We start from the raw sequence: 288,358 nt of genomic DNA on the forward strand, positions 1-288,358 counted from the left end.
TGCATCCGGGAACACAGCACTTATGAGGCATCTGAAAATAATATCCACTAATAAATATATTACGTATTTTCAAAACAAATCAAATTTCACTTTGAAAACAAATCAACAATCGAGTTGAAACGAAGTATCAATTCCAAGTGCCTACTAAAAACGTGGCGGCTTATGAATTACCCTATTATTCTCTCAGAAAGCTCTACACATGTTATTACATAGTACTATTATGAAGATTATATTATATTATGTAGATTATATTATATTATCTAGTAAATGACACCATTTCTAATGATAATCTGTACAGATCCAAAGCTAAGCGTCATCCGCCATTATGTAAGTTGTTGAAAACATTATTTACTACGTTAAAATTGTAAATATATTTAAAATTTCTTACCTTGACGATCGTATATAACCACCAACCTATTGTTTTACAAAAATGAAGTATAAATATTGCAGAAACGTGATGTAAAATGTAAAATAACTGCTTAAAACAGTTGCACACACTTTCCAGACACCTACAAAATCCATACTGGCGCATAGAAAAAAGCTAACACGAAGTCCGAAAAACAGGACTCTTTGAATGTCAGTTGGTTTTCTACAGCACGGCCTGTGTACAGATGGCAGTGAGCCAACCCATTGGCTAGCCTAAAATCGGCCAATGACAGCGGCCTATAAACATGCATGAAGTTCGTGACAGCGGCCTATAAACATGCATGAAGTTCGTATTGGTTTGTGGAAAATATACGTCACAAGTCACCCATAGAGATTACCGTATCTTTTTTTTCTGACCCACTTTTTTCTCGGAGTTATACCCCCCTGGACGGGCTTATGTGCGATACTGAACGCAGTAAATCACCAGTTTGTCCACTGGACCCAGTTCAGTGCGACCACGGGCGTTGTCTCAGTAACCTATCTTCCCTTTTAATTCATCTAAGCGTTCAATGGAGAAAGAACAACTGAATTTTGTTGGTCACAATATTACTATTAGATAAAATTCGTACAAAATATAATAATTTTTTTGAAAAAAGATTTTTGTTTTCATCTTTTTTTAGTGATTCGAAATTATATAAAAAATTGCACATATAAATTTTTAATGTATATTTTTTGGTACATATGTTATTTATGCATATAGAAATGTTAAATTCTAAATAACGCTAAAGTGGTAACAAAAATTACCATCCCAAATAAAAGTAAAAAAATACTCATGAACACTCCCCACGTTGAGCACAAACATAGACCAATGGCCGCCGTCGCCTCGTCATTTTCGTCGGCAGATCGGGCCGGAGGAGCTGGACGACATGGACAAGGAATCAATAAACACATTGTACTTTTGATGTCGTCTTTTAGCTATATGCTAAAATTACCCCATTGCACAATAATTTATTATTCCGAAGAGTTACAAGGTTATTTCACGGCTTTTTTCTCCAAAGTTGCTCTTTATTTCGATATTAGAAATCGGTTGATCTGTGACTTCTTCAAAGGGTTATATTATTTGCTTATTCAACATTATTTGCACAGTATTTTTTTACACTCAAATAATAATGTGTTCATTTATTTATTACAGATTAATACGTATGGTATTTTTTTAAGTAACAAAACTAGCAAAACAATAGCAATATAACAAATCATTCATATGAATAGTCCAACTGGTCCTAACCCATCCTAACCTTAAATTTTCTTGACATTTGATTGTTACTGTTTCGTAAAATTTTTAAATTTGGAATTACGGAAAAAATTAAATTATCACCTACGTCAGGGAGGTACAACACACGTGTAAAAATTAAGGTGCTGGCAGACAATAGACAGGACGGTTTTATCGGCCGGTGCCGATTTGCATGGCAACATAATGTTTTATGTTTGCCAGTGAGACTATGGGGTGTGTTGTGAGCAAAGATATTAGAAGAACGAGATGTGCTATGCGCAGTTCGTACTGAGTGGAATTGTTTTGCCGAGTGTCGCCGGTTTTGTTCACCAATACTACTGCACACCTTCGCTTGCGCTAAGGTATCCGCACTAATACATAGAACAGATTTCTGTGCGTACACGTCCCGATACCGTTCAAAGTACCCTAATTAGGTAGTACTCCGGCTACGATCCGGCGGCCAACATAGCATATCTCGTTCTTCTAATATCTTTGGTTGTGAGGCTTAATGTAGGAGGCAGGAGTAGGAGGTGGGGAAGAAGAAGATGGAAAAGTACCTGGCTATTCAGACCTGGTCACTAAACACGACTAAAGCCATTTTAAGCAACATTTCAATTCTGAGTGGTGTTTTACACCAGGGCGATGTTGATATAGTATCTTCCATTCTGGAACGTGCCGCAAAAAAACTAGGTTTATATATTACGCCGGAGTTTGAACCCGCGTCTTCCAGATTGCTAGTCGAGAGCCTTACTCATTGACCACGGAGGCCGACATATCTGATGATGATGTCCATAAATCAACTATCTTGGTACCTCGGACTGAAGCTAACGGAAGTGATGACCTCTGTGACCCGATTCAGTACTGTTGGATCATACGTAAAAAAAACTCTGAATTCACTTCCAAACGCACTACTGCATATAATATTCTGATATTTTTGACGGATGTATAAAAAATAAGTCACAGCCACCTTCACCCGCTAATAGTGGGTTCAGGTGTTTCAATTTTAGTTGATCAACTTTTATTGAACGACAAGATTTGTAACTAAAAAAATTATAAACTTTGTTGAAAGATTGTTCACACATGTCAATATGCTTTCAAGTGTCGAGTTGATCAACTAAAATTGCAACGTCTGAGCCCGCTATAATATAACAATATGCAAATCGGAATCACACTGTGATAATCACAGCCAGCGCCGGGCCTATCTGGCGACGGGAAACATGTTGGTTTCAAAAATCAAGTGTCGCGAGCTGGTAGAAACGCAATTAATTTGATAAAAATAGCTTAAAATTACATAAGCTTATTTAAAATGATTTAATTTAATTTTCGGTAATCAATGAATGTAAATCTTGGAAACGGAAATTAACCCACTTCCCGAGATCCGATCGAGCTGAAACTCGGCAGATATACTTGTTGTCGACGATAATTCATTCAATTAATGGTGTCAATCATGTTCACACACGCGGATATATACGCAATTCTCTGAAATCGGACGAATTTACAACGAAATATTTGTATACGAAATAAATATCAGTCCTACGCGATCGGCATCTGTCAAGGTCGGTAACGCGGTTGACTAAGGTCTCAGGGAAGGAAGGTTCAATCCTCAGCCAAACCTTTTTTTTAATGTTTTAAGACATTTGAAAAAGATTTTTAAAAATGTTTTATTGGTTGAATTTTTTATCAACTAGCAGCGTGTCAAAAATAAATTATAATTATTATTTATAAAATCGCATAGGTAACGAAATAATTAAATCCGTTCAAAGATGAAAAATTATAAAATCGGAGACAATTTAAAATGATATTTTTCTTGCCGGGAACACAGCTAATATATTTACAATAAATCATGTCAACCTAATTACAAATAATCAAAATCGTGAGATTTCCAAAACAAAGTTAATTTTATTCTTTACTAAAAAAAATACATCTTGCATTTTGTGCGTTACCGTATTTGAGGTATACATTAAATACTAAATTTTAACCTACACTTAAAAACATTCCACAATCAACTTTACTGGACACTAGCTAGAACACTTCTTCGGGGTGAAAGAACATTTAAAAATAAAAATAGAATCTATGAAATAGATCAGCGAGAACAGAACTCTAGAATAGAACCCAAAGTTGAATGGACTTCCAACTTGGGATAATTTATATAAATTGACCCTAAAGACTCACAGAATAGATCAGGTGAAAAGCGCCATACATAATGCCTCGTTCAGACGTTTCAATTTTTGTTAATCAAATCTCTGTTGAATGACGCTTGAAAGTATATTGATAAGTGTGAACCCTCTTTCAACAAAGTTGATCAAGTTTTTTCAAAAAAATGTTGTCGTTGAATAACAGTTGATCAATTAAAACTGATACGTCAGAACGCGACATAACAGACGGATTTTTTTTGTAAATCTATAAAAAAATTACATATCCTCGTCAACACAGGGCCGGCCCTAACAGTCAAACAGCGCCTGGCGCTGGTAAAACCCTCAAAGGTGCAGTGTTTGTATGAGGTTATGGTAAATATTTTCCTAACCACCGCACTTTTAATAAGCAGATTATGGAAATTAAACTTTGTTTCAACTTAATTACTACAAAAAAAACAACGATTTATGTCGGGATAGATGGTAAAACATACATAATACTTCATTTTTTATTCAATCAAAGTTCAAAATTTACCTTATAAAACGACCTCTTTTTTTCTGCCACATTTTTGGATTTTTTTTGTATCGAGTAATATTTCATCAATCCAAACTAAGAACCTTATAACCTATTTTGTGCATGTAAATAGTTATTTCTTATAGTAATTGTTCAAACAAAGTGTAATTTCCATAATATGTGCCTAAAAGTTCGGCGGTGATGGAAATAATTACCGAAGTTATTTTCACTGCCTTGGCTTCTTGGCGCCTTGGCAAGTCGGCGCCTGGAGCGGACTGCTCCAATTGCGCCTGCACAGGACCGGCCCTACGTTCACGTGAAGTGTTTGTTGAAGTTTTGTGACCATCACAATAATCATTTTCTTTATCCGCTTCCCGTCGCTTCGACGAATGATTGAAATTCTAAATTTATAAAGCACGATTTAGATCATATTACAATAAAAAAATATATTCACATCATTTGTTCATGGGTATAATGAGTTTCCATTTAACATAGCTAAACAAGTAACAAAAATAACAACCATAAATAAAATGAATAAAAAAAACATGCAGGCTCCACATGTTCCACACAAACACACGTCAATGGCCGACTGTTGACTCCGAGTTCGCTGGGCTTCGTTCTCATCATCAGTCACAACTACGGCAACTGGGCAACAGAACGGACAAGGAAACGGAATCAATAAACACATAATGCCATTACTGTCCTTTTTAATTTTTCTGTAAAAAATAGCGCATTGCACAGTTTATCAGTCCAGATTCACTCTTCATAATTTTAGATAATACAACTTTGCGGAATTTTCACTTCTAACGGTGAGATGAATAATATTTCTTTCTCTACCGTTGTTCTATTTATCTTCAAAGATGATATTTCACAAATCATTAACTCGAAATCGCTCTTGATTTCGGTAGGAGTTGAAATACGATGACTTACGACTGAAAATTGTATATTTTCCAACTTCTTTACATGTGCAAAGTCCAAACATTATAATTTTATTTGTTTCATAATAGATTTTATCTAAAAAACTAGCAAAATAAACATTTATTAGGCTAGTTGAAAACTGAAAATTTTATGACATTTGACTTTTATTATTGTTTTACGTGAATGCTTAAAGTTTTGAATTACGAGAAAATAAAACGGTCGCCTACGCGTGATGTTTAGAAATCGAAATTCGATGTTATTATTTATTATGCACGTTCATCCCTACGAACGTTGTGACTATTTCTATGGCGAATCGCGTCGACAATTTTTTCTATGAAATGTTTAAACATGTTTGAAACTTGGTTATGTTGAAGACGTGCCGCGCTTTATTCAGAAATAAAACTGCTTCTGTGTCTTACAGCAAAACCTTTAAAACAAAAAGCCGATTTATTCTTACAAAAAATATGTCTGAAAATAATTGCAAACGGTCGAAGCGAATCAAGGTGGGGATTTTAATTCATTGTTTATCATTCAATGTGCTTTCGAATGACAGTGACGTTTCAACAACCTAAAAAACATATTTCTGAAATATTCAATAAATACTATGTGTTACCTTTTTCAGATTGGAACACACGATGGCATGTTCCACTGTGATGAGGTTCTGGCATGCTATTTACTGAAGCAACTTCCAGAGTACTCTGATGCCGAAATTATCCGAAGCCGGGACCCGGCTAAACTGCAAGAATGTGATATTGTGGTCGACGTTGGCGGTGTTTTCGATAAAAGCATCCACAGATACGATCATCACCAAAGGGAATTCAAAGAGACTATGAGCAGCTTGTGCCCCACTTCCAAAAACTTCAACATCAGGTGATATATTTCAAGCCTTTTTAGACAATGCATATCAACTTTTGTAAACCTTGATAAATACAATGGGGCTGACACACTTCCGCTATACTATCATGGCTTGGCCTATTTCAGAATATCGCTCGCCATACATTCACAATGGGAGAATATAGAGTGATCTGTCTATTTTGCTAAAATTTAATTTTCCGACTTTATGTCTGGGTTAAATCTTCCCCATAGGAAAAACTAAACCCTTCCACACACTTTTTCACAAATGATCATCTAGTCAATCCACATTATTTAAGTGCATTATAAGCAAAATAAATACAAAACAATACAAGAACAACACGTCAACTCAAAATGGGAAGATAATTCACCGACTCCAGATATTTTCACACCAGACGGTTCGGCTCGGTAGAACTCCTAACAGGGCCTATAAATCCTACTGATCCCTCAACATAAATATTTAAAAGATCTTTCGTAATCCTACACGTATTTAAAATGAGTAATATAATAAATTATTATTCTATTACTATTTTAGTTTTCTTTGAATATTACTATTTGATGTACTAAAACCCTCGACAAATGAATTTGCGAAAATAGCAGGGAGCATTGTTTGAAGATTTAAAACAGTAATAAGAATTCGCGCTTGCGAACATAATAACAAATATAAACATTATTTTGCTAAAAATAACGAAAAACTATAAAACACGTTGTACAGATGCAGCTACTAAATTCATAGTCTGAAATTTGCTGTACAAACCTATTCCCTATGTTTTGAGATGGAAGCAAGTCATTACCAGCTGTGAATATTGCTCTTAATTGACCCTTCTGGTTGAAAGTCATGGTAAAATTTACCTACTCTGTTTACTGATAAATACACCCAAATTGTTGAACACTTCCTTTGAGCTTAGTTAGTAAAAGAACAATTGTTTACATCAAGTGAGATGGAAAAACATGCACAAAATTGGTCCATAGATTGAGTTATTTAAATAATTTATGCATATTTAGATTGATGCGGAACCTTTCGGCAAACGTCATTATATTTACAAAATCTAACATGACAGCAAAACATGTTTCGACATGTAAATTGTAGCATTGGAATTTTTTTTTACTTTAATGCATCTTTTACCATCTCCCCCGGCATAGATAGTTCTTTCTTGTAGTGATTAAAGAAGCAAGCGGAGTAAGGAAACTAACAAATCGAGCCACAATAACGATACCCATCATGTAATAATTCGGTTGATACATTATTTGACCTAAATTCATTATTCACTATCAACTGAAAATTTTAATACCTTTTTTTTACAGGTTGAGCTCTGCAGGACTCGTCTATGTACATTTCGGCGAGCAGATTATCAGAGGGAAAGTCAGCCTTGCAGATGAAGCCATTAAAATCATATACGAGAAGATCTACGAGTCTCTCATCCAGGAAATTGACGCCATCGACAATGGCATCATGATGTGCGAAGGAGAACCCCTTTACAGGATATCCTCCGATGTAAGCTCGCGTGTTAAGAGATTAAACCCCGACTGGAACGCTCCAAAGGGTTATGACGTACAAGAAAAGTTTGAAGAAGCAATGGATGTCGTGGGAAGTGAATTCCTTGATAAAGTTTCATATTTTACAAGTTCCTGGTGGCCCGCTAGGGATGTGGTCGAGCAAGCTATAAAGAAGAGGTTTGATGTCCATTCTAGCGGTGAGATAATCCAGTTGGAGACGATTGCTCCTTGGACGGAGCATCTGTTTGACCTGGAAAAGGCACTGGACATTGTGGGCAGCATCAAGTTCTGTTTGTTCGAGGATGAGAAGGGAAACTGGAGGGTACAGTGTGTACCTATTAAGACTGGAAGTTTTGTGTGCAGGTGAGAATCTATCCGTATCTATGTTCCGGTGTGGGTTTCTTTTTCAAACAAATCTACACTTTTATTCCGAGATTGATGATATTTTACACACTTGACCTTCAAAACAGGAGGAAGGTAACTCATTATCTATATAAGATTTCGAAAAGCCACCTACTTTTCCCACTCTTAAAGCAGAATTTTGTACACCTTGTGCTCAAAATAAGAAGAAAATTATTACTGTTTACATCTGATTTCGATAAACCGTATAAAGCCCGGGCAACAATAAAATATTCAGCCAGCCATAATTTTTTGCAAAAATGAATTAATTAATAGTATTCAGCTGTAATATGACAAAAAACACTTCATTAGATAAATAATATTAATCGTAGTGTTTTTTTTTTCTGCTAATTTATTTTTCATTGAAATGTGGAGACAACTTCCACAGCAAAGCAATAAGCTCCGATTTCAGGACTAAAAAAAGTTAAAAAGCACACTTAATTTGTAAATCATTGTGTTTGTGAACATCAATTCACAGTAGAAGATACTCTCAGTATCACCCTGGTGAGATACCACCATTCAGAATTAGAATGATCTTAATGGCTTTAGCTGTTTAGTGAACAGATCTGAAGTTCAGGTCCTTCCCAACCTTCCTCCTTTCCTTCTGCACTTCATTTAGCTTAACAACAATTCCTAAATTGAGACGCCATAGTTCTGACTGGCTCCAAAGATATGAAACTTGTGCAGAATTACATAAACAAAACTAAAAAAATGTGTTTTTTTTTCAGGAAATTCTTGAAAAGCGAATGGTGTGGAGTCAGAGATGCAGATTTAGAAAAAGTGTCAGGAATCGAAGGATGTATGTTTGTCCATTCAACAGGATTTATTGGAGGGAACAAAACAAGAGAGGGAGCTCTTCAAATGGCCGTGAAAAGTCTCAACGCGTGATATTAATACATAATCTGCAAATGGCTACAGTTTGGAAAGAAAACCATAATTTATTATGATGAAGAATACTTACTTTTTAAGTTGCATGTTTTGTATTAATGTATGTATATTAATTCGCTTCTTTTTAAGATTAATAATTTTCAAATGGGTACTGATAATAATAATTATTTGATCTGTTCATTCTTCATTTGTATAATCACTCTACAGAAACATTATTTTGATCATGATTTTTTTTGTTAAGTATATATTTTTATTATGTAAAGCCACTAGTACATGTTGACCCAGCGCATTGGGCCAATTCGCTGGCTCAATGTGTACAGGACTATTTGGCTTATATAGGCCGTTGCACGCATTAGCTGCCAACGTTGGCCGGCCAACCCGATTATTGTCGGTTTTGCACACATCAAGGATCTTGGCTACAACCCGTCAACAGCATTCACACATTGGCGGTTTGGCGCCCAATGCGTTGGGCCTACGTTTACTAGGGGCATAATTGTGATAATACAGTATTGAATATTTGTTTTGCGCATAATATTTTCACAATCCTAAATCAACTTTTACACAAAATAATGCACTTTTTAAATAAAAAAACAATACTGCAATTGTGTTATTTTTATAACTAATTTTATTATGCTTAATCACGAACATCAAATAAATTTATGTCAAAAAGTACACATCTGTCCAAAACATTATCAACAACGATAGTATATCTATAATTGATTTGGAAAATAGTTCATAGACACAATACACATAAAAACTTTTCATGCATCCATTGTAATCAAATACAAATAAGATCCTTCTTGGAATTTTTAATTTGAAATGTACATAATAACCAAACTTTATATACCGCTAGAAACTTTAGATGTTTCTTTTTCAATAGTCTCACTCACAACAGCTTCTTCTGGTTGGGCAGATTCCATTGTCGTTTCTGAAACTTTTCCATTTACTTCTTCGATGGATGTTTTTGTTTCTAAAACATCTTCTACGGCTGCTTTTGTTTCTAAAACTTTTTCTTTAGTTTCTGCGACTTCTACGGCTACTTTTGTTTCCAAGATTTTCAATTTTGTTTCTACGATTTTTTCTTCATCATCGTCGTCATCACTCTCGTCAGCTTCCATGTCTTCTTCTGGTTTCTTATCACCATCTCGAACATCATAAGCATGAAGAGGCAAGACCTCCAACCAGGTCTTCATATTAAGTTCATCCTTTTCGACATTGACGATAGTGGGATAGATGAAATCTTCTTTGAATTTCTTAAGTTCTTCTTGCACATCTGACCATACTAAAGGCTTGTGAATACCGTCAGTTCCGTAGCGCTTATTGTATCGATCGTAATGTATCTGAAACCAGAAGTAAAGTTATGAAAAAAGGGATTCATGCTTAATTTCCTTTGAAAGTAAACAAGTTTCTTCCACTGATAATCTATTAAGACTTATGCACAATCAACTGCCCAATGACAAACCCGGTGAACTTTACTAGTGGAACTGGGGTGCTGCAAAAAGAATAAAGATAAACATGGGACAATGTCCTATTTGTCTGAGTATCTATCGGAGCTATACTGTTTCCTAATCAATAACAATGATCGAGATAATTAGTTAAATTAGAGACGATGGGGCCAACCTTAATAGTTATTGGTATCCAGTACCGAACGGCTACACAAAACATAACGCCGATAGCAATATTAATTTAATTAATTATTATACTGCAATACCTTAACTATGAGGCTTAACGCTTGCAACATGGTATCACTTCTATATACATAAACACCCACTTCACCACAATCTCCAAAAAGTCGGCTAAAGAAGGAGGAAGTACAACACGGCATACAACCCAAAAATTAATCATGATAACAATGATGGTATTCAACCTCCAGTAGAAGAAGAACAACAAGAAGTCAATTAACATGATTTGCATCTTTTGTACATTTCCTTAACCTAAAAATAAACGTAAATACATATTACGCTGTCGAATTTATTGTAGGTCAAGTTTACTGTGTTATTTTACTTGTAAAAAGTAGTAAACTACCTGATCAAAGACTAGACCCAGTACGGGAGCGATGGTGACGTCTAGGTCAAGTTTACTGTGATATTCTACTTGTAAAGAGTAGTAAACTACCTGATCCAAGACTAGACCCAATCCAGGAGCGGTGGGGACATCAAGGCGGTCAGCTGTCCAACATCTATCAATGGTTTCTTCACCGGTCAGCCCCCTCACCACAGCTAAACTTAATCCCACCATCTTCCTGATTTGGTGCAGCATAAAACTCTGACCCTGTAAAACACACAAATTATTTGACATATTTTACCATAAATCGCTATTACACTGACGATTTCACACGCGCGAATTAACAAATTTCGAATTTTAAAAATTTTATATAAAATTTCTGGGGACTTTTTCAACTAAAATTACGAAATGCGTGTTCTTCGAATGAGATTGTATTCTATGTTGTTTATTTATATTACATATATATAATAATGTCTATTTATTGTTAGTTTAATTTGTAGAACTCCATTTTATTTTTTATATATTCAATAATATTGTTATGCACAAATAACAACTTAGGATCATCTCTTAAAAACTCAAAAAGTAAGGTACTCAAATTACAAAATAGTGGCATTTATAAACTCCAGTGTGACGAATGCAACGCTGTTTATGTTGGACAAACGGGCCGGTCCTTTAACACTAGGTTCAAAGTATATATTTTTTTTTAAATACATACATTTCTTTTGGAACAAATATAATATGTGATTTACCCGCCTCGGAACAGACTTTGTCTAGTGAGGCGGGTAAAAGAAAAGAAAACAATGTAAACAACCATGAAATTAAATAAACGCCCGGGTTGCCGGCACTGAAACTGAAAAAAAAAAAAAAAAAGAACATATAAGATCTTTTAAAAATAATAATAAAATGCAATCTCAATTTGCCAAACATCTCCTAAATGAAAATCACTCACTTAATGATAATAATAAACCAACTCCGTTACACATACAAAATAAAGGCCGTAAACTGAATCTTTTAGAGCAGTTAGAAATTAACAAAAACTCTAATAATCCGAAAGCTATTCTAATTAATGAACAAACAAATATAATTCGTTCGCCCCTACTAGATATCTTCAAACCTAGTGCAAATATGAGTGCACTATGAAGTACTTAATTATGCTATTAAAATAACCCTATGAGTCATCGTTTGGGAATAACTAACATAAAGACATTCAGTCAAATTTAAACTTTACACTAATTGGGGAAACTTTACTGGGGTAAAAACCATTAATAATTTCTAATATTTTACTCAGAAATCAATTAAGAAATCAGTAATTGAAATTAAAATACCTACCTAGAAATAATATAAATGTATCGTCTGTAAGTGGGCTACCCACAGTTTGATAATGCCTTCAGAAGGCGAAACAGCTGTCACGCGTAATAATAATTACACAGCAGAACTTGTTTAAAAATAAACTGTTTTTATAAACCCAATAACAATATTATTGAATATATAAAAAATAAAAAAAATAATAATGTCGGTTGTGCAAAAAATTAAGACGGGGTTTGCAAGCGAAAAAGGACCGCTGTGCCCCTTAATTTTAACCGACCGCAAGGTTCATTTTCGGTCGCAAGGTACCATGCCCAAGATGTATGAAAGTGAGGCATGGAACTGGCAGAGAAAGAATGAAAGTAAACTGAATGCTGTTGAAATGAGATCCCTGAGGCTTATATGTAGTTAAACCATACATAATCGTGTGAGAAATGTGGGTATCCGCAAAGAGTGCAAGTGCACTGATGTAAGCGTAATGAGTAAGATTAAGGCGTTATTTTCAATATTGTCAATTAAAACTCTTTTAACGCGTTATGCTTTTTAATATTGAGGTAAGTTATTGGTTCGCGCATGCACATAAAATATATTAATCTGTTTAAATTTTTTTTCTTACCAATACTTTTATAATTTTACAGAACGGCAGAAAAACACACAATTTTATTGTAAAACCAACACGCACAAAAAACATTTGCCGCGGAAGAATTTTAATACCAAACCAAAAGATATTTGTAAAAAATCGTGCATTTCAATCGGCGTATGTACCGAAACCAACTAAGTGGTTAGAATTACCAGATGGAGAATCAAATTCGTCGTGCGCTCAAGTCTTGGTACGTAGGGTTTAGGGTCTCATAATACGTAATAAATATTACTTAGGCATTATAACGGGACAATATTATAATATTATTTATTTTTATTCATTATTTTCATTATCAGATACATCAGTAATTACTGTGGATGATTTTAAGACCGAGACAATAGGGCCTATGGTATGAGAAATTAGACACATATGTTTTCGAATGAAAATTAGAAAGGTATTTAGACAAAACTGCATCGATTGTTGTTCCGTGTCTTGTGGTAGGTTCTATTATACATATATTATACATACATATAGATGGAGCTAAAGAAGTTTTACTTCAGTCGTGTGGTCTAAAGCACACTCGTTTTTTTTTGTATTTTTTTTATTTCCAAAAACAATAAACGAGACATGTTAATAATAGTCAACCCTTTATAGGACAGAAAGATTGATAATAATGATTGAAATAATGATTGAAAATAAAACTTTTTTTGAACAAATATCTTAGACGCGGTGTCCGGAAATAAACTGGTGAATCTTTTTATAAAGTGCACGCCTCATTGTTATGGGAAAACAAAAATGCGTTATCCAAAATCGTTGTTATTGTTGATTACTTTTTGGCACAAAAAAGGTCACATCAATTGTTTACACTTTTTCGATAGTTTTTTATAACATCTCAAACCCGTGGCAAGTGGCAGACAGATAATAATGTTATGCTAGAGTATATAGGTACCTACGTAGCTCGATCTATGCATTTTATTGTTTAGTACATCAAAATAACTAGGCGAGTCTATCTATAGTAATTTTTACAGATTCAAGAAAGTTCTAAATTATTAAAGTCGTCCTTGTTATCGTAAGACAGTTAATTTAGCCCTTTTACTGTAAGCCTCCGTCGCAAATATTCCGTGCGCTCAGTAATACTGGAACATTTATAAAAAAGCGAAAATATTATTCTATCAGCATAAAAAACCATTCCATGCAACTTGACATTTTTACTACAAATGCATCTAACTAGGTACTTTAGAACCGTAGGAATGTGTTGCAAACATTCTTGTGAAATATATATCGGAACTGCTCCCACAGAAGTATATCTCTTCTAGTGTACGGACAGGCTAGAGTAGCGTTTTTACCTACTTGTGTCACTAACACTTACAGTAATTAGATGAAAAATAATGACTTTTGTTAATGTAATTACTCGGTTATTATAAGTAATATAACAGTAAAATTTGCGTTCGCGCAAAAATCATTATTAGTATTATTTTTCAGTACTAAAATAAATAAAATATTATCTGTAGATTTCGAATGGGGCAAACAAACAGTTTGTATGAAAATTGCCGCTTACGTTTCACCTTAAGAAAGGGATGCTTAGATGGTTTGGGCATGTAGAGCGAATGAGCAAAGAAAGGAGTGTAAGGAGAATATATGATTGCAAATGCGAATGGTAGCAAAAGTCGCCCAAGGAAGACATGGCACGATCAAATGAATCAGATACTTGATTCGGGCCATCTCAAGAGTCAGAATAATAGAAAAATATGTATTAGACGATGTATGAATGTGAATGAGGCAAGAAGTGTTTGCCAAAACCGAGTTGTTTGACAGTCCGTCCTCTCTGCCTACCCCTATTAACCCTACCCCGGTGAAACGGCGTGATGGTTAGTTGTTAGTTACATAGTTATTAAAAACAAAAAATCGCTATCGATCTTTGATAAAATTTCTATTTATTTGTTTAAATTTAAGGTGTAATGTTAATGCTTGCAAGAAGACTCCATATCAATCTATCCAAACAAAAAATGTGGTAGAACGAAAATAACAGAAACATGTACGACAGTTGCTAGAATACAGAGGACTAATCGAAATGTCCTAAAACAAGACAGAGGTATCGTACCCAAGTGGGTAAGGGTGAGATAACCCAACCTGTTGGTATGCAAAGTTTGGCACTCGAGTCGGGGTATGCGCCGGACTAATGAATTTGACAAATTAATTATAGAGCTTGATTTTAAGATTTCAACTAAAACCAAAAATAACCACAAATTATACCTGGACTCCACTAGGATTTCTAGTCGCGCGTTTGGTCAGTTGCAAAAATAAAACTCATTGTTTCGAATACAGGTGCACACACATGCGACTAAACAAATTGCACTAGATTTTTGGTCACTGATTAATCGCCCTACTAGAAATCAAAGTGGAGTCCAAGCCTTACAGTAGTTGTTGGATAATCAATCGGTGGTTTACTGAGAAATTACTGTACATTCCTAATCTTAGTACAGGGTTATGAACAAAATAATTATAAAATATAATCTATATGTACCTTTACTTTGATGATAACAAACTCCAGTCCATTAGCAACAAAAGGTTCCTCGCATTTTAACGACATCACATAGCGCTTCGATGATGGGTCAAAGAATTCTCTGAAAGTTAATATATACGTAATTAAATTATAATATAAATAAAAAAATGTATCATTTTGCTTGAAAAAAACACTATTTTACATAGGTGTCAAAAATCTTTGTAAAGTTATTATGTTATGCAGATGAATTCAGCTAAGGTGAGCAAAATATAATGACTAATAACATAAAATTCTCAGTTTTGCATGGCTGTAGTTAAGATTAGAATTGGATGGTTCCGCTGGGAAGAACATGTAGCAATTATGGAAGATAGTCCACTATCAAAAATGACTCTTTATAATAAGCCTTTAGGATGAATCAGTGTTGGAAGGCCAAAACTTAGGGAGACGCATGAGGCACGAAACCAGCAGGAGTGAAGGCTATTTCAAGAGGTAGCTAACACTCCAAGAATAAATTCTAGCGATAATTCCGAAGCTGAATAGGGTGCTATTCCACACTCCGAAATGTCAGGGTCAATGAACTAGGACACTGTAATTATTTAGGACTGTTGCTCGGCAAAAGGAAATTAGAAAAAAGGAAGATAGAGTGAACCTGCCAGAAGTATTTCAGTAAAATATGACTCACTTTCTGCTGGTAAAGTTGTGAAAATTCTTGGTTCCTTCAAACTTCTTCAGTACATTATTAACGTTAGTAATAGTCTCTGGCTTTACTCGGTATTCAAAATGATTTTCAATCTCCTCGGTGTGGTGTTCAAAGGCGTACGTGGGCAGCATGTAAATATACGTTCGGGCGTCGCATTGCGCCTTTGAATTAAAACCTTTCGTTACTCGTTCTATGGAGAAAACCCGAATCTCCGGGGGCAAGTTGGCGTTGATTTCTGGTACGTCAACTATATCGGCTGAAAACCAAATAATGAATGCATTAGAATGTTGTGATATATAACTGTTAACGGTTAAGATAGTTAGAAATATGTGACCTACGTAGTTTTAAGGAGACGACTTGCATAGCAGCCGACACTCCCTTATCGGTTCTAGCGGCTCTTTGGAACTGGATGGTTTGTATTTGACCAAAGGCTTCATCCGTTATATGTTTGGTTGCCAATAAAGCCTTCAGTAGATCTTCTTCTATGGTCTTCATTCCAGGATTTCTGTAAAATAATATAAAATCAGTTTTTTTCATCATTCAATAATTAAAAAGGACTCAAAAACGGATCTGAAGAACCAGGTAACCACTCAATATGGACAGAAACGCACTGAGGGAACTGGTAGGACTACTAACGGGACACTGCCATCTCAGGAGACACATGCAGTTGTTGGGAGTGGAAAACATCAATAGATGCAGGAAATGTGAGGAGTTCTCTGACGGGAACAAGGTTCAGATATCTGGGAAGACACATTGTGGAACCAGAAGATATATCCAATGACAATCCTGGTGAACTTTATCACAGAGAAGTTACTGTTAAAGAAATGAGGTAAAATGGGAGATAGCACAATGGACCCAAGGCCCGAGTACTCACGGGAACTATCCGTAAACCATCTTCGCTTTATAAATAAGGATGAAAAATGTTTTCTCTTTCATTTTCGTAATATACTTATATGATAATATATTTTTGGTAAAAATTCCGTACTCCGCTTACTTCTTATTATGCACAAATCATTTAAATAACACTTCATTTCAACTTAATTGCTACAGGAAACAACTATTTACGTTGGCGAGATTCAGGGAGAAAGGATGAATTAAGTTTCCTTTTTTTTCAAACCACAAAATTTCCCATGTTTCAATGTCATGTTTTTTTCTTGTTAGTGTAATGCAGAAAGGTTCCGCATTAATCTTAACATGCACAGATTATTATAACCCAAACTAAGAACCGAATGACCTATTTTTTGCATGTTTTACCATCTCCACCGATGTAAATAGTTGTTTCGGTAAATAATTACCGTTGTTTCTTGTGCTAATTAAGTTGAAACAAAGTGTTATTTCAATAATTTGGGCGTATTTAAAAGGAAGCAGTGCATTGAAATTTTACCTTCGAAATAATTGAGCAATAAAAACAAACCTTTGCATTCCATAATATTTGACTCCAGAATAAGCAAATAGCATGGCCATTTTCTTTCTCTTGACGCGTTCGAAGGGCTCAGTGCAGGTTCTCTTCTCTTGAACTTCGTTGTTCCTTTTCTCTTCCCACTTCCTCTTCTTAATTCTACCATTGTATCTGGTTTTTTCTTTGTTTAAACGTTCAACCTTAATCGTCTCCATATCCATGTAGTAAATACTGGATAAAATGCTATTTAATTTCGGATCATCGCCTGAGAAAGGGAAGACGTTGTTATTAAAAACCAAAAAAACAACGAACTAATACAGAAAACAAACCAGACGGCCAGACGCAGACTAGACCGCCGGTAACGGAACGATAGAAACTAATATAAAGTAAAGCTTTAGAGTAATTATACCTATTTTTTGAGAATAACTATTAAGTTTAAAGTTATTTTTTAAGCTGTTCACTATTTTACCAGCGAAATTAAACATTTAGTGGAGATCTTGTTTTATAGGTTAGTAATCCATAAAACCATGAGTTTTGTCAGAGCGTAGAGCAAATGTCAAATTATTTCACGCTGTTGGTGAATTGGTGAAATGTTTCTAGCCATGCGTACCTAGACTACCTGCAGTTCCTGTACGGTTCCTACCGTAGCTCAGGGACGTCTTCTTTTATTCTGAATACCTCCCAAGAGCCTGATTGGGATAGGTTGTGAGACTGAAGAATAGGGAGGGAAAGCAGATGGACAGAAAAGGGTTAGGAAGTACCACGGTTAAAGCCATTTTAAGCAAATTTTTATTCTGAATGGTGGTCTTTCACCAGGGCGATACTGAAAGTATTTATCATTCAATGGGCCGCAAATGTATTACATATGTTTGATCGTGTGAGGAATGTGGAGATCCGCAAAGAGTGCAAGGCTGATGTAAGCGTAATGAGTAAGATTAAGAAAGGGACGCTTAGATGGTTTGGGCATGTAGAGCGAATGAGCGAAGATAGGAGTGTAAGGAGGATATATGATGCAAATGCGAATAGTAGCAGAAGTCGGGGACGCCCGAGGAAGACATGGCACGATAAAGTGAATCAGATACTCGAGTCGGGCCATGTCAAGAGCCAGAATAATAGAAGAGTATGTATAAATGTGAATGAGGCAAGAAGTGTGTGCCAAGACCGAGTTGTTTGGCGGTCCGTCCTCTCTGCCTATCCCTACGGGGAAACGGCGTGATGGTTAGTTAGTTAGTTAGTTCATGATGAAGAATGCATTGTTTTTAAACATGTGGATCTTTTTTGATTAAATAGTGATGTTCACTAAATTATTTATCAAATTTGAATTAAAATGATGTCACAGAATGATAATGTTGCAATTATGGAAGAAGTAAATTATATTTATTTGCACATGCCAGGATTTGAACCTGCGACCTCTAGATTCGTAATCGAGGACTGATTCCAAACCGCTCGACCACGGAGGTACGACGGAGGTCGTCATAATGTCTATGGCATAAAATTAAACAAATTATTGCTTGTGGCTTAGAAAACTTCTTTGATTGGTGGAAATTTTAGAAAGTTGTAAATATTTTCAAAGAGATGGCGAATACTTGTTTTGCCTCAGGCAAAATATGGAATTTATGCTAAATCTGAAACCCGTCAATTATTTGATTTAAATAACTTCGTTTCTCCATGTAATATTATAGACGTTTTTTGTGATGAAAAGATTCAAATAGTTGTATTGCGGTGTTTTTTTCTAACGTTTATTATTGTCTTATAAACAAGTTGATGTCGTGTCGTTTTGACATATAAACATTATAGTTTAGACATTCTGAATAAAGTTAGAAATGTCTTTATTGTGTTGTGTTACGTCTGAAGTATTCGAGACTTCGACAGAAAGCGGTGCTAGAGAAACTAACCGACAGCAAGTTATGCGAGAATAAGATTGCACAAAGTTACAGGAGATAAGTCATCTCACGATGCACCCTCACAGACGTCGAAAAAAGCGGCCCAACTACGGTGTCAGGACCGTAGAAGTGAGCAGGGGACACAATGGCTTTGGTTTCACTATATCTGGACAGCAACCTTGCATCTTATCATGCATAGTAGCGGACTCTCCTGCAGATGCTGCTGGTTTGAGAGCTGGAGACTTTCTCATATCTGTCAATGGCGCAAATGTCTCCAAGTTGCCGCATGATGCAGTGGTTCAACTAATCGGTAATTCTGTCGGTATCATTAAAATGGCTATTGCTGAGAATTATTTCTCCGACAGCTCCGATGAAGATATCCTGAATGGACGCTCTGCACATAGCAACAGACAGAGGCCTAAGTATCCCCATGCATACAAATCTCGAATGCAGAGAGCCGGAAGAGCCTCGAACTTTAGCTCCAATGTTATAAAAACTGCCAATAATGTTGCCATAGATCACGATAATGCAAGTAAAGATTGCAAACCTTCTACTAGTGTTAGTAATAAAGAAATTATTCTGCTTTCAAAGCCATCCTTGCCACTTTCTGGTTCATCACATTGTGTAATTATAAATCCTAGTATTAATAATAAGAATGATATTAATAATGTAAGTGCAATGGTTAATCCTGGTTTGGAGCAAGTACGTGCCATTAAAGTTATTAGGGACCTGAGAACTGGAGCTATGTTTGAAGAAGTCAATGGAACGCATATGGAATTAGGTAGGAAAATATGTTTTTTGTACTTCTCTTTGTTTGATTTATATTTCCGTCTGTTTATTATTTTACATTTTTGTATCGAAGCATTTTTAACTATTTATATTGAAGCAATGCTGCCTGAATGTAACAATAGTTGTTAGCAATCATATTTTGTTACATTTTTCTGAAATGATTTATTTATCCATGTTCCCCACAATGGCCAATTTTGAGAGTTTCCATAAAACTTAACAATCAATATCATGAAAACTCATACTGGCACCACGCACCCTTCATTAAATTAAATCAATATAATTTTGCACTGCTGCGCAAAATCGAACAAGAGACATCTCGACTCAAAGTCAAAATTCTAAACTATTTTTTTTCTAAAAGTGTACCTCTCATTTTCAGATTGCGGAACACTGAATCAAATAGTCTTTATGGAAAACCCGAACCCCTTGGAAAGCAACATCAACAAACCCCCCACTGCTGAAGCCCGGATAGAACCAACTGTGAAGATTGTAGAGAGGGAAACGTCAGTTGAGTACAGAGCCATCGTGGGGTACTTGGGGACCATTGAGATGCCCAAACAAATTGCCACTAGCTCCAAATTACAAACAGTGAGAAGTTGTATACGGAAAATGCGTCAAGAAAAACGAACTCCTTGTACAGTCTTAATGACGATCCTTCCATCTTGTATGACCTTGAGGAGTAGCTCCGGAGAATTGTTGGCAGAGTACCCTGCCAAGAGATTGAACTATGTCAGTTGCAGCTCAGAAAACGACTATCGATTCTTCGGATTAGTTACAAGTGCCAGCTACCCTATAGAAGTCAATGACTTCGAAGGACCAGACAAAAGAAACAAAGACCCGTGTAGAGAAGAAGCTCAGAAGGGTTATGATATTGCTATTTCCAACAGTTGTCACGTTTTCATGATTGACACCCAAATCGTTGAGCACCAAAATCACATAAAGAAAGCAGACAGTTTCAAAATTTGTTGTACCGTCGACCCCATAGCGGGTGTTTGTTTAGAATTTCCTAACAACTCTGAATATATTGTAAACATCATAAGAATCATGTATTCTTTGAAGCCTCCAAATGGATTCTCAGCAAAGGGCAATCTTGAAAATATATCTCGTCTTCCAATGGACCGGAAGTCTTGCAGTCCTCGTGGCTCCAATTTCGTGAGGAAAGTAAACCGCCCAAAATTCTTACACGACTCAAGGCTCAAGGTCAGAATTGACCATTCGGTCAATCCCAATGGACACCAAGTCAACGAGGGATACAGGATTGAACGAGCAAATGAAAACCTTCCTAGAAACCTCAACAGACAAGAGCCAGAAATGGGCCAAATGAATGGAATTGATTTTATTGCAAACTCTCCGCAGCCGAGTAATCATAGTGAGATAACAACTACGTCAAGCAACAGTGACTCTGGAATCGGTTTCCATAACGATTGCCAAAACATTTCAGATCGAATTCTTGTTGTAGATTTTCCCAACCCTGTGCATAACAATTTTAACATGAATGTTCCGTATGTTAATCCTGGATTCAATCCCAGAGAAAAAGCTCTCCCACTTCGAGAAAACAACGGAAGACCTGTGGGGGTTGTTGGATTAGACATTGATGTGGATGGACAATATCTATCCAACACCACCCCAGTTGTGGAAGGTTTCAGCGGTCAGGGCAGACCTTTAAACACAGGGGATCCCATCCTTTTGGGAAATATACAGAGCCAGCCGTCTTTACAAAATATATTTCTCTCCAAAAAGAACGAGGGTGAACCATCCCATTCAAAGAGGACAGGAAAACATTGTGTCAGTATCGAAGAACTAAAAAACCCCTCTACATCAAATGCGCAATATTTGTATTCTCTGACGGATATACAAAAGCACGCTATTAAAAATAAGTTAGCTGTTAGAGCCATGCCTGACAAATATAATGGAAACGAATCTCGCAAAAGTGATGCAGGTAAATATCCTATTAAAATTAATGTTCACGATCATCCCCAACACTTGATGCCTAAGGGATTGTTCCATCAAAGATCTCCAATGCACAGAGATGAATCTCCTCACTATGATCCTGTTTACTCGGATGGCTTAGCTTGCTACGAAGAACATCATTATGAAATCATCTATCCCGATGAACACAACATGTGCAATGAAAATGTGGCTAACTCCAAGAAATGCTCAAATAAATCAAAGTATAATATGAATGATTATCATCAAAAAGGTTCAAATGATATGTACACTGAAAGATCTATAGATGTTCCAGATTGTGAAGCTGATTATTACATTGAAGGAGACAACTTGAACAACAGCTCCATAGCAACTTGCTCCTACGATGATATGAGTGTAACATCGTCAAAGAGTCACGATTGTAGCGGAAAGAAAAGTAATTTCTCCGTTGATGACATATCTTTATACAGCTCAAAAAGCCACGACGAAGTTGCTGCTAATTCTTCAAAGATCAAATCATCTAAGCCTCACAAGCTACAAACTTCGGTAGATGACATATTAATTTTCGGATTGAACTCTAAACAGAAAATCTTACCCAAAATGAACCCTACAAAAGGTGACAATGATAATAATGTTTTCTTACATCCGAGGAATATTGTTAAATTGAGAGTTAAAAAGAATAAGAAATCAATGTTTTCTAAATCTAAGAATAATGCCGGGATGAATAACGAGCAATCAATCGATGAAGTGAAGAAGAAATGTGATAGTAAAGAATCTCTTTTGAAATATAAACTCAGTCCTAAAGTGTTTGGCCTATCGCGGCCTAGTGCAAGTGTAGAGGACATCTGCAAGTCTTCAGCCAGGAGGGAGATCAGCAGAGAAGTAAATTGGGGCCACCTTGAAGGAACTACAAGTGAACCAGATCTCCGGGATTGCAAATCCCACAACTATTTCAGGGTAAGTCTCTCTTCTATGCTTAGTTCTCACATTTGTTATGTTGTGTTCATTTTCCAATCCGATAATATCATTATTATCTTTGGACATAGATGTCCCCCCCGATGTCACTAGTTTTGCCGATTCTTGGCAGTTTTTATTTATCCATTCGATGCCGGCAGTTATCTTTAGGTCATTAGCTCATAACTCTTTGTGTTGTGATCATTTTTAAATAGTGCAAAATTATATTTTCGAGAATGTAAAAACACATGGTATTTTGTTGTATGGTGAGCAATTCAACAGCCGGAGTATTGATTAACTAAATCAATCTATTATTAACGCGATCATGTCGTGAGAATTAGATAGTACCCCTATCTTAATTGTTGGTAATAAATTAGTAATTACCATATTACTCTGTAGGTGTTACCATATTGTGCAGTATTTTACATACATTATACTTCAATCTGCTGGTACTTGTCTAGTCTACTTCATTTTACGCACAGCGATGTTCTATTTTAAAACAAAACAACTGCTTTCTTCCATTATTTAATCTGTGACTGAGTAATGAAAGCGCCTTTGTCAACATACATATAATAATAAATATATCTGTAGTATTACTTATCAATCAATTTTCTTTGCGACGCCTGTGAAGTAATTTTGCTGTTAACTTATTAATAAAATAAGTAAGTTACCTGCTCAGGCAAGAGGGTGCCATTGAAGCCTGTGTTAAGTCAGCCTCTCAGGAGATAGGCGTACTGTAGTGAGCCTGCAAATACTATGGTAAGTACTAACCCTGCTGATCAATGCTATACAAATCCTCACTAGACTGAGATACATTACGTTTAATAGAAAGTGAAACAAGTACATATTTAGCTTCTATTATTACTTAGGAGGTCATCCATAAACTTGTAATTCTTCAGAGCTGCAATAACTTAACAACGTTTCAAAAACTATAAAAACCACGGATCAAGATGTGGTGGTTTGTTGTTTCAAATTTCCCATTTGTTAATTAGTGTGATCATTTTGTCCTGTTGAATCGAAAATTCCTGTTGCATTATTTTTCTGCCTAACTTGTAGTGAGAAACTGGTGAGCGGTGAGGCCCTGAATTGGTCTTTAATTATTTAATCAAAGCTGGTCATCATATTTCAGAGCTAATTCAGTGCAATGAAATAATTTTCCGCTTCTCAAACTATTCCTTTAAATGTAAATCAATAAATAAATATAGTATGAATACAATAAAATCTAATACATATTTATGTTTTCCGCTTGTGGTGTTCTCTTCAATCAGAGACATAGGTACAGATTACAGAACAACTTTGGTGCTCCTGTAAGTTTTGCTGGTAATCTCCAACTGACAATGTTATCGACACTCAATATGAAAATTTGCGACATAAAAAAAAACTTTCAGGAACCTTGTTAACACTTTTGAACACGTCAATGTACATAATAACATTATTTTTTATTAATGACTATTATACAAAGTATAGTAGTTTATTCACAGTCCTACTCAAAAAGGATTCCTGTTCCTATATAGGTCTGATATAGGTTCTGTTACTTCACAATTTGTATTGGTGTTACATCATGATTTCCTCATCTTCATGTTTGTTGATTTCCTCATTTTCATGTTTGTTGATTTCCTCATTTTCACGTTTGTTGATTTCCACATCTTGATGTTCGTTAACTATAGGTTCTGTTACTTCACAATTTTTATGATTTCCTCATATTCAAGTTTACTTAGCCATATTTTGATGTTTTTAAATAACATTACAACATGCTCACCGTTTATTTATACATGTTCACATGTTCCGCACAAGAATACCATGTGTCATTTTATCAACTTGTTATTGTACTCAATGGCTCAGATGTGAAATGATTTTCCGACCTTTGCTTTTCTTTTCTCCCACTTGAGTCTATTGAAGACCCAATAAAAATACCCTATAAAAGCAGCATCTTTAACCTTTCCGGGAGTAAGTTACGTAATGCTGGCCGTGCTCTGGGGAGTGAGTTTTTTTTACATAAATAAAAAATATTTTTTTTGATTAAATTTTATGATAGTATGCTAAATAAATAACAGCCGATATATCTCTGTCGATAATGATGTAAAATGTGCGTTTTACGATGATGTAAAATTGGCGTAAAGTTACAGGAATATGCCCATAGATGGCAATACGATGCATATTTACAAAATATGCATCGAATATGAATATGCGACTCCTGTCGTCCATAGACGTCCATACTCCTTTGGCGAAAGTGTGTACCGTCGTTCATTAGCGTCCATACTCCCGGAAAGGTTAAAGATGACAAAATAAAGTGCAGCAGTAGTTCGGTATTAGTAGAAATAACATCAGATATCTTCAATATATGGGAATGATGCTTCAATGCTAATAGTAACACCAAAAATCTGTAGTGCTCTTCGAATGGCGGGTAGTCGATACACCATCGAACTTACAATATGGACAGCACACAAATAAGGCCTTGATGATGAATGATGAACAACCATAATACTTAATGGTTGTTTATCAGTTGTGTAAAATTTAAAACACGTTTATTAGTTAGGGGGTTAGGTAACATTGTGCTTTCATATATTTTCATTCCTAGCTGCTGGTATTTTTAACTTTCCCCGACTTAGGATCTAGGTATGTATTATAAATATATTTAGGTGCCTAATTGAATTAATACATGCTCAATAGATAAACGAGATTTGGTTGGTTGTTAATTCATAGTTTGAGAATCTTTTGTTATTAATTTAGATCCCATGTCCCAAGGCTGGTGATAATTAACTGTTGACTTCAATAATGCATCGTATGTCTCTGTTAAAACACACCTTTGGTGCAGTCATGGATAGCTTTTTCTAACATCGACAACTTGCCCTAAAAATGAAAATAATGATTGTTTTAGTTACAATTAATAATTTGTTATTGTTATGTAAATTGTGGAGAGTACATGAGTACCTGTTTTTGAACTGGATTATTAAAGCTTTTCTGTAATACTTAACCTGTTGTACGCGAATGTCACAGCAGTTTGATTGCAAGCAGCAGTTGTCTTGTGAAAACTTATTATTGAAAAATGTCCGCATACAGGAGCACCTAACATCTAAACGTCACGCGTAAAGAATGCAATCTTTAAATAACTTTGTTTTTATTGTGTGTCGTTTTAATTAGTGCTATAATATTCCAGAAGTTGCATTAGCCGGTGAAGTTTCCACTCGTTTTCATAAAATGTATTGTGAAAAAGGAAAAAGTGTGTTGATAAAGAAGATATATAAAATAATCATATTAATTAAAAACAAACAAAAATTTACAATAAGAGATAAGACCATTAATAAAGAAGGAAAACAAATGAACATGATAATTATTAGATACATGGGTGTTGTTATGCATAAAGAACTAACTAACATTGTTTTAACCCAAAATCTGCTTAACAAATCAGGTCGGAAATCTACCCTGCGTAGTTTATTTTGATATTTTTAATTTGTCATTTTGTTTTATTATTTGTTTTCAAATTCCTGGATGAAGAATATTCAATTTTTATTTTCACTTATTTATAACAACATGCAATGGTTACAAGTTATTTGTTTTTAATTTCACAATCTCAATTAAGATATTTTATTCTTGTGTTTGAGATGGGAATAGTGCAGTTATTTACCTATACATTCTGCGAAAACTAAAACAAAAGTATTTGACAGCCACTCATGTCTTGACTTTTCAAATCACATACGTTAGCCTCAGCCGCGGTTACAAGATTAATGCTAGCCTCACATGAGTCTTGTAATCTCATAATGTATGTGGGTATGGAGAGTGATATGGTGAAGCAGGCCATCCCCACATATATCATGAGAGTATGGCGCTCATGTGAGACTAGCATAATGGAGATAATTGATTTCAAAGGTTCTGAAGGTTTCCTGAAGCAATTTTTTTTTGTTACGATTTGGAAATGAAATTGAAATATTTTCTGTTTTGTTGAGTTTCAAATAAACAAAAAAAAATATTAAAGTATGTAATTTCATAGAGTGGTTTTTTATGTTTACAATTTAGATTCAAAAGAAAAGCGAAAAAGTTTTGCCTCCCATAAAATAAAATTTTATTATTATTTTATCCCTGTCAGTTATGGCTTTTGTTATGAGATATTCACAATACAATATAAAAATATATTTCAAAAGGAAGTTATTATAATATTTATTATGTTGATGTTATTATTATTTATGATCAATATACAATCAATTATTGTGAAAATATTATTAATAGTGTTATTGTAAATATACAATTACCTAATTTTAATTTAATTTATTTGTAGAAGCTTACCCTGTCGCCACATTAGTAGAAAAAAATTACGCAATGTTTGATGACTGCGTAACTTTAAGTAAGTAAGTAGTAGGTATTCGATTGTAATCATTATTAGTATCGACATAATAATATTATACATGGTGTTTTTTTTACATGTGTAATACATTTAATGGATTATAATAGATTTTTTTTAAACTAAGTCTCGTTCTCAAAGGGAGTCTCTTAGCGTGATATTTTTTTGTAATTCTGAATCAATTAATTTTAGCAATTTTACCTATTGCATTTTGCCTTAATGACTACTAATTTATTTGCAATAATTTTTTCCATTTAATTTTAAACTTACACTTACTTACCCACAATAACAACATGACAAAATACAATATTATACTGCAGCATACCCAAACACAACTATATTGACCATTCCCCTATACAGCGACTTCACACTATGGGAAACCAATACTTAGTGATGGGGTTCCATGATATTTGACATGACAATTAAACACACATTTAAAAGGTGATAAAAAGTCATTAAAAGTGATGAAACAAACTATGTTAAATAGTTACCTATGTAACCTATTTAACCTAGTTTATGTTTTGTCACTTTTCATAATTTTATATCAGTTTTTGTAGGTGTGTTGAACTGTCATATTGATGAGATACCCGGTCACCCTTAGTGATATTGAAATATTTAATGTTAAGTCATAAAATAAATAACTTAACTTATAAAATAAATGACTTAACTTATAAAATATGTATTCCAACACTACTCTTAACCCATCGGCATACCTATTTTTATTTTTGACATCATCTGTGCATACTTGAGAAGGATTCTTACTGTACAGTATTTCACCCCATATTACCCCAAATGAATCACTTTTTGTGCTTTTATTATATATTATATAATTTTATTGTGAACTACCCAAGTATGTGGGAAAAGTTTTAGTCACACCAATGGGGCGGACAATATGCCGATGCGAAAGAAGTGCAGCTTCCCAATCTTGACGGCGGGTATGATCAAAACCTCCTAGATCACAAGGCCGGGACACTGAATCAAATCAGCCTCCTAACTTGTATGGGAACCTCCAAAAAATGTATTTTTATAACTTTTTTAAAGTTAACTAAAACATTTTAAAATGTTTTAATAAATAAAAATAAATTAAATTAAAAAATTAAAACAAAATTTTTACAGAATCTCATACAAGTTAGGAGGCTGCTTTGAATGAGTGTCCCGGCCTTGTGATCTAGGAGGTTTTGGTATGATGCGGCCAATGGGTTAAATCTTCTGTTGTATTTTTGTAAATCTATTTGATCACTGTATTTTTATTTGTAATTTTTTTTATTTTATTCTTTCGTTTCAAAATTATCTGTCATCTTAAAGTTGTAAAACCTACGTATATAAACCCTCTGGGTGTTAGTAAATAAATTAATAGATTTGAAATTTGATCAACTTGGCATTCTTCGCCTGTCCTAAAATTATACCAATTTCGGTTGTCTGTAATGTTCGTTAGTTATTCTTGCGTGAAATCTGGTTCAATTAACTCAAATTCGCTTTGAAATAATGTAATTTTCAAAATTGGAACTGATTGTTTGAAGAAATCAGACAAGCGTTAAAGTACCTTCCTACCTATAATATAATATTAATAACGGAAAATTATTTTAATTGCGTTTTTTTCGAATTAGAAGTGATTTTCGAGAATTCAGAATATCTGCCATAGTTTATAATAAAAAAGCGTTCACTCAAAATTAATGTAAAAGTCGATTTATTTATTTCATCAATTTTTTTTTTATGTTATGGTAATACACAAATACCTCAATATTTATCTCAAAAATAGAAATGAAAAGTTTTATAAAGAGACATTTTTTTAAAGAAATGAGCGTTTTTATTATCGCATGCATACTTCTATAATAATTAATATTCAATAGACTCTTTTTAATTTTTGACCGTCCCATCTTCCTGAAACATCCCCGATTTTTTCTATAAAATTGCACTTCCAAACTGCCACTCCACTGAATATCAATTTAGTAACTATAAATTTTAAAAAAAATACTTTTTTTGTAGATTTTTATGACCTCCTGTATGTACAATATAAATACCAGGTAGATAGATACCCACTATAAATTGTAAAATGTACAAGTTTTGCAGATCACCACATAAATGCTATCATAAAGTCTGATGCCTTATCAATAAGTGCTTGTTTTGATAAAGCTTTGAATTTTTATCAACTATCTCAGTGTATTCCGGATATTTGTGAAAAACACACATTATCGTGTGCACTTTACCGATTTTGCTAAGTGATTCGTCTTTATTTACATTACGCATGTTTCGGTGAAATCTAAAAAAATAAGGATATTGTGTCCTAGTTCTTTATTTAAAAAAGGTGATATTTGTTGTCAAGTTATGGTTTGTATGTCAGTGATATTGAATGATTTTAACACATGTAATAGTAATCCAGACTGTTTAATTTAATTAAAACAAGGTGTCAAATCATATTCAAAGATTTCCATTTAAGGCGAAGCTTAATGCCAAATCACTATTTTGATTAATCTTTATAACGAATTAGTGTACATTATTAATACGAAAAAATATGCTTTAGATAAATTGAAGGTTTTCCTATCGCTTCGCTTGAGTAGAATACAAATTAAAAATATATTACTCAATAAAAAATATAAATGCAATCTACTAAAAAAAATATTTTTTCAATAGAAATGTATGAACGCATAAATGAAACAACTTTCTAAAAAAATACCGTATTATAGCCAAGATTATCTGTGACAGTTTCACTTGATTAACTTTTTTGCTTTCTTATAAAATTATTTACAAAATAAATAAAAACCAGTTTTGTGCTTGAAATCCAACGATTCTAGACTCCGTTTGTCAAGCGATTTTAATGCCTATTACCTACGATATAAGGTAAACCAAGAATATACACATTTTTGGCTTGTAGCTTCCTCTTAATATTTAGGTTTAAATCATGTATCGTATGTTGCAGATAATTATCTTTTAAAAACATTTTTAGCCAAGATTCAGTTATATCCGCAATAATTACACATAAAATACAGATAATATTTTTGTTAACCCCTGGATCCATAATTAATTCCCTTATTAATATTTTTAAAAACCGTTCTTCAATTAGTGCATTGTGGGCGTGTTTCGTGATCCAGATGTTTGCCTAATTGGGGCTTAATTTTCCGATACAAAACTGTCCTTAATTGAAATTTGAAATTCATATGAAGTAAAAAATAATCTACGATCAGCGCTGTAAAAGCTGTACAGTATAGCACACATAGCTTGAAACTGCTGTCCAAATGTTTTTCTATTCACAGATTAAACAAACAAAAACTAAATAAATAAATTACTTGCAAAAATTAAATAAGTTACTTTTTTTCGTATAGCGCTTCTCTTGCGACATTGTTTGCACAAACATTGATCCAAATGTTTCGCAAAATGGGGGCGTAGCTGTACACATTTTTGTATGCAGACGCAATGTTTGTACAAACAATGTTTCAGGAGACAGATTAAAATTAGAGTTTTTGAGTAGTAACTTAGTAGATACCTATATACTAGACACCAATATACCATAGTCGTGGTTTTTGAGCGTGCAAAGATATTGAGAAGTTTATTCTTGAAAGTAACACTCGGTCTCGGAAGATTAGAATGAGATTAGACCTCGAGATTATTATCATTATTTATTTACTGATATCATTACTTAAAGAATATTATTTTCACTATCTTTTAAAGGTTCTCAATCATTTTAGAGCGCTGCGACTCCATCACAGTGTTTCCTGAACTGAACAGGTTTCATTTCAAGCATATCTCGGTTATAATCTGTGTGGCATAATCACTCTATATTAAAGCTGCACATACGTTTTAATTTGTTAAACCTTTTTCGGTGTTTTCTAATTAAAACATAGTTAGTTACAAGTGTTTATAACCGTTTTATTTCAAAGCTTCACTATATTTTTAAAGCTTGTCAATAATGCAAAGCCTTTCTCGATGTTTTCTAAATCTTGTTAAACATATTTGTGTCCACGATCGCTTTATTTCAAAGCTTCACTTTCTTTTTAAAGCATGTCAAGTCTTTCTCGATGTTTTCTAAATCTTGTTAAACATATTTGTGTCCACAATCGCTTTATTTCAAAGCTTCACTTTCTTTTTAAAGCATGTCAAGTCTTTCTTGATATATTATAATAAAACAAATAAAAAACTTTATTCCACTTAATTTTATTTTGACCGTAACCGGTTTCAGCTCGTCAAAGCCATCTTCAGACTGGTACACAAAATTCTTAGTCTACGGTTTATATACACAACATATCGGGGAGGGGGGAGAGGGGTAGTTTATAGGGTTTTAATCAATTTTATTTGTTACTAAGTCGTTTAAGATTGTTGATTTTCTAAATATTTGGTAATTCCAGTAAGCTAATTACCTTGGGTTTGTAGCTTATTTCAATATTTATTAGGGAAAAAACCTCACAGGTAATATGCATTATTAATGACCTAATTTTATTGTCAAATCATTATTTATGATGGGATTATATTTGCTTTTTGAAAAGATACATGTTTACATTTGAGAAATTATTATAAGAATTAAGAGAGTAGGGACTTGATGTTTTCTAAATCTTGTTAAACATATTTGTGTCCACAATCGCTTTATTTCAAAGCTTCACTTTCTTTTTAAAGGATGTCAAGTCTTTCTCGATGTTTTCTAAATCTTGTTAAACATATTTGTGTCCACAATCGCTTTATTTCAAAGCTTCACTTTCTTTTTAAAGCATGTCAAGTCTTTCTTGATGTTTTCTAAATCTTGTTAAACATATTTGTGTCCACAATCGCTTTATTTCAAAGCTTCACTTTCTTTTTAAAGCATGTCAAGTCTTTCTCGATGTTTTCTAAATCTTGTTAAACATATTTGTGTCCACAATCGCTTTATTTCAAAGCTTCACTTTCTTTTTAAAGCATGTCAAGTCTTTCTCGATGTTTTCTAAATCTTGTTAAACATATTTTTGTACACAATCGCTTTATTTCAATGCTTCACTTTCTTTTTAAAGCATGTCAAGTCTTTCTCGATGTTTTCTAAATCTTGTTAAACACATTTTTTGTACACAATCGCTTTATTTCAAAGCTTCACTTTCTTTTTAAAGCATGTCAAGCCTTTCTGGATGCTTTCTAAATCTTTTTAGACATATTTGTGTGCACAACCGCCTTATTTCAATGCTTTACCACCTTTTTGAAGCATGCCAACTCCCTACCAATTACTTTCTATGTCAACCCATGTCAAATGCCATCCCCTAATCTTAACTCTGTGGGATCATTAATATCGTGAGTATTTTCTGTAGTGGAACATTAATATCATCTGTACTAGTTGAGCATTAATATCGTCTGTAGTTGTAGTCAATTAACTCCAATAAAGCAATAATTCAGTCCCGCGGTGACCGCCTCTCATATAATCAAGGGACAGACATCTTGTCTCTTTCCCATATGGAACGAAAAGCTCTAGAATATAGAGGATGAAGTCATTGTATTTATTTTTTCTTGTTTGAGGTTAGAGTTTAAACTTCATAATAGTGACAACCTTGAGTAAAGTTACACAAATCTTGTCAAAAATGCACAGCAGCACTTTTGTTATTTTTTCTTCTAAAAATTTTAAAAATGCTTCTTAACCTTTCGAATAGTCTTGGAGTATTTTTATCAGCGCAGATATTTAGTTTATGGATAATTATATATTCTGATATACCTGCTCGTATTTACATATAAATTTATGCATCAAGAAACACGTAAAAACTTTTTTTGAGTCTAACTCATCATTTTTATATTAATTTTAAAAACATATTTAATCATCAGTATAACTATCAGTTCAGTTTGCAAAAATAATTTACAATTTCTAGCTAATAATGACCACGATCAGTGTTATAGTTATAAATAATATACGTTTTTCGAATTATGAGTGAAGTGAAGTTTCAACGTGCTGCAACATGTCAAATTTCATTGGTTACATTATGCGGAAGGTTCATTCCGTCGACGATCTATTGGTATGTTTATTTTTTCTATTTGCTGTGGTTCGTCATTTGAGCATCTTCAGTGTAGCGATTGGCATAATCGAGAAATCTTTTTCAATGTGTCTTCAAAAATCATGATTAAATTGTTTGATATAATGTTTGGAAATGTTTCAAATTCATTCGAATACGGAAACATTTGAATACTGCTATGGAAAAACGAAGTTTGTTGAATTTCTCGTCGTCATTTTTATGGAAGTTTCGATTATGCCTATCACGACTTCAAAGTGGAAGTTTTATATTGTTATCATAATTTATGTAATGTTTTCTTTGGTTGTTTTCATTCTTTTTTTGTTATCATTTTTTGAATTTTACAATTATATGGAACCATTAATTACTAAGGACGGGTTGTTTCGGAGAATTTGAACAATTCTTCAAATTTCAAAGTTAATTTTCAGGTTCTGTGAAAGATTTTTTCAAGTTCTGTTTTTATTTCAGTTCTGTCAAGCAACTACCCTATGCTGATATAATAACAGAACTTGAATAGGACTTTCACAGAACCAGGAAATCGACATTAAAATTGATGAACTGTTCAAATCCTCCGAAACAACCCGTCCTAAGTTAACATTTGTCTCAATCTCAGTTCTTTTAACGTGTTTGAGGTTAATTTTCACTCGGTGGCACACTTATCCATCTGTTTGAAAGGATCAATCCCCTCTGAGCATCAAAAAGTCTAATAACGTACGAACGCTCAGTCAAAAAATGTTGATGAAATAATGGATTGTAGTAATTCTTAATTTCTTCTCTTCACTTCTGTTATTGGGGCTCAGTTTTCAATACTAAACGCGGTTGCTCGTGCTGCAGTTTTGATTCGTATTTATTTTTTATCTTTTTTTTATATTTTTAGTCAGAGAGAGATTTGTATAATTTTTACTGTCATTTGATAAATAATTATATTACGTGTCCCGCTTTTCTCCTGCTTCCCTTAACCCAACAAAAGTATTCCACTAGAAATGTGATAGGTCAATTGTCAGGAAGGCGCTATACAGAGGACACAAGGAAAATTATAGTCGTATTTTGTTCAACCAAAACATTTGCGTAAATTGTGCGTAAAATAATTCACCTAACAAAACAAACATTATCTTAAGATTATTATTTGTGTTAAACAAACAAAAAATTGTTAATAAAACACCTGAGATAATATGCAATTTAATAATAATATTATTGACTCGATAATAAGTACGTATTGCGTACGTACATGCGATGTATTTCAAGTAATTATTGGTATTAGTGTTTGGTGTTTTGGGAACACCCGGTAGCAGATCCGTGCAGTTCTTCTATATAATTGTTATCAAAGTGAATCGACTTATCGGATTATTGGTGCAGTGCTAGATGTTGATAAGGTGCATGAGTGTCGGAGAAGCAACATCGGTGCAACATGTCCAACATGTTGGGATACGTCATGTGCGGATTTCACTCCATGGACGATTTATTGGTATGTTGAATTTTATTTGGCACGTTTAAATCTTTGCACTTATATTGCACAGATCTCCAATCGATTTTAATTTATATTCCGCTGTTTTTGTTCTGTAAAGAACTCACTTCAAGGTCACTAAATACATTTTATAATCATAATTTTTTATTCCATAAAATGCGTGCATTCCTTCCTAATTCGTATTAAATGTTTAATCCGTTAAATACAATAAAAGCAAGTTCATTTTGACACGCTTTGAAATCGGTGGCGACGCTAATGTAGATTTTGAGAATATCAAAAATTTTGTGGATTTAAAAAATATTTTCCTTCATTTCCTGTACGTCCCCCTTTATCCCGCTTGTAAACGTAAGTGTGTTACTGTATACTACACTTATCTATGCGGGTGCCCAAAAAAGGAACTAGCGATAGAAATAATTTTCCAAAATCTATAGATTTCTAGTATCTAAGCGATACCATCGACTGCGTAATTAATCTGGGTCTATCTGTACAAAACACTTCAATAGTATTTTTTTAATCCATGATAATATTGTGAACGGCAATAACTATTAATCAACTAAATTACATTTATCTACACAGTGAATTAACCATCGATAATCTTTTAGTTCCTTTTTTCATTCGTGATAAAAAATTTAAAAATATTTTTTTTTCAGATGATCTTCAAGTTTTCCAAGATTTCCAATATATCTGTTAATTGTTAAAAATATGGCTTTTTGAAGAAGATACAATTTCTGGACTCATAAAAATATTGCCTGGAAGATTTACAATATATTTTAATATGTTTATATCCGCAGTACGTTTGATTTAGTAAATGCAATATTTGAACACTAAAACGGTATTTTTAGTTCATTTCAGTACTTGTAAACTAACTAACTCATTTTCATCCAAAATTGGAGATACAATAAAGAAGCCATCGTTATAATGGTGACAGGATAAATCATCAAAATGATAATTCAGCACATCTTTAAAAAGTTATATCAAGTCTTTTAAAGTGATGAAACAAACACTTTATTAACTGGGTTAAGTAGGTAAGGTTAGGTTAGGTTAGGTTTAAAAAAAAATCTTCGTTTTTAACGACTTTATATCACTCTGTTGATTTATCATGGAACCGCTATAATATATATCTGTGACGGTTATATGGGATTTTATGGTCATTATTGTATCCCTATAATTACCATTACATTTTTACATTTATACCCCCTTGCAGTTCGGTATTTCACAATACATGTATTATAATATATATATATATATATATTAATTATTATTTTATTGATAAATTAATGTTTTTAAGACAAGATTTTATTTATGCATAGCACAAAGGATAACAATTATTTTTATAAGCAATAATTGTTCGCCTGAAACACTCATCCACATTGAAAAAATCTCCTGACACCCGTAACACGGGTTCGAGTCCCGTTGACGTCATGTATTTTTTATCAGGAGATTTTTTCAATGTGGATGAGTGTTTCAGGCCAACAATTATTGCTTATAAAAATAATATATATATATATATATGTATATATATATTTTGTTTTGGTAAAGGCATCATCATTTTCATTAAAATTATACAAATCAGATTTACAAAGTAAATACACAAAAAAAATTATATGTATTGTCTTGTCATGGCCCACTTTTTATCTATATTTCTGACTTTTACTAAATCAGACCAGTCAATATCTACATAATAATGCAACAAATGGTTTACCTTATCCATATCAATTTTCTGGTAACAATGAAATGATTCAACGCATGGCGCCTGACAACTTTTGATAGCAAAATTCCCATACCTCGATTAGAAGTTTCTCCGAATTGACGCAGCGCATGCCTGACTCAATTGCTAAATTAATGGATAACTCTATCGTTCTGAAAATTTAATCGAAATAGGTATTAGGTCCTGTGAATTCGTGATCTCGTGATGTACAAGGTCTATTTATACCGCAGTGTATATGGCTTCTTATCGATGTCGGGTTTTAAAGCGACGTATTCGTAAGCTGATAAGCGCAAATTGAACATCATTGTTGTACAATCGTTTTTAACGTGATTTAATTTGTATGTAAAAAGTGTTAAGGCGATGCCATACGTAGTAATGCAAAATCATGTGTTTTTGGGGTTTGAAAATTTGATCGCTTAGAAATGTTCAGGTGCTTTAATTAAATATTGCGAGTAGAATACATCTTTGCCTTTGAAATAATCGAGTATTTTTTAGATAAGTCTTTTTATAAGCACAGAAAAAAATAATGTAAAGGCCCATGAAAACTGCTTTAAAGTTCAAAATCTTCTACTTACGAACCCATTATGATTTTATTGTATAATGTGGCAAATTAAGTTATTTATAAAATGATCTAGAAAAAAATTAATATTTATGCCTGAACATCCACAAAATAAAATAAAAGGCACTTTTTGGCGATGGCGATAAGGCTTAAATTCCCGGCTAACACCATCCATCTGTTTTGATTTATGCAAGACAAAAACATGGCCAAAAAGTGCCTTTTATTTTATTTTGTGGATGTTCAGGCACAAATATTGAAATGTTGTTCGATCATTTAATAAATAAATAACTCAATTTGCCACATTTTACAATAAAACAATAACCGAAAATGGGTTCGTAAGTAGGAGATTTTAAACTTTAAAGCAGTTTTTATAGGCCTTATACATTATTTTTTTCTGGGCTTATAAAAACACTTATCTAGAAAATACTCGATTATTTCAAAGACCAGAATGTATTCTACTCGCAGTATTTAATTAAAGCATCTGAAACATTTCTAGGTGACAAAATTTTCAAACCAAAAACACATGATTTTCCATTACTACGTAATGCATCGCCTTAACCTGTTAATTGTTTCAGCACTGTAATCAATTTTCAAACTCGTGTTGACGTAATTGTGAAAAGCTTTAAAAAAACACTTTTACTCCTATAAATTCTTTCGTTGGTTCTTGTATAACATTGTAGGAACAAACTAACTTACGTAGTACTTACTCAAGTGAGTCGTACTTTCTTTGATTGATGGCAAGTAGGTACTTCTATGAAAATCAATTAAACTCCTTTCTAATGTATAAAGTCGTCTATATTCGCTAGGCGACGATGATTCTAATTTTCATTTATCGATCTCCATCGCAAAGTGGAGCGTCGATCTAATAGTTTGGCAAGTATTATATTATACCTTTGTTCTGGTTATTATAATAATTAATGTAATCGAATACATGTTTATTATGGCGCGTGATAATACCAGTTGCATTAGCGAATCGTAAAGAGCGGACGTTTCTCATTGGTTCGTAAATCAATAACAACGAAATATTTCAGTATTATTTGCTATACCTAGGAACAATAAATAATAAGAAATTATATCAGTTTTCTAGTGATTCATATTTGATTTTTGTGTAAAAAATTGTGATTGGCAGTTAGGATTTTACGAAAGCTGTCATAATGTTTAAAATAAAACTTTCAGAGTGCACGAACCGTGGTGTTTTTTATGCTGTGCTGGGAGGTTAATTCGGCAGAGGATTTTGTGTTATTAATTTATTTCGTGGTGGGTGTTTTCGTCTACTTTCATGCAACGTTTGGGCACAAGAGGAGTACGATGGATCTATATGTCTATGAGACGACGTGTGAAGGTAAGAAAAGAGCACTTATTTGTGTTGTTATCCTTAAAGAGCCATGAAGCACATTAAGGCGAAGCTTTGTGTGAAATCAATATGTTCGATTAATCTTTACTATGAATCGGTTTACTTTATGAACACCAAACAATACGCTCGAGTGAAAGATGCCGAATGCCAAAATCCAACATTTTTCGTTGAGACGTTTAACTTCGTGTGAAAGATACAAAATGAAAGACAGAAATGAACGAAAAGTGAACCGTCTGATTCCTACTTAACTCTGTCATACATCATTTTAACTTTTCAAATTATTCCTTTTAATTGGGGAATGATGTTTTTTTTACCGCGAAAATTAGTATGGAGAAGAGTTAATAGATAATGCTGGGAAGTTCCTTGTATTTATACTCAATTTTATTTGTGGTATTGAACTAGCATATAAATGAAAATATTTTCCATTACTTGTGGAAAAGTGTCGTCAGCACTGTAATTATTTTGAAACGTTATTGCAAACCGCAATCACAAAGTTTTTTTTTTTTTAGTATGAAAATATTTTATTTTAATTTGTATTATGTTCATAACATTTGTTCCAATTCGCCAGGTGAAAATGCACTAACACAATATCATTATCTAAAAAACTATGTGATATATTTTCATCTTGTTTATTTGACACTGGACCGGTTTTACTCTGGTGCGGGTATCTTTAAACGGATTTTTAATACGTAACCTAGAATAATATATTTTACACATCTGATGTAACACATTTTTAAATGTACCAGTCTGAAGAATCCGGTAGCAAGGTGAAATCAGTCAAAATCAGAAGAAAGTGATTACAGAGTTATAAAATTTTATCACGGATTTCCAACAAGGTCTCAAAATAGATAATAGAAAAAGGCAATTTTGTAAGGAAGAGCCTATCAAGCTAGGATTTAATAGACCTTTTATAGTCCCGTTCTAACTCGACCGTTTTGCATTTCCTCTGTCTGTATTTGTTCTGTACATTCTATTTCCGTCTCAAGATGTTGGCCGTTTAATGGTTCAGTAATGTTCTTTTTTCAAATGTGAAATCGTTGTGTTTATTTTGGATTTTCTTATTTCCTTTTTTTCAAGATTATGGTACCAACCTAACTAAAGAAAGTTTGAAAAAAGAATTGTCATTGAGTGACGTTTCTGTGGACAAATTGTATAATTCCTTTTTTGATTTTTTTTAAATTACGTTTTTTAAGTAAGTACCTACATGCATGCAAATCGTATGATTTCAAGAGAAAATTTGAAAATTTGATTTTTAAAAAAGATAAAATTAAAAAAAATACTTTTTGGGCGCGAGGCCTACTGTTCACAAAACTACTAAACATTATTTACATTTTGTTTACAATGGAAGCGTTAAACAAACAGCTTGGCTGATTTAAAAAAGATTATAATATGTCGATTTATAATCGATACAAGTTTAAACGGTAATTAACCAGCGGCTTTCCATTTGTTAGATCGATATTATCTACTTATTAAAAGTTCCTACGTATACATATTATTTAAGTATATATTAAAGCGAATCATACCATTCCCATACATTTATTATAAGTCCCTCAATGACTCGTCCCCTTTTTCTTGGCCTGCCTTATTAAATGTCTTATTTTACGTCACTGGCAACATTATAGTATGTTATTTTTATAGTACCTTCTTGGACCGAATTTAAATATCTTAGCACCTCATTATCTGTCCTTGTATGGAAGAAAACCGGTTGGGCGCTATTGAATCTGTCGTTTGTTCGCCTGGCCGAAATATAAAAAAAGATGGCGGATCGTTTATGAACAAGACGATATAAAATGTTATTGATCTTTTCTGATCCACATAATTACTATGCCATCATCGCTATTATGCCGGCTAAGTAGACCAGTGATAGAATTGATATTATGTATTGTCTTGGATTAATTAGGTTATTTTTATCGCTAACTCTGCGTCTATACAATCGTTTCAAAACCCTTTTTTTTTTTTTTTTCGAATTGAATTTCGTAAACACAGTCTTGTATCGGAAATTTAAGCCTTGATTAGTTAAAATTTGGATCACGGAATACGCCCACAAGGTTATTCTTTATTCTATGACCCCACCATTTAGAATCAAAACGTTTCTTGAAATATCTATCGAATAATACTTCGAAGCACCCCAATTATGAAATAATTTAGAACCCTTTCCGAGCAAGCCTTTAGCAACTACCTAATGTCTAAATATAAATACTAAAATTATCTGCAGAACTTAATAACTTGGTCCGTATTATTATTATTATTTCATTTGTCTATGTAAATAATTTATTTTAAAGGTGTGTTGACTCGACCTCCTAATTGTCCTAACTCGCTTGAATGAGGTTTTTATACCTCTTTATCCCCAGCGTTCAGTTCGCTTTTGCAAAATGATATCGTGCTGAGCCTAGCTAACTCTGAACATCCCCCGCCCCTGTGATATTGCACACAGTAAAATAAGGCCTTCGCTTTGGGGTTGATCTACAATAAATCCCTTAACTTCACGTTGTGTGATTTGTTAATTCGAAGCCCACCGTTATGGGGTGGTAGGTATTTAATGTCTCCTTTCCATGGTAACTCCCGGTTCTTTTTAGCCAAAGTGTGGGGAAAACGTCCATCGACCCTCAGCGAGTACTACAAGAAACGAGTACGTGTCTCACCTAACTTTCGAATACTGGACCCTATTGCTAATTGACCTAGTAGTTTCTATCATATCTCTACAATTTCCTTGTATCCCCGCCCTTACCTAATGTCCCCGTATTTATAAATTCTAGATTGTGACATAGAACCGTACCCCCCCCCCTCCCTTTGTGTACGTGCTACTAAACCCTTCGTTGAGTGGGGTGTTGTTTCCGCATAAGTACTGGGACTCCCTCGTCGACCTCTGTAATGGTATACTGAAACTAGATAGATGGATTTAGCTGTGGTTAGTAAACTTTGGGTGTTGCGAATGGAAGTGGAAACGAGAGAGAAAAGGAGATGGGAACGGATTGAATGACGAGAAAAGGTTTTTTTTGCAAACTGGGTCGGCACCTCACTGCCCCAAATGAAATGGTCGCTATTCTTCCAAATGCACAACCCCAAGAACCAATACGTGTCTGGCTTTCCCCGAGGTCTGGTCTAACTTCTTCTTATAGTCGCCTTGACACCTCCGGACCGCTCACGTCAGAGGGAGAGGCAATGCACCTGTTGGAATATCCCAAATCACCCCGCCCCGCTTCCTCCGACGGACTACTTTACTGACTGTAAAAGGGGAATTTTCATTGCTTCCCTTGTCATGATGCTAAACGCGTGCATGTTTCAAATAGGTTTGTTCTGGTGAGGCTTTCAACGTCCACTAGCCGCCAGGCCTACTATCCACCTCACGAAGGTTGCTGCAAAGGATCTCGAGGGTTTTCCAGTCGAGTTGCATCAACCTCCGGGTAAACCCCGCTTTAGTATGTGTTCGTCCTCCGATTTTGAACCCTCGTTCATCACGCCGACGTCCCCTCCACGCGATTTTGAAAGACTTGGAGCCCGTTCAATTAAACGCCTTCGCAGCGAACCAAGGCCCGAACATTCCAACTTGACATTAATTTTCATACTGCCTCTCGTGTCCTCTCACCCGACCCGGCTCCGCGAAAAGGGATGACCTCCCGAACTCTTCGTGATTCTCCATACAACGTTGACGCCCCGAAATCGCGTGATGAGGAAAGTAGAAAATCTTCTGAGCTGAGGAAGTTGTGTGCTTTCCCAAGACAGCTTACGGACAACATACTCCAACGGCGAGTTCTAAGCCGAGGCCAAAGGTATTTGGGAATTTGTTAGTGAACATATAAGGTTATACAGATATTATTAATTTGATTTTTTTTTATTTGTTTTGAGCATGAGTTGGTTGCAGCTAGTCGCTTCCATGTTGATTTGGGGTGCCCCTGCGCGGCTGCCAACTCGGTAGAGTGTACGACTTTAGTCGTCAGACACAGACGTCAAGTGATTTATGGGGGTCCCTTTTCTTCCTTTTGGGCCGTGCGTCGACCCTAACTGCTTACAAATAAGTAGGTCATTGGCCTCGTGCTAAACACAGCTGTTAGAAGCAAGCAAACAGTTCTAAATGTGATACTATTTTACCAGTATCGCAGCCCTGTCCGAGCTGCTGGTTGCAGCCCCATCTTCGTCGCAATTTTAATGTTCTGGAAATATATATACATGCAATTTCACTTACCCCAAAAGCGTAATATTACCAATCCAGTCGGGATATCGACGACATGTACATTAATCCGCGTCCAGGGACTGTAGGTATGAGTAGAAGCCCCTAAGCCGTTAAGGGTTCGTATTAAATTCGAAATCGATTCTCTATGTCACCCGTCTACTCGCCAGTAGAGACTATAACCATATTGGATCTAATTTTTCTAGCTAAATTTCTACTTTCATACGCCGCCCCGTAGATAGCACATAAATTACCGGATACTAGAATTCGGAATGTTTAAGCGGATCATTTCTTTCAATAGAAGATCTCTTCCTCCCTAACCGTAAGTTGATAGTTGACATGCATAGGTATTTGTTGGCCTCCACTGTACCTAGTCTAGATATCTCTCCCTATCTGTATTTCAGAGTATCTAAGTAAGTATTTGCCGAGATCTATCCTGTCTTTATTTCCCGTAAGCAACTCTCGAAGGTTATTAGCTAGCCTTTCATTACCCCTTTGAGTATGAGCGTGTAAAACACGGGAGTAGCTTCAGCCGTGTTTTATTGCGAACTATCGGTAATCTATATAGCGCCGTTCTCCTATGGAGAGTCACCGACCCCCTCCCCCTCCCTAGAACCTTTCATATATTATTTGCCACGTTCACTTCGATTTTTTCACTAAATTATTATATCGTGTAAACCGTTAAAATCCCTTCCCGTGCTCGCAAGGAAAAACACTGTCTCTTCAATTTCACAATAAATTTGGAACTCTGACTTAGCCGTTTTCGTCTGGTCATTTGATAATTATTATGGTTCTCTATTTTTTCCTCCTCTAATGGCACACGCGTTATTATTAAACATTACCGCAGTCGAGTTTCATCGTTTTATATTAGTCTGAACCAAGAGACTCCAACCCGTGAATTTAGTATCGTCTAATTATGAGTTTACCCTTTTTTTTTGGTTGAATCTAATTAAATTTTAAAACACTTTAATTATTTCAATTAATATTAAAACCACAACTTCACTATATTTAAAACTCTATCAGTTTAGTTTAAAGATAGCACACCAAACTGTCGCGACGTTAAGTTCTCGAAGACCGACTCCAACCAAGTTAAAACGAAAAAGCCCCGATTTTCTCCAAACAACGCTATTTAATAATGTTTTTTCGAATAAATCGACTTAAAATTTGTGCGACTTTCGCCTTTATGCATTCGAGGTTTCACTTCCTGTTAAATTTAGAATTGCATAATCCCGTTTCAGGGTTTTTTGTTCCCGCCTCCCGATTTGAGATAGACACCTAACAACCTGTCGAGGCGGGTGCAGGCCCGCACTCGGTGTCCTGACCTCCGAGCGCCCCCTCGTAAATGATATACGGCGATGTAGATTATTGCGTAAAATTATTAGATTATTTTTCCTCGTACACGTGTTGCGCCCGTAATATTGGTTGATTTCCGGCCTTTAGACTAGGTGTAGCTCATTTCTATATCGTTGTTTTTGAAATCTTTCCGAGAAATTCGCTATTGATATGGATAATATAATCAATAAATTATCCCAACTAACGGAAGCTTTTCACCTATTATGTCCAGCGCTTGCGCAATACAGTATCCTTCCTTGTGTGCTGCCTTCTAGCATTTGATTGGTGTCTACACGATCCGTGGGTGATCCCAGGACACATATACCTTCCTCTCGGTGATGACATACGTAGGCATTCGTTCCGAAATTCGACTCGACACGTTTTTGTAATTTCGCCTACCTGTTTTGACTCTTTTCGTGATATCCGCCGCATATCTTCTGGTAATCTTTCGTAACCCATCGCTGTCCACTACCCGAGTCGTTGAAACCTCTTCCATCATGAGCTAAACTACCTTTCGGGTTTCTTTTCGATTCCTGGTCCTTTCTTTTCGGTGATCTACGCCCAGTACATCCCTGTTTTTACAGTTTTTTGCGTCTTGTTTTAGCCCAACCCATATACTCTTTTCTCGCTTCATCCAGGAATTTCAATATATTATCCTCGTAACTTTGTTTACGCGCAAAAAAGGTCGTAAAATTTTGATCGTTAATCAAAGACTTCGTGACCCATTAACTTTTATGTCTTTTCTTAATTACCCAACTTGCATCTCCCCCGTGTTAATATAATTAGGCAATTTCGGCCAAACGTCCTATCTTAAGTTAAAATTTGTGTTCACTGTGGCCACTTGAAAGAGCACTCAGAAGTTCAGCGAACGTAAACAATTCTCTCTACGAGGATCAACTTGTAATATGTCTTCTGGACCAAAACATTCTAAAAACCCCCTCTTATCCCACCAAACCGTCACCCCCCTTTTTCGTTATCGATGGTTGGGTATCGCTTCGTTTCTGCCTTAGAATGCAAATTTATCGTCGAATTCCAAGTGCCTTTACACGCATCGTGAGACCGGATCCCAAGGTTAGCTCAACAGTAAATCAACCTAGAGTGTTTCGTGTCTTTAGACCGCCCTTAGTCTCCGTGATTGGCGAAAAATTATTTAATTGATTTTGGGAATGGTCTGATTCGTTGAAACCCAACGCGCCCCTTTTCAATTATTACGTGGTTAACACCTATTACCGACGTAGGTTTCTATAATAAAGCTTCTAGGATGTCCCAAAGATGTCCATAGTCTGTTCGTTTCTCCCTATTCTCTGAACGTATTTTAATTTATATAAAAAAAAATCTTTACGTTCCTTTACCCCAAACAGGTCCATTACAGCCTCCCTTTAGTAAGGATTACAGCGGATAAACACGTTTTGGTGTTTATTTGGTGAAATCATTACTAACAATAGGTTTAGATTACTCATTTTCCTTCCTTTTCAAATTTTTTTTTTCGTACTCCAACGGTTGCGTACCCCTTACCTCCCTACGTGTGATTGCCCAAATTTATCCCTAGTTCGGGGCTTCCACTCCGCTTCCTTTTGCAAAATGGCCTGCACTAAACATGCCTAAATTCACTAACCAATTTGCCGGCCCCAATCCCTCCCTAAGAGAAGATGTTCCTATTTTCCTTAAATGCAAAATAAATTCTAGAATGGGTTTTTTTTTTTCAATCTTCCGTTAATTTTTGGCTTATCTTCTTCTCACGAAGTTCGCCCCTGTACGTGTCTTAACTCAAATGCTTTTAAACAAAACGTAAGGCACAATGCCATTCACACATCTGTCTTTTCCTACCACTCGTGATTTCATTAAGGCGAAACACGGTCTCATTTGTCACAAAACCCGTAACTTTGCATTTATTTCTAGGCGCTCCGTTAATAACCGAGTTTCCTCTTAAATACACATGGGACCCTGTCATTCCTTATCTCTCCGGGAGATTTATGACTAATTTTGTTGCACCCCCAAAGGTCTAAGCAAAGTTCTATGGGTACCTGACCGAAGGTTTGGTTGTATGTGTTTTTTTCATGATGATATATGCACGCAACTTGAATCTATTTAAAACGCGTAGCTATTTTGCATGTGGGTTTTTTCCTGGTTTTTTTTTTCAAGCGTTCCTCCCTAAAACCTGAAACAACTGTTCTTCACCTTTACCTGTTAATTGTTTCTACCGAAAAGTACGCAATCTTTGATTTGTCCACCATTTTGAATCTTCGCGTGACTTTAACCTTTTTTCTTTTCTTTAATAATATTAGTCCTTATGTGTGGCTGGTTATCAATAAAGCCTTGAAAAAACTTGAATTGGATTATATCTGGTTTATTGAATTGAACACGCAACCTCCCTAAAACTGCACTTACGTGTCCTAGATGTTCATCGAAATTTCCGCACAAATATATGACTAAGTCATCCAAGTAGTAGCTTTGCGAGACTACCTATCTTTTGTTTTAATATTCGTATTGTACCGAACGTGTTTTGTTTACTTGTTGAACTAATTGAAACGGATTTATTTATTCTTATTCACAGAATTTAGTCACTATTTCACGCTGTAGTTTTTCTCATAATATCACTGTTTTCACTTTATTCAAATATTAAGTTAGATTATATCCAATGGTTGTAACTATTCACTTCACAAGAACACTGCATTTATTTCACCGAAAACATCCGTTACGTAACGAACTTAAGTATTTTGATAGTAATCACCGGTAATGTTCACTGTAGGTTCAATGAACTCGTCGTGGTACGCAAACGTATTGTATCCCTGCTTGTACTCACTACGTTTAATTTAAACCTTTACGAAAACATAACAAAATAATTATTATCTTCCCTATCTCACAAACCCGGCTGTTCCGATTCGTAACCAAGTCAAATCTCACTAGTCTTCGGTTTACCCTATTATTTTTTTATTACCATCCCACACTTTCTCCCTCTTTATATTGCTTGCTAGGTATCGAAAACCCGTTACCTACCGACCATTTTGTAATATACACATTCCGAGACTAACGAAGTCTGCACGCATAACGTTTCCAAACTACGTCGTACAAAAGCGCATACAATATCTGTTATCACCACCCATTGCAAAGTTTAACTCTATATTAAGAGGATAGACGGATCCCTTTTGTATGAAAGCTTGTATTTTCGAAGCTGTTTCCTTCTAAAATGTTCACCGGTTAGGTTTCCCCTTAATATCGCGCTATCCAAAGATAACAGACCGTTTTTTACCTACTACAAGTCGTCTAGCAAATGCTCGGTGGATATTTTTTTCTTATCGAAGGTTGGCGTACATTTCGCAATATCAACTAATACAAATCTCCACTCAAATAAAGATTCCGTAATTAACTTGTCTATTTATTTATTTTCTCTTTTAACAAAACCTCATTTATTTATTTATTTTTTTATTATTTTCTCATGAAATGTTGGTTAACATTAGCTTACGTTTTTGTTTTTTTTTTTTTTTTGAGACACCATACCTCTGTGTAGCTACCTCTCTAATCGACACTGTCAGACCTTTGTTGGAAAAGGGACAAGCAACATGGGAACGATAAAATGTGGCGTGCCTCAGGGCTCCGTACTTGGACCATTGCTATTTTTAATATACATTAATGATATTGCTAAATGGGGACTTAAGGGTACAATACAACTCTATGCAGATGACACAGTGATTCTTTATCACAATAATGATTTAAACGAACTTGAAAAGGAAATGGAAAGGGATATAGCTTGCCTGGCAAACTGGCTGCGATTAAACAAACTTAGCCTAAACATAAAAAAAACACATTACATACTGTTTGCAAATAAAAAAAATGTAAGTCTTAATATAAGTCTTGATAATAACCGCCTTGAAAGGGTTGATGTTACAAAATATCTTGGCCTTTTCATTGATTCACAACTCACATGGAATCACCAATTTAAACATGTTCTATCCAAAATTACTCCTATAACTGGTGTTTTATATAGACTTCGCGGGTTACTTCCTCCCTCTCTATTAAAATCGATTTACCATGCTATGATTCACTCACATCTAATATATCTCGCCGGAATCTGGGGATTTGCTACAAAAAAAATGATTTCAGAAATCCAAGTCGTCCAAAATAGAGCCCTGCGAAATATTTTCAGTCTACCTTGGGACACACATGTCAAAGACATCTACAGAAACACCCAAATACTTCCTTTTAATACCATTCCCACTTTTGAAATAACGAAAACTATATTACAAGTAATTCAACACTCGGCACATTCCAACACTACACTCTATTACAATTGCGACGTACACCAACACAACACAAGAAATCACAACAAACTTCATATACCAAAAATCAAATCAACAAAATATGGACTAAGATCCCTAGAATACATAGCTCACACAAAATATAATCAACTACCCAACGAGATCAAATGTGCAAGTCAATGTAAAAAGATCCAAACTAACATGCTCAAACTTCAACTTATTAATGACTATCTGAAATAATAATGTTGTGTATGTCCCATCATATGTCCATTTAATACATACAACTATATGTTTCATGTAATGCGTATCATTCCCGCAATGAGTTTATTAACTCCTGGGAGTACGATGCTTTATATATAATATACTTTTAATAATAAATAAAATAAATACTCGTACCTCTATCGCTTATAAGGTCAATGAAGCCACCCCAACTTGTAAAACTCTCGGCTCCTGGTTCTCAAGGCACCAAATGTGTTGACTCGACCTCCTAATTGTCCTAACTCGCTTGAATGAGGTTTTTATACCTCTTTATCCCCAGCGTTCAGTTCGCTTTTGCAAAATGATATCGTGCTGAGCCTAGCTAACTCTGAACATCCCCCGCCCCTGTGATATTGCACACAGTAAAATAAGGCCTCCGCTTTGGGGTTGATCTACAATAAATCCCTTAACTTCACGTTGTGTGATTTGTTAATTCGAAGCCCACCGTTATGGGGTGGTAGGTATTTAATGTCTCCTTTCCATGGTAACTCCCGGTTCTTTTTAGCCAAAGTGTGGGGAAAACGTCCATCGACCCTCAGCGAGTACTACAAGAAACGAGTACGTGTCTCACCTAACTTTCGAATACTGGACCCTATTGCTAATTGACCTAGTAGTTTCTATCATATCTCTACAATTTCCTTGTATCCCCGCCCTTACCTAATGTCCCCGTATTTATAAATTCTAGATTGTGACATAGAACCGTACCCCCCCCCCCCTCCCTTTGTGTACGTGCTACTAAACCCTTCGTTGAGTGGGGTGTTGTTTCCGCATAAGTACTGGGACTCCTTCGTCGACCTCTGTAATGGTATACTGAAACTAGATAGATGGATTTAGCTGTGGTTAGTAAACTTTGGGTGTTGCGAATGGAAGTGGAAACGAGAGAGAAAAGGAGATGGGAACGAATTGAATGACGAGAAAAGGTTTTTTTTGCAAACTGGGTCGGCACCTCACTGCCCCAAATGAAATGGTCGCTATTCTTCCAAATGCACAACCCCAAGAACCAATACGTGTCTGGCTTTCCCCGAGGTCTGGTCTAACTTCTTCTTATAGTCGCCTTGACACCTCCGGACCGCTCACGTCAGAGGGAGAGGCAATGCACCTGTTGGAATATCCCAAATCACCCCGCCCCGCTTCCTCCGACGGACTACTTTACTGACTGTAAAAGGGGAATTTTCATTGCTTCCCTTGTCATGATGCTAAACGCGTGCATGTTTCAAATAGGTTTGTTCTGGTGAGGCTTTCAACGTCCACTAGCCGCCAGGCCTACTATCCACCTCACGAAGGTTGCTGCAAAGGATCTCGAGGGTTTTCCAGTCGAGTTGCATCAACCTCCGGGTAAACCCCGCTTTAGTATGTGTTCGTCCTCCGATTTTGAACCCTCGTTCATCACGCCGACGTCCCCTCCACGCGATTTTGAAAGACTTGGAGCCCGTTCAATTAAACGCCTTCGCAGCGAACCAAGGCCCGAACATTCCAACTTGACATTAATTTTCATACTGCCTCTCGTGTCCTCTCACCCGACCCGGCTCCGCGAAAAGGGATGACCTCCCGAACTCTTCGTGATTCTCCATACAACGTTGACGCCCCGAAATCGCGTGATGAGGAAAGTAGAAAATCTTCTGAGCTGAGGAAGTTGTGTGCTTTCCCAAGACAGCTTACGGACAACATACTCCAACGGCGAGTTCTAAGCCGAGGCCAAAGGTATTTGGGAATTTGTTAGTGAACATATAAGGTTATACAGATATTATTAATTTGATTTTTTTTTATTTGTTTTGAGCATGAGTTGGTTGCAGCTAGTCGCTTCCATGTTGATTTGGGGTGCCCCTGCGCGGCTGCCAACTCGGTAGAGTGTACGACTTTAGTCGTCAGACACAGACGTCAAGTGATTTATGGGGGTCCCTTTTCTTCCTTTTGGGCCGTGCGTCGACCCTAACTGCTTACAAATAAGTAGGTCATTGGCCTCGTGCTAAACACAGCTGTTAGAAGCAAGCAAACAGTTCTAAATGTGATACTATTTTACCAGTATCGCAGCCCTGTCCGAGCTGCTGGTTGCAGCCCCATCTTCGTCGCAATTTCAATGTTCTGGAAATATATATACATGCAATTTCACTTACCCCAAAAGCGTAATATTACCAATCCAGTCGGGATATCGACGACATGTACATTAATCCGCGTCCAGGGACTGTAGGTATGAGTAGAAGCCCCTAAGCCGTTAAGGGTTCGTATTAAATTCGAAATCGATTCTCTATGTCACCCGTCTACTCGCCAGTAGAGACTATAACCATATTGGATCTAATTTTTCTAGCTAAATTTCTACTTTCATACGCCGCCCCGTAGATAGCACATAAATTACCGGATACTAGAATTCGGAATGTTTAAGCGGATCATTTCTTTCAATAGAAGATCTCTTCCTCCCTAACCGTAAGTTGATAGTTGACATGCATAGGTATTTGTTGGCCTCCACTGTACCTAGTCTAGATATCTCTCCCTATCTGTATTTCAGAGTATCTAAGTAAGTATTTGCCGAGATCTATCCTGTCTTTATTTCCCGTAAGCAACTCTCGAAGGTTATTAGCTAGCCTTTCATTACCCCTTTGAGTATGAGCGTGTAAAACACGGGAGTAGCTTCAGCCGTGTTTTATTGCGAACTATCGGTAATCTATATAGCGCCGTTCTCCTATGGAGAGTCACCGACCCCCTCCCCCTCCCTAGAACCTTTCATATATTATTTGCCACGTTCACTTCGATTTTTTCACTAAATTATTATATCGTGTAAACCGTTAAAATCCCTTCCCGTGCTCGCAAGGAAAAACACTGTCTCTTCAATTTCACAATAAATTTGGAACTCTGACTTAGCCGTTTTCGTCTGGTCATTTGATAATTATTATGGTTCTCTATTTTTTCCTCCTCTAATGGCACACGCGTTATTATTAAACATTACCGCAGTCGAGTTTCATCGTTTTATATTAGTCTGAACCAAGAGACTCCAACCCGTGAATTTAGTATCGTCTAATTATGAGTTTACCCTTTTTTTTGGTTGAATCTAATTAAATTTTAAAACACTTATTATTATTTAATTACTTTACCCCAAACAGGTCCATTACAAAGGTAGTTACCTAATTTAACTGTATTTACGCTGTTTTAAGGGATTTTTAAGCTCTGTACAACGCATTTGAGGTGATATTTGACGAAAATATGACTTTAAAAATAATTAGTCAATAGGTTTTATTATCATTTTTTTACATTACCTCCACACAGGAGGCCCTGAGAAGACATTTCCCCCAGGGCCTATGTCATCTTTGGGGATTCTGTTCGGAGGGTCTTTCTAGAAAAAGGACGGAGAGGATTTTCTGGGGAGGAAACGGTATGGGTGGTGGGCTTGAGTTTGTGGTTCAATGTGTCTAGGAGTGACGGACGTATGAATCCATCGAGATCGGATGGATCGAGAAAATCTGGCTGGAGAAGTCAAAAGGTCTCCCTCAACCAGTCTCCCGATCTGGCCCGCCATGCAGTAGGCGGTCAAATGCATCAGACGCCAATACCTAGACAAACCTCACCCTATGAACCCGGGTGTTGGTTATCCAATAAATGGTTCCCGGGGTGGCGGTACCCATACCCGCCTCTTAAATTGAACCATTTACTTTTCTCATTTGCTTACTCTTTCCTAAAACTTCCAAACATCCCCAAATGGGTGCCATATTGTAAATCTTACATAAAATTGACATTTAAAAGAAAATGTTTAATCGCCTGTATTATCCCAGTCTTCATTAGTCTAATAATGAGCACGTTGATGAGACATGCTTGAATGTCAATAATCTTTGTAACCAGTGAACAGATAATCCTTAAAACTGTGATTTACCGATTTGAAATAAAACCTTTCGAATCCTAGGCGAATCCTGTTAAAAAAGTGATAGCATGCCAATTTCCTGAAATAAATATCATGACAGACATTGACATATCAGTTTTTGTATGAACACGTGTTCCGCCGTCCTCATAAACCGCTGATACTTTGTTAGGAACTCTATCAATTCATTCGTTAAACGCCTGATTTTCACAGATTTTTAATAAATTAACAGTATTTTTTATGAGTATGTTTAGTTCAAGAAATAATTTTGGTCAATTTTTATATATTGTATCGGGAGTAACATTGAGTTTATTCGGTTACGCCCCCAACACACTCCTAGCGGTGTACCTCTTCAGCGTTTATAGCACTTAAATTTATAAAGTAAATTATAATATGGTCATTATTTGCATAATACTATCTTATACCCGTGAAAAATCATTTGATTAAACAATGATGTTTGATAATTATAACATTAAATTTTATGGTATTCTTCAGATAGGTACATAATATAAATAAAACCAATCTTTGTATGCAAATCTCGCAATCTTTTTTGTATGCAAATTTTTAAGTAAATCAATAACATTAATAGGCGTTAAATGTTAATTTCCTTAAAAATGTGAAATAAATTTTTTTAACCTTTTTTACATACGTCTGACAGCAATTATTACTATCAATTTTTCTTTAAAATTTTGATTTGTCTGTGTTTGAACTTGTATTGACATTTATTTCTAACATGTTACATCGCATTATTAAATTATCTTAATTTAAGTAAAACGTTTTTTTAATCAGTAATCATTAACTGCTCTAAATGATACAATTATTATTTTTTAAAGTGAAAATAAACGCTCAAGAAAATACTATGTTTTTTAAAACTAATTAAAAGTTTTGTTTTCATAAGAACAAAGGAGAAAATCTAATATATTTTTCTTGTTTCGAGAAATTTGAACAAACTCAAAGCTAATTTTCAAGTTCTATTCCAATCATTTTATTATTTCAGTTCTACGAAGCATCTTGCCCATGATGATATAATAGCAGAACTTGAACAGGACTTTCGCAAAACTTGAAATTTAATCAATTGTTCAAATTCTGCAAAACAACCCGTCCTAAGAACGTCTTGATTACGTGGAGATTATTTTTCATAAAAAGAAAGGCAAACATTCTCAGGTTATGAATAACCTGACAATATTTTAATTCCTCCTAATGCTATCATAATAAGCGGAAATTTTTGCTTTTGCAATGTCGAAGGACTTTTCTAGAAGATTGAACCTGCAACGCCTACTTCGATTAAACGTGCCTCAGATACGATAATATGTTTTCACCACTGACATAAATAAGGGAGAGGGAGCCCACCCCCGCCTCCTTCACTTTGGTTTGTTCCCCACACCTCTGTTATTTTTGTTTACTCCCTAGTTACCACCAAAATAGTCGCTTGGTGTTCCCCTTTTGTTCTCTCATGTTGTCCCATTCCATTCACCCTCATTCACACTTATTTCTTCCAGAGATATTTCTGTTCCTTTTAATATATATTTAAATTAAAACAATGTCGTAATAGTTCGTTCCTCGAAAATCCTACCCATTCTAATAACGTTTATACTTCCGCCGCACCACATGCAATGTAATATTGGAGCTTATGTAATGCACTAATGCACATCATTAACTAACCTGCTAGCTAGGAAATCTGCAACTGCAACAACTGTCGAAATTAAAACACCACCAGCAGATGGTCCGAGGAACACCTGATGTTAATCACTTTACAACAAAATTATGTAAGTATGCAACTGACTAACACGCACTAGTATGCAGTGTGCGCCGGTACGCAGTTATTTTTTTATACGACGATGCATGTTAACGATCTATGTATTGTTCGTACAGTAGTACCACTGTTGTTGAATGAGATATTAATAATAATATTTGTTTCTTATACTTTCATTAATTTAAAAAAAAATCTATGCTGCTTAAATGAGTTTGAGTATGGTTCTGAGTTAATTTATTATTCGAACCACTGCTAATTTTGATAAATAACCCAACATTGATATTATTTGGGCAAGTGTTCAATTTACCAAAATTAATAAGACTACCTAACAATTTTGATACATGCTTTAGGTGCGTATGGGTAGATACTAAAACTCGAAAGATTCTTGTTTAAAAAAAATCGTACAAGTATATGAGTCCTTGTATTATTAAATTGACATATAAATAAACCTACTCCTACCTTTTCTATTGTTTTTTTCCCACTCCTGTGATTTTCTTATAATGGAATATTTTCACAAACTATTCTGTTAAAAATGTAAGGATGATTTAAAGATATTTTTTCTAATTTTGACCGTCGTTCTAAAAATCTGTAATTTTTATATTTTCATTAATAATTTATTTAAAAAAGATCTAAAACCGCACGTTCCTAAACGGTACAAACTGGCTACAACGACATTATGACGTAGAAAATGTTACTGGCTGGAAAGACGGCTGTCACCGACGTTATCTAGCGTGACGTCAACAAAGCCATATTCACGAACAACAACATACATGTCGTTTTGGCGGCAAATCAAAAAGGGCACATTAGTTAACTCTTAAACCCTACCACTCTGGGAATGTAATTATTCCTACCACGGGGTACTGAAGTACCCCACACAAAAAAATTTAATAAAATATAATTCATTGATATTTTTTAAATATTATTTTTATTATGGCAAAGTAATAAGAAAAGACAATAGAATTTATTGATAAAAAGTAATAGACATTTTTGCCGTTACATGAAGGACAGATTTTGTATTGATGGTCAACACAAATATGGCGGCGACAAGTGTTACAGACAGATCGAGATTTTCTGTCCTTTGTGCGTGGACAAAAGCAGCAGCGACCAGATTTGGGATTATCAGGGACCGGCCTATGATCTTCACTATGAATATTTAAGACTGCATGTATAGTTTCTCAGATATCCCGGGGTAAACTTGGCTATTGTAATTTTGCTCTCATATGAGGCTTTATGAGTGCCATTGACAAACTCTTAAGAAATTCACGCCGCTTGGTTATTTTTTCTTTATCAATGTTAGTTGACAGCTTGAATAAGACTCAAAAGTTGACACCAACGGCATTTAGCATTCCGTAGAAGAGACACATGGGCCACCTTTTGATCTTCTTGGACGTCGAGTACTTCTTACAAAGTTGGCCGAACACATCCACACGGCATTTGGTTTTACTATAGAAATGTATTATTTCTGGAAGGTACACTTCATTATCCTTGTCAGGGCTGTCATGCATGGTGGACAGCATGATTACAACTTTCTTCTTAGCTGACTTCAGAGGACAATACGACAGAAGTGTGAGAGGTCCGTCGTAGGCAAACATTGATGTGCATCTCTCTCGATTTTTAGTGTCCATGAAAACAGGAGGAATTTGTCGTTTATTCTTCTTTACAGTTCCAACTAATGTTAAACCTTTTTCCAGTAACTTATTGGCTGTGGGTATAGACGTGAACCAATTGTCACATGTCAGGTTTCTGTTAAAACGTTACCAGTTGGGTGGAACAAAGTATTGCGGCGAGGCATTCTTGAGCGAGAAGGCTTAACACCAGTCCACTTATGTCGATTATTATGACCTTTTCCGTACAGAACTAATGGAGAATCTAGCACACAAACCAAGCGCCTACCTAAATACTCTTCATCTCCTTCCACACTATCTTGATCACCGTCTTCGTGAGATGCGACTTAAGAATGGTCCCGGAAATCCTCGATAACACCGTCGGGCTCATCTTCTGAATCTTCTCCTAGGTTTAGCTCTGTGTCGTCAGAAACCAACAAAGTAGCTGCAATTTCACCCCCCCCCCCAAGACTTCGAGTCTGGGATGCCATAACTGAAAGCAATACAACATCTCATTACACTGCCTACACTGTCATTACATTCATAACACATTATTAGTCCATGAATGTCTCGTTATTGGGCGCAGGCCCTGCCTATAATCAATGTACTCTAACCATTATCACAAAGTAAAGTGAATCATAAATAATGTGTAAACTTACCGGAGAGATGTCCAAAAATAACTTCAGTAATTCAAGTATAACTGGAAGGAAGAACTAACACTATTCCTACCACGGGGTACTGGGGTACCCCGGAACACCTGTGGACGCGACTGCACTTGCCGGGTGGTCACGGCTTACTGACGTACTTACGCGCCAATTATCGAGAGTAGATTAGCTAGAGCGATTTTTGCAAAAGTGCAATATTGTTAAAATTATTGATATTTTAAACACCAGTGGGGTACTCCAGTACCCCAGGTAGGGTTTAAGAGTTAATAGAAAAATTATTCGTCAACATAAAAAAATGCCCTCATAATCGATTTTTTACTAAATTTTTTCAACAACCCGTTGAACGTTTGGGGCACGTTCCAGAATGAAAGATACTCTCAGTATCGCCCTGATGTAAAACAACTATTCAGAATTGAAATATTTGTTGAAATTGCCCGTGTTTAGTGACCATATCTGAATAGCCAGATACTTTCAATTGAATATACCATAGTCTCACTGGCTCCAGACGGTTGGGAGCAGTTGGGACTCATAAAAACAATAAAAAAACTGTTCACAGTCTTCTATTATTTCGTGGCGAGTCCTTCTATGTTACTTCCTTATTTTGTTATTTTTCTTTAACCGAGGTTTTACTGCCCTACGTAAGTATGTACCCAACAACGTCATCCAAGCGTTTAATTAAACAAAAGGCAAGTGGCATAAATAATTTTGCTCACCCCACCAAGGAACAAGAGTACGAATAACGATTGGACGTTTCTGAGTCGTTCAAAGGACTTATAAGATATCAATATTTTTCGAATTATCGATTTTCTTACATTGCCTTATGACACGATAAATTAATTAAAAAGTTAAAGCATACCGAAATATAACATTTTTTAGTTGTTTTATATAATTGTTTTTTAAAAATAAATTAATGGAAATAAAACGTTGGATATTATCGCGTGCCAATAAACGAATTAACATGATATAATCGTGCCAAGCCCAAATTTTATTGATGTACAAATTACTGAACTCGTGTTTTAGCTTTTGAGTCATCCAGGTCAAAAAACTGCCTCGCTAAATTTAAACCTTGTAAAGTCACGTTTTTATTTATTTCTTGGGTCGCGATGACTAATAGTAAGAGAACATCTAATTTCGGCTACAGGCGCCTCAACAGACCAAAATAACATTCTTTGAATTTCCGCACACATTTTTTCTGTTACTTTATTAAGTATTTTGGGAACGCACGAAATTGTTTCGGGTGTAAGGTGGAGTTAAAATATATTAAAATCTCTTTTGACGTTTTTATGGAAAAGCGACAATTTCTTTCGTTGTGTTTACAGCAATAAACATAATTTTTTAAACGAATTCTTGAAAAACTGTTTACAAGCCGTCTTCTTTTAACAGTCCGTGAATAAAACGCTGCAGTTGTATATTTTGCAGTGTAGTTATTCGTAAATATTATATTTTATAGGTTTTTTCGAAGTACTTAAAATAAGTTAACAGGATTTATGTCAAGTGAGTACAAAACAACATCTTTTTCAACCACAGCTAAAATTAATAAACTTTATATTTAATGCCCTGTTCACATTGGCAATCCCAAGTTCCCAGCGTCTTTTTTTTATTTTAGAGAGATTTTTCTCAGTCAAAATGAACAGCGCCTAACCCTTCCCTTTATTGATTGATTTATTATATTTTATCAAAAATCTCTTCTTGTTCTACTTCGTATAACTTGGAGCTATTCAAAGCCCAGATATTATCTAAGTAGATACCCACCAAATATTATCTAGACAGGGCGTGTGAACCTTAAAATTAGTACCGAAACCAAACATTTATCAAAAATAATGTGCATTAGAAGCATAGCTTTTTACCATGTTTTTTTTGTCTGCACGGAGTAAATTATTTGTATTTCAGGAAGATCGTCCCAATGCTCAATAGACTACCTGTGAAGATCATTTTTGAAACACGAATTTGAGGCAGTTACAAATATTTTAGGTAGGGGCTCGCAGTCTTTATCACGCAACAAATGACTACAAAACACTTCGATTTGATTCTCGTATGTTTAAAGCTGCGTTTACACAAAAAGTCTTACACTAAGTTTTCCTCAAGTTGCGGCAATTTGTTGCTTTTTCTACAAAATACAGCAACTTTTTCTGTCTTCCACTTGTGGAGAGACAAATCTTCCACTAAATTTTGGTTTCCCGCGGAGTGTCAGTAAAGATCAAAGAAAGTTGACAACTAAAAGTGGAAGATTAGCAACTTGTAGGAAACTAATGGAGAACTGTTCCCCCTCCCGCAAACTTACAAACTTCAATAACAAACAGTGAAATGGTTGATTTTGAGATTTTAAACAAATAACCGAGACTTGTCTACGAATCACCAGTAGCCAAAAAACGTAATGTAACTGCTAGCTTTTCTTGGACAGGTACTGCTTTCGTGTAGATTGTGTCACGTTTCTTGATTTTATATCCGATCATTGAAATCAAATACTTAAAGTCACTACTGGTTCTTCTCAGTGCAGTTTTTGACAGTCCCGTCGCACCTCAGCTCACCACTCAACAGATCGACGTCATCTTCTCGGAGATAATGCCTAATTCTTGACACTACTGCCTTTCGCGCCAATTCTTTGGCAACAAGTTTTCCATTTGTTGTTCTAAATTTGAGAAGAGCAACTTTTAGTTCCAAAACTAAAAGTTGAAAACAATGTTTTGTCAACTTTGGTGTAAACGCGGCTTTAGAATCTTTTACAACAAGTTTACATCAAGATGTTTAATTGCATTATGAAATTACTGTGTTATTAGGTGGTGTTTTTTAAATATATTAAACTAGCTGACATGTACCTGGCGTTGCTTGCATTTTCATTACTTTCTATAAATGTTATATGCATATATTATGTATACAAGCAAAATTCTCTAAATGATAATAAAAAAAACCTATCAAAATCCGTTGCGTGGTTTAGAAAAACTTACGTATGAGAGTGCTAATCTATTGTTATTATATATCGATGCCCAGTTGTCCTTTCCATTACTTCTCTATTTACTTCAAAAGTGTTTGTATAGATTTAGCCATCGCTTCCCAATTTACAATATCAACTCAAAATAGCACTTGCATTATGAACTCTGTTGTCTCCAACAGTCAATCGATTTTTTTCAGTTGTATGTTCCAACCATCAATGGATCTGTTTTTAATGAAATACAACTTTTGGTCTTACCCCTATCAATTATAATTCTCGTTTGTACTCGTTCATTCTAATCAGGTTTCACTGATCTTATCAGTAGTTTTGTGTCGAGTATCCTCATTGTATTCCACGTGCACCTCGAGTTCCTTTAAATATCCTTTATGATTATTCCGATTCAATCCTTTATTCCGCATCGTCCGTAATCCAACACCGGAAAGCCGCCTGGAAAGGAAGCAACTTGCCCATCCTTTATTTCTTTATTGCAAGTGCTTCTGAATTGTGATTTGATCCTTGCTTAAATGCCAGATCGGATGTCCTTTTTTATTAAAAGACGTTGCGAATAAGAATGAGTGGGAACTAAGGACTTGTGAAATGCTTTGAAATTTGCTTATTTATGAGAATGGATTTGTCGTTAAGTACCCATAATGCCTCGACTGCAAATTCAGCTTTTACAAAAAAAAAACATTTTGGAAGCAACATGGTTAAACTTTTTGTGTCCAAGATTATTGCCTCTTTCTTTCTACGTTATGCCTCTTTCTTTCTACGAACCTCAAACTAGCTAGTTTCATTGGACGACCGGAGACCGTTTTTACAGCGTTATTGCTAACCGCGCAGGTTCTAATAAATTTTGCAGAGTCTGTGAATACCACACCTTAAAGGTTCTATTTCCTAATAATATACATAATTTTTAAAAAATCTCTCATTACACCTATCTTGCATTTACAGCCCACTGCTCCCGCCTGAGTCACGAACCAACACAAAAACTTAACTTAAAATCGTAAAGCCTTTCTTATATTTTTGTCATTTACACGCCATTTGTAAATAACTTTATATGCGAAAATGTCCCGTAGTTGTGTTATTTCAAAAGATTTTATTTTTATCTTCATCATTATTCAACTAGTTTTCAACGAGAAGGACTGCAGATAAATAAAACCAAGCTGCATTGCAAGCCGCTTCTTCTGACCATAATATCAAGTTTGCTTAATACCCTGATAAATTTTTAATCATCTCGCCTTTATTAATCGTTGGGCGATAACGACCAGCCTCACGTTATTTATCTAAAGACATCAATACCTGACTATCGGAGTTAACTGAACTTTTGCGTGAATCTTGCCACTATTAATTACCTGTATTTTTTGCTGATAATAATTTCAGCGTTCATTTAACAAGATCCTTCTCTCGATATCCGCCCGAAAGGCGTGAACTAATAGCATGTTTAACCTTTGCCTATAAACTGCACTGTTTATTATTACAGATGATTACTCGTAATTATTATTATCTTACATAATAATTATTATTTTAGCCTTCGTCCAGGATATCTAGCATGGTCCATCGACAGAGGCTTTATCGATAATGTCGGTAACTTGTCATCGTTCCCGAGCACGACCGCATATCGCTGAATTACAAACAGCAGTTCACTGAATTAATTAAAAACAAATTAGGCGTTGTGAAATGTTGTTTGTTCGTTGGCGATCTGCAGTCATGCACGGGAATGAAGACAACTTACCGACATTTCCGATAAACCTTTATCGTTTCAAAGACTTTTGCACCATATAAATGTGAAAGGGGTGCATTGATAATAGTTTAAATTACTTTTTGATGTTGCCATTAAAAACATGTCATTTAGTTTTTTATGTTATACCACACAAGAGATCCGACGAGCTGGTGCCAATAAAATTATGGCATCCCCAATTTTGGGGAATGTAGCAGTTTTAGTCGGATGCACCTTCTGATAAAACTTATTAAGGAGATATAAACTTGTAGGAGTAACTGGAATCTGTCTCAAAATCAGTTGCTAAGACTATCGAGCATGGAGGTAGCCTGTACTACGTTAATCTAATAAAACCAGCTAACAATGTCATAAAAGAACATTTTCTATAATTTTATCATGCATATTCAGTTAAATTCTCCTTCCGCCTTTGCTTTGCTTTCTTTTCTTTGCCCGGTCAAAATACGACTAAATGCAATAATACATGTTGCATTCACGTCACGCTCTGGCTACCAATTGGCTCTGCCACACGTACACTTCCGAGCGGCGGTATCACGCGCCACTCCAGGCCGCCGCGCAAAAAAGTAAAGTCCGAAAGTAAGGTAACGGTTTACAGTGCAGTCAATTGTGAGTCTTTTCTGCGCGGCGGCCTGGAGCGGCGCGTGGTACCGCCGCTCCGAAGTGTACATGAGGCAGAGCCTATTCTGTCTTAGAAAAACGCGCTTACCGTCCAAAAATATGATCCAACATCCCATCATTACATACACAAAAATATTAATTATTGTAATTAGTATCTACTAAAATTATACACCAAGTAAATACGAAGTAGGTATATACATTCTGTATAAAAAATTTCAAACCAAGAAGATATGAACGATCCATATGATGGATTCCATAAGATTTGCTTGGATGACACGAGAGCGGTGTATTGTTTATTTGTCGACGAAATAATATTTCACCGCCCGTTACATAACAGGTTTCTGACAAATAAAGCATTCGAATAATTTAACTTGTTTTGAAAGGAAGTAAAATAACATATATTTCTAGAAACCTCTGCGCCTCTTTCATTGTCCACGGTGTCTTCACATCCTAATGTCCCATTGTTCCCTCTCCTTACGTTTCCTTTCACTACACACCAAAATTCTATCCTGGGACAGGGGTACGAAAACTACGGCAAGCGAGCTGAATTTGGGAGTTAAAGATTTTTTGTAAGCTCCACACAGGACGCTCTGAGGAAAATAATTTCTCTCAGGGCCTATGACATTTTTTCGATGCAGTTTGGAAGATCTTTTTAAGGAAATGAAGTTATGGGAAGGAAACATGTATGAGGGGTGATTAGGAATCTGGGAGTCAGTTTGTCCAGGAGTGACAGAACTATGAATTCATCCCTCCCACTGCGGTGAAAGGCGATGGGTCGAGAGAGTCCGGCTGGAGAGATCAAAGGGTCTCCCTCAAGCAGTTTCTGCCGATTCGGCTCGCCACGCAGTAAGTGGGCAGACGCATCCGCTCCTAGGATCTAGACAATCCTCACCCCTACTAAATTACTAAGCGTAGCGAACCACTTTGGGGTGACCTATGGCAGAGGTGTTGGAAATCCAATAAAAGGTTACCGGGGCGGCGGTACCCATACCCGCCTTCCAAATTCAATGTTTCTGGAAACAATTACAAATGGGATAAGTATCACATGGAAATAATTAATCCTACAAAATTTAGAAAGCCATATTGTACATAGCAATATTTTTTTAAATTTTAAAAAATGAACCTATTTCTAAATTGTTTTTAAATCTACGCTCTCCGAATTAAACTTCATCTGTTTTTCCGCCTCCTTTTATGACAATAATATTGTAATTAGTATTACAAAAGTTAAATTAAACAAATTTCGTATTTAAACCGGAAAATTATTTTTATCTGTCCACTTGTTTTGGTACAACCCTGTTTTCGTCAGGACAAATAACAGCATGTCATATTCATAATTTAAATGGGAATTAACACCGAGGTGTTTGGATAGGTAAGGAGTGTGTGGGGTAACAGCGCTTTAGGTATTAATTATTCTGCCAAGATTCAAGCACCATTAAAAATACTCAGATAAACTAACTGTCCCATTTTATGTATCTTCACATAAATAAGTTTAAAATGTTCGGAAAGTTTATTTTTCTGTGACTGAACATCATACTAAAAAGTACTTTAAAAAGATCTAAAACCGCACGTTCCCGAAACGGTTCCAACTGGCCACAATGTTATTAGGTAGGACGTAAAAAACTACTGGCTGGTAAGACGTCAACAACGCGATATTCACAAACAAAAACAAGCGTATATTTTTGGCGGCAAAATAAAAATGGATTTTTCTTAACATTTAGAATGGTTTGCCACCCATTCACTAAGGGATTCTCCTTTATTTCCCCCCATCACCAACAAAGCGTGACTTCCGCTACCGTGGCCATACTAGTTCATAGATTCCTAACCGTTTTCTGACGCGATTAGTTTTATGGGCGGCCACTGTACTTGTACTTTACCACCAGTTGTACACCGCACAGGTACAGTGCTGGACACGTTTCACAGGTGGTGCAAAGATAATGGCGAGCGATATGACCGTTACTGTATACAGTGTATACACCATAATAGTATGATTGATGCAATGGATTGTCTTGGTTTATATTATGAACTAGCCCAGTACGCTTATAAATAACGCTTTCTTTGTAAATGTATAAAGCGCAGACCGTTGTAAAACCACGAAATCTGACTTTATTTGTCAAGATTTACCCTAAAAAATACACATTTCAAATAGGGATGTAACGATACATGATTTTGCCGATACGATACCGATTCTTAGCAAAAATAATCGGCAATACCGATAGTGATGCCAATATTGATTGCCCTTAGGAATGTGAAAGAAAAATAATCAATAAAAATGCAGAAATTAAATTGAAAAAAAACATTTACTTGTTTAGAATTAAATAAATCACATAGTTATAAAAACGAAAGATACATAAAGTTAGCAATTAAAGTTTACTTCTGGTAGATTTTTGTTAAGAAAACAAAGTTTCAGTTTAAGCGCGTTGTTCGTTTCGCGCGCTTGATATCGGCTGTTATATATCGGCGATGCCGATGTATCGGCTTGCCGATTATATCGGCAGATATATCGGTATCGTTACATCCCTATTTTCAAACATATAATAAATTAAAATATTTTCCTTCTAAAAATATAAAATTTTCGGTACTCAGTTTATCGTTTGTTTTGATTCTTCACAACATTATACTTTTTTGATCAATAAAGTTATGTCTTTTTCTTGACACGTCAGTTCCAATTTTGAAAATGACAATTATTTAATTTAATTTTAAAATATTATACTGTAGGTACCAACGTACTTTATCCCTTGCCTGAATTTTTGAACAAACAGTTCTAATTTTGAAAATTACACTGCTGTCTCCTCCCATATGAACTACGAACCAACCATTTCACCAACAGGCAGATATTATCGTATTAAATCAAGTTCTCGTTCTTAAAAGTGGTGTATACAAAGTATTTAATTTTCTCACAAGTTCTCCTTATTCTTAATAATCATGCTTGTATAATGTGTGTAAAATTTATTGTACTATACTGTTCGTATTCGATTAGCTCTTTTGAACCAGGTACTAGCTTATTATTTTTACGATAATATATACAAGTCGACATAAATGTCCATAATCTGAACAAATTCCATTTTGATCTTACCTTTTTCAGGAGTGAACTCTCGTTAGAAATTAATAATTACCGGAGTTTTCCCATCGACTTAAATTTTAAAGCAATATTTTAGAGTGAAAATATGTGCGCGAGCTGCCTTGTACGGACTCTAATGATTTCATTAAAACTTGATGGCGGTTCTCGTGGATATACTTTAGTAGAAGTTACCGCTGTTGCCTTCTTTGAATCCTTGTATTGGCTTAATCGGTAGAGTACGAATATAATCAATTTGAGAATAAAGTGCTTTTTAATCCTCCACAACACAGGTGAACTCCTAGCGTGGAGGACAATATACTATACCATTGTTTAACAAATATATTAAAGAATAAATAAAAAAAAAAAAAAAAAAAAAAAAATATGCAATATCACCAACAAAACTTAACAATTAGTAAATGTTTAGATTGCGTGGGTGAAATTAATAAGCAATGTATGCACTTATGAGATAATTTTCAGCAAATTTATGGCTCTTTTGTTTCAGGATGTAATACAATAACTTTTGGTTTATGAATGTTCCTTAATTTATTTATGAAATTTGGCTTTTTGGTCATCATAAAAGGGGGAATTTGACCTCCTCCACAAATTGAAGGTTTATTGCCAGACTTGTAGAATCTTACGATGGTTTCACGACGTAGGTAGTTCATACATTGATGTTAGTGCTCAATTTTTTTTGTTTTTCTATTTCTTGCTTCAGAGCAAACCCGATGAGTTATAAAACTCATTTGGGACGGGAGGAATTTACAAGACATAAGAACATTTACGTAGTTATTTTCAGATAAATCAAAATTAATAATTTCACCCAATGAACTTTAGCATAAGAAACTTCTGTGGCTTGACTTCAGTTAACTTGTATATTTATATCTATCATTGTATATTATGTAAAAGATGTTTGTTTCTTACAGAATAAATAAATAAATAATACGGTACTTAAAAAAATAAAAAGACGAATAGTATTAATATATAGAAAAGATACAAGCTTAAAGGGAACGATTTCGCAGTCTTTTCAATACAAAACTTAAATTTGGATTTTAGGCCAAATACTGATGTAATACTGAAAATACAAAATATTGAGTGCCTTTACTTAATTGATATCTTAAACCTTAAATTCATAAAAAACATACCCGTTGTAACTGGCTGCATGGTGTACTGGTGATAACCCTTGTAACTGGCTGTATGGTGTACTGATGATACCCGTTGTTCGTTGTCGTTCTTAAGTTCAACAGCTCGGCTGTGGAACGAACTGCCGGCCTCTGTGTTTCCTCCCTCCTACAACATGGGACTCTTCAAGACCCATGTTCACTCCTTCCTCTCCACAAAAAGACCCTCCACACAGCATCCCCAAAGATGACATAGGCCCTGAGGGAAATTATTTTCTTCAGGGCCTCCTGTGTGGAGTAAATATAAAAAAAAAAAAAAAAAAAAAAAAAAAAACTGGCTGTATGGTGTACTGGTGATACCCGTTGTAACTGGCTGTATGGTTTACTGGTGATACCCCTCGTAACTGGCTGTATGGTATACTGGTGATACCCCTTGTAACTGACTGTATGGTGTACTGGTGATACCCCTTGTAGCTGGCTGTATGGTATACTGGTGATACCCCTTGTAACTGGCTGTATGGTGGACTGGTGATACCATACAGCCACATGCTTCTCTTATTACTTTGTTCTTAATAAATGCACATTGTGTTGAGTGGCTACCTGTTATATTTGGCTTTTGGTGTGAATATGAATGCGGATAGTGATAATGACCGCCCTTATTAAATCGCTATCTTGAATGCATAAATATCGCTTGTTATATTTGGCCCTTTGGTAACGATCTTGCGGAGCGTTGGAGCTCGGTAGTCGGGTTAATTAACGAAGTCCATGTGGAGATTAAACCAGGAAATCGGTCGTTATCTCAAAATTAACGATCCGATATTAATGAAAAGCGGACCGAAGCGCGGATGCGGGGTGCCTTACAGGAAACTTCCACATTTTAATGATCTTGGTCTGGATCGGGAAATGTTAAAAGTTCATGATGACGGGATGATATATCATTATTTCATTTAAAAAATATTTATTCCAGATTGGCACCGTATTATTTATGCACTGTGCTTCACGCTCATATCGTGAAACATCAGGGGGTGATTATTCATGTTCATGATTTTCAAACACAGCATTTAAATTAATTTAATCATTGAAGATGATATTAGCGACCCTCAAACGAAAATTTGAAACAGAATAAGTTTCGGTCCCATCCAAGAATTGAACCCAGGCCCTCAATCTTGCTGGGGCTTTGCTCTACCACTGAACTAATCCGACCCCATCCCCCTTTGCTCATATTTAACTTTGATTAATAACTAACAACATAATCTTCATTTTCTTAACGCATATTTTTATTGGCTGCTATCTTTATGTATAGTTGCAAGATTCTTCCAGAACTAAATGCAATCTAGATTATGTCTAGGAATATGCGTCGCCAATTTGGAATCCACAATATAAACTTTACATAGATAGTATAGAACGTATCCAAAACAAATTTCTATAATATATTACCTACAAATTCAACAATAACCTTGAGTGTACATTTGAAACTTTGCAGCAAAGACGAGCAGTAGCTGACTCAATATTTATACACAGAATTTTAAACAATGACATTGACTGTACCAAACTTCTGCCCCAAATTAACTTTAACATACATTTGAGACGTACATGACATACAGTGCTATTCCACACGCTTAATTATAAAACAAATGTAGCATCTAATTCGCCAATTAACCGAGCTCTTCATACTCTAAATAATATTTGTCTTAACTCTAACATTGACATTTTTTCGGATTCACTGCCCAAATTCAAACCTGGCATCATGTCAATAATTTAAACTGTTCAATGCGCATACATACAGACACACACACGCACACAAACACTCGCACATACATTAGACACGTCACACACACACACACCTATATACTACACACGTTACCTGGTAATTAAGGAATAAACATACCACTTAGCAGACATTACAAGCATACCTATCATAGGTACCCAACATAATGTATCTTATTCCTGTATATTGTTTTATCTCTGTAAATCATGTGCTGTTTTTTTCTATAATATAAAATAAAATTAAAAAATAAATGTCTTGGATAAACATATCCATTTTTATTTTAATGTGCCATTTGAATTTGAACAGAAAAGTTTCGATCGCATCGAGGAATTGAATCCAGGAACTTGCTGGGGCTTTGCTTAAATTAATTTACTTTTAATAATCGAAGAAGAAGATAATACTAACATGAAACAGAACAAGACATAGAAAATAAAAAGGTACCGGAAGCAACCGGGAATCGAACCCAAGATCTCTGTCTTACTGGGACAACACCTCTAATCACTCGGCCATTGTGACCTAATTTTATTTGATTCACTATAATATGTTTGTTATTGATTGTGAACGTGTTTTACTGTTTGGTGTTTTAATTCGAGTGTATTGTTGATCATTTGTTGACGATAACGGAAAGATCCATAGTTATGTTGGTGTTGCCATTTTTTTTACTATTTAGTACCGTCCCAAAATATTATTTCTTCTCTGATGGCAAATATCTGCATGAAATAATGATCATGTAAAGCAAATATTTTTCATATGGGTACCAATATAGTTTCCATGTGGGGATCGGTGTGAAAAATCATTATGTAATGGTACGTATACATTTGCGAACCGAGCCACGAATTGAAGCAACTGCAATCTGCGTTTCGCGCCCTTTGCGGTTGCTTTGTTCCTTTCCCATAAGTTGAGGTTCAGTTCGGCAGTTCGGCTCGCGTATGTATAAGTAGCATTAAAAGCCCATTACTACAGCTGCGAGGAAATGACATAGTAGTTAGTTACTTACGTATGGTACTTGTCGGGCATTCGCATTGGTGCAATTATTATTTTCTTATTGATTCAACCATCTTTCAATTACTTTTGCGACCTTTGAATTTTTATACAGCGTGACATTTATAGGTAGGTAATTATTTGCTGAATTTTCTCATCGCATTATTAACGACCAACCCTTTTCACAGAAATTTCCATTTTTTACATAAATTGTTTTAGTACCTCCAGCTTGTTAATTTTTATGTACGTGCACGTTACCTACATAATATTGTGTATTGGTATTTGTCAAATAGCAGCGTGTGGTCCTGTTTTATATTACAGTCATAATTGCCGTGGGGTAATAAAATGCTTTGTACTCGTATAAGGTCAAGGCATCTTCATGAATGACACGGGTGACATTAAGGACGGGTTGTTTCGGAGAATTTGAACAATTCATCAAATTTCAACGTTCGTTTTCGGGTTCTGTGAAAGTCCTATTCAAGTTCTGTTATTATATCATTGTAGGCTAGTTGCTTGACAAAACTGAAATAAAAACAGAACTTGAAAAAATCTTTCACAGAACTTGAAAATGAACGTTGAAATTTGATGAATTGTTCAAATTCTCCGAAACAACCCGTCCTAAGAGACGTCCCAATCTGAATTCGATGAACGTTGACTATTTTCAATGGAGTTTGAATATTATTATAAGTGATGGACGATATTTAAAAATAAAAAAATGGGGAAAAGTGTTCGATTATGTTAGAAATATTATTTAATATAAATTAAGAAATGTGCTTCTTTTTCGGGACCTTTCCTGTTAATTGCAAAATATTTTTTGTCTTTCAAGTCATGCAGGGAGAAAAGTGACTAATTTAGAACATTGCTTATTTATTAAGAATCTCTTCAAATTATTCGTAATCTGGTTAAAAATGGGATTCCAGACCCTTAAGGAAAGTTTCCTAATAAACTTTTAGTAAAATATGATGTATTATCACGATATCGGAACACGTGTTCATAAATTATCAATGCAGGTGAATCACGAACACATGTTCCGATGTGTTGGGAATTTACTAAAAGTTTATTAGGGAACGGCCTGCAATACCGTGTTTAACCGGATTACCAATATTTTAAAGAGATTTTAATAAATTAGCAATACTCATTTTTCTTTTTGAGGTTGAAATTTGAAACGAATCGTGCTCTTTCAGATTATTCCTTATATCTTTGGAACCGTGCTTAATTTTTGAGATATGTCTTTAAAATTATCAAATGTTTTATTTAAATTAATAAATGTGCTTTCACTGTCAGAATGCTTCGTGAAATGTGTCTATTTCGAGATGTTTCCTTTAAATTTAGGAAAATGCATTTTTTACGATCTCCTGTAAATTAAAAAAAATCTCTCAGTTCACGATGTTGAAATTTAAAATAATTTTGTTGTTTTTTTTTTTGCATGCTTTACTTTCGTCTGCAACTCCTCGATGGCTGAGATTATAAAAGCCAATTATCTGAAATAATTGAGTGAATTAAAATTTTATTTTTTGAACTTAATTTAATTAACTTTTCTACAATTTGTTGTATCTCTCTATTTTAGCTCAGGCCATCTGTATCTTTTAAAATAAATAATAGCTGTTAGATGACGCAACTGTTTTGGATTACTCACAACATTCCTTTCTAGTCTTATTACAAGCCATGTGTGTTAAATTCTCCACGTTCGTCTTTGCTCTCCGTTTTAATTAAAATATCCTATTTGCACTATTTTTACATTATGCAGACGGAAATAGTAGACAAATATTTTAATGCAGGAAGTAACGTGTTATGCAACTCAATTTTATTTATCTCAATATCATTCGTTATCGCGCGCTGGGGATAAACCGCCATTCTTATTCAAATATTTGAATAGTTACTAGGTCTGAATTGCCAGGTACTTCCAAAATACCCCAACTTCCTCCACCCCTTTTCCCCTTCCCCATAAATATATATCTTCCCTTTCCGCCTCACAACCTTACGCAATTTGGGGGCTACCGTGCAACTGCACACTACCTACCCTTGCGAATTTATTTATTTATTGACGTCGTTGTCGTGATAATTATTCCCCAAGTATGCTAGAAATAATATTATTTTATTGGCTTACACTTTTAGGCCTTTTGTAACTATTTATAGTATCAATACCAGACACGTCCCATCAGTGATATCGCTGTATTTATTTCTACAACAGTTGCGTTCTGAGAATCGTTTAATACGTTTAGCACGTCGTCTCCACCGGTCGGTAAGCAATCGACATAAACCAATTATTGTAAGACCCTGCGCAGAAAAGTCCCACACTGAACTGCGCTTCAAACCGTTACCCTGGTATAGCAAACTTAATTTTACTGCGCAGGTTCTTACAGCATTCGCTTTATGTCGATTGCTTACCGACCCGTGTGTCGACGGACTTCGTTTGCCATTATAGCCGTGGTTTGCTTATAAAAGGGCCGATGTTAGGCCTATCACGTGTTAGTTTACGAGGCCTATAGAAAGTTTACTCTTTTTAGTAAGTTTTAATCTTAAGAAAAGCAATTTTTTGAAAATCAAAATTCATTTCTCGAAATCAAAAGGTCCTTTTAGAATTCAGGAGAACTAATTTTGAGGCGACACCGCCAAAAATGTACTTCAAAATTGGCCATTTTAGATGTATGCAACGCAGATTGTAATTGGGCAACTCAGGACAGTGGCAAAAGTGATATAACATAACAAAATAATCCATTTCTCTTCACATTATTGATCTCTAAATAATAACTAAATGCACATCCTTATCCATCAAGTATTGCATAATTTCAATGCGGTTCTTCACTTCTGACGTTCTACCCCTCCTTCGACACCTGTCTACACTCTGTTCTCCAACGTACCCAAAGCCTCCAAGTCCCGCCAGTTCACTTCGTGTCGCTCAGCCGCGAGTACCCGGTTCGAACGCCGGACGGCGCAACTCTTCGTCATGTAAATACCGTCGGATATACTCACCTCGTGCCCTTTGGGGGAGCTATATACACCTGTCGTGAGACGCACCCCAATTTACTTTTTCGTCCGTTTGTGCAATGTCCTTTAAAACACAGCCTGTGTCTTTAAATTTTGTAAAATAGACACATTGTTTTATTCGTTTATTATTTGTTAAAATGATGAACATAGTGGTCTAGTTATGTGGTAAATAATGTTTATTTCATGTACAACGCTTGTGATTTATTATATATTTGTATTAACTGTGGTGGAACATGCATGTATTTAATTTTTTTTTAATTTTAATTGTTTGATGTTTGAGTGTTTAATGGAGGCAATTTTGATTGTGTGATACAAAAGCAAAAATAATTCTGATGAATGTCTGGTAATTATGTATATGAACTTTGTGTATACATTTGGTGTATTTGGATGTACTCGGGTATGGTAAAAGAGCAAGCATCACCAGATGGAATATTAAACCTTTTTTTAATGTCAATTCCTTCAAACGTACCCAGATTTACTGAGGAAATCAAATTTCATTGCATCGTTCCGGCACATTTTATTTTTGGGGAAATGTTGAAGTAAGCGGTGCATACAGTTAGTGTCACCTGTACATGTCTTAGGCGAACGAAATATTATATTCATTTGACATATATGACGGCGGTTTTTTTCTGTTAAGAATAGACGAATTTTGGGATAGTGACTTGTAAAAAGAAAAAACTCCGATGATACTAAAACCACATCAATAAAAATAATTTTCCTGCAGTTTTGGGTCCTTTTCATGTCTTTTCAATTATACAGATTTTTTCTTTCTTTCATTTTTCAGGTGATAATTTTAATCACGACAATTATTGTTTTTGTCGAAAGAGAGCAATAACACTTTATTCTTGCTGAATTGTAGATACTGCAACAGGATTTCGAATAATTTCTCCTCTGTATTTGTACTTATTGTTTACAGTTTTATTGCGTAGGCCAATGTTAACACAGTAGTGTTAATTTCCCGAATTATGACATTTGCGATATAATCGGCAGACGTGGGTTAAATTCCTACTGCAAAGTTTCTAATAAACATTTGACATTTCAGCACCTTCGGTTAAAAGTAAAATAGAAAAGTACCTATGTGTGTTTTCGTGACTTCATTATTGTGATAACTGGTTTTTCCCTAGTATTGGGTAGAGTTAGCTAGATAGTTGTAGATTGTTCACAGTTGTGGTTAAATAATACAAAACTTTAACAGTGTCCTTTTGTTGACTTTTGAAACCAAATCCCGGTGAAAACAGAAAAGATCCGGCTATGGTGGCCAAATTTGACCCAGTATAATATTTTTAATATTCGTAGATTTTTTTCAACCATTTGTTACTACCCTGTTTTGTTTTTTCTTTGGTGAAATATACGGCACTCAAAATGGTCCCTTTTTAAAAATTTATTTGTCATTATTTTTTTTAAAACATACTTAACTCATTTGATCATTTATTTTTATATCTCTTATTACTGGATTATTTTTTTTATGTAAGATTAGATATGAAAAGGTCATTAACCTTTTCTAAAATATCAAGATCTTATTTGTATTAACTTTAGCCTGAGAAACATAATTAAGTTGTTAATTTGAATTCAGAACGCACTTCTTAAATAGTTAAATTTTGTTCTCCGATTCAACCTATCCACTGCAACGCAGCCCGTAAATGCAGAAAATCTTTTTCTTCAATAATTCCGGCAATAACAGGGTTTAGTGATGTATCTTACGTAGTTCACAATTTTTCTAATGCCTTGGTCATATCTAAAAAAACTGGTTCCATGATATTTCATCAAAATGACAACTAACACACCTTTAAAAAGTGGTATAGAGTAATTAATAGTTACCTATTTAACCTAGTTTTTGTTTATAGAGTCATTAATAGTTACCTATTTAACCTAGTTTTTGTTTCATCACTTTTCATGACTTTATATCACATTTTGTAGGTGTGTTGAACTGTCATTTTGATGAAATACCCGGTCACCAAAAAACTTGTTTAAATTTTTGTGAATCCAGCCTTCAATTTAAAAAGAAATCAGTGGGTATGATTTTTCTATGAAGATTATATAATAATATATATACCTGCTGTGAGTAATACCACGTTACTTGGAAAATCCGTTTAGAACATAAAAGTTTGTGGTTTTACGATTACAAACATTTAATTTATTATACTTATAACTGCTAGAGTGCAGAAGTAGCCGTTGAGATAACTTATTACCGATGTATTATAAATCCATAGGTAAATTATGCTAAGTTAATGGGTGTAAATGAAGACATGAGATGGGTTGGGCACTATAAAGCCATGGAAATGCCATGATAGATGAACGATCAGTCTTTTACTTGTACATAATTTATGTAGTAATGAAGAATGTAGTTTTTCAACAAGATATTGCGCTGACCCTCTTTTGTATTGATTGTATTTCTGCAACTATCTTTTTGGTTATAAAATTTGGCGTTCCATTGTAAATTCGCTGCTTTTGAATAGATACTATTTTTTATAGATTTCAGATGGACTGCATTGAAGTTGAGATTAATAAAAATGTTTTATTTCTTTTCACTAGAATATTATAAACCGTAATATGGGGCGACTTTTTATTCGAGGGGCGACTTTGATCATCGAGGATGTCTGAATAATTCTCTCCACCACATTAGTCGCTATAAAATGAATAAGATTCAAATTAGTTGGTTTTTTGATATTTTTAAACATACTGACGACGGTTTCATAACTTCCTCAACAATTATAATACATAGTTTCATTTCAATTATGATTTAAGATTTTCACGGCCAAAAGTATTTTTGTTATTTGTTTTTGGGGTGTTATGCCGTGTTGCTCTAACTCCTTCTTTAGCCAACGTTTCGGACAGCATTGCAGTGTCCATCATCAGGGCAGATGTGTTTCATTTCATTAATATTGTAATGAATCGATATAACATATAACTATTTGCGATTTGCGTATTGTATACTTATAAAAAAACGGCATATCAAAGTCACCCACTACGAAAGGTGACTTTGATCACCATGTTTTTATTAATTTTTGACTCCGCAAACACATGTCCATTATTTTACATATATTTCGATATTTCAAACATATGCAATAAATATTCAGACACAAATGCTTAATTATACACAAAATTTAATTAATTTCAAATTGAAAATTCATAAAAGTAACCCTTTTTGCGGTAAGTTTTATTTATGATGTGATGAAATATAGTAGATTTTTAATTATACAAATTAGTGGTGGGATATTATGTTTGTACTTTATTCCAGAGTCCAGACATACTTGGTCTATGTTAAGTAACTAGTTCTGAATACCCTTGTACTTCCCAACCACCCCCTCACACATTCGCTCAGTCTCACCCCCTGAATTGAATTATTATAAATTGAGATGCTTTAGCCCCGCTGACTTTCGACATTGAAAAAATAATTATTCTTCTGTATATTTCGTCTTCTCTAAATAGTATAAATTAAAGTCGCTTTCCTCGTCTGTCTGTTTGTGCGTTTAGTTTTAGTTGATAGACAGAGAATTTCTTCCCGAAGGTTTACATATATACATTACTTGCATATTATATTTATAGAAAGTAGAGACAAGTCTATGTTGCGTAATCAAGTAGTAAAAAAAACTTTCGGGCGCTTACATAGCTAACGCTGGCTAAACCTTATGAGATACATCAAAATAATGTACTACGGAATCGTATATCTTAAAAAGGCCTACAGAAAAGTCCAGGGTGGTGTATGTCTATCTTCTAAGGATAACCCCTAGCAACGCCGGCTACACGTCAGCTGGTTATTTATATTATTCGTTGATTAAATTAACCAATCCGATAAGGTTCAACATTTTTGTTGGGTCTGCCACGCCTTTAACACACTTGTTATGTATTTCGAGTCGTACTTAAATTTACATTTTATGCCATGACAATGTTAGACGTTCGAAATGTTGAATCAAGAAGGGGAAGGAAGCATAATTCAGTTTAATACCACAACAATACGGTTTAATACCAAAAAAATCAACAAAATGATACTTGACCGTGAAAACCTTTAAATACTAATTTAAGTTCATTCCACCTACTTTGAAGGGCTTTTAAGTATATAAATTATTTAAATATACATACATAACTGAGGTCAATACTATTAAAAAATTTACGTCTTGTAACCCAGAATATACCCTCTCAAGTCACTCGAGTTTACTAAAGCAAATAAACATATATTTCTAACGTGTGCTATTCAAATTATCACCTGACAAGTCAAATCGACCGAATTGGCATAATTTTTTCCTCACTCAACTCAATTCGTTTTGCAGCATCACATGATGCCATCTAATGGGTTATTTTAAACTTTTTTCATCTAAATTGATAACTGATTATTGCGCACATATTCTACAGCACATCATGCCACTTGATAGCAGTTAATTGATCATTTTTTACTTTCTCAATAATTATGATTCAACTATCTTATGAATAGTTTACTGTAATTGGCTTCGTCAGATTTTCTGCACTCTCTTTCAACTCTTTTTTTTTCTTTTTGACCTATTGCAATAAATAAATATACCTACTACTTATATTATTATCACGTCTTGTCTTATTTTTACAATTAAATACATATTTTTGCACAGCTTCATAGCCAACAATGGAAATTTCTTTGCTGATAATAGTAACATTTACCTAGATATTCCAGATAGAAAGAGCTGTATAAATTTAATTAAATTCGTTTATAAATTTCTCACCTTTGAGAGGTTTAAAAAAAGCTATAGTACGACAGATTTATTATCAATTTACAGTACTAATTTCGGTTGTGGATCTTTCTGTAACTCAAGTTCAATGAACTCTAGAACTTTAGAATAGAAATTTAATTCTTATTTTCAAAATATTTAGCTTTCGTTTGGATAGTTCGATAATCTAGGTACCTACCTGTAATATAATATTTTAATTTCCATTTTCAAAATTGGAACAGATTTGTCGAAAATACAGACTATAATACATGAACAAGAATCGAAAAAATTTGCTCCACGTTTTTTCCTCTAATTAGTCCAATTTGACCTCCACAGTTACTCGGGCGATAATAGTTGAACACTTTGACGAGATACATATTAGTACGCAATAGCGCCTCTATGACTATCCCGTGATTTTTCACGGGTCTGCGCTAGTATTTACGTCGTTCGGTATCTTGAAAATTCGATACGACTATGGCTGAAGTTTTAATATATAAGCCGTAGCAGTCCAAGCTGAATTGGCTATCGATTATGCACTATATCAGAACTAAGTATTGCAAGATTTGCAGAATGTCTTTTGCCAGGAGAACAGATTTTTGCATGTAAATTTTTTTTTTCGTTGTTTCGAAAGCCATGAAAACATTTAATACATAAATCAAAATCAGCTTCAGTTTGCACCATTTGAATGATCGATTATTTATTCGTTTTAAGTCTTTCGACGAATCGTTTTTTTTCCAAATGCGGAGACTGAAAAGATCGGTACAAATTAATGATTTCCCCGGCGTGTGCATGTCAAAATTAGCGATGCCGATTTCGCAACAATCGAGTCGAATTTTCGTAAACGAGTTGGTTAACCTTCCCGTACCCAGAGGACAACTGACATTACTTTTAATAATAATATTTCTCTATGAAAAATCACTTTTTACTAAATAGCCGATCTAATAGTAGATCTTGTGGTAAAAACACCAAATACCATGTCAAGCAAGTTTATTTTCTAAATTTTGGATTTCACCATAGTGATTCCGGGAATTTCTTCCACCGGAGTTAGGTGCAATATTTTTTTTTTTTTTTTTTTTTTTTTTTAATTGTACAACAGAACATTCGTTCCAGTTACAGTACAATTTTACAAACAGTATAATTTTACATCATATCAGCATTTGGGAAAGTGACTCTTCAATAATTGTTTTAGGTCGTTTAAAGAACAGTCATTTACATCCAAATTCTTTGCTAGTTCGTTCAACAGCACCACTCCCCTCGTCATGCTATGCTTTGCCAGGACGTCGGTTTTGCCTTTTGGTACTCTAAATAAGTCATGGTATCGACTTCGGCTGTAGTGGTCTGGTACATATAAATCATAGCATCCCAAGAGGAATGGGCTATCAATAAAATTGTTCCAAATTTTGAAAGATATAGTGGCTAGGCTTGCTTTCCGCCTAGTTTCCAGACTCACAGAATTGGTTTCCTCAAGTAAGTCGATATGGTGCATGAACCTGGGATAGGTTCCATGCGTCCGCATATAGACATACCTGAGGAATTTCTTCTGGATTTGCTCTATCATTTCAATGTACTTCTGGTGGTACGGTGCCCAAACATCGCTCGCATACTCCAGCTTGCTTCTCAGTATGCCATCGAACAATGCTAACATAGCATCTTGGTTATTGAACTGCTTGCATGTCCTAATGACGAATCCAAGAAGTTTGTAGCAAGACTGAGTGAGCTGCGATATATGGCCAGAGAATTTCAGTTCGGGATCAAAGACGACACCGAGATCCTTCACGGAATTTACACGTGATAGTGTTTCGCCCTTTATCTTATAATCGTAAAGTATAGTGTTTGAAGAGCGAGTGTAAGACATAGTGACACATTTTTTTGTATTGAAATCTAATTTGTTTATCAACGACCATTCAGATAGTGCATCCAGATCAGCTTGCATTTTAAGACAGTCTTGTTGGGAGCTTATTTCCATTAGAATTTTAAGGTCATCTGCAAACAGTAGACATTTACTATTCTTAACATAGTTTTGGATGTCATTTATTAGTATTAGAAACAACAGCGGTCCGAGGTTAGACCCTTGAGGAATTCCAGATTTCGCTGAGAATTTTTTTGAATTATGCCCATTTACCGAAACAAATTGTTTTCTGGATTTTAAATATGATGAGAAAAAGTTTAGTGTTGGTAGGTCGAAGCCTAGTTTAAACATTTTCCTCAGTAAGATATCATGGTTAACACGGTCAAATGCTTTGGCAAAGTCGGTGTAAACTACATCTGTTTGGTGCCTTGAGTCTAAACCGGTGGCTACCAATCTCGAGAAAGTAAGCAGATTTGTGACTGTTGATTTCTTTGGAAGGAAACCGTGTTGATTTTCTCCAATGAATGGTATATTACATGTATATCGAAAATAAATAATTGGGTGGTGAATAATTTTTTTCCACGCTTGGTTTTTAACCCGACTTCTTTACCCAGAGCGGGGAATCTAACATATTATTTATCCACCTGGTTGTAATTATTTTGCATTGCTAAAATGGAGGATCATTTCATCCGAAAATGTTACCCAACACGCCAGAATTATCGGCTTTTGATAATAACAAATATTTTCACTTCTTCAATCTTTAAATTAATGAGCAAGCTTACGTAACACCAGCCTTTAATTTTAGCTTTTCCTTTAAATATATTTTAACAACAAATGTATTAATTATAAATTAATAAAAAATCGAACAATTTCATAGAAAGCTATACTTGGATTGTTCCACATTTCATCAAAATTGATGACAATCAAATCAACGATCATCACCAGTGTAAGGTTTTTCGGATAAAAAACTCAATCACTAAGAGAAATGTGACTGACATATTATGTAAATCTAAAAAGATGCAAAAATTTCACAGATGATGGCAGATGAAATAACGCTGTCTTATCATCTTGGGTGCGGAAGATCGTTTTCAAACATGGGAAAAGTATGATTAAACGGCAAAGTATATCGGATAAAAAGCTCCAATCACAAAGAAAAATGTGATATCGTTACCTCCATGCTAACGTTGCGAATCTGCCATTGACGAATCATCTGACAAAATGACTTTTTGATAACAAAACATTATCTCTTTGATAATACGATATATATGTAAATTTTAAATGACGCCAAAAATTTAACAGATGATGACTTGGTAATGCTATCGTGCTATCTTGAATGTGCAAGGACGATTTCGACTTGGCAACGGGAAGGTTAAACTACAAAGTATAAAGGTTTGTCGGATAAAAAGCTCCACGTGCTGCAGTGTATACACCATAAGGCTCGGCGGTCTCTTTATGCGGCGTTTAAGAGACATTAACCATACGTGAATTTATTTTTAAATTCCAAGTACCTACTGAATGCATTTTTATTGGGATTTTTGTAAAACGTCTTTCGACATGTAATTTATCTCTCTGGTCAAAATAATAAATCTTCGCGGATTCTCTTTCATATTTTTTGATTCTTCAGAGGTGGTTAACCTTTCATTGTTATTTTTTTCTACTTAGATTAATGCTGCATTGTGTATTAACAGATTTGGACCCTACATTAGACACGCTAATTACTCGATAAGTGCGATCTGTATCAATATGACAAGAAGTATATATAGAAGATGTAACCATTTCATTTAAGAGGAGCGGATGCGCGGCATTTTTCATACAAAACTTCCCAAGCCAAAGCTAAGCCAAAATACCCAACCAAATTGAATAACGTTTGTTGATCAAAAGGTATAGCAAATATCTAGTACGTACGTAACATGTATTATTGAAGTGAAACTTCTTTAGGCGCGTAATGGATTTTCGGGGACGGAGTAAAACCGAGTCAGAATCGACACGAAAATGCGGGTACCCCCACCACCGCTCACCGTTCACTGTCCCTCTCTCACCATATGCGCTTGTTGAGGTGGGGGAGCCGCTCACGAACGTTCTCTCTCTTCTCTTCTTTCCTCTCTCTCAGACACCAGCGAACTGCGCCACGCCAAGCATCAGCTGCTTGGTTAGTATACTGCGTCGTGAGTGTAATACGAGTGAAATACGTAATTGATTGTGGTTCATACGGTTAATTTGAAAATAGAGAGAGAGGAATAAATTAAATTTGAAAATAGAGAGAGAGGAATACTAGAAGTTTCACTTCTGTCTTGCGTAGGCTTGACACACCCACTTTTGTTATTTTATTTATTCGTGTTTTAAATTATGATATTGGCAAGGTTGGCATTTTTTGTGAGTTAGTTGTAATTATTGAAAAATAATTTAATGGGCTAAATGTGTTGATATAATAAAATTTAAAAAATCGTAAAGAAGGCGTTTTTTGGTGTAGAAATTTTAATTTATTTACGTCAAATTTGTGTTCCAACGTAAATTGGTCATTTGTAATTTTAATTTAGTCCCATTAAATATTATATTTCATCTTATTCGTATAGTAAATAGAGCAATTTAAAAAATATGTATTACAAAATAACATAAGATTTCAAATTATAACGGTATGCAATATGCAATGTATCATGACTTATTATGTAACATACAAATTAACATAATTCAATCTTCTCATTAACTCTTGACCGGTCAAGATGCTAAACAAAATGTCTGTAACCAAGTGGGTCTTCCGACGACCCCACGATTTTTCTTATGGGCTTTTAAACTATAGAAATCCGAATTATTCAGTCATTTATTAATGGCAACTTTGCGCAGGAATACGTAAAATGCTATAATTATATGTCAAGTATTTAAACTAATATAAGGAGGATAGTAATTTTGGCTACTACCTACTCCCCCACTTGGCTGCGGGATAGTTAACAACAAACGTAATTCAATGTACACAATTTTAGAGAATTAGTTTTAGAAAAATAATAACAAAAACCAAAGTTTTTTTTAAATGTAGATAGTATAGATAAAGTAAACGTGCGTCATTATCCAATTCCAGGGAGTTAATTTGTTTTTTGAAATGTTCATATTTTAATGTTTCGGTTACATTCATTTTCTTTTTGGATAAATAATATATTGTACCATATCACAACTTAATACAAGTAGTGGTGCTGAGCCGTGGTAGTTCTTAGCATTGGGGTGTCTACTAACGGCCGTTCTTCCCAATCCTACTGATCAACTGGTGAGCCGAAATTTTGGCTAAACACTGCTCAAACGCACAACTATGCTCTTTCCAACGGAAAAGTGACAACTGAGTGATCAACCAATGGAAGCCAAACTACTGGATTAAGCTTGCCTCAGTAAATGACTACTTATAAAAAGTGTCAACAGAGTGAAACATGTAAGTTTTTAGATTCTCACGGCCAAAAGCATTTTTGTTGTTTGTTTTTGGGGTGTTATGCCGTGTTGCGCTAACTCCTTCTTTAGCCGACATCTTCGGATCTACCGGATCTGCCCTGATGATGGACACTGCAACGCTGTCCGAAACGTCGGCTAAAGAAGGAGTTAGCGCAACACGGCATAACACCCCAAAAACAAACAACAAAAAAGAGTAAAACATATTTGCGAGGCCAAGGCACGGTGGCATTAAAGTCAAGCTAATACTTTATTTTTAACATATTTCATACGCTTAAATATTAAATATCAGTTTACGTATTACAGTACTTAAAAATATATGCATTAATAATAAATACAATAATTAATTCGCCAATGTTAATTAAGCATTGAAAGTTTTAACTTTGATGTCATTTTATTGTCTATGAAAGTGGGCATGGCCACTTAAGATAATCAACAGTAAAGATGTTTGGAAACAGGTGAATCGAACGTTACTGAATAAATCACTTGGCTGATCGGACCCTGAGATTGATCGTTCGAAATGTTGGGAACAACGGCCGTAAGCCATTTGTTTTTAATCAGTTGCTTATCCTATCTAAGGGATAAATTTTATTGATGAAATATTAATATTCTTTATAAATTTGATATAAGGCGTTTCTTTGATACGATTCTGTGATAGATGGTACATTAAATTCCCTAAATATCTCTTAAGTTGGGAAATTGTATGGTTTCATAAGGATAAATTTAATAAGTATTCTTTGAATTGTAATTATTGGCTATAGCCATATGGTAGCACTAATACCATACTGCAATAGGGACTGGATTAATGCATAATATACAGTTTTCATGATTAATTGATGTCCTGTGTTTTATAATTTAAAACACAAATACCACATATCCGTACTAAATATTTGCTATAGCGATATATCTTTGGATTAAAAAAATCAGTTTAGTTGGGTATTTTGGTCTCAAATCCAAATTTATGTTAATTAAGTTCGTTCGAGACATGGGAATATTCCCCTACACACCAAACACGCCCACAACACTCCTACTTATGCTGGTTTTTTATAGTGAATACCTCACAAGAGTCCCAACTGCTCCCGTCTGGAGCCAGTGAGACTATGGCATCCCCAATTGGGGGATGTTGTGAGGCTGAAGGTAATTGAAGGTTTTTCTTCAATATCTACTCGTGACCGTTACTGATTCAAAGGTTACGAAAAATATGGGAATGTTCGAATTACTTGTACTACCTTCACAATTAATATGGTTTGATGACCATAATAATAGTACCTACACTTTCTAATATTTTGTAGCATTACATTTATTTTAACTTGTTGTGCACCTCTGATACTGATGATCCTTCGATGCTCGTTACTCTTGTATAACCTTTTTTCTCGTGTGACGCCATTTATTATACATAAATTATTTCAAGTCTCGGTATATTTTAGCAAAGTCAATAAATTATCTTTGAAAACCCTCGCATCCATCCCACTGACAATGTCAGATATTCTGTAGTTATGTTACAAATAGGTATGTTTAAAATTTTCTCTTATTTAATACAAACAAACCAAAATAAACTCTGAAATCATTAGATTGGTAAGTAGGTACTTAAATACCTATCTGCTTAAATTATATACAGGGTTTTCCAATAAGAGGTGTTATTTTGAATAGCCCGCTATTTCGGTAGATGTTACATTTGAAGCTGTCATTTTTTCACATTTGACAATTAGAAACTACGCCATTAATAAAAATGGAACGATACACGCTTAAACAACGCATTTAAATTATTAAAATTCACTTGAGTGAATCAAATGCAAATCATCTTGAGTAATGAGGCCCATTTCCACCTCGGTGGCTTCGTCAACAAGCAAAATTGTCGCATCTGGGGCTCGGAAAACCCGAAGGTTATTGTTAAAAAGCCTCTCTATCCTCAACGTATGACTGTTTGGTGCGGTTTATGGTCCGGCGGAGTCATTGGACCTTACTTTTTCGAAAATGAGGCTGGAGCAACAGTTACGGTGAATGGGTTGCGTTATCGAGAGATGATTAATGATTTTTCATGGCCGGAATTGGATGGTATTGATCTGGACAACGTTTACTTTCAACAAGACGGCGCTACGTGCCACACAAACAACGAAACCATTAATCTTTTACGGTTGAATATCAAAATAATACCACCTATTGGAAAACCCTGTATAAGCAGGTGGGTAGTATAATATTGAAAATCTCATTCAAAGTAAGAAGTCGTCGTTTCTGAAGAAAAAAATCCAGTTTTGCTCTGTAAAATAGACTGATCTATAAATCTTTGGGGTTATGGTTTGCTTTGTTGTAAACTTTGTTGTATGGTTTGCTTTGTTAGAAAAAATATATTTATTTATCTAACAGCATATTTTCATTCCGGGACGTCAATTAGTTTTTTATTATAATTTTATTTGAACATAACATTTGCTTTTGTGACGGCTATAATTCTAACATCCACAACGACTAGGGATAACTTATCCAAATACAACTCGACTTGTATTTATAAAATTTCTTTGGTGCAAAGTGATCATAAACTATCATTTGCAAATAAAATCTCCATATAAATCGTATATTAAATGTCTAGTAAATTACCTCTCTTAATTGGTAATTCCTGTATTTCAATGGCTATTCAAAAGATCTTCAATTGCATTCGTGATATATAATAAATTATGTAATAATAATTGTAAATATTCCTTCAATTGGGTCTTAGCATATATAAAGATTCTTGATCATGTGAGTCTTAACACTTAAAAAAATGGTTAATGATTTCATATTTTGAAAATGGTTCAGATTTAAAAGATAACAGATAATTAAATAATGAGCGATAAACCCATATTTTATTTGCACATGGAAAATAAACTGATAAAAATAGATAATGTTTGTTAATTTATCCTTAATTTTACAGTCACGGTTAATCCTATTTCGAAATGGCGTGTTTTTTAATCATTTTATCAATATCTTCATAATCAGTTGGTCATAAAACTCATAAACCATCAATTACTTACACATACATACACAGGCTATTGTTTTCTTTTTTAAAATTTCTTTATTATTTTTCCTTCCCGTTGAAAATCATTTTGATAAATCCCATTTTTATCTATTTAAATTATCATTTTAATTTGAAAGTCGATTTGCAACGTATCTTTCTTTACAATAAATTATTTGAACTCTCACAAAAAGCAATCACTTCGTGGTTAGCCAATTATTTTTTTTTAAATCACTTATTGACTATATAAACAAATGTAAATCACCAACCGGTTTCGTTTCACCCTGAACCTTCCTCATTCATACTAAAATTATTACAGAATTATAGTACCTACCTTATTTAATAAACATGGTTTGGGGGGGGGGGGAAATAAACATCAACTTCGTTTGGGGGGAGTAAAAGAATGTAACTAATTGTGGGCGTGGGAAAGCTGAAGGGAAACATTTAGTAGTAGAATATTATTTTTTTAAATGTAAATTAATTGATTTAGTACTAACTTAGAATAATATACTATTCTTTTATAAGAAACACCAGCGTGTACACAATAATATATTCATATACAGAACAGCAAGCATAGATTCTAACATTATATGATTTAAAGCAACAGATCAAAAGATTCCTGAAGTCATTCGATCTTGATCGCAGCGCATTTCTGAAAATTTGTCAATTAAATTAAATGGTGAATATGTATTGTGAAAAAAAACCACTTGACTGCAGTTCCTTGTTGTCTTTTATAACTCAGTCTTATAATGAATTCTCATTATAATTCTAGCTATCTTATTAATTAATTGATTTTAGAACTTTAAAAATTCACCGTACACTTAAATATCGATCGGGTTGTCGGAACGGGGCACAACATAAGAGTTATTTAAAGACCCATGGTCCGTGCATATTGTGTGCGCGTATTGTTTGCTAACCCAAGCAAGTCAGTCAGTCTGTGACAAATCGCAGAGGATCGTGCATCGTTATTCAGCTTGTTCGGCTCCAGTCACCTTTGCTCGCTCGCCATGTGTGTTAGTGTTACTCCGGCTGCGAGGATGGAAGCAATTATTTTTGTTATTATTCTTCATCAGGGCTAGGCTGATGATGATGACTCTTGTAGTCGATGATGTTTGTTTTGAACGCAAAGAATAATATCTCACCCGCATAGTCATCATCTGTTAATCTCATTTCGGATTCGGTAATTGCTTATTGAAGTTGTTTTTCATCAGTGCAAGAGACGATTATTTGTTCAGAAGATTTTTGTTCCTTGATGATAGTGAAAACATTTTTTCATGAGTTAAACAGATATTGTCGAGACATTTATTTCTTTCACAATCCGGTAATTGTTTATTGAAGTTGTTTTTCTTCAGTGCAAGGGACAATTTGTTCAAAAGATTTGCTCGATTACATACTCGGTTTGTACTTATTGTAAAGTTGTTTTTCATTAGTTCAAAAGACAGTGAATCAATACTTTTACGAACTCAGCGCAAAATTTGCATCTTTCAAAATTCACAATAAGTCGCGGAGTTATGACTGTTACGAGTTCTGAGTCAACATTTTACGGGCTTTGAACTCAACCTACCGTGTATGCATTTTTGGCTTTGATCACCCCCAAAATGCAGTGATAACAACAAAGTGAAATAGATTTTCGAGTAGCCATGTCTAATTCCAGTCTCACCATTGATAAGATGACGTTTTCTCGTGATATCACTGACCGCATTAAAAGACCTTACTCGGATTGTGATAGTGCTTGAGGCCAGATTCAGACTGAGAGATTGAAGGCCGCCAGTGCGAGGTGGAGTGTAGTGGTCTTTGGTGGTGTTTGGGGAAGGAAGGTGGAAGGATGCTGAGGTGCGACACGGGCTCCGTGTTCGGGATGGACCGCGCGTATATGTCCCTGAGGGCGAGGAAACCGCCGAGGATCAATCTTACGGTAAATATAAATTGCTTCTACGAAAATGTACATTTTTCTTATTTTTCATATTACAGTTGTCGCATGTACCGGGTTCTTGATTTTTTTTTAAATATTTCCAATGTTATCTGATTTAACCACAGACCGTCAGACGTCGCGACGTCGGATTTAACCTTTTGTTTCCATTTCTTGAAATGAATAATACTTTAGCAATTAGAAATGTTATAATTTTCCCAACCTTTATCTGTGGTTGCATTTGTTATTCTCTTGTTTACTTCATGAAGTCGTTATCGGGCGTCGGGTTAAGTAAGAGCCTAAAGGAAGGGATTTCATAATCCTATAACTAAATGTAGTGCGGTAGACAATTGCTGGAAGCTCGTTTAATATTCCAGCAAAATGAAGGATAAGTACAATCAACCATTGAGGGAATCTACAACAGTTTCACTAACTCTATATACGCTTTTTTGTGGTAATCAACATATTATTATAAATCGGAAGAGTTTCATCAACATGTCACGTCAAGATCATCAATTTGATAATGATACTTGTTTTTCAGTGATGTTGCGAAAAGTTTTTCGTGCCTTTTTGCCGCCGCCATTTTTTTAATCTGTCATCATACTTAAGATGGGTCCTTTGTGGAGTTAAATGTTAAAATGCTCCTTTGTAATTATTTTCATCACCATTTTGTCCGGAAACTGGCAGGAGTGTTCACACTGACGATAAAAAGACGCCGGAAGCATTTTTCCTTCTAATGTAAACAGGGCTATACTTCCATCAACATGAACTCTAACCATTCCCCCATATAATTGAAACCCACTCACCTTCCCAAATATATTTTCATTTCAATGAACATTCCCCATCTGCGTGATAGTCTAATAATAACTTCTGTCTTTATTTTGTTGGAACACATTAAAGAAGATTATTTCTTCGATATCCTGATGACGCTTTCTTTCTACACCCGTGTTTTTATTTCCATAATTTTAAAAGTTATTTCTAATTTGATCAAAATCATTCACCGTTACGTTATTAGAATCAGTTGAAAACACGAATAAACGGCCTTGTTCTTACTTAATGAGTAATATTTGCGTTCAACCGAATTATTCGTCATATCTACCTGTTTCTTTGTCCAGTTTTGCTTCATTACTTATAAAATGTGCGCTAAAGTTGAACATTTTACATTCTAAGCTCTGTTTTATTGAATGCGAACTGCAAACGGAATTGTTGTATTAGACGTTATTATGCTCCACAATCCTCGTCTATTGCGTTAAAATATAGAGGTGTTTCATAGGTCGATTGTAAGTCATTACAAGTCCCTTTACATTTACCTCTTTCCAAGGAGTAGCAGTTTTTAAGATATTGATTTTAATTGACATATTAAAAAAATAGACATTTTCCAATTGAACTGTCCGTAACACTCTGAAATTTTTCTGTTTGTATTCTTTCGTAAATGTGCTTCGATATACGTGGTGTCTGGAAACTAGTGGTGCAAGAAGAAAACTGGTGTATCTACATCGAATTTGGTGTCAAACTTGTGGTATAAGTTTCTTGAAATTAGCTTTCGTTTTCGAGTAAGGTAGGCGACACATTACGCTATGCGCATCATGGCCTAGCTTATTTCAGCATATCATGGTATTGAATGGCGAGCGATATGCTGATACAGGCCAAGCCACGAAAATATAGCGTGGTCTGTCACAGGCTTAAATCGAGTTCGAAGTTGGAATTTATGTGATCACATTTGAAAAAAATCGGGCGCTGGGGGATTTCTATAAACTGTTTATACTATTTTAAAATGCGTCAAACCTAGACCCGGCTCCAACCCTTTAGTTGCCGAAAATAAGGAAATAGGATTTGAAAAAAATACGATTCATCAGTTTCCCGCTTGTACCACTAGTTTCCGGACACCGTGTATATGTTATAATTCACCTCTCTTATCACTCATTCCATAGACCTACCAAACGTGTAACATTTTTTGTAAATCTTTTTACTTCACATGAATAATGCATGATTCTGTACTTACGTATATGTGAAATAAATAAATTTTAAATTTTGATCAAAAGATCTTTCATATTTAACACCCTGTATTTTTATTTCTTACATCATGTTTTGTGATTCATAATAGGTAATTGGTAAGTGACAAATATATAAGGCGCCCTTGATATGACATTTCATAAAAATTGCGCAATGTAAGTGTTCTTGATCGAATCAAAATAATAGGCCATAGACTGTAGTTAGTAGTAGTTCGGTGCCACCGAAGAAACAGAATTCATTATGATTTTCAAACTTCGGCGACTAGTTAGCTTATTGGGAAGTTGCCACTATCTCTTTTACCTTCATAGGTCATACATAGGTTTATCGATATTAGAAAAACTAAATTTAAGCTATGCAAATATTTGTCTACTTCTAGTAGCTATTACCGTACGCAGATATACAGGGTGTCCGGAAACTCGTAGTACAAGCGGGAAACTGGTGAATCTACATCACATTTGGAGTCGATTTTGTAGTATATATTTTTTTTATTTGAGCTTTCGTTATCGAGTAAATCGAGTTTGAAGTTGATTTTTTTTTTTTTTTTTTTAATCAAATTCTTATAAATTATTACTGAAGATCAAAGTACCCAACTAATTAAAACTATTTGAAAGTAAAACAAATGAAGAAACTCGGATTTGAAGCATTATTTTGAAATCACCCTCCATTTAACCCGGTGTAATCATAAAATTTTTCTGTTCTGCAGGGTTAAAACATCTGTTATTCAACCCTAAACACCAGAAAAAACTTTAACCCTAAAATAGCCGAAAAATATTTTTTTTTGGTTTTTTTTTTTTTTTGAAAATGCTCAAATCAAAAAACTTTATGTTTTTTTGGGTTCCCCATGTGGTGTAGATTCTCCAGTTTCCCGCTTGTACTACGAGTTTCCGGACACCGTGTATACATATTGATTTAATTTAAACCATATGATTAAAAACGGGGAACAGTAATGTTTGATGGTCTTTCAAAGCCTTTTTAAACCCGTGATGGAAATGTCTTTGTTAGCTGATAATAATCGCATTGACCAGAATACCACATAGAAAAAATGTTTAAATTTCATAACGCTGGAGCTCAACGACCAAGAGTTTTTTTCTACTAAACATTTATGATTTTGGGCCAACCGTATGAAACAAACAGCTTTTATAAGCAAACATTGGATGTACATATGAGGTTAAATAGGGTTATTTTTTATTAGTTTCAATTGCAAAGTTTGTAAATGATGTAGGTATAAAGTATAATATGCGTATAAATTCATTTTTTTACACCGACCTGTTCTAAGGGGACCTATAGTTTTTAAACTTTTGTATTTAGTTTTAAGTTTTTACATCGTCTTCATAATGTTTGTAAGTTGAATATCACTTTGTTTTTACTTTTGTTTTAAATATATTTTAAATTTAAACAATAACTTTGTAAACATCACTTATAGGTAAATACTTAATGCCGACCGGGTTTTGCTACAACCGTAGCTTCATCAGGGCAGTATAATACTAAACATCTAAAATCTAAATTGACATGTGTTGATATCACGGTGAGTGGACAGTCTGAGCTACAGTGGAAGAGGTAGGGATAGGTGGGAGATTGAGAGGCGAGTGCTCTTTATCAATGGGGAACAATCTGAGTATAGGACTTTTATTTAGGTTTATTTGGTTGTTGATGACTTTGCTGTTGACGTTTTTGGCTTTTCATTAACTCTAGCGCCTCTAAGTTATCCAATTTAAATATATTCATTTCCGGCATTTTTTGTTTAATTTTGTAGAGCATTGTATAATTTCGTAGCATAGAATTTAATATTTCTCTGTCCAAAAGATGTTTTCAAACTGGGAGTAACCATTATATTTTGGCTTATTGCTCTGGTTAAGTATTTATGTTGGTTAAGCCAAAGGGTTTCACTAATTTTGGTTGGAGATAGGAGTTTTATTTTGCCTTACAACTGTTAAGAAGGTAAATGGTAGAGGAATGTAGGAAAAGGATAGGAGATCTATATCAACTTTCAATATTCTATACTCATGCATTAATTTGTGATCGTACGCATTCGGTTCGATATTTCTGAAGATTATCAATAAGAATGCCGATATTATGATATCGTGTGTTATTGTTGGGAATTGGGGATTCCGAAGCGCCAAGTCAATACCATCCGGAACTTCGTCCAAGTAATGCTTTTATATCACATTTTCTACCTCGCTATACGATGCACATCTTTGACAACTTTAGCTGTACACTGAACATTCCCATCAATTTACGTCTACACGCCTTTCTCGGATTGCATAAAGTTCTTGAGGTCCAGGCGAACAGCGACAACATATTGTTGCATTCCCACGGAGCTTTCGGCTTCAAAAACAATTACATCGCAGGCCTAAGCGACTGATTTGCAGTCCTATCACGTTCCTCTGGCTCAATGATCGCTCAGAATGGTAATGTTGTATCGCAGTACCTGTATCTGCACTCGCTGTATTATGCTGGTACTATTGGCTTGAATCAAAAGAGGACTCTAAACGTTCACCGGATATGTAAAGTGCGGGATGCTTTTGATACGATTTGCCTCTTGACTAAATTGAATTTGCTGGTCATGTCCAAAGTCCACGTTTCAGACTCGGTCACTGTTTTAAAGCTTTTGTCTTTAGCATTTTTATACAGGGACTTATAGCATTTACATTTAATATAAAGATAAAGTACTACCCGGCTTCGTGTGAGTTTCATAACTATTTTTTTTGCTTTCATAGACAATTTTCTACAGTTAAAAATATGGTTAAATAAATTTATCGAAATTTTCAGCGCTTGATGAAAATTACGTTTAGAACTGAGAGACGCTAGACACCACTGTTTGATAGTTTTTGCTTGTTATGGTTAAAATGTGCATTAGTGAATTTGTGTAAAATCTTATATTTATGTTTTTAATCTTATTTTTAATTGTGCCGTGCTTTATTTGTGTTCTTATTCAATTTACTATCTATACTAAGATTGGTTTGAATTTCTTTTAACTGTTTTGTATTTTTTATGTGTTATTTTTTACTCTTTTTAGGTTTCTTTGTGTTAGCCTTAATTATCATTTTTTTACAAATACAATTTGTGTTTCGCAAAAGAATGCTTTACGCGTGTCCTGTAATTCATTCTAGTCGCCATAGTATCTATCAGTACCTCCATACCTAGTAAAACTTGTGCTTGCGTACGTTTCGCTATTCCGTTTCCACTGTGTGCATATAGTATTGTAAGACTATTGTAGTTGAGGCTTAGAAATCATGGCTCTGAAAGTGATCGTGAATACTAGAATTACTAGATATGCGTTACTCCACTTTATATAATGGCTCTTTCTTTCGGCCACAAGACGTGCTTTGTCTTACCTGAAACCATTTAAAACGAATTCCTTTTAAGATAATGGTCTCTTTCGATTCGTGTGGAATGTTGTACCGTATTTCTTACTTGGTGAACTGAATTGATAACAAACTTAAACAAACAAATGTCATATAAAGACTAATTTTGTTTCCACTATCAACTTGTTTTTGAAAAAACCTTCCTTCGTTAGAATAAAAGTTTATCCAAAAAATAATACAGAAATAATTAGAATTGGAAGGATCAAAGGTCAGTATGTTAATTTTATTTTGAAATTTTTCACGATATTGATTGCTTCCAAGTTTTCTATTTTTGGATCAGAATGGTTTTCTGCATTTGTTATTTCATTTTTCGTCCTTTCATTGTGTATGTTATTACAGTGGAAAATATTTAATTTATTTAAAACAAGCGTTGGTTTCGTTTATTATTGTGTAATACTAACGTTGTTGCCAGCTTCCGTTTCAATTATCTAAGTGTTTCAAAATATTTCTGGCATCATCTTACCCAATTTGAAATGCGTGCGAAGCTGTACATAACTAAGTCGAAGCATTAAAATGAATTCGCTCTTTATTTGTACTGACCGAGAATAATAATTAGTCGCGTCACCCTTCAATTGGCTTCGTCGGCTGTGTACCTACTTCTGTGCGAGTGATTGTTTTAATTCTTGGTATTATCAATATAATTCATAAAGTGTGAGAATATTGTGACTCACTGTCTGTTTCTACTTCTACCGCCGGATAGATTCATTTCCCTCTCGTTTGGATTTCTTAGATTCCGCTTCATCTCATTGTTAGGCCGGATGTTCACGTTTTTTAAATTCTCAAGACAATGTCTTGTAGACGCTGATTCACCTTTCGGTCTACGTTTTACGTGGTTCTTCGCTATAAATTCAACGTTTTTCTAAGATCCAACTACAATAAATTTTCTTCTCTCCTTTTCTCTTTCGCGAAACCTCAGAGCACCAAAACAAGGTTTCCGAAATAGAAGCCAGTACCTATTTCATTTATTTTTATATTATAATGATATTTATTTATAAATGTGACTTAATGCAAATTACAATCATAATCTCTTACCTTGCTTTATTTTCGTATATAATCATTTTTCTACCTATTCTTTTTTAGTTACCTGGATTTTACCAATTTATTCAAATAATTTATTTTTATTTTTATAAATGGAAATCCTGAATCCTGAAAGATCCTGAATTTAGCGTATTTTTTATTTTACTATTTTTGTGTTTATTTTGTTGAGCCCAATTATAATTTATGTAGATTATTCCCGATGTCAGAAAATCATACCCACCTTAATCTAAAGTTTTATTTATTATATTAGTGAATATAGAATCCTGCAGCTTATGTACATGTTTATTGTCACACACATAGCGCCCATTTCCACAAGCAATAACAATAATGTAATTAATGCCAAACTGCACACGACGAATTTATAATTAAAATAACATTAAATTAATTATTACATGTGCACATGTGATATATCTAAATCTAATACACGGAAAAACGATTACCATTCCAAATAAGTTCTTCGTCAACTTCTAACCTGTGAAGTATTTTATTTTCCCGACACCTCAACACTCCCAACTCCCACTCTCAACGTTCCCAAAAGAGGAAGTCGGTAGAGAATACCGATACAGTTTAATGTACTGAAAGTGATTCGTCTCATTATAAACCCAGTACCTACCGTACATCAAATACTATTTTTAAGTAAATTAAACAATATTACTTTTTTATATCAAGGCCGATTTCGGGACAACCGTTCCTTCCTCAGCGCAAAATATATACTAACATAACATTTTTTTTTTAAATTGGGTGAATATAAATAAGTGTTGAAGTGGGGGTGGAGGCGTTACTAGGGATTAGTGAAGAGTTGGAAAAGGGATTATAATATATATATCTAAGATGCGACTGAGGGATAATATTTTTTTATTTATTAATTCAATTATTACTGAGCAATTTCATAATACATACTGTTTTTAAAGTTCTTCTTGGTGTATGTATTTTTACATATGTCAATTCGTTCGCCTTCCCTGAAAACTGAAACGATTAAAGTTTTTTCTTTTAGCAATCCCAAATCATTAATTTGTCATTATTTTCCTCGAAACCGATTTCCTAGATCTCTTTAAATATTTTCTACACATTTACCGTTTTATTTTGTCCCATTAGGTACTTGTCTCATTATCACAAAACAGAATCCGTCTGGTCTAATAAGAATAAATCCTCGCCGCTAGTCGTAAGTTATTCCGGATGGATAAACATCTTGCGGATTATTCCTAATGACTGCTTCGCGTGAAATATTAATGTTTACCCAAATGCCACGCAACTCCCACCGCATCTAGAAATTATACAGTCTTAGAAACTACTTGTTGTAATAATTTTCACAGAGAACTTGGCGGAAATTTGTATTGTTAATGTAAATTCATTAAGATTCTCCGGAAACGCCAAAAATATAAAGTTTTAAAACTGTTTCTTACGATTTTCTCAAAATATACAAGCTTTCGTGAAAGCCGCAAAAATTCCCCACGTCATCCATCCCTTGATCCTTGATTTACAATGGAATAAGCCAAGATTTTCTTTAGAATTGCCCCGGAAAGACAATACTATTAAATAAACAATTCATAAAAAAATTCAAATCGAATTTATAAAAACGTGGTTCCTAGATATCTGACCTCATTGTACGTTTCAAACGCCATTAGAAATAATTGATTTTTCTCAAAATATTGTTTACTTCAATACAACTTGCTTTATTAACGTCAGGCAGGCAGGCCCCGTCATATTAATCTCGATGTGATGTTCTGAGAAGCTTTTCACAAAATTGCTTTTCATTTTTCACCCTTCAGTTTCCTCCATGAAAATCTTATATTAAATATTCGACGAAATATAACTTTTCGCCAAATTGTAAACAGGAAAGGATTAAAATATAATCTCATAAATTCTTAGAATTTATTCCTGAAATTTTCCCGAAATTCTAACTATTTTCTTCCTCAGGGCCTTCTGTGTGAAGTTAATAGAGTTAAGTGTGAACCACGCTTTCAACAATTTGTTGTTCGTATTTGTTATTTTGTCTGGACGTATGTAAATTCTCTAGGGTGGTTGCACGAATCTAGTTAGGAATCCTCTATTTATTTTCTTCCTTCTGTTATTATTTTTCCAAACTGCACTTAATTAAATGCGTTATCCTGGTGCAGTCTCGACCCTCAAATTGTATCATTTTAACTTCCTCTTCGGACAATTACTGGGGGGATTGATGTCATTTTAAAATGGAGGCAGTTAATTGTGCAAGTAAGTGTTTATGTTATGGCGGGCGTTTTATCAATCGGCTTAACGCGAGTGCGGGGTTTGCCCAGCCTAATGAATGGAATGCAAGCTACAATAATTAGCTACAATAAGGTCCAAATGAATGGTGTTGGTATGGAGTATGGATGTCTGACCTTTCACTGAATACCCGACGCATGCAATATCTCTAATATCAAAAGAAGCGACACTAGCAGTCCACAGCGGAGTGCTGATACCAGCCCTGATGTATGGCAGTGAGGCAATGAACTGGCAGAGGAAGGATGAAAGTACACTGCTGTAGAAATAAAATCCCTGGAAAGAATGTGTGATATGATCTTGAGAAAAATGTACAGATTGCAAAGAATACAAGACTGATGTAAGCGTAATGAGTAAGATTTTGAAAGCGACGTTCTGATTGTATGGGTATGTGGTGTATTGAGTATGTAGAGCGAATGAACGAAGAAAGGAGTGTAAGGAGAATATATAACGCGAATGTGAATGATAGAATAAGTCTGGAACGCCCGAGGAAAACATAGCACGATCAAGTGAATCAGGCCATGTCTTGATATTGAGACTCTCGAGTCAGAATAACAGAAGGCGGTGTATTAATGTGAATTAAACAAGTAGTGTGTGCCAAGACCGAGTGTGTGGCGTTCCATCCTCTCTGCCTACCCCTGAGAAAAACGGTGTGATGATTAGTTAGTTTCCATACTTCCATATCTGTATATCATCAACATTTGTAATTCCTGCTACTATTTTTACTGGTAGATTTTTTTATAGTACTAAAAATGTAGGATTCACCACAAAAGTATTAGGGGTGCAAATGGGGGTAGGAAGTCTGTAAAAAATTAACACCTTCTTTTTGACAAACCTGACAATCACAGATACTATTGTCTTGGTTCTCTCGATTTAAGTTATATAGCTATAATGTACTGCAGGTTGTTTTGAGCTGACACGTTTCTCCCGGCACGTTTAGCTCTGCGTTTCGTGTGACAATTCTATAGGCTGACCATTTCTTATTAATCTTTTTTAGCAACTCTCTGATCAGTCGTCGATTCACTTGCGTCTAATACCTCCCTACTAGAATTTGCCTTTATCTTCTTCAATTCTTTATCTTCTTCCTTCATTGTTGCCAATCGTGATTTCTGATCCATTTTTGGTGTCGGCAATTTCGTAAATATTCTGCCTTTATTTATTTTAAGACCAAAATTAATCTACACAGTTAGAATCCCATACTCATTGATATGGCATATTATCGTCTATGTTAATAAAAGTATACAACTTCAAATGTCTGTGAAAACAATATTTATCTTTTTGTAATCTAATCTTCATTTGCAGGTTCCTACTTCTAGACTATTTTATGACACGCGTGTCTATTAGCGAAATCTAATAGTAACCTAGTTCTTGGTATAAATTATTTTTTAAATAACGTATTTCTAAGAGTTGAAATTTTTAAATTATTGTGTATTCGAATCTGCAATACGTTTTTTTGCGTAATTCGTAAACTAGGTGATCGTGTAGGTACCTCTGTTGACGAAATGTCATTCAGTATTCTATTCGTTGATCAATTAAAATTATTTCAGTATCATTCTCTGTAACGTTGGTATAGCACGTAATTATTTCGATTCGGCTGTTTGTTTAATTGTTCGAAGTTTCGTCGTTTTGACCTCTGCTAAATGTTGAACGATGGAAATTGTATCAATTTAATGATAAAGTCGTGAATAGAATACCTCAACAAATGTACCTAATTTTCGGGCGTTAAATCGCATTTATTTTTCTTGGTCATGGTTGTGTAATAATTAGATTGATCCAGTGATAACCACACTCCGCTTTTTTAGTGTCAGAACTTTAAAGTGAACTACCTAGTTAGTTTTATCTGTGTTTTTTTTATTATTTGAGTTGTACTATAGATCTTAGCTTATTTCTTTACGTGTGGATACCTACTTTCTTTAGCATAGAAAACGTAAACATCAATAACGATCGAATTCTAATTGATTCACCTCCATTAAAGTTTAATTAGACAAATTGATTTAAAGATGTTTTAACATTTGAATAATAATAAAAACTGTTTTAAGTGAAATCACTACTTATAATTTTTTTTAATTTCTCGTTTGTTCTACTTATTAAATAATTTTTCAGCACGTAGCGCACTGTATATAATACTTATTCCATTTAGACGATATTTATTTTCTGTTTTGGAATCGCTTGTCACAGTTTTAGTTAGTTTCACTATGAGAACATTAATCTCTTTAATATTATTACTTGTCATAACAATTATAATTTCTAATCGTTCTAGTTCGAAGAAACCTTAATTTAAGCCAACACTTAATCCTCTGAATATATTTTTTGAATGACTCCTTTGTCTTGATCGTGAATTATTTTATTTTTTATACACAGCTCCTGATTGTTTATCGTCCATTGTTTTCGCGCATTGACGTCAAGCATCTTCAATAAAATATGGGCACGAGCTCATAAAGATCCTAGTAATAATATTGAATGTAGTTTAAATGTCTCTGGTCCTTTACTATGTAATATTGAATATAGCGTTTCGATTCTTATTCACTGGCACAATCAAAAACACCGAACAGATAATCCCCAAAAGCTAAGTGAAGTTTTAAAAATGATGAACCAATTCTGACTGTCAATAGAGACCTAATATTTGATGAATGTATTTGTTCATATTTCGACATTTTTTCTCGTTAAGGGCATATGCCTGTTTCTACAACGGCTGAAAATTCTGAACATCTGAATCCATGTTTATATTCTTTCATTGTCACCAATTTGAATGGATCAATCAGTAATTTAGAGTGCAGTTTGCTAACACATGTGTCCTTGTTCAAATATTTTCCAGTCACATCAGTTGACGTGGAACATCGAACGGTCGTTTTTGCGTACAAATTAATCAGGTAAAGATTATCGCCAGAGAACGTCGATAAACTGATGGTTTACTATGCATCGTATTTGAAGACAATAATACAAACATTTTTGCTCAAAAAGATAATTACAATAGTTTTATTGCTATCGGCATCTTCAAATAACCTCGCTGATGGCAAGAATGTGAGGCATGACATCAATCAGTTTGTTTTTGCGCACTGTTTTACGCCATGAAAATTCGAAATACGTCAACAGCTAATCTCTTATCAATACACTGTTAATCTTTCATTGCATCACAAAAAAACATGTGGACCTACACTGCTAATTCTGTGAAATAGAAAACAAGGATAGCGACCGATAGACAACCATTTGATAAAACTAAAAAAAAATCCAGCCGACTAACAAGCAGAAAAATTTAATGAGCACGAACATAAAATAAAATGGTCTCTTGATTCATTAGATACATAGCTGAAGTGTGACGAGTCACTGGTCGCATTCTTAAAGCTTTAACTTTTAAAGCGTTCGAGATAAATGTCTTTCAGGTATTTTGTAAGAAAAACTAGAAACATCTGGTTCAAAGAACTCGCGAGCAATCATGTTTTGCAGAAGACGGTGAAAAAAGTATAGCAGCTGGTTATGGATGGAATGAAACTGTCACATTCAGTCACGATAGTCGGCACGTTGAGTATTCTAGACCCTCTGACTTCAGTGCTCACCCACGGGGTTGATAGTGACAAGTTGTGAACAGTAATTCGTTTAGTTTCGAACGAATCCGTCAATGCTCGTGCGTCCATAGTTGTTCATATCTTACTGATAACAGCCACTCCAACGGACTGATTAATCAGTCCAGAATACAGAATGAGCCGATAGTCGGTAGTCAGACAACATCTAGTTACATTCGGTCGGACCTGGGTTCACTCCGCAACTTTCCGGACCTATCAGTTAAATCTAACTTACGAGTGCCTATTGTTTCTGATCCTCCTAAGAACTTTGTGTGTTGGAGTGTTTATCAATTATCAATATTCCTTATGTTTTTTTTATAGTTTTTCAAAATTAATTATCACCTAAATTTTGCGTTCTTTTTAAAGTGCTCTAATTTTGGTGCGGACAAAATCTTAACATCGCATTACGTAACGAATCTATTCGATATTCTGAGAAGTGCTCTTTAAAGGGAAATTGAAAGATCGTTAGCTACTTATACCACTTCACAGATTTAATGTTTCTCCTTGAACGTCACATTCTGTTTACATTTTGGCATTGACTTCCAACCGTTCTTACACTAATAATTATTATGACCACGCTCTGTTGTTACAACGCGTTGACATCTGCGGATAAGTAAACAAGACAATGTCCGCTGTGATTCCGAAAGTAAACATTTAAAGTTCTTCTGCAAACTTGATCGCACCAACATTTGCACAACATCTAGGAACATACTCGTACATACTCAAATTACAGAACTAAACCAGCCAAGTGCACTGCCCTGAATACACAAACAGTTTCGAACGAGGCAAGAATATGGCGGCTATCCACTTGCGGTGGGAGAAAATAAATAAACTTATGTCGGTGGTGGCATCGGTCACATATCGTGCGGAATTTAATCAGAAGATCGCGGGATGTGAGGCTATTTGTTAATTGTTCCTGTCGGAGGCTGCACCTTATTACTCGCCTCAGTGCCATGGAAGTCCCAGAGACTCCTATCATTAAGAAGAGCGCGCGTGAAATGCTTCAAGTCCTGTATGGAGCTTACTACAGAAAACTTGGAGCATCCCTCAAGGTTAGAAGATGTTTATTGTTGCGTCGCTGAGAGCTCCGCTGTAACCCCTTTCTGTTACTTCGTCGCGCGTTCTTAATTAGAAAGTAGTTGCAACGGAGCTATCAACGGTACGCCTATTTGTACGCTTACTGCAACACTTGCACGTTAGTCACGTTGTGTTTTTACCTTTTCCGTCAAATTTTATACCAATTATTCAACATACTAACACTGTTTATTTTATGTTACTCTGTCGGTACTCGTATGAATTCAACTGTTCCATATATCCTATGACCTGGGCTAAATATCCCAAATAGAGCGAGGCTCAATAACATACAATAAATAATAACACTAGAAGTTCCTTCTACACAAATTTGAATGGAAATAAATGATTCATTTAGCCCGATATCCCAGCACTTCATCTCATTTACATTCGCCTAATCATCTCCACCCGATTTGAATTTCGTAAACGCAGTTTTTAATGAGAAATTTAGGCCTCGATTAGGCAAATATTTTCATCACGAAACGCTTCCACAAGGCACTTCTTGTGTTATTCTTTATTCTATGCTCAATACGTACAAGTTAATTAGCACACTTTAAAAATTTAGAACGTTATTAATAACATTCATTCCTTCAAAGTAAAAAAGAAAATAATACTTTGTACTCGTTAAATTGTGTATTGACCGAAATAAACTTGATTGAAGGCATAGACATATGAATATTAGTAGACCTGCCCTAAGTGATTAAAAGCGTATTATCCCCACTCCCCATACCGGTTCCATTGAGCCGGCTGGGCTCGCGTACGGCCTCAAGTGATATTTGAAAACGTGACGTCATCATTCTTGTGCGAACTATGGTCGAGGCATCATCGGTTCATTTTACGAAATAACACGGCAAAATGTTTACTTGTACTATGAAAACTGGTAAAAATAGATGCGAAAAAAGAGAATAAACCCAATTGTCGTATTACATTCCATATATAAGCATTATTTTATTTTATTTTAGGCATATTCACATCGTATAATATGAATCAGTTGTTACTATCACATCGAGAAACGTCTGGACGCGAAACACAAAGCTGGTTGGTTGCTGGGAAGTAAATTATGAACATTTATAAAAGTGTCTTAACTAAATACTCTGAAACTAACTACGACTCTGGATATAGAAGCTGCCTTACTTTGCCGAATTTGGACTTCGCAAATTTGTTCATAACGTGGCGAGTAATTTGCGCTCCCATGTAAAAATGTCTATTCATTCAAAGCAGATTTTACTTTTAAGAAGTAAATGGTGATATTATAATGCGAGATGCCTATTTACTGTCAGATTGATTTATTGACGAATCACAGTCATCTTCACTCCCTTCGTTCTTCAACAGTTGATTTTACCCCTCGCCTTTATCTTCTCGTCTATTAATTCCTATGTCTGTGATTGAAGGTGTATTTCACAGACATATGAATATATTGACTAGAAATTAAAGGTGAGGGGTAAAATCAACTGTTGAAGAACGAAGGGGGTAAAGCTGACTGTGTTTCGTCAATAAATCAATCTGACAGTAAATAGGCATCTCGCATTATAATATCACCATTTAGTTCTTAAAAGTAAAATCTGCTTTTGAATGAATAGACATTTTTACATGGGAGCGCAAATTACTCCCCACGTTATGAACAAATTTGCGAAGTCCAAATTCGGCAAAAAAATTCTTCTATTTTCAGAGTCGAATATTTCGTTTAAGTATTTAGTTAAGACACTTTTATAAATGTTCATAATTTACTTCCCAGCAACCAACCAGCTTTGTGTTTCGCGTCCAGACGTTTCTCGATGTGATAGTATATATGTTTCTACAACTGATCCATATTATACGATGTGAATATGCTTAAAATAAAGTAAAATAATGCTTATATATGAAATGTAATACGACAATTGGGTTTATTCTCTTTTTCACATCTATTTTTACAAGTTTTCATAGCACAAGCCACTATTTTGCCGTGTTATTTCATAAAATGCCTCGACCATAGCTCGACGCTAGTTCGAACAAGAATGATGACGTCACATTCTCAAGATTCACGGGAAGCCATACGCTAGCCCAGCCGGCTCCAATGGAACCGGTATGGGGAGTGGGGAATAATACGCTTTTAATCTCTTAGGGCAGGTCTACTAATATTCATATGTCTATGGTGTATTTACTTTCCTCGTTGTAATTATTTACACATCATATATATATTTTTATTTTTTTTTATTAATTTTTATTTAAGGTTATTAATAAAATCATTTGCGCTACCCGACTCACTAGACAATATCTGTTCTGAGCCGGGGATATTATGTACATCCATTCGGATTTGCAATAAATCTAGTACACCAATATATTATTGTCTCCGTAATATGTATATTGGTATGTAACTGTTTTATGGATAAATAAATTTAATTTATTTTCCCCGCCTTAGGTATGTATTACCATGCAGGTGAAATATTTAATAGGTGTGTCCTATCTTTAGACCCCGTCTTAATTGATTATTGAACTCCACCATTTATTTTCGTTCATAAGTTTTTAAGTATTTTATCTGTAGATAAACACTTAAATTGATTGTAATATAATAATATATTCACCTCCTTTATGTTGTTGCAATTTTTTTTCTGGGAAAAATAACCATCGTATTTCCAAGTAAATATGCGGTTTTATCATGTGTGCAACCTTTAATACTTAAATATTATTTAGCTAAAAATATGTAGGAATTTATAGACATCCGCTTTATAAAGTATCAACAAGGTTTTCTAGGAATTCTGCTAAATGTTTCGTTTCTTTGTAATTATTTTGTTTGCCTTGTTAATTTAGTTTATGACCGTAAGGCCCGATTGTGTCATCCGTGGTTTTGCCAAAGTGGTTATCAAAATCTATGATAATTTAGGCTAAATTTCATATCTTACTCCGTTCTATATTTTTAATACCTCAATTTGAACAGTTTGGTACGTTTGGCCTATGCTGCCTTTAGTTGGTTATTCACAAAATGTGCTAACCTAAGAATAACCCAAATATTGTCAAGGTAGCAAGCGTTTGTATTTCTGAATCAAATAATATAGAATGTTAGTAGGTTTTAACCACCGCATTAGTTAAACCATGAATTAAACTACCAACCCTAAGTTTTTGTTGAGGAATTTTCGGTTGTTGGTTCATGGGTATGTAATGTGAAACATTTCTGCATAATACGTATAATTTTCAAATTCAATTTTTTTTAAATTTTCTATATTAGAACTACTTACGTATCAGACAAGTGATAAAGTAGGTACCAAAATTACTTTTTGAATTAATAATTTCTTATTCGAAATTCGTATTTACTATATTCAAATACATGACAGATGCTTATATGAATTAATAATCTGAAGATACGTCACAGTTTTACCGAACTGCGTTCAATGGACACACTTTTATACATATATGCTTTGAATGACTGTCCTTTTATAACCGGAGCACATTTTTCGTTCGATTAGTATCACCGTTACGTGTATTGTATTTTTATAATGTCATTACATTAAGATGAAATGTCGATATTTTTTTTTAAATTTACTAAACAGACAATACAATATTTTGTTTTTATTAATATTTCCGCTTCACAAAAAACTATGCAATTATAATTTCCCCAGTGTTTTTCACGGGTCTGCTATTTTAATAAAAGAAACTTATGACAAATGTCTTTTACGCTCTGTAAATCTCTGTTTGTAAATTGTCTAATTTAAATTAACGCGTTTTTTTTTCAATTTGGATATATTTAATTACCGTGGCATTTGATGGCCACCGCCTTTCACTTTCCTCGTAAATCACGCTGGCGATACGATCGTGTCTGTTGCTTAATCTAGTTCGTTATACCCTCCAATAAGTGCCTCTGGCTTTAGATTTCCGGAAGATCGCCTTTCTAAATCTCCGTATCACAACACAACAACCCGTTCAATCATAGCCAATCAAATATTAGATCATTTTAAAACTATTATTTGCTGCTTTCTTTCACTGTCACTCTCTACATTGAGTGATTGTTGCGTGAATCGAAGGTGTGAGAGCTTAATGAAGTATGTGTTTAATTGTTTGTATTACCTTTCTTTGTAGAACCCTCTGAGAATATTACACTAAATTATTAATTTGTTTATTACCTCTATTTCTTTGCCAGACACTTGTGTAGGGCAGTAGAAGACGGTATTATGTTGATGGTGATTACTGATTACTGTATTTCCTCCTTTTCTTTGCTGGACTCTTTTAAGGGTGACAATATCATCGAGTATAGTCATTTCGATTGTGGGTCTGTCTGTGAGTTTTGAATTTAAGTGTCATTTTCAAATTTAGAACTGATTGTGTCTGTGAAGGTCTCAGACAACTGATTAAGTACCTACCTAGAGTAGTTAAGTACCTACCTAGTGTAATTTCTTTTTACCAAAATATTATTTTAATTCTTTATTTGAAATATGTGTACAAATCTTTTACACATATTTCAATTAATTAATTAATTAGTGAGTGATTTTTCACGTGTCTGTGCTAGTTAAAAACAAATATAAATATCATGAAAATATTGTTTTCCGTGAGAGGAAATATTTAATTTTCACGTAAGGTACTCTAGACAAAACGTTGATTTTCGTATCTACTCGTGGTAATGAGTAATTGTTGTTTTTAGATACTGATTTGACTGATAGTATTAAGTCCTCAGCGTTAAATTTATATACGTTATTTCGTCATTATGAAATGCTGCAATATATCGAAACATTACTTTGACTTTCACGATTTCAAACAGTATTTTATAATAACCACCACTTGTGTTATCCTAATTTATGCGATTTATAAAAAAGAAGGCTAATGTAAGAGGGATAATAGGCAGAATAATTAATAAAATAAATATAATTGATTAGTACTAGTAGTTTTGTGAACAGTGGACCTATTTAAAATTCAAAACAAAAAAATTAGAAATCAAGATAAGATTTGTAAGTAGGTACTCAAATACCTACCTACTTAATACTTAACAATGTATTTTATGTAACTTTTTTATTTCAAATTAGGAATTGTACAATTTATCCAAGTCACTATCTCAATAACAATTATTTTTACAAACTATTTTCATTCAGGTAGGTATTATAATTTTGAAAAAAAGTCCAAATAAAATCGACAATTTCCCATTTTTTAAATATATTTATTTCCTGAACCGTTAAAATGGCTACGATGAAATACAAAGGGTAAAGTTAAAACAGAACTCCGCTACGCTCAGTCATTATAATCTTCTAATTGACCCCGCAATGCTTCACTATTGCTAATGTCTTTCACGGGCGTCCCGACTTCTTCTATCATTCAAGCCACTATCTAAACACTCCTGGCACTAATAAGAACAATCTTTGAAATTTTCAGCGATATCAGTCGACTACTTTTCGAGTTTTGCGAGCACAAACATATGCAGGCTGAATTTGTATGTATTAGGATGTAGATATTTCATCAGCCTCTGATGTCCTTGTTCTCTATCACTTGCCCTAATCCTTGTTGGAAGGTTTTTTGTAATCCCCTAACCATTTATTCAGCGTGCTCTTCCTATACGAAAGCTTCATTATTTGTTTCCTTATACCAATACAATAGACATAATCCCAACAATTTTGGCGTACAAAAAACATCGACGCAATGACGTATGAACAATTCATTTTATTCTGATGCACGTATTTTCACCGTGTCACATTAAATCTAGGACAGAACTCTGCGATATGATATTTTATATTTGTTCATTTACGTATATCTTTTTAATTAAATAATATGCATGTTGACTCGTTAAGGTTATTGAATTCTCTTTCAATTTCCTAGTAGTCGGTAAAGTGTCAAGTCTAAACACAATGGGAATCGTCGCGGTGCGAATCTGAAATGGGTAATGATATCTAGGCTTAGTAAGGCGGGAGAAATCTACACTTTCCATTATAATATTGTTTAAGTCAGTGCTCCACAACCAGCGTTCAGTGAATCATTGCTTGAAAACAAATTCCTTGCTTCATCGTCTCATATATTGCTCCTTTCTGTTATTCTGACTCTTGACATCGTCCGACACGATCACGTCTTTCTCGAGCGTTCCCGACTTCTAGTACAATATATTATATTCTATTATTGTGTACAAAATATGCCAGCTGCCATACGCAAAATTTTGGTGTTTAATTATTATTAAAAAATTATGTAATGAAGTCACTTTATTATGAAACTCTTTTTACCCATGCTTTGCATATATCAAAAATCGGTCTTAATTCTGGACGCGATATGTTATTTGTTATTTGTCCCTTGTTATTTGTCTTTATTTAAAACCTCTCTCAACTTAATTTAAACTTTCAGTATCGCCCTGGTGTAAGACAACCATTCAGAATTTAAACGTTGCTTTAAATAGCTGTAGACGTGTTTGGTGACCAGATCTGAATAGCCAGTTACGCCCCCATCTCCTTCCCCTTCCCACTACAACACACCCCGTGATGCCATAGTCTCACTGACTCTAGACGTTTGGGAGCAATTGGGACTCTTGTGCGGTAATCGTATAAAAATAAAATAAAAACATTTCAATATAGTGTGTGCTTTAATAATTCACATTTTACAGTTTGTTTCTACGGATTGCGAAAGCTTTAGATAGGAAACAAAAACTACGTCACAGGCACTACCACATTTTTAGTATCTGTAGTTATCTTAAAAGGCAAATTCAAGCACTTACCAAAGTGACTTAGGGCGATGCCATACGTAGTAATGCAAATTAATGTGTTTTTAGTTTGAAAATTTGGTCGCCTAGAAATGTTTCAGATGCTTTAATTAAATATTGCGAGTAGAATACATCTTGGCCTTTGAAATAATCGAGTACTTTTTAGATAAGTCTTTTTATAAGCCCAGAAAAAAATAATGTATAAGGCCTATGAAAACTGCTTTAAAGTTCAAAATCTGCTACTTACGATCCCATTTTCGGTTATGATTTTATTGTATAATTTGGCAATTTAAGTTATTTATAAAATAATCGGAAAAAAATTAAATATTTATGCCTGAACATCCACAAAATAAAATAAAAGGCACTTTTTGGCCATCTTTTTTTCTTGCATAAATCAAAACATGCGTATGGTGTTAACGCTGGAATTTAAACCTTATCGCCATCTACGTAAGGGTTGTTATTGACAGCGGCTCAATTTAAAATACTACACGACGTAGTGCATCGCCTTAAATACATAAAAATACAAAATTGAAGCTTTTACCTTCTTTCTAAATCAATCTAACCCTAACCTGACCATGCATTTTTTATGGTGAAGTTTGCCAAGCCATTGTTGAACAAAATGTTGCGTATCACTTATTTACTGTACCAATACCATCCAAAGTATGTTTTCCTACAGTCGGTGTTAGTACGAACCACTCCGATCCTCTCAGTTGCGCATACCGCCAAGTGAGATGAATGCCAAGACCGGTGTCATTAGACGTAGACGCTTGTGTTTTATGTTTTGTGTTTTTTCTTCATTCATTGTTTTACCGTGGCTGTAATAGCAGCGCCCCGACTTACGAATACTTCTAACGTTAATCCCATCCAAAAAAATTGCTGTACTAACGATAAAAAGATAATCTCACTGAATATGAATAGTTTTTGCTTGTGTGTTGTACAATAGTGTTGTTTTTCAAGAGTCTTACAGTGTTTTTAAGTGTTTGTGTATTGTTTGTGAATAAACAGTAAAATAGAAGACATTTTTGTTGATATTTATGTAGAATGAAACTATGTATTTAACTCTAACCCGTGTAAAAATGTCTAAATGTAAGAATATATTTTGTTGAGTTATTAACAAATACCGGACGCTTTACGAAAAATTTCCTGTAAGTATAAACATAATTAGCTGTAAACACCTTCCTTTTGTTTGTTGTTATAATAAAATTTGTTCGTAATTGTCATAAGTTACGTTTTTTAACATGCTATTCAAAGTTTCTTATTGCGGCATTCGGTTTAATCCTTGATATTAATTATTGGAGGTTAGTCTGACTAAACAATAACTCTCGCAATTCTCATCCTTTCCTTATTATAACATATTATTGACATCTAGTTAACCTCCGTTGCAAAGCTGTAAGCTCTTTGACAGTGGGTCAGGGTCGCAGAATCAAATCAATAAGTATTTTTCCCACATGGAACGTAAATCATTCAAGTATTTATAATAAAATATTTTTGAACTTCGTTTTAAAGTGGAAGATACGCTCAGGAGACCATGGGGGAGAATCGAATTTACTCGAAATGACTTTAACCCTTCATTTGGTAAAGATGTAAATAAATAAATTTTAATTATCTGACCATTTTATTTGGTTGCCGGGTCTTAAATATGTCCAGGAAAAAAATCTGCGATTTTCTTTTTTTAAACAATGTTTACCCCAATTACGTAATACACCATCTAAGCAGTTGCGGCTTGTGACTTTTGGGTGTACTAGAATGCTAATATTACAAAAATGGATTTATTGATGTTGTTGTATCTAAAAACCTTTGTTTATTTTTTTTCTAAAATTCAATTTTTTGTATGAAGATTTTCATGAATTTGAAAATCTAAATTTAGGAAAAAAAATTAAGAAATCATTTCAGCTACAACAACATCAATATAGCATTTTTTTCTAATATTAGCACCTTAGTAGCCCCAAAAGTCACGAGCCGCCACTGCATCTAAGATCAAATGTTAACTACGCGGTACCATATTATGTAGAAGGTCAAACCAGATATAAATGAAAAGCCGTAAAGAATTAGTAGTTACCTATATTTATTACTAATAGTTGCAAAATTAGTTTTTTTTGTATTTTGACCTAAAAATTTCTAGATTTTTCCCCTAATAAAGATGACCTTCACAAATGGCTATTGGCAGTTGGGCTTGGGTGGTAAACAACAAAAATAATATGGCGTCTCAGATGTAATAGATTCCAACTGTAGATCAGTTGTATTTTTTTAATCACAGCTCTTTCTACTGATAGTAGGTATGTAAATTGTTAGTGGTTAACGTCACCTGCCATCTCGTCCCACGAATATCTGACAGTGTGTCATGCAAAGCCATACAAACTATAAAACATACAATATCCTGTGAGATTCTCAGAGCTTATCTAATATTTCATATTTAAAAATAAACTAACCGTCTCGTGTTTACAAAGTGCATCATTCCTAAAATGACGACAAGACGAGATTTCAGCTTTCCGAATATGACATAAATCGTGAACCTAAAAGGCCCCGGACAGAGATTCGAGAGCAATTTGAAGCCACGGGATGAGAGGGATGTTGTATGATAAAAGACTTTATAAAAAAAAAAATAATGACTTGACAAATTCTCAGTCTCATCAAATACCCAAAAAAAATCATAAAAATGGTCCATTTTTATACCACTTTCCGTACGAATCATTTCATAAGTTTGTCGTACAAGATGGCTGCCAGGCAATTTTCAATTTGGGAGGCGGGTTTGGATACCGCCGCCCGGTAACTAGGTAACTAGTTATTGGATAACCAACACCTCTGTCAAGAAGTCACTCCAAGTGGTTCGCTACGTTTGGTGATTTAGCAGGGGTAACCGGGTTCATCAGGTGAGGTGTGTTTAGGATGCACCTGCCCACTAACTGCATGGCGTTCCAGATCGGGAGAGGCAGGTTTGGTAGCTCCAACTGTAATCTCCGTCCTGAACACACTCATCCCTAGATTCCTACTCAACCCTCATACCCTTTACCTTCCCAGAACTTCCTTTCCTTGAAAAAGACCCTCCACATAGCATCCTAAAAGATGACATAGGCCCTGAGGGAAATAATTTTCCTCAGGGCTTATGTCCCATCCTGTGGGATTAATGTAAAAAAGCCTCACCTAGATTGGCTTCAATGTCATTCATACAAAATCCCACTAATGCTCTTCTGTCCAGGGCTTTTTAAGTTCATGACAAAAATAGTGTAGCAACGATTATGATACCGGTGCATCGTAATCGCATATTATGAGATAATCGTAATCGTATTTTTTTTACATTCATGGATGAAGTCATGCGATAATATTTTTTTCAATTCAATTGATATTAATTTAATATCCTCAGGCGATAAGCAGTAATGATTTTGCAAGGTTTTAAAATCATTAAAAACGGGAACAAATTTATTTCAGTTTTCTTAGCCATTCAATATTTGCAATATGCATTCGAAATTACGTATTAATCATTTCTGAACAGTTTCAATTTTTAAAATGATACTTGAATTCAACGCAAATCTGAATTCTAGAGTTCATTGAACCAGCGTTACGCTGGACAGAAACACAACCGAAATTAGTATATATATTTGATTATTGTGATATTATCTCTTTTGTGTAATTCTGTATTAAGGTTCCTGTTAACACATTCAGTACCTATTCAGTGAAAAGCATAAAACACTGTTCAATAATTGCTGCAAGGTTTTTAAGTAATCAAATAATATGAATGAATCTTAACCTATGACCTAATGCATTACTTAATAGATAGGTACTTAAGATAAAATATATTGTAGTGCTAGTTACAAAACACAGATGTCAGGTTGTCAAGTTGTCATTGCGGCTATAAATCAAATCAAAATAAGTTAAGTACTCCACTGGGAGAAGCCACCATTTGTTTTAATCATACACAATTTGAGGCCGATCCCGACTGCGACGAATTATTTTAACAAAACACGTTGCACTTAATCGAAAATACATTTGTTTTAGGTCTGACCCTTCGCTTGTGCGTTGGTATTGTTGGTGACCTTTTTACTACTTCCATCGAATACTTGAATGTATTATTCAAATAGTAGTTTGATGAGTACCATGCGTGAATAACTCCCATAACATCAACGGAGTTTGTAATCCAATGGAGTTCGAACTTAATGAAAAGTGATTTTACAAGCGTATATATTTTATTGGACTTATACGAGTATCGTAGTACCTACCTATACTAGTTTTGCTATCCAGTTTCGCCAGAGATTAAAAAAATATTTGTTCCTACTTTTTGTTACTGAAAAGTTAGCTAAGTATGGAACAATCAAAATGGCGTCTTTTGTCCCTTATTGATTATTTTCCTCATATCTCATCATATAAATAACTTAGCGATCTGTAAATAGTTGCGTTGTCTCATAAATTTCAGACGGAGTAGGCTGTGCAAATTTCTTGAAGCCACCATCTCACATTTTAGAGATTTATTGCTGTCTCAAAGTATTTGCCACACTTTTGTATTGTTTTAATTTAGTATTTCGAAATCAGACTTAAGACAGTGACCTTCCTCTGGTTTTGAAGGTCAAGTGTGTATAATTTCATCAATCTGTGAATAAAACTATGGATTTATGTCAAAAAAATTAAATCACGCCCGGTGTTCGCCCACCCGCCTGCCGCACAGTGGGCTGAAAATCGCCTAGTGTTTTTTTCAACTTTGAGGATTTAAAAAAAAAAAATCGCAAGTTACGCCACAATACGAAGTATGTCAAAAAAATACAAATAAATAGTAGTGTCCAAATAATCTGTGTGTAAGGATAGAATGGCCAACCTTATGATTCCAGAGATAGCCTCATTTTTAATGTCAGTGCCATACAAATTTTTCTTAAAAAAATGATAACTCCTTCTTTTGTACACGCAATTGCTTCGTACGAAATTTTATAGCATAGTAAAGCCGGGAATACACATGCCTGTAGCTGGCACACTTGCATGCAAGCTCCTTGCACATGCCAGCTACTATCATGTGTATACGCTAATTTGCATGCCTGTACCTGCCTTGCAAGTAGATTGCACAACATTTGATTTACTGGCATGCAAGTTGAGGGAGGGGACGAGGGGGGCTATGAAACCGGCATGTGTGAACGGGCATGCCAGTAGCTCAGTCTCTCATTAAATTAGCCACACATTGTACTGCCAATTGCAATACGATGATATTTAATTCACTTCGAATGTTTTCCATTGCCAAAAAGCCTGAGACTACTCAGTCTCAGAGTGATTTGAGACACGTACTGTCTAGTGACTGGCATGTGTATACGTTTTGCAAATACAGGCATGCAAGGACGCAACTTGCATGCAAGTTTAACTTGCATGTGTATTCTCATTGCGCCAGTAACTTGTACATGCCATTAACATGCATGCAAGCTACTGTTCCATTTTACAGGCATGTGTATCGCCGCTTTAATGATCAGCAGAATCCATTTCTAGCCAAAAAAATACCCTTGAAAATTCAAGTCTCTATGGCTATGAAAGGCGATTTTCAGCCCACTGTGTGCCGTCAAAGACGATATTATTCTTTATATAAAAATGATGTATTATTTTTTAGTAATTTCTACAAAATTTAGACTTGCGACATCCATGAATGCATCGTGCGTACGTGGTACTCCTTTTATAAAAAACTCGCTGATGATAGCAGCCAGTTGTAATATCGATGTCAGTATATTCGTATTCAGTACCAGGTCCGATGTGTTTCTCTTGTTGTTATTTAGTGTGTGCTGCGTCCTTACTGAAGTGCTGTCTGCGCGAATACTTAAACAAATTCAAAAACACATACCTCAACAAATGTTAAAAAAATCTTAACAAATAACCCTTACAGAAACCTGCACGTAATGCTGGAGTCTGGCAACATTTGAGGGCAATCTTTTTGCTTTTTATATAATATAATTACTGTTATAATTTCATTTGTAAACTCTGTGTTTGTTATTTTTTTAATTTGCTTTTGCAAAATATTAGTGTTGATTGTGTGTGGAAAAATAAGTTCAATAATCGAGTGTAGCAGTTTGCATTGTATTAAATATAATAACAGGTAACAATAATTGTTTTTTCAATGTGTTAAATTTAGGGGCAACGATAGTGGTCCAATTTAATATAATTATTATATGAAAGGAACATCCTTTCAAATTTATCTTTAGCGTTATTTTCTAATAGACACAGAAGAAAGGATTTTCTCTGTGTGGTTAGACATTAGACACTTCAAAGGAAGTCGATATCTTAAAGCATTTATTATTATTTTATTGTTTAATTCGTAGAACTGCAGTATATTTATTTTACCATAAGTTTTGCTAGGTAATTTATTTTTACGCCCGTAAATTTGTTTTAGTTTCCCCACAAGGAAGCATTAGACACAAATTTGGGTTTCCTAGGTAAATTAATAAATCTAGTATCAGAACAAGGGGCCTAGGAAATTAGGATTTCCTATTGAAAATGTCAAACAAAAAGGGGCCGATGCGGGAAGTAATATTAACTTCTTAAATAGGTATTTAAAGTTTTATTGTACTTTATTTTATTGGGGTATTATGCCGTATTGCGGTACTTCCTTCTTTAGCCAACGTTTCGGAAAGCATTGCAGTGTCCATCATCAGGGCAGATGTTTAAACATGTATAAATATGTGTTTAATGTAAGACTGTAATGCTTTCCGAAACGTCTTCTAAAGAAGGAGGTAGCGCAAAACGGTATAATACCCCAAAAATAAATCATTATAATACTTTTGGCCCTGAAAATCTCAAATCATATGAGATATCTATAAAGTGTTGAATATTATTTTCAATTTCTACTATATAACATTTAAACTTACACTACTCGCTGGGTAACCAATTACACTACTCCTTCGCGTAGTTTTCTTCGGTCGCCAAATTCAATGATTCTGATTTCTAATCCGTTTTTGTATTGAGAATGACCCATTTAAATTAATTACTCACCTAAAATTCAACTTATTTATACACCAACAAATACGTCACCTTTTCCACAACACTGTTACTGCGAAACCGGATATGGCATTTCCTTTATTATAAAGATAGCTTGTTTTGACTCAATTTTCCCTTTGTGTCTTGCACACCCGCTAAATCCATTATTAATCCCAGTTTGGTGCTGGATCCGAGTTCGTTGCCTTCCTAACAAGCCGCTTTATCCTAATTCGTATAATTTACTCTGAGCGTACCTATCTTGGCACTGTTTTAATTGCTTGGTATTTACCAAAGCGTAAGAAAAACTATTAGCTATTGTGTTAGTTATGGTTGTGTTGTATGCTTCAAAGCATGCCTCACGGATGAAGGAAATTATTTACCCGGGAAAGTTCATTACTTTATTTATTTATTTTGTAAGAAACAAACAGCTTTTATATAATATACAATGTTAGAAGTTTTAATATCTTAAAATTAATTTGGTGTTAAAGGAAGGGGAGAGGAAGAGGAAAATAGGAAGAGGATAGGAGATGCTCCCGATACATTCCATACTCTCATATTAATAAATAATCGATCGTACGCATTACTTCATATCGATTTTTCTTTAGGTTATTACCAAAAATGTCAATGCTGTAAAAATTTTGTATTATATTGTGCACATATACGAGGAATTGGGGAATTTTTTCGAATGTTTGTTCTACACGAGGGTAGATAAAATAAATCAGATTGTCGGGTTGATCTAGACGGAATATGAATATTTATTAAATTGGTAAGTTCTGGTGAGTCCAGACCATTATTTAGGATTTTAAACAATAAGATTTATAATGGAAACTGGTAAAAGGTACGTGGGTTGGGTAGGAATCTAGGGATCGGAGTCCAGGAGTGATGGACATATGCATATATCCCTCCCCCTGCGGCGCAAGACGACGAGTCAAGAGACCAGTTGGAGAGGTCAAATGGTCTCCCCAAACCAACCCCTCCTGATCTGGCACTCCGCGTAGCTGGTGGTCAAGCGCATCCTTAACACACTTCACCCGATGAACCCCAATAATTCACAAAATGTAGCGATTCACCTGGGGTGACATATGGCAGAGGTTTTGGTTATCCAATAAATGGTTCCCGAGTCGGCGGTACCCAAACTCGCCTCCGAAAATAATATAGTTAATAAACGTTGTATTCTATTTTATGAATTTTCTGTGACGAACCTCGTGCTGGCACTGTTTGTGCACGCGGTAGTCTCTCTCGCTGCAGCAGCTGGTCCAGTTTCTTCACCACCTAGGATTCTTGCTGCAGAGTCTCCATCTTCTATCTTCATGTCACCTGTTCCTGTTCTTCATTTTACTTTACTTAACTTCACTTTATTTTGGTAATATTTATATTTTTTGTAATACCTGCATCAACTGTAAAGCGCCTCTGAGGTGATAACTCACAAAAGCGGCGCCATAAAAATTGTCCAATTATTATTATTATTATTACTGATCGTTTTAAACTATTTTTCAGTTTTGCCAACCGCCCTTGGGGAGACATTTCACAAAAATGGCGCTACATATTATAAATTATTAATCTTGTTTATACCACTGTTGTATCAAAATGAGGACCCTATTGTGCCTCTTTTGTTTCGACGGAACTATAAATTAGACGTAACAATAATTACGTTTTTACAAGACGAATCGTGACGATGATTTCAAGTTAACCTCAAGGCTAAGTAACGAATTTTTCTTCGAACAATCCTTGCAACACGTTATTATTTAATTTTAAATTTCAACCATAAACGAGATTAAAAAACATATTTTTAAATTGGAGATGTTTATACCCTCTTATTATGCTTGATCCATGTATCAAACTAAAAGCTTTTGAATAATCTCTTCGTTTTAACAAACAGGTATTATTTTTTATGTATTTTCATGATGGTTGGACTAAATTAATCCACTTACGTTTCCAGAGTATAAAAAACGTTTTGTTATCGTACTTGGTGCGTGTGAACTGTCCTCAAGCCTTTTATGAATTACTATCAGCCTTACCTGGTGTAAATATCGGTCATTAAAAAATGGTCAGAACAGTGAAAACTTGACTTATTACTATGGCGTTTGTTTGGTTTAAACGGTCTTAAACCACGCTCAAGGCCGGCTTTACCGCACCAACGTTGAATGGGCGTGTAAGAATCTAATTAGTCAGACGGTATAAGTTTTGGTACTTTACTTTATTTTTATGACCGTGTAAACCGAACAAACATTATAATAATTATTATGCCATGTGCTTGCCTACCCATTATTATGTATTTTACATATTTTATTTCATGCGATACTTAGTTTTTATTTCGCGCATAACTCTAATGATAGATCATTCCTCTTGAAATACTATAATTATAACTAATGTTATAACCAATATTATACAGGATATCCGGGGGTAAATTGCACTAACTTCGGGACGTGATTCTACGTGATTTTAGAATTAGAAAAGATTTTAAAAAATCGAAATTCCAACGTTTAAAGTAGTTTTTTGGTAAAAAAAAGTTGAATTGTTTCTATGGGAAAACATAATTCTATGGAAAAATATTTTAGTACGGGAAAAAAAAAGTTGAAAGTTCCAAAGAGTTATTTATCTTTTTTACTTCTACCATCATGTAGAATCACCTCCCGAAGTTAGTGCACTTGACCCCCGTTCAACCTGTATAATGAAGACATCCGAAAACATTCTTGAGTTATAATAAAATTTCCAGCTAAATAAGCTTTCTTCAGTACTTAAATACAGTATTTCTGGCTTTTGAAATTAGGAATTATGACATTTGATGTGGAATTTTGCGTAACGATTTCGATCACAGATAAAATAAACATATTTGCAAGTAACGAAACGAAAAGCTAGAATAGTATTAACGTACAATTATTTCCTTGCCAAGCGAATAAAATTATTTTTATTATGCAAGAAGCATTATTTAAGGTTCAAATACCATAAAATCAAACTATGTACTAGCAAGTAGCAAGTCCACGGTGAATTTCCTGGCACGCAAGTGGTTATAAGGGGTTTTCACAATACTCAATAATCACAATGTCGTATCCAATTATGCCATAGAAACTTCATCCTAGGTTGAAGCGATAATAAACTGAGAAATATTATTATCAATATATTATTTAATTATTCAAAAACCTTTGATTGAAAATTGAAATTGGGGCGAGGTTCAGCGATAGCAGCGTTATCGCTTGCGGTGTTTGTAATGCGTGTATGTAATATTTGTAATACGTTTTCACGATTTCATTAATTTCAATAAATCACAAATCAGCGCTGATACGCCAAGGCGCCAGGACGCATCTGCAACAAACAATATTAGTTCGTGTTCAAGCCCCCACATACCCAATTTCTACCGATTTATAACAAGTTTCTCGTTACCTCTTTAAGTTTTTAAGTTCCAAAAAAAATATATGTTATTTTTTAATATAATATCTGTACATTTGTTATGCCAAAACGTTAATTATATGAAATTCCCTCAATACAAAAATATCGCAAAGTAAGCTCTGAAAATTATTTCAAACACTTTTTTTTTCTGTTATTTAATATGTTATAGGCATGAAAAAATTCACAGTGTATCTTTAAATGCGATTAAAGTATTTGTCCAGAGATTTTTGCTCTATTTCAAAGGAGTCGTGTTTTATTAAATATTTTCGCTTTATTATTATCGTTTTTTTTTTAATATTAGCGCGCTCCCTCTAATATTCGTATTTACTTATCTCACTTTCAAACCATCTTTGAACGCTTACTACGGGCCTTAATATTTCGAAAATTTTGCTATTTCAAAGATTTATGGGTCATTAATAATAAAAATAACAAAGCATTTAAATAGCACAGTTTAGTGTCATTTCACTTCAATTGCGCTTAACTATAACAAACTTAAAAACGGTAATTCAGTATTAGTGGTCATGTTCTTAAAATTATTCCAACAGTGCGCCTTACCCAATATGTACAGATCTAATAATATAACACTAAATGTAATATTTATACAAAGCAACGACAAAACAAAGAATAACAATAACAGTACTATTATAGCACAAGGACAAAACAAGAACATTAAAACTAACATTAAAATAATATAAAACAGGAGGCAGTTTGTGCTCAGAAATGTGAATACTGACATTTAAATGGTAGACATTTAAAAAGGTACCTACTATAAGGAGGCAACCGAAACCAAACAATTACCGGAAGTTTGAGAATAGAGCTTATTATAAATCATTGAAAAGATTTATAAATGGTAGGATTTTATATTATTTTATTATTATAGAAATGACGATGCTAAATGAAAACACCAACTACGACTATAACTGTGAACATTTCATGTCGCCAGAGCTCACTGTTTGAGAGTTTTTAGTTAGAAATAGTTATTAGGCTTTACAGCTGAAGTTCCCGGCTTTGCCCGGGCTTTAGGCAAGAGTTTTAGACAGTAATTTTTCCCCTTATTCAAATTGCATCTTATCAAAATTCTGTTTTATGCAGACAGTCCCCTTCCTTTTATTTTGAAGGTCGAGTCTACAAAATGTCATTAATCTCTGAATAAAACTGTAGATTCGCATACAAATCAAATCCACGCCGCCCGCCACAGACACGTTTCTTTATATAAATAAATATTATTAGCAATTGAAGCATATATACGCGTAGTTTTGTTTTTCTACAGCATAAACAACTGAACGATATCGCGAATGTTAAGATTTTAATGATTAGTTCACAATTATTCAATTATCAATTTAATCCAATTGAAATTATATGCCATTGTTTCGCTCATCAGCGTCATGCGAAGTCATGCGTCATGTTGATACCTATTTATAATCCTGATTGTACCAAGTATGCTGCCCATACAATGAATGATTTTATTGTTATCACGATCTGTGCCAAGCTAAAAGTAGCATCCATTCGACACGACATGGTGCATCCCTAATATAAAATATATTTTTTTAATAATCGTAAACCATAATGATTATTGCTCTTATTTTAATGAAGCGGGCATATATTAATTTTTCTAAGGATTCCCAATCTTTTCGTGGTACTGCAACCTACGTGCTCGATAAAAAACGATATCTTCATACTTTTACGATATCAAATTTTACATACTTTTACTGTAGGATAATTTATATATTAACAATAAATTATATTGCTGACACTTTGATAATTTTATCGGTTTGCCAAATAATATTTACAGTTTACTAGCTGAAGTCCCGGCGTTGCCCGTTCTTAACGCAGAGTTTTTCGAATCAAATGTAGACTGTAATTTTTCTCTTATTCTGAAAGTCAAATGTGCAAAATTTCACCAAGAAGTATCAAAATTCTAGTAGGAGTAGGAATTAGGGGATGGGAATGTTTTTTTTATATCACGTAGACAATGACCTTTGTCTTATTTTTAATGTAAAGTGTACAAAATTTCATCAATCCCAGAATAAATCTGTAAAATTGTATAAAAATTAAATGACACTCTTCTTTACATAAATAGATTAATATTAAATTTATTAAATAATATGTTGCACTGATTTTACTATGTATTACTTGCGTCTCTTACTTTTATGTAATATTTGTATTTCATATTTATTTTTAATTTTTTTATTTTTTTTTATTTATTTTATATTTTAATCTTTATTTAGGTATACGAGAATTAATGTGTCTTTGTATGATAACTGGATTGTTCTCACGTAAGTGAGATCGTCTGTAAAAACCCAGTATAAATAAATAAATAAAGATTATTATGAGATTTTTTTACTTCACCTAAAGAGCTAATTTCACTGAAACAAGCGGTAATAATTCACACAACTTTGTCTGCACAATCCATTCAAGTTCACTTTTCATAAAGCAATGCCACAACTTCCCCCTTTCAAACAAAAACACAAAACTATTAAACGTATAAAAAATATTTCATGCATCTAATAAGCGCATAGACATGGGTAGATGGTTTGTATAGGTGGTCATCATAAAATATGTTTTATTTTATTAACGACGAAATGTGCTATCACTGTCTCAAAATCTTTAATCTTCGTGGTTTTCTCCATACTCAAATGAGTTCAGTTACACATTTTCCAAATACGTGTATATTCCTACACGTATACCACATAATTCCATGAAGTTCACGCGAACACAACCCGCAGATTGGGAGCCTGAGATACCAACGTACAATTGACCTTTTCCATTTCTCAATAATCGACGACCTCTGCTGATTTCTTCAAGTGACAAATTTAACCAAACAAGTTCACCGTATTTTTTGTGTTCCGCCAAATGTAGATATATTTAATTTCAGTCCAGACCAGATACATAATAGTGATATTGTTCTGCCAAGTGTATATTAATTTTTATTTCAATTCAGACCAGATATGATAATATTGAGGTCATAAACCGATACCATTGAAGATTTTTTTGACATTCACTAACACGTTTCACGTTCAATTGATTCTGCACATAGACTTGGAATGAATATGGCCTAGACACAATATACCGCGGTGTTGGAATTAGTTTATTTCCAATGTTACCCTTGAAGCAAAGTTTTGGATCATTCATCTTTAGTGCCGGAATGATTGCGAATATCTAGACGACCTGACCTGATTTATGCAGGCAGCGCCTAATCGAAATTGATACTAACTATCAATTTAAATTATTTGCAATTTATCTCATTGAAATATGCAGGTTTTTCGCTTGTTGATTTGAAATTATTAGCAATGGGTTGCCTATTGTTGCTATACTTTGTGGTGCCTATAGAGCACATGTACTTAACGCTGTTCGCTCCGTTGCGACCGCTCCTTCCCTAACAGCTGATTTCTCGTTGGCAGGACTATATATAAATTTCCTGAAATAAATGAATTGCTGATGTTTGAAGTATCACCTCACCGAACTTGCCTGCGCGGCGATTGTCTTGCAATCTTCACACGAAACATTTTTCTCTAAACTCCGCCGTCTGCACTACGAATCGACTTCTTCGCAATAATTTAATGCATATTAAATCAATTTAATTGTGTTGCTATCTCCTGATAACAGCATTGAATTGTAATTCATTAATTATTGAAACTCGCCGTAAGTTCGTAAGTATGGACAGTTCCAATTCATCAACCTTTACAGGTTCAAAGGAGTCAGCGAGACATTGTTTTCCTTTTATAACATCTACAGAATGTGCTCCATTCGTGATGTAAATCCTGTCTTCTCAAAAGGGAACGGTTTCCGTTATGATCTTACTAGGCAGTTGCCATAAAGCGATGGCATTCTTCAACAGTGGTGGAAGATATACACATAATAATGCATCACTATAAATCTTACCTGGCAAGGGCAATACCAGAAGACCTAGATTTTCCCATCGGCGATGCACGACACGACTATCATTATTTTCATGATTCATTAGGACAAAGAAATTGGTGAATTAGACACGAAACCCTGAATACCTTTTGAAGAAGTCAAAATACTTCTACAAAGTTGAACATAAACTTTGCTGCATTTTCCTATTCATTATTTCATTAATAATTGTATCATTGGTACTATTATTCAATGTCAATAGTATTTAACCAAAAAAATCGTGCATCACAAATGTCATTCACAAATTATAAAGTTCTAGAGTCCTGACTGTTGTGACGTATCTCTAATTATTTTAATTTCATACATTCACTGTGGTAAAAAATACTAAAAATCATTGACCAAATTTTGCTAAAATTATTAGAATCCCATGAGATTTCCTCAATACGAGAAGTTGATTTCTGCAATTTCACTCGTGCGAAATATCCTTATTTTAATTCTGGAATTTGATAATAATAATTGGCTCGTTTTGCCCTTCTTCAAATTAAGTCACCGCTTATTTTGCGCCGTTAGTAATACGATCATTTCTGTTTATCTTTTACTGGTTTATTCTATCTGCTTGGAATCCTCGCACGTTTCTCCTGAATTCTCAGCTCGCAGAATGAACAGTATATTTGTAGGACTACTGGCGTTTTCCTGGTCGCCTCTCCTCCCCACTTCCCTATCTCTGCTCAACTGTACTGTGATTTGTGCTTTGTGCATGTTCTGTCTCGCCTCCAGACCGCAGAGTTTGTTCTAACGACTAATGCATATCTGCGGTTTACCCTACAACATGATAAACACACATAGGAATCCGTGTGAAGCTAATGCACGGATTGCACTGGTCGAATTTTAAATAATTGACACATTGTTTAGAAAAAAATATTTTTGTTTTTCTTAATGTTTTGCAACATTGAGATCACGATATTTTTATTGTTTTACTACAATACGCTTTTAGCAAATTATGCTTTACAATATTAAGACAATTTCTTTGTGTGTGCCCTTACATACGCAATATAAATATGACTAAATAGTTGTTCGTATAAAAAGTCAATTCCCTCAAGAAAGCCATACAAATACAATATTGCATCGGTGATTCAATCCAAAATTTGTATGAAACATTTGTATGCCTCTCTTGATAGAATTGAGTTTTCATTCGTCTTAATATTGTAAAGCATAACTTGCGAAAAGCGTATTTCAATAAAGTAATTAAACTAACGCCATCTATGAACGCGTAGATTATAACAAACGGCGCGTTTAACCTTAAGGTTAAACGCAACGCTCGTTGTATTCTACGTGTTCACAGATGGCGTTAATTAATTAATTTTGTTTAAATACGCTTTTGCAAGGTATTGCTTTACAGTATTAAGACAAATTATTTGTTTGCGCCCTCATATACGCAATATGAATATGAATAAATAGTTTTGTCCATATAAAAACTCAATTCTATCGAGAAAGGCATACAAATACAATATTGGCTTGAATCATCGGTAAAATATTGTATTTGTGTGCCTTTCTCGAAAGAATTAAGTCTTTAAACGAACAAAACTATTGATTCATATTCATATTGCGTATATACGGGCGCAAACAAATGATTTGTCTTTATATTGTAAAGCAATACCTTGCAAAAGCGTATTTAAACAAAATTAATTAATTAACGCCATCCGTGAACACGTAGAATACAACGAGCGTTGCGTTTAACCTTAACGCTGATAAACTTAACTTTAAAAAAAAAATTCAATCAATATAATGTTTTTTTACGGGTGCTTTTTTCGATGTCTGTCTCACTAGGATATACCTGTGTCGAGACAGACGTATTGGATACATAGATACATCTTATTTGATACGTATAATATTTAATTATATTAAATGACGATGTGAAAATGATAAAAAATAATTAATAATAATAGTAAATGATAAATTGGTCAATCAGCAGTTAGTTGGAGTACATACTTATAAAGGGGTTTTTATAAAAAAATTGATCTAATTAGTATTATTATAATTAAAAATACTAATTTCGGTTGTGATTCTGTCTGTAACTCCTGTATAGAACTTGGATATGCTTTGAATTTAAGTGTCATTTTTCCAAATTGGAACTGATATATCTTATGTTTAATTTTTTTACAAATTTCGTAATTTTTTAAGTTAATTAAATGTGTTCGTTCGAAATTCTGATCGTCTTTAAAATTAACAATGTTTGATTTTGAAAGGCAATGATCGTGAGGCACATTTTTTTTTTATAAATCCTAGAATTATAATATCCCGTGACTTTTCACGGATCTACGCTAGTACTAATATAAATGTCTCCTTTTCATCCGTTTTTTTGGTTAATGTTGTGATGTCCGGTTCGAGTACAGTGTACATCAAGCTTTGCTTTGTTATCGTTATAGAATTACTCATAACATTATTGTAAAGCCGATTGAGTTCCGATTCGTTTCCAGTGCTGTGAAGTCGTTCTCCTTTCAATACTAAAAATATAAATAAATAAAATAATACATCATCTTTTATCAAAAATATTCAAAGTTTTAATACATACTTCATAATATTTCTTTAAAATAACGTGCGTTTAGTTATGTTTAAATGCCATATCATTGAGTCTTGTTATTTTATTTAGTTATGACGTACCCACTTGGATGTTATCGTTTTTCTCTTGACTTTTTGTGGAATTTTATTTAATCATTTTTAAACTTCTGATTTGAAACCACCATTGAATAGCATAAATGATCAAATCAAGTGAATATAAGTGTTTTTAATTCGTTCTACGCCTGTCCTTTTTTTATTTTAATCTTTAAATTTTATTCAAATATTTCGAATCTTCTTTAAATAATGTTGCTCCGCGAATAATTGTTTGTAACATTAACATGGATGAACATTAAAATATGGATCCGTTTTGGATTCAATGTTTTGTGTATTTCGTGTGATGATTCCTTATTCGACTCTTGAATGTCGAAAGAAGTAATTAATATGATTCAATTACGGAGAAGTCTTACGGAAATATCGGTATGCCCATTTTTGTTATTATTTATCATAAAAGTTTCTTATTGGAATTCATGCAAGGTTTCGAAAGTTAAAGTGCAGTAACTTTGGGAGGTATTTGATGGTACAAGTAAAAAAGGAATTCCATTCCCACAATTCATTTTTTAATATAAAAACTTTGGAATTTCGAATAAAATTATTTGTATTTTTTTTATACCATATAGAATAACCTTCCTAAGTAAGTACACTTTACTCCCGGACACCTCTTATAAAGAACAGACCGAGCATAATATACAGGGTTTTCCAATAAGAGGTGTTATTTCGAATAGCCCGCTATTTCGGTAGATGTTACTTTTGAAGTTGTCATTTTTTGACATTTGACAAGTAGAAACTACGCCATTAATAAAAATGAAACCGTACACGCTTCAACAACGCATTGAAATTATTAAAATTCACTCGACGCCCGAGGAAGACATGGCACGATCAAGTGAATCAGATACTCGAGTCGGGCCATGTCAAGAGTCAGAATAATAGAAGAGTATGTATGAGACGATGTATGAATGTGAATGAGGCAAGGAGTGTGTGCCAAGACCGAGTTGTTTGGCGGTCCGTCCTCTCTGCCTACCCCTGCGGGGAAACGGCGTGATGGTTAGTTAGTTAGTTAGTTCACTTGAGTGAATCAAATGCACATCATCTTGAGTGATGAGGCCCATTTCCACCTCGGTGGCTTCGTCAACAAGCAAAATTGGAAGGCTCGGAAAACCCAAGAGTTATTGTTGAAAAGCCTCTCTATCCTCAACGTGTGACTGTTTGGTGCGGTTTATGGTCCGGCGGAGTCATTGGACCTTACTTTTTCGAAAATGAGGCTGGAGCAACAGGTGAATGGATCGCTATCGAGAGATGATTAATGATTTTTTTATGGCCGGAATTGGATGGTATTGATCTGGACAACGTTTACTTTCAACAATACGGCGCTACGTGCCACACAAGCAACGAAACCATTGATGTTTTACGATTGAATATCAAAATAACACCTCTTATTGGAAAATCCTGTACTATGTTATGCTTTCTCTGACGGCAAACCTACCAAATCAGTGGTTTTGGTGATACACATCCCTTGAACATATATTTGAAGTTTTTGTCAAAACGTAATTTGTAAATTTATTGACAAATTTTAAAGAAAATCGTGACAATGACGTATCAGTTTTCTTTTAAGTTCAAGAACTCCATTGTACGACTTACATCATCGGAAATATAACCCGGTGAGTTCTGGCTACCTCTGCCAAAACCTTCATCGTGCAAAGTTTCATTATTTTATACCATAGACATATGAATATTAGTAGACCTGCCCTAAGTGATTAAAAGCGTATTATCCCCACTCCCCATACCGGTTCCATTGGAGCCGGCTGGGCTCGCGTATGGCCTCAAGTGAAATTTGAAAACGTGACGTCATCATTCTTGTGCGAACTATGGTCGAGGCATCATCGGTTCATTTTACGAAATAACACGGCAAAATGTTGACTTGTGATATGAAAACTTGTAAAAATAGATGTGAAAAAGAGAATAAACCCAATTGTCGTATTACATTCCATAAGTAAGCATTATTTTACTTTATTTTAAGCTTATTCACACCGTATTATATGGATCAGTTTTAGAAACATATACTATCACATCACAATGTAGCGATTCTCAAGTGTGCTCATCGTTGTTTACTGGGGCAAGTAAATTATGAAACATTTGTAAAAGTGTCTTAACTAAATACTCTGAAACTAACTACGACTCTGCAAACAGAAGAAATTTACTTTGCCGAATTTGGACTTTGCAAATTAGTTCATAACGTGGCGAGTAATTTGCGCTCCCATGTAAAAATGTCTATTCATTCAAAAGCAGATTTTACTTTTAAGAAGTAAATGGTGATATTATAATGCGAGATGCCTATTTACTGTCAGATTGATTTATTGACGAATCACAGTCAGCTTCACTCCCTTCGTTCTTCAACAGTTGATTTTACCCCTCGCCATTATCTTCTCGTCTATTAATTCCTATGTCTGTGCTTTATACCCTGCCCAGCGGGTTTTGAAACGGTTGGGACTTTTTTTTATTTAACTAGCTGACGTGTATTCGACGTTGCTGGGGGTATCCTTGGAAGATAGACATAATATACCATCACGAACTTTGCTCTAGGCCTTTTTAAAATATACAATTCCGTGTACATTATTTTGATATAATATGTAAGGTTTAGCCAGCGTTAGCAATGTAAGCGCCCGAAAATATTTTTTTACGACTTGATTACAAAACATCGACTTTTCTCTACTTTCTATTAATTTAATATGCATGTATTGTATATATAAACCTTCCGGAAGAAATTCTCTAAATGATAGTTATCATTTTCCACAGACATAGGAATTAATAGACGAGAAGATAATGGCGAGGGGTAAAATCAACTGTTGAAGAACGAAGGGCGTGAGGCTGACTGTGATTCGTCAATAAATCAATCTGACAGTAAATAGGCATCTCGCATTATAATATCACCATTTACTTCTTAAAAGTAAAATCTGCTTTTGAATGAATATACATTTTTGCATGGGAGCGCAAATTACTCGCCACGTTATGAACAAATTTGCGAAGTCCAAATTCGGCAAAAAAATTCGTTTGTATTTTCAGAGTCGAATATTTCGTTTAAGTATTTAGTTAAGACACTTTTATAAATGTGCATAATTTACTTCCCAGCAACCAACCAGCTTTGTGTTTCGCGTCCAGACATGTTTCTACAACTGATCCATATTGTATGATGTGAATATGCTTAAAATAAAGTAAAATAATGCTTATATATGGAATGTAATACGACAATTGGGTTTATTCTCTTTTTCACATCTATTTTTACAAGTTTTCATAGTACAAGTCAACATTTTGCCGTGTTATTTCGTAAAATGAACCGATGATACCTCGACCATAGTTCGCACAAGAATGATGACGTCACGTTTTCAAATTTCACTTGAGGCCATACGCGAGCACAGCCGGCTCCAATGGAACCGGTATGGGGAGTGGGAATAATACGCTTTTAATCACTTAGGGCAGGTCTACTAATATTCATATGTCTATGTCATTTTCAAATTCTCTAAATGATAGTTATCATTTAGAGAATTCTATAAAAATCCGTTGCGTAGTTTAGAAGAACTATGCTCGCAAATAGACAGACAAGGATAGCGACTTTATTTTATAGTATTTATTTAATAAATTCTCCATCCATAAAAGAATCTCTAGTTGGTGAGAGATGTATTTAAATGATAAAAACTTTTTAACATATATATTTGTTTGAATTAACCAAAATCATGTATTAAGCAATTATAATTATTAAGAGGGAATTCTTAAAATAATTATTACGTGTATGACGAATATAATTGTATGATTTTTAGGTCACATAAGAATGGACATTGGACATATCTGAATATAAATGAATGATTAATTATTATTATCATCGACTATTTTCGTCTTAAATTAGTCGCCATAAATTTTCAGAATTTTCTAATTCAAATATTTTTGAGGTGATTAATCTTTGCATTTACTTATTTGTACATGAATTTATAATAAGTACTAGATAGCCGTGAAAGTCATGGGATGTTATAATTGTAAGATTTGTGGGGCTGAAATATTAACAAATAAAATATTTGCCTCAGGATCATTGCCTTTCAGGATCAGAAATCTACCTATCGAATGTTAGTCCAGTCAGTGGGGAGTTTTACCTTGCAAAAGGTTAGGTAGTAGCGATTTTGATATATGTTGTTAAGATTGGGACTCTAAGGAAAAAAAAAAGTTTTCGACCTTGGGAGGGTCGAGCTCGACCCGCCATCTTGGATTGAAGGTGCCAAAATTTGTTTTTTTCAAAATAATTGTGAAGTGGTCGTTTTTACAACCAAATTGTTGAAGGCAAACTTAAAGACAACTAAATTACCTACATTTTTTGTAGAAAGTTTTTTTTTGTAAGTCTAATAGATAACGAGTTACAGTGGCGGAAATGTGAATATTTTTCTAAAAAATGATGAAATTTCCAACATTGTAAATTTTTCGGGTTATTCATTACATAATCTGATAATATTAATACTCCAGCGTCTGGACGGTGTAGGCCCTCTGATTGGTCAAATTTAAACTGTCTGTTTCGGTTAAATTCCGCTAACTTGAAAGTTAAGACACGATTTCATACTAAAATAGGATCGCCTCATAATAATACGAGATTTCTTCAAAAGCAACGTTTCTGCTCATATAATTTTTGGATAATATCGAAGAAAATATGTTTTAGAAAGTTCATAATCCATTGGATTAATTACATTACAATGAAAATTATCCACAGTTACGTGATTATGCTTGACGTTTATAAAAAAAATCACGCGTCCCTTCAATGGCCGATACGCACGGCTATAGATGGCCGACAGAGAGCGCACCTCTGGCGGTTTAAAAACGAACCAAATGAATGGCGCGAATATTTAAATATGCAGCTCACAATATTTGACTACTTACGATTAACAAGCGTTTACTAAGAAGATTTCTTCTGGAAGCTTATCACTTTGTAATGGCATTTTTCATTATTATTTATATTTTTTTTGTTTATTAATTATAACTGATTTTATATTGACATGTTTTCTAATTTCTAAAATTTCAAAATTATTTATTTGCGGTGCTTTATATCCTGAGTGAAGTATTTTAAGACCTGATTTTTTTTATCGAAAGTGTGATCATTATTCAAAAGATGATTTGCAAACTCAGATTCACTATTTCAAAGACCGTTTGAAGAGAATATGTTTAATTTTTTTATTTAGTATTTCAACTATCAATTTATTAGAATAACCGTTATTAAATGCTATTTGTCTTATGAATATATTGTTTTATGGTTATATGCTATTTGTTTTTTTCAGGTCTTAAAATACTTCACTATAAATAATTTTGAAATTTTAGAAATGAGGAAACATGTTAATATAAAAGCAGATATAATTAACAAGAATTTGTTTATAAACTCTCTTTTAAATATTTTCCCACTCAACTGGTCTTTCCCGTCTAACGATATTGTAATTCCTAATTATTATAAACCCAGCCTACTGTTACCCCTCCCCCTCCTTCCACTTCTTCTTTCCCAATTGCAATCTATATTTAATTTTTGACTTCGGTGTATACACAATAAAATGTAAACATTATATTTTTTCATTTATTGGACAATTTGCATAGCGCCGCTTTTGTGAGATATCACCTCAGTTGTAATAATCTACCTTTATATATAAATTTTTACTCTCCTGATGATGTTGTATATATAATCTAACTTTAAACTTTATTAGATACAGTAAAAGTTGTAGGTAAAGAATTACCACCAGTTGGAGTAAAATTAACACCTTTTAATTAAACCGACTGCTAATCTCATCGCACAATTCCCCTCCTTTTATTCATAAACACTGGTACAATTAATAAATATGTAAAAATCTATTATTTAAGTCAACTTTTTTATAACTATCTTTAATGGTGACAAACTAAACGATATTGATTCAACTTATAGACATTGACGGTTGTAACACATATTTAAGCACTGCAAGTCTCCTATGAGCTAATTATATTAGGTACCTAAGATAACAGTTAATATCAGTTGTAGACATGTAGTCAATAATAGTGTTTCATTTGAAATAATCCATCACAAATACGTAAAATTTAATTTATTCAAACAACTGTCATTCTTATTATGCGTAAATTTAGCATGTTATTATTAATTAACTCCTTCCTGTTCCGTGTTTTAACAATATATATACTCACCCTCTCTATGTGAATGTCCTAATATCTATCTATTAAATGTAACTGTTGTTAATATCACTTAAAATGGGCGAAGCCCAAGGAAGCGCCGCCCGCAGGGCCTAGCAGGAAAAAACCCGCGGAGCGGGTTTTTAACTGCTAGTTATAATAATTTTGCTAACTCATTTCCACACCACCATGAGGTAGAGAACATGTCGAATTTTTTTTATTGTGGTATTCCCAGTAGGTCTACTTCACAGATTATTATTACTATGAATTATGTTACTATAAATTATGTTACTTAATAACAGTCTTCGTCATCAATGTCATCATCTAACTCATTGCCTGTGATACTGAGATTCTGGGCTTCCATTCACAAAATCTCTTCTTCTTCGTCCTGGACATCGATGTGAACCTCTGGCGAATTTCGGCATGTTTGACCATTACAGCACCCACATACAATAGAACATTTTAATCCAGCTTTCCTGCAGCTACATGCAACGCCGCATCCTTTTTTACAATTGCATGAAATAAATTTTAATAAAGTCTCGGGTGCTGGTTTCTTTGTCATTCTTACTGAAACAAGCCCGTTGGTGTCACGTTTCCAGCCCCAGTTTTCTGGATTTTTTTGGATTCCATACCATTTTTGGACTTGATGGTACGTTTTAAATGCATGGTACCGTGCAGCGTCGTTCGTTGGTGGTAAAGAGGCAAGATTGAATTTGCTTTTTGTTGTCGACTTTGCTAAACGTTTGTAGTGGACTTCTTCCAAGGTTTCCTTATCCATGTCACCCCCGTACAAAGCAACAAGAAAGCGTGTTCCTGCAACTGCTATGTCTTCTGGTGTTGCATCATGTTGTTTGAAGATTCCTATCATGGCATTGAGTCTTGTGTCGTTTTGCACAAGCGAACAAAATTTTGTTTTTCCTTGGTTGAAGAAGGACGATGTTGTATCGCAGCCGCTAAAGGCATGAAGAAACAGAATATTCTCAGCCGCCTCTTTGTATTTCACACTATTCGCGGAATACAGTCTTTCAAAAGTTTTGCCTCTCCCAGGTTTGCGAAGATATATACTAATTTTGGGTGGTACATATGCTGTCAGCAGAACTAGGAGATCAACGTCTTCGCCAATAATGAAAACAGCGTCATATGATGAACACAAGGAAATCGCAGTACTGACAATCAACTCATCATCATCTTCTTCAGCCTGCTTAACTGTAAAATCATCCTGTATAATATTGCTTTGTAAGCATCGAAATCAGACGGACTTTGTTATTTTCATTGGCTAAAAATCGTTCTTGTGAAACTTGAACTGGCATTGTTTCATCGAAAAGAACATCTGCAGACATGAGCATCCAGGCAACGTCCTGTAACCAGGACTCAATCAGTGTTGCCAAGTCAGCTGTAGACTAGGATCCCACTATAACAAATCAACGTCATCGAGCAACACGGATGATGCTATATAAGTATATTGTAACGTAGAAATACGTTAAAATGATATTGTGTAATATGTTAGTACAAAATTTATCAAGAAAACTGGAGTTTTACAATTTTTTGTCAAAATTTTCTTCTTTCAACCGCTGTAACTCGTTACCTATTAGACTTACAAAAAAAAACTTTCTACAAAAAATGTAGGTAATTTAGTTGTTTTTAAGTTTGTCTTCAGCAATTTGTTTGTTAAATCAACCACTTCATAATTATTTTGAAAAAACCAAATTTTGGCACCTTCAATCCAAGATGTCGGATCGAGCTCGACCCCCCCAAGGTCGAAAACTTTTTTTTTTCTTTAGAGTCCCAATCTTAACAACATATGTGAAAATCGCTACTACCTAACCTTTTGCAAGGTGGAGCCCTTTTTTATCCCCCATTGACTGGACTATGTTAGGAAACTTGAAAAATTACGACACCTGTCTAATGATATTATAAAAATACAAGACACGTTATATTCATACTAACCAAACAAATAATTTAGCACCGGTTATAAAATGGATAACCATTCAAGAATATGTAAATGAATGGGCCGTTAAAGTATGTCCATTGGACTTAGGTCATTGAAACCACGCGCGTTGTCTCAGTAACGTATCTTCACTCTTAATTCATATAAGCATCTGTCAAACATTTGAACAAAACAAATACGCTTTTCGAATAAAGAATTATTAATCATTGAGGACAAAATTAGCGAGTTCCTAAACGAAAATTTGAAACAATTCACATCTAGTACTCGAACCCAGGACCCAATGACAATGTTGGTAGTTCTTATTCGAAGTATTATACGGTTAAATGTGACCGAAGGAGATAGGGTCCCATTAGCTCAGTTGGTAAAGCGGTGCCCCGGCAAGACAAGGGTACTGGGTTCGAGTCCTAGATGTGACCGTATCTTTTTCTGATTTTTCTGTTTCAAATTTTCTTTTAGGAATCGCTAACATTGTCTTCAATAATTAAATAATATTACAATTTGAGGTTTTACTCATTAAGTCATTCCAAAAAAAAAATTATTAATTCATAAAATAATTTTGGTACCTATATCGCTTGTCGAACACGATAAGTAATTCCAATTTTCAAAATTGAAATTTGGTTGATGAAAATAATGTTACGAATTATCCAGGAATATTTCACATTACAAGCTTACCCCCATGCACCAACAACCGAAATTAAGGTTTTTAATAAAAAAAAATGTATTGTAATGTTGGTTTAGCTTCGGAAGTACATTGATATGCATGGCAGATACTGAATCACCGGCAGTTCGTGTTTGATATTATTGTAGTGTGAAATAATTCGGCGGATGTACGATACCCACACATTTGAAATCACAACAATAATTACAATTATTGTTTACTAATACATAGAGTTTCTAATCTGATTGTAATGTTGTGGTTATTTTACAGTACGAAAGTGGTCAATTTTTAAGTTTTGCATTTTTGTCATGCCTTAGTGAACATTGAACTAAATATTTGGGCAAAATGTTGTGTAATATATTTATTTTATTATTGGTCAATCTCTTTTCAATTTTAATTCGATCTTCGTGACTGCTTTTTCAAGTAGAATTTGAAATGGATGTTTTTTTGGGTGACCGGGTATGTCATCAAAATGACAATTAAACACACCTCCAACAAGTGATGTAAAGTCATGAAAAGTGATGAAACAAGTATGTCATCAAAATGACAACTAAACACACCTCCAACAAGTGATGTAAAGTCATGAAAAGTGATGAAACAAGTATGTCATCAAAATGACAATTAAACACACCTCCAACAAGTGATGTAAAGTTATGAAAAGTGATGAAACAAGTATGTCATCAAAATGACAATTAAACAAACCTCCAACAAGTGATGTAAAGTCATGAAAAGTGATGAAACAAGTATGTCATCAAAATGACAACTAAACACACCTCCAACAAGTGATGTAAAGTCATGAAAAGTGATGAAACAAGTATGTCATCAAAATGACAATTAAACACACCTCCAACAAGTGATGTAAAGTTATGAAAAGTGATGAAACAAGTATGTCATCAAAATGACAATTAAACACACCTCCAACAAGTGATGTAAAGTCATGAAAAGTGATGAAACAAAAACTAGGTTAAATAGGTTACATATGTAGCTATTAAACCTAGTTTTTGTTTCATCACTTTTAATGACTTTATATCACTTTTTAAAGGTGTGTTGAATTTTCATTTTGATGAAATATCATGGAACCGTTTTTTTATGTAAAAAAACGTTCAGGGATAGGGCGTGGGTACCTAAAAAAAATCCATATATTTTGCAGATGCTAATATAGGAAACATAGATATTTTCTAGAATAAATCTTTTATATAAAAATCACTTGTTTACGCGCTAATCCCGAAATCGCCTAACCGATCTCAATGAAATTTATAAATGTGTATGGTTGGTTCCAGCTTGAAATATATAATATATGTATAATTGAACCCGATAGGTGACGCTGTACTCTAGATATAAAAAAAATCAGATTCTTATCCAAAAATACATACATCCACGAATTTTAACTCTTCTACACAGAAGGCGGTCTGTGGCAGGAGAATGTCTGCCTGGGCCCACAAGTCCTGTAAAATAAATGATTTATGTTATTTCACAATACATTCATTAAAAATAATATACATATTATAGTATTTAGGCGGTTCATTCCAGAGTGGCTGGTGATCAGATCTGGTTCTTTCTCACCTTCCTCTTCCCTTCCCCACTACTTTCAACCTCCACAACATAACAGGGATGCCTTGGTGTTGCTAGCTTTAGACGGTTGGGGTTGGGAGCATTTGGGACTATTGTGCGGTAATCACATATAAAATAAGCGCAAAAACAAAATATTAACATCTTCATTCGTTCGTTTGCAGAATCGATACGTTACTCGAAATGTCTGACTAAATTTAGTGGGCAGATCTGAATGGGCGGATAAACCCAACCTTTTTCTTTCCCCATTACATTTCCCTCCACATTTCCTACACCCTCACAACATCCTTAAAATCGTGGATGTCATAGTCCTACTGATTCCGATCAATATTGTATTTTTCCCATTTTTTATTCTCGAAAAAAATGTCGATAACAAAGATATTTTTATGTTGGCGAATACATTTTAGAAATGTGCGATTTTAAATCGTTTTTTAAATCAATATCAATGAAAATATTTACGTTAAACAACTGGCCAATGATGATATAATGACAGAACTTGAATAGAATCTTTACAGAACTTGAAAATTAATATTGAAAATTGATGAATTGTTCAAATTCTTTGAGACAACCCGTCCTAAATCTTTTACACATATTGAACGGTATTCATAGTTAGTGAAAATACCCCATTAGGACTCTTGCGATATCGAACATAAAAAATATGTTTTAAAATTGAAAAGTTCTCTTTATTTGAATTTTAGAAATCGTCAGTAATCGTTCGATTGTTGTATTTTACTCGTGTTTATATTTTTATTTCGAAGTTCCCACAAGGCGATTCAACGGCGTTATGATTTCTGTATAATCTGCTTAATCATGTGAACCGTCAGTGAAAATGTTTCCACTAAACTGTTTTTATTAATTCTATCACTAATCTAACACATTACACACAATCATCATCATCATCATTAAACGTTTTATTTTTATTCAGAATACGTTTTAATATAATTTGTTTGTATTTTATTTTATTTTAGTGTACCTTTTGTAGAAACAAACAGTTTTAAAGTTTTATATAAATAATTACATTTTACATGTTGCATTAATATTCGAAGTTTCCACATAAAATTCATGTAACATACAGAAAAAAATCATAAACAAACATAAAAACATGAAAACAGCTGAGATATCTTATGGTACATACACATTTGCGAACTTAAACGCGAAACGAGCCACGAATTACGGGAAAGGAAGGAATCAACTGCAAGCGGCGTTTCTCGCCATTTGCGGTAGCTTTGTTCCTTTTGGCAGTTCGGCTCCCGTATGTATAATGTATACTTAGCATTAGACATCTTACACACCACATCAGAGGGAGAGGATACGTAATTAACAAGTTGATTTAATTTTCTCCAATATTCATTCAGTAACCTGAACTAAGGACAAATAATATTATGATAACATTATTTTTATTCTACGTTTATACTGAACACAGGAAAAGAAAATGCCTGGAGTTGAATAAAAACATACTTTGCTTGTTTTCTGCCGTTGAGTTTTGATTTAAAAAATCTTGGCTCATGAAATGGAAATGAAGTTTCCAAAATGATTGTTAATAATAATTTAAAAAAATTTATAGAAAAAAATCAGAGCTCACCGTTCGAGAGTTTTCGCTGCTTCGCACATTCATATTTCTGCAATTGCCAACAATTATTATTGCTAGATGTACGAAATTTGTAATTCTGTATTTCATTGGAAAAAATTGTTTGAAAAGCAATATTTAAAATGTTGGTAACATGAAAACCGCAATGACTTTTTATCTACTACAGAATTTTGGTTTTTATCATTCTGTTATAAAAGTTTGACTAAAGTTTAAAGACTAGTTTGTTAAAATCTAATATAATCCTATAAATTTGTATAGTTGAGGTCGTCCTGTGGCTAAGGAAAAGCATCGGTTACTGCTTGTGTCGGTTTTAACGAGACAATGGGAGTTCGTATCAACTTCCTGACATACAATATGCTGTGTTAATGTTAATACGAGTGGGTACCAACCTACTCATTGTGTCCCAATCCCTTCGCATCACAGTGAAAACATATCCATTGAAAGGAAGTTTTGTAGATGACAGTGCCATACTGGGTTTTACTTCTACATTTATGATGCAAAAGTTTGGTATTTTTAACAAGAAAAGATCCCATTCCTGAACGCGAAGTTCAAGTCCTAAAAAACGTAAGATGCAACCGACATCTGCACAACATTACGTATACCTAGGCCCTAAGCCATTTAACGATTTACCTGATGTGATAAAAAGTGATCAAAGCTGTTCCAAATTTAAAAACAAAACTAAGGTTGCCAGTTTATCCAAAACTAACAGACTGATTATGATTACCAACGATTTTTAGATATATTCTGTTGCTATTTTCTATATTTTTTTGGAGTAACAGTTAATTAATATTTAACAGTTTTATTTTTATTTTTTTAAATTTAGATATAAGTGGGTACAGTGGTGTTATATGAAATACATATCGGTACAAAATATATTTATAATTGCAATCTCACCTATGAAGAAACTGGTTCTTGTGCTTGGTGAGCGAGTTAAACTAATTATAAAGAAAATAAGAATAACATTATGCAATAGGTAAAGTTTCAATTGTTCCTGAATTGTTCCTATACTCGTATAGGAACAATTGAAACTTCTCGATTATCTATATGTAAAGGTGTACAGGATTCTGTTACATACTAAATACTGAGCAATTAAGAGAGTAATTAGAAACAACTAAATAAAGTAGAGACGAATATAGACTAATAATAAATATAAAGAAAGGGAAAAACAAGCAATTATTTAGTTTATTGTTCCTGACAAGTATAACTTCAATTTGAGTTTCAGTTTATTGATATCTTTTAATTTCTTTCAATAGATCTATTTAAGCAATGAATGAATCTTGTTACCTGGTATCAAAGATGCAAGATCTGCTGAGTTGTTTTATTTTATTTATAAATATGAAAATAAGGAGCCCAGGTGTCGATATATTTGTACACTTGTAATATTGTGATTGTCCTTCCAACACTCTGTGAACTATGAATAAACATTTCTCTCGGCCATTATCATAACAACAAGGATGATGTAATGCAAGGTGACTGCAAAAATCTCCATTGTTGGTATCTGATCTTTCGAAATAAGAAACATGGGATCTTACTAGGAGCGAACAACCGCAGATTATGTTTTAGGTCGTGTGCTAACTGTAAATAAATATTAGCAGTGGTCACATGCTCACATTCTCATTGATCTGACCGCTAATATGTTGAAATTGCTTCTTCGCGTCGATCACCTGTCTCAAAAAAGCTTTTTTTGTTGTTATTTTTTTCGAAACATCAACCTTTTAAAAAAAAAAATTATGTATTTCTAGTATTAATATTAATTAATTAATTTTTGTAATAAAATTACATTTGAAGAAATCACGCTATCGTAAGTGGTCTCTCGTTTATTCTTTGTCAACAATAATTCATTCCATTACGAGTTCCAGTCATGTTCAGATTTTGATCTCGCCAAAATGTTGGGCCTTAATTAATTCCATTTTGCATCTCCCAAATGGTTTTGTTGACATTAATATACTTCAAGGTTATTTTTCATGATTCTATCTAATAAAAATGTAATTAATATCTCTCAGGAAACAAGTCGCTTTATTCTTAGATAATTTAATAAAGGCGTAAACATTTATTTAGTGGTAAATCTTTTTTGCTCAAAAAATGCTTTGAAGTGTAAAGAACCCTTTTTCTGTTGTGATTTTATTATATATTGTGGTAATTTTTTATTTAGAATGTGATCAGAAAATATTTCAATATCATTTGTGTCTGAACTTCACAATATAAAATAAAATATGCATTTTAGCCATGTTTTTTTTTCATAAATCAAAACAGGCGGTCGGTAAAGCGGGAATTTCAACCTTATCGCCATTTTCGTAAGGGTTTCGTGATTTCGTTAGAATTGTATGAATTATAACTCTTTGATCCAATGAACCATACCAAACCGTTAATCAACTTTCTTTGACAAAATAAATATTTAATAAATCCAAGCCATAACTCGTAAAACAATCCATAACGAATTGTCAAAACATGCATTATGGTGTCATGCGAAAATGTGATTTATGGTAAACATGGCATCATTATCATTTCAACTTATAGGTTAGTATTTATTTCATTATAGGCCGTTTAACATTCGCACGCGAATTTCAGCCTTATCGACTTCACCACCAGTTTTAGATTTATTACCCGTTTCTGGACGCTCTTTAACTAATATAGTTTAGAATCTCCCCTTTGGGCATCGAATAATCTTTGTTTCTCCGGTGGAGCCGGTCATTAATCTCTATTTTATTGTCATGCGAAGATTTATCTTAGAGTACGCCTCCACTTTGTTAACAACGGGCCGCTATCACGTTTAAGGCAATACGAGTCACGTCCCGTTCTTAGAGCCTATATTCCTATGTGTACTTCCTTTTACTGAAGAGGAACATCTCGGAATAGCATCAGAAAAGAATCCCGTGATCCTTGCGGAATGTTAATCATATGCAACGCTTTGTTCCTAGGGAATACACTGAGAAATTATCCCGTTAAAAAAGTGACAGCATGCCAGCTTTCTGATAAAATATTAGACATTCAGAATATATCGAGAAACCGTGTTCTTTTCCTAATACATATCATGACGGAATGCGACAATATCAGGATCAGTTTTTTTATGAACATGAAAACATTCGCTTTTGACTGATACTTTGTTAGGAACTCTTTCAATTCATTCGTTATAGGCCTGCAATCCCATTTATAACAAGAAAATTAATAATTTGACCTGATTTTTTAATAAATTAACAGTATTTCATATCAGTAAATCCGGATTTCTTACAATACAAAATCCGGATTAACAATCCTTATTTGTTTCACTCGTGACGAGAGAAGCTTTGAATTTCGGACGCCACTATAAAACATTCGCACGATTCTTCACCGTTAAATCACAAAACCTTTTGAACGAGCTACCCTTTTTACTTTACCAAATGCATTATTTTCCTTAATTAGAAGTCAATTTTATTCAAACATTTACTCTCATAATTATTATAAATACGGATTGAAAGAAGAAATTGCCGCAAACCATTACTCCCACCTTTGTACGACAATCGATATGACAAGTATGCATATAAATAAATTCAATAGGTATTAAAAATAATTCTATGAGAAATACCAGTTATTAAGAAATTGTGTCTGAATTAGGTACCTACCCACAGTTTCTTTATGTGCACAAACATTTCTGCAAAATCATATTATGAATGATAATGCATAGCTTACTGCACGCGCATAAAAATATGTTGGTGCTGTCAAAACGAATTCTTGATAGGCATGGTGGTGCTTAATGTCAAAGGGGTTATGTTATTTTGCGACAATTCGCAAATGAAAAACTTAAAACAAGACACCTTTTTACGTGTAGGCTTGTTGTAGAAGAGAATAAATATTTAAATATTGATTAATTATTCTTTGCGAAACCTCAGAGCCTCCTGTATGAAGAATACAAAAATAATCAACAAGAATTTTTGCATTATTATTTATTACACCAGTTGACAAATTTGTTTTATCTTTTGGTAACTGGAGTTGAGCATAATTCGTAGTAGTCGAAATTATCATAATACCTGCATCATCCTAGGATGTGTTTTCATTGATATTCACAAAGTGCAATCATGAATCAAGCCCGCCTACATACAATGAAGGATGAGAATTATTATAAACTTAGCATTTAAATATTACGTCCTGCCGCACAGTGGGCTGAAAATCGCATTTCATAGACATAGAGACTTGAATTTTCATGGGTATTTTTTTGGCTAGAAATGGATTCTGCTGATCATTACTATGCTATAAAATTTCGTACGAAGCAATTGCGTGTACAAATGAAGGAGTTATCATTTTTTAAGAAAAATTTGTATGGCCCTGACATTAAAAATGAAGCTATCTCTGGAATCATAAGGTTGGCCATTCTATCCTTACACACAGACATACTACTATTTATTTGTATTTTTTGACATACTTCGTATTGTGGCGCAACTTGCAATTATTTTTTTTAAATCCTCAAGTAAAAAAAAAAAAAGTGGGTGTGTCAAGCCTACGCAAGACAGAAGTGAAACTTCTAGTTTCAGCTGATGCTTGGCGTGGCGCAGTTCGCTGGTGTCTGAGAGAGAGGAAAGAAGAGAAGAGAGAGAACGTTCGTGAGCGGCTCCCCCACCTCAACAAGGTTTCACTTCAAAAATGCCACAGCCGAGAATCGAACCTCGCTTAACTGATTGAAAGCCAACCACGTTGAGCACCAACTGTAAGCAAAGCCGCATAAATTGATTATATTATGTAGGTTCTGAAAATATGAGAGCTTGTTATGTTTTATAATGTTACCTACATCACACCCAAAATATAATATATTTTTAAAAATAATGTACAATGTACAGAAATAGAATCCCACACAAGATCGCGTAGTGCGCTCTAGCGAACGGATATTTTATCAGAGGGAGATAGTTTTAATTTTTTTTTCTGTAAATTATTACATATTATCAAAATAAATAAATTAATTAAATAAATGTAATACAATTATCATAATATACGGATTAGATAATAATTTTAATCCAACACAATAACGCAAAGCGCGCTCTAGCGGAGTAATGTTTTATCACAGTGAGATAAGTGTTTTTATTATTTTGCAATATTATTTTCTTTTAAAAAATGTTCTGACCTACTAAAAAATAAGATATTGAATGAAAAAGGCGTTAAAAACAAAAAAATAATGTGCGATGGCCGAGAATCGAACTCGGATCAACTGCTTGGAAGGCAACTATGCTGACCATTACACCACCAACGCCAGTTGTCGGGATGAGCTAAGAAGCATTTATATGTTACTTCAAAACTTTGACTAGATCAAATGAACTTTAATCGGTGGTGGGGGTACCCGCATTTTCGTTTCGGTCATGAGTCGGTTTTACTCCGGTCCTCGAAATTGCATGACGCGCGTAAAGAAGTTTCACTTCAAAAAAACCTTTTTTATGTTGATGATTCATTTTAATGCTTAAATGCTTTACATATGAGTATGCTTTGTCTAGTTTACAATATTTTATTTACACTGCAAGCCTTTCTTAAAAAAATGATAACTCCTTCATTTGTACAAACAATTGCTTCGTACGAAATTTTATAGCATAGTAATGATCAGCAGAATCCATTTCTAGCCAAAAAAATACCCTTGAAAATTCAAGTCTCTATATCTATGAAAGGCGATTTTCAGCCCACTGTGTGCCGCTGCGCTGTGACAAATCTTTCTTTTAAAATAATCGTTAATGAAAAAGAGGGAGAGGTTACAACTGCAGTGGTATAATTGAAAATTATTCCGATCCCAAAAACAATGCAATCGTCGAAGTTTGTTTCGAATTAATCGATCGAATTTAGAAGAGACTTCTTGTTAAAATTATATTATTTCTTGTAAACTGCTATACAAGTAAATGCATAGCGTTGTAAAATATTATTCTTAATAATAATTACATAAATCTTAACTTCTTTTCAATATTATATGATAAGCCATATTCTAAAACTTCCGGTAATTGTTTGGTTTCAGTTGCCTGATTATTCTACCTTTTCAAAATGTCTGCTCAGAAGATTCTCATTTCTAAGCACAAACTGCCTCCTGTTTTATATTATGTTTTATTTTTAATGTTCTTATTTTGTCCTGTCCTTCTGTTATTGTTATTCTAAGTTTTGTCATCACTTTGTATAAACAGTTTATTTAGTGTTATAATATTAGATCTGTATTCCGTAAGGCTCACTGTAGGAATAATTTTAAGAACATGACCACTAATACAAAATTACCTTTTTTAAGTGTCTTATAGTAAAGCGCACTTGAAGTGAAATGACACTAAACTACGCCATTAAATGCCACTATTATAATTATAACCGTAATTTCTATAACTCTGTTGAGTAATTTTACTTTGAGTGTACTTTACTACAATAAACTTTAAAGTTATCTTTTTTAACCCATTGATTCAGTGGTACTGGGATAAAAAATTTAAAAAAAAACATACAAATTATCGTACAAAGCAATAAGAAGAGAACAAATAAACGAAATACTTTAGTAAATTCGTACAAATGAATATCAAAGAAAGATCTTTTAAACTATTGCACAGATATTCCACTAAGATTTTCCCACGTTATCAACGAGAGGTTAGAGTAGAAACCCGATTAATATTTATTTTGGTTTAAAACCCTTTCAGACCTGAATTAAAACTAACAATGATAAAACATTTTTGATGCTTGATAACAATAATCGACAGTTCTTTTAAAATGTTTGGTGTTTTTTTTTTAATAGTTTAGTAATTATTGCTAATTTCATTTGATGGGTCTCAGGGCGTGTTTAACATAAAATGACAAATCGTACACTGTATACAAAATTCTAACAATTTAATCAATTAAAAAGGATTATACAAAATATATAAATCACGTTTCAAAATATGTATAAAAAACTGGTGACTTAAATCCAATAAAAAATACCGGCAATCGAATAACGAAAACCGCGATTTTTTTCTCTCTAGATAAGGAAGAAAAATGTTAAATGTATGTATTTTTGTATGTATACACGGTCCGAAAGGGTTAAGCATTTTATTGTGTAGATTTCTCGTATTCTAGTTAGACAAAAACTCGTTTTTCGAAGTAATTCCATTACCTTTTTACCTTGTTCAATCAAATCTCCATTAATTTTCATGCGAATAAGGAGATGAACGCGTAACAGCGTCTGGGGATATGTTCACCTTTATCGTTCATCATACATACCTATTTGTTCAGTATTTATTATTTTCTTAGCAAGAATCTTTAAGTTTTTTTTTTATTTATTGTGCGACGATACTGCTGACAGATTACACAATGTTCTTGCCTGATTTTCTATGTTTATTTTCCACTTTATTTCTCTGCACATACCAACCAGTTTTGATAAAACTGTGCCTTCTATGTGTTGCGACGAAACCGGTTGGCATGTTATTATTATTGTAGATGTACTTCAACTGCATCTATTCATTTTATACCTGGAATTATTTAGTTTAGTCACTTACCTCAATTACTTCATTCTCGATGTGTCATTATTTGCACACTTATTATATATGTATATATAAAATACTTATTGTTTCCGTCGACAGTTTCACAAAGTACATATTGTGCAAAGTTAAATTACTTTTATGCCTTTAATGACATGTTTGTTTATTTTAAGTTGCTGTGAGGTACCTATTTAATTGTTTCAATTCTGCGACACAAGCACATCATCGGCTATCGATAGTTCCTACTTTGAGTTGACTGAATGTCGATGATCGACGTCTAACATCCCCACCAGTTCTTGCCCTGGCCATAACCGTCAGTGCCCCACACTAGTTCACCGAGAAACTTGGCAAATGCTCCGTCTATCGGAATAATGTATCTATGGGTATCATAATAAATTATTCTATCCCGCTGCCTTTTACGATTCTATCTTGAAATAGTGATGGACGTAATCGAGATGTCCTTTTTTAAATTATCGACTTTTACAATAATCAAGTTATTCCGGGCTGAAGCCTGCACGGTGAAAATGTATCTGGTGATGCCAACCTTAGGTGGAGGAGAGCACTAGAAGAAGAAGACATTAACATAAACTATTTCGATTAAAAAAATTATCGAATCATATAATATGTAAATGATTTGACACGGCCAAAAGTATTATCGTGATTTATTTTTGGGGTATTATACCGTGTTGCGCTCCTCCTTATTTAGCCAACGTTTCGGACAGCATTACAGTGCTCATCATCAGTGCAGATGTGTTAATCGATTCATGTGGATTTCGAAAGTTTCCATTCTAAACATATTCGATTGAAATTCTGTCAGTATTCCGATTGTGTTGACTTTTCAATTCTAAAATCGAAATTTACCACAAAAAAGATCGACGTCATCTCCGAAATTATGACTTTGTTTATTTTATGAATATTATTATTAAACGTAAATTGCATTGTCCTCCGTGTCTGTGCGATTAAATCGATTTAACTTTCGATTAGGTCAGTGTAGTCGAATCGTTCGATAATCGTGGATATTATTCACCACTGTCCAGAATGTGTAGACTGGTCAACTCAAGTCAAAACCTTAACTTTTTTGGGATAAGTCTGAATGATTTTTCCCAGTCGCTAAACAAGTGACGGAATATTATAAGTGTCATGTGGTCCTGATCCACGGCGTAGTCTTGACTTGATTCGACTTGTCACTTTATTTTCTTATATTATATCTGCCTTATGTCTTTGCTTTCATGTACCTTTGTCTACTCCTGTATTTTTCATTTTACTATACTCGTGTTATTATTTTGTAATTTGGACGATGTCCGTTAATAAATAAATAATATAAAGGTTCTTAATCGATTGTTTTGGTTATTTCAGCTTAATCGAATGTTTTGGTTATTTCAGCTTAATCGAATGTTTCGATTATGCCCATCGCTAATCCTCATTTCAATCAGTGCAATTATTGATTAATCTGCTTTACTGACTTGAATAGCAACTAGGAGCTCGATCAGCGGTAGAAGTTTGCAATTACTTGGCAGTGCAACGTACTTGGAGACTAGTTACTAAGTACACCGGGCACTTAACTTTCATTTTACTCTTTATGCTATTTATAATCGATGATAATATACCGGATTTCTGCGCGATGAGGGAAACTAGTTTTGAAGTGCGTGTTTTCATTACCAGCTAAACGTATCATTCTGTAATGTCGAGTTAATTTATCCCGTATTTTCCAACAGTCCCAAGACGTTCTGCACTGGTAGTAGTATTAGGCTCCGGTGAAAGATCGCTATTGGGAATCGAAATGTAGCTTGAAATGGCCTTAGCCGGCACCGGTGCATAGTCCGAAGACAGTTTGTCACCTGAGAAAGGGTCGTTTTTGAGTTCAACAGCTCGGCTGCGGAACGATTTGCCGTTCTCTGTGTTTCCTCCCACCTTTTTTTAAATTATTTATTGAGTTAGTTTATACATTTGAATATAAACTAATATAAACAAGATCATATTTCATTTTGTAATTTTACATATTTTTACAATAAATATAACATTTCTTTTTAAATACATTCATTCTTCAGACTTTCAGGCATTTCATCATACATTTTTAGTCCTTTGTACATTAGGCAGTTCTGTGATTTTGTTTTTTTCATATGTGGCAATCTAATCCTATTTACATTTCTGGTTTCGTAATTATGAACATCTCTATTAAAAACAATTTCATCCTTAAAATATTTTCACATTTGGTTGTTCATGATTTTATGTACAAAAATTAACACATTAAATAATAGTCTCTTTTTTATAGAAATCCAATTTAGCTGTTCTCTCATTTGATCTATGCTTGCGTCCTTGCTTTTCCTTTTCCTAGTATACATCTCATAGCTCTATTCTGTATAACATCTAGCTTGTTCAAGTTTCCTTCATTGGCCAAATAACCTACAACAACCTTCAAAATCATTTTCTCCTCAAAAAGACCCCCAAAGATGACATAGATGGAAATTATTTCAAGACATTCTGTGCTTTTTTACATTGACTCCACACAGGAGGCCCTGAGGAAAAGTGGAGTGAAAAAGGAGTCTGTGGAGTTTTTGGTGTGTTTGGTGATCAGATCTGAAGTCCCAGCCTTTGTTTTTCCAATCTCCTTCCCATCCCCATTCCTTCAGCATCCCCAATACACCCCAATTATTGGGGATGTTACTTTCTCACTGGCTCCGGACAATAGCTGTTGGGAATCGTGTGAAGCAATCACGCAAATATTTAATTTTTAAAAAAGTTGTGTTAGGTTCGATGGTTGTTTTGACAAATCATCTTCTTTTAAGGTAACTGTTAACTTATTGTGACTGCTACAAGTGCATTTTTATGTTTTTCACGTGACGCAACAGATAAGGCGCTTAAGTAAATGTAAACGTTTTAATCTGGGATTTTCAAAAGTTCAGACAGACATATTTCTTAAAAGATATATTTTATGGTGCCATTACCTTAAGTATTTACACAGAATTTATCTTAAATTGGCATGTTTTAATTGTCGCGTGGCTGATAACACTGGAACCAGTGGAACTATGGCACCTATTCTTTTTAATTTTTTAAATGTACAGTTTTGATTACAATTTTTCTTTTTCGATTTTATGTCCGGGTTAAATCTTCCCCATAGGAAAAACTAAACCCTTCCACACACTTTTCCACAAATGATCATCTAGTCAATCAACATTATGCAAGTGCATTATATAAGCAAAATAAATACAAAACAATAAAAAACAACACGTCAACTCACCAGAGATCAAATGGGAAAATAATTCACCGACTTCAGATATTTTCATATCAGAGGGTTCGGCTCGGTAGAACTCCTAACAGGGCCTATAAATCCTACTGATCCCTCAACATAAATATTTAAAAAATCTTTCGTTATCCTACATGTATTCAAAATGACCGACTTATGCATCTTTATATATACATTTTTTGGTAGATCTAATACGCCTAAATTTTTAATGAGTGAGCTAGGTATAATGCCAGTAGCCGAAATAACAAACGGTAATATTTTTATAGTTTGAGAATGCCAAATTCTTTTTATCTCATTTCCTAGATCTGTGTATTTTTATTTTATTTTTTTATATTGTATAATTATTAAATCAGCTATTTGCATTAGGCAAGTTTCTACTGTTCACCAAATAAATAGTAGGTGCTTTGTCGTTTTATTTTGAGGTTGATTAAATTTTGCACACTACGTCTGATTTCTGTGTAATTGAAAATTCTGTGTTAAAACGTCGGGGACAAAAAACAACTAGTTTAAAATGAAATCATTACGAAATATCACGAAAATCTCAACAAAGCGGTTCCAATTTTGAAAATAGCAATAAAATCAATTTTGTGTTAAAATATTATTGATAATTGCAAAATGTCGCACAATGAAATTATATTGTTTATAATCGTTATATTTCCTCTTTCCATGCCATTATTTGAATAGTGTTACTCGAAAAGTGTGTGTAAAAATGCAATATTAACAGCTTAAGTGTGTTTTTGTAAATAATCGGAGATACCTAATAACTAATAATATAATATCTATATCGGCGATCTTCAATGGAAACGTTATATTGATTTATTAGACCACTATTATTATTGTAGCACACCTCGTTAATAAACAATATTGTTATCTTCATAAGCTATACCTACCTACTTTTATTAGATTCAAGTAATAACTACTTACTACTTACTACCCGGCTTTGCCCGAGATTTTAACAATATTTTTAATACATTTATTTTAATTTTTTTTTTTCGTGAATGAATTAATTCAAATCTTGGAAGTGGAAATTGACCCACTTCACGACATCCGATCGCGCTGAAACTCGCCAAATAGACTCGTAGATGACAATGTACTTTTATCAACTTTTGGTGGCACTCACATTAGAGCATTTAGTAAACTAAATAAATGTCGAGATTTGGCTCAGTTGTTAGCGCGGTTGACTCCAGTCCCTGGGGAGGAGGGTTCAATCCTCAGTCAAACCAATAAGAATAGAAAAAATGTAAATGTTCGTTTGTACAAAATCTTAAAGTTCCGAAAGTTCTTTACCTGTTGCTTTGAAATTTTGATACAACGTTGCATTCGAATAAGTGTGTTCTTATATACCTATATTAATTAGATGTCACCTGTTACAGGGGAAAACATGTTATTTTTTAAAAAAAACAGCGCCATCTGTTAGAAAAACATGCTTTTTTTTAAAACAGCGGACATTTTGGACTAACATGCTTATTGAAAAAAAACGGCTCCATCTGTTGAACCTAAAAGCAACGGAGCAACAGCAACGCGTGGCAGGGTTCAGCTAGTCATTAAGAGGAAGCTACAAGCCAAAAATGTGTATATTCTTGGTATACGGTGTAATAGGCATTAAAATCGCTTGACAAACGGAGTCTAGAAACGTTTGATTTCAAGCAAAAAACGGATTTTTATTTATTTTGTAAATAATTTTATAAGAAAGCAAAAAAGTTAATCAAGTGAAACTGTCACAGATAATCTTAGCTATCATACTGTATTTTTTTAAAGATGTTTCCTTTACGCGTTCATACTGAAATATTGAAAAAAATATATTTTGGTAGTTTACATTTATATTTTTTATTGAGTAATTTATATTTTTATTTGTATTCTAATCAAGCGAAACGATAGGAAAACCTTCAATTTATCTAAAGCATATTTTTTGGTATTCATAAAATGCACCAATTCATTTAGATTAATCAAATTATAGTTTAAAAAAACGCGTTGATTTTTTCAAAATTATTTTTATATATTTTTAGCATTTGAAAAAACGTTGCTCTACGACTGCGTACTTAAATTTGTAGATTGCGTTAAAAGTTAATTTCATTTACATTTCATCATTATAGTCAATAAACACAATAATTAAATCCACAATATTTAAAAAAGTTGTGTGTTTAATTTAGTCAGGTTTTGCCACTATTTAAGAAGATACGAATAAGAGATAAAAAATTTCACAAAATTCTTTTTATTACCTAATCAAATCTGGATCTTTTTAGTTATAGCAGGTTCGGCAGCATTGTTTCGAGAGCTACATAATTGGGAGGGCTTAAGCTATATGAACCAACTTCCCCATTAATTAATTATACTTTGACGTCAATCACTTGTTAGCTTAGGCATACTGAAAGCATCTAAATATTTGAGAAGAGATTGAAATATTTCATTTTTATTGCAAACCTCCTATTTAATTAATTTTAACTTAACGTCATAAGAAAAATTGTCCAAAGAAGCAAAGTTAGCAGTCCACAACGGAGTGCTGGTACCTACCTTGATGTATGGAAGTGAGGCATGGAACTGGCAAAGAAAGGATGAAAGTAGATTGAATGCTGTTGAAATGAGATCCCTGAGACGTATGTGTGGTAAAACCATGTATGATCGTGTGAGGAATGTGGAGATCCGCAAAGAGTGCAAGGCGATGTAAGCGTAATGAGTAAGATCAAGAAAGGGACGCTTAGATGGTTTGGGCATGTAGAGCGAATGAGCGAAGAAAGGAGGAGAATATACGATGCAAATGTGAATGGTAGCAGAAGTCGGGGACGCCCGAGAAGACATGGCACGACCAAGTGAATCAGATACTTGAGTCAGGCCATGTCAAGAGTCAGAACAATAGAAGAGTTCGTATGAGACGATATATGAATGCGAATGAGGCAAGGAGTGTGTACCAAGACCGAGTTGTTTGGTGGAAACATGAAACAGAACAAGACACAGAAAAATGAAAAGATAACGGTCACAACTCGGAATTGAACCCAGGATCTTACCGGGACAGGCATATTACACCACTCGACCATTGGGGACCTATTTATTTAGCGTCATATATCATATTTCCATTTCAGAATTAACAATATCATCTTGCAACTAATTTTTCCTATATTTTTGGCATCTACATTTTTAAATGGAAATAAAAAAAATGGAACTGATTTATCAGACCACCCCATGATTTTTCACGGATATGCGCTAGTAATAATTTTGTCAAATAAAACTTCTCACAATGCTATTTTATTGCGTCTTCTCGTATTCTTGAAATTAAACCTCGCAACATTTTTTGATGTGCTGTCCTGTTGTTAAGGCGACATAAGACGTTCACATTTTAATTATTTCTGGGGAACGTATTACTAAATTTTTAAATGTTTCTAGTGGGATCTCTACGGATGTAAGTTATTTATATTTAAGATTATTAAAAGCAGGACTTTATCATTAAAATATTTTATGTAAAACGGTTTGAAAATATTATAAAACTTTTTTCAACTATAAAATTAGCGGTAAGAACTATATTTTATTTTTCTAGACGTGTAGTTAGTAACTTACCGAGGGATCCCTCTAGAAACATTTGCAATTTTGGTAATACGTTCATCAGAAATAATTCAAATAAACCCCACGGAAAGATCGATTTTCTAGGCCTGCTAGAGCAAAGTCGTCCGTATGTCCGTCCATTACGATCCCATCACTTATGTCTTTTAGATTTCCACTTTATTTTAGAGATTTGATAGGACAAATTCAACTGCAGGTCTATCCAATACACCAGGGCCGCGCGTCGCATATTTTTGTACGCGGCGGCTTCACTTACGTCGTTATGATTCTGACTTTATTTTAAGGTATTGTCTCGTCTTAAGAGTTCCGTTTTCACAACTCTTTCTGTTATATGCGTCATTTATGGGATAGAGTGAGAGACTACAATGGAGCTTTCAGTGGTACGCCTATAATCTATCGAGACGATAATTGGCAAGCTTCGTTGTATAAAATACAACTTCTCACAAAGCTAAATGAATTTATTGCTGTAATAACAATAATTTCATAGTTATTTGATTGCATTTCATCGTATTGAAATACTTGGCAACATTTGGTGTGCAATCCTGCTGTTGAGTGCTCCGTTGTTACATCTCTTTCACGGGAGAGAGAGAGAGAGAGAGGCCACAATGGAGCTATCAGCGGTACGCCTATAATCTATCAAGAGGTTAATTGGAAAGCTTCGTGGCGCATTCGTGTCGGCTCTTTTGAGCTTTATTATTATTCTAGTATTCCTTTGCAAAGTATGATTGTAATCTTTGATTATTCTGGGAAAATGTATCGTTAGGCTTTGGTTTCGTAGATGAGGTCATCATCATCTCGTGGATGTAAATTATCAGTTGTCAAATATTAAAATTAATGTTTCAATCGACTATAATGATGAGATGAAATATTATCTAATCTTGCATTTGATAGGTACAACTAATTAACCTTGTCGATATTATCTTTTTTAAATGTATTTGATTTATTACATCATATTCATGTAGTTGTTATGGATTAAAATAAACTTGATTATCATGATCATCGGTCGTGGACATATAAGCATATATTTATACGGCATAAGAATCCCAACTGCCTGGAACAAGTGGGACCATGCATACACCCTCCAGGAAACATTTCTCTTGCCGGTCTCCTGCTGTTTCGTTCCATTTTCTTGTGCCCAAAGCTGCGGTATTGGCCTCCACACCATCTAACCACGTAAGCTTAGACTCCCAACGTCCCGCAGGATAGACCTCCCTTCACTTCTTCGTCCTGTATGCTAGACCTCCCAACACTCTTCGTTCTGCATGCTAGACCTCCCAACGCAATAGGCTATGTTGCAAGCTATACCTCGCACCGCTCCTTCGTCCTGCAGGCTAGACCTCCCAACACTTCTTCGTCTTGTAGGCTAGACCTCCCAACACTCCTTCGTCCCGCAGACCAGACTTTCCAACACTCCTACATCCTGCCAGGGCAAGAAGGGTATAAGTGTATCTTTCACTCTGGAGTGTCGAAACACGACCAACCATAATAACAGTGTCAAACGCGTGGTGTAAATGCGGCTTAACCTAATCAAGTAGTCCCTAACCCTCCTATAGGAGAAACTTTCTAACTTTGAATAATAAATTTTGCATTTATCAATGTTTCATGAGGTACATGCATAGTAAAATTTGTGTATATTAACGTTATTTTTGTTTTGTTCCAGGGGTCGGGCGGATCTCCTTTCGGGCGGTGGGCTGGAGGCTCTGGGCGGGCCCTGCAGCAGCGGCCCCATACTGCGCGCCGCCCTGGCAGTCTGGCCAACTCGGAACATGATATGTACACCAAGGTAAACATAATGCCACTTTTCCCTAAAAAGATCGACGTTCCATCATAAATTGATGTTAATCTTTTTCTATTGTGCCATTTAATCCTATTATACTATAACTCAACTGTGCCGTTTTACCCTTTAAATTAAAATTGACTTTTTGACTTCTTGAAATATTGGCATACAGAGCTCCGGGCCAAAAACGCCCCTTCTCTTTCATCATGATTTTAAAATAGTGGTTGTTGAAAAATTACTTTATTTGGTTGTATGTGAAAAATTATTTACACAGGGACATGGCTGCAATATGGGGAGGTTAAACTTTACAAAGGATTTGTTTAGGTTTTTTATATGTGGTACGTACGTTTTCGTCGTACCGGGCGAGGCAATTTATGGACGCGTTTTCATGGGTGGGAATAGCCGCTTAAAATGTTTCCGCGAGACTTAAGGTGTGGTTTTTTAATAAGGGGATTTGTGGAGTTGGGTTACCCTTCACCATTTGGGGGCACCCAGCGTATGGCTTTATTCTTAAATTTTTTAAGTTTTTTAATAATAAAATCGTGGATAAAATATCATATTCATTCTCAGTACTCCATTTATATACATACATAACATACATACATTTTATGGTGCAAATTCGAGTGCATTTGTTTTGAAAACTCCGTCACATCCAGCTGCTTTCCGCCCGCCCGCCCGCTATATACACTCTTCTTTGTACACGGAGCAAAATGAGTATTGCTGATTTATTAAAATCTTGTTAAAACGGGATAGCAAGCCGTTTGCTAATAACATTTTAGTACACTCTGAATATATCGGAACACGTGTTCATGCACCTACATTTTTCCTGACAGTACACAACGAGAAAATGGGGAAATATTAGAATTTTTATGAACACGTTTTCCGACATCGCTATGTTCGGGAGCGCCCTCCTCAAAGATATATTATTAATAACAGTAAAACAGATTACTTGTTTGAACCGAAAGTTGTACAAAAAAACATGCATTTCTGGAAAAATCATCATTCTTATGGGCTCTAAAATCCGAACCCAAGTCTTCAAATAATGATAATACGTTCTTGTTTTTTACTGATAGTTTATTAAGAAAACATGTCCGTTTATTCGTTAAAGGCTTGCAGTCCCGTTTTTAACCGGAATACGAATAATTTTAAGAGATTCTTAATAAATTAGCAATGTTTGATATCAGTAAGTTTTCTCCGTGTATAGATTGGCCTTAGCACCTTGGAAGTGTTAAAGCGTGAAAACTTGACTCTTGACTTACTACGCCAAATGAATGATGTTTTATTTGCGATACCAGTTTAATACGTGTGTTTGGCATTTCAAGGGTTATGGAAGACAAGGCGTATCATTGCCAATAAATTGTCCAAGGTAAACTGAAATTGATAAGTTAACTTTAGGCCTTTACATATCTGTTCAATTTCGAGGTTCTCCTGTTCTGTTTATTATAAACAACTTTTCGGGATTACAGAATTATTTTAACTCAAGGTTTTCCCCGCGTTATCTATTCTCTGTAACCCCCTTGCACTGATTCATAATTTATTCGTAAATAACCTTTGCGAGTTATAGGAAAACTGATGAAACATTACGTCACTACGCCTCTATTGTGATCTCCGAAAACACACGTGAATTGATTACATTATCAGGTTTTTTTATCGATGGGTAAATAAAACAACGCATAATTATAAGGTTAAACCTTTTAATAATGCCCTGTACACATTATTGGGAGTGAAAAATCTCTCGGCATATTTTCTTAGACAATGGCAACTTCCATAGCAACAATGTCGAATATTGGCGTTACTTTTGGAAAAAATCGTTTTTGGAAATAATTTGATTCTCAATGTGAACCATCAGCAGTTAAAACTTATTTTTCTCAACCCAAACTCAATTTCATTTCGCATTTTTTTTTGAGGTCGATTTTTAATTATCGTGGTTTCATAAAAAAAACACATCTCTTGCCCTCGAAAAAAAATTCGCTCTGCTCTCCTATTAAAATGTTTAGCAAGAATATCTGTAAAACCTTTTGTAATGATACAAAGAAAAACAGTTGGGACAAAAATATATTTTGTGAATAATTTCATCAGAAACCCTTTGTATTCTCTCTAATAACAAAAGCTGACAAAAAAATAATACAAATGTAATCAGGGGTGTATTTACTGTTGCAAGTCAAGGAATAATTATTACATAGGAATATTACTATTTACTTACTAATATTTACATATTACCGTTTGCTCATTATTACTAATGTGTTATTAATTAGCTATTTTTATTATCATTTGTATAATTATTCATACTATATTCCTCTTGTCATTGTCAGTATGGTCACCCTGTGATTATGGCTGATAAACCAACACAAATACTTTGTAATACCTATTTAGTTTACAGTAGACTGTTATTATTGCCAACTAAAAACGTACTGCCCAGCAAACTTAGTTTGAATAACTGTAGTGCTTTTTTTGTAATCATTTTGGTTTATATACATATTGAGTTTCTATAAATTTTTATATTTACTATAATTGTAAAGCTGCACATCTCGAAATAGGAATGCCCTAGTGAGATGAGCGCCTTATGATTTTATTGTGTTATACTATTTTTAAATAAAAGATGAACTATGGTTTTGTTTGCAGCAGTGCGAGGCTGAGGGCGGAGCCTCCCTTGAAGACCAGTCCAATGGGCCCGCGTGCTGGGCCTCCTCGCTGGAGCGCCTGCTGTCCGACCCGCGAGGCGTACACGCGCTGTCCGCTTTCCTTGAGCGCGAGTTCAGCGCTGAGAACATCCGCTTCTGGACGGCGTGCGAGCGGTACGCGCGCGCCCAGACCGCCGCTCGCCCGGCACTCGCGCACCAAGTGCACGCTCGCCACCTGGCCGAGGGTGCTCCGGAGCCGGTGAACGTGGACGCGCACGCGAGGCAGTTGGCGATGGAGAGACTGGCTGCAGCACCGCCAGATCTCTTCCTTCAGGTAACATTTTTATTTAAATTATTGCCACCCAAGACGGGGTATATATTTTAATGTAAAAATTCATTTATAAATGCTCTCATACCTTAAGTATTAGTTAGATCAGAGTTAGTGATGAAATGCTTTTGTTGTGACCAAATCCTTATGTATATATCTCATGGCCCAAGGGTTGTGGCGCCAAGTGCCGTTTATTTTCTATAAATAGATCATTGTCCTGTGCTTGTTGTTGAGCTTACATCATCGAGTGGGGAGAAGGGTCAAATAAGATTCTCGCGTCGTCGTGTAGATCTTGAAGTGCTTTAAAAAGTAAGCTAAGCAGAAAATCATAAATTATGCCCAGTGAAGAACGAAAACATTTTCACGCAAAAAAGTAACGGCAGTGTACAGATACTACCCGCCTAATTTCTTGAGAAAAAAAATTTGTCATTTTTATTTATTTAAAAAAACTATAACATTGCATTCTGTATGCAAGGTTATCAATATTGGCTTTTAATTTTGCCTTCAGGTAACAGTTTTATGTATGTATTGACGACCAACATCTGGCAAACCAATTAAAATCTATAACATTTTTTATTTAACTATGTATCTATAAATAAGGGTGTTATTGTTTCTGGAATTTTTGGGTGAACGCATCCAGCGCTGGTTGAACTTTTCGATTTTATTTTTACTTTACGTGAAAGAAACGGACAGGCAGTAAAACAAAACCCTCCCATTAGTGCTTACTGCGATAAGTTTAAGAATTATTTCAGAAATTTCAACGATTGACAATAACTATTGTATGGCAAAAAAATCATAAATATTTTACTCTATTGCTGAGGTAAAAGACCCTTTGGTCTCCTATGACATTGTGACATGCAGCTCTCTCCTTAACCGAGATTGCTTCTATATCTCTTCTGTTGACCTACAGTGCCCCTTCCGCATATATTATATTTGAGTTATTTATAGTGTATGTATTATTTGACCCTAAGGCCCAGAAGCAGATTCTAAACCTGATGAAGTTCGACAGCTACCCCCGCTTCATCAAGTCTGACATCCACAAGGAGTGTCTGCTGGCCGAGCTGCAGGGCCGCCCCTCCCCTTACCCGGGGGATCCCGCCCTCGCCTTGGGCCTCAGTCAGCACAGCCCTTCTCCCAGTCCTAGCAAGGTGAGAGGACAGTTTGAGATCAGCACTTGATTATATACTTACTGCCTTAGTGAAATGTTAATGTGAGCTAAACTGTGGATGACAAATATTTCAATAATTTTTGTGGTTCATTAGCTTAGTCTCGATCAGTGTCTATCAAACTGTATGCCGCAAGAAGTCTCAGGGGAGCCACGAAGGAAGAAGCCTCAAAACTGTTCATTTTAAATAATTCTTATTCAAATAAATATTTGTCACATTCATACAAAGTGGTGAAAATCTTTCGCTGACAAGTTAGAACTGTTAAGGCGATGCACTACATCGTGGAATATTTTAAATCGAACCTCTATCAATAACACCCCTTACGTAGATGGCGATAAGGTTTAAATTCCCGCTTAACACCATCCGCCTGTTTTGATTTATGCAAGAAAAAAACATGGCCAAAAAGTGCCTTTTAGTTTATATTGTGGATGTTCAGGCACAAATATTTAAATGTTTTTCGATCACTTTATAAATAACTTAATTTTCCACATTATACAATAAAACTATAACCGAAAATGGGTTCGTAAGTAGGAGATTTTGAACTTTAAAGCAGTTTTCATAGGCCTCATACATTATTTTTTTCTGGGCTTATAAAAAGACTTATCTAAAAAATACTCGATTATTTCAAATACCAGGATGTATTCTACTGGCAGTATTTAATTAATGCATCTGAAACATTTCTAGACTACCAAATTTTCAAACCAAAAATACATGATTTTGCATTACTATGTATGGCATCGCCTTAACTAGAAAAGTAAAAAAACTCACTGTTTGATTTTGATTTGATTCCAGAAGTGCAGAGGACATTAAAACTCCTTTCTGCATCATTTTCCATGTATCACTTGATTATCAAATGTACCATTGGGTCATCAATCGGTTAAATTTGGTCAATTAAATCTCTATTGCCATTTGGATCGTTGTCTTTTCGAATTTGTTTTTTCAACAACGCTCTGGAGAAATCAAAAAGGCGATAGGAGCAAAAACAGCTTGTGCGTGTTTAAGTTGTTGTTGCTTCCAGCTTCTCAATTGTGACATCATTATTCAAATATTGCTTAATAGTTGTTCGCACTTGTCTAGACCATTCGTCACTCACCTCGAGGAGTGTGGACGAGTCTATTCAATGGGATTGTTTACTTTAATTATAAAGTCAAGCCACAAAGTTCTTTGTCATTGCTTTCTACGAAAAAATGTGTATATAAAAATTCTAAATGGCGATGATTTATGTATTTACATATTGATGGTCATCAAATGTGAGCTTAAAACACCCCAAACCAAATTGTTTCCTCAAGCACACTTTGAGCCAGTTTTACAGTGAAATTAAAACTACGGCTATCATTATAATTGTCTAATCAGTACTTTTTCTTCTTTCAGTTAAAAAAGTCTCTCAGCAACGCAGAAGACCGGCGCCGCAAGTCCCTGCTGCCCTGGCATAGGAAACTCCGCAGCAAGTCCCGGGACCGGTGCTGCGAAGACAACGAGGGCGAGCAGCGGAGCCAAGCTGACGATGAGGAGGAACGGAGCGAGGCGAACCCTGAAAAGGATCCGCACGGCTCCAACTCTTCGCTGTTGACAGGCTGGGACGTGACCAGGGGACTTGGCTCTAAACAGGTAAACATTTATTTATTTCTTACAAAGTAATTTTTTTTTAATTTAGGTTTTATTTCAAGCGAAGCTATGAGCCCACAATGGAGTGCTGGTACCCACCCTGATGTATGGCAGTGAGGCATGGAACTAGCAAAGAAAGGATGAAAGTAGACAGAATGCTGTGGAAATAAGATCTCTGAGGCATATGTGTGTAAAACCATCCATGATCGTGTGAGAAATGCAGAGATTCGCAAAGAATGCAAGGTTGATGTAAGCTAATAAGTTAGATTAATTTTGGGAATGTAGAGCGAATGAACAAAGAATGGTGACTTGAATGCGAATGGTAGAAGTCGGGGACGCCCGAGGAAGACATGGCACAATCAAGTTAATCAAATACTGAGTTTGGACCATGTCAAGAGTCAGAATAACAGAAGAGTATGTATGAGACAGTGTATGAATGTGGATGAGGCAAAGAATGTGTGCCAAGACCGAGTTGTTTGGCGGTCTGTCCTCTGCCTACCCCTCAGGGGAAACGGTGTGATGATTAGTTAGTTACCTTTTATTTCAGGTGATTTGTGATTTTTCACCTTCAGGTACATAAAGGTTAATATGTATGTATATAATTCATATACAGAAGCTTACTTACTATATCTGTATAGTTGTGGTTTTTTGTAAATTCTTTATATATTCTTCCTTGCCAACAGTGAATGTTTGGCACTAGCACTACCACAAGAAAGTTTCGGAAAGTAAATAAACAAAACCACAAAGGAGCTCATTCCAATGATAAAAATGTAGTTGACCAATACCAAAATGAAAACTAAACTTTTAGGTAATTAAATTTCACATTCAAGTCATATTACACAAGCATGTGTACCAATGTGAATATCTTAATAATAATAATAATGATTGGATTATTTGTATAGCGCCGTTTTCGTGAGAAAATCACATCAAGGGTGCTTAACAACTTAATTTATTCATTTAATCTATTTCTATCACTTAGGGCGGCTTGCACCATAAGTTAAATTTGATTTAAATATAATTTTAAACACATTATTTGATTTAAGTCGACTTGGCGTCTTGCACCACAAAATTTAATTCGTTAAATGCGTTTAAAGAACTGTCAAAGTTAAATACCCAAAAGCGGCTGTTTAACTGAGTTAAACGTGTTTAGCCCTACTCGTAAAGCAGTACTGTCAAAAATATTTAGGTTATCTCTTCGATTTCTGATTGTGTTTAAAATCTATCTCATTTTAATTTGTATTCACAATGAACATTTGGGATTTGTATTCTGACGATCATGAAGAAATTATGTTATTGAAATTATAAATAACTTAAATAAATTATAATATAGTCAGAAAAGTAAACAAGAGAACAAATTTATTTGAAACACTCAGTGCCAAGAAGTTTCAAAGAATATTTCGTCTCAGTAAAGAAATGACATCATTATTAGTGCAAGAAATTGAACCTCAGTTAAAATTCAACACCAATAAAACATCAGCGAGGTGCTCGTAACTTGGAGCTAACACTCCTTATCGAGGAGTACTTTGCAAGGTTGTAAACTTCTAATCATACCTACAGCATTCTTATAATACTTAAACAATATAATATGTAAAAGAAATAAAAAAAAACAAAATTACTCGGATAATTGTTTTATTTTTAATTCCAACAACAGAAGCTCTTTTTGTATTATTTCATCATTATGTCTATTTGCTTTAACTTTTTCTTCATAAAATAAATGAACACACTATTAAACCACACACACAATCACAAAATATTTTGACACTTCAAGTAAAATGAAACATCGTAGCTGTTTTATTTACGCGTAAATGGCGGTAAACACGCGGTAACTGTTTTACCGACGCGTTAAACGCGTTTAACTAAAATTGCCACCGAACTGCGTGGTACAGGACGCAACTAAACGCATTTAAGTTAAATGTATTTAGGGTCTTAAATACGTTTAGTTAAATACAATTTAAGATAAAATTTGCGATAGTTGGTGCAAGTCGCCCTTAGACTTATAACTTGTCTAGTGACTTATAACCACTAGTGGCTTAACCATATGTTTTAATCTAACAAACCTCAAACACTCGCAAACAAAGGTACCCTAAAGAGAAGCTGGTACTAATGAAAGCGGGAAACTGGTAAATTTAGATCACATTCGGAGTCGATTTTGTGGTACATATAATTTTTTTTTATTAGATCTTTCGTTTTAGAGTAAATTGAGTTTGAAGTTGGAATTTCGGTTAAATTTGAAAAAAATCAGGCACTAGGCTGTAAATGTCAGCTGTTAAAATGTTTCCAAAAAATACCTGGATCCATTTGATCCGTTTTTTAACCCGTTTTAGTTTCCGAAAAAATGGAAAAAATAAAAAAAATTAAATCAAAATGATCAGATCAAAAAAAAAAGTTGTTTTTTTGGGTTCTCAGTGTGATGTTGAATCACCAGTTTGACAAAATTTTATTATTATTATTATGTATTAAATAAATCCTACCGTTTCAGTGTGACTCAACCTGCAGCTGCGAAGACCACAAGTCCTGCAACAACTCCTCACGCGGCGGAGCACTGTGCCGGGTCTTGCTGCCCAACGAGGCGGCGACATCCTCGGTGGTGGCAGTGGGAGAGGGGCAGGACTCCGTCAGGTCGCTGATCGATAGACTCCTGAAGAAACGGGCCCTGAATTATCTAGCCTACGAGGTCTATCTTCCCACCAGTAATAAGGTATTTTGCTTTTTATCTGTTCGGTTTTTATATATTTCCTTTGAGACCTATTTGTCATGAGATCATGTAGCTCTATATCTGCTTGTGTTTAAACAAGACTTATTCTTAATTAAGCGGGATATTTTCATCTACAGAGTGTCCGGAGTACAATGCGCTAACTTCGGGAGGTGATTCTACATGATGGTAGAAATAAAAAAGATAAATAACTTTATGGAAATTCCTTCGTTTATTTTTCTGTTTGTTTTAATATTCTATTTCACCAATGATGGGTGCAATAAAATCTTATTCAAGCTATTTTTACTTCCACTGCCTTTTTGGTATCTCCAATAATCCCTTCTTTATCTGCTGCGTATTTACAGTAGTATTTACCACTTCTGTAGGTTTTAACACAGACTGCGCTAGACGCAAAAGTTTGAATACTTGAAATATAATATTTGAATACAGGTGATTACTATAACACATTTTACTAAATACTACAATTTTCAATAAATAATAATAGTAATTATTATTACATCTATCTCATTCAATTCATAAACTCTTCATTTTCTTGTGGTGTAAAATCTGATAAAAACCATATGATTTACCTAAATATTACTATGTAAAACTTATCTCAATTAATCAATGGAAGTATAGCTGTAGGAAATGTCCCGTCTTGGTGAGGAGTCTGGGGGAGTCAAATTTTGGAACCAGTCTGACATTGCTAAACACCCAGTGATAACCCTGGTGATGATGACCTTTAAAAGGAACTGAGCAACTATCGAAGGAATCTGCTAAAACACGGGACACTCTACAACAGGGAGCCATGCACTACAGATTGTTAATAATACTTTATTTTATTTGTCAACAGCCCACGGACATAGACCAAACCTCCCTCGTGCTAGCCGGCAAAGAAGTGACAGTGGAACAGCGCGTTGTCTTCAAGCTGGACCTGCCCAATCGCAAGGTGATCTCCGTCAAGTCCAAGCCCAACAAAGCCCTGGGCGATGTGCTGAAGCCCATCCTTCATAAGTACGGCGTGGGAGCCTCCGGGGGTGTCACCGGACGCATCTGCGTCACCCTGGGGAACACAATGCTGGAGTTGACACAGCCAGTTCAGGTATGTTCCAAACTTCATTCAAATATATTTTTTCTGTTCTTGCCTTGGAACTCTTTTATTTTCTTACTAGCTGAAGTTCCCGACATTACCCGGACTTTACGCAGAGTTTTCTAAATCAAATGTACACAGTAATTTTACTCGTATTTTTAACGTCTAGTGTGCAAAATTTCAAATGTGTTTAAAAAATTAATTATAAACAAAACTTACATTTCTCAAATTACGCCGATTCTATTAATTACCACAACTTCAACTCACTTCATACACGACGTTTGATTTTTGACCAAATCTTATTATTTAAAATTCTTAACAATGGCCTCGACTCACCAGAGCTAATGAATTTAATAAATATTCATATTCCAACAAGATCAACACGGCAATCCCATTTGTTTCATTTACCTACATATAGAACTAACTTTAGAAAAAATTCACCAATTCCACGTATATGTGCCCAATATAATACTAAATTTCAAAACATAGACATTTTTAGCAATACACTTCACAAATATCGATTAGAAGTAACTCGTACGATCGAAAATTAATACAATAGTATGGAATGTATCAAGAGCATCTCATATCCTCATCCTAAATTCCTATTCCTCCCCTCCTCACCTAAAATATATATATATATATATTTTTTTTTATGCAATAAAACTCCATCTCCAATCAATTTTAATATAGGAGACTTTTTTGGCTTGACTGTATTTAACATGTATATATTTATATTTTATGTATAAGCTGTTTGTCTCTTACCAATAATTAATTACCAATAAATAAATTAAGCCCAAAAAATTTCATCAATAATTATCAAAATTCTGCTTTAAAGGGGTTGGAAAATTGGATGGTTCAAATCCACGCCGCCCGCCACAAACACCCTTCTTTATATAAATATATCTTGATAGCAGTGGGCGAAGAGGCTCAGTTTAGCGAACCGGATCACCAGTTCTAGATTGGGTTCGGTGAATTGTTTGACAGTTCGCAAATGAGCCAATGGTATGCAATAATCAGTAGTGACCCGTGAGTAATGAGAACCATTGAACAATCATACGGATCTCCGCTCACCGGGTCACTAGTCCGCCGCGGGTCTCCGGCACATTCGTTCTCAAAGATCCGCTTTTACAATTCACTTTTAACAAAATTTTATTTCAAACTTATCCTAACCCCATGAAAGAGTGCTTGCATATCATCTTTGGGAATGTTAAGCGGGGGTTCTATTCAGGGGGCCATACCTTTGCAAGAGGAAGAAGGAGTGAACCTGGTTTTTATTAAAGAACCCTGTTGTGTAAGGGACGAATCACAAAAGCCAGCCATTCATTCAAGAATCAAGCTGTAGAGGACGTATATGACCTGTTCTCATGCGACAAATGAAAAATTATTCACAGCTCAGATCAGTTCTCTGGAGCATTTTACTTCAAAATACATTGAAATCTGTCCATCAATGAAATGATTTTATCTCTTCCAGATTGCAGATGGGCAGCGGCTCCAAGTGGCTATACGCTCCACTCCGGTCCAGCAGACCGACTCTCAGAAGGCCCAGATGAAAAGCTCCCAGAGCCAGGGAGGGGCCCCGAGCGTCAATGGCAACGGTGGCGCCCCTTCCCTGGACGAGATCACCAATAGGGTGTTCGAGGAACTGCTGCAGGGCAAGGCGGAGAAGCACTCAGCCAATGTGGAGGAGGAATCCGTTAAAGTGAGTATTTTAAACATCTTGTTTTCAGTTCAGTTTCAGCGCCGGCAACCCGTGCATTTTTTGATTTTTTTATTACATGCTTTTTTTATCCGCCTCACTAGACAAAAGTCTATTCTGAGTTAGGTGTTTTATGTTACTTATTTTTTATAATTCGCTACCAGTTTCAAACACAAAAAATTGAATATTTTAATGCTGTTTTAGATCTAAAACAATGCATGACAGTGTTAAAAATGTGGATATTCGGAAAGATTGCTGATGTAACGTGTTGAGTAAGATTAAGAAAAGGACACTTAGATGGTTTTGGCATGTAGAGCGAATGAAAAAAGAGAGGAATGTAAGGAGAATATGAGGCCAATGAGAAATGGTTTAAGAAGTCGGGGACGCCTGAGGAGGAAGATATGGCACAAGTGAATCAAATACTTGGGTCAGGCCAGGAGTCAGAATAACAGAAGGGTATGAGTGAATGTAAATGAGGCAAGGAGTGTGTTCCAAGACAGTTAGTTAGTCTTAGATCTAACTGTTTACTGTAGGAAGAAGCCGGTGACGCCCCAGAAAGACAAGCCATATTCTAATACATTCAATATTAACAAGGTTAAAGTTGTACATAAGGTTGAAGTTGTTGTTAAGGATATAGGAGTATGTTGAGGGGATGAACAGAATAAGGAGTGCCAATACATATAATGCATTCAAGTGAATGGAAGAACGTACATCTTAGAAAGGGATAAGTTGGCTCTACAAAATAATTACCGTGAGCGATGGAGACTTCGGGACATTCGGTTTTGGATTTGCCCGCGCTCATTCAAAAAATCATACCTCCAATATTCAAAAAGAAGAATATAAACTGTTTACTGTGGTTTAAAGCTGAAGAATCCACCCATATTTCATCGTTCAGTCCATATTTGTAGGTTTCTTGGAAGATACATATATTCCTCCATGGTAGGTTTTATAAAAGTTTTGAATTTTGAAATAAATTCTAAAAGAGTCGTCTGCCTAAATTTCGGCAGCCATCGCTCAAGGCCTTGAGCGATGAGACTTAAATATGGGTAGCCATCTTTCGACTAGTTAAGAAAATGTAACACAACAGAGATATTACCAACCTAACAATCTTTCGTTTTGTGAATCAATTTATTATTTTATATAATATGGTTGATTTTCTAAATAGCCACATTGCAACCATAAGTTTCAACCTTTTGTCCAGCGAATCTTGTCGCAGGATTAAAATAATCCCAGAATGCAAAAATCAGACAAAATACAAATTGTGTTCAAATCCAATATTTTATTTTTAAAAAAATAGATCACTTTTACAAAAATTGACTTTGAGTTCAACGCATTTACTTTATTTATCAGTGTACTTTATGTGTTACTTTAGTGTTGTATTCAAGGATAGCATTTCACGATTCCCTTTATTGTAGTCAGACAACTGCAGCTCGGAGCACTCGTCTGGCATATTCGGGCGTTTCCTTCGGCGCGACGACCACCGCTCCAAGGGTCTGAAACTGAAGAAGGTCCTGGCGGCCGCCGCGCACCCGCTACCCGTCCCCCGCCCCAACAATAACAACAACTCCTCCAGCGAGGGGGGTTCCTCTTGCTGTATGGACGAGGGCAACTGCAACGGGACGCCACAGAAGCCACTTATCGCCAAACTGAGGGCGGGGGTCAGGATTCAGAATGCTGTCGGGGCGCCCAACGCCATGGAAAATACAGGTTAATATCTTATTCCAAGGATATTATTTATACAAGGCTTTGGATGACTTTTTTCAGGCAGCAATTTCATGGTTATTTTTTTTTTATGATACACCTCACAAGAGCACCCCTATCTGTACAGTGTAAAGGCAGGGGAACTCCACCCGGTTGGGCAGAGTTGTGAGACGGGTTAAGGTAGGGGCTATAGGAAGGGATTTATTAAAGTGGGTCTTGAAGAGATCCAGATTATATGAAGAAAGAATAATTGAGCTCGCTTGCGAGCCGACTTACACAAAAATGAGTCGAAGAAATGACGAATGTGAAGCCAACATCAACTGTGAACAGGTGTTCAGCTCATATCTGTTGAGTTTCACATACGTGCTCCAGTGCACCGGGATCAATGCTGCTTGCTCTTTCCAGCAGGCTCTATTGAAATACCTATAGATCAGACTCAGCATATCCACAATGCTTCTGTGCATTAGAGTGCCATCTCTAATGCACAGAAGCATTGGCAGATTTATAAATATTTTGGAGTTGCAGCACATATGTGACTCCCAAATTCAATTAATATTTGGCTAATTTATATAGCGCCGTTTTCGTGAGAAATCACCTCAAGGGCGCTTGTAGGACTTACTTGAGATTTGTACAGGGTTGGGTCACTATTAAAGATTCTACTAGCTCTATGCAAGACTCGTGACTGTGTATATGTAATCCATTGCAGTTAACTAAAAAGTCACTCTAATGTAATGTCACTAGACATCCACACATCTCCATACATTTCATTGGGTTTTGAAACAGTGACGAAATTGTTGCCGTGATAAAAGTCATCGAAGTATACCTGACCTTACGTCTTGTGGTAAAAAGAGCACAAATCGATCCATAAATATTTTAGCAAAATGTGACAAAAATTCACACTTAAACTTTTTTTTTCAATACCCTTGACGAATTTGGCATGACTTCTAAAGGTGTAATGTGCTCTTACATTACCCATAGAAAGCATTCAACACAGATGTGACAGAAGCGCACAAATGTTGAGCTAAGATAAATGCTTTTCATAATTAGATACCCGATTGAACTTGTTCTATTAAAAAGTTGAAAAGTACTTGCGAAATATTTCTCATTGGAGTATCTAGCCATCATCATTTAAAATCATTTGGAATTGCTAACTCCATTTAGATGTTGGGTTATGTTGCCTCTCTGCTGACCGTCTCACATGCAGTTCTTTTATGGAAGAAATAATGTCCAAAGTAATGATGTAATGTCTGTACATTCTGTACAAGAATTGTCCCTTTTCCAAAATTAACAAATAATTAAACAAATCTCCAGGGCTTCGGTTTAATAATTTTCTTTTCTATTATTTTCAGAATTTTTAGAGAACTTAAAGCAAAAGCAGCGAGCTCGATTAAAAGATAAGATGAACAACGTCAGCGCCCAACCCATCCTCAACGGCCAGGACCACCAGAAAGGCAAAGAGAACAAGGTAGTGCCTCCGTTCCAGGGATACGAGGAACGAGTCAACACCCAAACCTACCCTACCACCACCGTGCCCATAGCAGCCTTGAGAAATACCCCAACCATTCCACCCCTGCAGATAACTAAACCTTCTCCAGCTCCGAGACTGTCCCTCGGACAAGGGAGTCCCATCAAACTCACCCCCCCAATCATCCAACAATCTACTACAGGCACAAATAAACCTGACGATTCAGAGGGCTACAAGAATGACATAGATTTCTCAACACCCAAAAGCGGTTTCAATACCTTAGACAACACGGTCATAGAAAACAACAATTTGGACATCACAGTCTGCGCAAACCCGTCGAAGACCTTCGCAACCGATGCCGACTTAAAAAACGGCAACATAAAATACCACGGTAATCTCACACAAGATTATTTGAACAGTTCGACAACAAGTGGTAGTGACCATTTCATGAGGGCCCGCGATATTTTAAACTCTAGTTTTCATAGCACTAGTAGCTCTTGCGAGAATGAGCCGTTTAGGAATCATGTGGATCCTCCTCCCCTCCCTCCAAAGCCCAAGGTACTCCCCATCAAGCCGTCCAACTGGGGACACAACCTGGTCACTGATGATGCTCTCATCAACATGAGAATGCAGGAAGTCAGTTTGCCTGAAGTTGGACAGAAGGAGAACCCCGATAGAACTAAACGAACAGTGTATTTGGACCAGCCCAGCAGTAGTTTTGTGTAATTACAATGGCGTGTGCGAAATGACTTTATCGTACTGAAAATGACTTTGTTCCGAGTTGCACACCAACACAGGATTTTCTACAAAAAAAACTCTAAAACATATATGTACTGTATCCAACATAAAAAACAGCTTTGCAAATGAAGGTTAATTTGTAAAGGTATTTTAAAAAGGGTTTCTGGATATTTAAAAACAAGTGTTTCCAGAAACCCACTGGATGACGGCACCGACAACATAATCCCTTCTCTTTTGTTACATATTCAATTTGATTTTTAAAGTTTATTACGTAGTTAATTAATTCACTGTTAAAACATAAATTACGCAAAGTGTTGGTGAACTTTATTAGTTAGTTTTATTTATTAAATTTGTTGCCTTGTTGGAAGGGACCCACTGCTTTCTATATCATTAAATCCCTTGTACTTTAAGTACTAATGTATTAACTTTAATAGTTATTTGGCTTAATATTCCATGAGTGTTGTAAATATGTTCATACCCCGTGAATAATGGATAAGTTCAAACCTTCAATTATTTTGCAAAATCAGGCTTTAATTTGTTATCTCCTTGAGAAATATAATAAATTTTGAATTTTATTAGTTCATATGGTAGATATAGATGTTTTTTGGCCATTGGAAATACATAATCTCATTTCACAAAATCCCTAAAAGCATGCAAAAAATGTAATATTTTTTAAGTTATTTTTTCCCCATCACAATCAATACATTATGATTATAATTTGAATATTAATCATTTTATCACACTTTTTAGTAAAGTAATTTTATAGCTTATTTCCTGGACATTTTATGCATACTCTAAACAGACTGAAATATTAACTTTATCGTGGACCTAGATAATTAAAAGGGTATTATTGTAAATATATTTCTTAAATTTGTATTTTATTTTAAATATTGCTTTTTTAAAATACTTTGGTTTGTATTAACCCGAAAATTATGTGCCTGACATTTTTCTTTAAAGCTTTTGTGATTTAAAAAAAATTCTATTTAACTACACTGTATTGTTAGTACGTATTCATCATTTAGATAAATAATATATTTATATGAAACACTTATCAAATAATAAAACAATTATTTTTAACACCTTTGTTTTACTTATTTCATCAAAACCAGCCATTCAATATATAATTAATTAGTGTAAAAATAAATTTTAATTACATTAATTCCAATGATGTTACAATGTATCTAGGATTGTTATTGTCTCACAAAATTAAGATAAAATGTGGCAAGAAACTCTTTATGTTTTCAGTTAAATCTTATGTAATTCAAACACAGCTCAAGCGTAAATGTAACATACGTAATAATGTCCGCGTTAATAGATAGCGTTAATTTTATTGTTTCATTAAAATACACTTTTTGCATGTTATGGTTTAAAATATTAAGGCAAATTATTTGTTTGCGCCTGTACATACGCAATATGAATAAATAGTTTTGTCCTTATAAAAACTCAATTCTTTCAACAAAGGCATGCAAATACAATTTTGTATTGGTATGCCTTTCTTGAAAGTACAGTAGAACCCCGTTAATTCGAACCCCGATAATTCGAAAAAACGCGTAATTCGAAATTTTCGTCAAAAAAATTTCCGCAGAAAAATTTTTTCATACAAAATTTTTTTTAATTCGAAATTCGTTAATTCGTAATTCGAAATTTATTTTTGTCCGCGCACGATAATTTGTTCGTGTAATTCGAAAAAAATTGATTTTTGCGAAAATAAATCATAATATTTCGTAAATCTGAATCTAAAAGTCAGCCGTGGCGGTAAAACGCCGAAAAATGTATTTTTACGTGGTTATACATCGTCCTAATTAGTATTATTATTTTGTAAATCTAAATCGATTTACACTGGAATGTCGTACTTTTTCAAAATTATTTCGAATATCCGAGTTTGAAGGGCCGAGAAAATACGTTTTATGCGGAAATATGTCGTAGTTTTACGAGTTTACACCAAATATCTGAATTTAAAGGGTCAGCCGCGACGAAACTCGGCCGCAAAATTTCGATTTACGCGTAAATGTATTGTATATTTACGAATTTATTTCGAATATTTGAATTTAAATGGCCCGCTGCGACGGAAATCGGCCCCGAAATCTCGATTTACGCGTAAATATATCGTATTTTTACGAATTTATTTCGAATATCTGAATTTTAAAGGACCCGCCGCGACGGAAATCGGACGCGAAATTTCAATTTACGCGGAAATATATCGTATTTTTACTAACTTTACTTCGAATATCCGAGTTAAAAAATACGGCGCGACGGAAATCGGCCGAAAAATTTCGATTCACGCCGAAATATGACATATTTTTACGAATTTACTTAAAATATCTGAACTTAAAAGGTCGGCCGCGACGAAAAACTGCCAATAAAATTCGATTTACGCGGAAATATATCATATTTTTACGAATTTACATCAAATATCTGAATTTAAAGGGTCGGCCGCGACGGAATTCGGCCGCGCATTTTCGATTTACACGGAAATATATCGTATTTTTGCGAATTTATTTCGAATATCTGAATTTAAAGAGCCGGCCGCGACGGAATATGGCAGCGAATTCTCGTTTTACGCGGAAATATATCGTATTTTTACGAATTTATATTCGGATATTTGAAATAAAGGGCCGGCCGCGACGGAAAATTTCCGCGAAATCTAGATTTACGCGGAAATATATCGTATTTTTACGAATATCTCAATTTAAAGGGTAGGCCGCGACCGAAATCGGCAGCGAAATCTCGATTTACGCGTAAATATATAGCATTTCTACGAATTTATTGCGAATATCTGAATTTAAAGGGCCCGCCGCTACGGTAATCGGCCGCGAAAATAAAGAAATAATTGGTATTAATACGAATTTACAACTAAAATTCCACCTGGATTTGAAGAGGCGGCCGAGAAAATCGATTTTCGGCGTTTTTTTTTTTTTTTTTTCTTCATAAAATTTCGAATTACGTGGGAATTCGTTAATTCGAAATTTGATTTTTGATGTCCGGTGGATTTCGAATTAACGAGGTTCTACTGTATTGAGTATTATACGGAAAAAAAAACTATTTATTCATATTGTACAGGCGCAAACAAATAATTTGTCTTAATATTTTAAACATTAACTAAATATTTTAGTTTATATTCATAAAATAATTAAATTAACATCATCTATGAACGAGTAGATTATAACGTATGTTACGTTTAACCTTAAGTATGACATTGATAAACATAAAAATATTATAGGACCGGTCAGCGTTTTCATATTCAAAAGTTGCTATACTATCTCAAAGCTGGGAGTTGCAAGCCTGGTCGCACGATAGATTTTGAGGTTTCAAGTGGTAAATACTAATAAAGTACTGACCGTACCATAAAAGAGTAACGACAATTTGCAAATGGTGGCGATTCTTGTTGGTACTCATTGTTACTGCTGATTTGTAGGTAGTTATACCACAAGCACATGAATAAACAGAATGATTAAATTGTTTTAAGCAGTTGGCAATAGCACGGACATCGTAATTTGGCTGTTGAGCGTCCAGACCTTTACTCTAGTCGGCCTTGGATTTTCTTTATGATGCATAAAATCCATAGACATATTTATAAATGAACTGCTATTCTTTGGGTTTCACTAGTGTTAGTCGAGTAATTAAAACACTTTCTCATCACACATGAGGGCATTTTGGAACTTTTTTAAGGCAATTTACTTAGAGGTATCACACAACCTTACATGACACATGATAGTTTAGTACTAAAACTATGAAAATCGAAAGTACTCTAATTGACATACTTTTCACTTGCAACTTTGAAATTTCTACAGCGCCTCTACATAATATATTGTACAGTCACTGACAAGAACCCTGTTTTTAGAAGTCGGTTAAAACTTTATAATAAACTTATTTATTTATAAAATTTTAATTTTTATAAAAAATGAAATTTTAATTAATAATTAAATGTAATAAAATAATATAATTTGTTTTACAATCTAATGTTTTTTATTTACAAATAGAAATACTTATGAACAAAGATATGGCATAGAACTCAGTTGAAGGAATTAAATTCTCATTGGTCATTGTTATTGCTATTTCCTGTTGTTAGTGGCGGGATATTTTGGCAAATTGAAATTTGTAACACAAGACTTTAAGGGTATTCTTAAAATATGTTTAGAAACTTTACAACGGTAGTTGACGTTATATTCAATATTGTCGAATAAAAAACTATAATAATTTGTCAAAATACATCGTATACGAGTGCAAACTACACACTCGCGAATATAAAAATGCCTGACATGGAAATACTAGAGAAATACAATTAATTTCCTACAAATAAACAATTTGCAAACAAAATAATTAACTGAGGGACGCCTACTATGCGCTATTCAAAATGTTTTGAAAAAACTCTCGACAGTAAAGAAATGTCAAATCCCAAACGCCTACCCGTAGATTTTTTTTATATTAACTCCACACAGGAGGCCATGAAGAAAATAATTTCCCTCAGGGCCTATGTCATCTTTGGAGATGCTGTGTGGAGGGCTTTTTGTGGAGAGGAAGGAGTGAACATGGGTCTTGAAGAGTCCCATGTTGTAGGAGGGAGGAAACACAGAGGCCGGCAGTTCGTTCCACAGCCGAGCTGTTGAGCTTAAGAACGAATCGTAGGAGCGACCCGTTCTCATGTGACAAATGTCAACCGTGTACAAATGTTGGGCGCGCGTCTGGCGTGTATCCCGACTACGATAAGAATAGATGGGAAACTTTGCTGGTAAAGGCGTGCCGGGATAACCGCCGACAGCGCATCCTGACAGACGAGAACAGTACCATGTTCTGAGGAAAGTTTTGTCTTATCGCTTGTATTCCTACAGAGTATTTTTTTATGGGAATCAAACCAATTGGAAAGTTCAAGATGTTGTGTAGGAGCCACATCAAGCAAGAAAAAACATAGTATATTTATATGTAATAAATTAATTAGTCATTTGTAAACTTAAATGTACAAATTACTAAAATAAAATTAATAAATAAATTTAAAAAAACCCACGATAAATAACAGCATTCTTACTTTAATGCCATCATCATGTAAATAATAATCTCCCGTGTCTTTTAGAATAATATCTAATTTAATCCAAGTAATTTGTAGGTGAACTACACGCTAAAACTAGAACATCAGAAAATAAAATTGGATGGATTTGTTGTTTTCATCATGCATATTATTGAGGCTTTTAACTCACATAACGTTAACATTTTTAGCCTCATTTGTTTTGAAATTACAATGTTAATCTCTAAATAATTTAATAAAGTCTCTATCCAGGTCTATCTCTTTGTGCGCTTAGTTCTTCTTAACTACGCAATGGATATTTTGTTTAGTTATGGAAGACAATATTAGCGATTCATAAACGATAATCTGAAACAGAAAAATCAGAAAAAGATACGGTCACATCGCTAATATTGCATTCAATAATTAAATATTATAATTTGAGGTTTTACTCACTTATTCCGAATAATGGATATTCTATTATTTTCAATATTGTCGAATAAAAACTTTTGCTTTTCAATATTAAGAGATGAATTATTGGTTTGCGCCCGTAGATAAGAGATATTAATTGTTTTTTCTACCTATAAAGCTCAGGTCTTAGAGAACGGCATAAAAACACATAAGTTGGTCGCAAAAATAACACTTAAAAATACATTTGCCAAAACTCATGCGTGTTTGTATACAATAAAATATTATGTACTTAAGAGGAAGCTACAAGCCAAAAATGTGTATATTCTTGGTATACCTTATATTGTAGGTAATAGGCGTTCAAATCGCTTGACAAACAGAATCTAGAAACGGTCGATTTCAAGCAAAAAACTGGTTTTTATTTATTTTGTAAATAATTTTATAAGAAAGCAAAAAAGTTAATCAAGTGAAACTGTCACAGATAATCTTAGCTATAATACTGTATTTTTTTAAAGTAGTTTCCTGTATGCGTTCATACATTTCTATTGAAAAAATATTTTTTTTAGTAGTTTACATTTATATTTTTTATTTAGTAATTTATTTTTTTATTTGTATTCTACTCAAGCGAAACTATAGGAAAACCTACACCAAATCGTTATAAAGATTGATCAAAATAGTGATTCAGCATTCAGCTTCGCCTTACACAAAACATATTTGTGAAAAATGCATCTCAAAGTTCTAATGGTATAATGCGTAAGTTGAAATGAAAAGGAACACTGGAGGATTGATTCAGTCTTCCTTTCAGTTCAATTCAGTCAAAGAACGAAGCAACAGCAAACGGCGCGAAACGCCCCTTGCCGTTACTTTGTTCCTTTTACGTAATTCGTGGCTGGCGTGAATGCGGAAAATTTATTCTGTTTATACCGAATAAATAATTATGTAGGTTTGACTTTGCCATGTATGCAACAACACATAATATGTGATGACTAGTATGTAAGAAAATGAAGTAATGTTAAGCCAAATTAGATTAAGTAAAGTTTCAATACACAGTGGTGGTGTTTTACCTGGACATTGATAATAGTAGCTTAAATTTTTCCTCTCCACTTATTACTGGTAAAATACCTACCATTTTCAACCAGTTCCTCACTCTATTATAGTAATATATGCATGGCAGAGTTCAGTTAACATCCTAGATATATAATAACTAGAGACCGGATTATATGCATTTGCATATGCAAATGCATATTTAGACCCTTTTCAGCGGTAGTTGCATATTTTAGCAAATAATTTGAGATCTTGCATATTTACGATTGATATCGTTCAGATGCCTCACATAGCGACACTATAGACGTCAAATAGTAAGGCGCGCGGCCAGCGAAGCTGAGCGAAGAACTGATAACTGATCTTACTGATCGCTACGGCCGGCGGCCGGAGCGGGGGGGAACCTCCCTCATCTTCGCCTGCGCTCGCGCCTACTCGGCTTAATTCGACTAATTGCCGAAAACAATTCGAGGCGTGGTTTTTGAGGGGTGATTTGGTATATTTTTATGGTAATTCAGTGAATTGCGAATTTTGTTTTTGACTGGTCGCACGCGCTGTTCTTTAGAGTTTCGTCTAGTGTTTTGTTTGTTTGCACGAAGTTGTACATTGTGAAAGTGAACCATGCCCTCTGATAAAAAAGTGCCCATACGTGGATAGCTGAATATCCTGGAATATTTACATATGACGGAAAAGTTTTATACTGCCGAGTTTGCGAGAAAAACATTTCTAGCACAAAAAAGTTCCAAATAGACCAGCATGTCAAAACCAGTGTTCATATCGCAGGAGTGCAGAAGAAGGGCCCACGACAGCAAGTTTTTACAGTGGCAAGTAGCAGTAACAGTGAAGTAACCTCCAAAGGTAAACAACAAAATCACTTTAGCATGGATCTATGTGAAGCATTTCTTGCAAGCAATATCCCTCTATACAAACTGACAAATCCTGCCTTGAAGGATTTTCTCAGATAATATTGCATAAATCAAAATATAACGGATGAATCTACTTTACGTAAAAATTACATACCATCAATTTATCTACATGTGCTGGAAGAAATACGCAATGAACTCAAGGATAACATCATATGGATTTCAGCTGACGAAACCACCGACACTTGCGGCCGTTACATTGCAAATTTGATTGTTGGTGCATTAAAACTTGAACCTTCACCTTCCTATTTGGTGGCCTGCAGAGAACTTGAAAAGGCAAATCATTCTACGATCGCCAGATTTGTGAATGAGGGTATAAAAAAAATATTTCCTGAATCTTCTGCGGATGAAAATGTGTATGTGTTGCTCTCAGATGCTGCCCCCTATATGATCAAAGCAGGCAAAGCCCTCCAAGTATTTTATCCCAATTTGATTCATGTGATGTGTTTTGCTCACGGAATTCACAGACTCGCCGAAGAAGTAAGATCCACGTTTGCGAATGTAAATAACCTGATTTCATCAGCAAAGAAAGTGTTTCTTAAGGCGCCTGCTCGTATAAAGGCCTACAAAGAAAAACTGCCAAATATCCCTTTACCTCCTGAGCCAGTAATACCACGTTGGGGTACATGGATCGAAGCTGCAATGTTTTACCATGAACATTTTGAAGCCATCAAGGGTGTTATCAATGACTTCGATAGTGCAGAGGCTTTGGCAGTTTTCCAGTGCAAAGAATCGTTTGACGACGCCAGTATTAAAAAAAACCTAGCTATGATTACCACTCATTTCGCCTACATACCTGCAAGTATAAAAACGCTTGAAACTCATGGATTGGCGTTGAATGCATCTATTCAGGTTATGAAGGAAATTCGCCTTATGAATTCCTCGTTGCCAAAGCTATTCCCGAGTAAACTCAAAGAAAAATTTGAAAACATACTGAATAATAACCCAGGGTTTGAACCTTTGTGCCAAATTGATAACTTCATCAACGGGGCAGGTGAAATTTTGCCCGGAACAATAAGTTCATAAATCGCACCCAAATTTAAATTCTGTCCAGCCACATCAGTAGACGTAGAATGTTCCTTTTCCACTTACAAAAATATATTAAGCGATTGTAGACACAATTTGTCTACAGAACATTTAGAACAGTACTTAGTCATATACGTTTTTAAAGGTAAATTCTAAATTTTATTGTTAAATACATTTTATAATTGATATTTTCGAAAATATAATTGTTATCCTTGAGAACTAATAGCTTACTAAAATAATAAAAAATATGACTTCCTGTATTATTTCATGTTGCATATTTTGACTCTTTTTATGGATTTTCGTGCATATTTTAGCTATTTTTATTGCACATTTGCATGCATATTTTGGGCTATTTTTGTTGCATATAATCCGGTCTCTAATAATAACACTGTCATCTTAAAAAAATAGTAAAAAGCAAAAGCTTTAGTAAGAGTTATTTTTTATTTATTTCACATACTTACAATTCATTTCTAGATCTAAAATTAAATAACAGACAAATTTTATGCGGTAGCCAGTTGCGGCTTGTTTCCTCCATCTGAGGGCGCACCTGCTAAAGCATCTTCTACTTTTATGTCTCTCAGTTTCTCCGTGGGTTCCTTAGAAGAGGGAACATTAATTGGCTTTTCCACTTTAATGAAGGTGTGAGCGGAGGGTTGTTTGGGCGGCATCCAGTCCGGAATGATCTTCCCGTGCATCCTCCATGTGCCGTACATGTTGGCTAAATGCTTTTCAAACACGACATACTCCAATACGTCTTTGGCTAATATCTCACTGCCATGCATGAGTCTCCCAAACCGGTCGTACACAGCCAGTTGCTGCTGAGTGTGGAACCTCACCGTCACTTGCCCGTACACATTTTCTTTGGTAATAACATGGGTGCAGCGCGAGTGCACTACTCGTGGAGGCTCTAACGATTTAATAAACTTCCAGTGAATAGTCTTATCGAGCGTGTTGTAAACGAGCTCCGGGTATAATTTCTCTGTAACAACATCCCTGAACTTGTACCTATCCCTGTTTACCATGTGATTGTGGGCAGAAATATATATATCTTGTGCGGATTGGGCGAATTTCTTAAGATCAAAATCTTCATCGAACGAGCGAATCTTTCGTACAGACAGCATGGATTTTGATTTCTTCTCTAACAATTTGAATGTTTGAATGGCACCGCCCGTCGATACGATGGACAACTTGCCATCTCCTTCTGGGGGGACGTAGGGCTCGAAGACAACTCCGGTGCAGGATATGTAAAATTGTCGTTCCATCCATGTTCTCGGTGGAAGCAATCCCTGATCTTTCAATTTAGAGCGGAATTTTTCTTCGGTAAATTCTCCAGGCTTCTCGTTGAGATTGGGAAGCTTCAATTTCATAACCTTCAGTTGACGCAGTCTCTTAAACTTAGGATTATAATGCTTGTGATGTCGCACTGACTCAACATTAGCCAAATTCTGAATACTGGGGCCTAAAAGCCCCAGTTGAGTACACTAAAAACAAAAATATATATGAATATTTTGATTATAATGTGCACTATTTATTCGTGGAGCAAATTCATTGCAATATTAAGGTTATAAACAGTATTCCACTTATTTAGTAAATAGCCATTATTTTATAGCTTACTAATTATCATTTTAACTCGAATAAGCTTTAAATCGCAGTGAATTGATTTCGGTAAACTTGTCGAATTCCGCTGCATGAAAGGCTCTTTAAAAAAACAACACTTGATTTCAACATAAATATCGAATGGACACAACTATTTAAGTCGGGGGTTGTAAACATGCACAAAATAGGTTTATAGGGTATAGTTACGGTTATTTTAATAATGTGTGATGTTCATATTTTTTGCGTATTAAGCGTGCAGCGGAAATCGACAAAATTAATAAATAAACATATAAAATTACGAAAGCTTTTTATCGCAATTTATCTTATAATCTACATCTTTATAAATATATGTTTTTACCCTTAGAAAATTGACAGTAGAGCGACATGCTATGGAGGCCGCCATCTTTATTGATATTTTCTATGGAAATTACAAATTGCGAAAAAAATTTCTGTGGTTTCGTTTAGTGAAGGTATGATCGATATTAGCGACGGGCGCAATCGATGATTTACTCGATCTTTTTGACCATCGAAATATTTCGATTCATTGCATGGACAAATCGATTCTGTCAAAAATCATCACACAATCCAAGTCAAACGTCATCGAACAAGCAATCCATTCTGTCAAAAATCATTCGAAACCACTGCCGTCACGTCATTGGAAAGAATTAATCGATATAAAAGAAGTCAGGTCATTGGTCAGAATTCATCGAAATTAAATTGATTCCCAAATCCGAGATACGTCAAAAATATCTAGGACTCGGATTGCAACAAACGAAATATTCTTCCCGCAGGTGCATTGTGTTGCGTGTTGCGTACTACCTAATTTGGTTTTATATGCATTTGGGATAACGCAATTATTGTTTGGTAATTGTGTTATTTTGGTAATGTTAGATAATATATATTAACTGTTTAGTAATTATTTTATCTAGAAACCGAAAAAGCTATGAGTATGTGAACAATTCGTTAATTTTTAGGTTAGGATTTACGACGCCCGTACATTTAATATGAGTAAAAATGGTATTCTGACTGATAATAAGTTGGGAAGGTTCTTAATAAAAATAAATTGATATTTTTTACTGTGCCGTTTTTGAGAAAAACCTAAAAAACTCTGAAGAATCTAGGTTTGACATGTATTTTAAGTTTATGTATGTAATTTTTGTGAAAAACCCAATCAGCCCGATATATTCATATTTGGTTTTCGTTTAGTGTCCAGTTTTTATGTCCGTGGGAATGAAATATTGTATAATTTCTTCTATTGAAGAATAACTTCGGGGAAGTATAAGCATTCAAATTCGTAGTCAAAGAAAATGGGCATTAAGAGTTAACAATAAACATATCGGTGTGAAAACATTGGCGTTGCTCATTTAATGTAAACTAGTTGACTTGAACCTTGTGTTGTTCTACTTATACTTATACTTCATATAATATCCATGTATTATATATATATATATATAAACCTTCCGGACGATATTCTCTAAGTGATAGTGAAAACCCTATTAAACTCCGTTACATAGTTTGAACAAACTAAGCGCCCAAACAGACAGACTATTGTATATCTTTATTTTTACTGTTAAAAAATCTACATTAATGTCATTCCAGTGCACAGTTAAAGCGTTAAGTCTTCCTGGGGCGTCCCCGACTTTTTTACCATTCACTTTTGTCACTCAGTGCATATGCCGGCCCACCTCAGAAACAAATGAATAGAATCCAGTCAATTTTTAATGCTTCGGCGAGAATGATTTTTGGTGAATCTAAGTATTGTCGTATAACCCCACTTCTAAGGGATCGTCTGCACTGGCTTTGATGCTCTGAAATAATAGAGTTTAAGATCTGCTTACTATCGGAACTATGTGTCCGACTATATATCGGATCTATGTGTCCAAAACTTAAGCAATAGACAGCTTACTCTAAGGTTAGCAGATCTAGATGTTAGTAATCGTCTAATCGAACTTTCTTGGTCAAATCGAGGTATGATCGCTCTTTTAGTGTAACAGGCCCGCTCATCTGGAATAGACTTCCCTCACCTCTTATTTATCTCCAGAATTTGTCTGAATTTAAACGGGCTTGAAAAACAAAATTACGAGTATTTAAAAAATCTTAACTTCTTTTCAATATTTTATAATTAGCCATATTCTAAAACTTCCGGTAATTGTTTGGTTTCGGTTGCCTCCTTATTGTACCTCTTTAAAATGTCTGTTCAGAAGATTCTCGTTTCTGTGCACAAACTGCCTCCTGTTTTATATTAGGTTTTAGTTTTTATATTCTTGTTTTGTCCTGTCCTGCTGTTATTGTTATTCTAAGTTTTGTCATCACTTTGTATAAACAGTATATTTAGTGTTATAATATTAGATATGTATTGGGTAAGGCACACTGTAAGAATAATTTTAAGAACATGACCACTTATACTGAATTACCGTTTTTAAGTTTGTTATAGTTAAGCGCAATTGAAGTGAAATGACACGAAACTGCGCTATATAAATGCAATGTCATTATTATTATTATTATCACATTGTCGCTGTTAAAAATAATGTTTTATCAAATTTAATTCGATTCGTATGTACAAACATAATAACAACAAAATTAACTTAGATTTTCTAAAACATAATATTATTTGTATACCCAATGAAAAGTGAAAGAGGTCGTACCTTTCGGACTCCAACTGGACTTGATTTGACAGACTAATGTAGACTTGCGAAGCTACAAAAAAACCTGTTACATCAAAGATAATAAAAAAAGATACCAGCTCGCTTATTTCCAAGCGAAAATAGTGACCATAATAATAAATTCTAAATACCTACTGTAATATCAACAAGATTAAATTTCAAAATACTACAATGCAATATTTTTTAATTAATCATTTGAAATTTTGCAGTATTTTCTTATAAATTTGAGTTTATGTTGCCAGCTCGAGTAACTTTTCTGTGCAATATCCAAAATATTCTTTATGCATGTCGTGTAGGCACTTTAAATTGTTGATGAGTATGTTTAAACGATAAAAATACAAGTTGAAATATTTGTACACAGTAAGTCAAAATTCTGTCTAATAATGTGTTTTTATTAATATGACCATTGAGATAATGCAAGAAAAAATGATTAATATTTATTAAAATATTTCTCCGGTATTTCCTTTACGTTACTTGATGATTCTTGTATTATTATATTGTACAGACTGCTTATAACTAAACAAATATTTTTGGTTGAACGACAATGAATCGTTAAATTGTATTGATTAAAATAAATCATTGTTTCAATTTGGTTTGTTTTTATTTTAATGATAAAAATGCAACATGAAGTAGGTAATTTTAAATATATAACTTCATGAATTTTAGTTCTTTACTTGACCACCGGCGGATATCCGCCACCATAACACGTTGCTCCTCTCCTCACACCGCGTAGTACATCCTGAACTCTTAGAAAAAGGAGTCGACTGCTCCTTCTTAACCTGTTACATCGTGAGTATAGTTATTAATCCATCGTCAAATAACACTATATCGTTAGCTTGCATTGCCTTTTACAATAAAACATTGCATTACCGATCCGAATTAGTCTACTTTCCGAGATACTAACCTTGGCACATTAACCAATAATTTATTTGAGGGCATGCTTGGGTCGACACCTATAATGTGATTCAGCATATTTTTTACCGTTGTATATCGCAATAACCCGGCGTTTCTCTGCAAATTGACGTCAAATGCGTGTTTATTTGTCAATTTGTGGTAACATGTGCCGAGCAGCGTGGCAAGGCGTGCGATATATTTGAATCCGGACAATGACCCTGGACATCTTACATTCTTTTTGTTAAATATTTTGAGCTTGTGTCTTCGAAATATTAACCATCCCGTTTTGTTTCAGTAATATATTGTATGAGTCAGAAAACAGAAAAACCAATACTATCAGGTCAACGCATCAAGACCAGAAAAAGAGGTAAGAATTTTGACCTTTGAATACATTTTTAGCCGTCTTGTCACGCTTTCTCCGTTTCACGTGTTTTTCGAATGTACATTCGGCATATTATTGTATTGTGTAAAAACGTTTACACAACCGTATTTAATTATTTGGTTTAATAATATTGACGCGGATTTGTCTGATGTGATCAATTTTCAATCATTGTCGTATTACCGGAATTTCTGAACACGTCATTAGAGTTTTACATCACCATCGCAATAAATTTCTAGAAGCCGAGGTCTGAGTCAACATTTCACTATAAAACCGCGTCCTTATATCATATCTTGTTTTTGGAGGTAAAATAACCATGTTTGCTGATGCATACTAATTTGAGAACTGTCTTGATACATCAATTGACTGGACAGTGTTATAGTGTGCTAGAAAAAGTGTGGAACAATCCTACTGATGATGACCCTTTGAAATCATTGGTTCCTAAAGCTTTCAGACAAAATATATAATTAATTTTTTTAGAATTGATCATTTCAGGTGCAATTTTTTTTGCTTTGTTGCTTCATGCCCCCCCAATCTTTTTATAAATAGGACATGAATTGCCACTCGAAACTTACCTGTTACACATGAATGGGGGGGCTGAACATGCTGTTTTTTTTTTCAGTTATGTGGACCTACACATGTATTTTGTAGAACCCTCAATATTCAATCTGCTACTAGGTTAGGTTAGCTATATGTTATTGTAGAAAAGAGATATTTCATTTGCTAAAATTCTCTCAATCGCTTGTAGATTATTTTTTACTCAAATATTTTGTATTAAAATCATTTTTAAAATGGCCACTATTCTATTCGTATTTTGGTCAGCTTGTATTTATAAGACCAGTTTTTTGTTTCGTCCAGATGAAAAGGAAAAATATGACCCCACGGGCTTCCGTGACCTGGTCATCGCTGGGCTCGATAAGGCGGGCCACGACCCGGAGGCCATCTTCAAGTTCCTAGATGCCTTCGGCTCCAAGCAGGACTACCGGCGCTATGGAGAGGCGCTATTTGATATTCTCATAGCGGGGGGACTGCTCGGTAAGCATTATTACCATTCATCGTTATTTTCATTATCACTGTTTCTCAATATCCATTCCTGGTGTAACTGCCAGTTAAATGTCGTGCTAATCTTTTATTTGTACTTAAAATTAGTAAGGTTTGTGTAATAACAGTCCTTTCAATGTTCATTGGTTCACCTCGTTATATAAAGAGGTGACTAATTTGTCAATACTGATAAGAGTCCCACTTATATTTTGTGGTGAAAGATTACAATGAGTCATAAAAATTAGAAATCTAAAACATGCTTGAGAAACATTGATAATGCATATTTTTCATTCAAAATGATGATACCAAGGCTAGAGTTCTTGAAAATCAATGACGACAAAACCTATCGTTCGTTAAAAACTGACCGATTCATTCTTGGCGCAAGTTTGAATGTTCTTCAGGCTGCTGGTCTAATGTGAGGTTATGTTATTGTCCAACAGTTCCGGGCGGATCTATATCTCTCGATGGCGAGAAACCACACACAGACACCTGCATATTCTGCTCCCCTTCTGCAGATATGGAGGCTATGCGTAATTTTGAACAGGTGAGAAGCATTTTTGATTTTTATGTTGAAATTAATCACAATTTCTCTTATTTTTATATATGGTTGTGCACTCAATTAGAACTGGTTCTTTCATTCAATGAAAAGCGAGTGTCGTGATGTGCAAAATTAAATTTGGATCTAACTAGCATTAAATGCCAAAGTTGGCATCTTAATTCCTGAAGTTCCATACAGTGTAAATATAACCTAACATTCTTACCATGTCAATCAAATTGTAAATTATAAAAGTGTATTTTTTTTCTTAAAGGTTTTCATAAAAATGATGAGACGGTACAAATATTTAGAGAAAATGTTCGAGGACGAGATGAAAAAGGTTCTGGTGTTTATCAAAGGGTTTGATCCCGATCAAAGGATTAAACTCGCAAGGATGACTGCCTTATGGATTGGTAAGAATACATTACTTTATAAATACAATTTAATTTGTCTAAGACCTATGCTAGTTATTTGATGCATACTAATTTGAGAACTGCCCTGATATTTCAATTAACTTGACAGTGTTATAGTGTGCTAGAAAAAGTGTGGAACAATCCTACTGATGATGACCCTTTGAATTCATTGGTTCCTAAAGCTTTCAGACAATATACAAACTTTTCTTACTAGAGTCAATTCGTAGGTCGGGTCAGAAAACAGTTGAATCAGAAAACAGTTGAATCAGAAAAAGTGGGAATTTTCAAATCAATCAAAAAACCTGTTTTTGCTTAAGGTAGGTAAGAAAAGGCCACGGTTTCCGTGCACAGAAAGGTGTACAATACAAATTTTTATTTTTCCATATCGGTTGTGAGGTAAGGAAGCAGCATTGAAAGAACCAGCATTGAAAGAACCACAAATTAATAAATTTGGCTTATCTGTCTTAACGTCTCGACCCATGAATTGTGTATTAGTATTTGTTATAGGCACAGATTTTCGAAATTACACTTATCAATTACAACTTAATATTACTACGAGAAACGACTATATACACCAATAGAGATGAGTTTTTATTCAAAGTTCACAATTTCCTTTATAAAACAACCCAATCCAAAGTATGGATTACATTTGTGAAAGTTTCATTTCAATCTAAATTCAGACAAATTACTCAATTAACCCAAACTAAGAACCTATTTTGTGCATGTAAATAGATTCTTGTAGTGATTTCCATAATCTGTGTTGAAAAGTACAGCGGTCAGTCAAATAATTACCTTTGTTAGATAGTTATGTGTAATGTTTGTTTGTACAGGAAATGGATCTGTCCCGCCTTCAGTATTACTGGTGCTGATAAATGAGCATCTCATAAAAGACAACATGGCACTGGACTTCCTGATTGAGGTGTTCACCACATACAAACAGGAGAAGGGGATGGCCAGTTTAACAACTGCTCTGAAGAAAGGACAGATTGAAGGACGGTGAGTCAAACAAACAAACAAACTAACATACATACATACATTCCTCTACCCGACCTTTCAGCTGTGGATCGTCTCATTGAAACTAGTTAGATGCATAAATCACATTCATTTTACCTTCGCTCAACCCCTCAGACTAATTTGTTTGCTTTTGAGAACAGCTCGTGATATCATAGAAATCGATATGGCACATTAAAATGTGGTGTAAAGAGAAAACACCATACTTTTCACTTAAATCTAGATGTTAAACATGGTAGAATTATAATGTACATTTCAATGAAACCGAAGTTTCCAACTGCAAATTGAGAAAAATGTATGAAACTTAATGAATTTTTTTATGTATATATTTAAAACTTTTATATTTGCATTCAAAATTTATATATTTATTTCTAATAATTAAATTTGACTTGTGTATTTTATCACTTTTGAAAAACAGTTTTTAGTTTTGAGATATGTTAGAATTGTTTGGATTTTATTGCAAAGCGGAAATACTCCGACTTTCTGACAATATGCCAGAGGGGTTAACGATTTATGGATTGTAATGCTACATATAAACAGCACTAAATTTCTGCAAGCTGAGCCGTGAATTATGGGAAAGGAACGAAGCAAAACGGCGTGAAACGCTGCTTGCTTTGTTTCTGTCCCGTAATTCGCGGCTCGGCTTGCGGAAATTTTGTCTTGCTTATACGCACTCTAAGGCTAGCTTTAGACTTGTAAGTTTTTTTCGTAAATTTACGACTTCTAGCCAATGGGCATATTGGATTTTCAAAATGCAATATGCCCATTGGCTAGAAGTCGTAAATTTACGAAAAAACTTACAAGTCTAAAGCTAGCCTTATACATGTATATGTTCCCATAGTACTTTTTTCACTGGATGTTTTTTCATGACTCAGTGATATATGAAGTTGGGATAGATTAATGCGCCCACCATACTGGCATCCACTTCCCTCTGAGGTGGGGGTTATCTAGCGTGTGCTACAATCTTATCAGTCAGAATTGATTTAGTATTGCCCCTCTGTTATTGTCATTGCCACTGTTTGCTATCAATATTAAAATGCGCCAGGTTATCAACCGGGTCAAATCCTCTAAATTAATGGGAACCAGATTAGAAACCAAATCTGGGTCACAATGAAGAGATAGGAAATGATTTAAAACTGATATTCACTCTTCAGTATTATTTAATTAAATACCTTATACAGGGTGTATCGGCACGTACCCGACAAACTTTAACCAGCTATTCCTTAGCACATTTGGAGTAAAAAATGTTATAGGCACTTTGCTGTCCGGTAACATTTTTTTACTTTTAAAAACAAAAAATAAATAAAATTTCCACACTCCGTTACTGCCACCAGTATAGGGGTAAAGTACTTGGCAACGCCGCGCTACTGTCATCTCTTTCACACGTATTCTGTCTCAAGTCCCGTGTGGGCTTTTATAAGCAAGTGTGTCGAAAACCATCTTCGCTCTTTCCTACACACTAAATAATAATAGTTAAAAATGAGACGAATGATGCCATACCATTGTGATTGTAAAGCGCGCCAATACGTAAGTATACAACGAAACTCGAATAAGAATTGCCAGGTGGGTTTTTTAATCGCTTTAATCTGACTTCAAACAATAATTAAACACGTAAAAATTATTTAATATAATATTACAGTACAGTACTTTGAACCTTCGCAATAAATTTATTTGATTTTAAGTTTAGTTTGTAGAACTCCATTTCAATTTAGAGATTTTTTTTAATTTTTAACAGTCTTATTATTAAATTTTTAAAAACAGTGTGTTTATAAACAAGTTCTGCTAGTTGTAATTATTATTACGCGTGACAGCTGTTTCACCTTCTGACGGCATTATCAAACTGTGGTGAAGCCACTTAACAGACGACGTAAGTGATAACTTTCTATTTTTATTATCCTGGCTTTATTGATTTCCGAGTAAATTGTCGTAAATTATTATTTGCTAATTCCTATTATTGCATTGTTTAAAATTTCACTTAATGTCGTTGGTATTTCCAACTGATGACTCAGGGGTTTATTTCCCTGAATAATTAAGTATTTTGGGGTCTAATTATCATGCATTTCATAACATCCGATATATCTACACAATTTTTATGTTGAATTGGGGAAAGTTTTATGGCTAAGGGAAGGAGTGGAAGGTGAGGAAGTACCTGGATATTCAGATCTGGTCACCAAATACGGCTAGTCATTTCAAGCAACGTTTAAATTCTGAACCTGGATATTCAGATCTGGTCACCAAATACGGCTAGTTATTTCAAGCATTGTTTAAATTCTGAACCTGGATATTCAGATCTGGTCACCAAATACGGCTAGTTATTTCAAGCATTGTTTAAATTCTAAACCTGGATATTCAGATCTGGTCACCAAATACGGCTAGTTATTTCAAGCATTGTTTAAATTCTAAACCTGGATATTCAGATCTGGTCACCAAATACGGCTAGTTATTTCAAGCATTGTTTAAATTCTAAACCTGGATATTCAGATTTGGTCACCAAATACGACTAGTTATTTCAAGCAACGTTTAAATTCTGAATTAATTAATCAATTACGAAAAAGCGTGGGGTTAAGAATATTTTTTTAAATTATAGTTGTAATTTATTGTCGATTTTTTAAAAAATTTGCGATATTTTAAATAAAATTTAATAATTATTATGTAAATAAATTAGCAATCTGGCAGCATTCATTTGCAGGTGGGTCAATCCAATGCAGTCATGACGTTTGTGTGAGTGCTTTCCTTTGTGTGAGTGTTTTGCGCAGCAGTTTTATATGAACCGTTTTTTGATTCATCGGGATTGTTTTTAAAACTATACATTCTTTGTACCTTCAAATTACTGGAAATAAACTTAAGTGTGTCAAGCTGTTCGTTATATTCCGGTAATTCTGGAAGGCTTTTAACATAAGCAATAATATCCATAAATCACATTCCGCGAAGTTGTAAATAACTAAATTTATTAAAAAATATACGTTGTAGGATAGCCTAGCAAGTAACATTTTGACAGAGCACTTACGGTGATTTAAAAAACAACGGCGCTGTTCAAATAATCCAATTATTATTATTGATAAGTACCTAAGTGAGGAAAATTGTTTTTAAAAGTGCTCAGAATTATTGGACTTCGATTATAAATTCAGGAAATCTACTAATTAGTTTCTTAGTTTCAAAATTAGACTATTTAATACGTGAAACGCGTAAGAGGTGAAACCAGAGCATTCCAGAGGTGAAACAATTTAGATACAAAAATAAAACTGATGTGTACAATACAAGAAGACAATCAGTGATTCGCATACGAAAAATGTGAATAATCATTATTGTTAAATAAAATATTTATTTTCTGGTACTGGATTATGTAATACGGGCTTCGTTCGCAGCGACACGCGAGCAGTTGCGACGTTGCTTTCAAATTTTGACAAAGGATAAAACAGTGGTGACATGTGGTGAAAATATGTTTAGTTAATTTTTTATTTAAAAAAAACGTTACCGGACAGCAAAGTGCACATAACATTTTTTACTCCAAATGTGCTAAGGAATAGCTGGTTAAAGTTTGTCGGGTTAATGCCGATACACCCTGTATAAAATTTTCACAGTAATGAATTGACTTTTTTTTGTCCATAGATTGATGGAGTTTGTTCCTGCGAACAAGCGCACGGAAGAATATTTCATCAACCTGTTCTCTGAGAAGGAACTTGGAGATGTGGTGCGACTCCACAAGGCTCAGGCCAGCCAGGAAGCACGCCGAGATCTCACACAGGTAACACACCCAGACAAACCATAACTCGCAAAGAACCTGCTGCTTTAAGTATGGTCTGTCGATATAATATAATTGATTTGTGGAGATTTAATTTAGTTTTCATCTTCGAAACTGATCTCATTCCCTGATGCATACTAATTTGAGAACTGCCCTGATATTTCAATTAACTCGACAGTGTTATAGTGTGCTAGAAAAAGTGTGGAACAATCCTACTGATGATGACCATTTGAATTCATTGGTTCCTAAAGCTTTCAGACACTATTTATTACATTTACCTGTGTTCCATTTTGATCCACATTCTATTGCATAACTTCAACAATTGTTTTGTCCACTTTCTAGGTTCTTATGGATGACTTGGCTGATAACAAACCTCTCCGAGAAACAATATCAGACCTTAAAGATATGGCACAAAAGTGCAACATTCCCGAACACGAAATAGTTTCAGTGGTAAGCATACATGATATTTTACATTTATTATTTGTGGTATACACAATAAAGAGTTTTAGTATTGAAATGATGAAACTGATGACGAGACTGAGTGGTTGGCTGTAGTACGAAGCCAGTTTCGTAACAAGTATTTTGTTGCATTACAGCCTAGTACAATATCGGCTTTCCATCACTGATGATTCGGCAGTCTGATCTCGCTAAAACTCCCCTCACTTGAATCAGTAGTTTGTTAATCTATTTGAATGTGTTACTAATGAAAGATGTCTGCTTGTAGATCTGGACGACAGTGATGTCGGAGACAGAGTGGAACAAGAAGGAAGAGCTGGTGGCGGAGCAGGCGGTGAAGCACCTGCGTGCCCTCACACCGCTCCTGGCCGCCTTCTGCAGCCAGCCGCGATCACAGCTACAGCTGCTGCTCAAGGTGCAGGAGTTCTGCTACCAGAACATGAACTTCATGAAGGCTTTCCAGAAGATTGTCGTGTTGCTTTACAAGAGTAAGTTCAAATCATTTGTCTTATTCTTGTCTCCTGCTGATCTCAATATCAAGAGTTTGTTTGAACCGGCTTCTACTATTGTCATTATATTTTATAACTGGTGCTGCACTTAATTAGAACTGTTTTAACATTTCGATTGCTAAATCAGTGTCGAAAAGATGCTATATTAATTATGAGACAAAATTACTGATAACTTTAAAGTCATGAGTTCTAACGTTTCAAACATCACTATTTAAGATCAAGTTTTCATGTATCACCTATTGATAGCTAAAGCCTTCCTAGGCGTGATCTGAATGTAATATTTTATTATCGGTTAACTAACTAATTATCTTGATTGTTACAGCTGAAGTAGTTTCGGAGGAGGTCATACTGAAATGGTATAAAGAAGGACACTCTGCCAAAGGAAAAATGATGTTTGTCGAACAAATGAAGAAGTTTGTCGAGTGGCTCCAGAATGCAGAGGAAGGTAAATACAAATCCTTATTATGTTTTTCACAACTTATTTACTGAAGGATGTTAACCTCAAATGATGAAACGATGACGAGACTGAGTCTTGTGTTGTGTTTCCTAAACATTTGTTAGTCAAGTCTTTTGTCTGGCATCTGTTGGGCTGCTAATACGCTCCGACTATTATGATTTTAGGTACCTGATTACTTTCCTTCTTCTGAGGTCATGGACTTTTATAAACTGTTATTATATCTCTGTTTCTTTTCTTTCTTTTCAGAATCTGAGAGTGGAGAGGAAGAGGATTAAGGAACAGTTATCCGGGGATCTAATACATGCCGCGTATTGTCATTATTTATTTTAATACATTTTTCACTGGATGAATATAATATTATTTTTTTATAATAAATCAATTATTGATATAACAACAACACTTCGTTTTTTATCGAGAAGTATTCCACATTGCGAGCGTTATTTAATTAGGAAACTAAATCCCTTGTATTCAACTAATACAATTATAAAGTTGGAGACATTTTGGAACAAATTTCACACAGCAAATGATAGTGTTTTTACAATATTTTTATATCTGAGTCGCAGTATTAAATCAATTTGGAAGTCACAATTCTTACAACCTTCCAAAACCCGATTCATTATTTATAAGAACAATTTTACTGTAGTTAAACAAATAATTTTATATTGATCATTTTATGGACCATGTTTCGACTGTTAACTTTTTATTTCATTCCCTTTTGTGAAAGTTGTATAAATTTTTAGTGATATTATGTTGAATGATTTATCATTAATAAAATGACAACATTTCGGGCATATAGACTCGAGAACAATTAAATCCGTTGCTTGCTAAACTAATAATGTGGAATATCGTAACCATATTACAATTATTTTAGATACATACAACACGGTGTAGGTTGCTGTTACTACGTGTACCATTATGTTTATAAAATCCATTTATTTCACCATTTTTATATTTAAAGTCAATTGACAAATAAATCGGAAAAACCTTCTGACATTTAAGTTTCTTTTATTTGATTTCTTTCCTTCCCCTTGGAGTTATGCCTGTGTCAGACTTCGCTGTACTCATGGCTTGGCCTATTTCAGCATATTGTTCGCTTGCATTCCTGATGGGAATGTATGATAAGCTATATGCTAAAATAGGCCAAGTCACAAGAGTAAAGCGCAAGTGTGTCAGACCCATTATTCCCACCTGGTTTTTTTTTAAAATCAAATTATTTGGCATCGTGAATAAATTATTTTATGCAATATTACTTTGTGTATAAATTGTTCTGAAAGGTTAAAAAATAATTTGTGCAATTCCTGCTATGGCAACTATAACAGCTTTTGAATGAAAATTTGTAAAAATGTACAGTTGCTTACTCATGTTGAATGTTTGCATCAACCAGTGAAGTAGTAAATTGCTTTGTTATGTGAAAATTGATACGGCTGAACTCCACTCATACCCATTGGCACACTTGCTTTTATTTTCTATGATCATGCCTACATAATCTGGCAATTTTACTTATATATGGGACATAAGTATAATATTATAGCACATAGTTGCAGGTCAGAAGCGCCATTGACGCAGCAGAATGATTGTTTCGCTCTGCAATTGACAATCGTTCATTCAATATGCTTTATCTACCGAGCCCTTTTGAATAGAGTTTCATTGCAGAATGAGATTTGTTTTACTTTGCATTGTATCGCAATTGTCCAGAGTTACGGAAAGTAAAATTAAAAGAGCATCACTTTATTTGCACATTTTCACTACTGTTTCCGCAGACATCAAGAAAACAGCAACCGGGATGAAAATATTGACGAGTCGATTGAAGTTCTGTCAATCGCACTTCAATGATGTAAAAAAATTGATAAATTGATCTTCTGTTTTTTGCTAGCCTAAATTCTAGACCTAAATTAGAATGTTCTCTGATCCTACAATTTACTATGAAAGTGGTGAATGTATTTCACTCGCTGTTTTATAACTTCTTTTTTCATTTTGTTTTACCAAGACGGGTGGTTTTGATAGTATCATATCCATAATAACTCCTCTTTCTTCCTGACTCCATTTGTGTGTGTGGTAAAATAAGAAAGCAGTTTTTTTTCCCACAAATTTGTCACAACTTGTTCTCAGGTCAAAAATATGAAAATGTAAATATTATTACGATCCTCAATTATTGCAATCATATTATATACATCAATGAAAGTGTATTAGAATGAAAGTAAAATGTTTCCAAAAAGAACAAAAAATCTATATTGAGAACTTGTTTACCTAAGGTTAATTATAAACATTTCTGTATGTGCGTCTTTGCATTAGTTTATAGTAAGAACTGCTGATGGTTTACCAACACTTCCATTTAAAATTAGGATAGGTTAAAATATGTTCACATTTCAATAATAACTATACAAAATAACACACTCTTTTGTTTACTTGCCCTTACAAATGTTAATTTCATGGCGAAATTACACATTATTGACTATTATTATGATGCTCTGTTCTTAAGTGATAGATAGAGATAATTTGCATTGCAAATATAATACAAAGGGGTAGTAAATTAAGTATTATAGCATGTTATTATCAGTAATACCTCTCCATTACAAAAGTAACATTTTGAGTAGTCAATATGTATTCAACCATAGACATTCAGATTGATAGACCAGCCAAAAGGGGAACAAACCAAGTTGGGGAGGTGGCGTGACCGTCTCCCTTTCTGTTATTTGTCAATAAATGAATCTAAAAGTATACAGGTAACTCACATTGTAATAGAACTATTTATGTCTCTAAAATAAAATCTGCTTATGAATTGCTAGTCTGTTTTACAATGGCACGCAAATTGCTGGCTACGTAAAAACTTAACTACAAATCCCAAATCGGGTAAACAAAAGGTTGGACTTGTTTCCAAAAAATAATATTTTGTTACACCATTTAGTTAGGCACTTATATACAAATGAGTTGTTATGCTAGATGGATCGGAAATCAAACATGCAGAACCTGCGCAGAAAAGTCTTCCAATGAACTGCATTGCAAACTGTTGCCTTACTTTAGCCAACTTTCCTTTTCTGCACAGGGTCTGGTTATTTCCACATTCAATTCAAAGCGTTCTCTAATCCTCCTGATGCCAAAAATATGGTCACGTGATTTGCCTCCAACCAAATTTTTTTTGCAACCTAGATTTTATGTTAGGGCAAATATATCAATTTGGATGTCTATATACTCGACATAATTCCAATGTGAATTGTAAAGATTGAATTTTCCCCATGTTACTGAATTTAAGATTTTTTTAATCTTGTAAATTAACATGTAGAAACACAATCCTTTGGGTTTCAAAATAATATTAAATGGTTGTTATTCTAGATTTTTATGATCAATATGACTTGGCACTAATACGTATGCCTTAAAATATTGTTCTTAAGTACCATATTAGTTTTTTTACACTCTTGTCTAAGGAATGATTGATTTTTTACAATGTTATACAAAACACTCACATGGTTACTTACCTAGAAATAACATGATAATAACTATGTAAGTACCTAATCAGTTGTATCTGAATAAATTGATTTAAATTTATAGATTCTAAAATAAAAAAATAAACATAATCAGCCAGTATTATATGAGCTCCATATAAAGTTCGAATGAACATTGTGTACCATGTACTTTATTATCATATTCTAGATTTATCCAGCTACTACTGATAATGACTTATGACTTGTATTCATAATTATTGACTTCACTTCACTTGTAAGTGAATTTTGTACTTTGCATACAATGTAGACATTGCATTCTAAAATAAAATAAAAATTTGATTGTATATTTTGAAAGTGCAACACAAATTACTATACATATTATAATATATGTTCATTGAAATATTACAATGATGACACAATATTATTAAATACAAAACACATTGTAGGATGATTGAAATGCAATTACGATAAGTAAGATTGATTTTGATTGAATTCTGGAGTTGTAGCGTTTTGTAGTAATGATATAAAATAAATTTATTGAAAAGCAGGAACACAATATCTCGAAAATTGACATGGAATAATATTTTTTTATTACTAAATAAAATTGTGTGAAAACCTTCATTCATTAAATTATCATTGGAAATACATTTGAAGTGGATAACCCTTTATATACCCTTCTAGTATGCCCGTAGTGTAACTAACTTTAGCATATTGAATTTCAGAATGGCTGTTCGTTGTAAGCGATCTTGTTAATTTTAGGAATTGGAAATTTTTAATAAATATGTAAAAAATCATTCTTTCTGTCGCATCTTTTGATTAATCTTTATACCTTTTTAAAATAATGAATCGCAAATAAATTTGCTAGCTGAATATTGCAGGAAATCTGCGAAACTGCGCATGCACAATTTATTGTGTTTGGAATTCATGTATCTCGGGGACATATCTTTGAATTTCCTGGTGATGAAAATTATTGTGCTGTTTGTTTTAGTTCAAGAAGGTTACAAAGTTTCAGGCGGAAACTACGCACATTCGAATTAATTTAGTTGATAATCTTTTAAGATGTTGCATTATTTCTATTATACTGTAATATAAATTGGTATAAATACAACTACAGAGATTTTAATTTATTTTGTGTTAGGTGTTATGTCCATTAACATTTTTCTTTGAGAAATTTTATAATATTCTCCGGATAGTGAGATTTCAGTACTGTATAAAATTGTCAGTCCTCACCATTGAACTGCGCTGCGGGCAGTGTTGCCAAGTTAGCATATTATATGCTAAATTTGGCATAATTACTCCATGTTTAGCATAACTATTATGCTTTTGGCATATAGCATATTTATTTGGCTTATTTTTACAAAAACCAATTTTTTAACTAACAAAAATGATATCGATTGAAAAACTGGTGTCTCAATGGAGAAACATAGTTCACATTAAATGGGAATCCTTGACTTCCACTGTAGAGTTTTGGAATGAAGTCATGAATTATAAAGATGCAGCTAATAATAACCCCTTCGGTGATTTATGTCAGTTTGCAATGTCTATTTTAACATTGCCGCATTCAAATGCGGACATTGAACGTGTATTTAGCCAAATGAGTCTGGTCAAAACAAAACTCCGAAATCGTTTGGCTGTAAGAACCCTGAATGCCATTTTGTACGTGAGATTTGGCCTAAAGAGAGCAGGAAAGTGCTGTTATTCTTACACTGTTCCTGACGAAGTACTACGCTGCATTGGGACCAAAGAAAGTTACAACTCCGTCTCTCAGCCTTCCACATCAGCTGCTGTTAATGAAGTAGATGAAGATATTCATATTTTATTTCTAAGTTAAATTTATGTTCCCAACGTCCCAACCTTCTTTTCCTATCCGAAACTCAGATAGCCGAGCCGCCAGACTCCTCCTATCTGGACTGCCCGGGCTTTACCCTCGCAAGCAAATTCCGACTCAAAGGAGGAGTCTGCCTCTATAGTCGAGCTGACGTCAACTGTGTACGACTATTGAGTCTGGAAAACTCCAGATTCGACGTAATGTGGGTGCGCGTCAATCTTGCCAGTACGGCAAGATTCTACGCATGTCTATACCGCTCACCGAACCATAGCGAATCAGACACTTCCGAGCTCTTCAAACATTTGAGCGATACTATTGATGATCTCTTGCCCCGCTACCCTTCGGCCGAGTTTGTTGTTCTGGGGGACTTCAATGTTCATAACGAACCATGGTTGAAGTTCTCAGGCCCAACGGACTCGGCTGGCCGACAGGCGGAATCCTTTGCCATTTGCTACGGATTAGAGCAATTAGTTCAGGAGCCTACAAGGGTTCCTGATGTCCAGACTCACCGCTCCAATCTGTTAGATCTATTCTTAACTACTGTGCCACACGGTTATAAGATTGACGTCACAGCGCCTCTGGGATCATCTGACCACTGCCTAGTGACGACATCAATCCCTGTTAGCCTCAGACCAACCAATGAGAGACTGAGGAGAAAAGTGTGGCACTATAGGTCAGCAGATTGGTTCGGTATGCGGGCCCATTTCAACGCTTTTCCGTGGTCAGCTGTTTGTTTTCGGACTTCGGACCCTTCAAGATGTGCCCAGGAGATTGGTGAAGTCATCAAATCGGCGATGGATGGCTTCATACAATCGACTACTAAAGAAACTGGTGTGGGCTCAAAGCCGTGGTTCAGTCGACAATGCTCCGAAGCAGTTCGACGAAAAAACGCGGCTTACCGAGCCTACAACACATCTCGAACGCCCGAAAGCAGATCAGCATACAACAAATCGGCAAAGGAATGCAAGAGAATCATTAATAGGTCAAAATTCGAACACGACCTGCAGATCAGCAAAAAGCTGGCTGCCTGCCCGCATGGCAGCAGAGCATTCTGGTCGCTTGCGGGCTCAATAGGTCGAAATTTTTGCAAACCCAGTTTGCCACCTCTTACCAGACCTGACGGCTCACTAGCAAACACCGCCACCGAAAAGGCTAACTTATTAGGGAAAATGTTTGCCGAAAACTCGACCCTCGACGACGGGGGTGCTGTTCCGCCGTCGGTTCCTCACTGCGGCTTCTATATGAAAAAGCTGAGGATCCGGCATCGGGATGTACTCCACGTCATACGGGGGCTCGATGTTAACAAAGCTAGTGGACCTGATGGAATACCTGCCCTGGTATTGCAGAGGTGTGCTGCGGAAATAGTTCCAGTTTTGACAAAGCTCTTCAAAATGTCCCTGAAGTGTGGCACTGTGCCCTCTGGTTGGAAAAAAGCGGTAATTCACCCTATTCCCAAGAAAGGTGACCGCTCCAACCCGGCCAACTACCGCCCCATAGCGATCACATCAGTTCTGTCCAAAGTGATGGAACGTGTGATCAACGACAAACTGCTCACATACCTCGAGAAGAACAAAATTATCAACGACCGTCAATACGGATTCCGGCGGAACCGCTCGTGCGGTGATCTTCTCACGTATGTGACGCATGTTTGGGGGCGGTGCCTGGAACGTCACGGTGAAACCCAAACGGTCGCACTAGACATATCCAAGGCCTTTGACCGGGTCTGGCACCGAGGACTTGTCAACAAATTGCATTCTTACGGACTTCCCGCATCCCTGTGTACGTGGATTGCTGACTTTTTAAGGGATAGGTCGATTCAGGCGGTTGCTGACGGTTTCACCTCTTCCTCGCACTCCATAAATGCTGGCGTCCCACAGGGATCGGTTCTGTCTCCGACTTTGTTTTTGTTGCACATCAATGACCTTTTGACATGTGCACCGATTCATTGTTATGCGGATGACAGTACAGTTCATGATAGCTTTTTGTTTGATAAGCCCCCAAAGGGCACACAAACTCCAACGGCTCGGAGGGCTTTGAAGCAGAGAATGGACGGTTATCTCGAGAGTATTTCCTCCTGGGGTAAAAATAATCTCGTCGAATTTAATGTTTCAAAGACCCAATCCTGTCTGATTACGTCTAAAAGGGATCCAAATGATAATCTAGTCTCCTTCAACGGAAGCAATCTTCCGAACAGGCCTTCCATTGATATGCTTGGTGTAACTATAAGTGACCAGCTCAGGTACGGGGGCTCCATCGAAGCCAGAGTAAAGTTGGCCTCTCAGAAGCTGGGCGTACTGTACAGGGCCCGCAGATACTTTAATAGTACACAACTGCTCACCCTGTACAAATCGCAAGTGCACCCTACTGTCGAATTTGGCAGCCATCTCTGGTCTGGAGCCCCAAAATACCTGAAAAAAACCCTTGACTCTGTGCAGAAACGGGCGGTCCGTTTGATAGATTCCCCAATCTTAACAAACGGACTGCAATCTTTAGAGCACAGGCGTCAGGTAGGTATGCTGTCCTTGTTCTATCGGTATTACAATGGAAGATGCTCTGAGGAACTAGCGTCATTGATCCCTTCGGCACCGGTGCGTAGTCGGGATACACGCCAAACGCGCGCCCAACATTTGTACACAGTTGACACTTGTCACATGAGAACGGGTCGCTTCTACGATTCGTTCTTAAGTTCAACAGCTCGGCTGTGGAACGAACTGCCGGCCTCTGTATTTCCTCCCTCCTACAACATGGGACTCTTCAAGACCCATGTTCACTCCTTCCTCTCCACAAAAGACCCTCCACACAGCTTCCCCAAAGATGACATAGGCCCTGAGGGAAATTATTTTCATCAGGGCCTCCTGTGTGGAGTAAATATAAAAAAAAAAAAAAAATGTTAGCTTTTTTTTGGCATTTTTTAAAGTAATTTAGCATTTATCTGGCATATTTTTCCCATCACTCTATTTCTCAATGAATACTAAGTTAAATTTATGTTGGCTTTTTTTAAAGGAATTTAGCATATTTCGCACATATTTTTCCCATCACTCTAACATATTTTGAAGTAGTTGAGTTGGCAACACTGGCTGCGGGTCTAGTAAAGCTCCCTCCTGATGAACTGATGAGGGCGGTCTTCTTCGTCACCGACCTCTTAAGCCTGCCAAACTTTATTTTCAGGGTCTTGTTGGAAGACTTGAAGGCTGCTGATGATGTTTGAGGATTTTTAGGGGTGAGGCTTGTTGAGGTTTTAGCGGTGAACGAATATAAATAATTTGCATAATAATACCTGTTGAAGAAGAATTAAATTTATTGTCTTTAGTCTTTCCAGCTGCCTCCTTTTCCTTCCACGTTACACTTCACTTTATTTACTTTTCAGAATATGCGTATCTACTTGAGAGATTGGTTGACTGGTTTAACTGATCCCAGCTATCTGGAGCCAGTGAGACTATGGCATCCCCGATTGGGGTATGTTGTGAGGCTGAAGGAGATGGGGAAGTACCTTGCTATTCAGATCTAGACACCAAACACGGCCAAAGGCATATCAATTCTGAATGGTGGTCTTTTAATAGGGCCATAGTGAAGGTATCTTCTACTCTGGAACGTGCTGCAAATAGACTACATATTATTAAACTACATTGTGAAATAACACAAATTACTCAAATAATTAATTTGCGCACGCTGGGATTTGAGCCTGTGACCTCTGGCTTGCTAGTCGAGAGCCTTACCCCTCAACAACGGAGGCAGTCGACATATAAACACATTTACCATATCATTTAATTAATATTGACATATAAGGGGGACCGGGGGTAAAGTGCGCTAACTTCGGGAGGTTATTCTACATGATGGTAGAAGTAAGAAATATAAATAACTTTTTAGAAATTCCAATGTGTATTTTCCAATACAAAAATATTTTTTCCATAGAATAAATATTTATTTTCCCTTACAAAAAATTCAACTTTTAACTAAAACACCTTAAAACATTGGAATTTCGAAAAAAGTAATGCACCTTTTTTACTAATAAAATCAGGTAGAATCACCCCCCGAAGTTAACGCACTTTACCCCCGGACACCCTGGATATACATTTACCATAAATTTTTTATTTTTTTTTTTAAAAAGAAAGACAAATATTCCCGGGTTACGAATAACCTGACAATATTTGAAAATCTCCTACTACCACCACAGTAAGCTGAAAATGTTGCGATGGAGGACTTAGCCAGCCGAGGAATTGAACACACTACGCCTGATTGGGACCCAAACGCGATGTCAACTCGGCCACCGATATTATTTAATTAATATCATTCCTCAAAATTTTAAATTATGTAAACATATGAACCGCTTACTGCGGTTTAATGCCAATGAATTTACCTAGATTTCACCGTCCATCCCATATTTTTATGTTCTATAAATTTGGCACAGTATAACAAGCGATCGCTCATAACGTTTTTGCAAATTAGCCGTAGTATGCCTAAAACCGCGTTATACTGGTTAACAATGTTCACCAAATTTTTCACACTAGTTCCTTGTAAAATTAATAGCGCACTGTCCTTTCTTTACTCATCCTGAAAAATAATACAGATCTTTGTAAAATCTTATGATAATCAACAAAACCACCAAAAACGGTTGTAAAACAGTTTTTTGGGAGTCACTGAAATCGCCCCTAAATAAATTGGTAGGTACCTAAGTACCTAGCTAGTTCCTACCTCCCCTATGTTATTATCTAGCTTATATTATGTGCCCTTTTCAAGGTTTCCTTTATATTTTTATGGTTTTATGTTTGTCAACTGGTAACCCTATTATTTATATTTCAAGGGCAACACCAAAACCTGCCCCATGGATTTGTAAAAAAGGAGATGTCAATCAAATCTTTGAGAATCTAATTTATAATACAGTATCATAATGGTGACCCCTTTGGAATTTATTTGCATTTGTAAAAGTAACATTATATTCTTGAGATAAGATTCTTGATTCCTGTTTATAAAATCAAGAAGCTCTTTTAAAGAAAAGGTCAATCTTTTTCTAAACTTTTCCTTTTTTGTCAATGATCTTTTTACAGTGATTTTTCAGAATTTCTTCATTTAGAGTCTGTAGCAGGCAGTTAAATACATGCCTACCAAGGAAGATACGTATTTTATTTTGATTATTTGTATTTCGGCTTAGTCAGCCGCATAAATAAACCAATCACCGAGTCCCCACTAAAAATTGGTTGATGGCGGGCATAGCCTGGTTCTGGCTCTCTGGAATAAACTAGCATTCTGAAAGAAACTTTATTATTATATACTGATGAAGAGCAATAAACTAATAGAATAGAGGCTATTAGAAAATCAAGCAAATGTCGAAGAAGTTAAATATCTTGTCATCAATTTATTTACTTTATTTTTAGTCTACTGAAGAAAATAATTACCGTACGTCAATTGAATTTCTATGAAAAATTGAAAACTTCAAAAAATTAAATAAGATTTCACTTCAGAAAAAAAACCCAAAGTCAAAATGTAATATTAGCAGAGATGTGCAAAATGGGTACCCAAAACCATTTGAAATGCAAAATGGAAATGGGTCAAAAATTTTCCATTTGAAAATGCAAAATGCAAAATGGTTTTTAGAAAAGCATTTCAAATGCAAAATGCAAAATACCTATTTTCAAAATGCATTGAAAATGCAAAATGGTTTCTCAGGTCAAACAATTAAAATAATTATTTATTTATTACACGCCCTAGTGGGCTTTTTTTTTAAAAAATACAAGCATTTTGTATCAGAGTAAACACTTAAAAATTAATACAATAAAGTAGAATGTAAACATAATAGCAAAAATGAATCCTCACGCATATAATTGAATTTAAAAGGTTCAACAAAACAAAATAGTAGAAGCGGAGAAGTTATACGGGTACATAGGTCTATTTGTGTCTAGAAGAATAAAAGTGATAGAATATACAACATTTATACTGATTAGTTTTCAAATGAAATATATCACCCAGATCAGAATATTTGTTTCCGAGATTGCGAAGTCTCGGAATTTTGGTAAGCTAGTGTCCTGGAGTTATTGAAGTAAAAAGGTAAGAAATGTCGCCATGATTTTTTGGGAACATGGATATTGATACATTGAAGTAATTCGGGACAGTCAATTTTAAAATGTAGTATTCTTTGTAACAGTATTTAATCTGTGCTTATTCTTCTTTCTGAAAGTTTCAATAGAGACATTTTATCCAAGAGGTAATTGTAATTTATGTTTTGTAAAGGAATATGCAATTTATAATTTATAAACCTTATAAACTTCCGTTGAATCTTTTAAATGTTATCTGAATGAATATTAAAAAATGGAGACCATAACGTAGAGTTATACTCAAGTTGGCATCTGACAAGGGTTTTATATAACATAATAAATGTTCCTAAATTATTGAAATCTTTTGCAGCTCTCAAAACAAAGCCAAGAGTCTTTAGGGCCTTGTAGATAATATTATTAATATGACATACAAAGGTGAGTTTACTGTCGAACATAATGCCTAGATCAATAATTTTACTAACACAAATTAAATTTTCATCATTTAATGAATATTGACAAAAATAGGATTACTTATTTATATAATTATAGAATTTTTAAACAATTTTGTCATTTAATAATGGACATCAATGTAGAACAAACATATTACATGATGGTAAATCCAAAAACACCACGACTACAGATTATGAAACCACAAAAAATTTGCGCGGGACTAATGTTGCCAACGTAAAAACATAGAAACTGCTATCCAACATTTAATATTACAGCGTCATGGCCCCATGTTCAGTATTTGAATCAGTATTTTTTGTAATGGTATTACTCAATTGCCAGGGCTCCTACCAGGGAGCAACTTGACAAATGTAAATTATCTCTCATAGCGAGGTTGAGGACCGGCTGATATTTGGGGCTTATGAAAAAAAATGAGTGGAGATAGTAGGAAGAATGTTGCAAAAAAGCATTTAAAATGGAAAATGCATTGAGAAAAGCATTTAAAATGCAAAATGCAAAATGGTTTTTAGAAAAGCATTTAAAATGCAAAATGGAAAATACCCATTTTGCATTTTGCATTTCCATTTGAAATGGATTTATTTGAAATAAAGCACATCTCTGAATATTAGTGATGTACGGAGCAATGAAGATATTTGGAGAATACAAACGAAAATATGTGATTAATTTTTTCTTAAAAAATGTTCTAATACATGTGTATAAGGATTGTATTATGACAAAGATGTTATAATACCTATTTCAAATACCACAAATAAAATATTATAGCGGCATTGTAGCAATGATCCTTACCTATAGAAGTCAGCACTTGGGTACCATGCTACTTATTTTCTTTTAATTAAAGACGTCATGTGCTTTTTGTTGCACAAGTGAGATACCGAATTAGCTTCACACAATGTAATTTTATCATCTGAGTAGTTTTGTATCTCCTAAACTTCCCTCCCCCCCTTTTTTTTCTTCCTCTCCCCCATTTTCTTCGTGCCGTAGTTCATAGTCATAGTCACTATTACCCAAAAATATTTTTTGATTATGTCTTGAAATGGCTATAGTTTTGTTTATCGACCTGATCTGAATAGCCAGGTTATCCCATTCCCTTCTCTTTCCCATCCCACTTTTACTTTCACCTCACAACATTTCCCTAAAATCGCATTGCTTTCCCTAGATATAGGGAATTTTCCAAACTCGCCAAACCGCTGGTACCTACATTTAACGATAGCATATGGTATACATTTAACCAATGATAAGTATCAATTTTATTGGTAGGTACCGAGACCCATGCACCATCCTACCACATTAACTTAAATTAAGTAATTCTGTAGTGTAACTACAGCAAACATAGAAACTTAATGATGTTATCAAAATGACATTGGGATTATAGGCGACACCCCCGAATAAACTGCCTTTTCATCCACCTTCCCTCCCCCGACCCTGACCATCTGTCCACCTATTCAGCCCCAGTGACTATTTTCTAAGTACCCTTACAATTTACAATCATAACACGATGAGCAGGGCTGGGTTAGATTTATCAACTTATCGCCAAATTCTTTCTATCGAGGAGAAGCAGGTACCATGGAGCATAATAAATCCGCCAATGCAGGTACCTACCCATTTCTTATTATGTAAAATGTAAACTGATTTTATGACTGAAAAAGCAACAATTACACCAAAGTCTCTCTTTTTAAAATATATATTTGCACTAGTGATGGAAGAATTAGAGATTGATAATATTTATTTCGAAATGATCGATTATTCGGTGTTTAAAAGTAATCGAAGGCTAGTTTTTTTTATTAAATTGCGTTCACTGACAGATTACTGACTGTGAAGATTCGAATAGCTCCTGTTTTTAAATGTGAATACCGCACTGTCCGGAGCCATGACAAAATCGGCGTTTAACGGGGACTGTTCGAATGTCAAAAGGCACAATGGCGTTGATCGTCGATTTGATGGATATCAATCATGGGACGAACGTTTGAAGCAACCTAACAAAAAATATCTGTTTTCTATAGAAATTAGTGTGTAGGTACCCTACTTACTTAATTTAATCGATCTGATTAATAATTCTGGATTCGGTTCTGAGCCATCTTACCGCGTCCATTGTGTTTTGTGCTTCCCCTCAGTATTTTGCGCAGAATGAGTAATGCGAATCCGAACTGATTTATCTGCCTCCGCTGAACCAATCCGGACGCGGGATTCTCAGCTGCGCCGGCCCTTTTGTGAGATGCCGTTTTTGAATTTCGATTTCGATTTTCGCAACAGAGATCTTAAACCTACGAAATTCGGGCTGCGAAAAATACATGTATTCAAATTATTATAACATTTAACTACTCAAGTCTTTAGAGATAGTTACATAGTTAGTTTAACAGTGGAAAACCTATTACAAATATTAGGTCCGAATTTACTTCCGAACCCTCAATATTGCCCTGGTGAAAGATTGCCATTCTACCCTATAGAAACGTTTTATGAAATGGCTTTAGCCGTTTTTGTTGACCACATCTTAATAATAATAATAATCCCGATTAGAGATGGCATAGTCCCACTGGCTCCGGACAACGAGAGCCGTTACCACTCTTGTACAGTATTTACATAAAACTTGCAACAAATGTAGAGAAACCTTTTGTGGTTCTTTATGCAAAAAATCGTAGATTGGTTTACGTATTCTAAATTTTTATAGAAAAGAATTTGAAAAAAGGTAGGTTGGTACATATAAATATAATAGTTATTAGTTTTTATTCTTTACAAAACTTTCTTTCTTGAAAAAATCACCGTAGATAAGTAACTCCTTGTTCGAGAACCTACCTATGACTACCAACATCATTTCGACCATTGAAAGCGGATTATCCTAACTTATCTCATTAGAAACGATGCTTGAGATAGCTTTAATAGCCGTGTTTAGTGACCAGATCTGAATAACCAGGTACTTCCTAACCTTCCTCTTCCCTTTAACATTCCCTTCCCTACTCCCTTCAGCCTCATATTGGTCCTACCGACTCCAGGCAGATGGCAGGTAATCTGGAAAGTTTGAAGCAGATGGTGCTAGTTTGGTCGGAGGTCATTTACATTTCTTTTATTTCTCTCTTTTTATAGCCACAACACACCATTTTCTTAACTGTTCTCACTTCATGAATCCTGAATAAATGTCACCAAAAGAAAACAATTATTTACCTAATTAACAGTAGACTTCGCGTAATGTTTATTATTCCGATATGACATCTCTAAACGCTCGTGCGCCCTGGCGGAATTAAAAGGTTCCATCAAACACGGCTACCATCTTACGGAACACACAAACAAATTTACAGACATAGAGAAATGCAAAGTGGTCGAGTAAAAGTAGGACTTCGTTACGCTCAGTCAAAAAATATCGTTTTACAACCTTGCTAACTACTTTAAATATTTCTTAAAAACAAAAACAGCAATAAATCTTTCACACTTTTGAGAGGTACTAAGAGGAAGCAATATTTTTTTCTGAAAACATCGGTAAGCGACCTCTGCCAAACTATAAACAGTACCTTCCCGAAAAAGCTTTTGTATTCGGCTTACCAATTCTATTCAGCCAGATTACCTCGCTCGGATTTGCAGAATGGATAATGCAAAATTTTTCCCCGTTTCACCGACTTTCCTGGAATGTGCATTTATCCATTGGGCGCAAATTTCACGCACCAGGAATCTCGAATGAAGCAGACGAATTTGAAATAATTGATAAATTTGTGGGCCCTGGAAGTTTGTTTGCAACAGCATTGTGCAACGGAAGTACACAAATAATGAAACAACAAAAGTTACGCACAAACTTCACTTTATATTTAATCAATTTATTGGAATTATGTACTTTGGAAGATTATGCAAATCAAAGCAAGATTTACTGAAAAAAGGCCTAAAAATTCCACTAATATCAAATAAGTATGGTAGCAGAACACTTGACTATTTGATACCTGTGATTTATAACAAATTTAACGAAAACTTTAACTTAAAAAATAATGAGGAACCCTGCACTAAACTGACAAAAAAGTGGTTAATAAATGAACAAAATGTTTATCTGTCCTAAACATTATATTTGGTATTAATATTTAAACTTAAGCTAATGTGTATTATGTTATAACATTAAATGGTAGAACCTACAGACAAGCTGATTGTCACCTACCCATATCTTATATTGTATTAAATGTAATTATATTCAATTTAATAAATAAAAAAATAAATAAAAAATAAACATAATATTTAACCGCTCAAGAAGATAATAATAATAAATCTAAATGAAACATGAAATAGTACAAGACACAGAAAATAAATCTCTGTTTTACCGGGAACACGCTCTAACCACTATGCTATTGAGACCTGATTATTTTATTTTATTTTATTGGGAAAACCTATTTTATAATTCATGGTAAAGTATGTACAGTAATTGAACTAATAATAGGTTTTCACCATGGTATAAAGAAGAAAACTACAAGTGCCTTCTATACGAATTTGAATGGAAACAAATGTGCCACTGTCTTAGTAACTTTTGGTTCTAGACCATCTAGCACGCGGTCTGTCGCTCCTACACCTTCTTGATATTGTTTATTTAAATTTCGTAATCAAAAACACAGTTTTGTATGGAAACATAGGCCCAAATTAGGATTATATTTGGATCACGAAACACGCCCGGAAGGCACTTCTTGTGTCATTCTTTATTCTAAGATTTCACTGATGTTTCAATTATTAGTGAATATAAAAGAGAAAGAGTTACGATAGTCAATGGGGATAGGATTGTGGGAGGGAGGGGAAAGAGATGGAACTAATATGTGTATTGTGTGAATGTTATTTATTGATTTTAGGTTTGAAGATGTGAGGTGCTGAGTTAAATAAGTCGAATTCACTGTATGAAATATTAATAACGTATGGAGCGTGGTGAATGAATGTATTTTGTTTTGAGTTAGTGTTGTATTAAGGGATATTTAATGTGTGGTTTTGTCTGCTTTTTCAAATGGGCACTCTTAATTCGACTACCACAATACGGACATGTGTCTAGTGCGGTAGTCGAAAAGCATGTAAAAAACTGTATTCAAATATATTTTACGAATAAAGGAAAGAAAAAAAAAATAATTCGATCAAATAATTCAGGGCAATCTATCGCTGTCAGTTTCCGTCAATTTTGTCGATCTCATGTCTCAATTTAACAATTACCATAATAATCAGGTCTCAATAAATAGCCTAGTGGTTAGAGCATTGTCTCGGTAAGACAAAAGTCCTGGATTCGATCCCTAGCTGCGACCATTATCTTTTATGTTATGTGTCTTGTCCTATTTGATGTTTAGTTTAGATTTGTTAGTATTATCTCCTTCTTTAGAAATTAACCCTTTTTATACCTACATAAATAATTTGAGATAGAATTTAATTGCATTGTTGGCATCGGTGCATACTTAATTTGATAATATTTTAAATCGGTTTGTGAAATCTTTAAACCTATTCGCGACATCGTGATCCATCTGCATCAGCTATCTATTGGGCATAAATGTTGTCTTTTGAGATATTTTGTAACTTTATACAGTTAAGCACCCTTTTCATGATATTTTGCTGCCATTCGAAAAAATCAGCATTCGAAACATATTTTGTGAAAAAGGAAGTTATTGGAATTTTTATTATTGTATCTCTGTGTAATATTATGTAGGTACCTTAGATTTTCGTTATTAACTCAGAAAAAAAAACTTTGATAAAGTGCATTCCAAACCTCTTCAAAACTTCAAAGTAAATTTACGCTTTGATAACACTTGTGTACTTATGAGTGGGTATATACTGGTTTTTAAAATTCTTCTCTTCTTATTGACAAGAAGCACCTGACCGGCAATCAAAAGGCTAAGATTCAATTCCTAAGAATGTATTTTTTCTCGGAAGATTTTTCTCAATTTATATAGGTGTGTCAGGCTAATAATTACTGCTTTTTCTAAAACAATCTTCTATCTATATCAATAAAAATGTAAATGTTCGTTTGTCCGAAAATTCTTATCCGATTGCTTTGAAATTTTGACACAACTTTGCATTCGAATAAGCGTGTGTTTTTATATACCTTCATTATCATGGTATATAAAAACATGTTTTTTTTTAAAGCAGCCCCATCTTTTGTTTCTATTGTGTATCTATCTGCATAGACAGACTGAGCCACAACAACGCGTGGCGGGGTACATCTAGTCTATACGAGGAAGCTACAAGCCAAAAATGTGTATATTCTTGGTATACCGTAGGTAATAGGCATTAAAATCGCTTGACAAACGGAGTCTAGAAACGTTCAATTTCAAGCAAATAATTGTAAATAATTTTATAAGAAAGCAAAAAAGTTAATCAAGTGAAACTGTAACAGATAATCTTAGCTATAAAACTGTATTCTTTCAAAGTTGTTTCCTTTATGCGTTCATACATTTCTATTGAAAAAAAAATTTTTTGTAGTGTGCTTTTATATTTTTTATTGAGTAATTTATTTTTTATTTGTATTCTACTCAAGCGAAGCGATAGGAAAACCTTCAATTTAACTAAAGCATATTTTTTGGTTTTCATAATTTACACCAATTCGTTATGAAGATTAATCAAAATAGTGAATTGGCATTAAGCTTCGCCTTAATGTACGTTTATTCAAAATCTTAAATCTACGAAAATACTTCACCAATAGCTTTGAAATTTTAACACAACTTTGCATTCGAATACACCTGTGTTTTTATATACCTATATTACATAGATGTCGCAGGTGAACAGGTAAAAACATGAAACGCGCCATCTCTATCTGCACAGACAGACTAAGCCACAGAAAAGCGTGGCGGGGTATAGCTAGTTATAAATATACATAATTACATGGAAATTTTTCGTTCATTTGAGTGGTTTCGGTTTCAGTCTGTATTTGGCGTCGCCAGCCAGCGCATTGCGGTTCACTCGGCATTTTAAAAATAAATTTTAAACCACCACTATGCTATGGGAGTAATAAATTATATAATATAAGAAAGTAATAAGAAATACACCTTAAGGCGATGCACTACGTAGTAATGAAAAATCGTGTGTTTTTGGTTTAAAAATTTGGTCGCCTAGAAATGTTTCAGATGCTTAAAATAAATACCGCGAGTATAATACATCTTGGCCTTTGAAATAATCGAGTATTTTTTACATAAGTCTTTTTATAAGCCCAGAAAAAAATAATTTTTAAGGCCTATTAAAACTGCTTTAAAGTTCAAAATTTCCTAATTACGAACCCATTTTCGGTTATGGTTTTATTGTATAATGTGACAAATTGAGTTATTTATAAAGTGATCGGAAAACATTTATGCCTGAACATCCACAAAATAAAATAAATGGCACTTTTTGGCCATGTTTTTTTCTTGCCTAAATCAAAACAGCTGGATGGTGTTAAGCGGGAATTTAAGCCTTATCGCCATCTACGTAAGGAGTGTTATTGATGGCAGCTCGATTCAAAATATTACACGACGTATGGCATCGCCTTAAAGCCTAAAATTTTGGGGTGAAGTGTCTCAAAATAATTTTAGACACTGTTAATATTGTTAATCGTTTTCCCCAATAGATTTTTTTTTACCTACCTACTGCAGTGGTTTTAGTACCTACTGCTGATTAAGAAATGAACTATAATCCCCAAGAAGGTTCTCGTTAATCCCCATTGTTCCTTTGAAATATGTAATAATTAGTAATTACCATTCCAATGAAGCTTAGTAATCGATATTTTAAAAACCTTTCCCTCGATTAGGCTTATATCGTAATTGAAACCCCTTTAATATTTCCGGCTCAGTTGACACCATGATCTTATTTTATTATTATAACTCCTTTTTACAACCAAGGAACAATTAACTAATATAATAATAATATTAATTCTTTTTACCTACTGATAGGTTAAGTAATTAAGCCAATAACCTACTAAGGCTGCATACAAATTGAAGTGAATCAACGCCATCTTTATTAAAACAGGTGCTGTAGAAAATGAACTGACAGCTAAAGAGACCTGTTTTCTGATTTTTGCACTGGGTTTAGTAGGGTTTGGTACTAATCCCTGCTACTAACTACCAACCTATATTAACTATACTACTATTTATACTAACCCAGTCCGAAAACAGGTCGCTTTAGCCGTCAGATCATTTTCTACAGCACGGCTTGTATTAATAAACAGGTCGCTTTAGCCGTCAGATCATTTTCTACAGCACGGCTTGTATTAATAAACAGGTCGCTTTAGCCGTCAGATCATTTTCTACAGCACGGCTTGTATTAATAAAAGATGGCGGTGGGTAGATAGATCTATAGAAAAAAATTTAATGACGCCGATAATAATAATATTTGGATGATTTGTATAGCGCCGTTTTTGTTAAAATTCACCTTAAGGGCGCTCTACAAATATATAACCTATAATTAGTGGATAATGATCTTATTACTAACTATGGACCTGACAAACTATTATGGCTAACATATGGCTAGCATATTGTATCCACCGCTTCGCCGATCACTAATACAAATCTATATGTACAATGCATTTGACCAATGAACGTAATTACATATATTATTAATTATTTATATTCTTTACATGCAGCTAATTGTATTTACTATGTATTTTAGAAAAATCAATCTATGCAACATTATCCTTGTATTTGAGTTTCGATAAATACCTTTTTTCTTACTATACAATTATTGGATACCTAATATAACAAACAATCTGGCATCTGGATAGTTCATTTACGGTTGAATAATACGTATATAAAAGCTCCAGAGCTCATGATGGAAATGATCTTGCATTCCGAAAGCATTTGCATTGAATTGTAAATTATAGATAGAAACATCTGAAACAATTTCATAACCCCAGAGCTCACCGATACAGAGTTTGTTGCTTCTTCATAATAAAATACAAATATGTATACAAGTATTAAATTATTGAAGACAATATTAGCAATTCCTAAACGAATATTTGAAACAGAAAAATCAGAAAAAAAATGTGGTCACATCTAGGACTCGAACCCAGGATCCTTGCCTTACCGGGACACCGCTCTACCAACTGAGCTAATGGGACCCTATCTCCTTCGGTCATATTTAACTGTATTATACTTCGAATAAGAACTACCGACATTGACTTCATTTTTATCACTGCATATTTTTATTGGCTGCTATCTTTATGTATGATCGCAAGATTCAAATATTATAATAGCATATTCAAATATATTCAAGTAATATATTCAAATATATATTCAAGATTCAAATAAGATACAAATATTAGGTCTACTTACGTTTAGTTATAAGTTACACTATCGCAAGATTCAAATATATTCAAGTAATATATTCAAATACATATTCAAAAATATTGAAGATTCAAATAAGATAAAATATAAGATCTACTTACGTAATTAGTTATAAGTTATACGTCTAAGTGATAAGATAATAAGTAAGTTAAATAAATTAAGTTGTAAGCTTCTTGAGGTGATGTTCCCACAAAAACGGCGCTATATAAATACGAGACATTAGAATATCACTAGCACAGACCCGTAAAAAATCACCGGATAGTATGATTCTTGCCACATCAGGTCTAATTTTCAAGATTAAAACAAAAATAATTTTCTGTTAAAATATACAGGTAGGCATTTTATCGTTTTCTGAATTCACGATACAATCAGTTCCAATTTTGAAAATGAACAAATTCGAGTTCATCGAACCGTGTATAAATTATCAATGTTTGATTATTTGGTTAAGATTATTTAAATGCTTAAATTTAGCGTTATTTTTCGTTTCCCCTTACAAGACAGGCGGTAAGTTTAAACAAAAGCGGGTCCCCGTGTCACAGATTCTAAAGAAGGTATCAGAGAAATCTCCTTTGTGCGCCCAATGTCCCAATAGAACCCACCTTTACGGGGTGCGTTGAATGGCCCGTGCCTGCCTGTTCCCCCCATCTCTCACCTCGCCCAACCCAACCTCAGCGCTCCCGGCACTCTTATGTTCAGCTGACCAGCTGTTGTGAACATCTGCCTCGGCATGAACCGGGGTCCAAAGGAGTGAACCTCTAAAGTGCATTGTTGAGGATACGACCATCTTTTTTATTCTTGAGTATTAAAATGAGATCTTGAATGTCTTATGTTTGGGGAACAAAAAGACGTAAAACTGGATTTCTATTTAATAGTTAAAGTACGTACATAAGTTCGTTATACAATTTTAAAGGGATGAACTTTCCTAAAGTTGTTCAAATTCTTGGGAGACTGAAAAAGTGTGATTAAAGATTTTAACGTACCTATTCATATTTTACAATAGGATTCAGGTCATGATTTTATTATCTTTCATAAGTTTAATATCATCACGTTAGGAGCACGAGATAACTTCAGTTCTAGAAGCACTCAAGAGATTCTTGATTTCCTGAATAATAATAATAATAATAATATTTGGCTAATTTATATAGCGCCGTTTTCGTGAGAAATCACCCCAAGGGCGCTGTACAAATATATTTCTTAAATAGTTAATACTAGAACTACTGACTTATCTCTAAGACATCTAGTGACTTACGACTAAGGCCTATAACTACTATCTTAACGACATATATACGAGTATTTACATATTTAGCAACTTACAACTAAAATTAATATTAACAATCTAATCTTACTAACGCCAGAAGAAGAAGGAAGTTCCATTATATTAGGGTAGTTTATGGTTAGCTGGATATATATGTTGATATATATGTTGAACTATAGGGTTTTCCAATAAAAGGTGTTATTTTGAATAGCTATTTCGGTAGATGTTACTTTTGAAGCTGTCATTTTTTGACATTTGACAAGTAGAAACTACGCCATTAATAAAAATGGAACGATACACGCTTTAACAACGCATTCAAATTATTAAAATTCACTATTATTAATTATTAGAATTCCATCGAAAAATCATCTTGAGTGATGAGGCCCATTTTCACCTCGGTGGCTTCGTCAACAAGCAAAATTGTCGCATCTGGGGCTCGGAAAACCCAAGAGTTATTGTTGAAAAGCCTCTCTATCCTCAACGTGTGACTGTTTGGTGCGGTTTATGGTCCGGCGGAGTCATTGGACCTTACTTTTTCGAAAATGAGGCTGGAGCAACAGTTACGGTGAATGGATTGCGCTATCGAGAGATGATTAATGATTTTTATGGCCGGAATTGGATGGTATTGATCTGGACGACATTTACTTTCAACGCTACGTGCCACACAAGCAACGAAACCATTGATCTTTTACGGGAAAGTTTTTTTTGAATATCAAAATAATACCTCTTATTGGAAAACCCTGTACTTTACCATTCAAAAAATTGTTTTCAATAGATTGGAATAATTTTTAATTTAATTAATTTTATAAAATGTAGCACAATTTTTTTTACACTAACCTCACTCAGGAGGCTCTGAGGAAAATAATTTTTCTTTGGGGATGCTTCGTGGAGGGTATTGAGGAGAGAAAGATCTGGGAAGGAAAAGTTATAAGGGGTGGGTAGGAATCTAAGGATCAGTGTGTCACAGGAGTAACGTATAAATATATCCCTCCCGCTGCGGCGCAAGGCGATAGGTCGAGAGACCAGTTGGAGAAGTCAAAAGGTCTCCTCAAACCAGCCTCTCCCGATCTGGCACGCAGCTGGTGGGCAGGCAAATCCCGATGAACCCGGGCACCCCTGCTAAATTACCAAACGTAGCGAACCACTTGGGGTGATCTATGGCAGAGGTTTTGATTATCCAATAAATGGTTCCCAAGCCCGCCCCTCAAATTGAGTAGTATTGTAAGTATGTATTCAAAATTTAAATAGCAACTTACAAATCTTATGATTAAATCAAAACTAAAATTTAACTAATTAGTTACATATTTTTTTGGACGCGAGGTCTATTGTTCACAGAACTACTGATTTTTAAATAATGTTATATTTTATAGTATTTTCTTACAAAATAATGTCGGCGGAGACCACTTCTGACTGGCTTTTGTTTCGAAGGTCCCGCTTTGTTCTAGCGCTGCGCTGACAAAAATAAACTTTTCTAGGAACAGATCCGTGGAGGCATTTATCTGAAGAAACGGATAAAAAATATACCTTTTCTATATTTAAACTTTGCCCTTCACCCGAGGAAAGGTTAAACTGGAGGCTGGTGGCTTGGGAAAATATTTAACTACATTTGAACAAATTATTTGCAATAATAAATGTTTAATACCCTCAGGAAACAATTAAGTACGGGTAAATCATTTCAATATTAATAATTTTATTTAATTATTGAAGACAATATTAGCAATTCCTAAAAGTAAATTTGAAACAGAAAAGGATACGGTTGCATCTAGGATTTATTTACATATATATTTATAGTTTACAGATAAATATAACCGAAGGAAATACGGTCCGATTCAGTGGCGGCCGATGGTCAAAATGTGTGGGGTTTCACCAGATTACAACAGTTAAGTCAGAAAATAAATTACATAAAAGTACATACCTATTTACAAAGAAGTTCTATTCTCCAGACCTCTAGTATTGAAATAAGGCATAGACTGAATTAATTACCAAGTTCGTTGAGTCTGTCCTGGCTCAACGTGTTTCTTAAAAAGGATTTTATTCTTTTTAACGTTGAGAAACATCTTTCGCTTTCAACTGAGGTCATGGTGGACACAAGTTTTAGTAATTTCGCAAAAGTCTCGTAAAAGTCTTCTAATAAACAAGTACTATAAAAAAGTTGTAAAATTGACAAAGCACCGTCAGCATTTTAAAAATCGTCGCGGGCGTAAATTAGACAGAGTTCACCTTTTAACTGGACTTCATTTAGAAAGTCTATGTTTTAAGCGTATATCTATGGTATCTCTTCACTACCTATACTTATTACCAACCCGTCTTTTTTATTTATTAATATTTTTAATGTGACACCTCATATGAGCGCTCCTGACTGAAGAGGCCCGGATTATATGAAGGAGGAAAACAGATGCCGGTAACTCGTTCCACATATGAGCCGTCTTACACAAAAATGAATCAAAGAAGTGGCCCGTTCTCATGAAGCCAACACCAACTGTGAACGGGGGTTCCGCTCGTGTACATCGAGTTTCATGCACGTGCACCGTTGCACCGGGGATCAATGCTGCCAGCTCCTTAGAGCAGGCTCCATTAAAATAAACGTAGAACAGACTCATTACGCCCACATTGCGTCTGCGTATTAGAAATGGCAATCGGTCTGCACAGAATCAAGTAGGTTTATCAAGTATTGTGGGGCTCCAGTCCAGAGGTGGCTCCCAAATTCAATTGTTGGGCGTACTTGACATTCGTATAGGGTTAGCAGCTGTTTACTATTGTAGAATCTGCTAGCCCCATACAAGACTTATCTTTGCCGAAGATAATATGGATTACAATTTCCCTTTCGGACCATGTACTCACAATTGTGAGGGTAAGTTTAATATTTAATTTCGGATGGTGCAAATGCTTCTATAAGATGGTGCAAATGCTTTTTTGGGACCGGACTAGATCGATTGTGAGCATAGCTACCTGAAACATATTATTTACCTGGGTAAATTATATATTATATGACTAGAGGGATGCACAAAACAATCTCGCACCAAATGCATAGAATGTCTACTTATGTCAACTGTTTTTTACAAATAATCAATGATTTATGTTAATTTACCTATGAATTTTTTGTTCTAAAGAAACCTTATTGAGACTCAGCACTCACAATTGTGAGTATTGCTTTTCGCAAGAAAATTGATAAATGATTTTTTTTTCTTTTTTTGTTTCCTTTATTCATATTATTACAATAAAAATAAGAAACTGTTGCCAATAAAGCTCATAATATTATAATATTTAGATGGAAGAAAAAATAAAGAAACTGTCGCAAAATTCTGAATTTTCATTTCATTTACAGCTAAATTTATTCTTAGGAATTACACTCTTTCAGCAATTGCTTTTGATTGAATTTACGTAACAAAACTCGACAATATCACTCTAGTTGATATCTTACAACTGCTTGTTCGAGGGGTAAGACTCTTGCCTATCAAACCGGAGGTCGTGGGTTCAAATCCTGGGTGCTCAAATAAATTTTATTCGATTAATTTGATTTATTTCAAAATTTATTCAATTAAAATAATATTGTAGCGCCCTGGGGAAAGAGCATCGATCAGAAGTGAAACGTTGCTTATTAGTGACCAGATCTGAATAGTTAGGTAGATACTTTCCCACATTTCTATTCCCCATCTTCGTGCCCTTCCCATTTCCTTCAGCTTCACAACATTCCCCAATTAGGGATTCCATAGTCTTACTGGCTCCACACGGAGAAAAATGAGTGTGGCTGATTTATTGAAATTCTTTTAAAAACGATATGGCAATTCATTTCCTGATAAAATATGACTCTATTCAGAATATATCGGAACACGTATTCATCCAGGAGTTCTTTTCCTGATAAATATGCAATACATGTTCCTCCGTCCGCATAACACATTCGCGTTTTACTGATACTTTGTTAGGAAATCTATCAATTCATTCGTTTAAATCATGGAGTCCTGTTTTTAACAGAAATGTGAATGATTTTGACATTTTTAATAAATTAGTAATATTGAGCAGTTGGGACTTGGGACGAATGGTAGGTAGTGTGCTAAAACAGATAAATACTTAGTTGGGGCTATTCCTTGCTTTTATAGGGCAATACAGTGTGGTATATTATGTTCCCGATCAGTGGCTCTTGTTTACCTAATTGGCAGGAATAAAATATGTCTCTAAATCGGTCAACATCCAAATACTAATATGTAAATATAAAATAATAAGAAGCATCAATCACCGTTTGAAGAAAACCGCTGCGGAAGAAATACCATTCCTAGTTTGGTTTCTCGATAAATTCGAAGCAGAGAATTCGAATCATTCGTCAGCATTGATCTATTAGTCAATGTTCGTCAGCATTATCTATTTTACATTATTTGTAAAAAAGCATTTACTTTGTGGCTTCTAATATATTTACAATATAAACCCAATTTATTTTTTTTTATTTCACCTAAATTAACATTTTTTTCCAGGGAGAAATAATGACATAATGTGCCACTGTGATGCAAATAAATGAAATCTTAACTTATTGCGCAACGTTTATATTTATACAGCGCCCTTGGGGTGATTTTTCACGAAAACGGCGCTAAAAAAATTAACCAAATATTATTATCGTTTTCAAAACTTTCAAATAATCGAATGATGTTCGATGTAGGTATTCAATTAACTTCTTAGACTCTTCAAAGACGATTGTTATTTAATTTTCATTCATTATTATTTTTAGTAAAAATTGTTAATTGTTTTTAAATACTGGGTAGTTAAATAAAAATACAAAATAATATAAGCAAAAAAATGTAATAATTTTTAACATTTTATTTTTATGATTAAACTTTTTATAATTGTACATAACATATTAGGAATTTCACAAAGTTTTAGTTTTCTAGGAAAACATATGTAAAATGGAGTGTTATAAGCGAGATTAAATTTAAATTAAAAAGGTGAAATTCTCTCAGAAGTAAATACATTTAAAAAAATATGTTATATTGAAATTATAAAGTAAAGGTACAAATTAAAATTATATTACATAGTATTCTTAATTAAATACTTAAATTGCCCAGTTAGTTGAGACATATTCTCGGATCTAACTGGGAGCTAGTCTATTTACTTATTCAATAAATAAATATTATTTACTTGTACATTATAATTGCTTAAAAATAGTGGTTATATAGAGTGAAAAATATTGTAAATATTGGATAATAAAATCAGTGAAAATACATTTAAAAAAACAGCAAAACAATATATCTGAAAATCATTAGTAAAATAATAATCAGTCTTATCAGGTTTTGGATAAAATGTAACATTTATGTTTTTTTTAAATTTCTGATTGCTTTTTTCCCTTTTTATTAAGACAGGTAAATCGTTAAATTTCTTTGGGCCAAGTATTCGTAAAGCCTGTGACAGACCAAACCATGATGCGTATAGCGTAACGTGTCGCCTACCTAATGGTGTTGTGCAGCTGTCGTGTTGCATTAGATACTTACATATTCCCTGATGTCTAGGTCTTATGCCGAACATGATCACACGAGGACAATACGGAAGACAATACAATAGTGTCCTGTGCCTGTTCCGTGATCAATCAAGACCACGCAAGGTAGGACAATGGGACAATAAAACAAGTATACCGTAGTTCAAATGCGGAACGCTGTCATAATGGATACACGACGACGGATAATATTACGTATATTATACCAAGATGTATTGTAGTGTTCCATCATCATAGAGATCCGAGCGCCGAGAGCCCAGATACGCACGAGCGGAGCGGCTTATTGTCCCACTGTCTTGTCGGATAACTTGCTAGCTAACGGATAGCTTGCTCGTCTATCTCTGGGACAGTGTCTCGATTCACCGTCCTGTCTTCCAAACTACTGTTCACATTGGGACAGTGGGTCCGGACTGGAACAAAACAGTATTGTATTGTCCTCGTGTGATGCCGGCATTAAACTTCGCGTTGAGGACAGTTCGGGTTCTTTAAAAACTCTTAAGAGGAGGTTGGGGTTTAAATTTATCACTGGTTTCAAAATCTTTTGCTCTTTAAGAATAACTTTAATTATGATTTTTTTGTTATTATCTACTACCGTATACATGTTTGTCTGATAAATGCTTTCCCGTGCAATTACACCATACTGCAACCAGTTTCCTACATGTTTCTTAAATTAAACATTACTTTATGAAGTGATCCTAAGATATTTCACATCTGAGGTTTTCTTCCGGAACTTATATGTGTATAATACCTACCTACCCCATATTATAATTATATGTTTGTAAAATATTGCTTTATATTATCCAAGAAGCTTTTATCGCCTAGAGCCATAATAATAATGAATAACGTAGATTCTAGTCAATCGATGCTACTGCGGTATTGAGGTGTTTGTTATCAATTTAGATAAGTTTATGAATATTTAATATCGATAAAAGTTAGTAAAAACCTAGTGATATTTAGGTTTAAACTGCTTGCTTAGTCATTGGTCATCTTTGAAAGAAATAAATTACGGTACCTGTCAAATCATTTAATTAACACACACTTTCGAAGACATCAAAGAAAACATAATTCATGTTATTCCCGCTTTATTAAAAGTGTTTTCTTTCATAAATTATGCAAGACTTAATGTGACTAAAATGATCGTGAGAAAAACAGACCACAGACAAAGAGGCGAGTTTGTCAGTTTGTACATAAATTACTGAAACATTTCGTAACATTTATTAAACGAAAAAAACTGGCGCTATCAAACACATGTGCTACAATGTCGCCAGTATGTTGCGCTACACAAAGAAAATTCTTCGGCAGTACAAATACCGAAATATTAAAATCTAAAAATGTTGTCATTTAATATCAAGATCAAATAGACCGAAGCCTTTTGTATGTATGTGGTAGGTACTAAGAATTAATTAAAATTAGCCTTCCATTCCAGTAAACTCAGTTTTACGAGATGAACGATAAAGATCGGGATTTTTTGCAATCAATTCAAGAATCGACATGTTTTGTTTACAACATTGTTGTGCCCATTAATTAATTTAATGATTTTGTTTTCTTGTTAATTATTCAACAAAGAAACTCATTGCAAAATACGTAATTAAATCTAGCCACCGTTTTAAAGCGAAATTCCTGCACTTGCGTCTTTTAAAAAGATATGGTTATGTGGTATGGGTCACAACTTTAATTTTTAGGACATGAGATAGGTAGATACTTAGGTACCTACCGCACAAATATCGTCAGGTGCTTTCCTTCGTTAGGTACCTAACGTAAACTTAATAATAAATTACATTTTAAGAATATAAAATTATGGAGACATAGGTACCTAAAAAATTAATGGTTTCGGATTACTTAGAACAGAAGATAAAAACAATATTTTCTGCATCTATAAATTTGAATTTCGATTTCGTTTTCTTGAATGAATTAATGAATGAATTAGTGAATGAATGAAATACAATTTTGAAGTGGAAATTAACCCACTTCCCGACATCCAATCGAGCTGAGACATTAACTTCTATCAATGGTGGCACTCATTTCTCTGAAATTGGAAGATATTATAAAAGTTTACAGCAGTTAATGTACGAAATAAATCTCGGTACCATCCAATTAGGATTTGGCTTAAGTGATAGCGCAGTAAAATACATTTTAAAAGTTCACAGTGGGTTAAGAGCCAGTCCCTGGGCGGAAGATTCAATCATCAGGTAAACAAAAACAAAAAAAATATATTTTTAAATACGTGTTATAATAAAAATAGATGTAGTTTTTAAAAAACTTTGTTTTTACGGGTTATTTTTTTTTTCGTCTTTTCTTCCTGAGAGAAAGATAGATTGGAAAGCTAGGAAAAATCGTCTTTTTTCTCCAGTCTAATGTATATACCTACCTTTTTATTGAATAAAAAAGTGTTTTTTGCTTTCATGCAATTCGCAATGTGGAGAAAATGGAAATAATTGAAATAAACCATACTGAGATAATTACAATTATAAATATATAAATATCCTTGTTTCGGAGATGCACGTAACCTTTATAAGTCAGCAAAATTCCAACCGTCTATGCTTGTCAAATTAATAAGTAATTAATTATTTTCATTAGAAACGAAGTAGGTAGTACACTCACTAGCCGGCATTTTTGGAGGTTAACAACTTTTTGGCGATTATCATGTTTTTTTGTTCCTGTCAAAATTGGTTTAGATTATAAATGTTGAGATTTAGTGAGGCAAAATAATAACGTTTGACTTCAATTTGACGTAGTCAGGTAACCAGGCAAAGGCGTGCCATGGATAGCTCCGTGGTATCTTCTCCGTCTTTCGCATTGAACGATGTGTGTAATAGAAAGAGAGATTACGACGGAACTCTCGGCGGCAGGACCGTTCTTATACTACACAATACGTTAAGTCGTGACTTATAAAAACTCACATCAGCATAAGAACTGCATGGGTAATTACAATAGTATTGTATTACTCATCTGTTATTAGTGTAAATATTTTACATTATGTAAAATAAATTTAAACACTGTTTGTGTAACACGATACGCTCATTATCACGTCATAACGTAGAATTATTATTACGTACTGTTCTTACCTAGAGTAAATAGTTTTCAAAACCAGCGAATATCGTGATTGGACCAATGAGTGACGTGCAACAAATAAAAAAGTTTCTTTAAGGCGATGCACTACGTAGTAATTTAATATCATGTGTTTTTGGTTTGAAAATCTGGTCACCTAGAAATGTTTCAGATGCTTTAATTAATTACTGCGAGTAGAATACATCCTGACCTTTGAAATAATCGAGTATTTTTTAAATAAGTCTTTTTATAAGCCCAGAAAAAAATTATGTATAGGCCTATGAAAACTGCTTCAAAGTTCAAAATTTCCTACTTACGAACCCATTTTCGGTTATAGTTTTATTGTATAATGTGGCAAATTAAGTTATTTATAAAATGATCGAAAAAAAATAAATATTTGTGCCTGAACATCCACAAAATAAAATAAAAGGTACTTTATGGCTACGTTTTTTTCTTACATAAATAAAAATAGGTGGATGTGAAGCGGGAATTTAAGCCTCATCGCCATCTACATAAGGTGTGTTATTGATAGTGGATCGATTCAAAATATTACACGACGTAGTGCATCGCCTTAAAAGATACTAGTACTATCTACGATTATTGAGAGTCATTGAGATTACGAGCCAGTGAGACAATGGCATCCCCAATCGGGGTTTGTTGTGAGGCTGGAGGTAGTGGAGAGGGAAAGGAGTTGAGGAAGAGGTAGGTTGGGAAGTACCAGGCTATTCAGATTCAAAGCCATTTCAATTCTGAAAGGTGGTCTTACACCGGGGCGATACTGAGAGTATCTTCCACATGGAACGTGCCACATTTAAACAATATATTGATTTTAATGAGTAATTTTTTAAAATAACACAAATTAACCAAATAAAATTTACTTGCGCACACCGGGATTCGAACCCGAGATCCAGCTTGCTAGTCGAGAGCCTTACCCCTCGTCTACGGAGACATAATTATACATATAAGTGGCACCGAGGGTAATTGTGCGTTCCAGATTGTAGTTTTTTTTTTTTACTTTTGGAAGTAAATTTAGACAAATGTAAACAAACTAATTTCTGTTGTTCGTACATTGGTAAGTAATGTGAATTAGTTTAATTCTTTTAATTTTTTTGAAAATTGGAACTCCTTTTCATATTCACACCAAAATGATTTTATGAATTAATAATTCTATTTGAAATGCAAATTTATTTTGTTCAAATGTTTGACAGATGCTAAGATGAATTAATAGAGTGAAGATACCTTTCTGACACAACGCGAGTGGTGGACTTAACTTTAGCTGCCCATTCGTTTATATATTCTTTGAATGGCTATCTTTTCGTAGATCCATGAAAAATCCCGGGATAGAGTAAATTCTCGCAAAATCAGTTCCAATTTTAAAAATGGTAATTAAAATTATTTTCTGTTAAAAGGATTAATTTATAAGTAGGTACTTTATCGTTTGTCAGTCAGCTCCAAATTTTGAAATGACACTTAAATTCTAGCAAATTTGAGTTCATTGAAGCAGATTTCGCGCAAGACTAACTAACGCCCAGTACAACCGAAAAGATTGTTTGATAATTTTAAAAATGGTAATTAAAATTATTTTCTGTTAAAAGGATTAATTTATAAGTAGGTACTTTATCATTTGTCAGTCTGCTCCAAATTTTGAAATGACACTTAAATTCTAGCAAATTTGAGTTCATTGAAGCAGATTTCGCGCAAGACTAAATAACGCCCAGTACAACCGAAAAGATTGTTTGATAATTTAAAAATTATTTCTTTTGTTTGAAGACAAATTTATACCATTTTTACATGGTACCTCTGTGACCTCTCTGTGGCAGCCTTCAATCAAATGTAATTTTTTGTGCATTGTTTTGAATAACTAGCTGATACCTGTCGGGTGTAAACCAAAGATCAGAGCACGCTAAATAATGAAAACCCATAATTAACCCGTCTTAACAACAATCGTAACAATATGCCTACATTAGATTCTATAGCGTCGAGTGTCTAGTCTAGAGGTTCCCAAACTAACTTACGAAGTAAGTGGATAGATAACATAAATAAGGGTGGATAGATAACATAAATATTCCTGTGGATAGATAACATAAATAAGGGCAGTAGAAGAAATTGAAAACTTTCAATGAATGGCACCAAAATGTAAAAATATAAATGATACATGTTTTTTTAAATAAATGTCCAAAAAATGTACAAAAAAAAATGACGACTATTTATATCACCAGAAATAAAGAACATTTTAGAATTTTTGACGCTAACGCATTTAAAAGAGCCCTTTTTATACAACATTTGTATTTGATGCCAAAATACCGGACCAAACTGAATAATTATTTTTTTAATCTATATTTATTTGTAATTAAAATTTATTTGTATTTAAAATTTATTTGTATATAAAATTTATTTGTATTTAAAATTTATTTGTATTAAAATTTATTTGTATTTAAAATTTATTTGTATTTTAAATTTATTTGTATTTAAAATTTATTTGTATTTAAAATTTATTTTTATTTAAAATTTATTTGTATTAAAATTTATTTGTATTTAAAATTTATTTGTATTTTAAATTTATTTGCATTTAAAATTTATTTGTATTTAAAATTTGTTTGTATTTAAAATTTATTTGTATTAAAATTTATTTGTATTTAAAATTTATTTGTATTTTAAATTTATTTGTATTTAAAATTTATTTATATTTAAAATTTATTTGTATTTAAAATTTATTTGTATTTAAAATTTATTTGTATTTAAAATGTATTTATATTTTAAATTTTAAAATTTATTAAACTTAATGAACATAAAAAATTCAAAATTTCATGATTGGTTAAAATCAATTTGACAGTTCATGTTAGTCAGCTTTAGCAGAATTTTGGCAGAATTATTAAAAAAATTATCTCGCCCAACCTACTGTGTAAATATAATGATTTTTAAACAAAAAAAAATAAAATGAATAAAAAAAGAATTTTTGGGTGGAAATTTTAAATTTGTACATAAGTAACAAATTTGTTTACCAACGTATATTGGTCGATTGTAATTTTAATTTAAGCCCATAAAAATGCTATTTAAACATTTAATTTAATATATTTTTTAATTATATTTACTTTGTGTGTAGGGTTAAATTATTTTTTTAAATGATCATCATTATCTCACAAATAATAATTGTAAAAATTCCTTCTAGAATCGTGAAAATTGATTACTAGTGGCCTTTAGTTTAAAATTTTAAACACAAATAATTAAAGTAGCACATATCCTATACCTTATATATTTGCTATATCTTTTGAAACAAAAAATATTATTTAGCCTCAATCTATTTCTCTATTTCGGCCTCAAATCTAAAATGTAAGTAAAATGCAGCTCAGCAGTTCATTTTCATTTTTGGATTTATCTATGAAATTGTTATTTATATTCATTATTTTTCTTAAAGCCATAAGCGTGCTTACGAGTAAACATTGGATAATAATATATGCAATATCAAAAGGGTGCAGAATGCAAGCAAATATGAACTTATCAATGCCAAAATATGCACAATCAATGCCAAAACATCCACTACCAGTATCAAAATATGAACTATCAATGCCGAAATATGCACTATTAATGCCAAAATACGCACGCTCAATGCCAAACTGAATAAAAAGACAAATAAAATCCAAAAAATCCCGTTTCTAAGAAACCGGTTCCTAAGAAATGACAAGAAAGTCGACCATTCTGATTTGAATATATTTTGAAGACCAGGATATGATTAAATTTGATCAAATTTTTAAGAATTTTATCGCTAAAATTTGCAGAAATGATTAATAATAGAAACTAGCTCTGGAAATATCCTCACTATGGAAGCCCGCCTCACTCCATCCTCCAGCATTGACGCACACTGGAGAAAAATACTAGCGCCTAATATAGTCACGGCTCCCTAAAGGCTTCAACTTTCTATTATTCTATTATTTTATCATTTTATTCTATTTTATTTTCAATTTATTTTGTTTTCTTTTCTTTGTTTTTCTGTTCTATCTTTTTGTTTTTGATTGTATATATTTTGTTTTATCTCTATATAAAATGTGTGGGACTGCACTAACCTCCCCACATACCGAAATAAACACTTTATTATTATTATTACTATAAATGGTAGAAAAAGGCTCAGTAAGCACTAAATAATAAAAAAAACTCAAATAAGCATTATATGCAAGTATTCAAATGTATATAATCCGGTGTTACCTTACGTGACTTGATTTTTGTAAACCGAAAAAATATCGGTTTGTGTTTCAATTCGCTAACATTAGTAGTATCTCTCATATGAGTAGGCCTAGGTGAACGTGAAAACGAATTTTCGAATTTCAAATTCCTTTTAGTTGACCTGAAATCATCCCAAGTCTCGAGCATTCACAGATTGTGAATCTCTGCTACTCTGCTTAGTCTATAACCAAAACCACTACCACTATTACAATATTTGGACAGAGATGGAAATGAAGGTCCTTCAGGATCCATTGCAGAATATTGCATGCGTCAAGGAGATGCATGTTATGGCAGAGTCGTCTTAAAAAAAACTAACGTACTGTGTGAATTCATTATTTGGGAAGAATATTATAAAGTGAAGTTTTGCAAAGCATTTACAATACGTAGGAATAACAACTAATACTTAAGGCGAAGCTTAATGCTAAATCACTATTTTGATTAATCTTTATAACGAATTGGTGTACATTATGAATACCGAAAATATGCTTTAGATAAATTGAAGGTTTTACTATCATTTCGCTTGAGTAGAATATAAATAAAAAAATAAATTACTCAATAAAAAATATAAATGTAAGCTACAAAAACAAACATTTTTTCAATAATTCAACAATATATGAACGCGTAAAGGAAACAACATTAAAAAATACAGTATTATAGCTAAGATTATATGTGACAGTTTCACTTGATTAACTTTTTTACTTTCTTTTAAAATTATTTACAAAATAAATAAAAACCAGTTTTGTGCTTGAAATTGAACGTTTCTGGACTCCGTTTGTCATGCAATTTTAATGCCTATTACCTACAATATAAGGTATACTAAGAATACACACACATTTTTGGCTTGTATCTTCCTTTTAAAAGAAGGTTAAAAATCACATTTTAATATGACACGATTTTGGCATTGATTTTTCACAAATCTATTATTGAATACCTACCTTTCTACAATATGTACTTCACGGAATGCCTTTTTCTGTTCGTTTTGGGTGAAAAAGTTCGTCTACAATATACTATCGTGGGAATAGACGATTTTTTGTGGCAATTGGCTGGAAAAAAGAAGTACGCCGGGAGCTTTTTGACTGCCAGTGTGAACAGGGCTTAAGGGATGCACAATTATTTTGGGCTTTGATGTAGAAATGTTTGTAAATACAGGCCTTTACATCCTGCGCCCTTGGGATGATTTTTCACAAAAAACGGCGCTATATAAATTTTCCGATTATTAATAGTAGTTCTGTGAACAGTAGACCTCGCGTCCAAAAAAGTATGTTTTTATTTTCTCTTATTTGATAAATCAAAATGAAAATTATATTTAAAATCAAAAGATTTGTACCTACTTAATTTTTCCAAAAAACTGTCATTATCTCAAATACAATTTCTTTTCAATTTCAAGTTAGGTTAGGTGCCAAAATATTAAAAAGCTCGGTCAAAATTAGCCACATATTCAAAGTTAGCCATATAGTCAAAGTAAGGCTTGCTTGAATAATAAAGTTGATGCCACAAATTTTCGAAACTGTAAATTGAACGTACAATTTACAGAACGATGAAATGCCAATCTGTTTTAGATAAAGTGGTGACGTAATTAGTAGCTTAGAGAAATATGTTTTTTTTATTTGCTGACCAGATTAATAAAAATTCCGATTCAACGGATTATTTCAGGTATTCTGTTGGTCGAAATTCTAAGTAGCTGATCTGCACCTACATCTGCTTTGAAACAGCCGACTAAAACTAAGATAAGTCATAAGTCAGATAAACATTCTGATATAAATAATTTACGTGGTCACATACCAAAATACCCAATATTGAATTATTTTAATTCCTAAACTATAAATTAATATAAAGTCAATATATTGTTTTGGGTCTTTAGATTAGATTTGGATAAGGATCTCTAATTACTTAGAAGAATTTTGATTTAAAGTATACCTTCTGTTTTTATAGGATATGGTAGTTATTACTTGGTATTACTATCCTACGTTTTTTTTCTATTAAACACATTTAATAACAGAAACATTTGTAACAAACAGTGACGTTGTATTTTTTTATATATCTATTTGAATTACACTTTTGTTTTCGGAAATTAACCCACTTACCGACATGCGATCGAGCTCAAACTCGGAATATTGACTCACTGTCGATGACAATGCATTATATTCTCTTTTATTATATGGTGGCAATCACGATGACATTACAGCAGGTCGAAATTTGGTGATTTTGGTAGAGTGTCGACTCCAGTTCGAAAGTAGGAAGGTTTAATACTCACCCAGCAAAAAAAAAAAGTTTTAAAAGAAATTTCAAAATAGATATATTATAGTTAAAAAATTGATATTTCGAAGCTGCAATATTTGCATTGAACTAGAAATATCTGTGAACACACCGAAGTTCAACTTTACACATTTACTCGTACATTTAACATTTTCATTCCCACCAGAGAGTAATCATCCGGAGTTGATGAAACGCTGCGTAAAATGGATTGAGCTATGTTTACAGCTAAGATCAGAAAAGGGAGGTACTCCCAAACTCCCCCTTTATGAATAATAATAATTGTATACTTTGTGGTGCCGTTTTTGTGAACCGAAGCTCGAGGGCGCTGTACAAATTTTACTTCCTAGGATTTCTCTTATTATGTACAAACAGGTTTCTCATTATGATTCTAAATGATTTTAGGTTTGTCAATCTACTTTATAATTCAACGGTTTCTCATTTCCATGCTAAATTACTTTAGGTTTCGCTTTCTACGTTCTTGTTCAACGGTTTCTCATTTTCATTCTTGATTACTTTAGGTTTCTCATTCTACGTTTTTTTTCAACGGTTTCTCATTCTTATTCTAAATTACTTTAGGTTTCTCACTCTACGTTCTTATTCAACGGTTACTAATTCTCATTCTGAATTACTTTAGTTTTCTCGTTCTATGTTCTTATTTAACGTTTTGTCATTCTCATTCTCATTCTAAAGTACCTACTTTAAATTTCTCATTCCACATTCTATATTCCTGTTCGACGGTTTTTCATTATCATCCCAAACAACTTTAGGTTTTTCATTCTACATTCTTACTCGACAGTAAGTACTCGCGTTCTCATTCTAAATGTCTTTAGGTTTCTCATTTTACTTCTTCATTAGGCTTCCAGGTTGGGACACTTCTAAAGGCCTCCAACAAACATGTACTGTTTTGCGGACGAAAGTTCTCTGTATCCGATGTCTACGATTCTCTTTATTTCTTCAACCCGTCTCTTCTGTTGGCGAGATCCTTCAATTTCGCCATTGATGCATTATATTTAAGCTCTACACTTATTGCCACACAACACAACCAGAGTATCTCCGTATCCATACCAGATGATTCTCTGCCTCTTGGCGTTATGAAACATGAAACTCTTGTGTTGGACATTACATAAAAAGTTCAATTATTCAAGTGATTAGTAGAGGTACCTTAAAAAATTTAGAAGTAATTAATTATCTCATTTACCTGTCGAAATTTTTGCTTCCTAATTCTAGTTGATAATTTATAGCTGAAGTGGAATTTTATTTGTATTATTTGAAAGAAACAGTATGCTAAGAATTTAATTAAATAGTTCCTGTAAACGAAGCGGCTAGGTAATCTCAATCACATACTGAAATTATGACTACAATAAAAAATCAAATAAAGAGTCTTTTGCTGGTCTGGGATTTCAGTTATTTCAATTTTGTTCTACGATTAATTTAGTTTCAGAATAGATTTAAATATTAATCATAATAATATGTGCTTATTCCAAAACTGAAAGGAACTTGAGCTACAATGGGCCTCTTTCATGGCAGTAATGAATGCTTGTCAAAGGCTTTCCAATCCGAAGTTGCCCGACAGCAAATAATGTATTATAAAATTATAATACCCCATTCGTAAGTCGTAACTGAATACCGACGACCATAAACAAAGTTATAGGGCAAAGAGTTTGATGTTTTCTTTTCATGTTTGCCGATGAAATTATTTAACGCGAACAGTTTTATTGAGATAATATTATTATGCTCGTACTAAAATAAATGAGGTTCTTCGATTCATTCATAACAGAAGGGAAATTGAAGAAGTCTATAGTATTCCGACGTAAAGAGAAAACTGTTTACACTAATAGAATTGTGGGAGGTATTGAGGTATGTAGGAGGAGGGCAATCGAATGTGAATACTTATACAAATATGGTCAGGAATCGCTGGACAAAAACCTTCGGATACGAAAGTACACACTGTATAATTTATGTCATTGGGGAACACAGAGAGAGTTGAATCTCTACCCTTCACCCCCTACTAGGAGAGTACGCGACCATTTTGCAACGACTTCTTCCTAGTGAAACTTTTTTTTTTTTTTTCTTTATTCATAAAAATATATTTGGATACAGGTTTTTTACATGCTTTTCGACTACCACACTAGACATATGTCCGTATTATGGTAGTCGAAATTTGTGTATAATTATATAAATGTAATACATGATTCATTCAGTTGAGAAATAGGTATAGGTTAAATAGGTTTAACTGAAAATAAGAAAGCGATGAAAATAAAGATAAATTAAATAATTATTTTAAAAAGAAATTTTAAACAGAATTGAAATGAAAAAAAAGAATAATAAAGCAAATGAACTTATTTAATGATGTCAGGTATTCTTTAAAATAGTTCTTTCCCTTCATAAATAACCAATACTGAATATATAATATTATGTACATGATCACATACAGGAAAGGAATTGGAGTAGGTGAATCTTGTAAACATAAAGATAAAAATAAAAATAAGGTAGGATACAAATAAAAATAATAGATAATGCTAGGGATAATAGAAATAAAAATAATCGCATCAGCGTAATATAAAGTTTTTGTTGAAAGTTAATTTAGAGATAAAATTTTTACTCGAATAATAAGAACACTATTAAGTTGTAAGGCATTCTTTATAATATTTCCTTCCTTGAGCAAGTAAACAGTTCTGGACACTAATGGCATAAAGATCATCAGTTTTCGATGTCTTAATATCAATACCTCAGTAAGTTGAACATTTTAGGCGCTATATAAGAGAACTGTCGCTGGGCGAAGGCTGTTTTTGTTGGAGGAATTTTACATTTTTGGTGTGATGAGTAGCGGGTGCAAATATTGTGTTGAGTTTTGAGTGTTAAATCATTTTTCCTTATGTGTATAAGAATTGTCTTAACGTATAATTGTCTAATGTCTAGGATTGCGAATTTTTTAAAAAGTGGGTCTGAAGGGTGAGATGGGTGACATTTTAATATAATCCTTAGTAGCAGTTTTTGAATTAAGATCATGGGATTAATAATTGAAGCTGCACAGCCTCCCCATCCCACGATACCGTATGTAGCTATTGATTGGAAAAGTGCAAAATATATGCATCTCATTGTTTGAAGGTTCAGGATTGATCTGAGAGAGAGAAATATATAGCACAATATATAGAGTCTTTTTGTTGTGAAATTGACATGATCCTCCCAACGTAGTTGATCATCTATAACAACCCCTAGATATTTAATTTGGTCGGATTTTTTTAGGTTGGTGCATGAGCAATTATTGAGGAGAGGCGTAGGGGTAATATGGTTTTGTGGGCATGAGTGAATGATAAGATTAGGACAGTTTTGAGGAGTAGTGACTTTGCGTATGGAGAAAGGTAAGTATTTTGTTTTTTCAATATTAAGAGTCAGAAGGTTGTCGTCTAACCAATGTTTTACTTTATTTAGGCCCTTATTTGCTTTTTCCATAGTTGAGTTCCAATTATCAGATTCAAAGATGATTACCGTATCATCAGCAAAAGAAATTATAATTCCATCAATTGCCAAGTTACATAAAGTGTTTATATATATTAGAAAGAGAAGTGGGCCTAATACACTGCCTTGAGGCACACCGTACGTGATTGGTAAACTTGTACTTCTATATTCTTTAGCAGAATTTATAAGAGACGATTGCTTTCTATTTGTTAAATAGTTCTCAAACCATTTAAGGGGAGTACCTTTTATTCCTACCTGAAGGAGTTTCTTCAAAAGTATGCGGTGAGAGACAGTATCAAAGGCTTTGGCTAGATCCAAGAAAACAGCAAGGGGCTTGCGGCGTTTATCAAGGTTATCAGAGACTACTTTTGTAAAATTTGCAATTTCGAAACTGAAACCGAATTTCGGCTTCTAATCTATTATATCGGCACATACCGAAACTTGTTTAAATAAGGTAAGAACAAAATATATCTACGCCGAAATTAAGAGTTTTTTATTGTTAAGCTTGTAAGAGTTCATTCGTTAGTGTTGTTATTCTCGTTTACCCAAGTCCGGCGAATTTCGTATAAAATTATTGAACGATGGACGAGAGTAATGTTGTAGGTACCTACTAGTAAGTAAACGGTTTTATATGAACTCGTTTGTTATGTGTATTGGTAAACCATTGACAGCGCGCGAATTAATTTTGCTCAAAATTCTGTCTCAATACAGGTTCGCCTAGTGACTGGTGCTGGTGAGGCAGGTTATATCCAACTTAAATATAACTACTATTATTGTCTCTTCATTACTGAGCCATTATAATTTTTTTCCATTACTGTTCGAATATCCAATGTTACCTTGAATAATATGTATGTTTATAAACCTGTTGATTTATTTTCGGCGTTTTGATTTACTTTTGTTCATTATTTATAATAATAGTTCTACTTACTTTAATGGTATATGTGAAATAGATAAGTGAGAACAGGCTCTTCTGTGAAATTATAACCCAAAGTTGAATCAACTTTCGTTCTATAAATTAACCACAGATTCCCACAGAATCTATTCTGATTATCAGAATCTATCAGGTACGAACGCAACATTAGTATAACAAGTGTAAATTACCTAAATGAGCATTAAAAATCCTAAGATCTTCATACGGGTTTTTATTTACTGTTTACAATATTAACGAACTCCGTGTGCAACAATATTTATAAAGCGTTTTTCAAAACAAGACTACAAAAAAAAAATCGTTTTTTTTTATACTTTGACCATAAATAAAGTAAATATGGTTTGAAAAAATATGTACAAATTTTTACCTAGTTTTTATACCAGGTTACATCTATAATCTCAACACTTAACAAAACTTGTATTATTGAATAATGAGGTTGAATTATTTCGAGGAAGTCTTCGAAAGCGAAGTGAATGACAGTGATTCCAGTGGCGAATCAGATATGAATGACGATGGAGTGAATGTTACCGAAATTAGCATGGATGAGATAGAAAGCTCGATTAAATGTATGAAAAATGGTAAGGCTGTTGGGTTTGACAATATTGCTGCTGAATATTTTAAAGGAGGTAGCCGTGTAATTCTCACATGGTTGTGCAATCTTTTTAACCAATGTTTAAAGGAAGGTTACACGCCTTTAGATTGGAGAAGGGCTGTGATCATGCCATTATACAAAGGTAAAGGGTCACGTATGGAATGTGGGAATCATAGGGCTATTAGCCTGCTTAGTTCAGTTGGCAAGCTGTATGGTAGAATTTTGATTGAAAGAGTAAGAAAGGAAACAAAGGATAAAATATGGGATGTGCAAGGTGCTTTCATGAGTGGAAGGGGGTGCATGGACCAGATCTTCTCATTGCGTATGCTCACTGAGAAGTTTCTGGCAAAAAACCAGAAACTTTTCTGTGCCTTTGTAGATTTACAAAAAGCATACGACCGAGTCGACAGGAAAAAGCTATGGAAGGTGTTGTCCAAGTATGGAGTGAATACGAATCTGATTCAGGCAATTGCGTCTCTGTATGAGGGAAGCGTTGCATGTGTTAGGGTAAACGGTGGTTTTACGGGGTGGTTTGATATCACAAAAGGTGTTAAACAAGGCTGCGTAATGTCACCGTGGTTATTCAATCTATACATGGATAATTGTATGCAAGAATTGAAAGAGGTGGGATTGGGCGCGAATTTGAATAATTTGAAAGTATGTTGCCTGTTGTATGCTGATGATGCGGTGCTGATTGCTAATAGTATAGATGATCTACAGTCTCTCGTGTCTAGGATGAACGAAGTATGCATGAAGAATGAGTTAATGATGAATGTAAGTAAGTCTAAAGTAATGGTGTTTGAAAGAGAGAGTACGAAAACAGTGTGCAATATAATTGTGAATGGGGAATACTTGGAGCAGGTGGATGAGTTTGTGTATTTAGGAAGTATGTTTACGAGAGATGGGAAGGCTGACAGAGATATCGAAAGAAGGGTAAATGCAGGTAATTCCGTTAATGGAGGACTAAACGCCGTAGGCGCTAACAAAAAATTGTCCAAAGAAGCGAAGTTAGCAGTCCACAACGGAGTGCTGGTACCTACCTTGATGTATGGAAGTGAGGCATGGAACTGGCAAAGAAAGGATGAAAGTAGATTAAATGCTGTTGAAATGAGATCCCTGAGGCGTATGTGTGGTAAAACCATGTTTGATCGTGTGAGGAATGTGGAGATCCGCAAAGAGTGCAAGGCTGATGTAAGCGTAATGAGTAAGATTAAGAAAGGGACGCTTAGATGGTTTGGGCATGTAGAGCGAATGAGCGAAGATAGGAGTGTAAGGAGGATATATGATGCAAATGTGAATGGTAGCAGAAGTCGGGGACGCCCGAGGAAGACATGGCACGATCAAGTGAATCAGATACTCGAGTCGGGCCATGTCAAGAGTCAGAATAATAGAAGAGTATGTATGAGACGATGTATGAATGTGAATGAGGCAAGGAGTGTGTGCCAAGACCGAGTTGTTTGGCGGTCCGTCCTCTCTGCCTACCCCTGCGGGGAAACGGCGTGATGGTTAGTTAGTTAGTTAGTTAGGTTGTTCAATAATTCAAGTTTTCATAAGCTTTTCGGCCGGCCGCAGATATCAATATTTTGTCGGCTTGTATTTTTGGTACAATTCCGTAATTTTTTTAAAATTCTAAGAGCTTTGTCCTCAGCATGCTTTAAATAATTTGATACATTACAAACTCGTAAAAAAATTAGAAAAAAACCCTGTATTAATTACTATACTAATCTTGTCTTATTTTCTCTAGCAAATAAAATTACGAACTGAAAATTGTCGTATTGAAAATTGTGTAGGTTTCCGCTTTATGGTTTTGAGTTATTACAATTTCTTTATCTCGATCATAATTCAAAATCATATTTTTGTTTTCAGTTCAAGCACCTTCCGTCACATTTATAGGCTTCTGAGAATACTCGTACTTACTTCATTATCCGCTTTGTCAAAACTCTAAAGAATCAACAAAATGTCCCCTTCTTATAACAATAATGAGTACAGCTCGTCTCACCGAAACGTGCCATAAACTTCTTTTCTGAATAATTTTAACGACACCATTTATAATTTATTATTTACGGGGAAGAGGAGACGTAGAACTGCAGGAATAATGAAAATAATATGTGCGGCCTTTCATTTTGAAAATTTTTACGATCTCGTAAAATTGGTTAAATGCCATTATTGTTATTTAATTATGCATTATATCCACACCGGTTCTGTCAATATAATAAGACGGTTTCTTTTGATAAATTCGTTATTTCGATACGGTTAGTTTTATTTTTATGACCCGAACGCAATAAATATGCCAAAAATTAAATGATCATGTGAAGATTCGCGGCTTCCATGATATTATTTAAGCATTGTAAGTTATTAAATTTTTTTAATTATAATTTTAGTTTTTCTACGTTTAGTCTTCATTCATAATAAATAATCACGCTATATTGTTGTTTCAACTGCATAGTTGGGAAACACGCCAAACGCGCAACAAACATTTTAGTTGAAATTTGTCACCTGAGAACGGATCGTTTCTTCGACTCATTCTTGAGTTCGAAGCTGTGTAACGATTTGCCGGCCTCTAAGTTTCCTTTATTTTGTAACTTGGGCCTCTTCAAAACCCATTTTCGCTCCTTTCACTCCTCATAAAGACCCTCCACAGAGCATCCCCAAAGCTGACATAGGCCCTAAGAGAATTTTTTTTTTTTTGTGTGGAGTTAAAGTAATAATAAAAAATAACTAGTTTTACTACCCCACTACGCTTGGGTATACGAGTATATCTACACTTTCTGAATTTTTTGTTTGATTTTTTACTTGCTCTTATCATAAATTTATAAGTTTCCTGCTGTAGTTTATTTCATGGCCATATAGATGGTATCTTCTACTCCAGAACAAAACGCAAAAATCGGTACTTATCTTCGTACCAATTCATTTGTTAAAATATATTTATATGCACTACAAGGGAATGCACATTGCTCATAGCCAAATATATTACCATCTGCACCGGAGGATTTTAGTTATCAACGTTGATTATCTTCAAATATATTTATGTTAAATGACGAGGAGTGAGTTTAAAATCAGTCCAAATAAAAGGAATATTATCAACATGCTCATTATTTACTTAGATACTTGCACCGTTTCTTGAGATAAGCAAAACAAAGGTAAATTACGCCATATCCTTATTATTTTAAGGTAGACCACACCTCTAATGTTCTTAGTACCCACAGTTGACTCACATAATATTCCCATGTCAGCTTAACACCGTGATCACTTTCAACTTAAAAATGCATTTATTACTTTAAAAAAAACGTTTGGACGCTTAAAGATCTGTGAAAAAGTTCTGTGAAAGATAAATTTATTATTATTTCATCATGGGCCGGTTGTACAGTACTGAATATTGTATTGAGTAGAACATTCACAGAACTTGAATTTTAACCATTAAATTTGATGAATTTTTCCAATTCTGTGATACAAGTGGCCCTCACTCTCAGCATTTCTAATTTTAAACTAAATGCGTGTTGAAACAAACTGAAAATATTTCAGTCGTGTTTTGAACCAGTAAACTAACGGAATCACATAATCTGATATGTTATATGCTAGGTATGTCGTGTAAGTTAAGTGATATCTGGCAGATGTTCTTCGTAAACCCATAAAAAATGCTCTGGCGGTGTCCAGAAGGACACCGTGCCATGAAAACACTCCGAACAGAACTGTGTTGTAATCGTAAGCCACATGACACATTGAACTACCCAAACATTGAATTATATAAATAGAGTCCGCATTCCTTGCAAAATCAGGGTAAAATATTGTTCCCGTGCGGGAGGTAGGAAGCGGATGTGGCGGCTGTCGATGTCGCCCGAATTCTTCCGACCGCCCGCCGTGCCACATCCCGGAGCCCTTGGCTTACAGGCGCACCAACTTGAAGTTTTATTTTTTTCTTTTTAAAGATAAACAAACACCCGGGTTACGGATAACCTGATAAATTGAAAAACTCCTACTACCACCACATTAAGCGGAAAATGTTGCTTGTGTTGTGATGGAGGACTTAGCCAGCCGAGGAATTGAACACACTACTCCTGGGTGGGACCCAACAGCTATGTCAACTCAGCCACCGACCGGTCAAAGTGATCGTTCTTTCGTCGAATTTTTTTTTAAACAAAAAGCCATTAACACGACTATTGATTATGATAAAAAACTATTTACCGATGAAAGGTTACACCGTCGCTTTTTCTAGCTTTCCCATAAAGATTTGTGCAGTATCTTATCGTATGCGAAGGCATTATGCAGTGATTATTTGAGACCCGTACTGGGCGAGCGCTCGTAACCGACCACAGCCCGTGTTATCTCTATGATGCCAATTGGCTCAAAGTTCTTGCCCATATTTCGAACGCTGATGTGTACAATTATATAGTACCTCAATGACTAAACATGACATGTACAGTAATATTTATTTCAGAGAATATCGGTCACCCAATACGAAGAGTGAAAGAAAATATCATTTACGGTTCTGGGAATCTCTGAATACATATTGCGTGGAAGATTACTTTGAAAGGAAATTCTCACAACAAAATACAGTTTTTTGTTGTTGTAAGTTGTAAGCCTTGCATTATGCACTGAGAATAAAAAAAAATTAAAACTACTTAGGTAGGTAACTACTCCCCAGTCTTGCTCCTCCCTCCCACTTTTTCCAACTTAACAATATTACCCAAATCGGTGATGCCGTAATAGTTACCATTCATTAATAATGGATAACACGGCACTGCCACGGGAACTATCACTCGGAGAACCAACTCCTCTGCCGTGTTTCGCTACGTTTGGTGACTTAGCAATGATGCCCGAGCTCATGGTGTGAGGTTTGTCCAGGTCTTGTCGGCGGATGCTTGTGAGCAGGACTGCATCGAGCCATCGCGGATCGCCTTTCACCACAGTGGAATGGATGGATTCATACGTCCGTCACTTCTAGACACACTGATTCCCAAATTCCTACCCAGGCCTCAAACCTATTTTCTTTCCAGAACTTTCTCTCCTTCTTCTTATTAAATACCCTCCACACAGCATCCCCAAAGATGATGTAGGCCCTGAGGGAAATATATTTGGTCCCGAGTAATGAATGGTAATTTTTGCGACTAGTGGTTTTGAAAAAATCAAAAAGAGGGATATAACATCAAACTTAATCAATAGTGCAAAATAAATTCTTTTCGGGCAGTAGGAACTCTTGTGCGAAGGTGTAAAATAATTAATTTATTAAATCATTGATTCAAAAGAGCGTGAAAATAAAGAAGATGTGACAATAATTTGACATGGTCGAAGGAGAAAGGCAATAGGCCAAACCAAGCATTTTAAAAAAAAGCTTTTGAAGTGGTCCGTTGGCATAATTAGAAATCAAATTCCTGGTCTACAGTTTATGTATGCCGTATTCTAACTACTAAGTATTAAATTACCTACTAGGTTTTTTAGTGCAACGTCTCTGTGCTTGATTTGCATCCTGCTTGCTGTTCATTTTGCAAAACACATTTCAACTTTTTGCTCTGCATTTTTTGAAGTTGAATCGAGTTTCGTCAAAAAGCTGCGAAGGCCAACGCCTCGCAGTCGGTGGTCGAAATGTCGACATGGTTCCTGCAAAACATGATGTGATACGATAATAGGCAATAGGTATTTGGTATGCATTGCCGTGGAAACATAAATAAACATATTATAAATAAGTGGTCGAATCTTGACGCTAACAAGGCGGTCTGACTTCTAAGCCTGACCTCTTCGGCAAAACAATAACCTGAAATTATCTAACAACGTGCAAATAGAACTTGTAGAGCAAAGTTGTCCATCAAGTTGTATCAAAACTTCAACATAAACTTTTGGACTTTCGACATTTGTGATGTTTTTTATTTACTAAGGATAAACAGGATATCGTATTATAGTATTATCGACTAGTTTAGCATAAGGATTGTGGCGAATCCCAGGCTACCAAGGTGTGAGCTACCGTGCTCAGGCCGAATGACCTGAGGAACAGTGTCACGAACGGTGCCTCTGAGAAACAGCATCTCGGAGTAATTAGACCTTACCCCAGCACTCGGGGCTCTGCTGCAGTGGAACTTCTATTTCCCCAGATACTCGTGGGACGGAAATTGGACCATTCACACACCCCCTCGTGAGGCCTTCGAGGAACCAAGGAGGAGTGGAGAGAAGAGATGAGGCCCTTTTCTCCTTTGAGGCCTTCAGGGAACCAAGGGGGAGTGAAGAAGAGAGACGAGTCCTGGTAAAACACATTATGGAACCCGAAGACATGGCCTCATATCCAATGACAACCCTGGTGAACTTTATCAAAGGGACCGGGTTCCTGTTAAGGGAATGATGTAAAATAGGAAATAGCTCAATGGGTCTAAGTGCTCAAGGGAACTATAAGTTATGCATTATAATAAGAAGGTAGTGTAAGTGAGTACCCAGGTGCAATCTACAACTTTTTTAGTTGCGATTATACAGCAAAAAAGTGTCATTCTTAACATAAAAAAACTAGTATCTGAATGACGTAGATTACGTTAGACAGGAAGGAGATTTTTTCATCCATAAATTGGTTGTATGAATCAAAGAAACGTGCTTTCTAAAAAAAAAAAAATATATATATATAGATATATTAATGAAAATTTGTTGTAATTTAGGTTATAAATTTTCAATAGTTATGCATACCTACGAGTATGCATCATAGATTGTTGTTCCACGATCGGTATCAGATTTATAATATAATTAAAAATACTAATTTCGATTGTTATTCTGTCCATATATCCGGTTCAATGAACTCTAGAACTAGGTTTTTCTTTGAATTTAAATTCAGTTTATTCAATTTAAATTCAGTATTATTTTATGGAATGTATTCGACTGGGTTTAAAAATAGTTAAAGTTTATTCTTAAAAAATACGTATAATATTTTTCTGTTCTGTTACGTTGTTAATACTTTTCATTTATAAATATGTAATTTTAAAAGCACAATGTGTTCCCCTTTCTCGGGAGAGCCGGAATAAAATACAAGGATCGGTCCTGTTAAATAGTAACTAGGATTAGCTTTTAAATTACTACAATTTAATATTTTGAGTAGTTGCCATAATAATAAATAATTTCTACTTCCTGAAAATTGTAAAGCAATATCCAGGCTGCATACAGTAGTAACATCAGGTTGTATTTCATCCCGGAAAAAGGCTGTGAGGAAGGAAAAAGCCCGAAGCGGAACCTAAAGATCCTCTGAAGAACCATCTCAAAGTGAATAGCGCCCTAATTGCACTCAATAATAATAAATGGGTAATGGTAGCGTTCAGGATTAGTTTATTGAAGTGAGAGCTATTATTCGTCTCAGATTTGTTCTCCCAGCGTAGGAAAAGTACTTGTATTATAGAGGTTTACAACGGATTTTACGTTTGAAATCATATTAGTTTACTTTTAACCGCATGTTAAACTATGCTCATTTGAAAGAAATGTGTTTAATCTTGATTTAGAAGAAGGCAAAAGCAGCTGGAAACAGCAATCTGATTAATAATATGTTGCAGTTGTTTAGTTTAATTGCAATCATTTGACATTATTATATATTTTTTTTTTCATTTTATTATTCTTTGTTTCAATCCGTTTAGTGTAGCAGAATTTACTCAGTTTAAACGCAACCATAAATAGACAGTTAAATTAAATTACGTAAGTTAAGTTTATACCTTTTCTATGACTTTCGTTATTTCGTATGTCATTTATGGTGACCGGATAACTCATCAAAATGATAATTCATCACATCTTAAAAAAGTTATATAAAGTCATGGAAACTAATGAAACAAAAACATTATTAACTGGCTTAAGTCGGTTAGATTTTTTTTTTCATCGTTTCTAATGACTTTATATCACTTTTTAAAAGTGTGAATTGTCACTGAATTGTCACTGTGTTGAGTTATCATGAAATCGTCATTTATACATAACCTGAACTCACGTCATTCTCTCTTCTCTTCACCGGAAATTTCTAGTAATAACGGCTACAGTAAGGAGATCAAAAGTCTCAGAGTATCAGAAAATATCACCAAAAGGTCCAGCATTTACTACCCTGGGCAAAATTGAGGATATTTATATATGTGGCAATATTATTATTATTAAACCTTAAGCGCCGGTATTTCAGTTGATTTTTAAGCTCGGATGGAAATACATTACCGTTCGTCAAGTTTTTATCGGTTTTTTTTTTACATAACTTCACACAATAATTTAACTCAGGGCCTATGTCATCTTTTGGGATGCTGTGTGCAGGGTTTTTTTTTAAGCAAAGGAAGGAGAGGAAGTTTTGGGAAGGTCAGTGTGTCCAGGAGTCATGGACATATGAACGTATCCCTCCCACTACTCGATGGGTAGAGAGGATAGTTGGAGAGGTCGAAGGGTCTCCCCAAACCAGCATCTCCCAATCTGGCACGCCACGCAGATGGTGGGCAGGCTCATCCTGAACACACCTCACCCGATGAACCGGCACCCCTGCCAAATCACCAAATGTAGCGAACCATGGTGTTCAAGGGGCGACGGTACCCAAACCCGCCTTCCAAATTGTAAATTGTAGGTTTCCTGATTGAGTTGTGATGCTGACAGAAGTGGAAGATAGGGGATAGGAAACAAATGTGCCATTGTGCCACCTGGTACCTTTGGGTTCTAGATCATTAAGCATGCGGTCTGTCTCTCTTACACTTGCCTGAAATTTCATTTAGCCATCCCATTTGAATCACGGTGAAACACAGTTTTGTATGGAAACATAGGCCTAAATCAGGCTTATATTTGGTCCACGAAACACTTCCACAAGGAACTTATTGTGATTCTATGGCTGAAGACATGTTTGACCATTTTGGATTCCGAATGTTCGATGTTACATTGTAGTAGATAGAATATTATGAGAGATGTGGTGTAATAAAGAATCAGGTACCTAGTACCTACTTGGATAGTTTTTTTATTGCGGCAATTCGTCACATCTGTTCAGGACAGATGTTCTGTTTTGTTGTTCCACTCAAAAGTGTTTTAAGACTAATTAGAAAGGAAAAGTGTAAAATGTATCGTCACTGCGTTTTATGAGGTATAATAAAAGTAGTAATTCTTAAGATACTCCGAAAGTGGAGTCCGAATTTAAAGTACCACGGGGTTGGTTATTATTACTCTAAGGGTTGGCCTTTCGCCTTTCCTTTCTGACTTTCAATCCTCGATGTGATGGCATTTAAAAGAAAGATTTGCACCTACAAATTTCGTTCATTTAGCAATTAACAAAACAGATAGTTATTTGCACAATAATTATAGAAAGCCGGTCTTCTAATTTAAACGAAAGAATTTCAAGGAAACCCTTTTGCAACAAAGCGACGCAATCGTGTATACCTCAGCAGGTATGCGCTCATAGTTGACTGTTCTCAAATTACTTGCATAATAAGGGAAAAACACTTTTGTAAACTAATTGTTGTTTGTGGTTTCTGAATACTTTGTTCGTTTTCATTAAATACCTAATGATGAAACACTTAATTTTGATACAGATCAACATATTTCTGAACCATAATAATCAGGATACAAAGTATACCAGAAATTAAAATGACATGCAAGTACATGTATGGACTATAGACATAAACACAACTACTTGGTGGAAGAAGATTAGAGGTAGGGGTAACTAATTAGGTATTAATTCATGATAAACAAATTTAGGAGGTGGCTTTTAGTAAAAAGGATTTGGTTATTAACATTATTTAATTCTCTGGGTACATAATAAACTATCTAAGTATTCGCGCAATATAATAATATGGGAGTATAGGTAGGTATTCGAAGACTTGATGGATTCGCATTGACCTCGATATAAATCCCGGAAATGTAACCACGGAAGAATTGTTACAAGAAGATGAAGATGTCAAAAACTACCTCAAAACCCAGTGTAAATAAATTGATGCCTCGGCTGGGAAGGGTTGATTTGTGATATAAAGGAGACCGCGCAATATAACATACGAGTATTGTGTATTCAATATTCTTTACATTTATCTTACCAGTGAAGCAACTTAAAACTAGCATACTCGGTGGCCCCAACTACAATGGTGAGTCCTTATTCCAATCTGGGCTTGTCTTATGTTCCAGAAACCCAGATTTAATATATTGAGGAATACTGTCCATCGAGTTTAGCGGATGCGTAGTAATTATTTGTTCCATATATTATAATAGCATTTGACATAGTTTAAGGACTGGTCTTTCGAGTGTGTTGCAAAGGGCTTATCCCAGTAGTACCTTCAAACGCGAAATTATACAGAGGAGTCGCAATTTCGCGACGCTAGTATGTTTATTATTATGTTCATTTAAAATGGTGCCACAAAAAACTTTTACAATGTTATGGAAGAAGTTACGTTTTGTTTAAAAATTTGTAAGGACGGTATTATTTTATTTTTATTAAATGTGCAATCCATTTTAAGCCGATTGTTATCGGGAGGCATTATGTTGTACATAATTCAAAACTATAAGTCATTCCTAACGCTTTCAAAACAACACCTTCAATTTCCGAGCTCCTTGCAGCCAGCGGGGTCGGTTGTCTTTGTGTTAAAACCAAAGGCGTAAACATTATTGGAAAACCGGACACAACAACAAGCAATAAACCTGAAGCAATAATTTACCATGTCTTGATGTGAACAAGTGCGAAACACGTAGTTAACAAGCTGTTACATTGAAATATTATTGATTTAATAATTCATCTCTCGTACGGTACGGAAAGCCTGGGTGGCTCATAAAACATTTAGAGATCAGCTTAGGCACGGGGCTCTATCAAATCCGTAGGTTTAAGGTTAGTCTCTCAGAAGCTGGTCATTAGGTACAGAGTTCGCAGATAGGTACTATAATAATAGTGCACTACTGCAAATACTATATACAAATCACAAGTGCTCTCATTGAGTTTGCAAGATCTTGATCCTATGCAACACGGACGATCCGTTTTATTAAATTCCCTTATCATAGCGGATAGTAGCCATATTTAGAACATGGAGGGCAGGTGAGAATGTTGTGATTTTCTACTAGTATTTTAATAGCAGGTGATTCAAAAAAGTCGCGTTATTGATCTATACGACACCAGTGCAGAGCCGTGAAACACGACAATCGTATGCTCGACATTTGTACTTACCTGCCTATTGGCAATCTTGGATATCCTTATCCCCAAAAACCCAGATTCGCACCTTTCTTTCCTTAAAAATAAAACATACCTATGCTTCCTCTGTGGTGTTATTCGGAAAAGCTATGTAGCCCGGCCACTTCTACATTGAGTTATTTTTTCATTAACAAAACACGGACACTAAGAGCCAACGAAAGAAAGCAAATAGACACTCTCGAAATGCGGTGTTATAGAAAAATGCTGAAGATTCCATGAAGAGTCAGAAGTATAAATGTGTCCATTTTGGAAGAGCTATGAATCTTATAGGCTTTCAAATGTCTGCCTACATCACATTTTAACATGCTTTAGACACGTTGCTCGCCAAACTGAGGACTCCAACATGGAGAGAGTCATAGTCACTGGCAAGTGTTTAGCAGGAGAAGCACTGGAAGGTCTCGATTGTGCTGGAATGACCACCGGTACGTCAGTGTCCTTGGCTCTCCACGCAGCGCAGATCCACGAGGAGTGTCAGTGGATGAGCCTTTTCCATCGTGGAAATTGGAGTAGGGGTCACGATCTTCAGCAATGAGGAACCGATTGAAACAGAAGAATTAAGATTCATCAATGATTGCAATTAACCCCAATTATACTTATTGTTAAAATGTGATCTCAGCATAGTTTTTCAGTAAGTTAGCAATTGGTGGCATGAATAATTGTGTAGTTACCTATTTACCTAATACCTACTAAATGCCATAATGTACATCTCGGCGTCCCACAAGGCACCAAGGCTGACCCATTTGTACCGAATAATGGTGAATGGAGTACGGGCACAGTGATGGCTCGGTACGCTGTATTCCAGGGAGTGGTCGTCACAATGCTGGCTGCTGGTCCATTCACCCGGAACCGATCAAACGCCATTCAAACAGTCAGTCTACATTTCGCATTACGGTTAACGATTGTAAGTGGAAGCGTTTACTTAATGCAGATTTAGAAAACAAATCGCTGGCAGATGATATTACAAATCAGATAATAATAATATGTACATATGTAGGTGTGTGAAGTAGCCATGCTGGAGATGAGAAGAATGCAATAAAGCTGTTAGGAGAAGAATATTCGGTACTACTTCATTCTGATGCCTAAGTAAAGATTGGAATTGGAAGACAAATCGGTGGACTGTTTTGCAATGATGGATTACGTTATCAATAATGCAATTAAAAACTAGATATTTTCTAGGAGTCATCATTCAATAACAAAAAAACAATATTAGATGATTATGAATCGTTTTTTGATTCTTTTACAAAAAAACTATGCGGAGACAGGAGTAACCACATCAAACCTAACCTAACCTAACTCAAACTTCACATAAAAATCATCAATTTTAATAATTTTCCATCACAAGCTATGGAGTTTTAAAAATCCATTTAAAATTTAAAAAATTACATTTTTTGATTGTTTCTTTTTGTAATGTTTGTAATTTTCTAGTAAAGATGATTTTAAAAAAGTGGTTTTTGGTAGTAAATGAATCGAGTTTCAGTAGAAACATTAACATTGTTCTTTGTAGAAAGAATTCTAAAGCTTTATTGCGAACACGTTGCAAACTAATTTAGATATTTACGAAAAGATTGTTTATTATATATTTTTTCAATCTTTTATGAAAATATTTCGTTTGTTTCTAAATAAAAATTTAAAAAACAATAATAATAAAAACTAATTTAGGTAATTCAGGTAACTAACAAACAATCACACTGTTTCCCGGAGTGGTAATCAGAGAGGACAGACTGACATACAAATCTGAATCATCTCTTAAAATACTCTTGATAATAGTAATTACGATTGGATCATTTCTATAGCACCGTTTTTGTGAGAAAATCACCTCAAGGGCGCTTAACAACTTAATTTGTACATTTAACATATTCCTTATCACTTAGACTTATAACCTCGATTTATTACTGGTGACTTAAGTGACTTACAACTAAGTCATAACTATTGGCTTATAACTAAGTTTATTAGCTAGTGAGTCGGTATTTACACAATACTGCCATAATATGACTTACAAGTATAGCTTAAAACTACAGATTTACGACTAACTAAATATAATTATATAACTAAATATAAATTATTTACTTTTGCAAAGACATATTGTTATGATTAGATACTGCCCGTGCTGTGGTAAGATGTAAAATATTACAAAAAAAATTACGCACACTAGATTGTTATTACATTAAAGTGGCTACCCAAGGAGAAAGATAAATCCCTTGTAATGAACTGTGTAATGAAATACTACTGAAAAATTCGAATTATTCTGAATACGAAAATTTGGAAAGGCGAGTCTTTAGTTTTGCTCTGAACTCGGATGAGTTGCGGATCTTTCGCAAATGTAAAGGGAGTTTGTTATTCTGACTCTTGACATAACACGACTCAAGTATTTGTTTCATTTGGTTCGAAGTCTTCAGATTGTCAAAAGTTGTTACATTTTTTTTTTTTTTTTTAAAAGAAAGACAAACATTCCCGGGTTGCGAATAACCCAACAATGTTTGAAAATCTCCTACTACCATCACAGAAAGCCGAAAATGTTGCTTGTGTTGTGATGGAGGACTTAGCCAGCCGAGGAATCGAACACGCGACGCTCGGGTGAGACCCAAGCGCTATGCCCACTCAACCACTGACCGGTTTTACTATTTACATGTTTCTATGCTTTATACTTCATCAAACGTTTAAGTTTGCGAAACCCGCATTACTATAATGTGCATAGGTACTCATTTAGAGAAGATAGTAAAATAAAAGCGGTTCAGGTTATTGGTATTCATCTTCCGTGGACCACGACCAATCAATTATAAAGTTTTTATGAAGTCAAGTATGCGTTGACAAATGTAACATTTAAAATATCTGAATAATTCATTGAATTTGTTATGATTAGCTACTTGAACAACTGTATCGAATGATGAATCATTCGAATTTACATGGTAAATTTAATTGATTAGAGATACACTCAGTAATATAACAATTCAATGGGATAAAACACGAAATGTACAAAAGGCGAAATTGATAATTCTTCAATATTAATTTTTATTTTTTCAATAATATTATTATTAAATTTAAAAAAGCAGTTTATTTATATTATTACACAGCATAACTTGTAAGTTTAATAATATTTTTTTTGAATAAGATATAAAATAAAAACATAAAAATAAAATGGAGTTCTACAAATTAAACTTGATAACAACAAATAAATATTCCATCAACTTCAAAACTAACCAGTTCAGGACTATCGTTAGTTAAACAGGTTAGTAAGAAGGTCAAGAATACCAAACTGACAAGGAAATTTTTGTTTTTTGCACATACTGTTCAGTTTTTCATTCCAGTATTCCAAGTTTTAACGATTTAAAAAATAACATACAAATGGCGATTAGAGTTCTGTGAGACATTTTAAGTAAGTATTAAAATATGTGCTTGTTAAAAACCGTACATGAAAAGGACTCAACCACTTCTGTCGTTCAACAGGTTTGCACTGTATGCAACTGTGTCCAATGGACAAGTGTTGTTACGAAAATCGGATAACACAAAACTTAACTAATAAATTTCTAATCTTATTGACTAAACCCTTCAGCATGGGATTACACGGACTTCTACAAGCAGTTTATATCGACAGCTTCAAGCTGTGACTACATAGTTCTCGTGAAAAAATATAATTAAGAAACAACACGGCAGTTCATGTATTTCGAATATCGATCACGCTTAGGGAGTTATATCGATTGTCTACAGCCAAAAGGAATTTACATGTTTTCTTGTGAAATGTGAAAATTAACTGAAATTACCAAAACAATAAAACCGTGGGATTAGATTGTAATCTCCTATAAAGTCATTTAACAGCCTATGTTCATAATTCAACGTTCAACGTTACTAAACGGTAATTTCACGAACAGAAGAAGTTCGATTAGCATACATAACGGTACAAAAAATCAATTATTTTAATGCATTCGATTTGAATCGTTGTCCATCTATTATTTAATTTGTGACTTTAGGCCATCTATTTAATTCCGTCGTATGCAGCCATGGAATAATATGCATACTCTTAGTATGCAGCATGTATGAAGGTACCTATGTGGATATTCTTTCGATGATTTTAAGATGAATTCATTATACTTTGCATACGGCGCATCGTGATAACATGAAGATTTTTGCAAATCCTTTTGACGTCAATGAGATATGTAGATAGAGTCAGCTTTGGAGTTCGAAGTATGGGCCACGAATATCGGATCACTGTCCGATGTGAGATATCGCTTACAAGCGCTTGCCGGGCACAGATCAAGTCGTACTATAAAATATAGGGAAAGCAATGGTATAACCTTTCATCGGTAAGTATGGTTTTACCATAATCAGTAGTCGTGTAAATTGACTTATTAATGTAAAAAAACTCGTGGAAAATTTGCTCTGTGACGCGCGGCTGCCGGTCACCTTCGACTCGTTGGTTGAGTTCGTTCGCGGTCGGAAGACATCGGGCGACATTGACAGCCGCCACACCCCCTTCCTACTTCCCGCACGGAAACAATATTTCACACTGATATTGCAAGGAATTTAGACTCTGTTTATATACAACTCTCAATGCCTGACGTCCAGATTTAAACATAGATCCTAATCAAATTACTTTTTCTAGAAGATTATAAAATTATTTAGTAGTTGAAAAAAAACTGTTTAGATATAATGTGTTTATTTACTATATTACTATGCGTGTACCTATGTAACAAAACATATATTTTTATTTTATGTCGGAATCTCATGTTCAAACTTGGAAAAATTATAGTGTTGGTACGTAATTTTCTTACGCACGAGTTACTGTAAATTGCACAAGTAAATAAATAAACTGACATTCTCAGATTTATTGAATTTCATGATAAAAAATAAAAAAAAACCTTTAGAATCTTGTGTTATTTTTATATTTCAAATGAAAATACAAAATTTCACTTAATTTCGATACGTTTTGTTGTTTGTCTAAATTATATGCTTTCCCTACCATACACGAAATTCTATCATTAACTCAAAATTGGCATTATTTTGCTTGTCTTCGTGAAGAAATAGTCCATCCATTTGCTTTACTAAAACACAATCACCAGTTTAGGTACATTAGGAAAGAATATAATAATGCACAAGATGTGAGCTGCAAAACAATGTGAAATATTAAAAAAAATAATAACACTCCCTAATAAAGAAAAACTCTTCTAAAAATCACATATATTTTCAATTTTCGACTAAGTTGCGCCATCTCTAGGACCGGCTAGTAGACGATTTCAAAGATTTTTTTTGGTTTGACTGAAAATTGAACCTTACTCTCCAGGGACTGGAGGCAACACCGCTAACACCTAAGTCATAATCTAATTTGGATAGCATTGACATTTATTTCGTATATTAACTGCTGTAAAATTTTAAATATAATACATGCACTTCATAAAAATGCGTATGTGCGCGCGTTTGTGTGCATGTGTTCCACAAAAAGTTGATAGAATGTATTGTCATCGACAACAATCGAGTGTTCATTTCATCTTGATCGGATGTCCATTTCAGTAATTCATTTATTTATTCATTTAATCACGAAAACACAATCGTAATTCAATAGATGCGTGTATTTAAAACAACTGTTACTTTGTTACATTCTTATCTTGCCAAATATTTTGTTTGTATTGAACGCATCATTTAAATTTAAAAGCCAATTTAAATAAGGAAATACATTAGAGAAGTGTCAATTTCCTGGAATATTACACGGAGAAAAATGACTAATCTCTTCAAATTATTCGCAATCCAGTTAAACACGGGATTACAAGCCCTTAACGAATGAATTCATAGGTTTCCTAATAAACTTAAGTAAAATACGAATGAATTATCACGATGCCGAAACTCGTGTATTGTGAAAAATTCATTTAATGTCATTGTATATTATCAAAGCAAAAGCAGGTGTGTAACGGACGTAGTTGACCATATTATTTAATTTCATAAAAAATTGTTTTACTTTTATAAAATGTGCCTACCCCACGCCACTGGCAAAATCACCACTCCCCGCCACTGGCCATTTTGTCCAATTTTCGGCCCAGGCATTCATTTTTTCATTTTCATTTTCTAGATTCTTATATTCCATGAAGTGGTGAATCATTTAAATTTACTGAATTTAGAGTTAATGTTCTTTATACAAATAGAACGGCGTCATATGCGCCTCACAATTTTTACCTCATATGGGTTTATTCAAATATTACCTGGCTTTTATAGACTTAGAGGCCTTGTATTTTCTCGGTAGGGAAAAAATTTGTTACCTAAAAACCCTACTAAAATTGCATGTATCATCATCCAGCATCAGCACCAGCGGCGACCTACAGCGGCCATATACTACATACGTGTCTGTTTGTGTTGTGTTGGGAATGGGGAGGAAATTTTGGCTGCGCCCTTTTGTTGGAGTCCTTCCGCATTTGCCGTTGGGAGTAAGGAAAATCGCAGAAAACCTTACCCAGGAAGGAGCGGCCGAACGTCAACTTGAAACGTTTGCGGCCTTCAGTAACATCGGTATATGATGTCCTGCATTTTTGAGATGTGTGTGTGTGTGTCTGTTTTTATGTTAATATATACTTATGGGAAGATAGAAAATAAACATACATATACATACAAATTATAAAATATTATATAAATAGATATATAAACATTATATATTTGGGAAGAAGGTCGGGAGTTTAGGAAATACCTACTGCTCGCTACTCGTCCGCGTCTAGTTCTGGTATGTGCCATATGTGGTCATGGTCCATGAGGATGTGTTTTGGTAGTCTATGTGTGTATCTGAATGTCAGGTCGCTCGGAGCATTGTATTGTCCTATGTCTCGTATTAGTTGATTTTTACTAAGTGTGAGTGATTTGTAAAAGCGTTCAGTCAGTCTGTGTGTGAATTCGTATAGAGTTGGAATTTGTTCTCGTTCGTGTAATCTCTTCAAGTTTGTTCTGAGTCTCGTGTTGTATGTGATTTTAATGCAGAGATTTTGAAGTGTCTGTAGATTCTTGTGGTCTGAGTGTGAGATGCTGCTCCATACGGGAATCGCATACGAGAGTACTGGACGAATGAGCGAGTAGTAGACGAGGAGTTTGGTTTTGGGAAGTAGCGGACTCCGTCTATTGAAAATTGGCTTCATCATGCCGATCGCTTGTCGCGTGCGCGTGTGCATCTTCGCTTGGTGAGATTTCCAGTTGAGGCGGGAGTCCATGGTCAGGCCCAGATATGTCACTTCATCTTTCCATTCTATGCTGTGTCCTCCCATTTCGATGTTAAAGTCAGGTGTTCTGTTTACACGTTTTCTCGTGAACATGATGGCTTCAGTTTTCGCCTCGTTCAGTTTCAGGCGCCATTTTTTGTAGTATTCTACGAGCGCGTCGAGCGCCCTCTGTAGGTAAATAGCGGCCATATTCGCTTTCAGCGAGGAAACGTATAGTTTGACGTCATCTGCGTAGATAGACAGATTGCATCTCTCGTCTCGGGGGATGTCGAAGGTAAACAGAATGAAGAGAAATGGTCCAAGTAAACTTCCTTGCGGCACGCCTTTTGGAATCTCACGCATTGAAGATAGCACGTTCCTTATGAACACTCTGAACGATCTATTCTTTAGGTATTCCTGTATCAGTCTCGTTAGGTATATGGGCGTGTTAGTGCGGTGCAGTTTATGCACGAGCCCGTCTATCCATACGGTGTCGAATGCCTTCTCTAGGTCGATGAGCGCAGCGGCGGTGAAGCGATGTTCGTTAAATTTTCTTGCGATGTATTCCGCTACTCTGGTGAGTTGATGGGTCGTGGAGTGCCTCTTTCTGAAGCCGAACTGCTCGTCTGGCAACGTTTTGTTGTCGTCGTGGTGTGGTACAAGCCTGTTGAGTATAATTTGTTCAAATACCTTGCTCAGCGTAGATAATAGGCTAATCGGCCGGTAACTTGTCGGCTGCGTTCTATCTTTATTCGGCTTTGCGAAAGGCAGCACGGTCGCCGATTTCCAAATCTGGGGGAAATGCCCGGTCATGAGGCAGGCATTGAACAATTTTGTTGTGTAGATGATGGCTTTTTGAGGGAGATTTTTGAGTAAAATGTTGTGAATTTGATCGCTTCCCGGCGCCTTGTTTGTTCTCAATCGCCTGATTGTGACAGCAATCTCGCTTGGCGTAGCAAAGTGAATATCTTCAGCGTTTGTCTGCTCCGCTTCCCTCAAGTCTCGTAGAGAGTCAGCTACGATCCGGTCCGTAGCCGGGTCGGAAAGGCCGTCTGTAGCGGCGTAGGCTCTCTCGAATCCGTCGGCGAGTGTTTCAGCTTTTTCTTGTAGCGAAAGCGCCGTCCCGGGGCCGTTCAATTTCTGTAGCGGGGGGATTGTGAAGTCTTTATGTCGCAGCGCGCTTGCCATTTTCCATAGGGAATTATCCTTCGGCGTGAGTGATGCGACTTTTTTGTCCCAAAGTTCGCGCTTGAGTTCTGCGATTTCGGTCTTGATTTCCCTCTGCAGGCAGTTATACGCTGTCTTGAAATATTCGTCGCGTGTGCGGTGAAACATGCGTCGCAGGCGATTTTTCTCCTTGATGAGCGATAGAACGTACTCGGGAAGCTTGATCGTGTATGGGTGTATTTCTTTGAGAGGAATGTGTGTATCTTGTGCTGTTTGAAGAATCTCTGTGAGAGTGCTTGTAGCTGCGTCGATTTCTTGTGGCGAGCGCAGAGTTCCCGAAGTGAGATGAATTCGTTCGTTGACTTCTTTTTTGAATCCTTCCCAGTTCGCATCCTTGTAATTGCGCTGTTTTCTGGGGGTCCTTGAAGTTGTGCCGCCTATAGTAAAGCTCACGGGCAGGTGGTCCGAAGACAGTTCGTCTAGTGTGCGCAGTGGAGATATTGTCTTGACATTTTTCTCGAGTACTATGTCCAGTGTACTCGGATATCTAGATCGTTGCGAGTAGTACGTAGGTCTGTCGGGCGCCATTATCGAATAGGTATTTGTCTGCATGTGTGTAAAGAGCGTATTTCCGTTCGCATTTCCTCTGTAGTTATTCCAATAGTTGTGTTTGGCGTTCAAGTCGCCTCCCATCACAACAATCGGTCCCAGATTGAGCAATTTATTGAGATCTTCTCTCACTAGGTTATGTTGGGTGCAGTATACGGAGATGATGGTGTGCGCTCTACCCTCTATGGTGACTTCGATAATCGTGGCTTCGGCGTACTTCAACTTCGGAGTGGGGATTCTTGTGGACGTCATAGATTGCCGAACGAATATTGCGGTTCCTCCGCCTGATCTTCCTTGTCGGTCGTCACGATAAATCTCGAAACCTTGCACTCTCAGCGGTACGCTTGGATTCAAGTGAGATTCTGATAGGAGAATAATGTCGGTGTGTAATTCGTTTGCCAAAGCGAGCAGTTCGTCTGTCTTGTTGCGCACGCTAAATGCGTTCCATACGAGGACTTTCACCGTCTCGGTATTAGGCATCGAGGGTGTCTAGGAGCTCAATCAGGATGACGAGCTTGTCTGCTCTTGTTGCGCAGCGGGCGAGCTGTGATCGCATCCTCAGGAGGCCTTGGAGCAGGGCCATCAAGTCCAGGTTGTCTTCTGAAGAGGTGGACGCGCGCGCGGGCTCCTGCTGCGGGCGGGGCTGGGGGCGTGGCTGTGGGGGCGGTGCGGTCTCGCGCTGCTCTTGGGCGGGGGCGGTGCCTCCGGCTACGTTGGCCCATGTGCGTCCATCCGTCCTCGGCTGAGGAGGTGGCCTGCTCGGGTTCTGTTCTGCCGGCGGTCGTTGGGCCCTTCTGGCAGGTCGCTGCTGTATTGAGGCGACGTACGCTACCCGCTTGGGGCAGCCTCTGTAGTTGGCGGGATGCGGGCCTGAGCAGTTGCAGCATGCGGCGGGCTCATCTCTTGTCTTCTTGGGGCATTCTGCCGAAGCATGCTCCAGTAAGCATTTTACGCACCTTGCTGTGTGCGAGCAGTTTCGGGACCCATGCCCGAAGTCTTGGCACCTGTAGCACTGGGTGCCGTGCTGTAAATGGTTGCTCCTGTGCTTCTGGAGGCGAATGCGGCAGTGGCACAGGTATTTGACGGCCGCGCGCAGCTGTCCCATGTTGACTTCCTTATTGAAGTGTGCTAAGTATAAGGGATACTCGATTGAGGCTGTCATCTTGACCACCTTCACAGCTGGGAATCCCTGCGATTCCAGATCCGCCGCGATGTCTTCCACTTCGACGAGCGGCAGGCCCTTGATGACGGCCTTTTTCATCTTTTCCGCTTCGGCCGTGAACGTGTGGAAGCCGCGAGCCTCCGCTCGCAGCCCGTTGGTAAGGGCGCGGTGGTCCTCCATCGTGCGCACGAAGATGTTAGCCGTGCCGCCCCTGTTGTATCTGAAGGTGAAGAGCTTACCAGCCCCCAGATGTCCTTGCACCGCAGCTGTGATCTGCGCGTGTGTCATGTTCCCCAGGGTCATCACAACCGGGGGAACGCGGTCTCTCCTGCCGGTACCTGCGGGAGAGAAAGATGTATTAGTATTGGCACGCTTTATACGCGGCGCGCCAGCGCCTTCGCTTACCTCGGGCAACTCTTCAAAACGGTTGCCACACTGGAGCGGTTGTGGTCCCCGTGGGGACATGGGCCTCTTCACGGGGTTGGACGGCCTCGTCCAGCCTCCATCCTGGGGGACAGCCGTCTCCATCGGCTGCTGCGGTCTCGGGGGCGCCACGTAGGCCAACGCTGGGCCTATCGGGGGGCGCGTGGGGGCAGAACTGGGTCCTGCTGCCTAAGAGGGGCCTGCTGCGGGCTCCGTCATCTCGGTGGCGTCGGGCGTCGTGGAAGCCGTGGTGGTGGATGGTCTCCGGGTCCTTGGGTCCTCGGGGCGGGGCTGTGGTGCGGGGACCGTATAGCGCACGGTCCCGGTCTTCTTACGCAGCGCGATTCGATGAGCGCCGGGCGGTACCACGACCGGGGAGTCCTCGTGGTCTTCAGGTAGCATCCTCGTCGGGAACATCTTGACATGCGGAAGTCTGTGTCTCCTCTTAAAAAGAGAGCACGTCTCGGGTGCTTGCGGGCGGTTTGTAGGGGCCAGCGTGGATTTTTATGTTGAGTAATACTTTGCGTGAAAAGTGTTGCCTTGAGAAAGGCAGTTGGGGGGCGCGAGCGCCTGCTCAGTGGGCCGGCGGGATTCCTCCGGCCGGCAAAAGTAGCGGGGCCTGGCTGAGTACACAAGCCAGACAAAAACGATTCTGTGGTTGTGTCACAAACCACAAAAACTCCTATCTATCTTTCGGCCCAGGCCGCTTGAAAACTTTGTCTACGAACGGCATCGATACCGCGTCGCCGGCTTACCTGCCGCGTGGATCGATGTCCAGCATTTTTTCTATGTAAAAATTACTAGGAAAAATCAATTTTTAAATGTTACAAATGTATGTATTTTACTTGTTCATCCCCTCGGCGGTAGTCAAATAAACACTATTTTCGATATACTACCGCTGAGGAGATATTAAAAAAGCTGTTTTTCACCCATATGTATAACCATTTTTTGAACAATATTTTTACCTTTTTTGCATGTACAAAAATCCAGGAACCTCGTAGCATAGTGAATCTTATCTCTTTCTGAGCGCTATGTTACGGGGGACCTCGGAAAAATACTAACTTAACATGTTTTACAAATTTGATCGCTTTGAGATCATTTTTACACATTTATTTACAAACATTTCTTATTTTTTGTCGTATCTTGACAAACAAAAAATCTAGTTGTCAAGATACACATTCCTATAACTACTATGCATTTAAACTATGTAATTGTCATTCATGTAAGCGTTCAAAATCTTTTCTAACTCGCAAATTTAAGCGACCACTATCACCAGTACTGCCGACAAAATGAATATGCAACATTTTGTCAGAGGCTATAAACTCATTGTTGGCGCGGGTACAACCCCCCACCACTTTTGGGCTCCTAGCCCAATGTCGGGCGCGAGTCAGGCTAATTAAATATAAGCAGCCACATAATTAAAAATAATGTGCTGCGACTGCGAACAAATATTCGGATGATCGCCCACAACTGCCCCACCTGCAAGATGCGCAGGAGCAAGCCAGCCCCCCCACTAATGGGGCCCTTGCCGCCATCAAGGCTAGCCCACCATGTTCCTCCATTCACAAACTGTGGACTAGATTACTTTGGGCCGATGGAAGTCACCGTATGCAGACATCGGGAGAAAAGATATGGTGCAATCTTCACATGCCTATCTACTCGTGCCATTCACTTTGAGCTGACAACTTCACTGACCACGGACTCCGCCATCATGGCTTTACAACGCATGACGGCGCGCCGAGGCCAACCAAAAGCTCTGTTCTCAGACAATGGTACGAACTTCCATGGTGCCGACAACGAGCTGAAGGATGCCATCGAATCACTCAAAAATGATACCCGGATGAGGGATCATTTGTCAACAAAGGGGATCGAATGGAACTTCATCCCTCCAATGTCTCCTCATATGGGGGGAGCTTGGGAGCGCCTGGTGCGTTCTGTAAAAACCGCCCTGAAGGCCATCTTGCTGGAACGAGCTCCACGCGAAGAGACCTTGAGGACAGCGTTTGCCGAGGCCGAGTGGACTGTAAACAACCGCCCCCTCACACACGTCTCGGTGGATCCCAGGGACGAAGAGCCCCTCACCCCCAACCACTTTTTACTGGGAAGAGCCGGAAACCGACCTCATCTGTCACTATACGACAGGCAGGATGAGGAGGTATGCCTCCGTCGCCAGTGGCGTATCAGCCAACAACTCGCTGATATGTTCTGGAGACGGTGGCTCCGCGAATATCTCCCCACCCTGGCTGCTCGCCAAAAATGGCAACAGCCAGTCATCCCCATCAAGAAGGATGACCTCGTGATCATCATGGACCCCGCTATGCCCCGCAACTGCTGGCCACGCGGTCGAGTCCTTGATGCCACCCCTGCTGCAGACGGCCAAGTGAGGACCGCCAGGATCCAGACGAGCACCGGAATTTACGTCCGCCCCGCTGTGAAGCTCGCTGTAATCTTGCCGGCCCCACCTACCGATGCAAACCCAACAGTACCACCAGCCCAGCACCATCCTAGAGGGACTGGCCGCCGCGGACTGCGCCGTACCAACAAACGTCCTATTTTTTAGTTCAGCATAGCTAAACGGGGGGAGTGTAACGGACGTAGTTGACCATATTATTTAATTTCATAAAAAATTGTTTTACTTTTATAAAATGTGCCTACCCCACGCCACTGGCAAAATCACCACTCCCCGCCACTGGCCATTTTGTCCAATTTTCGGACCAGGTTTTTTTTTTTTTTTTTCATTTTCTAGATTCTTATATTCCATGAAGTGGTGAATCATTTAAATTTACTGAATTTAAAGTTAATGTTCTTTATACAAATAGAACGGCGTCATATGCGCCTCACAATTTTTACCTCATATGGGTTTATTTAAATATTACCTGGCTTTTATAGACTTAGAGGCCTTGTATTTTCTCGGTAGGGAAAAAATTTGTTACCTAAAAACCCTAATAAAATTGCATGTATCATCATCCAGCATCAGCACCAGCGGCGACCTACAGCGGCCATATACTACATACGTGTCTGTTTGTGTTGTGTTGGGAATGGGGAGAAAATTTTGGCTGCGCCCTTTTGTTGGAGTCATTAAACATAGATCCTAATCAAATTACTTTTTCTAGAAGATTATAAAATTATTTAGTAGTTGAAAAAAAACTGTTTAGATATAATGTGTTTATTTACTATATTACTATGCGTGTACCTATGTAACAAAACATATATTTTTATTTTATGTCGGAATCTCATGTTCAAACTTGGAAAAATTATAGTGTTGGTACGTAATTTTCTTACGCACGAGTTACTGTAAATTGCACAAGTAAATAAATAAACTGACATTCTCAGATTTATTGAATTTCATGATAAAAAATAAAAAAAAACCTTTAGAATCTTGTGTTATTTTTATATTTCAAATGAAAATACAAAATTTCACTTAATTTCGATACGTTTTGTTGTTTGTCTAAATTATATGCTTTCCCTACCATACACGAAATTCTATCATTAACTCAAAATTGGCATTATTTTGCTTGTCTTCGTGAAGAAATAGTCCATCCATTTGCTTTACTAAAACACAATCACCAGTTTAGGTACATTAGGAAAGAATATAATAATGCACAAGATGTGAGCTGCAAAACAATGTGAAATATTAAAAAAAATAATAACACTCCCTAATAAAGAAAAACTCTTCTAAAAATCACATATATTTTCAATTTTCGACTAAGTTGCGCCATCTCTAGGACCGGCTAGTAGACGATTTCAAAGATTTTTTTTGGTTTGACTGAAAATTGAACCTTACTCTCCAGGGACTGGAGGCAACACCGCTAACACCTAAGTCATAATCTAATTTGGATAGCATTGACATTTATTTCGTATATTAACTGCTGTAAAATTTTAAATATAATACATGCACTTCATAAAAATGCGTATGTGCGCGCGTTTGTGTGCATGTGTTCCACAAAAAGTTGATAGAATGTATTGTCATCGACAACAATCGAGTGTTCATTTCATCTTGATCGGATGTCCATTTCAGTAATTCATTTATTTATTCATTTAATCACGAAAACACAATCGTAATTCAATAGATGCGTGTATTTAAAACAACTGTTACTTTGTTACATTCTTATCTTGCCAAATATTTTGTTTGTATTGAACGCATCATTTAAATTTAAAAGCCAATTTAAATAAGGAAATACATTAGAGAAGTGTCAATTTCCTGGAATATTACACGGAGAAAAATGACTAATCTCTTCAAATTATTCGCAATCCAGTTAAACACGGGATTACAAGCCCTTAACGAATGAATTCATAGGTTTCCTAATAAACTTAAGTAAAATACGAATGAATTATCACGATGCCGAAACTCGTGTATTGTGAAAAATTCATTTAATGTCATTGTATATTATCAAAGCAAAAGCAGGTGTGTAACGGACGTAGTTGACCATATTATTTAATTTCATAAAAAATTGTTTTACTTTTATAAAATGTGCCTACCCCACGCCACTGGCAAAATCACCACTCCCCGCCACTGGCCATTTTGTCCAATTTTCGGCCCAGGCATTCATTTTTTCATTTTCATTTTCTAGATTCTTATATTCCATGAAGTGGTGAATCATTTAAATTTACTGAATTTAGAGTTAATGTTCTTTATACAAATAGAACGGCGTCATATGCGCCTCACAATTTTTACCTCATATGGGTTTATTCAAATATTACCTGGCTTTTATAGACTTAGAGGCCTTGTATTTTCTCGGTAGGGAAAAAATTTGTTACCTAAAAACCCTACTAAAATTGCATGTATCATCATCCAGCATCAGCACCAGCGGCGACCTACAGCGGCCATATACTACATACGTGTCTGTTTGTGTTGTGTTGGGAATGGGGAGGAAATTTTGGCTGCGCCCTTTTGTTGGAGTCCTTCCGCATTTGCCGTTGGGAGTAAGGAAAATCGCAGAAAACCTTACCCAGGAAGGAGCGGCCGAACGTCAACTTGAAACGTTTGCGGCCTTCAGTAACATCGGTATATGATGTCCTGCATTTTTGAGATGTGTGTGTGTGTGTCTGTTTTTATGTTAATATATACTTATGGGAAGATAGAAAATAAACATACATATACATACAAATTATAAAATATTATATAAATAGATATATAAACATTATATATTTGGGAAGAAGGTCGGGAGTTTAGGAAATACCTACTGCTCGCTACTCGTCCGCGTCTAGTTCTGGTATGTGCCATATGTGGTCATGGTCCATGAGGATGTGTTTTGGTAGTCTATGTGTGTATCTGAATGTCAGGTCGCTCGGAGCATTGTATTGTCCTATGTCTCGTATTAGTTGATTTTTACTAAGTGTGAGTGATTTGTAAAAGCGTTCAGTCAGTCTGTGTGTGAATTCGTATAGAGTTGGAATTTGTTCTCGTTCGTGTAATCTCTTCAAGTTTGTTCTGAGTCTCGTGTTGTATGTGATTTTAATGCAGAGATTTTGAAGTGTCTGTAGATTCTTGTGGTCTGAGTGTGAGATGCTGCTCCATACGGGAATCGCATACGAGAGTACTGGACGAATGAGCGAGTAGTAGACGAGGAGTTTGGTTTTGGGAAGTAGCGGACTCCGTCTATTGAAAATTGGCTTCATCATGCCGATCGCTTGTCGCGTGCGCGTGTGCATCTTCGCTTGGTGAGATTTCCAGTTGAGGCGGGAGTCCATGGTCAGGCCCAGATATGTCACTTCATCTTTCCATTCTATGCTGTGTCCTCCCATTTCGATGTTAAAGTCAGGTGTTCTGTTTACACGTTTTCTCGTGAACATGATGGCTTCAGTTTTCGCCTCGTTCAGTTTCAGGCGCCATTTTTTGTAGTATTCTACGAGCGCGTCGAGCGCCCTCTGTAGGTAAATAGCGGCCATATTCGCTTTCAGCGAGGAAACGTATAGTTTGACGTCATCTGCGTAGATAGACAGATTGCATCTCTCGTCTCGGGGGATGTCGAAGGTAAACAGAATGAAGAGAAATGGTCCAAGTAAACTTCCTTGCGGCACGCCTTTTGGAATCTCACGCATTGAAGATAGCACGTTCCTTATGAACACTCTGAACGATCTATTCTTTAGGTATTCCTGTATCAGTCTCGTTAGGTATATGGGCGTGTTAGTGCGGTGCAGTTTATGCACGAGCCCGTCTATCCATACGGTGTCGAATGCCTTCTCTAGGTCGATGAGCGCAGCGGCGGTGAAGCGATGTTCGTTAAATTTTCTTGCGATGTATTCCGCTACTCTGGTGAGTTGATGGGTCGTGGAGTGCCTCTTTCTGAAGCCGAACTGCTCGTCTGGCAACGTTTTGTTGTCGTCGTGGTGTGGTACAAGCCTGTTGAGTATAATTTGTTCAAATACCTTGCTCAGCGTAGATAATAGGCTAATCGGCCGGTAACTTGTCGGCTGCGTTCTATCTTTATTCGGCTTTGCGAAAGGCAGCACGGTCGCCGATTTCCAAATCTGGGGGAAATGCCCGGTCATGAGGCAGGCATTGAACAATTTTGTTGTGTAGATGATGGCTTTTTGAGGGAGATTTTTGAGTAAAATGTTGTGAATTTGATCGCTTCCCGGCGCCTTGTTTGTTCTCAATCGCCTGATTGTGACAGCAATCTCGCTTGGCGTAGCAAAGTGAATATCTTCAGCGTTTGTCTGCTCCGCTTCCCTCAAGTCTCGTAGAGAGTCAGCTACGATCCGGTCCGTAGCCGGGTCGGAAAGGCCGTCTGTAGCGGCGTAGGCTCTCTCGAATCCGTCGGCGAGTGTTTCAGCTTTTTCTTGTAGCGAAAGCGCCGTCCCGGGGCCGTTCAATTTCTGTAGCGGGGGGATTGTGAAGTCTTTATGTCGCAGCGCGCTTGCCATTTTCCATAGGGAATTATCCTTCGGCGTGAGTGATGCGACTTTTTTGTCCCAAAGTTCGCGCTTGAGTTCTGCGATTTCGGTCTTGATTTCCCTCTGCAGGCAGTTATACGCTGTCTTGAAATATTCGTCGCGTGTGCGGTGAAACATGCGTCGCAGGCGATTTTTCTCCTTGATGAGCGATAGAACGTACTCGGGAAGCTTGATCGTGTATGGGTGTATTTCTTTGAGAGGAATGTGTGTATCTTGTGCTGTTTGAAGAATCTCTGTGAGAGTGCTTGTAGCTGCGTCGATTTCTTGTGGCGAGCGCAGAGTTCCCGAAGTGAGATGAATTCGTTCGTTGACTTCTTTTTTGAATCCTTCCCAGTTCGCATCCTTGTAATTGCGCTGTTTTCTGGGGGTCCTTGAAGTTGTGCCGCCTATAGTAAAGCTCACGGGCAGGTGGTCCGAAGACAGTTCGTCTAGTGTGCGCAGTGGAGATATTGTCTTGACATTTTTCTCGAGTACTATGTCCAGTGTACTCGGATATCTAGATAGTTGCGAGTAGTACGTAGGTCTGTCGGGCGCCATTATCGAATAGGTATTTGTCTGCATGTGTGTAAAGAGCGTATTTCCGTTCGCATTTCCTCTGTAGTTATTCCAATAGTTGTGTTTGGCGTTCAAGTCGCCTCCCATCACAACAATCGGTCCCAGATTGAGCAATTTATTGAGATCTTCTCTCACTAGCTTACGTTGGGTGCAGTATACGGAGATGATGGTGTGCGCTCTACCCTCTATGGTGACTTCGATAATCGTGGCTTCGGCGTACTTCAACTTCGGAGTGGGGATTCTTGTGGACGTCATAGATTGCCGAACGAATATTGCGGTTCCTCCGCCTGATCTTCCTTGTCGGTCGTCACGATAAATCTCGAAACCTTGCACTCTCAGCGGTACGCTTGGATTCAAGTGAGATTCTGATAGGAGAATAATGTCGGTGTGTAATTCGTTTGCCAAAGCGAGCAGTTCGTCTGTCTTGTTGCGCACGCTAAATGCGTTCCATACGAGGACTTTCACCGTCTCGGTATTAGGCATCGAGGGTGTCTAGGAGCTCAATCAGGATGACGAGCTTGTCTGCTCTTGTTGCGCAGCGGGCGAGCTGTGATCGCATCCTCAGGAGGCCTTGGAGCAGGGCCATCAAGTCCAGGTTGTCTTCTGAAGAGGTGGACGCGCGCGCGGGCTCCTGCTGCGGGCGGGGCTGGGGGCGTGGCTGTGGGGGCGGCGCGGTCTCGCGCTGCTCTTGGGCGGGGGCGGTGCCTCCGGCTACGTTGGCCCATGTGCGTCCATCCGTCCTCGGCTGAGGAGGTGGCCTGCTCGGGTTCTGTTCTGCCGGCGGTCGTTGGGCCCTTCTGGCAGGTCGCTGCTGTATTGAGGCGACGTACGCTACCCGCTTGGGGCAGCCTCTGTAGTTGGCGGGATGCGGGCCTGAGCAGTTGCAGCATGCGGCGGGCTCATCTCTTGTCTTCTTGGGGCATTCTGCCGAAGCATGCTCCAGTAAGCATTTTACGCACCTTGCTGTGTGCGAGCAGTTTCGGGACCCATGCCCGAAGTCTTGGCACCTGTAGCACTGGGTGCCGTGCTGTAAATGGTTGCTCCTGTGCTTCTGGAGGCGAATGCGGCAGTGGCACAGGTATTTGACGGCCGCGCGCAGCTGTCCCATGTTGACTTCCTTATTGAAGTGTGCTAAGTATAAGGGATACTCGATTGAGGCTGTCATCTTGACCACCTTCACAGCTGGGAATCCCTGCGATTCCAGATCCGCCGCGATGTCTTCCACTTCGACGAGCGGCAGGCCCTTGATGACGGCCTTTTTCATCTTTTCCGCTTCGGCCGTGAACGTGTGGAAGCCGCGAGCCTCCGCTCGCAGCCCGTTGGTAAGGGCGCGGTGGTCCTCCATCGTGCGCACGAAGATGTTAGCCGTGCCGCCCCTGTTGTATCTGAAAGTGAAGAGCTTACCAGCCCCCAGATGTCCTTGCACCGCAGCTGTGATCTGCGCGTGTGTCATGTTCCCCAGGGTCATCACATCCGGGGGAACGCGGTCTCTCCTGCCGGTACCTGCGGGAGAGAAAAATGTATTAGTATTGGCACGCTTTATACGCGGCGCGCCAGTCCCTTCGCTTACCTCGGGCAACTCTTCAAAACGGTTGCCACACTGGAGCGGTTGTGGTCCCCGTGGGGACATGGGCCTCTTCACGGGGTTGGACGGCCTCGTCCAGCCTCCATCCTGGGGGACAGCCGTCTCCATCGGCTGCTGCGGTCTCGGGGGCGCCACGTAGGCCGACGCTGGGCCTATCGGGGGGCGCGTGGGGGCAGAACTGGGTCCTGCTGCCCAAGAGGGGCCTGCTGCGGGCTCCGTCATCTCGGTGGCGTCGGGCGTCGTGGAAGCCGTGGTGGTGGATGGTCTCCGGGTCCTTGGGTCCTCGGGGCGGGGCTGTGGTGCGGGGATCGTAAGGCGCACGGTCCCGGTCTTAGTGCGATGCGTAATTTGGTGAGCGCCGGGCGGTACCACGACCGGGGAGTCCTCGTGGTCAGCGGGGAGCATCCGGGTCGGGAACATGGTCATCTGTGTCGAACGGTGACTCCTCTTGAAAAGGGAGCACGTCTCGGGTGCTTGCGGGCGGTTTGTGGGGGCCAGCGTGGATCTTCGTAAGTTGAGTGTTTTGCGTAGAAAAGTGATGCCTTGAGAAAGGCAGTTGGGGGCGCGAGCGCCTGCTCAGTGGGCCGGCGGGATTCCTCCGGCCGGCAAAAGTAGCGGGGCCTGGCTGAGTACACAAGCCAGACAAAAATCCAGGAACCTCGTAGCATAGTGAATCTTATCTCTTTCTGAGCGCTATGTTACGGGGGACCTCGGAAAAATACTAACTTAACATGTTTTACAAATTTGATCGCTTTGAGATCATTTTTACACATTTATTTACAAACATTTCTTATTTTTTGTCGTATCTTGACAAACAAAAAATCTAGTTGTCAAGATACACATTCCTATAACTACTATGCATTTAAACTATGTAATTGTCATTCATGTAAGCGTTCAAAATCTTTTCTAACTCGCAAATTTAAGCGACCACTATCACCAGTACTGCCGACAAAATGAATATGCAACATTTTGTCAGAGGCTATAAACTCATTGTTGGCGCGGGTACAACCCCCCACCACTTTTGGGCTCCTAGCCCAATGTCGGGCGCGAGTCAGGCTAATTAAATATAAGCAGCCACATAATTAAAAATAAATCAGTTCATCTTTACCACCGAAACCAAGCGTTTTATTTATCTACAAGTGACTCCTGCCCAACATCTGCCTCACCTCGCCGAGTCTTCTGCTCCAAGATCTTCTGGTGTTACCTCTTCAAGACCAGCCGGCCCTCCTCTGGAAAACCGCCAACACCAGAAGCGAGCAGAGACAACAGCACACCCAGTGCCCACTATTCACCAAGCCTGGGTGCGGGAGGCAGATTTCATCAAATATACAACTATCATCATCATCATCGGCCGTAAAGGAGCATTCTCATCGGTTGAAGACACGGTTTGGACCCGGCGCCTAAATCTACAGTCTTGTGCGGACTCCCGTCCAGTACAAGGTGCATGAACACCTGTTCCGATATATTAGGAATATACTAAAAGTTTGTCAGGAAACGACCTGCAATCGCGTTTTAACCGGATTCTTTAAGAGATTTTTAGCAATACTCATTTTTCTCCGTGTACCTACGAAACCTTTTGAGGAGATAATTCACAGTATGATAATAATCGTCTTTATGTATACACTGCACTCTATTCTCAATAGACGGTAAAATCTGTGATTGATTTAAGTAATCTCTACACAGTTATTATCTCCCATTAATAAACGTTTATCGGCCAAACCCTTTTCAAGTTCACAATCATCAAGTTAATACACCGAACATGTAATCCCTAGAAATATGATCTGATTTGATATAAAACCCATGTCCGAAACAAGAAAGGCCAATGAAATTGATAATCTATCAAGAAAGTATTTCGAAAATTTTAAAAGTTTCATCAATTTCACTAGACGAAATTGACTTTTCTCTGGGCACATAGACACACCCGAAACACACTTTAATCGGTCCATCTTGTCAGTAGGTACTTTTATGCAAATCGAATTAAGAAAACTTACTCAATCCTACAAACACACTCACACATACACACACTTTACATTATACATGTAACACGGTAATTACTGGTCTGCAGCCAGTGAGACTCTGGCATCCCCAATAAGGAAGTTGAGTCCATTTTTTTTTTTATTTTTTTTTTATCAATGTTCGCATTCAAACTTAAATACGAGTATTTTTTTTTAAAGTTTTTTTCATAGTTAAATTAATTCTCAAAGTTTGAATTTTATTAAGCCCGCCAAAACGAGCGGAATCCGAGCGGTAAGAGGCGGGGTGTGGGTGTGACGTCATTCAAACTGTAAGAACCACGTCGCTTAAAAATTTTGTATGGAAAAAAAATTAATTCTTCAATAAGGAATTCCAGTAATTTTTTTACCAATGTTAACCGTCTATTAGAATTGATGTTATTAAAAAAAAAAAAATTGATTAAGATTTCATATTTAAATTAATATTTTAAGTTAGAATATTTGCTTTTCCCGCCGGGTACGGTATTGCCGTCGCTATTTGTTGACGTGCCCCGCGCGAATTCAGGACCACCGCGCAGAAAAGTAAAGACCAAAAGTAAAATAACGGTTTACAGCCCAGTTCACTGTGAGACTCTTCTGGGCGGCCGGCGGCCTGAAGTGTATCACATGTTATGTGACATGTATAATAATAAAAACTTCTAAGTTATGCAATAAACAACATATTATTATAAAGCACTATACGAATATGTATCTTTAGAAATCCATTTCATATAATAATAACAAAAAATACGTACATATATTTGACAAACCCAAATAAACGTTTGGCCTATACACCTCTCTCATCTAAACCGACCATCTCTCATGTAATAGAAAGAGATGCACCATAGGTGATCCGTTGTACGTACAAGTCACGACACATGAGACGTCAGAATTCTTTCGACCAATCGTGGAGCGTATACAGTCTATTGCTATTGAATGCTTTTTCAAGAACGTCAAACTAATTCTAAGAATAATAATATAGAAATATATTTATATATTTAGAATCGATATTTTTTGATCTACATGAACATATTTTTTATAAGTCAAAATATTTTTCACTCAACTTCCTTATTGGGGACTGGGATGTGTTGTGAGGATGAAGGTACTGGAGGAAGATATTTGGGGAAAGTACCTGGCTATTCATATCTGATCACTAAACACGGCCAAAGCCATCTCGAGCAACGTTTTAATTCTGAAGAGTATTTTCCACTCTGGAAGGTCCGCAAATATATTATATATTACTTTTAATGAATAATTTGTGAAATTACACAAATTAATCAAATAAAATTTACTTGTGCACGTTGGCATTTGAAACCGTGACCTCCAGCTTGCTAGTCGAGAGCTTTTACCCTCGACCACGGAGAAATATCACAAATAAGAAATTACAAGGAAACATATTTTTGGTACCTAACTACGAACTGAAAAAAAAACAATTCTTAAAAAAAAGTTATGGCAAACTCATAATACTGATATGAGCTACTTTATTATTAATTTGTACTTTAAATTATAAAATAAAGGACATAAGAAGTCAATTTACCGTGATTTTAGATTTGAAATTATTCAAAAAAAACAAATTTTGATCCACCATTTTTGTGAATATTACGAAATATAATATTAAAATACTAAAAAACGTATTTTAAATATTTATTTTACATTTAACTTTATAAGATTAATGGGTTGGGCAAATTACATTTTTAAACAACCCACAAAAATTTGTCAAAGTTTTCTCTCATCTTCATGAAAAAGTAAAATCATTCAATGCCTATATTTTATAATTTTTATAAATGGAGCCCATATCCGTAGCAGACATTTGCTTTACGTTTTAATTAATTTATTTTTTTCGGTCAAGTATTTTGACTTCAAATCCATGTTTATGTTTTGTATGAAAAATACCGTGCAGACTTTCTTCTTAGCCCTTGCACGGCTTCTCGCGCAAGACATCTCTCGAAGGAAGGAATTTGAAAAGGTTCGTTTAATTTAAGGCAAAATAAGGAGATTTTGACTTACTTTGGGAACACAGACACGCCCAGAACACACATCTATCGGATTATCTCTTCGGTGCGTTAATACAACTTCCTCGAAGCGAGAGGTTACGTAATGCGAGATGGTAGAAATATAAAAGTGAAGCTATGCCAGTTTGAGTTTGCCTCGTCTGCACTATTATAACGAATGTCGGATGATATTACCCGTTATTACACGATTTCGGTGAAGCGAGTGAAAACAGGCGAAGGCAACAAGACAAGTGGTGTTTATCAGTCAAATCAGCCAAAACGTATCTGCCTAACTATTTGTACCTGTCGTGCACCCAATAATGAAGCAACTGTAATCTACGGGCAGTAGATTAAGTGTAAGCTACATTAACAAGCCAGAAATCTTTCCTCGGCTTGTCCATAACATAAGACGCAATGGTCGCCATAATATTTGTTTTGATCCATATTTATTCTATTTTCAATAAGAAAAAAAGGTAAGAATTAATTTTCAGCAGGTAACTATTTTTGATATACCTAAAGCAGGGCCGTATTTACGTGCAGGGCTGTAGCACGTGGGCCCGCATCACAAATTGTTTAAAGTTAAGTTGTGAAGATATTAGGTATAAATTAAAAGTAGCTTCATCAGTATGAATTACTAGCCACTAAGCTATTTCCAATTTAAGTTATACGTAAAGACTACAATGTCATTCTATTTATTTTTATGAAATTATTTAAAAAAAATTAAATACTCTTTTTTATATTGGAAAACATGGCCACGAATCTCAACTTTATGTTATTTTTTATAAAGTTGTTCATTTTTAATAGTATGTTATTTTTCAATTTTTATCTCATCTATTCATCAATTTCTAAATTCGGTGCAGTAAAATTTTCTTCAATTCAATAATAAATTTTAAATATTTTTTTTAGGTCTTAGTTATTAAAATTACTGTGATTATTACTGTTACTTTCTTTTAATTACTGTCTGTTTATCCACAGACCACATCTAGGTACAACCTCGAGGTCTAAAGATCCTTAATACGGTACTGTTAGGAAGAGTACAGCAGAAATTTGTTTATTTGCAAAACAGTTGTTTAGCATTTTTCATTTGAAAATTTATTTATTTGAAAACAATTTGAGCATTGTATGTAGTAGGTACGTACCTACTACGAAACGACAGTGTAGGCGCCTTCGAACAAGGGTTCCGCAGGAAAACACTCAGGATACCATGGACAGCCAGAGGCACAAATCTATCCATTCCGGAGAAGCTAACCATCCAAAAGATTCCTTTAATTCTCTACCTACATTGTAACCTAAAATATCCTGGACAGGTCACTTGCGAAATTGAGAACATGAATCTGGAGAAGGTCATGGTTACTACCAAAGTAGAAAGAAGTAGAAGCAGTTTAGACCCACCGCTTTCCTACCCTGTAATAAGTAACAAATGGTTACTCCTTCAGGTTCAAGGCGCACTACAAGGAATTTATTGAATTCAATGAAGTTCCATTTATCTAAAAAACGACTCTAGACTCTAGATCCCCAAGTGTCCTTGCACCGCAGGAATTAGTAAAATGCTTATGTTTGTTTACGATAGTATTTATTATTTTATTTTGTCATGAAATTTCAGCAGAAAACAAACGATAATTTGAACAAAATCACATTAATAGTTGGAATAATATGGCACAAAATCAAAACCATAAAAATTCTATTAATTTAAAAGGAAGCGTAACGGTGATCAAAAGTCGCTTGTGTTGGAGCATGGACTAGGATCTAGCCATAACATTCCAGGAAGGAGAAGCGGAGGAAGATAACTGAAGCGTGAACAAATATCACAAGCGTCGGTGTCTATGGCTCTCCACGAAGCGCAAGACCGTGGGGAGTGGAGTTCCCTGGTTCGTCAGGGCAATTGGAGCTATCAAGTATCACAGGCGTCCAGAACGTCGCGTAGCGGCCGTGTCTGTGGCTCTCCATGAAGCGCAAGACCGTGGGGAGTGGAATTCCCTGGTTCGTCAGGGCAATTGGAGCTATCAAGTATCACAGGCGTCCAGAACGTCGCGTAGCGGCCGTGTCTGTGGCTCTCCATGAAGCGCAAGACCGTGGGGAGTGGAGTTCCCTGGTTCGTCAGGGCAATTGGAGCTATCAAGTATCACAGGCGTCCAGAACGTCGCGTAGCGGCCGTGTCTGTGGCTCTCCATGAAGCGCAAGACCGTGGGGAGTGGAGTTCCCTGGTTCGTCAGGGCAATTGGAGCTATCAAGTATCACAGGCGTCCAGAACGTCGCGTAGCGGTCGTGTCTGTGGCTCTCCATGAAGCGCAAGACCGTGGGGAGTGGAGTTCCCTGGTTCGTCAGGGCAATTGGAGCTATCAAGTATCACAGGCGTCCAGAACGTCGCGTAGCGGCCGTGTCTGTGGCTCTCCATGAAGCGCAAGACCGTGGGGAGTGGAGTTCCCTGGTTCGTCAGGGCAATTGGAGCTATCAAGTATCACAGGTGTCCAGAACGTCGCGTAGCGGCCGTGTCTGTGGCTCTCCATGCAGCGTTAGACCGTGGGGAGTGGAGTTCCCTGGTTCTTCAGAGCCATTCGAGTCTGGGGGTCATACCAATATTACCATTACCATAAGTATATTACATTTTTTCGGTGTGTAGTGTGAAAGACATACCTAGATGTTTTAATTTAATCTAAATAATGGACATATTTCAAAACCAATGGTTTCTTCAGCAGGATACAACGTATACTGAAAATTAATAAACATGAGAATAGACAAATAAGTATTTGTCTGTACTTATTTGTCTATAAGTTGATGCTTTTCAACAGACAAAAACGTAGTTTTTATTATTATAAATAAATTATTGTATTTATACAACAAAATCTTTTATACATTACAACGACAGAATCAAAGAGTAGACGGATGTCTAAATAACTTTATTTAAAAAAAGTTATTATTATGAATTTATATGTATTATTGAGAAAATAAATTGAAGATAAAGCTATTATGGGTATTAATAGTATTTAATTGACTATTAACACTTCCTGATTTGTAAAATTTAAAAGATTGATGGGGATCTAATTGTATTTAATATAAAATTGTATATGCCATTGTTTATTTGTCTCAAAACCATTGCTTTTAAACATGTCGATTATTTATTAAATAGTAATGTAAACAAAGTGTTTTATTTTAATTAAATTATAATGATTCCACAAAGTAAAAACTTTATTAGACGTATAAATAAATCATCTGCAGTAAATAAATAAATAAAATTACTGACAGCGATTTTTTTTTAAAATTTGAATTTGTGATTATTGACGAAGTATATTTACTTTAATATCTGGATGTGTAAGCTTTATAGTTTCGATAAGTAAATTCTGATTAGTGTTAGTTAGTAAAATATTTATTCACCATCGTTACGGAATTTTTCGGAGGTTACTCTAGTTCTCTAGTAGGTACAAAATGTTGAAGATGGGACAAAAAAATGCACTGAAAAAAATGAGTTAGCTAAAGTGTTAAGCTAATTGAAGTTGTGTAACCATCGCCTAAAGTTCAGCTACTTTACCTAAAATACTTTATGTGCAGATACCGTCGTTGTTTAGTAAAATGTGCTTGAGCTAATACAACTAAACTTTAATAATAGCACACTAAAAGCATACTTACCTAAACAAAATAATCGGTTTGGTTAATCAAGCTAAAGTAATTTACTAAACCTATTTCACTTTAGTAACTTAAGTTTATGTGTTACTTCCCAAAGTATTTAGCTAAATTTAACTAAACATCTAGTTTGGTTAAATGTTTTGTTCATATAGCAAAACTGAGGTTGGAATATCTAAATTTGGTATTTTTACATAACAATTAGTTGTTTTGCACAAACTTAGGCAAAGTGCAACAAAACTTTAGTTAAAATCTCCCGAACTTTGGTAGATCTGTTTATCGCGCAGGTGTTCATTTACGACGCAGTTATCAGATCGCCACACTTCGCACCATACGTGAATTGACTGTCGTTGCGCGCGTTGCGAATTTATTTTTGAATTGAATTGAATTTATGTTAACCGCTGCACATAGATAGATTTTAATGATTTAGGCGGCCAAAATTATTTTTGGGGTTATTTTAGTTCTAAGTTCAATTAAAATAAAGAAAAGGTATATATTTATAAAAACATACATATATTTGTCAGGTTACAAAGAACAGTAATATATAACAGAGCTAAATTCACTAAAAAATACAAATGAATGGAAACAGAATTTAACAAGTTTTCTTTAAATATAAAATTACATTAAAAATCGGTATCTTCAGGTCCAGATGTCTCTACTGACTCTGTGTTTGGGTCACCAGGTAATAAAAGTTTAACCGTTTCAGGTAGAAATGCGTTACGTGAAGGTTTTCTTATTTGTCTCAAGCAACTAATGAAGGTATCTGAACTTAACAAAAGCCTATAATATACATCTAAGTTACATTCTTCCCTAGAAAACTTTCTGGCAAAGTTTAGCCGGTACGATTGGAAATGCTTGTTCCGGGCTTCTGCAGCTTCTTCCGATAGCTGTCCAATTGGAAGGATCCCCGAACTTTTTATGATTTGGCTTCCATGTACCAATATCTTGTGCATAGTTGGCGTCATTGGGTGCCAACCATACTGTTCTACGTACAATTTTGCTGTGTCGTACGCATACTTATCATATTTTTCAGCATCAATTTTATGGCCACCAGAAATAGTTTCTCAAATAACCTTGAATCTGTAAATCAGTTCAAAGTTAATACCTGTGATGGCTGAAGCCAATTCGGGGTTTTCAAAAAACCTCCAGCTTGTGTTGCCATCATTGGTGTTGCCAAAGTTGGCCTTTGGCATGTCGATAAGCAAACCGGTTTCATTTCGAAACCTCTCCTGAATTTCCAACTTCTTTTGGGCTTCTAATGCCTTGTCTTCTTCGGTTTTTCTTTCCCTGTATTTTTTTACTGGCAGTTTATACGAAAGGTGTATAATGCTTTCTAAAATGCGGATCCGGGCGTGTAATACTGACAAGCCGAATTCCAAAGCTTGAGGGTTTACACTATTTTTCTTCGATAGATCATTAAAGGTTTTCGAAGTAGCTCCACAGATGTAGCACTGGGATGTTGACTTTGTGTCTGTGGCTGCGTTACACACCTTTCCGTCAATCATAGTCATTTTGAGTTGGTGCCCGAACGAAAACTCCTCTTCATTCAACGTAACAACTGTTTTGTTTAGTTGCTTAAAGGACTCCTGCACATATTTTATCTCTTCTTTAGTTATGTCCGTTGTTTCTTTTACAAATCGGAATCGAATCGGACGGCAAAACCTTGACGAAGAAGGAGTTGGATTCTACCAAACAATTTTACTGCCTTCTTTTCCACAAACAATGCGCAAAGGCACAAAGGAACTCATAAAAATTTTGGCATCGGAATCAGTCTCATTATCGTAAATTTGTTTAAATTTGGATTGCTGAGAACCGTCACAACCCCATTTGCAGATTATCATTAACGACTTCCTTTCTTGCTCGTTAAGCTGGATTATCACATCTTCTAGGTATTTTGATAATCGTGTTACGGTTAGATCCATTAGGCACTGTAGATTACTTTCCGTGCAAGTAGCCGTAATTCTTAGGGATTCTTTCGGCGGATAGCACTCTTGTTTTGCTTTCAAAACAAGATCATAGCAAGGAAAATGTTGTGGATTTGTTGCCCTTACTATCTCATACTGTCGTCTCGTAAAATCAGCTTCAACGAACATCTTAAGTGCTTGCAGAGGCATCAATTGAGGTACCTCATCGTTGTTGGTAACTCTACTGTAGGCTTTTCTATATTTACTAGCCCGTGTTGGGGAGTTCGTAATATCTTTAAGCACTTTCGAGGCGGTCCTATGTCCCGTTGTCTGCAACACAGATGTAGCAGCGTGAACAATAACTTCATCACCTGCGGAGGCCCTTATTTCTTCCGTTTTTCTTCTTTTACTACGCTCACTTAGTTCTCCAAAAGACTTGGGTGGTCGACCTTGCGAGGAGGCTGATTCAATGGGAATCTCGAATGTTCCCTCTAACCATGATTGGTTTATTTTCAGGAAAACATCTTGGTGTTTATTTGCCTTTACCCATCGTTGCTTAATTTGTGATTTTACATAAGAAAATCTTTTTTTAAAGTCTTCTTTAGCCTCTTTGTTGTGCCCATAGCGCATAAGGAGAAAATTCTCATAATAGTCAAGTTTTTCATTTAAAGTTGGTAAATTTTGACTCTGTAGTTGGTCAAATATGTATTGACGAGTCACTACTTTAGTACCCGAGGTAGTAGGTAGACCTGAAACAAATAAAAAAACAATTTTAATACAAAATATCGCACACTCAATATTTCCTATATTTGACAAAGAGCCTTTCAAAAGGGCTTAGCTCAAAAAAGCGCGATTTTGCGCGGCTATTTCTTATGGAATTAGTTAGTTACATATATGCACTATATAGTATAATGAAAATTAATACAGGGACGGACTCATAAGTACACTAAAAAGGCACTCGAATTTAAATATATTAAAAAAAAAATTTTTTTGACAGAGTGATGTTTGTCGTTTTAAAAATGAATGACAGAGAATGTTAATTAAATTTTTCTGTAACGAAAACAAATTGTTCTTACCTGTATTATCGCAATCCATCACAGTTAAAACGGAAATATTAGCTTGAAATGAATAATGCACGTTTGGAAAGTTATAAGTTTAGGAGAGCGTCGAAACCCGACACGTACACACTTGTTCACTATCGAATTCCGACTGATCAAAGTCGACTCCCGCGCTTCCAAGGAGGGGGGAGAGGATGTTATATTGTACATAGAACTGTTGACTCGCCAATTAAATAGATACCTTACCATTATATTGATTTTAAAAAAAATACTTTTGGCCGTCTAAATCATTAAAATCTACGTATGTGCGCTGTTCCTAGTTCCTAGTGATAATGGCAGACAAAACCGTGGAGGATTATTTAATTTCTTGGAATCTGGAGGCTTACATAGAAACATTTAAAGGTGAGTTTTCTTTTTTCATTTTTTTATTGATTTGGAATTTAGATCATGGAACTATGATATTATATATTATGATAATATCCATTCTATTTGATTTAGAAACTGGCACCTTCATTATTCCATGACTCAAGTACCTACGCAATAGATTTAGAAGATTTGTATTTATTATGTACCTAGTTTGAAGAGTGCGTGTTGACGCTACAACCAAGATTGTGTCAGGAGTCATGACACAAATTACAGAGAGTGGTATATAAAAAAAAATAATAATTGGATCACTTGTATAGCGCCGTTTTTGTGCAAAATCAACTCAAGGGCGCCTTTATTTCTTTGTTTGTTTCCGCCAGTATTATTTTGTATTGAACGAATGTTGTTTGAAACTGTAGTATTTTCTAAGTTACAATTTTACCCTAGCCAGAAACTAGAACCAACCAAACTAGCTTTGAAATCGTATATATTATATTTTAATAAATGTGTATTGCAAATTATTAATTCGGACATAACATTTTGAACATTGAATTCTGTTGTTTTTTTTTTGGGAGGGATATTTTTTTTTAAATACAGGGTTTACCACCCATTGTTAATGTTTACATTTGAAATTTTCATATAAATGAAATAATTTCATTATTAAAACTATTTTATCTCCGCTTGATTCATGATACAGGGTGTTCGGTATCTGCTGTTGTATAAATATACATTTTTTTAATGAATAATTTTCATTCCTTTGAAAAATAAATTTTTATTTTCTTGTTTTTTTTTAAATTTTTTGTATTATCTCGTCGTTTTTTTTCTTTATTTCAGACTCAAGCCACTCCTGATAATATCTCAAGATGATATTAAAGAATTGATTCCGACTGTAGGGCACCGGGCACTGCCTACAGCACACATTAATGCGCTCAAGGATGTTATTAATCCACCTGTCATAAGTGTAAGTTTTTAAAAGCAGTAATGATGACATATTGTTTACCTAGGCCTTTTTTGGCTAACCATTTGGAAATAGTTGTACCGGACGCGATTTTGATACAAAAATAATAGTATTTAAAATAATAATTCCTGTAATTAATGAATAAATCGACTGCCGGGGGGGTCAAGCAATTCCAAAGGGATAAAAACAAAGCTTGACCTCTTCACCCTTTCTTTCCCCTTTGTGTACATACCCGCTTTTTTTTTCAGATTGAAGATATACCTTCAACTTCCAAACAAACAACGCCCATATATTATCAACACGATGACTTCCTTGTAAATGACATTTCCTTGTTGGAAAATAAAAACAAATCACAAAGAATAACGCAAGAAGCTTTTGAAGAGCAAATTTCGAATGTAAGTTAAATAATTTTAGTAAGTTTCAGATACCTAAGTAACTTAGGTTAATTGTTTTATACATTCCGATATATGTATTTTAGTAGTGGCAGCGTAGAAAAGCCATCCTGTGACTGATATTATGATGATTATAGAAGTGGTTATTAGTTATGTAATCAATATGCAATTTAATTTTGTTTTCCAGGACTTACGCAATCATCTCCTATCAATCAATGAACGGCAAGCACTTTTAATGCAGTTTGAGTCAAAGGGTCTGTTGGACAATTCTGCCAGACTGTGCAGTACTATTATAAGTAAGGAATTGCAGGGTAATCCAGATAGATCCATTACAAGCAAGAGATTTTATGAATTTGCTTTTCAAATCACCAAAGTCTTTAATAAAGAAAGCGCAGCTGTATATTTCACCCCATATGTGTGTTTTGGGCCTACCCAAAAAATTGCTGCTAAAGGTAAATTACTAGACACATACAGGCAGCGCCGAAAAGAATTTGCCAAATCAGGACACAAACATCTTTTACTATATTTAAAAAAAAAATTATAATAAAAAATGATAATATAAATGTGTGTATGATCAAACGTGTTTTCTTTTTTGAGGCTTTGCTGGTAGCTGGAAACAATATTTTGAGAGACGATTCTTAACAAAATAACTTTTATATGAATGAGGTTTTTAATAAGTACTTTCTAGTCTTACAAAACATAATATTTATTTATTTAGGTTTCATCTCTCAAAAGGGTTGTAATAAACTACCTGCAACTCAAAGTATTTAACCCATGATTCTGAATTATGGGTATAATCCTTCGAGTTGATGGTGGTAACATTTACACCCTGTATTGTTTTCAGCTAAACTGCAAAGCTGCACTTCCTATTTAATTTAGATAATCTAACCAAAAAGCTAAGCTACAGTACCTAAAGCTAGCTAGCAGTAGAGAGCTAAAACACCTATATCGGTAGGGCTATTCCAACCGAAGTTTAGTTAATCAACCTAACCATTTTGTAATATTAACTAAATAATAAGGTTACTACATCTAAACAGTTCAGTTTTTCTAACCGAACACTACAAAATGGTTTAGGTATATAATTTTTAGTTTAGGTAACACAACTAAACACAAAGCTGTCTCAGCCGATTAGTTTAGCTAGAATACCTGAATCGTTAAGCTGTCATAAATACAGTTTAGGTAACACAACTAAACACAAAGCTGTCTCAACCGATTAGTTTAGCTAGAATATCTGAATTGTTAAGCTGTCATAAATACAGTTTAGGTAACACAACTAAACACAAAGCTGTCTCAACCGATTAGTTTAGCTAGAATATCTTAATCGTTAAGCTGTCATAAATACAGTTTAGGTAACACAACTAAACACAGAAAGCTGTCTCAACCGATTAGTTTAGCTAGAATATCTGAATCGTTAAGCTGTCATAAATAAACTGCTGTTTAGCAAACAGTAGCTAAAAGTTCGGCAGTCACCACAGCAACTAAACTGTTTAGTAGATAATTACTGAAAATTTGGTAAATCGTACCTAAACATTTCTTTCAGTGTGTTAGAATGTTTTGCAAAGTATCCCAGCAGCCTTTCACCTAACTGTGGAGCCTCTCTTTTTCCCGTTTGTCGATTTTATAATATAATGAACTAATCTAATTTATATTCAAGATTAAAAATATGCTAATTTCTAGCATTTTAACATGTTTACGACGCACTTAATGAAATAGAAGCACTTTTTTTTTATCTAAACCTAGGCTCACGAAAGTAATTACCTGTATAAATCACATTATTTTTCACCTGCCGTTAAAATATATAGATATTATCGGAGCGTCAGTATTTATGTAACATAATTGTTATTAAACACTAACGAGAATACAGTTAAAATATTATAAAATCGTTGTATCAGATTATTACTGAATTAATTGAAGATACCTACTAGTTAGATAGATTAATCTGTACTTTCCAACACTTATCTTATTAAGCTGTTTTTTTTTAATACACTAAACTTGTTGTTAACTTCTTGAGATAGTTTTTTACTTTTTCTTCATTGTGCAAGCATTTCTTTCTCGCGTGAATACGTGTAGCCCAAAAGCTTGAGCCCAAATCACAAGATATGACAAAATATTCAAGGTCATTTAATCGCCTTTTCAAAATTTTACTACTACATAAAATTAAAATGCCTCCAAAGTTGTGTCTTTTTGCTCCTCGAGAACCTCTAAACATAGGTTTCCAAGTGATTAAGAAAAAGTGAACTGTGCTACAAAAAGAGATAAATATAAATCGTTCAAATTTTCTCGTATTTTATTCCCTCAGACTATGTGATGCCTCTAGAATCTTTTCTAATGTAAGTACCTGATACTAGATGCCTCAACATCTGTTCTAATCGTCAGTACCTTCTGTTACTCAGTTAGTAAACTCAGTAACTGAGTAATATGGGAGAAGAGGAGATAAAGCAAATTTGAATATTTTTTTCTCATCCGTTATAGCGAAATTCTAAGGAAAAAAGGTTCCGTAATTCTAAGTAGTGATGTGATTAGATTATGTATCAACTACATATTCGTTGTAACACCCGAAAATTTATTGTAAACCAACAGCACAATGAATGAGAAACTGATTGATTCAAGCATTGACAGAAATATCGGAGTACAATCGTAGTTACATAAAAACTTAGTAAAATATAATTATTTTATACCAATTTTTGGATGCCGTGTGGAAGGTTTTTTTAAGGAGATTAAGAAATGTGCATGAGCCTTGAAGATCCCTTATAAGTTGTAGGAGGGAGGAAACATCCATCCAACCATGCATGGTTGGATTGCTTCTTCCTCTCCGCACCAAATCAAGGCGGGGTGCCACAAGGATGTGTGCTGTCACCGACGCTGTTTTAGTTGCACATCAACGATCTCGTTGAATGTGCACCAATTCATTGCTACGCTAACGATAGCACCAGCACCATCGACGACACCAGCCTGGGGTAAGGCCAACCTGGTTAGTTTCAACGTCTCAAAAACCCAAGCTTGTCTGATATCGGCAAAGAGGGAGATCAATAACTGTCTGGTGCAGTTTGATTTAAGCGCTGTTTCCAATAAGGACTCCATTAAAATGCTTGAAATAATACGTGAAGTGAAGTAAGTAGAGCGAATGAACGCAGAAAGGAGTGTAAGGAGAATATATGACGCAAATGTTAATGGTAGAAGACACGGCACGATCAAGTGAATCAAATACTTGAGTCGGGCCATGTCAGGAGAATAATAGAAGAGTATGCATTAGACGATGTATGAACGTGAATGAGGCAAGGAGTGTGTGCCAAGACCGAGTTGTTTGGCGGTCCGCCCTCTCTGCCTACCCCTGCGGGAAACGGCGTGATGGTTAGTTAGTTTGTTAGTTAAGTGGATATATCAGATCGGCTCAAGTATTGGGACTATAGAAGCCCGAGTCTTGTACAGGGCTTATCAGATTCTTCAATTGTAACCAGCTACTAACCCTTTACAAATCTCAAGTACGCCTAGCAAATAAATTGAATTTGGGAGTCACCTTTGGGCTGGAGCCCCACAATACTTGATAAACTTATTTGATTATGTGCAAAGGAGGGCGGTCCATCTGATTGAAAATCCACTGTTAACAGACCGATTGCCTTTATCTCTAATGCACAGACGCAATGTGGGCATTTTGAGTCTGTTCTTCATATATTATAATGGAGCCTGCTCTAAGGAGCTAGCAGCATTGATCCCCGGTGCACAGGTACAAGTACGTGAAACTCGACGTACACGAGCGGAACACCCGTTCACAGTTGATGTTTGCTTCATTAGAACGGACCGTTTCTTTGACTCGTTTTTGTATAAGACGGCCCATATGTGAAACGAGCTACCGGCATCTTTTTTCCTCCTTCATATAAACCCGGGCCTCTTCAAGATCCTCATTAATAAAGCCCTCATACAGCCCCTACCATAACGCTACCCAACCGAGTTACGCCATAGCTCCTATGCCTTTACACTGTACAGACAGGGGGCTCTTGTGAGTCCCGAGACCCGAACCAATCCCGAGTCCACAATTCTTTCTCAATATTTCTTTCATCTTTACTTATAACTTAAAACCCACGATAACCTTATCATATCAATGCGGTTAAATATTTTTAAATGCCGGTATTTACCTCTTCAATAAGAAGTTCACGTTCCCTATAAAATACACCACTAGCCTCCTATGGTAAAAATAATAATACAGTTTATTGAACCAAAACTACTTTTTTATTCATGATAGCTGTAAAGCAGAATTTGGTACCAATTCGATAAATCCATCTTGTTGATTTTGTTCTCGAGTTGTCAATCCTTCAACGCGGCTCATTGGATTGTACGTTGGTGTGCGAGTGTCCGATGCTCGATCTCTTTATCAGTGAGTTAACTGATTAATGACTCTGTAAAGTGTCAATGATTTTGAGTGTCAGTTATTGCCTAACTACCTGTTGTTGATTAGTGTCAAATCATCACTTAGTCACTTACACAGCTTCCTGGTTAAAAGGTTGAATTAATTAATATAAGTGTGTGCAATATAATACTTATTTTATGTAAAGCACTACTTAGTAAAATTAAAACTAAATCCTTACCAGAACCAGAACATAATGAAAAAATATTACATAATAGCCAAAAAGGAAAAAACAAAAAAAATTGTAAGAAACAAACAGCGTTTTCAGGAACAACTTTTTCATTAACTTATTTTGAAGTTTATATTTATCACAAGATAACGGTCACAACTTTGAATCGATTCCTAGTTGTGACCATTATCTTTTTATATTTTCCATGACTTGTTCTGTTTCATGTTTCGTTTAGAATTATTAGTATTATTTTCTTCTTCACTAATAAACAGCGTTATATTTATAATTGACTGAGCGAGCGTAGCGAAGTCCTGTTTTTACTCGAGCGTTTTGCATTTCATCTGTCTGTAAATGTTTTTGTGTACTATATGTCCGTTCAATCCTGTCAAGATGGTAGGCCGTGTTGGATAGTACCTTTGTACTCCGATAGAGTTCGCAGACGGCAGTGAAAGTAATTTTATTTTGTTTTAAATATAATAAAAACGTAAATGGGAAGATGGACAGGATTATTGGATGATACTATAAGTTCGGATTTTTTTAAAATTATATCAAGCCTCAAGGGCGCTGTTCAGGGGAAAAATGCTTCCCTTTTGCTTTTCGTATAAATCATGGTAAGGAGATTGTTACCATCCGAAAAACATGATATATTTTATTTATTACGTGCTTCATTGAAACGCTTCGTCTCTTCACAATCCAAGGTCTATCCTTCGTCTATGCAAGTGGAGCAGAAGCAATTGTGCTCGAATCAGGTTTTCTGGAGTCTGTATGCTTCATCCTGCCACTCTTCCATTTCTATCCTTCCACACTGCTCAAACTTGTTCCTATGTACAATGGCCTGAATGGACCAAATATTTAAAAGAGGTACGTATTCAGACCCTGTGGTACGCCTTCGTCCTGCCATGAAAAGAAGTCCCCCTCGTGAAGTTCCTATATTACTTTCACAGAATATACTATACCTTCCACGTACTATACTATACCTTCCACAGTGCGACATTCAACTCACACTAGCTCACAATCATTCAATGAGAGATTCCCTCTGAAATTACGCAGATTTATATGAGCGTTCATAATCTGTTTATGTGTGTACTTATATTATTATCGGCGTGCCTAATTTTACTGGCTGGTTTTTCTTGAAATCGCATTATTATCTCTTTAAAGCCCATAACTGTTACTGTTAAACATCTCTTCAACATTTATGCCTTACGTATGCAGCGGTTAATATAGTGGTACGTATACATTTGCGAACCTGAACGCGAACCGAGCCACGAATTACGGGAAAGGAACGAAGCAACTGCAAGCGGCGTTTCGCGCCCTTTGCCTTGTTCCTTTCCCATAATTTGAGTTTCAGTTCAGCAATTCGGCTCGCGTATGTATACGTAGCACCTGCTATAATTTCTTTTTGTTATAGAACATAATAAAATTTAACGCTTACCGGATATTCTTTAAGGAGTTTTGAATAAAGACCCAAAGACGAACTATTTATCAGTCTTTTTAAAACTATAAACTACTCGTTTTTTGACAATGCATGATTGTTTAATTTTTTTAGAATATTGACGAAAATAAAGCTTAATCAAAACAAATACCAACTTCGGATCAGTCACCGGGAACTGGAAAGGAACAACAGCTAATCCTTGGTCAAATTCAATACAGGTAATTGGTATTGTATTAGTGATATATGAGTAGGTATCTACGAATTTACCGATATTCAATTTCACTGTATCGAAAACACATGTAAGTGCACGGTAATCATTTACTATATGTTCATACATTGTTTTACTGTAAGATTATTACGCGTAGGAAAATGTTATCTCACTGTTAACCATCAAATAATATCTGCATTTCCCACACTCTTATTGGATAAAAAATAAAACTTATTTTTTGGCAAGTTGACACCATTGTCTTACATCTCCCGATTTCATACTTACTACTTTCAAATTACCTTACTTTATCATTACTAATGGCTTCTACAATAATCGTTCACGAAAATCAGTTTAGAAAGAAACGTGATTTTTTTTTAAGATTACTTAAGATCCACAATTTTCGAGCAATCAACGGTTAAACGTTCCAAAGATTAAATCAGCTACAAGTTGCAAGACGTCAAAATAACGCGTTTTATTTTCCAACAGCGGAAATGAAGTAGGTACTTACCTACATACAATCCAATTTAAAGAATCTACGTAGGAACTAGGAACTCGAATGAACCGTAACGTAGATTTGAACCCAACAGTTGACAGTTATCAGTTTGACCGTTTAACAGTTTTTAACACGACAAATTCCTTTTCCGCCGCAGGAAGTTTAATAGGAAGCGTTGCGACTTTTTCCAACCGGGTTTAAGTCATGGAGCAACGGGTTAATGGCGTTAACTGTTGCAGTTGGAATGGAAATCATTTCAAAGGGGAAATCAAGAGCAAGGCTTAAATTGTTATGTAATAACACACAATGGCGTTGAAATGCCGACAGGAACATAACTTGTTACGTATTTCTTTTAATAACAAGGAAAACATAATTACCACAGTCACCAAAAGAAGTAGGTAAGTTAGATTTGAATTCGTTTTTTATTTCAACAGCTAAATAATAAACTTGTTATTTTTTTAGTAAAATCGGGGAGAACCGATAACGTTGTTGTCTCGTTGTATTCACACGGAGTAAACTTACTGATAAAAAATATTGTTAATTTATTAAAAATATGATCAAATTATTCGTCTTCCTGTTAAAAACGGCACTGCAGGTCTTCAACAAACGAAATGACTGATTTCATTTCAACAAACTATCAGTAAAGCACTAATATATTATGACGAAGTCGGAACACCTGTTTTCACATTTCGTCCATTATATGTATTAGGATAAGGCCACCTGTCTGAACACGTGTTCAGATATATTCTGAATGATTAATACTTTATTCTGAAATGGGATGCAGTCACATTTTCAACAGTATTATGTTAAATCATCCGTACTCATTTTTCTCCGTGCAGTTCTTCATCGAATAGCCAAAAACTGTATTATTGTGTTGGATATTAAAGAAAATAAAACTCCAATATTTTGGTTACATAATAAAGAGCACAAATGCAAGAATAACCAAATGATAGGGAAAGGTTGATAGAATACAGAAGAAGAAATTGCCGCACGTAATGGCTTCAAAACGTACAACGTATAGTATTGTGTAAACGATTGCAATAACTCTGAGCAGTTCCGATATACAGTTTTTTACAGAACTGTTCATATGAAAGGACATCAGAAGAAGAATAACTAATGACAAGTTTACGGACTTTGGACTAAAAAATTGCATCTAATAACCTATAAATCAGCAATGGAGAAATTCGTTAAGTACAGCTTATTTTTGAGTAATAGTCTTTCCACAGTTATCATCTCGTTAGAATCATGATTAATATAATAAGTCACTGTCATTTTAAAAACAATGGCACATATATTTTGTTTCTGAAATCTTTGGGCGGACATCATAGAATATAACATATTGCTTTTAGCCACCAAAGAAACAGAAGTGAACAGATAAAGATAAGTCTACTTACGGTATACCCCGGTAAGAACGTCTAATCTCCTTTTTGTGTGAAATTTTAACCTTTATACCAGAAACTTGGAAGCATCGATTATCTTTAAAAACTCGATGAACCGTGACTTATTTCTCATTTCCCCCTTCGAACGTTATCTTTTTTATCTATGATTCTCGCTCATTTTGTTGAGGAAGGCCGCGTGCAAAATATACGTTGAACGTTTCCTTGTTAGTCTTTTACACAATTACTTCGCGAGGATGTTTTTCTAGAACAGGGATGGCAAACCTGTACGTTCAAGTAGACAAGTGTGTCAAAGAATGAGACAATTCTTTGAAAAAATCTCTAAGGAACTATATTGTTTCCACAATAAGATTTAACGTCAATGTAAAGTAGTGATATAAAATTAGTGAAGACATAATTGATTAGATTTGCTCTTACATTATTATCCTACTTGAAAACCCCAAGTGAGGTTATAAATAAAGAGAAAAATCACCGCACGCATTAGCAGATGTCCAAAGATTTTCGACGCTCGACCCAAGAGCAGAACTAAGTAGGCGAGATCTTTACTAATTATATAACAATATTGCAATGCACAATTGCGCAGGGTATGGACGACCACAAAATTATTTGCAAACACTCTTTTCTTTATTTTCATTTTAGATATCTTCTCAAACGTGCCCTTTTTTGTGCACGACCAGACTCAAGAATTTTATTGATTTGATCTACCATATCTTTCTGGCTCGGTCCTGTTTATTTATTCCTAATTATTATGCACTAGCTCAGACCCTGATAAATCGACTTTACGTCTCAATTAATATTGAGACGTAAAAAAACTGAACAATATAAATTTAAAAAATGAACAATATAAATACACATTTCAGATATAAAATTTTGCTATCGGTACACATTTACAAAGAAATACACATTTGTTCAAAACATATCAGTTCCAATTTTGCAAATGATCGGAACTATTCATTGAACCAGAGTTAATATAAACGTTATTATGTTTGATGATAATTCAAACTTTTCAAGTGTGTCACATGTGTGCTTCCCACGCGTGTCAAAGTTCGCAGTTCCTTTTCTTGAGGATACATAAGTTAAAATTTATGGCTGTAGTTTGTGTCTCTTTACAGAATTGAAGCCCACCTCGTTTCTAGGTGTCATGCTCCCTGGTCGGCAGTCGGCAGTCTGTAGGTTGGCAAGGCTCGAATAGATCTCTGTGCATAATAAGATTACACGAGCAAGAGATATCGGCTGACCCGTTGATCAGGAAGTTCTAGAACCATTCTGGTTTTTTTTTTGTTTTGTTTTAATATTGTTTGCAGTTTCTAGTATTATTTATTATTTTGTTTTCTTAGTTGGTATGAGATTTTGAGTTGAATCATTATCATCTCTCTCCTTTCTTTGCAGACTGAATTAATTCATCAATCGAATGTCTTAAAACTCTGATTTTATTCTATAATCTAGTTCGTTACCTAAATCCTTGTTTTGATTTAGTGTCTCTGTCGTGTTTATTATAATATACATAACAGATTCTTGTAAATTATGGTGTGATGTTTTTCTAACCAAATGCAATAACCACAATTCTTTTCTGTTTTCTTTTTACAAGGGTTCTATAATTCAGGTCAATTTCTTCTTCTTCTATGTATTGTCCGAAAAATCAGGTTGTTTAAAAAAAACATATTTACCTACCGTTGGAGTATGGCTTTCTCAATTTAGGGATAGGTATGTTACATCGTTCAAGAGTGATAGATTTTTTCAGCACCACCCTGGTGAAAGACCACCTTCCCCTCCAAACTACCTTCAGCCTCAAAACTATTTATTGGAGATGCCATAATCTCACTGGCTCCAAACGATTAGGAACAATTTTTGTTTTATTTTTTTATTTTTTAAAAAAGGAATGTAACATAGTAGTTGGTATTGATATCTGGTCACTAATTACGACTAGAGTCATGATTTGAAGAAACTTTTCCCTTCTTCGAATTCTTCATGATCAAGGATTTGACTAACAAATTTTGGCTAACAAACGCCATAAACAACTTTTCATAAAATCATATCATTTTTTATCTCAAACGAGGACGTTAAGTAGGATTAGTTAAGTGGGATTAACTACATATTTAAAATAGTTTTTGCGATGGCTGTTTTGTTAAATTGACATATAAAGAAGTTTGTGTTTATGGGTCCAGTTTGTTGATAAAATACATATTCCATATTAAGCAAAGATATTCCCGTTTTCGGGTCCACTTTTTGTTGAATTTGGCATAGATATTTGCATTTTAGTGTGATGGCAGCTCTGCAGATAGCTGACAGCAAAGTGGTTCAGCCTGTATGAAGATCTCCGAACAGCGAACGGGTCAGCCCCCGCTGCAGTACGCTCTAAAGAGATATTATTACGACACATTGGTGGAGTTTAAATGCGAGGTCAAGTTCAGAACCGGTAAGCTAACTGTACCTCGCTCCGGCCAGTGCCGAGTCCCGTTGGCAGGCTTTACTACCTGGTACCCACCAGGTGAAACACCTGTAGAGCTGCGCACTACCTCTTCAAAAAACCTTATCATATACACGCTACATTTAGAAGTAACAAACACATTGATTGTAACCTTTTTACTTTACTTCTCCTTTTTATTGTCACTTTTTGATTGTTTTGGATCAGTTTGCCGATATTCCACCTGGGAGAGGTGCTATAATGGTTAGTTAATGACGGAATTGCAGAAACGCTTTTGATCTTGTACTATGTGCTCTTTGTGTCTTAATTAATGTCTTTGTTCATGGAGTTTTTGGGAATGTAGAGGTGTTGTTCTACCTGATATTATTTTATTATTTTGACCCTCTTAGTGCAAATTTAAATTAAATAAAGCATCTTTGCTATAATTATTTTATGTCGGCGGAAGTGTTTATTTTTTCATTCTAAATTGAAAAGATTTCATGGAAGAATTCATCATTAATCCAACGATTAAACAAGATATAAAACGTTTGTTGTTTTAATTAATAATTATATTTCCATTGATTTGAAACTAGTAGTTAATAATGTTTCTTTTTTGAAATTAATATGTTATAAACAATAAAATATACATAATTAAAACTAATCGAAAACTAATTGTCATAAATGCAAAATGAAGTGCAGCATTCAAATATGCATCTCGAAATATATCTTTCTTGCATACTTATATTTCATCCGTGCATGGGGTATACTTAATCTTTCGTTATAATATATATACATTTTAAACAATTTAACATTGTTTCCAAAACTCAATATTTTTTTAACTTAACTACCACCATCATTTGTACGTGAAGAAGTATGCGGTTAGATATGAATCTCTAAATCACAGACATGAAACCAAAATCATTTAAAAACTATATTATTAAAAAAAATATTGTCTGTATTAATTATTAGTATATTATTCAAAGAAGCTGGTCGAGCATATTAATAGTCTTAATACACATGTTCTTAAATACAATAAAACACGAAAAATTTATTTAATTTATTTTTGTAATACACTGTTTTCGTGCACAAATGTATTACTTGACCAGTTTTATATTTTTAAAGCAGGTATCTTTTGTAGGTTCGGCCCTGATTCTGATAAACGTATTCGTAGTTACACCTATGTGGAGATTATATAGCTTGGTGATTGCGCATACCTTATTTTAATTAGAATTGAATAAAATCATTTTCATTACGTAAAATATGCTGTTCTTCCTCAGAAAATATCTAATTCACACGAATTGAAATTATTAACTCTGGTTTCTAGAAACCATTGGGGCAATGATAAGTACGAAATCGTACGAGAAGAGAATAAATTTTGTTATCTAATCATTAATTTTTCACACTGATTAATAATTGCGTATAATTTTAAAGGTTAAAACAAAACAACAATTATGATATCAAGATTTGTTCTATAGTAACCAGTTTCTTATATTTGAAAAGAGAGCCACATTAGTAGATGACTGTTTTACCATAGTAAGGAGTTTCGTTTATTTTTCTATAGAGCGACATTCGTAGATTCCTGTTTTACCATAGTAGCTATTATTCCTTTGTTTTATGATTTTTTTTATATAAATCAACAAACAACAGATTGTGACCAAGTTGTCCGTCTGTTTTATTATTATAAAAGGAAAAGTAGTGGATAATAAATGTGATTGACATACCAAATAGTGTCTTAATTTAAAACATTTATTTATTTCGTTTTCATAAAACGGTTATACACCAATATTTTACAGAAATTATGACAAATTTAGAACTCATCACAGTACAGTAAAATAGATAATAAGAAAAAAATATAAAAAACAGTAGAAGTAAGTAAATGACATGTGTACACTGAACATTTGAATATACTAAATACAACATTATCAAATGAACTCGAATATGTTACATTGTTGAGTTATGTGACGTTGATACAACTAGAATAGGTTGATAGGAACTAGAGAAAAGTAGAAGTATATAAACGTCACGAGAGCAGTTTTACTATTTTGTGACAAGCGTCAAAATATAGTTACTAAACTGTCTGTGAATGTTAATGTTAGACTAAAACTGTATCTACTTATATCGATTACGGTTAATATGTCTGATAACACGTCACTAGCAAGACGTCATATCTCTACAGTGTTTGTTGTTGCCATATGGATGCTCATCGCGCATTTGTTTTCCAATGCAATGGAACCGAAATATTGTGACGTCAAAAAATTGACTAAATACATCCACCAATGAAACACTCTGAAGAGTTTTTCATAGGTGTATAGTACGAGTATAATAAGTAGGATCCGAATGAGAATTTTACTGTCTATATATTGCCACATCTATGGTTTTTTAGGTCCAAATTGTTTCATACAAAAATCCCGAAGTTATCGATCTAGTGAGTGGGCTATTTATGATCAATTGCTATCTGGTGTGTTGGTAACATTATGTGTCCAAAAGTATGGATTCGTGTTTTTTTTTACATTAGCTCCACATGATTTATGTCATCTTTGAGAATGTTGTGTGAAGGCTCTATTTAAGGAAATAAAGGAGATAAAGTTCTGGGAAGGAAACAGGTATGAGGGATGGGTAGGATTCTGGAGATCAGTGTATAGAGATGTGACGGATGGATGAATCCAATGAATCCGGGCACGTAGCGAACTTATTGAGGTGATCTATGGCAGAGGTGTTGGTTATCCGATTAATGGTTTCCGGGGCGGCGGTACCCATACCCGCCTCCCAAATTGTACTTTTCAAGAAAAAAATGAAATTTCGTGAAGTCATATTATAATTCGTAGACCACACACATTTCTAGTCGATTTTCTGGAATAACTTTTTTTCATTGAGTTTTCGCTTTCAAGCAAATAGAGTACAAAGTTGGATTTATTTTTAAATTGGTCACTAGGGGGTTAGTATCAGCTATTTCATTTAAAATGCGTCGAAACGTGGACCTAACTCCAAAACTTTTTCTAACCCTTTAGTTGCTCAGATCGTGATTATTATAAGGTCTCCTATACGATATAAATTCACCAGTTTCCCGCTACGAATCTCCAAACATCATTTTATGACTATTTAATTATTTTGTGACTCCTATAACCTAGTAGGTCACTGAAATCGTTGATCGAAGTTATTTTGACCGTCGCCCATTTTAATTTTCTAATTTCAAAAACAAACATTTAAAAAAAACTGGATTATACAACAATAATTTTATTTAAAAAAAAAACTTCAGATCCAATCCGGTGATAAGTGCAATAGGTACCGAACGTGTCAAAAAAACAACACAAAATTAATTACAGTATACCTACCCAGTACTACTGCAAACCCAATCAACTCGAATAAAAAATGGTCTCGGGTAGGTACTCCACTGAGATTATCTTTGCTTTTTACAGTTAGGGTTACCACAAATAATAATCATTCTCCGCAATAAATCAAACATTTGATTCAATTACAACTCTGTAAGGGTTGCCACCCTCGTCCGTAGGGGTTTGTCTACAAGGGGAGCAGGAAAAGTATAAGGTAACTTTTCAAAGTCGCATACAATTACAAGATATATTGGTAGATCAATTTTTAATATGTTAATCACAGGTTATTTATTGCCTTTTTTGATTAGCCCAGCACTCGACCATTCGGCTTTTAGATTGCATTTACATAAGTGATAAATGTGATTGTAAATGGGAGATGATTGGAGAAGTCGGAATGGAGACTCGTACCATTTTAAAGTATAATTTCAATAGTAATGTGGGTTGCTAATGGAGTAGTGCTTCTTACAGTTATTTAGTTATTTAGTTTTTTTACAAATCTGAAAATTTATTGATATTACCTATGTAATTTTTTTAAACATCATCAAACATACTAATTTCGGTTGTGTTTTTAGGTAAACAGTTTACGTAGCCAGCAATTTGCGCACAATTGTAAAAAGGTCTAGTAATTCGAAAGCAGGTTTTATTTTCGAGCACAGAATGGTAACATTACAATGAGAGGTGCCTGTGTACTGTTGGATTTATTTAGTGACCCGTCATAGAAATGGTGTCGCCTACGCCACATCCCCGCTCCTCGCAACTCGGTTTGTTCCGCTGTGAGTACAATAATATTAAGGCGATGCCATACGTAGTAATGCAAAATCATGTGTTTTTGGTTTGAAAATTTGGTCGCCTAGAAATGTTTCAGATGCTTTAATTAAATACTGCGAGTAGAATACATCTTGGCCTTTGAAATAATAGAGTATTTTTTAGATAAGTCTTTTTATAAGCCCAGAAAAAATAATGTATAAGGCCTATGAAAACTGCTTTAAAGTTCAAAATCTCCTACTTACGAACCCATTTTCAGTTATGATTTTATTGTATAATGTGGCAAATTAAGTTATTTATAAAATGATCGAAAAAAATTAAATATTTATGTCTGAACATCCACAAAATAAAATAAAAGGCACTTTTTTGTTTTTTTCTTGCATAAATCAAAACAGGCGGATAGTGTTAAGCGGGAATTTAAACCTTATCGCCATCTACGTAAGGGTTGTTATTAATAGCGGCTCAATTTAAAATATTACACGACGTAGTGCATAGCCTTAAGACACGACTTCTGAAATACTAAATTGCTCCCTGATACGAGTAGATACAT

General features: G+C 35.2%; 6 protein-coding genes and 1 long non-coding RNA gene across 8 annotated transcripts; 5 read left to right on the forward strand and 2 right to left on the reverse strand.

Annotated features, from left to right (window-relative positions):
* The first annotated feature begins 5,553 nt into the window (after positions 1-5,553).
* LOC149417350 (MYG1 protein) lies at positions 5,554-9,403 on the forward strand. Its single transcript, XM_089639985.1, has 4 exons — positions 5,554-5,703; positions 5,823-6,070; positions 7,358-7,912; positions 8,677-9,403. The coding sequence occupies exons 1-4, from the start codon at positions 5,566-5,568 to the stop codon at positions 8,834-8,836; spliced, it is 1,101 nt and encodes a 366-aa protein (XP_089496111.1). The 5' UTR covers positions 5,554-5,565; the 3' UTR covers positions 8,837-9,403.
* A 66-nt stretch (positions 9,404-9,469) lies between these two features.
* On the reverse strand, positions 9,470-17,872 carry Pus1 (Pseudouridine synthase 1). Its single transcript, XM_089639984.1, has 7 exons — positions 17,737-17,872; positions 17,343-17,592; positions 16,267-16,433; positions 15,911-16,184; positions 15,250-15,349; positions 10,952-11,107; positions 9,470-10,176 (listed from the first exon to the last, which is right to left on the reverse strand). Exons 1-7 carry the CDS (start codon positions 17,810-17,812, stop codon positions 9,676-9,678), a joined length of 1,524 nt encoding a protein of 507 aa, XP_089496110.1. The 5' UTR covers positions 17,813-17,872; the 3' UTR covers positions 9,470-9,675.
* Positions 17,873-18,893: 1,021 nt separating this feature from the next.
* loco (regulator of G protein signaling family member locomotion defects) lies at positions 18,894-166,784 on the forward strand. Of its 2 annotated transcripts, XM_089640233.1 has the most exons (11): positions 18,898-19,991; positions 20,376-22,879; positions 150,701-150,823; positions 153,440-153,772; positions 154,738-154,914; positions 156,304-156,540; positions 159,017-159,235; positions 160,083-160,331; positions 161,791-162,018; positions 163,431-163,722; positions 165,066-166,784. In XM_089640233.1, the coding sequence occupies exons 1-11, from the start codon at positions 19,283-19,285 to the stop codon at positions 165,905-165,907; spliced, it is 5,913 nt and encodes a 1,970-aa protein (XP_089496359.1). In that variant the 5' UTR covers positions 18,898-19,282; the 3' UTR covers positions 165,908-166,784. The 2 variants fall into 2 exon arrangements, with proteins under 2 accessions (XP_089496360.1, XP_089496359.1); XM_089640234.1 differs by lacking the exon at positions 165,066-166,784 and having other exon boundaries at positions 18,894-19,991; positions 163,435-163,643.
* A 7,971-nt stretch (positions 166,785-174,755) lies between these two features.
* Positions 174,756-176,343, reverse strand: mRpL45 (mitochondrial ribosomal protein L45). Its single transcript, XM_089639986.1, has 2 exons — positions 176,268-176,343; positions 174,756-175,794 (listed from the first exon to the last, which is right to left on the reverse strand). The coding sequence occupies exons 1-2, from the start codon at positions 176,310-176,312 to the stop codon at positions 174,814-174,816; spliced, it is 1,026 nt and encodes a 341-aa protein (XP_089496112.1). The 5' UTR covers positions 176,313-176,343; the 3' UTR covers positions 174,756-174,813.
* A 2,931-nt stretch (positions 176,344-179,274) lies between these two features.
* On the forward strand, positions 179,275-189,007 carry kra (basic leucine zipper and W2 domain-containing protein kra). Its single transcript, XM_089640235.1, has 11 exons — positions 179,275-179,361; positions 179,762-179,833; positions 180,704-180,880; positions 181,327-181,430; positions 181,696-181,834; positions 182,665-182,830; positions 186,455-186,590; positions 186,930-187,037; positions 187,312-187,531; positions 187,875-187,997; positions 188,256-189,007. Exons 2-11 carry the CDS (start codon positions 179,773-179,775, stop codon positions 188,282-188,284), a joined length of 1,263 nt encoding a protein of 420 aa, XP_089496361.1. The 5' UTR covers positions 179,275-179,361; positions 179,762-179,772; the 3' UTR covers positions 188,285-189,007.
* Positions 189,008-253,353: 64,346 nt separating this feature from the next.
* On the forward strand, positions 253,354-254,457 carry LOC149417355 (uncharacterized). Its single transcript, XM_089640578.1, has one exon. The coding sequence runs from the start codon at positions 253,354-253,356 to the stop codon at positions 254,455-254,457; it is 1,104 nt and encodes a 367-aa protein (XP_089496704.1).
* Positions 254,458-271,805: 17,348 nt separating this feature from the next.
* Positions 271,806-273,719, forward strand: LOC149417356 (uncharacterized). Its single transcript, XR_016303249.1, has 4 exons — positions 271,806-271,898; positions 272,694-272,820; positions 273,066-273,212; positions 273,397-273,719. It is a non-coding gene; the product is annotated as an uncharacterized LOC149417356 (long non-coding RNA).
* The last annotated feature ends 14,639 nt before the right edge of the window (positions 273,720-288,358 follow it).

The sequence above is a fragment of the Hesperophylax consimilis genome, chromosome 15 (genome assembly GCF_061612785.1).
Source record: "Hesperophylax consimilis isolate HC1 chromosome 15, BYU_Hcon_1.0, whole genome shotgun sequence".
NCBI classification, from domain to species: Eukaryota; Metazoa; Arthropoda; class Insecta; order Trichoptera; family Limnephilidae; genus Hesperophylax; species Hesperophylax consimilis.

What these genes read in the sequence shown, in the direction of transcription:
- LOC149417350 (XM_089639985.1), top strand. Translation starts at nt 5,566, where the DNA reads ATGTTGAAGACGTGCCGCGCTTTATTCAGAAATAAAACTGCTTCTGTG. An exon ending in TCCAAAAACTTCAACATCAG is followed by an intron (nt 6,071 to 7,357) that starts GTGATATATTTC and finishes TTTTTTTTACAG; the next exon opens with GTTGAGCTCTGCAGGACTCG. An exon ending in ACTGGAAGTTTTGTGTGCAG is followed by an intron (nt 7,913 to 8,676) that starts GTGAGAATCTAT and finishes TTTTTTTTTCAG; the next exon opens with GAAATTCTTGAAAAGCGAAT.
- mRpL45 (XM_089639986.1), bottom strand. Translation starts at nt 176,312, where the DNA reads ATGGCGGCCTCCATAGCATGTCGCTCTACTGTCAATTTTCTAAGG. An exon ending in CTACTGTCAATTTTCTAAGG is followed by an intron (nt 175,795 to 176,267) that starts GTAAAAACATAT and finishes TTTTGTTTTTAG; the next exon opens with TGTACTCAACTGGGGCTTTT.
- Pus1 (XM_089639984.1), bottom strand. Translation starts at nt 17,812, where the DNA reads ATGTTTAATTTCGCTGGTAAAATAGTGAACAGCTTAAAAAATAACTTT. An exon ending in TAGTTATTCTCAAAAAATAG is followed by an intron (nt 17,593 to 17,736) that starts GTATAATTACTC and finishes TCCCTTTCTCAG; the next exon opens with GCGATGATCCGAAATTAAAT. An exon ending in TTGTTATCATCAAAGTAAAG is followed by an intron (nt 11,108 to 15,249) that starts GTACATATAGAT and finishes TGTGTTTTACAG; the next exon opens with GGTCAGAGTTTTATGCTGCA.
- loco (XM_089640233.1), top strand. Translation starts at nt 19,283, where the DNA reads ATGCACCCTCACAGACGTCGAAAAAAGCGGCCCAACTACGGTGTCAGG. An exon ending in GGGGACTTGGCTCTAAACAG is followed by an intron (nt 156,541 to 159,016) that starts GTAAACATTTAT and finishes CTACCGTTTCAG; the next exon opens with TGTGACTCAACCTGCAGCTG. An exon ending in TGGAGGAGGAATCCGTTAAA is followed by an intron (nt 162,019 to 163,430) that starts GTGAGTATTTTA and finishes CCTTTATTGTAG; the next exon opens with TCAGACAACTGCAGCTCGGA.
- LOC149417355 (XM_089640578.1), top strand. Translation starts at nt 253,354, where the DNA reads ATGATCGCCCACAACTGCCCCACCTGCAAGATGCGCAGGAGCAAGCCA.
- kra (XM_089640235.1), top strand. Translation starts at nt 179,773, where the DNA reads ATGAGTCAGAAAACAGAAAAACCAATACTATCAGGTCAACGCATCAAG. An exon ending in AACACGAAATAGTTTCAGTG is followed by an intron (nt 187,038 to 187,311) that starts GTAAGCATACAT and finishes GTCTGCTTGTAG; the next exon opens with ATCTGGACGACAGTGATGTC. An exon ending in GCTCCAGAATGCAGAGGAAG is followed by an intron (nt 187,998 to 188,255) that starts GTAAATACAAAT and finishes CTTTCTTTTCAG; the next exon opens with AATCTGAGAGTGGAGAGGAA.